Source organism: Triturus cristatus, chromosome 2_1 (genome assembly GCF_964204655.1).
Source record: "Triturus cristatus chromosome 2_1, aTriCri1.1, whole genome shotgun sequence".
Classification (NCBI taxonomy): domain Eukaryota; kingdom Metazoa; phylum Chordata; class Amphibia; order Caudata; family Salamandridae; genus Triturus; species Triturus cristatus.
In genome coordinates, this window is record NC_140581.1 from 118,656,345 (window position 1) to 118,944,702 (window position 288,358).

The 288,358-nt window shown below is 45.4% G+C and overlaps 1 protein-coding gene across 3 annotated transcripts; it reads left to right on the top strand.

The window, feature by feature from the left end:
- Positions 1-481: 481 nt before the first annotated feature.
- On the top strand, positions 482-239,885 carry LOC146863856 (BOS complex subunit NCLN-like). 3 transcript variants are annotated; one of them, XM_085628490.1, is made up of 15 exons: positions 482-717; positions 51,573-51,757; positions 103,243-103,387; positions 104,558-104,652; positions 114,926-115,009; positions 165,233-165,336; positions 182,783-182,871; positions 188,131-188,270; positions 192,123-192,304; positions 197,057-197,144; positions 207,602-207,640; positions 211,480-211,643; positions 217,278-217,331; positions 221,401-221,479; positions 239,379-239,885. In XM_085628490.1, the coding sequence occupies exons 1-15, from the start codon at positions 558-560 to the stop codon at positions 239,436-239,438; spliced, it is 1,668 nt and encodes a 555-aa protein (XP_085484616.1). In that variant the 5' UTR covers positions 482-557; the 3' UTR covers positions 239,439-239,885. The 3 variants fall into 3 exon arrangements, with proteins under 3 accessions (XP_085484616.1, XP_085484633.1, XP_085484625.1); XM_085628507.1 differs by lacking the exon at positions 482-717 and adding an exon at positions 46,339-46,411; XM_085628499.1 differs by lacking the exon at positions 482-717 and adding an exon at positions 46,343-46,461.
- The last annotated feature ends 48,473 nt before the right edge of the window (positions 239,886-288,358 follow it).

Sequence of the window (288,358 nt, forward strand, 5' to 3'; positions counted from 1 at the left end):
AGACAGTCCATGTTATAAGTAAGATCTGTGCGAAGCACAGCAATATTATTTGTACAGAGACACCCTGACTGAGAAACGTTGTAGATTAACGCATGACAACTTGTTTTTAAAGTGCTTCATACCACACTACCGTTTCGAAGCACTGCTGATAGCAGGTATTACTGCTGCCCCCTGGTGCCCTCAAGAGGCTGCCTCAGAGTTATACAATGGAAAATACGGTATCACTTTGTAGGAGCGTTTGTGCTTTTTCTACCCACGAGGAGCCCCTAAGGTGTGTTGCGGATATAGCGCTTAATATCCCTGAATTTCCCTCCATAGACTGAAAGCTTCTCTGCTCTTCCTAGACCCCCGTACACCTTAATTAGTCTGACCCAGCAGAGTTTGAGTACTGAGAGGCTCAGACGGGTTCATTCACTTGGGGGTGATTAGAGGCAACGGCTTATCCGATTAGGCAGCGGTGTCTGGACGTCGGCGTGGGCCGCCCAGACCTGCCAGGGCACTTCACTGTCAGAGGCCGGCTTCTAGCTAGCCAGGCCGCGGAGGAGGTGACCCGCGCCATGGAGCCCGAGGGGGGTCTGTCGGGAAGGGGCCCCTCCGCCCTGACGGCCCTTGCCGCCCCAGTCATGCTGGTGCTGATGCTGTGCCCCGGGCCCGCCCTTTCCCTGGAGTTCACCGTCTACCGCATGCAGCAGTACAACCTGCAGGGCCAGCGCCACGGTAAGTCACCCGACATCTCGGCGCTGTGTACTAGGGCCCGGGTGGGGGCGGCGTTCACCTTAGTGGCTCTGCCGGAACTTGGCTGTCACTTACGGTCCTTGGAAATGCGAGGCTGGACTTGGAGCTAAACGAAGCCCCCTCAGGGGTTTGAGGCGCACCAAGTGAGCCATGCACTCTTCAGATGGGCGAGGGTTCAGTTTGGGGTAGTGACGTGACCCTAATACTTTTTTTTTAAATGTTGAATTAAACTGTTAATTGTGCAAAGCAAATTTAAAAACCAACTGGTTTCAAAGATGACAGATTTTCCGCCATCTAAGGAGAAACCCCTGTCAGGGGCGCTCTTTCCTCCTGCCTGACAGAGGTTTTCCCTGTTTCCCGTATTAATGATTAAGATTTAAGTGGGATTAATTACAGTGTATAAACTGCCTACCTGAAGTAGTCATAATATTCGGGCAAGTTAAATAAGCAATAACTACATATAATGTGTAATATTTCAAGAATGCACGTGCCAACATTAAAACCAGCAGATGCCTGTCATGGCGTTTATATAGGGCCAATCTAGCTGTGAAGCAGGGGAACGCTGTACATTACGCGAGGGGTCGGGAGATGGTCTACAGTATGTTGTACATCAAGAGGGGATTACACAAATACATTTTACACGCATGGAGATTTAGTGATTTGCCCAGGATCACACAATGTTGAGTCTAGCGCAGAGATTCAAACCTGGATCCCTAGGTCCCAAAGGTGACAGCTCGAGCCACATGGTAAATCTCCTCCCACACAGTGTACGAAGATGCATTCAACCATAAGTACAGGTCAGATAGGCACACATGGACAGATTGACGGACCAACTAAGCGTGGATGGGTTCCGCATAACGCATTGTATCATTTATACAACACTCTCCTACACTTACCCTTTGGCAAGGCCCCAAAGCACTTTCTGCTTGATGAAATAAGTCACTAATCTATTTGTTTGCGTGTTTGGAGAAGGAGCGTGGTGGAGGACACACCTTAACTTGTGTGTGTTCGCGTCTTGCGTGGCGCACATAGATGTGCTCCTGTCTTGGTGCAGCTACCTTGGGCGGTGTCTTACGTGTGGGGCGGAATGCAGAGGGACGCCGAGGGATAGCACTGCAGGTTTACTTTAGTGTCTTTAGTTTGAAAGTCAGTGAAGCAGGGGCGGCTCCTCCGTTTGAGCGGAAGAGTGTCACCCCACAAAGAAACGCCCCAGGCCAGAGCTGAACAATAAAATGGTAACAAAGTTCATTTATTATCATTTTATTTTTCAGCAACCGCCTGCCTCGAACTGAGTGACAGGATGGGGTGGGGCAATTGATGCGGAGTGGCAGCAAGGAGCGGCGCCCTTTAAAATGCGCATGCCATCTTGCGACGTCCAGCCAGACATGCCCATTTTAAACTACTCTAACCCAGCTGTTTAGGACAGCTGGCTTAGAGAAAGGGCAGGCCTCCAGTGCTCTTGAGAGCGCTGCGTGAGGCCGGTCCCTCCATTCCTGGCGCTGCTCTCATGCTGGTGAGAGCAGCGCCAGGATTGGTTAGGGGAGATGGAGCCAGGTTCCACATTCTAGATTTACTCGGGGAACCCTAAGACAATGTCAGTTTTCGTCTGCATAAAAGTGTGGAGGGGAAGAAAATTGTTCACAAATTACTAATTTCTGTTCCAATGAACTATGACTCCAAAGAATCACAGACTCCTGATCCATCGTTTAGTTAGTTTACAAAGCCAAGAACAATTGGACATACAAACACCTCAAGACGAGGATGCAGAAATACATCGGAACTAATACAAAGCCAAATCTACGAGTGAAATTGAGACGGGGCAGCATGCACAGAATAACCAGCTCCAGAATCAGGATACAGAATATGATGGCTCCCATGTCCAAATTACCCTTCTCTGAGGGTTCGTAGGTGAAAAGCATTAGTCTATCCCTACTCGACCGCTAATGTGACATCCCTACTCAGCATTTCCAGGCAAGTTCTGTAAAGGTGAATTATTGTATATTGTATATAAACTGTCCTTATAATAATTTTTCCAATAACCTTCCACATTCCTGTTTTTCTTGTTTTGTCACATTATAAAAGGTTATGGTTCTTTTCACTGGGGCTCACTTTGCACTGTGAATGTAAGAAAGAGAGGTATTATGTATATATAAAATGTTTTTATATGTGAATTAAAAAAGTGTATATTAAATAAAGACCTCGGCTGAGGCTTGGTAGATTTCAATAATTCAAAAGGGTCGTGTGTAGGCTTACTGTGTTTATTATTGATTTGGTCTTATTTAATTTTTACCCTTTATTGTTCTTGACTTACATGTGCGAGATTAACTCAAAAGCAACCAACCATTGATGTTGTATGTAACAGATGATTATTTTCAAATCAGTTCCTTGTGAACGTTGTTTTGTAGTACATTACAGAAATCGGCCAACATAAGAAATGTCATGTCATTTTATAAGAACAATATCAAGTATTTCAAATTGACCTCTGTGCACTATATTCTTTTAGCTGTTGCTATATCATTTTAAACCAAAATCTAAACATATTAATCAATTAACTCAATTATACATCAAAATATGTTGTATGATATTTCCTTATATAACATTATTGCAGTGTATACAGTTTTGACACCGTCGCATTCCTTTAAACTCTTGTTTAGATGCTATAGGATGGTATTAAAGCATTTCTTTCAGGTTTCTAGATCTCCTATATGCGAAAATAGGTTTATTCCCAAACGGTCTTTGAAGTCGCTTTCATGTTCAATTATTTCCCATCTTTTGTTTATGATCCTTTTTACCATTTGTTGGTTTATCAATATTTAAGAATTGAGTTTTATTCTTTATTGTTCCCCTGCGCATTTATATGTAAACACAATATTGAAACATTTTATTTGTTTGTATGACTTACAGACTGTAGCCCCTGAGGAACGGCCGATGGGGCCCGAAATGCATTGGGCATGCTATTAGAAGTGCAGTTCAAGTAATGGATTTCGTGGACATTATGTATTGAGGCAAAGATATTGTGCCTCAAGAAAACATCTATGGTTATAACGGAATAAAATCGACAAAATGAAGTGATTATCCAAAACTGTGTTGTATGAAGCTTAAAAGTTCATGAATATTTTGATGTATAATTGAGTTAATTGATTAATATGTTTAGATTTTGGTTTGAAATGATATAGCAACAGCTAAAAGGATATAGTGCACAGAGGTCAAGTTGAAATACTTGATATTGTCCTTGTCATGAAAAGACTTGTTTAGGCAGCACGTCAGCCTCTGTAGCACGCCACACGCAAAGAGTTGATAGAAAAAAAACATGTAATAATTACATTTAGAGTGCTCCTCTCTCAATCAGTCATTTTATAAAGCACATGTATAAGTGAACAGTATTACTGAGCACATTTAAATCAATGCATTACATACGTACACTAATCATGGACATTTGTGTTAGCCACACGTACAATTCTACACCTAAGGTTTCCATCTAGCCCCATGTAATTGCAATGTTGATTTCTTCACGTTTACACTGAAATACCTCTAGCACTTCACTTTTCATGTTATTACAATACACGATCTAATGACACAAATGTTAACACAATAGAGGATTATATGCGGGTGCAAACTACTCATGACTGTAATGCACCCCTTCAAATGAAAGAGCGAAATCGTGCTCTAGCAGGGGACACTGGATTCTGCCTTCAGAGAAGACTGCAGGAGGAGGATGTCGCGTTGCGCAGGAAGGACAGTATATTTTCTCACCCCTCCCTCCCCCCGCTTCACCACCCTCTGTACATGCCAGCTGCCTTGCAGTTAAGTTCCCATTTTAAGAACAGGGAAGTTTCACAATCCCTCCAAGCTCCAGACGACGTCCCATGTTCCCCTCTCGCTGCTGGGCCAGCATCTCAGGACAGAGAAGGCCCTCCAGGCAAGGTGAGGTTGGTGGTGGTACACCTAGAAGCCCAAGGTCTCGAGGCGCTGTTATCCCACCAAGAATGCTTCATCGACATCTAGATGCACTTATAAATGTTACATGAACAATAACAGCATGGGTCCGCACACATTGAAACTTGCAGTCTTGTGCGCTGATAAAGCCACCAGGCATTGACGTCACCTGCCCCGGTGCTCCCTCTATCTTTACTCAGGTGTGTGCTTAACTTATGGAAAAATAAGTGCCAGAGTCAAAGATTTCTCAAGATGCCACGGCAGATTTAACCACCCACTGTCACTGCTAGTGCTGCCAAATGCCAGTGCCAGTGCTACCTACTTACCACCACTCTCCTACAGAAGTGACAATATGGACTACGTCTGGCCATCCACAGCTGTAAGAACGGCCTTGGTATGATGGTATCATTATTTTTTAATGTATTTTGTATTGTTAAATGGCCTGCTAATGTTTAAAAATAGAGAGCGCCACCATGTGATAGACTGTCATAAATATATGCCAGTGTCAAGAAATAAGTGCCGGTGCTGACCACCGGCAAACACTGGCACAAATTAAGCACTGTAAAAGCAAACTAGCAATAAGTCTATCATGACCATCCAGACAACTCCACTCTGCTCTGTCTATTGGCTGCTTTTCCGCAGCTCTTTGCTGTCGCTGCCCTCCTCACTCCCTTCCCAAGCACTATACGCTGGGCGTAGAGGGAGGGGGCAGAGTACTCCACACTGCCGGGACCTCTATGGCTTGCTTCACCCAACTGCTCCTTCTAATGAATGAATGAATGAATGAAAAGAGCATTTGTAAAGCGTGATGGCTACCCTAAGGCGTCCCAGCGCTGTATAGAACTGTGTGTGCGTAAAACAAGAAGGAGACCTAATCTGAAGTATTAAACAGCAGCGTTTTTAGCCCCTTTCGAAAAGATAGGTGGTTAGGTGAAAAGGAAGAGAGCTCCAGAGTTTGGACGAGTTGTAAGAAAACAACCGGCCACCGGATCTGGCTCTCTTAATTTTTGGCACCGTGGTCAGAAACATGGAAGCTGATCTGAGACGTCTGGTGGGAAGGTGAGGGGAGATCAGGGAGTGGTTAATGCGGGCGCCTGTTTTCCAAAAGGCGCGATGGGCGATACATAGGCTCTTGAAGGATATTCTTTCCCTGATTGGAAGCCAATGGAGCTTCCTTAGTTCAGATTTTACTGACAGATGGCGAGGATCTGCAAAAGAATTCGTGCTGCGCAGTTCTGAATGACCTGAAGCTTATTAAGAGTAGCCTGGGGAGCCCCCAGATAGAGGGCATTCCCAAAATCTAAACGAGAAAGTATGAGACCTTGGGTCATGATTTGTCTGGCTTTAAAGGGAAGTAGGGGAAGGATTTTTCGGATAAGCCTGAGAATACCGACACAGGTAGCTGAGAGTTTGGCTGCCTGGTGGGTAAAGTTAGGAGACTTATCCAGCCAGATACCCAGACTCTTAATTGAGTCCTTGGGGGTGGGAGTTGGTCCAAGGCATACTGGCCAGAAGGAGTAATTGATGGTGTTAGAAGAGTTGCCCAAGAACATCAGCTCTGTTTTGTCCCCATTTAATTTGAGACAGGATGAGGTCATTCAAGAGGCAACTGCTTCTAAACAATCCCTCATGTTGTTATTTGTCTGTATGTGGGTTTGATTTAAGGCTACCACCAGCTGGGTATCGTCGGCATAAGTCACAATTTTTTATCCCAAAAGGGCGGACGATTGCAGCCAGGGGAGCCATATAAACGTTGAAGAGCGTGGGGCTCAACGAAGAGCCCTGCGGCACCCCACATCCCAGAGGTTTGCATGGAGAGGTGGCATTGCTCTCAAAGACCTGAAAGGAACGATCAGACAGGAATGATTTAAACCGTCTGAGGACATGATTTGAGATTCCTAAATTGGTGAGCCTCTGGAGTAAGATGCTATGGTTTACAGTGTCGAAAGCGGCACTCAGGTCCAGGAGGAAGATGGCGACAGTGCCTCCTTGATCGATAATCCTCCTGGCCTCTTCCGTCACTGTAACAAGCGCGGTCTCAATCCCATGCCGGGGCCGAAACCCAGTCTGGGAGGGGTCCAGCAGATGTTTGGTCTCGAGAAACTCTGTCAGTGTCTTATTGACGTGTTTCTCTAGGATCTTACTGAGCCAGGATAATAGAGAAATTGGACGATAGTTCGCCGGGTTAATGCTATCTAGGTTTGGTTTCTTTAGAAGAGCTTTGACCATGGCCCGTTTCCATGGTAGCGGGACTATGCCGGTAGCTAAGGAGGCGTTAAGCAGGTCCAGGATAGTGGGTAAAATATGAGAACTGACTAACATCAGAGATCGCGGGGGCGCTGGATCGTTGGGGGAGCCAGACTTAATCTGTGGCATAATGGACTGTAAAAAGGGACGGTCGAGAGGGGGGAGTATTTCAAGTGTTGCCAGGGGGGAATGCTCTGGCTCAAATTGGCAGTGAATGATCAGGGAGGGAGGGGAGTGAGACAAAACAGCTAAGTAGGAAGGTGAGGAGGTGGAGAGATGTGGCCTAACGGCTAGAGATGCTGACCTTGGAACTGGGGAATCCAGGTTCAAGTCTTGGTGTTGCGTCAGCGTCCTGTGATTCTGGGCAGATCACTAAGGGACACATCTACGACTCTCTTTATCAGTCACAAACAGTGAATCGGGCCGTTTGCAACCTCTAAAATGGGCTGTAGCATGCATCAACCTCATTTTGCGAGTCAGTAACATGCTATCAACTTGCAAAATAGGATTTGCGAGTCGTTATTAGAAAGGGGCATGCCAAGGGCGGCCTTTCCTAAACGCAAATCGCAGGGGGACGTGCGATTGTTTTGCGACCGGATTGCGGTTGCAGAACAAACGCCGTTTACTGTCTACTTCAAGTAGGTGGTAAGGCAGTCACAAACATGAAGGGATCGTCTGGGGAACCCTTCCCCTTTGTGATTCGCAGCAAATACGTTTTTCAAGAGCAGGCAGTGGTCCCTGACCACTGCCTGCTCCTAAAAAATGAAACAGAAACGTTTCATTTTTCTTTTTTACATGCATCCCGTTTTCATTTAAGGAAAATGGACTGCATTAAAAAAAACTGCTTTATTCAAAAAGTATTCACAGATATGGAAGTCTGCTGTCCCCAACAGGCCACCATCCCTGTGAGTGTCGGCCATTCCCAATGGGTCGTAAATTGTGACCTGCCTCATGAATATTAATGAGGCAGGCCTCCTGCGACCCATTTGAGAATCACAAACTGTATCTCAGACACTGTTGTACATCAGGTTTTGCAAGTTGCAAACCCTACTGGTCGCACAGGTGGCCCTAAATCTTTCAGTGCCTTAAAAAACCTGACTTTGTGTACTGTATTTGTGCTGCAAAAATAAATGAACAAAACTCCTGTGATTGAAAAGGAAGGGTTAAAAACACAATCTCATGCCCCCCCCCCTCCCCCTCCCTCGGAGCCAGTGCTAAGAAGGCAGGAAAGGAGCTTAGAAAGGGGAGTTCACTGGGATAATTCTCTCTCTAGACTGGCCGGTCTCGCTGTATGTAGCAGGCAGGCGCGCAACACCCATTGAACTCACAGGGCTTCAGCACCCCCCCCCCCCCTCTCGTGTGTGGCAGCCCGGGATGAGACAGCTTCCCGGCACACACACAGCCGCACCCGAGCACTTCACAGGTCTTTAAAAGACCATTTGCATGTTAATGAGGCCTTTCTGTTGTTTCACCCCTTCAAAGAGCCCCTGCAGCTCCACTCTGCCTATTGCTTAAAGATTCAGCCCCCCCCCCCCGAAATTTTTTCTTAGCCCCCACCGAAATTTGGCTCTAGTTGCCCCACTGGTAGCAGGTCTGTGTCACAGCCAGATTATGTGCCCCCTTTCATGCTAAAGTCATCTGCGGGAACAGGACAGCTGAAGAGACATGTATGAAGGAAGCCCGTTCATGTCTGTGTGGATGAGGGCCACCCTCGTGACTGTTCACCGACTCAGGGTCCGTACCTGTCAATCGGGTCATTCTCCAGGAAAGACCACATTGCGAGTCTGGTGCTAAAATACTTTGTGAATTCGCTACCGGGCGAATAGCGTTTTGCGACCGAGCAAAAAAGAATTGAAAACGCCCCAAAGCGTGTTGCAATTTGAATTCACCATTACGAATCGAAACGCACGCACTGCGAACCCTGTCGAGGTTCAAGGGAAAGGAGGTGCCAATGGGACGCCCGCCCCACTGCGGCGCACAGCCAGGGAAAGTGCAGATGCTTTGCAACTTCTATTGCCACCTCCAAGCATGGAACGACTGCTGACTGCCAAGGGCCTGTGGTAACCATCACAGAGGGAGCTGCCATTATTGGACAACTTGCAGTGTGTGTGCAGGCGGCAGACATCAGCAGCAGACACCTGTCCCACGCGCTCTACCTGACGTCTGACTCATTATTCCACTGTTTGGGGCATTGTGATCCCAGGGGTGTCCATTCACTAAAATGCTAGCGGTAGCTGAAGTGACATCACATAACCACCCTTTGACCCAATGACGTCACAGGAAATGAGATCACATGATCTTTGACACTGATCCATCCCAGATAGCGATGCCATATGACGTTAATCCTGATAACATCACATTAACTGACATTGCTGATGTCAAGAGCCCTTACAATTATATAATAGCACGACAGACACTAACACGGATATATGTCTTTATATACCACCCACATCTTAAATCGTTTGTTGTCACATGATGGGAACATTATACATTTCTCTTATTTATTGCATGAAAAATTATTTGTTTGTTGTAAGAGGAAAATACCAAAAACATAAAACAACAATGGGAAGACACATTTTTATACCACAAACTGCCATGGTATAATGGTTTTCCCAGTGTATAGCCCAAGCATAACATATACAAGATGAAAAAATAAAAAGATAAGAGTGGTTTTGTCCATTTGTATTTCTTCATGTACACCCTATATTGAATGTGAACTAAGTTATTGACATAAGTTATTCTTCAGCATTGTAAGCGTTTTTTAAGTGCACCATTTCCCATTTGTTTACAATAATACAATTCAGCAACATCTTGTTTAAAAATGAATATATTTTTTAATTTCATTTCTTTTTTTTCAGGAGGGTATACTTTGAACAGTTGCATGTATTTGTTTTGCAGAGGAAAGACTTTATTGTGTCAACACTCTTTTCCTTCTGTTCTTGGCATTGCCTTTGCCACCTCTGGGGACAGGGGTCGCAAGGGGCAAACCAGGGGTCGCAGGTGTGACCCCTAATTGACGCCCATGTGTATACGCTCAGGGATTGTAATGCAGGCACATGGAGAATGCAGATGCCGGACCAGAAGTCTGCAGTCCAAAGAGGCCCTTGTCCGAGCACTCGCGAATTAGTGATGCTAGAGCGGGGGTGCTGCCATCAGTTACACCCCCGAAATCAGAGGGTCTGTGAAAAATCAAAGCGTTACATAAGGGACAACTGAGCAACGAGCCACGCCCGTTCTGAAGGAATATGGTGGGCTTGTAGTATGTGTCCAGTGGGTCAGTCTGAAGCGCACAGTCCCAAATCCAGGAGCCAAGCATGGCGCAGAGGGGGCTGCAATGTGCGGAGAGCACGTTTGCCATTCAAATGTCATCTTGAAAAGGCCTTTGCATTCAATTTGCATCTGCCATGCCCCTTTACTGCCACACTTTTACGTCACTCAAAGAAACACTTGTGGGGATTTGATTTCTGTGTGTATTTATCACAGAAGTAAAGTGTCTTCGCTTGTTTGGACCCTATTACAATCTTTGTATCGATTACAATTCAGAACAAGCATTGGCATAGCCAATAGGTCTCGCATTTGGGACCTTTTAAGTATTTAGTTATGCAGCACAATATCCTTGGTGCAACAACAATTGTTGCATGGCTAAACACTTATAAGGTCCAAAAGGCGAGACCTATTGGCTATGCCAATGCTTGTCTTTTTGGTCAGGTAGAGCCTTTTTGAAAACAAACTGTATCGGGAATACATTGTTGATGTACTTTTCCTCACATCTGAGCTTCCCTTCGTGACTCTTGATGCCACAATAGTTGTCGAACTGGTTTGGATGCATCTTGAACACTAAGAAAAAATGTATATCCTTCAGTTTCCTTCATTCTTGTGCCTTTATCACAGGTCCCCATGTCAAGCTCATTGGAACGTCTAAGAAGTCAGTGACTTTCTACCTCTGAACAGTGACATACAAGAATCTCTTGCCACCTCACCATGTAGTGATTAAATACGTCTTGCTAGTGCCTGGTGAAATGAGTGACCAAATCATCGCTAAACAAACGTACAGATGATTTGCATTATGACAAACAGCAGTCCTTTTGGTATTAGATTAATAACCAACCAAATTATGTATTTTTTGCTTGTTTATACCTGTACAACACACACTACGGCAACAAACAAGCTTCAAGACCTACCAGAAATCAAGTCATTGATAAATCTAAGAGAGTCCTTAAATATACCAAAGTACAAGGATAACTGTAAAGTTGAGAAGCATCATATTGAAATTATCAAGAACCTTAACAAAGCCCCAAAACAGGTCAGCTAAGAATCACAATAAAAAATTATGAACAAAGAATCATTTAAACTATTACGTTCAGCCAGTCTTCATACTACCAGCAGCATCAACCTGCCGCCAGAGGCGTAGCTAGAGCTTGTGGCGCCCGGGGCTATCCCTCAGATTGCCGCCCCCGGGGGGGGTGAGGGGGTGTTGCTGGGGAAAAAGAGGGCGAGCACTTGAAAGAGGTCCAATTGACACGTAGGATCGCTGCTAATAGTTACCTCGATCATGCAAGTTACAGGACACGGTCCAAGGCTACACAGTTGAATACACTATATAAGGGCTACAGTATATATTAGCTTCCAGCAATCCTCTGTGGCGCAGGGTGGCCCCAAACCTTTTAGGGGGCCCCCATTCAGCCCAAAGCCTATGAATACTTATGAGATATTGGGGACTTGGGGCCCCTTATCACAATATGGAGGGGTACCCCATCATTTTGTGTTACGCCACTGGTGTCCTTAGGGTTCATGTTGATGTCGGATTTTTCATGGTATCGGGCAGTCACTGTAATGAAGACAGTGGTTGGTGACTGTTGTCACGTCTTCATCGCCCTAGCAAGATTCTTTCGACCAACTTTATTTAGTTATATTTCATTATTTTAAACAATGGTTAATTCAGAGCGTCCTGCTTTATAGATTGCGGTGGTAGTGTCCCCTGCGGATGTCTCACATGCCCTCCTAGGATGAGTTTACAGCATTTCTTTCTGATGGCAAATTAAGACGCTCAGCTGAAGTGCGCTGGCCAACAAGAGGCAAGGGGAGGTGGTTTTTGTTTTTAGTACACTCCCTGTCCAAGGGAGTTTCAACTTAATAGTGCCCCATTTGCCATTGAAAAGGCAGACCTTAATAAACCCCCCCCCCCCCTTCAATTAGTATTTTGGGACTGTGATGTCATGTGACGTCTCACTATGACAGAGAGGAGAAACCTTATGCCAGAGGTGCCACTGGAATTATTAGAATCTGCGTCATAGAATTATTCCACAAAAATATGGATTTGCTGCACTTTCCACATAATCCGCCATCTGCTATATAGATTGCAGATCTCTACATAAAACGTTTCTAGCTCAGATGCAACATAAGTTGGTGCCATACAGTTTCCAGCTGTAGAAGATCATTTCATTGACCGGATGCCACCAGCGCTAAAGCTGGCCCTGAGCAGCACAGTCTGTGCAGGAAGACTTTTTGTGGTGCATCATCAGCTCTGCGGTCAGGGCATAAGGCTGCCTCCTTGTTGACAGGTATGTTGAGACGGACAAATGACAGGACACGGACTGCTTTGCTAACCATCCAAGTGCCAGAGGCATGCGTTTTTAGCTTTTCCCTAACCTGTGCACATCACCATGCGCTAAACCAAAGCAATCCTGGTGTGCAGGGGTAACATCGGGCAGATCACGACCAACCCCTCCTTGAGTGTCACACACGTCCCACTACAATTAATTGCAGGACAGCTCTGATACCAGTATTCGAATGCACCCCCTCATTTGTAATTCTGTCACACTCTATTCCCATTCCAGAATAACCAACAATAAGGTGCGATGAGATGTTGCAATGCAGATACATAGCATGAGCACAGCTTAAAACCATCAAAACATGGGGAAACAGATCAATAAGTCGTCACAGGTCCTTGAACGGCCCAGTGTAGCTTCTGAGAACCTGATGAAACCAGGATTGGCAAAGAAAATAGACCTGGCCTTGAAAAGCGTGAACATTTTTTTTAATGTCTTTTTTCTAAACATTTGCAATATCCAAAAATAAATTGCCAAATGTATTAAAAAGTGAAAATGAAGCAGTGTCTCAGCAGCCTTGACATACCTCCCCTGATACTAAAGTGCCCTCCTTTTCAGGCGGCTAAGCACATACGAGCAGATAAAGTGCTGTCACTCACAGTGCACATCGCCAAAGGAATCAAGTTGACTGACGCATTGAGCCCATACCACGGTGGGCGGAAGTAAATCTGACTGACAGTATGAACAGACCAATGGATGAATTGGGGGAACCGAAAGCCCTGTATTTATTTCTTCATTACGTTTGGGATAACATTAGGCGTCTCTAGGCCAGACCTAAGCACATTGACTGCAAAATTATAGGCTCAGAAACGAAGACTGACAAAATCTCGACCACATGTAAATATCTCCCGACAAAAAGTCGACTTGCTTCTAAGCACACCATCAAAGAGTTACCTCACCCCCCGAACCTGATAATACTGAAGTTTAAGATTAACCCAGTCTTGCAAGAAATGGAAAGAAAGTGAGTTTTATTGCACTTTTACGTTTTATGCCTGCTAATACCGTCGCTCATTTGCAAGGTAAACTGCTCACCTTTCGGTTTCTTGCATATGAAGCTCCCCTCACATTCCACAAACAGTGCTCTTGCGGCGGAGGAAGCTTTCTGCTGGTTTTAAATGGCCCGTCTTCGCAAGCACGCACGGCGCAGTCAACCTTGCAGAAGTTAATTCTGCGTGTGACGGGACTATTCTAGGTAGTCTTGGCGTGGCGTGCGTGCGTGCGCTGCACGCTGCAGGCATTAGTTGCAAGTAGCAGGTGCACTTCAAACGGGGCCGTGCGCGCAGCACTGATGGCCCGTTGCGGCGGCCTTTATAATTTATTTGGGGACACTTCTGTAACGACTGACAGTAGTGTCAGTCAGTGAGTGTCCCCAAATAAATTATAAAGGCTGCCGGAACGGGCCACCAGTGCTGCGCGGCCACCGCCTCCAAAATGGTGCCGCCTGGGGTGGACCGCCCCCACCGCACCCCCCTATCTACGCCGCTGCCTGCCGCTCAAAACTAAAAGACAAGAACTTTCTTTCGATTGAAGTATCTTTCTATTCACCTTCGGAAAATAAAAATTAAAACCTGTAATTTAAGTTGCACAGTTCTGGAGTAACAGTAAACTCGCTTTTAATGTTACTGTTTATGTGTGGTAATTCCACACCAGTACTGGGCAATTATCAGTAAAACTCCAAGGAATGGGGAATAACCTTGTGGGACTGATTCTTCAACTCTGAAAACAACACGGAATTCACTATTCTCTGGGGTTATACCTCATAAATTTGCCACCAGTGTTGGACCACCCTTTACGTTCTCGTGTGGCAAATCTTGATATAGCGCGAGCCCCGTGAGCGGAAGCTGTAAACTTTATCCTGCGCCATCTATCACCTGCCACGTCAGACGCACTCAATTAAAATGCCTTGAATCCAGCAAAGCGCGCGACAGTTTGTCTTTTTCATACTTCTGTTTAGATGTAAAAGCCCGGGCCAAGATCGGTTCCATTTCGATGAGAAATATAAGTGGCTCAAGCCCCAGCAGTTGTCTACTCTCAACGGATGGGTGGCAAGATTCACGCACGATTTCAAAACTTGGAATGAAAAACAGACCAAAATGGCAAGCCTTTGGCTATGTGGCTGAATAAAAAACGGCGGACATAACAATCTGTTGTTCCTTTATATAATTTAATAGCACGCCCTAAATAAAGTGGAAATTCCATAGGTGTCAACTCTATAGGGCAAACAGAAGATTGTCAGCCTCGGTCTTACTAAGCGGTTGGCTTCGCCAAAGGTTGTCCATAAGTCTATTAGTCTGTGAGCTGTCTTTCTGACATCTCTGCCACTCGGGTCTTGGGTTTCGAATTCTCTTCGGAGCACAGCTCAACATAAGTCAAGTGAAGCTCAACCTCTTTATAAAAACGTGTTTTTAAAGTTCAGCATTACACAAATCCAAAGACAAGCTAGAGAGAAAAGATGCCCATGGACAAACCCTCTATGCAAACAGAGTTAGCAGTCGGTGTATTGAGTCACATGAAATGGGCAAGTTTGTACTTCACTTTTGCATAGATTGCAATTAACGCAAATGTAACAAGCATTGGCCGCGCGGCCGTAAAAGTAACGGCCGTGCGGCCGTGAAAGCGAAAGTAATAGCTATCCCGATCAAAGCGAAAGTGATCGCGATCGCTAGGACGGGTCGCGCTGTGTGGCAAGCACGCAAATGGTGCGCGCGCAGCAGTGATTGGCGGCTGCGCGCGTGCATGCTCGCGTGCTCTCAAGCTTTAGGCCACAGGCAGCACTTTAAAAACCCCAAATACAAAATGTCTCTCCGAGCCAGCGCATGCGCTGGGCTCAGCGAGACCTAATGAGAAAAAAACATTATGTATTATTTGTTGTTTATTTGCTGATGGTATATTTTGAAATATTTATTAAAAAAGTATTTCAATGTTGTTGTGTAGTAGAAAACATTTGACGTACACCAGCCTCCTCCTTAGACAGGCTCTTCACCCCACCCCAGGAGGATTGTCACCTGGGGGCAAAATCCACTCACTTGGCAGGAAGAGAAAGGAGAAGAAAACACCAATCTCCATAGAAAAAGGAAAAGATTAAGGAGCAATTTGTCAGAAGACATGACTGGCATTTACTGACTGTCTGTGAATGCACATCAAATGCTACAAGATAAAAAAACACTCATTGAGAGGCCTCTTTATTGGTCTGTCTATTGAACTCCTGCACGGTAACTAAAAATCCGATTGGCCGCACTCTGCTAGTCCTACCAGCGTGTTACCCCAAAGAATTGTGGTCCATGAAGTAGCGTCGGCGGGTACGCGTATGCCAAAAGTTTAAAATGAAAATAAGTGTCACGTTAGTCATCCCTGGACACGTGTTTCGAGGTAGTTGCCTCTCGTCAGCAGGGAGTAAGTATATGTGTAGGGTTGCTGCGTAGGCTGCCAAAAAATATTCTCAGGTAAAGTACCACTCAAGGCGCGCAGGTGCGTAGCCATGGGCTCGTCAGCCCCACCGGCTCAAGGGAGCCTGAATGTAAACAAAAATCCGATTGGCCGCACTCTGCTAGTCCTACCAGCGTGTTACCCCAAAGAATTGTGGTCCATGAAGTAGCGTCGGCGGGTACGCCTATGCCAAAAGTTTAAAATGAAAATAAGTGTCGCGTTAGCCATCCCTGGACACGTGTTTCGAGGTAGTTGCCTCTCGTCAGCAGGGAGTAGGTATATGTGTAGGGTTGCTGCGTAGGCTGCCAAAAAATATTCTCAGGTAAAGTACCACTCAAGGCGCGCAGGTGCGTAGCCATGGGCTCGTCAGCCCCACCGGCTCAAGGGAGCCTGAATGTAAACAAAAATCTGATTGGCCGCACTCTGCTAGTCCTACCAGCGTGTTACCCCAAAGGATTGTGGTCCATGAAGTAGCGTCGGCGGGTACGCCTATGCCAAAAGTTTAAAATGAAAATAAGTGTCGCGTTAGCCATCCCTGGACACGTGTTTCGAGGTAGTTGCCTCTCGTCAGCAGGGAGTAGGTATATGTGTAGTGTTGCTGCGTAGGCTGCCAAAAAATATTCTCAGGTAAAGTACCACTCAAGGCGCGCAGGTGCGTAGCCATGGGCTCGTCAGCTCCACCGGCTCAAGTGAGCCTGAATATAAACAAAAATCTGATTGGCCGCACTCTGCTAGTCCTACCAGTGTGTTACCCTAAAGAATTGTGGTCCATGAAGTAGCGTCGGCGGGTACGCCTATGCCAAAAGTTTAAAATGAAAATAAGTGTCGCGTTAGCCATCCCTGGACACGTGTTTCGAGGTAGTTGCCTCTCGTCAGCAGGGAGTAGGTATATGTGTAGGGTTGCTGCGTAGGCTGCCAAAAAATATTCTCAGGTAAAGTACCACTCAAGGCGCGCAGGTGCGTAGCCATGGGCTCGTCAGCCCCACCGGCTCAAGGGAGCCTGAATGTAAACAAAAATCCGATTGCCCGCACTCTGCTAGTCCTACCAGCGTGTTACCCCAAAGAATTGTGGTCCATGAAGTAGCGTCGGCGGGTATGCCTATGCCAAAAGTTTAAAATGAAAATAAGTGTCGCGTTAGCCATCCCTGGACACGTGTTTCGAGGTAGTTGCCTCTCGTCAGCAGGGAGTAGGTATATGTGTAGGGTTGCTGCGTAGGCTGCCAAAAAATATTCTCAGGTAAAGTACCACTCAAGGCGCGCAGGAGCGTAGCCATGGGCTCGTCAGCCCCACCGGCTCAAGGGAGCCTGAATGTAAACAAAAATCCGATTGGCCGCACTCTGCTAGTCCTACCAGCGTGTTACCCCAAAGAATTGTGGTCCATGAAGTAGCGTCGGCGGGTACGCCTATGCCAAAAGTTTAAAATGAAAATAAGTGTCGCGTTAGCCATCCCTGGACACGTGTTTCGAGGTAGTTGCCTCTCGTCAGCAGGGAGTAGGTATATGTGTAGGGTTGCTGCGTAGGCTGCCAAAAAATATTCTCAGGTAAAGTACCACTCAAGGCGCGCAGGTGCGTAGCCATGGGCTCGTCAGCCCCACCGGCTCAAGGGAGCCTGAATGTAAACAAAAATCCGATTGGCCGCACTCTGCTAGTCCTACCAGCGTGTTACCCCAAAGAATTGTGGTCCATGAAGTAGCGTCGGCGGGTACGCCTATGCCAAAAGTTTAAAATGAAAATAAGTGTTGCGTTAGCCATCCCTGGACACGTGTTTCGAGGTAGTTGCCTCTCGTCAGCAGGGAGTAGGTATATGTGTAGGGTTGCTGCGTAGGCTGCCAAAAAATATTCTCAGGTAAAGTACCACTCAAGGCGCGCAGGTGCGTAGCCATGGGCTCGTCAGCCCCACCGGCTCAAGGGAGCCTGAATGTAAACAAAAATCCGATTGGCCGCACTCTGCTAGTCCTACCAGCGTGTTACCCCAAAGAATTGTGGTCCATGAAGTAGCGTCGGCGGGTACGCCTATGCCAAAAGTTTAAAATTAAAATAAGTGTTGCGTTAGCAATCCCTGGCCACGTGTTTCGAGGTAGTTGCCTCTCGTCAGCAGGGAGTAGGTATATGTGTAGGGTTGCTGCGTAGGCTGCCAAAAAATATTCTCAGGTAAAGTACCACTCAAGGCGCGCAGGTGCGTAGCCATGATTTAGCAGTCGGTGTATTGAGTCACATGAAATGGGCAAGTTTGTACTTCACTTTTGCATAGATTGCAATTAACGCAAATGTAACAAGCATTGGCCGCGCGGCCGTAAAAGTAACGGCCGCGCCTCCGTGAAAGCGAAAGTAATAGCTATCGCGATCAAAGCGAAAGTGATCGCGATCGCTAGGACGGGACGCGCTGTGTGGCAAGCACGCAAATGGTGCGGGCGCAGCAGTGATTGGCGGCTGCGCGCGTGCATGCTCGCGTGCTCTCAAGCTTTAGGCCACAGGCAGCACTTTAAAAATCCCAAATACAAAATGTCTCTCCGAGCCAGCGCATGCGCTGGGCTCAGCGAGACCTAATGAGAAAAAAAATTATGTATTTTTTGTTGTTTATTTGCTGATGGTATATTTTGAAATATTTATTAAAAAAGTATTTCAATGTTGTTGTGTAGTAGAAAACATTTGACGTACACCAGCCTCCTCCTTAGACAGGCTCTTCACCCCACCCCAGGAGGATTGTCACCTGGGGGCAAAATCCACTCACTTGGCAGGAAGAGAAAGGAGAAGAAAACACCAATCTCCATAGAAAAAGGAAAAGATTAAGGAGCAATTTGTCAGAAGACATGACTGGCATTTACCGACTGTCTGTGAATGCACATCAAATGCCACAAGATAAAAAAACACTCATTGAGAGGCCTCCTTATTGGTCTGTCTATTGAACCCCTGCACGGTAACTGTGGAGGTGCTACAGCGCCTTCAGCACCCTAGTTGCAGCGCCCCTGTTGCGAATGTGCCTGGGAGGTGAAGGGAGATTCGAGCATCATTAACAATAAGGTCTGTGCTCAGTACAACCTTCCTTCCACTTTTTCTGCCTTTATACAGTAATTTAAGCATGTTGTGCATATAGCCATAACTAGAGTTTTGCACTCACTTCTACATTGTTTGTATGTAATAACTATTTTTGGTTCCCTGTAAAGTGCTCTGATGCACTTGTGTCATTTAAAGCTTCCAGTAATAACCAAGAGCTTCCACAAGCGGGAAATGACTTGCTTACTTTGTCCAATGACAGCCACCGAACCACATTTGTGTCTGTACAATCCATCTCCCATCTCCGCATTGGCAAGAAGCTCTCCAGCTGAACTTAGAGACTCTCAAAAAGCTCCCTGCGTTTTTAGGTTTCACCGCGCAGCACTTGCGCTGTGCATGTGAAATCTCTTGTATTTGATATATCTTAAAAGGGGGCTCTTATCAGTTCCCAAAGCTGAATTACTGTCTTCATTTGCTTATGTGTGGAACTTTTTTATTGTTAATTTCCCCTGGCTGCACGCATTTACGATGCTTTTACTAAAGCTGCTCACACTGTTTAAACCCCATTCACTGTCACAATTTCTTGCCACTAAAAAGGCAGACAGCTTCTAACAGTATGCTGGAATGCTTGCTTTTTCTCATTTAGTTGTGTAAAGCAGATGCTTTAGCCTTAGAACGTTTGTGGTATTTCCTATTCATGCCTCAGTACCTTTATTTGCACCTTGTAGGCATTATCGTATTGATTTTTTCAACTTAATATATTTTGACATTATCATCAAATTCTAAATGTTGTAATAAACACTGTTGGTTAAAAATAAAGTTAATATACAAGAGCTATGCTATATTTTACTACTATGCTATGTTATGTTAAACTATATTTATAGAGCGCCAATCACCGGAAGGTCTCTAAGCGCTATAGCATATATAAGAAGTCCAGAATCCTTTCGCGCAACTATACACAACACACTGTACTAAAAAGGCAGACGCAAGTGCAGTTACCTTAAGGACAATAGGGTCATGATTTGAATGGTGCAGCAGGTGAAGTAGCACCGGGCACAAAATTTGTCAGAACTTCTCTAAACACATAATTTTGCTATATTTGACTATCAAAAAGGCAATCACACTTGCAGTTACCTTGCAGCTAAAAGAGACTTGAATTAAATGATGCAGTGGCACCTGGGTCAAAAGCTCTAGGGACCCCAAAAAAAACCAGATTATTGCTAAAAAGAAGAACTAAACAGGCAGTCACAAGCGCAGTTACCTTGCAGACAACAAGGTCATGATATGAATGGTGCAGCAGGTGCAGTGGCACCGAACCCAAAAGTTGTCAGAACTCCTCCTATTGCTATATTTTATTATAATACAGGCAGTAACGATTGCCATTACCCTGCAGTTAAAAGGGTCTTGATTTAAATCGTGCAACAGGTGCTGTAGAACCGGTGCCAAAAGTTGTTAGAACTCCTCTAAACACCTAATATTGCTATAGTTCACAACAAAACAGGCTGTCACAAGTGCAGTTATCTAGCAAGCACTAGGGTCATGATTTCAGTAGTGCAACACGAGCATAGGCACCGGGACAGAAAGCTCCAGGCACCCGACTAAACACCGATAATTGCTATATTTTACGACTAAACAGGCAGTCACAAGTGCAGTTATCTTTCAGGAACTAGGGCGATGATTTCAATGGTGCTGCAGGTGCAGTAGCACTAGGGCCAAAAGGTGTCAGTACTCCTCTAAACACCAAATATTGCAATCTTTTACTACTAAACAGGCAGTCACAGGTGCAGTTCCCTTACAGGCAATAGGGTCATGATTTGAATGGAGCAGCAGGTGTAGGGGCACCAGGGCCAACAGTTGTCATAACTCCTCTAAACACCAAATATTGCTAAATTTTACTACTAAACACGCAGTCACATATGCAGTTATCATGCAGGCACTAGGGCATGACTTGAATGGTGCACTAGATGTAGTGGCGCCGGGCCCAAAAGTTCTCAGAACTCCTCTAAACACATAATATTCATATTACATCAATTAATTCTATTATTTCCCTCTTTCATTTCATTTTTCACAACTTTGCTATTACTTACCCCCACTATACCACTAGTAACAGCTCATTATACTGTCTTTTAGTACATAAACAAGTCGTAACACTTTAACAGACTTTCTGTAACTAAAATCGTACAAATACTCAGCAAGCTACAACTTACAACAAAAGACAGCTTATTATTAACCACATAGGCAAAACCTAATGCATTTACCAATGATTGTTTGTAATGTTGAGGACTTTGAGAGTTTCAACTGCTTCTGAATAGCGATCCGCATGAGATAACTTGTGCTGTCAAATTTCTCCCTTTGTGATCATAAATCCACCATGAGCTCAACTCTTAAACCCTCTTGATTCAAATTTATACTTAGAAAGATGAATTTGATGTGACTGTTACTATTCCCAACATGGCGGTGTATTCCACATGAAGAAGTAGCCAGAGCTTACAACTTTATTCGGGCAGAATTATTATCACTGAACATTGGGAGTGAGTATGGAAGGTCATCTGGTCGCGGAGTTGATATGGCTGATGGCTTTTTGAGTGGCACACAATAATAGTTGTCTCTCTGCACTCACAATCCTTTATTGAGGCACTGCTCTGATTAGCCTTATTTACAGCTCTGCCTGACCCAGACATGGCTTCTGTGAGGAAGCAGACTCCTTAAAGGGGCCCTCTGGTGAGTGTCACAATACATCTCAAAACTTATGCTGACATCATCAAACAAAGTAACATGCTGAAATGCCTGTTGTTGATTGTTAGAGTTGCATGGCTGGGTAAACAGAAGCGTGTTTTCCTTCTACACTCAGTGGCCTCTTTAAACTTCACAAAGTATAGGCACAAGCAAATGCCATAAAAGTAATAGACATGTCAGGCACTATGTTTGTATCCCTCACCAAAGATCAGAGATGGCCTTTGCTCAAATAGCGCCCTGGGCGGAAATACATTTGGCGACTTCCCTGCAGCTGGTGAATAAAACACAGTAGCAGGAGGTCCATTTTGTGTTTACAGGTCATTCACATATCAAAGCAGTAACTGTACTATAAGCATAAACCTCTGTGCACCCACCCCCAAATATTCGGATTCACTCACAGCGGATGTCGATCGCGCTACTGCCAAGTTGTTGGCGGTGCGAATGGGGTGTTGGTGTGTGTCGGCATGGAGGGGGTGAGATGGAAATGGGAGGGGATAGAAGGTGGTTAATGGGGTGTAAAGCAACACCTGCAGCATGTAAAAAGGGTTAAAAGCAGTCCAGTCAGAATCATTACAGTCAAGTATGAGGGATGCTGCTGCCTGCAGGACGTTAATGCAGAAAGCTCCGTGAGCCCCTCTGAAATGTGGCACCCTGGGCCAGGACCCATCTCGTCCACACCGAAAGCTGGCCGTGCCAAAGATCATCGAGAACCACTTATAAATTACACTCCATTCACACCACGAAGAGCTTCTTCTAGGCCTTTTTAGGTCTCGCCTGGCGTTAGCAGTGCGCATGCGCTACCCTTGCCATGCAAGGCTTCTTGCAATCAATACGGTTTGCGAAGTTGACTATCGGCTCCGGCCATAATTTTCATTGGTGTGCGTCATTTGACGTCACCCATTATGCTAAACGGGTTGTACTGATTGTCCAGGAGGCTTTTTAGTCACTCCTGGTTACCACCCTGTCCACTTTTGGCCCCGCCCCCTGTGACTGGATCTTTTACAGGCGGATTTACATGCTCTCCTTTAAAGGACAGTAAGCATTCTTCTTTTCATTTGCAGTGCCGTCCCCACGCTCGTAATGGCCACTCGCTCAGCGTCTCTGCTTCAGTCCCCCACCCCTCGTTGTAGTATTGTCTGTCTTGTTTTTTAAGGTCTGTTAATAACAGAATTGACTAAAAGTGTGATGTGTTACAAGGCAACACTTGATAGCCATTAAATTACCGGAATTACTAGATTCATTACCCTGTCCATCCGTCACCCAGCCTATCTCATACCTAACAACACGATAGAACCAGGCTCCTCCACGGCCCTAACCCATAAACAACTCATCTCCCCGTCTCATCCCCATGCCGGCTCGTGTTGGGCAGCTGCCAAGCCGAGTTCTTCGCCGCCGCCATTATTTACTGCCATCCCCCATAAAGCGGTCGCCTGATGGCTTTTCAATGATTGTTTAAGTGACTGCTCAGTTGACACAATGAGCGCTATCTATAATTTTTGGAGCCAGGAGGGTGGACGATAGCTGCGGGGAGTGGGACCCCCTCCGGGCAGCGAGGAAGGACCAGGGCCGAGGGCAGGTGAGCGAGGAGTGGGGACCGATAGGATCTTGGCTAGGTCCTGGCAGGCTGCAGTAGCCAAGCTTTGCATCTTTCAAAAATAAGATGGAAGTCCTGCTAAGCGCGCCCACCATAGATTTCATGGACAGTACGGACACTTCTCTGTAGAACTGATATGTTTTTTAAAAGTACAGCTCAGGGGGAGGAGCCTAGCGCGCAACCAAGATGGCCGCGTAGGCTTACGGCTCTCGAGGGCCTCCGCAACCTCCCACGTCTATCCTGACTTAATCCTGATTTATTTGACGGGCTTTTGCTGATGAACTTGCGCTGAGGTGCCACCCGTTTTCCAAATTCAGATCGGACGCCGGGAACCGGAATGGTTGCACTCCGAAGTTTGCGGCTTGCTCTTGCCTTGGTCCCGATCTCGAGTTGGTGAGGTGCCCGGGTACGAAGTGAACAACAGCGGCAGGCTGGGCTTGACCTGCCACGGACCCCGCACTTTCACTTTCGTTTTCAAGCTTGTTTTCTGATATCGGCTGAGGGACTTTGGTTCAGGGGGGCGCGGACGGCGGAGTGTCTGGCCTGCCTCTCGGACTATACATGGGCTCACTGTCGGCGACGGCGGTGTCCAATTGAATTAGCCACCTGGTCCCTTTTTCCTGGTGCTGGCGGGTGCCAACCTTGGTGGCCTCCGGACGATGGCGGCGAGACTAGACGGAGACAAGTCGAAACCCAAGTCAACCCGGAGGGGTGCCTATACACAGGTCAATAACATGGATCGGTATGCGCAGACGAAGGGATCCCCTAGTGGCTCGCATAAATCGCCTGAGAGGTCCAAAGAGGCCTCAGGCCCATCGTCAGAATTGACTTTGCTGGACGTCATGGGCGCCATTGAGGAGATGAAGGCTGCTGTGGGTCAGCAGTTTGATACCCTGGCTCATAAATTGGACGCGGTCCTGATCGATGTGAATTTGGTCAGGGCAGACCTGTCCAAAACTAATGAGCGGGTCGACTCCTCGAGCCTAACTGTGGACGTGGCCGCCCTGCAGACGGAGGTCCGTAGGTTGCGGCTAGCCAGTGACCTGACGGACCGTCGACTTGAGGACTCCGAAAGCAGGGCTAGACGGAACAATGTTCGTATCATTGGAGTGCCGGAAAGATCGGAGGAATCTGCTGCTGATCTTTTTGTGGAGGATCTGGTGATCAATCGTCTCGCGCCCAAGGGACTGAGCAAGTTCTTTGCGGTGGAGCGGGCCCACAGGATTCCGGGTGGTGCGCCCAAAGTGGGTGCTCCTCCGCGGCCTATAATCGCCCGACTCTTTAACTTTCGGGATAGGGATGCTATCCTTCAGGCGTCGAGGGTGGCCGGGCCGCTGAAGTTTGAGAACTCTAATGTCAGCTTTTACCCGGACTTCACGCAAGCGGTCTAAAAACAACCGCTGGGATTTTTGGGCGTCAAACGGCGCTTGAGGGACATGGAGCTGAAATATGCGATGTTATTCCCGGCTAGGCTGCGGGTTGAGTTCCGGGGTCGCTCACACTTCTTCGACCGGCCGGAGGCGGTTGGAGACTAGTTGGATGCCCTGCCTCGGGGACAGGATCGAGACACTCGGATGGCGGAGAGTGGAGAGGATTTGGTGGAGCAGGACTAGAACTTGGTTCCTGGTGATGGACTAGACTGGTGACGTTTTGTACCTTGGCTTAACTGGACCCTAGTTTGGCACAATATGCCCTTCAAATGCCTGGAGGTTGTGGGGAGCTTATTGGGGCCCTTTCCTCCTTCTGGGGTTCTTTTTGTGGTAGATGTTAGGGCGACAGGCACACTGCGAGTTGGGGGGGCTGTTTGGGCTCAAGCAGGGGTGCAGGGAGGGGGGAGTTGTGGCTTGGGGATTGTGGGGGAGGGGGGTTGTTGGGGACTGTTTGTTTGTTTCGCAAGGCAATGTGAAGTTCTCTGCTGACTTATCCGGGTTGTGCTTTCCGGGATGTGGGTATCATGCACGGGAGTGGGGTGGGGGGTAGGGGATTGAGAATCCTTTCGTGGAATGTGAATGGATTGGGGGACAGGATCAAGCGCGGGGTGGTGTTGCAGTTTTTGAAACGGATTTCGCCCGACATTGTTTTCCTGCAGGAGACACATTTGATTGGGAACTCCTTCCATGCCCTAAATAGGAGGGGCTATCACCTTGCCGCTCACTCTGGTTTCACTTCTGGCTCTAGGGAAGTGGGCATTTTGGTTAGGGCCTCTCTCCCATTGGAGGTGGACGAGGTGCTTCATGATGATAGGGGGCGCTATGTGGCACTGGTGGGGAGATGGGAGGGTAGGACTGTTTCGCTTGTTGCTGTTTATGTGCCTCCGGGGTTACAGACGGCTAAATTTGCTGATTTGGGGCGTCTGGTCCTGGGACTCCCTGGGGGGGTTCTGGTGTTGGGGGGTGACTTTAATGCTGTTGTCTCCGGGTTAGAGGACCGTCACCCCCCCAGGGATCTCCCTAGGGCTCAGGCCTGGTTGGGTGGCTTTTTGGACACTTTGGGACTTGTAGATTGCTGGAGATTGATGCACCCGGGACAGGCGCAATACACCTTTCACTCGGGGGCCCATGGGAGTCTCTCGAGACTTGATTACATGCTTATGCCGGCGATCCAGGCTGGGATGATTGGGGAGGTGCGTCATTTAGCCCGAGGTATTTCTGACCATTCCCCTATATGGTTGCAACTGAAGGTTGTCCCTGGGGCAGAGGGGAGAGTAGCACCCATTAACCCCTGGTATCTACGTAACCCTAAGATCCGCGCGTAACTGGTCAAGTCCACTGATCACTACTTCAATGATAATGTGGGGTCGGTGTCGTCGGCCGTCTCCCTATGGGAGGCTTATAAAGTGGTGATCAGGGGGCAGGCCTTGTCCCTTATCTCCCATGCTAAGAGGTGCGAGAGAGCAGAGGTGGTTCGCCTGGAAACTGAAATAGCTGAAATGGAGGAGGACTTGGAGCGGGGAGTTACTGATGAGAAATTGCACGTTCTCAGCCTCAAACAGTCAGATTATAGAGCGCTAGTCACGGAAGCCGCTAAAGGGATGAGTAGAGAGCAGCAAGGACGACTGTATGATGTGGGGGATAAGGCCGGAAAGTTGATTGCTTGGTTGGATAAGAAGGAGAGAGCGAGCAGGGTGGTGCCCGTTGTGGAGAGAATGGATGGAGTGCGTGTGACTGACCCTGTGGAGATCGTTGACTGCTTCGCGGATTATTTCCGCGGGGTATACTCTCCGGTTTCTGTGCGTTCGGAGGAGGATTCTCATCTGTTGCTTAGAGACATTGTATTGCCAACCCTATCGGAGGCTGATGCAATATTGATGGAGGCGAAGTTGTCGTCAGATGAGATCGCTCTGGCCACTCGCTCGATCGCATCTGGTAAGGCTGTGGGTCCTAATGGTCTTCCCATTGAACTATATAAGTTGCGTCCTGATAAGATAGCGCCGTATCTTCGGGACATGTTTTTCGCGGCACGTGCGGCGGGCTTCCTCCCCCCTGACCAACGTCTCGCCAACATAGTTGTGATACACAAAGAGGGGAAGCCGCGAGATCGCTGCGCCTCCTATAGGCCCATTTCGCTGTTGAACGCAGAACCCAAAATTCTGGCTAAGGTATTGGCTAATCGGCTGGTTCGGGTCGTGGGCGACTTGATTCATCAGGATCAGTCCGGTTTCATACCCCATCGGAATACCGCCCTGAATTTGAGGCGGTTGCACGGCGTGCTTGCTAGAGCGGAGTTTATACGTGAGCCGGCCATCTTGGCATCTTTAGATGCTACTATGGCTTTCGACACTTTGGAGTGGCCGTATATTTGGGCCGTGTTGGCGAAATTCGGGTTCGGCCCTGAGTTTATTGGTTGGGTAAAATTACTATATGCTGACCCATTGGCTCAGGTTGTGGTGAATGGTAGGGTGTCGGCTCCCTTCGCACTGGGGAGAGGTACGCGGCAGGGATGTCCGTTATCACCCCTTCTCTTTGCACTTTCTTTGGAGCCTCTCGCCGCCTGGTTGCGTTGGGAGCCGTCGTTGCGGGGTATTAGATGGACGCCGGAGTTTGAAGACCGTGTCTCCCTTTACGCGGATGACATCCTTCTGTATCTTACCTCTCCCCGCCAGTCGTTAACTGTATTGGTGGACGTATTGAATTCCTTTGGTCGCAACTCTGGCCTGGTTATCAACTGGGCCAAGTCATGTGTTTACGTCCTCTCGGACGAGGCCCCCCTCCTGCCACGGGATTGCCCTATCCAGATTGCTACACTGGGGTTCAAATATTTGGGAATCTTTATCTCTCTGGATTCCGCGGTCTGCTATGAGCGAAACCTTCTCCCTCCCCTCCAGCGATTGAAGGCCGACGTCGCGAGGTGGCGGCATTGTTTAAAATGATGTCGCTACCTCGCTTCTTGTATGCTTTGCAAAATACGCTAGATGTCGTGCCAGCCCGTTATTTCCGGGAGGTGGAGGGTCTTCAGCGCCAACTGTTTTGGGACGGGCGGCCGCGGATCGCTCTCGCCAAGTTGACGCTCCCTTGGTACGATGGGGGGGTCGCCCTCCCCGATATTAAACGATACTATTGGGCGTCTCAATTGACGGCGGTGAACCACGGGATATACGGTCCTGCCTTGAATCCGGCCTTCGAGATGGATAAATTTCTGCTCCCGGGTGGGGATTATAATAGGGCGCTGTACTCGGTGACCCCGGATGCACGGTTGACAGGACCCACGCAGGTTGCGGTACGTGTGTGGCATGCGGCGAGTGCTGCGATGGGGTGGAGTGATCGCTTGACTCAGGCGACGCCGTTGTATGCCTCCGGGCGGCTGGGTTGTTTGTGGAGAACGAAAGGCTTTGAGAAATGGGATATGATTGGTATATGTAAGGTGGGTGATCTTTGGGCGAAGGGGTCTTTCAAAACGTTTGAAATGCTTAAAACTGAATACAAATTAAATGATAAAGAGTACTTCCGGTATGCACAAGTATACCATGCGCTGTGTTCGGTCTTTCCGGACGTTGCTGCTATCCCCGAGTATTCCCCGCTGGAGGATAGAGTGTTGGATGGCTATGTGCCCGACAGCACTATTTCTCTGATCTACAAAAAACTTATTAATGATCGCGCGGACTTGCTGCTCCGTCTGCGGGATGCGTGGACGGGCGATGGCTTGGAACTGGACGATGAGGACTGGGTATCGGCGGTGGCCTCCCCGAAAGAGGTGGCGATCCCGGCCCGCTTACGATTCGTACAGCTGAAGATCCTTCATAGAGTGTATGTCACGGGCCCGGTTTGCTACGTATGGGTTACTCGAGGGATGGAATGTGTAAGCGTGGATGTGGCCTGCCGGGTACCTTTGTTCATATCTTATGGGAATGGTCGGAGGTTGTGCGATTTTGGAACGGTAGCCACACCGTAATGGAGGAGGTCACGCACGTTGCTCTGTTGCCAGAGGCTAGGAGGTGTTTGTTGAATGTCTGGGAACCGAATGACTATAATGCGGCACAGACGCAGTGGGTGACTTTGGGGTACATGGTGGCTAAGCGTAACATTGCACAGCTGTGGGGCTCCCCGAGGCCGCCCACGATCGCGGTATGGAAGGAGAATATGGACTGGTGTATGTTTAGGCAAAAGACGGTGTATATGGCGAGAGGCAAGCCAGGGAAATGGACTAAGGTATGGGGTCCATGGAATTTATATCGTGGACGTATCTGCACCCCGCCTCTGCCATTAGAGGTCGATATCGCTTTGTCCCCCTAGCCACACATTCTGCGGGATTGTGTGAGGTGTGTTCCATGCTTTGTCTTCCCATTGCCCCCCACTACCGCTTCCTGTCAAGAACTGCTTTGGACACTGTACGTTGTTCCCCGTCCTGGGAAGAACACGCTGCTATTTCGGACTCTCATTGCCTTGAGTGTGTTTTATATTTAATAGAAAATGAAACTGTTTTTTCCGATTGCTCCTGGCCTATGGCCACGGCCTGTTGCATGTGCTCACGAACTGCCGGGAGCTTTGCCTCTGGTTCATTTGAATGTGTGGCGTTGCATTGCGGGCCCTCGGGCTCTGTAGCGGCCGGCCTTGGTGGTTGTAGGCCCTTCTATGTATTTTATTGTGTAATAAAGGTTTTTAAAAAAAAGTACAGCTCAGCACCATTGCTTTGCTTTATAGGCTCTGCACTGCCCAGTAGTATTGGCACAGTATTGGCATCATCACGACTGCCATTCTTTGGGACAGGGCGGACATCGTTATATGCTTAATAGGACACCTGCACTTCTAAACAGATATCCAAATATAAGTGTTTTGATAAACTGTCCACACCTGTCAACAGTAGTGAATGATGTATTCTTAATGGGGCAGTGTCGGCTCTTTCTAGAAAGACTACATATTTAAACGGCAGTGCACTGACACTTCTGATCAGGATAGCTGGTCGGTCAATGTAGCAGTTGAACCACTTCTCACCAAGGATCCTCTATGTTTTTTATTGGTTTGTACATCAAGCGCTGGCAAAGGCAATAGGTCTCGCCTTTCATAACAAGACACAGAGATATGGGCGTTCCCAATGTTTGTATGGGTCGTGCATAGTAAAAAAAAGAAAAAAGCATTTGCCATGCAATAGGTCTCGCATTTACTCAAGTTTAAGCTATTGACATTGTAAAAGACAAAGCCTTTTATTTATGTTTTAAAAACGAAAAAATAAATAAAAGGCATTGTTATTTGCAATGTAAATAGCTCAAACTTGCGTAAATGCGAGACCTATTGCATTGCAAATGCTTGTTATCAGTTACAAGAGCTCTGTGAGAGAGCTAAACTCATTCAAGTTAAAAACTAGACTGTTCCTCAGTTGTTTTTCCGAGAATCAGTGATGCTTCTACACCAGTGTTTACCAAACTGGGGTTCACAAGCCATGATGGGTCGCAATCAGATTTTTGGTGGTTCAGTAAAGTCTGAGCAATGAATAAAGATTCCTCTAATCCTTTGTTTACCTTTCACATTTGACCTTCCTTCAAAAGCAGAGGTAACATGTCAGGCTATGTCTGCTGACAAATTGCTATGATTGGTGCTTACATTTCTTTGTCTGCATAGTGAAAGGAGTTTTCAAAGGGAATTATATGACAATCTTGCTGAAGTACAGGAAATGTGAAAGGAAAGACTGTAGTTTTTTGCAACACACAGCAACATGTAAATACCTTAACATGACGTGTTTCAATTCAGCAGTTAGGAAAGCAAAGTGAAGCAATTCTTTTGATGTATGTCTGAAGTTTGCTGGAAACAGAGAATTTAATACAATCAAAGCAAATTAAGCCACTTTACTTAGTGATACACAAATGATAAATATTTACAGAAACCCAATTTCCACACATTATCATTTGGGTGTTATATAGTTTTTCAATAAAACTGTTTGTCTTTGCAAAGTTCGTGGGCATTTCAATAGAAAATGTGCAGTCTGTAAATATGCTACCACACAATGCTTTAGTCACATTCAGAAATCGTCCAGTCTCATGTCCTTTAAAGGCGGGTGGGTCGCAAAAGTTCGTCGTATTAAATAGTGGGTCATGGTTCTAAAAAGTTTGGGAACAACTGTTCTAGACCGTCATTGGTCTCCATTGCTCTGTCGTTGATGTTTTTAAGAATCAATTTTTATAAATGTCCTTTTTAATAGCTCAATTAATGCGATTGGAGAATATTTAAATTGATATATATATATATATATATATATATATATATCATCGAATTACTGGATGCCAGATGGGCGTGTGACATATCACGTTTTGAAGAGAACAAAAAGTGTATATTATAGAATATCTTCACTGTCTATCCATCATGTGATATGGGTGCTATCACTTTAAAAATTGCTTCTCGCAAAGTCAGCCTCATGTGATCAAGGCCGTTTTCCGGCCGAAACGCGTCATGGCAGACAGAAGGGAGTCAACAATACAATAAAATAATTTTAGTCACAGACGAAGAGGAGTTCGTGCGTTCATTCTCGCTATACGCTGGAAGTTTGTGAATGCTTGAAACCAATATATATATATATATTCACTGAAAAAACCAAAGGTTTCAGGGGCGTTATAGTTAGGAATTGGCATATAAAAAACCTTAGAAATTCACTGAAAAAACCATAGGTTTCAGGGGTGTTATAGTTAGCTGGACATTTCCCTCATACAAAACCCTAGAAATTCCCCTGTTATAGTTAGTTCAGCTAACTATAACTCGCGCCCCCGCAATGCACTGCTGATGATGTCACATATTACATCACTCATGACATGGTCAGTTACATCACTGATGACATCACTGATGACATCTCAAACGACATCACTGATGACATCATCCATTGAGTATGTGTTTCTGAACAGTTTTATTATGTTTAATATATATAGGGAAAGGCCTGTTGAAAAATAAGTGGGTGTACAAGTGTGTGAATGGATGATTTTATAGGTGCGTAACTGAGCCTATAAGTGAGTCATTAAATGTATCTTACTGCAGACTAGTGACTAAACTGTGTAATGTCTGTATGTGTCTGTGTGTTGGTGTATAAGTGGCTGCATGGTTTTGTGAATAGCTATACGAGTGTCTATATGGGTTATTGATTGGTTGTCTGAGTATCTGTATGGGTGCCTGAGTGTTTGTGTGGGTAGGGTGTGAGTGACTCTGTGACTAGATGTGTGAGTGGTTGATTCAGTGGGGGCATGTTTTTAAGAGTGCATCTGTGATGGACTTTATGGTTGGGTGAGTATATGTATGGGTGTGTTAGTGATTGAATGTATATCTCAGTTGTACATGTGTCAGTAACTACATATGTGAAACGCAGTGTATATGTGTGTAAGAGTATATAACTATCTATATGTGAGAGTGTGTGATTTTGGGAGTGGCTGTATGCGCCATAGTGCAAGGATATCTGTGTCATGTGCTGTTTGTTTTTCTGCAGGAAGACACAGAATTTGTTAGTATTTTTATGAGTAAGTGAACTTGAGTGTTTTTAACTGTATAGGTGAGTAAATTTTACTGTGATTAATTATTTGCATGACTGACTAGATGTGTCAGTACCTCAATGGATGATTGGAGGTGTGTGAGTGTCTATATAGGTGTATAAATGCACAGAGTGACTGTAAGTATGAGTGACTGTACAGGTGAGTGAGTGGAGATGTATGTAGACCTAAAAGTCAATGAGTGGGTGAGTAGTTATTGGTATTGGAGTATCTATGGTTGTCAAAATGGCCGTCTGAAATTTTGAGTCGGTGTGTCAAAGGTTATATTAGGGTGTGAGAAGATGCACTAATTTATCATATGGATCACGTCATCAGTGATGTCATCAGTGATGTCATTTGAGATGTCATCAGTGATGTCAACAGTGATGTCACTGACCATGTCATGAGTGATGTAATATATGATGTCATCAGCAGTGCATTGCGGGGGCGCGAGTTATAGTTAGCTGAACTAACTATAACAGGGGAATTTCTAGGGTTTTGTACGAGGGAAATGTCCAGCTAACTATAACACCCCTGAAACCTATGGTTTTTTCAGTGAATTTCTAAGGTTTTTTAAATGCCAATTCCTAACTATAACGCCCCTGAAACCTTTGGTTTTTTCAGTGAATTTCAAAGGTTTTTTAAATGCCAATTCCTAACTATAACGTGCATGAAACCTATGGTTTTTTCAGTGAATTTCAAAGGTTTTTTAAATGCTAATTCCTATCTATAACTTATCTCTGAAGATATCATGAAAAGCATTCTTTTTTAAAAGTAGGGTGCACATTAGTTTTGTGGAAAAGCATCTTTGTGATTGGTTAAGAAAAAGCAGTTTCAACATGGAGTACATATCATAGGATAAAATTTGCTCAGCTCAACCACACCTGCTACTTGCATTTGGAAGGCACTGTTCGAACTTAAAACAATCATCAACTTTTAACCTGCACGTGTCGTTAAATGTTCGAGAAAATGTTACAAACAAAATATCGGAAAGTTTTAAAAAATTGATGAACTTTTAACCTGCACGTATTGTAGGATGTTCTAGAAAGTGTGTTGATAGAATACGTTGCACTTCTGACTTCTATGTGTTGTTGAATATTTTTAAAAAACGGTTCATATGGAAAATTAAAAAGAAACCAAAAGAGAAGTTTTGAAACCTAAAAGAATCAAGGAACTATTCTAATTTATTCTTTACATGTATTTATGTGTGCAGCAACAAAATAATAGACACAACAGCACTAGGAAGAGGAAGAAGCAGGGAGTGGGGGGAGGGGGGAGATGGGCAGAATTGCACACATGCACAATTAAGTACAACACACATATAGACTAACAATGGCCAAAATGAAACACACCAACAAGGAGCACAAGTCACACAACCTGCCAACATCACACCACTGAACGAGCATAGAAGTGAAAACCACGCTGCATTCATACAGGATGTGTACAAAGGCCAGTCGTTGGTGTTGTGGGATGTCTGCGACCGTGGTCATCATGGATGAGATGCCCAGCATGTGGCACATGGTCGAGTTCACTGTGTGTTATGTTGCCAAACGGCTGCTCCTCCCTCCCACGAGCCCCCACTCTTTTGTACGGTGAGCTGTTCTATCTCGTGCACTCGTACGGCACGCCATTGTAATGCCTATTTGCGCATGTCCTGCTACATTCCAACTACAACATCACAGTGCCGTTTGGAGGTGGTGCATGCCACTTTACAACATCGACTGCTGCGGCTCTTGTAACAGGCCACACCAGAACACAGAGACACACTTACCGCTCTTCCTGTACACGGACATGTCCGAGACACCCCGTTCCCCTTGCCGGATAGGCACACCCCTGCACTGACCTGTGAACGACAGACCAGCACATGCCAGTTGTGCATGCAGGAGGATGCGTACGTAGCTACACATCCAGGCTCACTGCCAACGCTGAGGTGACAGCACACTGTGATGTTTCAGGGCTCGTGCCTATCATGCTAAGACAATGACCACAGGGACACACTTAGTAATATGTGGGTTTGGGGGGCATTGGCGGTCCTGGAGTTGTTGAGATGAGTCTTCTGGCCCTCATGGGTATCCCTGTATCATGCTCATTGACTCTATGGCACCTGTGGGCGGTTCTGGTGTGGCTCTTGGCTGTGTTCCCTTTCATGGTGCAGGTAGTTGTCCTGCTTAACACCAGCAGAAAGCAGGTGTAAAATCCCTGGTGCTAACGTGTCTTATCGCCGGAATTTGTTTCGCATTGCAATTGGTGTGAAAGTTGTGATGTGATTTTTTTCGTGAGCACAACAATATACGAACTGAGCAGTGTATCTCGTCAAGATCCAGCAGCTGACGCACTATTCCCAATCAATATAAATACAATGAGATTTCTTAATAGATTTTGTGTGTACACTGTAAGTGCAGCCAATACCTCAGTGCAATACAATATAGGATTTTAGTATTTAGAATAAATCGCACAGGTGCACCTCGTGTCTTTTTGCACGGGAACGGCTACTCTCCATTTCATTATCAGCACTTTAACGGAAGTAAAGTTGAGATAAATCTAACACACTATTCAGAAGTTGGTGCAAACTGCAGATATCACCAGTATTCCAGCGATAAGTGCCCCAAAATGTAACACCATGGTGGACTCCATCAAATAACAGTAATAAGAACAAGAAAGAGTCACACAGCAGTTAAGAGAACAACCAAAAACATTATTAATTTTTTTTCAAACTTTATTTTTTTTAATAATAAATATATAAACGATAAACTATGTTCAAACTTTATTTTTTTATTAACATAAGTATAAACAATAAACTAATAAACAAAATGTAACAACAATAATACAAAACAACAAGGCGGAACACTCCTGTGGGAACCACGGATGTCGACGACAGACCTGGAAAATCAGAAAGATTGTTAAAAAAACAACAACATGGTATTCTCAACAAAATACCACAAGAAACAAATCACAGATATATAAAATGTATACAGCTAACAAAATTTTATAAGTTTAACTTACAAAAACTGTAAATGTTGCCGCTTTAAAATATTTACCGAATCTGAGGAAAAATGTTTGCAGAAGGCACTACGCCCACAACGTTTTTCTTCAGTGGTGAAGACATTTTTAACTTTTCCCAAGGGGCAAACAAAGACCAATGCCACCTTCTTCATTCGCAAGATTTGCCAAAGAGTTCTGTTACGAGGGGATCCTAACAAAAAATTCTCGTGCGGCACAGCAAGTATGATGAAACACCTAAGGACCCTTCATCCAAACAATCTTGCACGAGAAGAGTGCAAACAGATGAGAAACACTCCTGTTCTGTATCTGTAAAAAAGAATCACAAATAAATGTATATTAATAACTTTCAAATTTATACTATTCCATTACTGCACAAACACATTTTATATAAAAACGGACTAAGAAACTATAGCCCTGAACCACAAGTGTGACGATCGTTAAAACACTACATGCATAGTGCATACTACTTTGAAGCAGTTCATGCCCTAAAGCCTACCTCACTAAAAGACTACATGCTAACTGACTAAATGATTACAGTACTATAAGGAGACACACTGGGTGAGTGACAGGGTGTTTGCTAGAAGAGTATGAATACTAACTAGGTAATTGAAGGTGTGAAACACAACTGTGGAGGTGATTAGAGGACTGTATCCATACTGCATAGGCATTTAAAGCAGTCCACGTGCTAAGGCCTGGCTCACTGCAAGACTACTTGGGTACTGACTGAATGATTAGAGTACAGCAAGGAGAGTGCCTAGGTGAATTTATAAGTGCTAGGCTTTTCGCACAGGGAATGGATTAGTACTTGATACTGAATGGGTCACTAGAGGAGTGCAAAGGCAGTCACAAGTGCTGGACTGTATGGATACTGACTAGGAAATTGAAAGTGTGATGGACAAGTGTCTAGGTGGATAGAAGACTGCATGCATAGTGCATAGGGGTTTGAAGCAGTCCATGTGCTAAGGCCTGGCTCAGTGTATGAATACTTAGGCACTGAATGACTGATTAGAGTACTGCAAAGATAGTATCTTGTTTGGGTTTTAGCACAGTGAATGGATTAGTACATGGCGCTGAATGGGTCACTAGAGGACTGCAAAGGGAGTGACAGGGTATTTCCTGGAAGTGTATGGATACTGACTAGGGAATTGAAGGTGAGAAAGACAATTGTGTAGGTGGTTAGAGGACTGCATGCATAGTGGATAAGGGTTTGAAGCAGTCGATATACTAAGGCCTGGGTCACTGGATGAGTACTTGGGTACTGACTGAAGGATTGGAGTACTGCAAGGAGAGTGCCTGGGTGAATGTATTAGGGTTTGGCGCAGTGAATGGATTAGTACATGATGCTGAATGGGTCACTAGAGGAGTGCAAATGGAGTGACAGGGTGTTTGCTGGAAGTTAACGGATACTGACTGGGGAATTGAAGGTGTGAAAGACAAGTGTGTAGGTGCTTAGAGGACTGCATGCATAGTGGATAGGGGTTTGAAGAAGTCCATGTGCTAAGACCTGGCTCAGTGCATGAATACTTAGGCAGTGACTGAATCATTAGAGTACTGGAAAGAGAGTGTCTTGGTGAATTTATAAGTGTTTGGGTTTTGGCACAGTGAATGGATTAGTACATGCTGTTGAATGGGTCTCTAGAGGACTGCAAAGGAAGTGACGGGATGTTTCCTGGAAGTGTATGGATACTGACTAGGGAATTGAAGGTGTAAAAGACAAGTGTATAGTATGTTAGAACACAGCATGCATACTGCATAGACATTTGAAGCAGTCTATTTGGTACTTAGAAACTGACTAAATAATCAGACTACTTCTAGGACAGTGCTTAGGTAAAACTTTTAAATTTTCAGTTCTGCCACAGTGAACAGAATAGTACATGGTACTGAACCTTAGTGTCAAACCCTAAATCATTTTATCAATGCATAAGCAAAGACTAGCTTCTAATGCTACTAAAACGTGACAACATGAGAGGTTTTAAATTAGTTATCTGTCAGCAAATACACGATGTTACCAAATGCTTCTCTCACACTGGTTCTCAAATGCACACAGACTCACAGTGTGATTCTAGACAACACCACTATACCTAGGAGTTTACCAAAAATTATTCACTACTGTGGAAGTGGTAAGCGAACTGCACACAATCTTCATATTTCAGGACTGCACTTTTATGTCAAAGTCTGACTCATATAATCAAAGCATAAGCAAAGACTGTCTTCTAATGCTACTAAAACTTCACAACATGACCGGTTTTAAAACAGGTATATGGCAGCAAATACACGATGTTACCAAATGCTTCTCTCACAATCCTTACCCAAATGCACACAGACTCACAGTGTGATTTTAGACAAGCAACACTATCCTAGGAGTTTACCAAAACTCATTCACTACTCTGGAAGAGTTAATGGTACTGCACACAATCTACATATTTAAGTACACCACATCAGTGTCAAAGCATGACTCATTTAATCAACGCATAAGCAAAGAATGGATTCTAATCCTACTAAAACTTCAAACCATGACTGGTTTTAAAACAGTTATCTGTCAGCAAATACATGATGTTACTAAATGCTTCTCTCACAGTGATCCCAAATACACACTAACTCACAGTGTGATTCTAGACAAGCACCACTATCCCTATGAGTTTACCAAAACTCATTCACTACAGTGCAAGTGGTAAGGGAACTGCACACAATCTATATATTTCACAACTGCAATTTACTGTCAATGCCTGACTCATATAATGAAAGCATAAGCCATAACTTTCTTCTAATGCTACTAAAACTTGACAACATGACATGTTTTACAACACTTATCTGTCAGCAAATACACGATGTTACCAAACACTTCTCTAACAGTGGTTCCCAAATGCACACAGACTCACAGTGTGATTCCAGACAAACAACACTATCCCTAGGAGTTTACCAAAACTCATTCACTACAGTGGAAGTGGTAAAGGAACTGCACACAATCTACATATTTCACGACTACACTTTAATGTCAATGCCTGACTAATTTAATCAACGCATAAGCAAAGACTGGCTTCTAATGCTACTAAAACGTACAACATGACAGGTTTTAAAACAGTTATCTGTCAGTAAATACACGATGTTACCAAATGCTTCTCTCACAATCCTTACCCAAATGCACACAGACTCACAGTGTGATTTTAGACAATCAACACTATCCTAGGACTTTACCAAAACTCATTCACTACTCTGGAAGGGGTAAGGGGACTGCACACAATCTACATATTTAAGTAAAGCACATCAGTGTCAAAGCATGACTCATTTAATCAACATATAAGCAAAGACTGGATTCTAATGCTACTAAAACTTCACAACATGACAGATTTTAAAACAGTTATCTGTCAGCAAATACATGATGTTACCAAATGATTCTCTCACACTGATCCCAAATACACACTAACTCACAGTGTGATTCTAGATAAGCACCACTATCCCTATGAGTTTACCAAAACTCATTCACTACAGTGCAAGTGGTAAGGGAACTGCACACAAACTACATATTTCAGGGCTGCAATTTACTGTCAATGCCTGACTCATTTAATGAAAGCATAAGCCATACTTGTCTTCTAATGCTACTAAAACTTGATAACCTGACTGGTTTTAAAACAGTTATCTGTCAGCAAATACATGATGTTACCAAATGCTTTTCTCACAATCCTTATCCAAAAAATGCACACAGACTCACAGTGTGATTTTAGACAATCAACACTATCCTATGAGTTTACCAAAACTCATTCAATAGTCTGGAAGAGTTAATGGTACTGAACACAATCTACATATTTAAGTACAGCACATCAGTGTCAAAGCATGACTCATTTAATCAACGCATAAGCAAAGACTGGATTCTAATGCTACTAAAACTTCACAACATGACAGGTTTTAAAAAAGTTATCTGTAAGCAAATACATGATATCACCAAATACTTCTCTCACACTGATCCCAAATACACACTAACTCACACTGTGATTCTAGACATGCACCACTATCCCTAGGAGTTTACCAAAACTCATTCACTACAGTGCAACTGGTAAGGGAACTGCACACAATCTACATATTTCAGGACTGCACTTTTCTGTCAAAGCCTGACTCATTTAATCAAATCATAAGCCATAACTGTCTTCTAATGCTACTAAAACTTCACAACATGACAAGTTAAAGCAGTTATCTGTCAGCAAATACACGATGTTACCAAATGCTTCTCTCACAGTGGTTCCCAAATGCACACAGACTCACTGTGTGATTCTAGACAAACAACACTATCCCAAAACACATTTCTTCATCTAGAAGTAGTACTACATTTTAGTATAGAAACATAACATAACTCATTTCACAAATTCATAAACAATGACTGGTTTCCAATTCTACCAAAATATAAAAACTTCAGTTATCTGTTTACAAACACATGAAAAACACAAATGCTTATCACAGAATGGTTTCTACATGCACACACATTGTAGAGAAAAAAAGTACTCCCTACACTTTAGCAGGAAAAATACATTAGTCTGATTAAAATCAGAATAGTCTACATACATCCCCTCACAATTAAATAACTCATCTTTCAAGTTCTTTTGTAGATTAAGAAGTATATCAATCACTCACCATATTTTCTTTTACAGAATCTCTGCACTGTGCACCTCTCAGCAAAAGCAAAGAATGAAAAAGTTTCCCTTTCATTTTCCACACATATACATGTAAACATCAAATCACAATCCTTCGCACATAAACTCAAAAGCAAACACACATTTCTATTGGTTAAACATTTCAACCCTTTCCAACTGAAATACATTTCAACCCTTCCCCCAATCTGAAACTGCCTGTTACCATAGAAACAGGTCATGGAACACTGCACTGAGCTCACAGGTCACAAGTTCAGCACACAATGTTCCTACACAAGACAGGAAGTGTGCTTGACTTTTCAACATATCAGCTTATCATATATAATGTTCCTTACAATCTGTTTTTGTTAACCAATAACAATCATACCTTTAAAAAACAGAAATATACACCCTACCTTTCAGTGTAGAAATTTGTCATACAACCAATGATTTCTTGTCGTTTTTCAAAAAACGTTGCCGTGGATCTGCGCACCTACCGCGAGAAAATCCGCGCATCCAACGCGATAGGATGCGCGCACCGTGCGCGCATTTCCCGTGTTTTTTTTTTTTTAAAAAGGGGGCCCCAGGGGGTCCTTCTGTAAACGGACAAGAAGCATGAAATTTGCTGATAGAAAACAATGTTGTTCAAAAACAAAGAAGAGATAAACACTTCACAAATGTCACTAAAAGTGTAGATACCACATTAACCACAATGCACTAAAAAACATAACAGGAAGTAACTGCATGCAGATGAAATAAAATAAGTCCTTTTTCTCTGTTTAGATTAATCCCGTGACCAAGGTCAAAGTAGTCTGACCGAAACGCATAGGGACTGGCAAATTATGAATAAATAAACTTCGCCTGAATTACTTCTGAAAGACAAGGGAGTGCGTCTTTACTTCGCTCTTGGGCGATTATCGATTTATATATATATATATATATATATGTGTGTGTGTGTGTGTGTGCCTCAGTGATGAAGGAATGTAACACAGTTAGGGGTTATTGCTATCCTTGTACATTGCATTGCAGAGTGAGGTAACTAAACCGTTGTAGACCCTTGGCACCAACATACTGATATAGAAATTATTAATTGTCTGTAAAGCAATTCATCTGACCCTTCACATAGGTTAAAGCTAGGTGGAGGGTTGGTAGGGTAGGCTGGCGTGTTTTTTCTTCTATGCCCTTCTCTGGATCCCTGTTGGTACATTGGACAATGGTTTGATTAGTTGCTTTGCCTGAAATCTGCCCCTCGAATTAAGATCCGCCTGATTAACGTCTACTTTAACAGCTTTGGCTCAGTACGAGCAACAAGACTGAGCCTTGAGACTGGACTGTTCCCATGAGGCACAGGGTCAAGACTGATTTGCATATAGCTGTGCCTGAACTGGGGCGGCGAAGGGAGCTAAAGAACGACGATGGATTCAACCCAGATCTGTGACTAGGTCTGAGTGTCTCAAAAGTTGTAGCGCTCCGTCCATCGTCTCCTTGTGTTTGCTTTGTTCGCCCTAAGATGGTAGGGTATGCCCAGACGTGGGTCCCTTGCTCACTTTGCCACTGGATTCAAGCTTGCCTGGCTGATGAGGGCTGTTAGCCCAAAACCGGTCCCAGGATGATTGTTTCCGGTCCAGGTAAGACATGACTTGGCAGTTCAGGCTGGATAGTTCCCATGAGGCACAAGGTCAAGACTGATTTGCATATAGATGTGTCTGAACTGGGGTGACGAATTGAGCTAAAGAATGATGATGGATTCAACCCAGATCTGTGACTGGGGGTGAGTGTCTGAAAAGTTTCAGCGCTCTGTCCATCGTCTCCTTGTGTTTTCTTTGTTCGCCCTAAGTTGGCAGGGTATGCCCAGACGTGGGTCCTTTGCTCACTTTTCCACTGGATTCAAGCTAGCCTGGCTGATGAGGGTTGTTAGCCTGAAACTGGTCCCAGGATGCTTGTTTCCCGTCCAGGGAAGACATGGCTTGGCAGTTCGGGCTGGACTGTTCCCATGAGGCACAGGGTCAAGACTGATTTACATATAGCTGTGTCTGAACTGGGGTGGCGAAGTGAGCTAAAGAACGATGATGGCTTCAACCCAGATCTGTGACTGGGTGTGAATGTCTGAAAAGTTTCAGCGCTCCGTCCATCGTCTCCTTGTGTTTGCTTTGTTCGCCCTAATTTGGCAGGGTACGCCCAGACATGGGTCCCTTGCTCACTTTGCCACTGGATTCAAGCTAGCCTGGCTGATGAGGGCTGTTAGCCCGAAACTGGTTTCAAGATGCTGGTTTCCTGTCCAGGGAAGACATGGCTTGGCAGTTCGGGCTGGACTGTTCCCATGAGGCACAGGGTCAAGACTGATTTGCATATAGCTGTGTCTGAACTGGGCTGGCGAAGTGAGCTAAAGAACGATGATGGATTAAACTCAGATCTGTGACTGGGTGTGAATGTCTGAAAAGTTTCATCGCTCTGTCCATCGTCTCCTTGTGTTTGCTTCATCTATAGCCAGGGTCATCCACGAATCAATGAATTCGCTCCCCAGCCTTGGGTGACTTCAGTCAAAACCTTCTAATAAAAATCAATCTATACTGACTAGCTCACGGCTTATTCAAAAGTTGACGAAGGCATGCAAGAAAACCCAGAACAAACAAGTCAATGCTGTGTTGCAATTGGAACAAGCATAGCCAGGCCGATCTATGGAGGCACATTAAAGACAAAACATGCCAGGAAGTTATAAGAAGCAACGCCGTCAATGAAGCCATGTGCTCCTTGCACGTAAAAAAGCTTTACGTAGTCGATCAACCAAGAGTTTTTCCACTTGGTCTTTCAGACCCCGTTGACGATTAAAAGGGCAGTGTCCCTATGTATACGACCAACAGCATTCTAAAAGCACTACGTAAAACATGAGCTTCAGGAGCACGTGGCTTAAATGGCCTCCCTGCCCAACTGTTCAAAGAAGATTTAGCACTATGGCCTGCAATACTTTCCCCATCGTTTACCATCTGCTGCAAGTTCATCAAGTGCCCGACAGCTGAAGAGGTTCAATACTGTATCCAATTTTTAAAAAGGGTAACAGACAGAACCCCATCAACTACTGCCTAATATCCTAAATGATCTAAAGACTTTGGCAATAACAAACGCAATAATTACTTTCTGCCAAACAGGCTTTAGACCCAACTCCTCCACACTGGATAACATAATTACTCTATCCTATCTTGTCCACCAGGCTAAATAGCCGGAAATCCTCAGCTCTTTACGCATGCTTTGTGGACTATTCGTCAGCATTCAACCTGGTGGACAGAGGTATATTATGGAGCAAACTCCAGGTGTGGGGTATTCCAAGTGGCTTGCTCAATGCCATTATATCACTATATCAATCAAATTGGGTGAGGGTCAAGGTGTCAGATACTGCGTTAACCAGGAAGATCAATACCAATCAAGGGCTAAAGCAAGGGTGTGTCCTCACTCCAATGTTGTTTAATCTTTACACGGCCGGCATGTCCCGGGCACTTAACGCCAATCTAATCTCCCCAAAAATAGGCAAAACTACTGCAGTATCCGGATGATATTGTTCTGCTCGACAAATCAAAAATATGAATCCAGAGAGCATTAAACTCCCTTCACACATTGAACATAGCAAATAAGTTGATAGTAAATGCCTCCAAAACAAATGGTGTTAACTTTCAGAAGGACGCTAAAACATACAAGCTACATCTGGTCTCTGGGTCCCTTAAAAATCTCAGGAGCCAAACCCTATCTCTAACTTGGCACATTATTCTCAGCAAATTGCGCACCTACAACACACATGCACCATTTAAAGGATAAGGCAGCATTCATTTCTACTAGACTCTGCCAATTACACACAGCCCTTGAATGCCCCACCTCAGCCCCAATCAGAAAAGTGCTCAGGGCCGTATTACCATCTGCAATCACTTACGGCAGCGGGCCCTTTAAGGGCCAACTCACTAAAATTATTGAAAAACTACATCTAAAAGTCTACAAAAGAGTGTTCAAGTTGCCTTATTACACCAGGGGACCTCTGGTGAGACTTGAATTTGGCCTGGAGGGCATTGAATGGTCTGGCAAGTATTATTATAGATGCACCACGACGATGCCAGGCACCTTGAAATTTATTGTGCAAAATATATTCAAATATAAAAATAACCCTTGGTCCACTTATCTAATGGCAGCAGCAGCTTCTCTTCAAATCGACTTGACCGGTCTAGACACTTCATTACTCACGCACACTGCAGTAAAAGGTATATTGAAAAAACAGATAAATTCCTCACGAAGACCGCGGACATGGAAAAAATAAAGTCCACATCGCTGCTAAGGGCCCTGGCAGCATCACACAACAACGACAGCCATGTTGGCCTCCAGGCACAATCTTATCTCGATTGTACAATCGGGAGAGCTTGCCTAACTCAAATTTTGGCAGTAAGAATGTTGGCATTATAAATTAAAGACTTCAACCCAAACTGGCCACTGCTCGCCAAGATTAAGTGCAGACTATGTGGCTACAAATCTGAAACTTTTATACACTTACTTTGCTGCTGTCCACTTTTAATACATGGCATAAGAACATGTAACAATGCAATGAACAGGATTTTAAGCACCATGGCCACCCTTGAACTGGCAAGAATAGGCAAATGTTTTAAAGTAGTGCAGGACCTTCTTAAAAATACGCAACAAAGAATGGAGGTGCCCGCGGATTGATAACTCTTAGTTCCTGCACCACGGACAATAGGCACAGTAAAGTCTGACCTCTTTGTGATTGAGTTTTAGCCATTGTTATGTATTTAACCCATAAAATATTTTTTACTTTTTTTCATATAAATTTTACATCGGTTTATCTATAATACATTTTAAATAGCCAAATTATCCTAAACGTAACCAAAGCCGTGAGTTTTATCTTCAGGCACTATGTGCCAGTCACACGAGTGGGTATTGCAAGGACCCACCGATTTTTCTGTCCTTTGTATAACATGTCTTTAAATGTCTTATATAGTCATGGTTTTAAGTAACTACACAATAAACGTTGTTCTGAGTCGCAAAAATTGGGGTTTATGTTAAGTGATGTCAGAGAAAAAGCCTTGACGTGGAACTCACTACAGATCAGTAGCCACATGTTGCGTTGAAATGCATACACTGTCACTCGCATTGTGGATGTGAGCAGAAGGCCTGCAATGGCAGCTGAGTGAGCTGGCTCATAGCCCCAGCGACAAATACCTACTTTTGTTCTAAACGCTTCTCGGTTTCTCGTCACGCATCAACTCTCAGACAACACTTAGGTGTCTCTCTGCAATTTCTGATCACGACTATGAACAGCTTTCTTTTCCAAGATAGGTCTTGAATCACAACTTATTTTTAGATCTCAGCTACAGACAGCTTTAGCTGTTTGTTAGCAAAGTCTATAGTTTCAAATACATAATATATATTTAGAATAGACTTGGGGTCTGCCACTTGCTCATGACTAGATGGCTTTGTTGTTTATCTCAGCAGTCTGCTCTAAATTTGATGGCTTTTCTCCCTACTCTTGTGTGTGTAACGATCAGGAGCATTTCAGACATACAGTTTACTGATTGGATGGGTTGTATCCTTTCATTCGATTTACTGTTCTACCATGGTCATCTGCCATGTTAAAATGGTAAATACAAAATGGCTGCCATGCATCATAACGCACGCACACGTCATGATGAAAGTATCCATACGAATCCTGATGCACATGTGCGAATGAGTCTTGCAACATGTGTGCACATCAGCAGCCATATTAGAATGGTTTTCATGTCAAGGCCGGAGGCTAGCATTATGCATATATCTTTTAGTGACTTGCAGCACTTTAAGGCATACGTGATGCGTCACTAACATCAAAAAAATTCCAGAACTAGAATGTCCATAAGCCTATATAACTCCCATCACATCATCTTCCTCTTTTATCTGCTGCTCCGTGACAGATAAGTTATGGTTGAATGTAGATTTTCTGAAGTGTATGTGTAGCAGATTTAGTTTAAGATTAATTAATATTATTTCTTTGAAGTTGTTTCTGTTTCTTAACTGGTGTTTTTTTTAAAAAGTAAGCTTTTGGTTATATGTGTTATAAATGTGTAAATGTGATTTTTTTAAAATTACAATTGACCCAATTTATGGGTTTGTAGCGTATCAGTAATCTGGTATAGGCTTAAGGGAGAACTTTGTGAGTAAAAATAGTTTTAAGCGACTTATCGCGGGGGCATGAGTGGCCGTTTCGGGCTCGTGCTCCGCTGCGGTAACGATTTTAGAGCACCGAACTGTGCCGACAAGAGGCTTCCTTCGTTACAACAGGGAGGATCGCTTGTTATCTTTTGCAGCACACCTCAGGAACAGGATTGTTCCTCGGAGGCATCCGTAATGGCAAACGTGACGTCATCACGCATGCGTACGTGACAGCTTCACGTGGTTGCCATTTTGGAAAAGGGAGACATCAGCATTAATTAAAATGAATTGAAGGTAACGATTGCCATTTTGAAAAAGGTAGTGGCAATCTTTATCTCAGGCCAACTATCAAAACAAGTGATTCATAGCGTTTTGACGGTCTGCACATTAGGCTGAACATCGGTAGTATGGAAGTTTTTTTTTAAACGAAGGAGGAGAGAGTTGATTTTTAGGTATTAGCAGGAAATGATTTATATGTAATAGATAAAATTGCTAGAATAAATATTTATTAATTGGAAATTTAAAAAAAAAAATATTTGAAATGAGTGAAGAGGGTGAATCTTCTAGTGTTGGGGACGCTTCTTTGAGGAAGTTGGAGCAGGAAGAAGTAAGGACCTCAGTAAAGGAGGCTTTAGAGAGTGTTTTAAAGAGGAAAAGAAAGGCTGTGGAATTTGCAGGCGATTAATTTTGTTTGGTCAGTAGATAAAGATGAGGGAAGTAAAGTCAGAGGTTTTGGAAAAAAGAGAAGGAAAACTTAAAATGTTGAAGTTGGTGTCAGATTTCTGACAAAAGGGAAAGGTGTGCCAAGCAAGACAAATGATGTAGGTGCCCAATGGGGCACGAAAGATAGTGTCCTTAGCGGCACAGAGGAAAGTGCGGATGTTCATGGAGATGAATTTAATCAGGAATTTGGTGAAAATGACAATGAGTTAATTTTAGATGATTACATTGATGATGGATGGGACATGGATTTGGACAAAGAAGAGAAGGAAAGGAAGGAAAAGGGGATTGTTAAAGATCCTCAAGGATTAAATATGTTCAGTCCTGAGATGATAATACATCACAGAAGGGCAGATTGGTGGCCACTTCCACATGTGGGAGGTTTTTTGAAGCTTGCGGTCGGGAGACCATTAGAGAAGGAGGCTAGGGCGGTAATGAGGGTGGAATGCTCTCGGCTGGTTGTTGAGAACAAAGCTTGTGTAATGCCAGATTTGGATCCTGATTTAATCATTTTCTTGTTTAAAATGGGTCAAGTTCCAAGAAAAGGGTTAGAGAGGGCACTTAAGCAGTGTCAGGATCATTTGCTGGATGTGTTGGGGCCATTAGCCACAGTTTTGGACATGGTTGAGGAAGCAAAGATGAAGTCTGCGCAGGTAGACAACGAGTTGTTGCGTGGATCGTCGCAGAGAACAGTTTGTTTCCTCAGAAACGCGAATACTGCAATTATGGCTTAGAGATGCAAGGTGGTCTTGATAAGTCTCAAGTTGGGAGATTTTACCAAAAAAGAGCCTTCGGAGGACCCTAAGGGTTATTTGTTTGGTGAAGGATTGGTGAAGGGGGTAGGGAAGTATGTATCCACCTTTACCAGTTCAGACAAGGCTTAATCCTCACTGAGAAGAGTGTTTGGCAGAAGTGTTTTTGATCAGGCTGGGGAAAGGGGACGTTTGCCTGGTCGATCATAAAGAAGGTTCCAGTAGAGCTTTTCAGTCTGCAACAGGGTTTTATCCCTAGAGGGAAAGAACAAGCCAGCCAGTCGAGAGGAACAGTGCAGTTTGCTCAAGGAGTTCAGGGTAAGGTTGAAGACAACTTTTGGTTCTTCCCCAAAAAAGGTAGGGGGAAGATTAAGCTGGTTTGTGAACAACTGGATAATGTTAACAAAAGATCTGTGGGTACGTCTCGCAGTTCAAGGGTATGTTTCAGAATTCAGAAAGGATTGAAGGCAGATGGGGGGCCAAGGCAGATAGTCTTTCAAGGGGAGCTACAGGATTTAAAGCAAGAGGAAGTGCAAGAAATGTTATGAAAAGGAGCTTTAGAAAGAATGTCCGAGGAAGATCAGGGTTTTGTGAGTACAATCTTTTTGGTCAGAAAGAAGAACAAGGATTGGAGGCCCGTGATAAATTAGAGAGAACTGAATCACAGTCATTTCAAGATGGAGGGTATCCATCTATTGAGCGATATCCTGCTGGAGAACGATTGTTTGGTAAAATTGGATCTGAAGGATGCATATTTTATAATTCTGATAGCTAAAGAGAGTTTCTGCAGTTCCGGTGGTTAGGATTTCTCTATCAGTTTGCATGCCTTCCATTTGGGTTGGCATCAGCACCTTGGTGTTTTATGAAGGTTTTGCGACTAGTGGCGAAATTTCTCATGGAGATAGGTATAAGAATGATCATGTATTTGGACAATTTTATAATAGTGTCGCAGAGTGAGGAGGAATTGAAAGAAGAACTGCAGATTCGTATGACGTATGTCTTTTGGAAGGACTGGAGTTTGTGATCGGCAGGTAAAAGTTATTTCTGGAACCCAGTAAGGGTTTGGGGTTTTTTAGTTTCATGATGGACACAAAGGAGACAAATTTGAGTCTATCGGAAAAAAAGTTGGTAAAGACAAAGTCAGAGGTGAAAGGTTTGCTGAAGAAGCAGTCTGTTACTTTAAGGGCTCTAGCAAGGGTGTTTGGTTTGTTTTCTTCTTCAATTCAGGTGGTTTTCCCTGGTCTGCTTAATTACTGAGCTTTACAGAGTTTGAAGGCAGAAGCTTTGAGGAAAGTCTTGTGGTATGGCGATCTGGTATTTGTCTCAGAGAAGGCTCGAGAGGAATTAATATGGTGGTTGGACAATCTGGAGGACTAGAATGGCCGTGCAATATTTCGTATATGTCCAGATTTTGTGTTAGAAACAGATGTGAGTCTCTTTGGTTGGGGGGCTTGTTTGGAGAATCAAGAGACTGGAAGGAGATGGTCTTGGGAGGAGACTTTGGAGCATATAAATGGTATGGAAATGAAAGTAGGTCTTTTTGCTTTGCAAAGTTTGGGGGACACGTTGAGGAACTTCGATATTTTGTTGAAGATGGACAATGTGTCAGCGGTTCAGCATATAAACTACTTGGGAGGAAGCAGGTCAAAGAATTTGACCCAGATTGCGAAGCAGATTTGGAGTTATTGTCTAGAACAGAAGATTGGGTTGCAGGCAGAGTATTTCCCAGGCCAGAACAATTTAATGGCAGACTGGAATTCCAGCTATGTCAGGGATTACAGCGATTGAAGCTAAATGTTCACATTTTCCAGAGAATATTTCAAGTTTGGGGACCTCTGGAATTGGATCTGTTTTCATCGAGAAACTATTCAGTTGAGCCGGTTTTACAGTTGGAGACCGGATCCTCTAGCAGAGGTGGTGGATGCTTTTCAGCAGGATTGGAGGAAGGTACGGGGGTATGCATTTTCTCCATTTGCAGTGATTCAGAGAGTGTTGTTGATTATGAGGAGACAGAGATGTCAAGTAATTCTTGTGACGCCTTTCTGGGCGGCACAGGCTTGGTTTCCAGGGCTGTTGGAATCGGCAATAAAGGGAATCCTTTTTAATTCCAGATTCAGAGGACATTATTTTAGGGCCAGAAGGGATTTTACTTCCTTTGGTTGTGGAAGGGGTTTTGAGCCTTCTTGTTTGGAAGATTTCACAGGAGAAATGCAAATCGCAGGACTTTCGCAACAGGCTAACGAGTTCCTCAGGGAGTCTTGTGCACCAAGGAAGAAATATGTTGCGCTTGGACAAAACGGGTGTGTTGGTGCATGGAAATGGGTTTGGATCGAGTGGAAACATTTACCATTGAATGCCTGAATTTTTTATCAGCTTTCTTTACAAAAGGTTTAAGTTACAGAATTAAAACTTTTTATAGGTCTTCGGTTGCAGCTTGTCATGTTTTGGTAGGAGGAATTTCTATAGGTAGAGATCCTCTTGTTTGTAGATTGATGAAAGATATTAAGTTGCAGAGACCTCTTAAGACTAGATACAGTTGAGTATGGGATGTAAGTTCACTTCTTCGTTTATTTGAGGGATGGCCAATGAATAGGCTTTTAAATTTGAAACAATTATCAGGAAAATTGGCAACTTTGTTATGGTTGATTTCTTTCAGGAGAGTTTTGGATGTAAGAGAGTTGGAGGTTGGAAATAGATTTTATAATCCAGACGGGGTAATTTTTCAGATCACTAGGAAAACAAAGACTATGTCTTCTTCTATATTCTACCCAAAGTTTGATGACCATCCTAGATTGTGTGTGGTGAGATGAATGAGAGAATATGAGAATAGAATGGAGGAGTACAGAAGCGATAAAGATATTCAGTTGTTGATTTCATATGTAAAAGCTTTCAGGCCAGTAACTTCGGAAACAATTGCCCGTTGAGTGAAGTCTTGCATGTTTGAAGCGGGTATTGATCTGGAAAGGTTTGGAGCACTTACGGTGAGAGGTGGTATGACAAGTAAGGTAGTCGTGTCTGGTGGACGGTTGGTGGAGATTTTGCATGTAGCTGACTGCTCAAATGCCAATGTGTTTGCAAGGTATTATTTGAAGCCAATGGAACGTGTATTGTCTGTGGTATTAACACAGCTTAGAACATGCATAATGCTAGCCTCAAGTCTTGAAATGAAATGTAGATTCTCCATGTAGGTGAAGAGAGAATCCGGATTTCATTAAAGACACGGAGGCTAGCATTATCCCTCCCTCCCTCCCTCCCTCCCTCCCTCCCAGGTGAGTATTTGGGGGAGAGAGGAATAAGCAGGAAGACTGTAGAGGATGTGATTTGCAGTATGTGACGTTAGACCATTTAATATTTTATCATGTGTTGTTTTATTTCAGACACCCAATAGAAAAAGAAGAAAAGACGAGGGTTATAATTTATTCTTTTGTAAAGGAAATGTTTTGAGCTACAGGGCCAGAGCAGCTTAAAAGAGGAAGATGGCTGCTGTGATGAGAGCTATATAGGCTTATGGACATTCTAGTTCTGGATTTTCGGGATGTTAGTGAAGTTTTGCTTTAAAGTACTGCAAGAAGTTGGCAATAAAAGATATATGCATAATGCTAGCCTCCGTGTCTTTAATGAAATCCAGATTCTCTCGTCAACTACTTGGAGGATCTACATTCTCCACAAAACAGATTTTTAGGTTGTTGACTTATACATTTCAATTTGCCTTGATTCATGCATTGCCAACACGCATTGCCAAACCCAATAGCTCGGCCTTCAAGAGTCAAGACTATTGACTGTGCCAATACCTGTTTTTATACCTCTCTCCTCCGTCACGCCACAACTGCTATAAGATGTCATCTACAGCACCCCTTTCTATCCTACTGCTATCCATGTTGCCGACTGCTGTCTCTACGAGCTACTACTAATTACTATTCCCCTATTATACATTCAAACCTCATGGAGCATTTCCAACCGGTCCTTCTTCCTACAAAACCCATTAAAGCCTGGTCTTCTCCTTCAATGGGCAATAGCTCAGCTCACTCTTTTCCTTGTGAATGAATGCATTATTACCATGGCTTGATCATGACTGGTTGCCTCACCCACAGGATGTAGGAACGCTTTGGTGCAAGCCGAGAGCCGGACACTGGACGCCGACCTGCTAACGCGCCGCTGCGTAATGATGAGGCTGGCGGACTTCACACGTAAACGATACCAGCAGGTTCTAGGCCAATCAGCAGGGGCAGTACTGATGCTGGTTCCCCAGAATGTTTCTGAGGCTTCACAACATCAGGTAAGCAGTGCACATAACATTATTTAGTTTAATTGTACAGAGTTTTATGTAGCTCAGATATGTCACCTTTGTCTCTTCGGAGTACTAGATGTATTTATGTAGTCATGCATTTATTAAGGGCAGACAACATTACCAGGGACACCAGAATGCTTTATAATACACCAAAATATGTATACAGAGCGCTAGATTTATTTATTTATTTATGCATTTATATACTGCAGGTGGGGAAAGGAGTATGTTAGGAAGCACTACAAGATGTCACGTATACTGTAAAATAATGTTGACTTTAGGGTGAAACTAGTAGGTTGACAATGATCCTCTGATGGAAGATGTAAAATATTTTGCTCTGACTCTTGTGATCATCTCTAAAAAAAGGAATCGTCTTCAGTGCCCTTCTAAACAAAGATCTCCAATCACTTCCCCACCAGCTCGCCACCCACTTTCCACACCTACTTGAACATATATTATTATTTTCGATTGAGAATTTGAGACCCGTAACATTACACCGGACTACTGTTTCTAAGGGTGTATTAAAATATATTTATGAATATGCATGCTCACGTAAAGCCATTAGACAATCTGGTGCAAGGCCGAATCTATGGCGTGGAATAAGCCCCTATTATAATGCGAGGTTGAAGATATAATTTCACACCCTCACCTCTGAATATTTCTTGTCTATACTGCAACCCCTTATTGTAAAACCCAGGATTACTATAAACTCTACCGTAGTGATTTGTTTTTACATATTGATTGTAAGCTCACAATAAGCTGCCACAATGATATTGTTGGATTCTAAACCTTTGTTACATTTTTTTAATGAAAATCCTGTGAGGTCCTCTAACCCCCTCCAGGGCCATGTTCGCCATCAACACAAAACCACAAAAATAGAAACATAAAATGCAAACACAATACATGCACTGTGGATTTCAGTGCCTACACTAGAGAGGCCCATATTGTGGGTTTATAGCTAAGAACCTTAACAGCTGTTAGTGCTTAGGGTCTGTTCTGAGGGGCAGTGATGTGGGTAAATACAACTAAGGGGCATATTCTCAAGGAGTTATCGCCGAGTTATCGTCACTTTAGCGCTGCCAAAGTCACAATGAATATATCGCCCCATTCACAAGCCGGTGCAAACAGCCGATATCACCAGTTTTCCGGCGATAGTGTCCTCAAGAAACATCGCCACAGATGACCCCGGAAACTATTGCTAATGAGATTCAGGGTAGGGGTTCCCGAGTAAAAACCCACGACAAAACCATACCTCAACATTCTGAATGACCAGCCAGATCGGAGATAAGAACACAAAACATGCGATAAGGCGCGTTAGCAGCAGGAAACTAACACCTGGCCTGACCTGGTGCAAAGTCGGATGACAACTCAGACCACAGCCACACCTGAAGAACAACAGATGCCATGGAGCCACTGATTATGCAGGTCAGAGCCCCAGCAGGGCCACAAAATCCACCGCCACCACCACCAAGACTGCCACCCCCCCTTCCCCCCGGACCACCACAGAGGCAGCACAGACAAAGACAGCGGACCCTCAGAAAACGCACCAGCCCCACAGACCTGACACCAGAGAATGTCTGTGCCCACCACAGGCTCAAAAGGACAACCATCCCACGCATCCTGACCACCATTGCCCAAAGGTAGACGGCACCAACACAGCGGACAACCAACATCCCACCTCAGACAAAGCTGCTGGCTGTGCTGCACCTGTTGGCCTCTGGCCATGTCTGAACTGGGGTGGCGTGGTGAGCAAAATAACGATGGATTAAACCCAGATTTGTGACTGGGGGTGAATGCTTTGCCAATGTGCAACATTCCGTCCATCTTCTTGTGTGTTTTGCTGTTCGCCCTATGTGGGAAGGGTATGCCCAGACGTGGGTCCCGTGCCCACTACGCCACTGGAGTCAAGCTATCCTGGCTGAAGAGGGGTGAAACCCTGAAACCGGTCCTAGGATGCTTGATTCCGGTCCAGGGAAGACATGGCTTGGCAGTTCGGACTTGACTGTTCCCATGAGGCACAGGGTCAAGACTGATTTGCACATGGCCATGTCTGAACTGGGGTGGCGTGGTGAGCAAAATAACGATGGATTAAACCCAGATCTGTGACTGGGGGTGAATGTTTTGCCAATGTGCAACATTCCGTCCATCTTCTTGTGTGTTTTGCTGTTCGCCCTATGTGGGAAGGGTATGCCCAGACGTGGGTCCCGTGCCCACTACGCCACTGGAGTCAAGCTATCCTGGCTGAAGAGGGGTAAAACCCCGAAACTGGTCCTAGGATGCTTGATTCCGGTCCAGGGAAGACATGGCTTGGCAGTTCGGGCTGGACTGTTCCCATGAGGCACTGTTAACAGTTGGGCTTCTTGTGCTCTTTCTGGGCCTGAGAACAAGCGACAAACTACATGTCCCATGATGCATTGCGACGGTTATCACATGGTTTGCTTGCCCATGCTGCTATGAGACCAATCAGGTGACTCGCTACAGTATATAAACCAGCAGCTCCCTGTAACAGGTGTTTGGCCTTCTACCCTGATGAGGATCACGCCCCCTTGTTCGAGTACCTTGCGTGTGAATACGAAGTTCACAATTCCCTCTAGCGTCCTGCCGTTTTCACGGACTACTGAAGGACTTTCTATCCACTGAGTACCCGGTTCCCCTTCGGAGCACCTGAGAGTCCTGCTCCTGCCCCCGCCTTCACCAAAACAACCTCGGAGAGACTCCCCCCGCCTTCACAAAATCCACCTTGGAGAGACTACCATTGGGTTCCGTATCTGAGCTCGGGACAACGTGGACACGTAGCTTTTTCCCTTCGAGAGAACGGCTTTTGGAGTTGCCTTTGGAGCGAGGAAGAACACGGAACGGAGCCTTCAACTTAAGTTACGTTTGCCCTGCCAGAGTGCATGAACTAACGAGCATTCTCGCAACAGTGTACGCTTTAAGATATTTTGAATTTTTTTGTTTGTTGCTTCTCTTTGAGGGTGAGCGCTGTCGAGCGCGAAGCAACACTACAGAGTGTGAATTGCACCCGAGAAAGAGACGCCACCCCTAGTAGGGAACCTTGTGTTTTTGTGCAAACTTTATTCCTCCCCAGCGAGTTGATTATCGCTGGTCATCCCCTCCTGGTTCTTCACCAGATAATTGGACTCACTTGTAACGTGAAAGAAGTAGACGAACTTCCTATACCTTATGTGGACACCTGCTGTTTCTTCACTGTGCCCCAGAATCCCCGTTATAGCAGAGTCCTGTTGAAGAGTGTGAGTATGGGCAGGCATAGCATCTGATAGCTTGTCGCTTGTTGTTTGCTTCATGTACTCCTTGGGTGGGTTGGCTATAACCTTGTGCCTGTTTGTTTTCTCTTTTCTGCAGGGTTCCTTTTACATCCCAGTTGTGGTCCTGGTGGTCCTTTCCGGTCTCTCCACTCCCTGGGTGTAACTGACCTGGAGGTATCTTAGCTCTGAGGGAGGGAAGAGGCGTTATCTTCGCTCCCGTGGATTTGGCACGACTAGCAATAAAACCAAAGTCTGACAGGCACAGGGCCAAGACTGATTTGCATATGGCTATGTCTGAACTGGGGTGGCGTAGTGAGCAAAATAACGATTGATTAAACCCTGATCTGTGACTGGGGGTGAATGTTTTGCCAATGTGCAACATTCCGTCCATAATCTTGTGTGTTTTGCTGTTCGCCCTATGTGGGAAGGGTATGCCCAGACGTGGGTCCAGTGCTCACTACGCCACTGGAGTCAAGCTATCCTGGCTGAAACCCCGAAACTGGTCCTAGGATGCTTAATTCCGGCCCAGGGAAGACATGGCTTGGCAGTTCGGGCTGGACTGTTCCCATGAGGCACAGGGTCAAGACTGATTTGCATATGGCCATGTCTGAACTGGGGTGGCGTGGTGAGCAAAATAACGATGGATTAAACCCAGATCTGGGACTGGGGGTGAATGTTTTGCCAATGTGCAACATTCCGTCCATCATCTTGTGTGTTTTGCTGTTCGCCCTATGTGGGAAGGGTATGCCCAGACGTGGGTCCCGTGCTCACTACGCCACTGGAGTCAAGCTAACCTGGCTGAAGAGGGGTGAAACCCCGAAACCGGTCCTAGGATGCTTGATTCCGGTCCAGGGAAGACATGGCTTGGCAGTTCGGGCTGGACTGTTCCCATGAGGCACAGGGTCAAGACTGATTTGTATATGGCCATGTCTGAACTGGGGTGGCGTGGTGAGCAAAATAACGATGGATTAAAACTAGATCTGTGACTGGGGATTAATGTTTTGCCAATGTGCAACATTCCGTCCATCATCTTGTGTGTTTTGCTCTGGTACCTTCCAACCAACAATTGCCAGAGTCGGAGGAGTCTCACAGCCAGCCCAATCCAAGTTCCTCACAACTGTCTTGGTTGCCATCATCAGCTTGGTACCCCACTACCCATACTTTCCCCACACTGCACAGGAACAGCTTGAGACCAAGCAAGACATCTACGCCACAGCTGGCTTCCCGCACATGCTAGGGGGCATTTGACTGCACACATGTCCTACTTGTGCACCCTGGCAACACTGCACACAAGAACCGCAACCGAAAGCACACGTATTCCTTCAATGTGTAGGCAACAGTGGAACACCGGGGAATCTCCACCAACCTTGATGCCAACCACCCAGGCAGTGTGCATGATTCCTACATCTTCCATCATCAACCAGCGCTTCCAGGCTGGCACCTACGGAAATGCACTGCTCATTAGCAAGTACCAAATGAACAGACCACACACCTCAACTGCACAATCCTGCAACTCACAACACTGGGAATGAACACGTCACAAACTCACAAACAACATGCCAAACAACATGCCCACCCACGAGACACCACAGCACAACTTACTGTGGCAACCTTGGCCAGCCATGCACATAAGCCATCAATGGCATGGCACCTCAGCCACACAATAGCAGATTGTGGGAAGAGGTGGGGACCAGGCATGCGCGAAGGAGGCAAGTGACTGATGAATGAGAATGTATACAATGCCAAGTGTGGCTTGGATGTGATGGCCATACTGCAGTATGCAGACGACACACATATCCATGTCGACATACACCGCTGGTGTCTGGAGTGTCGTGGACAGTGGACGCAACCATGTCACCCTAACCAGTGGGGAGGATCCCGGAAATGTAGCTTGTTACGTCCCCCCTGTAAGCGTGAGCGGAGTGGGCTGGCCCGGAGTACGCCAAGTGTGAATAAGGGGTGTGAATAAAAAGCACGTAACTCTGGGCGTGGGTCTCTTCCGGAATGTCCAACATCTCTGGCAGGGCTCTGCCAGGTCGGCGCCCCTCACCCCGCCAAGAGGCCGTCGCCGTTGCCGTGAGCGGTGTTGCCTGCGATCCAGTGCACCTGCTGCAACCTGGGCCGCTTGTCCCTGAACCAGTCCTGCCAAGCACTGCGCACCCAGGTCTCAATGCACACCTGCCGACACCAGCGTGTGTCGAAGAGGGCCCACCACGTGCCGGTGCAAGCTCCAAGCCCGAGTGCCGTGACTCTGGCAGCCTCCTTAGACCATCAAGGCCTCCGCGACACAGTCCCACAGTACTCCTTTCTCGTTGACGTACGCCACCGGCATACACAGCGGACTAGTAGGTCAAACATTTGGAACTGAGTCTTGATTACACTATGGCAGAAAACATCAATTCTGGCTGATTTTATGTCACTATACTCACTTCGATGTGGTGACACCAAGTCTGTGTATAGCATTCCAACCACACGTGTCCGTGGACCCATGCGGACTACTGCCCTCGGGCCACACTGCGCTTGAGTCGGATGCACATTTGGGACTGAGTCTTGATTTGTCAATAGCAGAGTACATATCATTGCACGCAAGGAGAAGTGTAAGAGGATGACGCGTTTCAGTCAGGAGGAAAAAAGGACCATCGTTACGGAGGTGCCCGGACAGATTTTTTAAGTTATTAGCCCCCTGTTTCAACTCTACATTGAACCCTATCTAGAACTCCTCTTTAGAGACTGTGGTTTATCCAACCAGCTGGAAAAAAGTTTATGTTCAGCCAATCCTCAAGAAAGAGGATGCTGACCCAGCAGAGCTAATACATTTCAGGCCAATATCTCTTCTCCCAGCCCCGGTCAAAATTCTTGAAAAAGAAGTTCAGAGACAGCTTTCGGACTTCCTGGAATCGAATAACCATCTACACGACTCTCAGTCTAGATTTAGGTCGGGCTACAGCATGGAGACAGCTCTGCTTGAAGTGGCTGAGTCGATCCATGAAACCTTAGATCAGGGTAGCTGCTCAATGTCGGTGCTGGTGGATCTGTCCGCAGCCTTTGATACGGTGTCACATAGGATTCTCCTATATAGACTCAACCATCTAGGAGTGATGGGAACTATTTTAGCATGGTTCCGCTAATTTCTCGAGGGTCGCTCTCAACAAGTGATTCTCCACCCACATGTCTCTAGTTCCAGCCCGCTGATGTGTGGTGTTCCTCAAGGCTCGGCTCTGAGCCCAACACTTTTTAATGTTAATCTTACTCCCCTTGCGGCAATTGTTGAGCAATGTGGGGTGAAAGTTGTCTTGTATGCTGACAACACACAACTGGTGTTCTCTTTTAGGGAACACAACAAGAAAGCTTTCACCAATTTTAAGAAGTGTCTTTTAAACATCTCACTGTGGATGACGGATAGCTGCCTAAAATTAAACACCGACAAAACTGAGGTTTTTTTTTTTAATCAACCCACTCCGCCTCAGTCGGCACTGTGGTGGCCGACTGAGCTAAATCAGCCTCCGCTACCAGTTGCCTCTGCCAGAAACCTAGGGTTTAAGTTTGATTCTCAATTTACTGGCAAGGCGCAAATTGCTCATGTCTCCTCACTGTGTTTCTGGAAACTGAAGGCTCTGCGGAGATTCCTACACTTTCTGCATATGGATTGCAGGAAGTCAGTAGTGTACACATTAGTCACCTCTCAACTTGACTATGCTAATAGCCTCTACCTTGGTCTCCCGGAGAACTTTCCCAGGAGATTACAGCTCATTCAAAATGCGGCAGCTAGGTTAATTAGGAATGTGCCACTGCGACCTCATATTACCCCCCACTTGCGTAGTTTACACTGGCTTCCGGAAAAAAGAAGAATAGAGTTTAAGGCTCTGACTTTGGCACATAGAGCAGTTGGAGGTACTGGTCCCCCATACCTGAAGCGGAGACTTCAGAAATATAGCCAGGCCAGAGTACTCAGATCAAACGACCAGAATCTATTGATGATTCCCCGTTTTGCAAAGGCCAGGATTTGTAGCCATGCTTTTTCAGTGAAAACCGCCACATTATGGAACTCTATGCCTGACCATCTGAGTAAGACTAACTCTGAAACCATGTTTAGGAAAGCTTTAAAAACATGGCTGTTCGGCCTGCCCTAGAGTCCATTGTCTAAGCCGGGTCACCCTCCTCAGGTTGGATGCACTGCTAGTGCTGGGACACTTCCATTGGAGGTAGCCGTGCGCTCTACAAGCTCCAATAATATTAACAATAATATTCGAACACTACCGACAACTGCCCTGGTGTCACTAACTCTGTGCATCGCGAGCCAACAACACATGGCTGTGGGCCACTGTGGGCCACTGCTAAACGCTGCCTCCGGCCTACACTGTGATCGAGTAGGTCACACATTTGGGACTGAGTCTTGATCATACAATGTCCGAGTACACACATTAATGCAGAGTTTAAATCACTATTTATGTATTTATTTTTATTTATATAGCGCGAACGTGACCCACGAGGGTATCAGAGCGCTTTACAGTATACAGCATAAAAACATAAATGGATGAGGTGGTATACAAGCATTCAAATGTGTAATTTCATACAAAAGAGATGTATAATATATGGATAACAAACATAGGGGACCGGGAATCTGCAGGACATTGCACAATATACAGTTTTTGAGCATTAGGTGATTGTGCTAACAAACAAACATGTAATATACTCCTTCGATTCACAATGGGTATAAAGTATATAGATAATAAATGGGACCCGAGGCCAACTAAGCTTTACACTACATACAGTTATTGAGCATTAAGTGGCTGTGGTATTAATCTTACATATAATAGGCTTGTACATTCCACCAGAGATGGCAATGATATGCGGATCTTATAGGTGACTCAGGGTCAGCCTAGAATTAAGACTTAGGATGTGAATTTGTTCATTAGTAGTATTTTTACTTCTTTTTTGAATGCGGTAAAGGAAGAGATTCCACGCACCCCTGGAGGTAAGGAGTTCCAAATCTATGGTGCAATCCATGAGAAAGCTCTGCAGCCAGTTCTCTTCTTATGAAAGGATTGAGGTTTCAGAAGGATAGTACTCGCACTTCGAAGTTGTCTGCAACCTCCTGACCTTTCTAGCTTTAGAGCTAAGTAACTGGGTGTATTGTTATGTATTGCTTTGTGGGTCATCATGCTGGCCACTTTTAGGTGTATTCTTGCCTCGTAAGGCAGCCAGTTCAGGGCTTTCATGGTCGGAGAGATGTGACTATTTCTTTTGGTTCCTGATACCAGTCTAGCCACAGCATTAAGTGATGCCCTCAGCGGAGCCAGCTTGTATTTGGGGAGATTACAAAGAGTGGTGCTTCCATTGTCTATTCTTGGTAGCACTAGGGCTTGCACTGCCATTTTTAGATCGGCCTGAGGGAGGAAGGGTTTGAGTTTCCTTAGTATACTCAACTTGTGGTTAGCTCCCTTGGTGGCATTAGAGATGTGTAACTGCATATTCAGATGTTTGTCTATGGTGATTCCTAGGGATTTTGCTGAGTCAATGATGAGGGGAACACAGTCAAAGGAGGTTAGGTGTTTTAACCATGGGTCTAACTTAGGTATGTGACTCGGTGGCGAGATGAGAATGAATTCAGTTTTTTTGGTATTCAGCATGAGGTGGTTGTTAGTGAGCTAGCGTTGCGTGTTCAGTAGAATAGATGTTGAGGGAAATGAAGTCTTCTGGGGTGGAGATTTTCAGGTACAGCTGGGTGTCGTCCGCGTACAGGTGATATAGAATGTTCGCTGATTTCAGTGCGTTTGCCAAAGGTTCCATTAGTAGGTTGAAATGAATGGGTGATAGGGCTGATCCCTGAGGGACACCCAGGGTGACCACAGAGGGTTGCGAGAGTGAATTCTTCATCTTGATTCTTTGTGTTCTGTTATTTAAGAAGGAGGAGAACCACTGCAACACTGTGCCCGAGAGGCCAATCTTTCGTTCCAATAGGGACAAAAGGTTGTCATGCTTGACCGTATCGAAGGCGGAGGACAAGTCAAGAAGTATTATTAGGCATGACTAGTTGCAGTCAAGCATTTTTAGTATGTCGCCCATAATGTGTGTGAGTGTGGATTCTGTGCTGTGACCATGGCGGAAACCAGATTGGTGACTGTCTAAGTGGTTGTAATTCTCAATATGATTGCATAATTGAATTTGTACACATTCTCCAACAGTTTCGCTAAAGTGGGGATGTTGGATATAGGGTGGTAGTTGTTGAGATCAGATGGGGTGACGTCAACTTTCTTTAGTATAGGTGTAACCTGCCCTATTTTAAGACAGTCCGGAATTTTTGCCCATAGCGGTAGGATAGTAGTTTTTAACATTTTGAACAGGGCAGGAGGCAGGGGGTCAGAGAAATGATTGGAGGGGTTGATTGCTTGAAGAGTGTTATTGATTATTTGTTGAGAGATTGGCGAGAAGGTGTGCCATGATGCATTGTTTTTTCTGACTTCCCCTGGAGTAATAAAATGGACTTTCAGTTGAGCGCCACATTTAGTATCTTGGGCCATAGATTGTGGGAGCGCCTTCTTGGATTGGATGTCTAGCTCAATGGTCTTAGTCTTTTCGCGGCAAAGAATTGGCAAGCACATCACAGGTAGGTGTGGCCAGGTCATTTAGTTCCCTAGAGTTAGTCGTATTGCATGATTGTTGCTTGACGATTTCAAAGAGTTTTTTTGGGCCGGTTGATTGTTTGGTTCAGCTGGGTTCTGAAGAAGTCTGCCTTTGCCTTCAGAATCTTCCTATTGTATGAGTTTCTTAACCTTCTTAGGTGATCAAGGTTATCAGTGGTAGGAGCAGATTTCCATAGACGCTCTGCAACTCTTAGGTGGCGTCGCTCCGAGTTCAGGGTCTCATTGAACCAAGGTTTGGAAATTTTGGAGGAGACTTTTTTTCTTGGAGGAGCGCTGTAGAGTCCAGGATTTTGAGTAAAGTGGAATTGTAGAAGGTTGTGAGGTCATGTACATCAGCCATGTCCGTCATGTGGGTCAGGGTGGAGTTGCATCGGTTTACCAAGGTGATGGGTTCGATGTTTTGTAAGTTCCTTTTCCATGTCTTGTTTTTGAGGGTTGGCCCCTTTTTTGAGTAACTCCAATATTGATGGAGAAGAGGATGCAATAATGATCAGACCAATCGCATGGGGTGATGGATTCTAGTAGGACGATGTTTGTTTTTTCAATGATGAGGTCCAGTGTCTCTTCCTTGTTGTGAGTTGGGCTGTCACATAATTGAAATAGCTCCTGTTCTGACAGAAACTCTTTAAGACAGCCTACAATATGATTGTTTGCGTTGTTCCAGTGGAGGTTAAAGTCACCCAGGAACATTTGAGGTACTTGTGAGTTGACGTTGGATGCCATGACCTCCATTATCTCATCAATACAAGTCAAGTTATCGCCTGGGGGGTGGTAGAATATGTGAAGCTTGCTGGCGATGTGCTTAGCATCAGAGGTATTAATACAGAGATAATCGCAGGAGGATAGACCGATGGTGTCTGCTTGCTTGACTGAGATTGAGTTACGATAAATGCAGGCAACCCCCCCCCCCCCCCACCCCCGAGTTTCCCTATTCTGTCTAGGCGGATTAGGTTGTGGGTAGGAGAAACCAGTAAGTCAAGGATAGGCGAGAAGGAACTATTTAGCCATGTTTCTGTGAGGACCTCTAGAACGAGGTTGAATGTGTCAGGAGCATGTTTGCTGGCAGATCTGCAATTAATGAGCCCACACTTCAACTTGTTAATAGAGTGGTTTAGGGTAATCTGCTCTATGTTAATATTTGTGAGGTTATCTCTATTTATGGATCTGTTGTTGAGAGTCGGTTCTCTGAGGGGATTGGTTACAATGGATTGGATAGTGCCACATTGCGACTTATTGTTATCTGTTGCCCGGGCATAGGATGTGAGGAGGCCGTCTATGTCTCTGTCTGATTGTTCATCACTTCCCTGCTAGGCCAAGATGGGGAAGTAAGATCTGGGGTGTCAGAACTTGTGTATGTGTCTACTAGGTTGGACACTGATTTGATTATTCTGACTAGTGTTCTATGTGTGTGCATTCGAGGGGATGCAATTTCTCGTTTGGAGACTGATTTGATTTACGGTGTCGTTGGTGACTCTGTGAATGTTAAGAAGTTCTTTAGTGATAGTAGAAAGTTTATGCGCCTCGCCCTTGAGATGTGATAGGCCAGTGGCTAACTTGTTGAGTCGAGTGACCCAGACGGAGTTGGGAAAGCAGGTAGTAGGTGTGGGAGTATGATCAGATATGGAGGGCGATCCGCCGGTAGTGTCTGGTTACATGATCACGTTCTCCAATTGCTTGGGGATACCTACATTAGGTTAGGTATGATCAGTTATGGAGGGCGATCCACCAGTAGGTTCTGTTTGCAAGATCACGTTCTCCATTTGCTTGGGGATAACTTCATTAGGGGTCGATGCGGGAGGTTTGTTGTGGGTTCCACGTTGGTGAGTGGTGTGGTATATAGGCGAGGCAGCCAGATAGGGTCTGCCTCGTGAGGTTGGGGAATGGGCACTGTGCACTGTGAATGGATGGGTGGGATGAGTGTAGCGGGTATAAGGGTCCTCTCAGACATCAAGGAGGACAGTGGGTGAGTGGGATCTGTGCAATCTGCTTTGGACGAAAGGGGGACACCAAGTCGAACACCAAGTCTGTGCATAGCATCCCAACCACACGTGTCTGTGGGCCCTTGATGATTATGCCTTCGGCCTACACTGCGGTCCAGCAGGCCTCACACCAATCCAATCCAGTCTGTACCAGGCAGGACACAGCATCGTCGCTGACTGAACACTGGCTGAGCTCTGGTGCTCCTACCTCCGTCAACAACAAGTCAACCTCACATGCCATTTCAACATCGTGTGTTAGAGTTCCAGGAGGAGCGGTTGTCCCACGCTGACCGCTGCCTTGGGCCTACACTGCGGCCGAGTAGGTCACACTTTCAGAACTCAGTCTTGATTTATTCATGGCAGATTTTATATCTTTATACAGGCCTCATCGCAGATTGCATCCCCTTTCAGCTCCAGTGCCACTAAGTCTGTTCCCCGACATCCATGGACACTTTCTGGTAGAACTTTGATTGCGACTGAGTCGATGGACTGGGGGTGTCATCATCATCTTGTCGGTGATACTGACTTGGTGGCAAAACGAGGCAGTAGCATTCCACTCCTCCATTTGCCGCTTCCGGCCAGCATCTACCTTCTGCATCATGCCCTGGAGGACACCTTCCACTGTCCCTCGCAACCCTCTGCCACATTCACCTCTGACATCGATGAGGACCTGCTCAGCTCTCGTGGCCTTATCTCACTGCACTGCAAGTCACCGTCCCGTGGCGGTGTGCAGGCCGCAGTGCATCCGGGGTCACTAACTCTGTGCAGCTCAAGTCAGGGACCCTGTCTGCTGAGATATTGGATGGCCTCTGAGACGATGGCCTTGTGTCATCAACGCCATGTGTCTGTGGCCCTGCGCTGTCTGCTGCCTCAGGCCGCACCTGCGGACCAACAGGGATCACACGTCAAATCGAGTTGTGACCCGCCTGGACGTCGCATCACCGCATGAGGCACACGCCACCCCTGCCAGGACCACCTCCAAACGCCAACTGCCAGATTTGGAAATGTCTTACTGCCAGACTATCAGAGTTACTCACACCTGTCGTGGATGCCATCATCTGCCTGATACCCTGATTAGCACTACAGGTGCCACTGACTCAGTGCGCCACGGCTCATGGACACTTCTGTTTGGTTATTGGGTGTGCTCTGAACTTGCTCCGGCTACCACCATGATGCTCCGCAATTGTCTCTGTAATGCAGGTATTTTCTGTTTCCGTTTTGATGGTGTTCACTGTTGTTGTTGCCAGCACCAACTATTCATTACAGGGCATGTGCAAATGCATGTGTCTCTGTCGCAGTTTGGGTCTCCTTTGACCCCACCCGCACCTGTTCGGCCATCTCCTTTTGGCATTCTGACACCTGGCATTGGAATGTGATGTGTGCCTAGGTGGAGTGTTGGGAGCCAGCCGTGGTGGCGGATGCTTCCTGCTGTGTGGTCTGTGCAGGGGCTGGGGTCTCCTCTATGTAGCTTGACTGCCCTGCTCATGGGGGTGGGTTGCCTAAGATGTCCATGAGCTGTTGTAGGGCATTGGAGGTGTGGTGGTCCTCTCTAGCAATACTGATGAGTTGTCTGGTCTTCTCTGCTGGAGGTGTTGTTTGTCACTCTGCAATGTGAAGGGGATATGCATGTTGACATTGTGTTGACATGTATGTTGGTGCATTGTTCTTGTTTACATGCAGACTGTATGACAATGTACATTGTGACTGTTTAGGAGGTGCTGCAATTTGATGCGGGACAGTGGACATGTGGACTACATGACGGATGTGAGTTTGTGCATATAAATTCCCATCTCACAATTTCCTGCTATGTTAGATGTGATTGGCCTGTTTCTGCGCATGGGCGGGCCCAGTTGTGTCCTCTGTTCTGCAGTGTCCGTGTTGCACTTTGTATCACATTGTTGTAGGATGTGCTGTGATTGCTATGTGTGTGTGCTGCAGTGTGCCACGGGGATGAGGGACATGATCCAGGGTCATTGTGGGTGTGCGGTGTGCTACACGTCGTTGTGCATGTGTGTCATTGTGCCCGTCACCCCCCCCGTCCTCCCAGTCCCTGGTGGTTACTCACCCTGTTAATGTTGTGTCAGGTCCTATCGAGCTGTGCCTGTACTCCCAACTCCTTGCACCGCCTCCACCCTGATGACTGTGGCCTCCATTTGCTTCTGCTCCTCCTGTGGTGCACAACTCCCACCTCCAGTCGCCGTTGCTGCCTTCCTATTGGCAGCGGGTTTGTGCTTAGTTTGGCTTTTCACATCATGCCAGTGCCTCTTGTCCTCCTCCGTAGACCTCCTGGACACTCCGACTGCATTCACATTTGTCGTATTGACGTTCAGTAGGTGGTAGTGTTCTGTCACATCCGTGGCGTTGATCTGGCTTTCCTGCAGACTGTACCCCGTCTTCCTCTCCCTCTTCTCCTTGGCCTCCCCTGACACCATTGTTCCTTGCTGGTGGTATGTGGGGCTTGTGGGGTTCGTGTTGGCCTCTGCACTTGGTCCGGGTGCATCCATGGTGCTCCACAGTTTTTTTTATTTCTCCCTTTTTTTCTCTGCTTTTATAGTGCATTTTCCGCATGACGGGTGGGAATTGCATGCCTGTTGCTGGTTTTCACCGATTTGTGTACCGCGCTCGGCCTCATCGCAACTTTTTTTGCGTTCGTGTTTCGCATTTTTTCGACGTCGCGTTGACTTTATCGCGGACATTTGACGCGTTATCGTGAGGCTATCGCATGGTACCGCCGGCTTGTGAATACCACGTTACCATGGTGTTATTTTCCCGTGATAGACTGTGATGTGAAGAGTTGTGTTAAGCTACTTTTGCGGTAGTTATCACATGTTCTTGAGAATATCCCCCTAAATGTACTGCCTAATTTAAGCGATAAATGTAACCCCACCAATTGTTACTTGAGTGGAGCAGATTTGACGTATGGAATTCCATAGTGCGGAGTGGAATCCATGTGTGGAATTCCATAGTGCGGAATAGAATCCATGTGTGGAATTCCATAGTGTGGAGTAGAATCCATGTATGGAATTCCGCTACACTCCATCTTGAGTGGTCTGTTGATTTTGGCGCCTGTATCTACTGGGCACAGAAACAACAGACCCAATTGTACCATCTGTCTGGTAAAATGGTCTTCGCATGGCCTGCAGTGACGTTCAGCCCCATTCCCTGGCCCCTGCGAGACTTTCTCCATGGCACAAGGGACCTTTGCAAAGCAGTGCTCTCCTTCACTCTCCCAACATCCCCACCCCTCTCCCCCAACCTCTGCCCTGCACCAGCCCTCCCGGCTCACATTTATCACCTGTTTTGAGCCTGGGGGTGAGGGGGGGCATTATGCAATTATTGCTCCAAGTTTTTTTTATACTCCGTGGAAACCCGCCACTACCCCTGCAAGCACTCCTCACATTTTTATTAGCAGAAGAGACACTTAAGTTCAGTCGAGCACCAACCAGTCATCTTAAGGAATTTTGGGACCCCGGTCAAGACAGATTTTGGAGGCCCCTGTTTGTCGCAACTTTTAATTTCATTACACATTCTCTGCTAATTCAAGCCCTATGCGCCTACCAACACTGAATTATTTGTTGAAGGTTGAGATATAGAAGTACACAGAAGAGCGCTTGAGAGAAAGTTCACTTTTAAAGGAGGCCCCTTGGATGGTGGGGGCCCAGAGGCAATTGCCCACTTTGCACATGCCTTAAAACATCTCTGTCGAGCACAGCTAAAGGAGGGAGGAGTAGAATGTTCAGCCCTGTGTTTCTTAATTTAATTATGCCCCATTTTCTAAATCACAGGAGATCTGTGTTCCAAGTTACCAGTGAAACTCACAGAGGTGGTACTTGATATCAAGCTGTTTTCAGCTCCTTGAATAATCCACATGTCTACAATGCCCCCTTCTATATCTGAAAGATGCCTCAGTAAAGAAGACAGTACTGCAGGGCTTTCTCTAAGAAGGGTGTTCTGACCTAATCCACCCATTCAAACTGAACGGAGCAACAAAGTGAACGATGATCAGCAGTAAAACCAGAGGCACCTTATCCGAGTGTGAGAGTTCAGGCATAGTTTAAGACCCCTTCACCTGTTAAAGATGGAACATGCACACCTCCAGCAAGATAGCACCAGCACCAAAGACAAGCCCGTCTGCACCTGTCCGTGCCTGGACTGCGCCCAATACCAGGAATCCTGGCTCTTCTACCCAGTGCAGCTACACCACCGCTGACCTTCGAGCCCAGGATCCCTGACGCATCAACAACCGCTGCTGCCATACATCCCCACGCACCATCACAGGTCCATTCTCCTGCCAAAACTGCCGCATCACCTGCACCACTGAAGCAACCAACAACATCAGAGACACCGCAAACTCGACTGCACCCACCACCCCGACCAAGACCACCATGACAAAACTCCAGTGCATCCTACTCAACACAATCACTTGGCAAACACGCCGCAGAGATCTGGGACACAATCTCATCCGTCACCCCGGATGTCATCTTCCACACAGAGACCTGGCTGAACCCCGCTTCCTCACCAGACATCGCCATCGCTACCTATGAAGGCTACAAAATAATACACCGGCACCGAACCAACAAACATGGATGTAGAATCGTCATCATCTACAAAGACACCATTTGCTTGATGACCTCCAGAGACGAGTTGACCCTGATAATGTAACATCTCAACTTCCAACTCCACACAGACAGGAAAAGCACCATCAGAGGCACCCTCGCCTACAGACCACCAGGACCACGCCCCAGCTTCTGCAACACCATCCCTGACCTCATCGCCCCGATTGCAATTGACTCAGAGCCCTACTTTTTCCTAAGAGACCTTAACTTTCACCTCGATTACCCCAGTGATGCCAACACAACCGACCTCCTGGAAAGCATGAGCAGCATTGGCCTCAAGCAGTTGGTCACTGACTCTATCCACATGGCAGGACACATGCTCGATCCAATTTTCACCTCCAGCAACAGAGTCAAGTACAATCATGCCACATTGCTTACCTGGACTGAACACTGCAGCATCAACATCACCATCTCAGGACCTACCAACTCTGGGACCATGCCCTCCAGCTCCAAGCGCAGAAACTGGAAACAGATACCAGAAGACCAGTGGAACAACGCTGTCAGCTCCCACCTCACAGACTCAACACTCCACCCAGAGCAGACCCCCTACCAAGCCAGCCAAATCCAAAGGACATACAAAAAGAGCCAGCTGGTTCACTGAGGAGCTGAAATCTACCAAGTGCAACTTCCGGCAACTAGAAAGGAAGTAGCACACTAGAAAATAGATAGGAGACCATGCCATCTTCACGATAGCACTCAACAAGTGCCAACACCTCCTGAAAGAAACAAAGAAGAATGTCCTAGCAGACCTCATTTAGGCCGGATTAAACCGCAGCAAGGAACTCTTCACCACTGTGAAGGTATTCTCCAGTCCTGCTGCCGCAGAGAACGGCATTACTCCCTCTCAAGAACTTTGTGACACTCTGGCGGACTTCTTCCACAACAAGACCTCAGCCTTCTATGAACATTTTGAACCCCAACCCCCTCTGCCACGTCAGTATAAACCTGCTCACAAACACAAGCCCTGAACACCTGCTCACCCACTGGGACATTCTCATTACTCAAGCCACAATTTATATCATGAACTCTGTGCACTCTGGAGCACCCAAAGATCTCTGTCCCCACCACATCTTCAACTATGGAAGCAAGACAATTGGCGATGAGCTCAGGAAAGTCCTGAGCACCTCCATCACCTCGTCCTCCTTCCCTGAGGACTGGAATCATGCTGAAGTGAGGCCCCTCCTAAAAAACCATCCCCAATCCAGCAGAATGAAAAACTACCAGCCCATCTCGCTGCTTCCCTTTCCAATAAAGATTCTCAAGAAAGCTATCAACCAGCAACTTACTGAACACTTAAAACACATCAACCTCCTGGACCCCTCCCAATCTGGATTTTAAGCCAACCACAGCACCAAAATAGCCCTGATCACAGCCACCGACAACATCAGGGCCCTCCTGGACCACGGCAAAATGTCAGCCCTCATCTTCCTGGATCTATGAGCCACCTTTGACACCATCTACTATCTCATCCTGATAACAGACACCACCACATTGGAAACATGGGGGTCACGCTCAAATGGATCACATCATATCTCACCAGAAGAACTCAGAGAATCTGTTTCCCACTGTTTACCTCGAAGCCCTTGAAGATCATCTGCCACGTCCCCTAAGGATTTTCCCTCAGCCCCACCCTCTTCAACACCTGCATGAACCCCCTGGCCAACACCGTCAGATTGCACAGACTCAACATCATCTCCTATGCCAACGACCCAGGCCCTCGTCACCAGCAGACTGGACTACGGGAACACACTCTAGGTAGGTATCACTGTACACCTCCTGAAGAGACTACAGACAATACAAAACTCAGCGGCAAGGCTCATCCTCGACCTCCCCAGAAGGTCCCACATCAATCCCCACCTCAAGAAGTGACACTGGCTCCCAATCCAAAAGAGATGCCAGTTTCAGATGCTGACCCACGCATACAAAGCACTACGCAATGAAGGACCAGCATACATGAACAAATATCTGACCTTCCACCAACCAACCAGACACCTATGATCTTCATCCCTCTTCCTCGCAGACACCCCCTGGATCTGCCGAAACAACAGCAGAGGACACTCTTTCTCGCACCTGGCAGCCAAGGTATGGAACAACCTCAGGACCACCCCAATGATCCAGTAATTCAGGAAATAAGTCAAGACCTGCATGTTCGAATGAACAAACCACTGCCCAGCAGCCAGCATCTCCAGCACCCTGAGACCCTCACTGGTGATTTGCAGCACTATATAAGTGTTTAATTGATGAGCTTATGAATCAATCGAGACGGAGGAGAACAATGATGCCAGGAAGTTGGCACTATCCCCTTCACCTTTGAGATATAACTGGATGACTATCCTTGTATTTCTGAGAACTTCTCACTGTACAAGGGAAAGTCATGCGTCTGGAATCACACAGAATGTCATTTGGATAGCAAGGACTTGAAAGAGATCGTTTGAAAGATTTAGTTGCCGCAGTGATTTGTCTTGCTATATGCATGCATGGGACGCGGTGGAGTGCTGTGGCATCACTGAACACCTCTTCTCCCTCACCACAGGGGTGAGCCAAAGAAATAACTGTGTTGATTCAAGAAATTATCATCATATGTGTTACATCACACTGGATCACACTGGATGAAGCGCCATACAAAAATAATTATAAAGCGCTCTGTAATTCTCTCGTCTCTACATTTCACCTGAAAAGGCACTCTATTCTGGTTCGCATGGTTCCATGCTCACCCCTACTACAATCCTGAAATGAGAAATGTCCTAGCCGTAGCGAAAGAAACGTTTTATTATATTAAGGATGCGGAGGCGAGGATTAAGCATATCTTTGTTCACTTTTTATTACACCAGCAGTTTCAAAGTTAAACACAAAACACATTAAAAAATTCAAGTCCCATGAGTCCATGTGAAGTGTCCATAGTAACGATCAACCAAAAACAGCACATTCCGACCATTGTATATTTATCCCCGATGTCTGTAGTCCTTCCTCTTGTTTTTAGCAGGATGTTAACTTATGCCGCCTCAATCTGTCTTGAAATCATATCCTAAAAACAAATAAAACCATTAAGTTCATTTATCCAGTAGGGCAGCACGATACATTGATAACTATAACATGCGTTAAATGCAACCCGTACCATGTGAATGCATTACAGTACATGACAAAAGCACCATAGCATGAATTCCATAGAGGAAAAGCCTCCCCAAAACCATATACTTCCTGTTATCTGTAGATGGCGATATCTCACCACGAATTGTAAGAAAAAAGGAAAATACTTGTACCTTCTGTAATCCAGTCCAGTGGGAGGGTAGCATATTCCAAATATGCTCCGGGTGGGATGATCCTTGCTTCCGCGTCCTTAATAGAATTAAATGTTTCCTTCACTACAGTTAGGAAATTACTCATTCTATGTCAGGACCGGAGGTGAGGATGATGCAAGTTCATAGCTTACTTACCACCAAGGATGCAGTCTCATAAATAGGTTTAAAGTAAAACCTTTTCAAGGTGGATTCTGAGGACCAATCTGCTGCATTCACAATGTTCTCCAGTCTGCCGCCTGCCTGAATGGCTTTGGAGGCCAAATGAGCTCCACAGCGATGAATGTCTATTCCAGCCTCGGCCATAACCCATCTTACCAACCTGGCAATGGAGCATGAAGAAATGGCATTGAATGGTTTCCTGAGAGCACTCAAAAGCTCTCACCTCCACCGTCATTTCCTCATAGGCTTTGAGGCATCTCATCACACACAGTTTAGGGTTAATTCCAAAAGAAGGGTATGGTACCGACCTCAAATGTGTCTTGGTCCTCCTAGAAATAGAGAATGTCTTTTTTGATTGTAAATTCAAATTATTAAAAATAAATAAACATATTTAAAAAAAAGAAAAAATGTTACGCAGATCAGTCATGAAGAGGGAATGGAAGGAGGTGATATATGGAAGTGGTGGGGTAGTTGTGGGCTTGTTTATTAAGGGCACTGGTGTGATCAATGTTGTTGCATACGTTTTCGATCTTTCCTGAGAATATTTTGAAGTCAGGCACTTTCTTGATTGAATTAGGAGTGATAGAGAGAGGCAGTCTTTTGCATCAATTTTTGTTTGACATTGAATAAAGCATTGGATTGGATTGGATAAAAATAATTTAAAAAAAGAAATAGAGAACGTCACCCCTTCTGGGGTATAGATGCGTGCCATGATATCTAGGGCTCTGACATCAGAAACTCTTTTACATGAGATGAGACAGAGTAGCATGGCTAGTTTTGCAGAAGGTTCTTTCCTAGACAAAGCCAGGTTGTCTTGCCGACTTGCCAACAGGCACAGAACTAGGTTCACATCCCACAAGCCTGAGTACCTAGGCTCTGGAGGTCGAGACATCCTGATGCCCTTGAGTAATTTACACACCCAAGGGTGTTCCCCCACCGGGTTGTTGTTAATTGGCATGTACCCCGCTGAAATCGCTGAGCGGAAAGAATTCACAGTGCAATAAGCTAGGCCCATGGATGCCAGTTCCGCAAGAAAATTCAAGATGTCTGTAATTTGCGACCCCACGGGATCCAGGTGACTCCCCACACATCAACGAACCCATCGTCTCCAAGCCGATCTGTACTGCTTGGACCCATGCCTGCTGGATGAGTTCCTCAGCCTCATCCGAAAGTCTGCCATCTTGCCAGCGTCGCCTGAAATCCTCCACGCCATGAGACGCAAGTGACCTTGCAATACCATAGGATGTAGACGGCCGCTGGAGTCCCAAAGAATCCCAGGAATGGATGGAAGTGATAGTGGGTTCTTCCACGAAAATTCTAGCATGCAGGGAAACCAGGCCTGGGACTTCCAGATTGGTGTCACCAAAATCAAAGACGCCTTCTGACTTGAGCTGCTACTCTGGGGATCAAAAGAAAAGGTGGGAATACATAAGCCTGTACCGCTGTCCAATCCTGCAGGAAAGCATCCACCGCTGGTTCCCGGATCCAGTATTCAGCTGACATAAGGCGGTAGCTGGGCATTCAATCTGGATGCGAACAGATCCGAGGAGCAGGCACCCCACAGTACCATAAATGCCTGGAAGATCCCTGGATCCAGTTGCTGGAGTCTGTGAAATGCCTGGAATTCCAGTCCCCCACTGCCTTCAGGGACTTTTGGAGATACTCCGCCGATATCTGACGTTGGAGGCAATAATGCCAAAAGTCTTTGGCCATCTCCGCAAGCGCTTTCGATCTGGTGCCTCCTAGATGATTGATGTACTGGACCACTGATGCATTGTCCATCCTCAATAGCATACAGCAGGAGACTCTGTCCTTTGTCAGAGAGTTGATTCCAAAAGACCCCACCAGGAGTTCCAGGCAATTGATGTGCAAGCTCAGCTCCTCCTCCGCCCAGCGTTCTCCCATGGACACAGCTCCACATCTGGCTCCCCAGCCGTGGCAGCTGGCGTCGGACTCTGTCACCAGATCCGGGAGGGAAACAAAGATCGCCCTCCCGTTCCAAGCTTCCATATGGTCCGTCCACCATTGCAGCTCCATACTGGCTTTGTCCGTCTGTGAAATCAGCTCAGAATAGGTGAGATCCTTCCGAAGATGCGCCACCTTCAATCTTTGTAATGCTTGGTAGTGGAGTGGCCCAGGGAAGATGGCTTGGATTGAAGAAGACAATAATCCAACAATCCTGGCTAGCTGCCTGAGGGAGATTGGTTCTATCCGCAAGATCTTGTTCAGTTCTTTCTTGATCTTCATTATCTTTCCCTCCCTGAGACTGAGAATGGCTGACCTGGATGCTATGAGAAACCCCAGGAAAACCGTGCTCTGCAACAGAGTTAACTCCGAATTCTGGGCATTAATCAAACACCCCAACTCCTGCAGGAGTGTAATGGTCATGTTCAGATGGGTCACTAGCCGGTTGACCGACTGGTCCATCAGGAGGTTGTCGTAGAGGTAGATGATCAGTCATATGCCCTTCGACCTTAGGACCTTCAACACTGGTTTGAGGAGCTTCGTGAAGAACCACGGTGCTGAGGATAGGCCCAATAGAAGGGATTGAAACTCAAACACCTGATCCCTCCATTCAAATTGCAGAAACAGGCAGTGAGGAGGAAAAATGGGGACCATCAGATAGACGTCCTTGAGATCTGGACACACCATCCAGTCGTCCTGTAGTAATAGGCCTCATTGGAGGTGAATGCCCTCCATTTTGATGTGGTGATACATCAGCCACTCGTTGAAGCCCTTTAGGTTTATTACTGGGCGTAAACCTTTGTCCTTCTTCTTTACCAGAAACAGGTTGCTGAGGAAACCCAGGGATACAGAACCGACCTCAGAATGGCTCCTTTGTAAAGTAGGTCCTGCACCTCTAGGTTGATCAGCTTCATCTCTGTCTCTGAAAAGACTAAAGGGTGCAGTCTGGTTGACTGTACCGGAGTACCATAGAACTCTATATGGAATCCCTTTACCATCTCTAAGACCCATAGGTCTGACGTGATTTCCTCCCACCTGTGTGAAAACCATTGTAGTCTCCCCCCTAGCTCGTCAGGGAAAGAAGGGATAATCCTTACGGTTAGGTCCTCCGGGGACGTTAGCCTCACCTCTGGCCCGATTAGCTCTGCCTATTCCAGATCCCCGGTTGGGATAGAAGGTGCCTTGTCGGCCATCATTCCAGCCATTATTGCGCTTGCCATTTTTTCTGTTAGGGCCCGGCTGAGAGGAGCGGTTGGAAGAGCGACCCCTGCCTCTTCTGGCCCCAGCGAAAACCTTCCCGGAAAAATTTTTTGGGATGGAGTTTCACGCTTTATCAAACGCTGAAAAGGTGGCCACAAACTTGCCTAATTCCTTCACAGAAGGATCACCAAATAAATTTTCCTTTGCTATGACCACTGCCTCCATCGAAGAGAGTTTCCCCAACTTGGGGTCAATTTTTAGAAGAAGAGAGCATCTTCTTTCTGTTTAGAGGGCACAATTGGCATTGGCAAGGAGGCACATTGCCGGTTGCGCCTACCCAGCCACCACATCTGTGGGCAAGGGTTTCCCTGATTGCTTAGAACGTTCTGCCAGCTCAATTATTTTCATTAGGGGCCCTTCTTTGCCATGTAACTTATCCTGGCATGCTCTCCAGGAGCGGGCAATGCCTTTTTTAGGGTCCTTCATGTATTTAGCAAAGAAGGTGCATAACTTAGGATCAATCTCTGGGGTGGCCGCCACCGTCCCCTCTAACAACGGTCTTGGGCACTCCCCCCAAAGGCACGCGTGCACCTCTTTACCTGTGGGTTGGCGAATCATGCGGGTGACATATTCTGCCACCTTTTGATCCGGGAGCCACTCTGAGGATCTTGGATGGTATATCCCCTCTGGCTCGAACATGTCAGCCGAGGCGGGACCCTCTTCAAAGGAGCCGAAGGCCGCCGAGCCGGGCGCCAACGCCTTCCCGAGCCCGCCTCATCCAAAGTTCCATCCTCATCCCTACCACCCTCTCCCATATTGTGGAACCCATCATAACGGTAAAAATCCCATCATCAGGGTAAAAATTTGGTGCAACTGCGTCGCCAGTATTCCTGGGTGTGTCTTCCTCCCGGTAGGGTACGCCTCTTAACGTGTGCACACTCTTATGGAAGTTGTGCGATAAGCAGCCAAACTCATCTAGGTGCCACACGCAACATTTATGGGCCTTTAGAGAAGTAGAAGATGACATGCCACTAGGCCCTGCCCCCACGTCCCCCAAGATTCCTCCAGAGACCTGGGACGCTAGTTTGTCCACACTTTCCTGCAGGTGAAATCGTCTGTGAAAGGAGCATGTCCATCCCCTGCAGGAAGGTGGCGTTATGGGGGCCATTCCACCTCAGAGGCCAGTTCGGGAGTATATTCCTGGTCCCCAAAGGGATTCATAGAGATAGAGGGTGAGAGCACCAAACAATCAAATTCACCCTTAAACTATATAAAGGGTAGCCCCCTTGCAGGTGCTCTTACGTATGTAGAGAAACATGGTTGGAAATTCTCCAGGCAGCCACAGGCGGTAGGTCTTACCACGTTTGCGATGTCCTGCGAGGGTTGGTAGGGAGGAAGGGAGCTCCACACACTTATGTGGATCTGAAGATGCCCCCCCCGCTATCCCTATCTCGCGTCGCGTCGCGAGTCTGAGGAGCGCTTCTTGGCTCAGCGCGCTGACTCTCAGTTCGCGTCGCATCCAGCAGCCTCCAAAGGCACGAAATAGCGCCCCTAGCGGACCCGAGTCATCCGACGTGAATCAAAAATAAAGTGCTCAGGCCGGAGCCTTTCGCGCGTCTACGGTATTCTGTGCGTGCACGTACAGAGGAATTGACACACAATCATTGTTAAATAATAGAACAGCCCTAAACAAAGAAATATACACTGCTAACAAACTCTTAATTCCCCAAACACCGTAACCCCCAAGAGAGTCGTGAATGGAAAGGGGGACTTCATTGACAGCAGTGAAGAAAGAGAAAGGACTACAGACATCGGGTATACATCTACAATGGTCAGAATGTGTTGTTATTGGTTGATGGTTACTATGAACACTTCCCAAAGACTCATGGGAATTTAAGTTTTTTATTGTGTTTAATTGAAACTGCTGGTGTAATAAAAAGTGAAGAAAGATATGCATAATCCTCGCCTCCTGTCATAATGTAGAATATATATATATAACGCCCACGCTGTCTTGCACTTCATTGCCCCATGTCTAAAATTACTTTCTCACCTCAATCAGCCATGCCAGGCTTCCGGTACCAGGTTTAGATGTTAGCCACCCGGGTTTCGTGACCCGGAAGTAGATGGTCATTACCAGCCAGGTGTCGTCTAAAGCTAGGATCTGCTGTTCTCTAGTGCATGTGCGTTTGGTGAGGGAAACAAACAAAACAAATGAAGTGCCTTCCTGTGCTCGGTGGGGCTCACCAATGTATGAAAGGGAGAAATATTTGTTTCTCGCTTCACACTCCCCAGCAGTAATAGTGCCATGCCGAGAGAGGCAGAGAGAAAAGTCTCTTTTAGCAGATTAATTAAGCTGCACGAGTGAGAAATACGACGCAAAGGTGGAAATGCAGTCACAGATGTAATTACAGCCGAATACCCAGATGAAGGTGTCCTGCTTACTGAATGGCATTGGAGATGGTGCTGTAATTATCAGTCAGAGGAAAGTCTCCACCCCCCCCCCCCCCACTGAAATTATGCGATTGTGCGGCCGTGGCATTTTTACATAATTATAGATATGCCACATTTGCCACATAATCGATCAGCTGCTGCATAACCTGCAGATTTTAACAAAAAAATAATTTTGTTTCTATCTCAAACAGTTCAAATGTTACTAAAACGCAGCGACACATGTTGTCGCGCAGTGGATGGCCCATTGCAAAGGTCGACTGTCCGGCCACCTTTCTGTTTCTTATTGCTATATTTTCTTGTTAAGTTAGTACTAATGAGGTGCAACCCATGCTCAGACAGTGTGAATAATTGTAAATCTCGCACAATAACAAAGTAATACTATCACAAAACATGCCGATGTGTCTTGCCGTATAATTTTGTGAACCCTGTCGTATAATTTGGCCCTCTTCTGTTGCATAATTCCAGTGGCCCTGCTAAGTGTTACTGTACTCTGCAGAGGCATTAGCAGCGGTTAATACTTCTGCTGATAACTCTTTTACTGCCATTAATTGCATTTCAAAAGAATTAAGGATAGAATGTTGACGAGAGACCAGAGCGAGGAGAGAGAAGGGGAGTGTGATAGAGGTGAGCTGGAGATTTACAAATTGAACTCAATAAATTATTTGGTCTTTGTGACCCGTCTCTTCTCCTTTATAATAATTGGCGATGAGGATGGGATTCTGTGCAGGAGACAGCAATGCATCTCCACTGCTGAAAGTTTGATTCTCGCCTTACCTCCTGGTTTTCAATTTGTGGACAATGGTAATTGAATTGCAGAACCATCTCCTGGACTGGACAGTTGACAGAACATTACAGGGATAGCTGACAAACGTCAAGATCCAGTCGCCGGTTTGAAGAAGACGTTGGCGTAGGCAACTGTGACGCCTCAGATATCGGTCACTGCTTTGCCCCCAGAGAATTGAGAACTGTTATATCTTTGAGTCCCGAGCACTTCCTACATGTGAAGGAACCTTTGTTATGCAAGGATGCGCCTTCATTTGTGACAACGTGTAAATTGCTTCTTGGCCATGAACTGCATTGTTGACCTTCTTTCCCAGCAGTTCTCCAGAGTGGGGCATTTGTAGTCGTCTGGGAGCGGCGTATATCTTGTTATCCCAGTCCGCTTCTCACAGAAGAGAGAGAAGGGCAAGCCTCGCCCTGATCCAGTCATCTTCTTCAGCTTCTCTACTCTCCTCAGGCAGCGTGTCGGAGACATTCCTTCCCTTAGCCTGCCAAGGTCCTTGGTTTTTTTTCCTTTCCTCGGGCAGCATGTTGGAGGAGGGCCCATCCCAGCATCTGGCAATAGCAACAGAAAGGGAGAGTGAGCCGACCCCACATAGTCACTCTCATCCAACAGCATAGAAGGTGAGGGTAAATACTGAGGCGGTATAAGTCCAGCGGTGTGTAGGAGGAGTCCCAGTCCTGCTTTTGGCGCCCGCCCTGTCCCAAGCGGTGTTACCGCACATACACTCCAGTAAAGAGAGAGAGTAAGAGTCAATCTATTTCGAGAAAGAGATAGACGTACTCAAGGTAAACTATCGCACAACTTCTCCTTCCTTCACCTGAGGATGGGAGTAAGCTATATATTCTTGAGTTAACTGTGCTCTCCTTACGTGAACATAGGATGGGAATCTTGTGTCCGACTCTTTCCTGTTCCCTGAGGAAAACATAAATAGAAAATAAGGTCTGAAGTGTTGTTAAGATATGGTGAGGAATATTATTGGCTCAGTGTTTGGGAATTTCGGATACAGGTGGTGTGCAGTTCTTTTTTCCCCTCGTATAACTGTTCAGCATTTTGTATATCATCTGGTGTAAGACTTTTCCAGTTTGACTTGATAGTAAGCTTTACTATGGCTGCAGCCAACATGAACCAGACTTCCTCATTTTTAAATGAGGTTGGGGAACCTAATTTGCCCCGGCAGAGGTGGATTACAATTTTCAATATATACTTAATAGCCTTAGGTGGGGAAACGTTTTTGTCTGTTCGCCAACAGCACATATTATTACATAATCTGGGGGTACAAGGCAGGAAAGCATATGAGGACATCATAGAACATGACTCTGATGAAACTAGTGGAGAAGATGGTGAAGTTGTGTTTCAATCTACTTCAGATAGATTGGAAAGACAGTTCAAAGAAACTACACATGTCGTATTCGAGAGACATAGCTTCCTTAATAGAGCACAAGGGGAAAATAAAAAAGTTGTGAGATACATTTCAGTGCTGAAGGGTCTCTGATCTATTTGTGAATATGGCACACTCACAGAATCTTTAATTAGAGAGCAACAGGTAAGGTGTACCAATAATCAGAAAGTCCAGGAGAAGCTGTTATCTCTAAGTCCTTCCCTTAAGGAAGCCATTCATATTGTAAAAAATATTGAGCACACTGCTGTATGAAATTTAAGAAATTAGATTGTCTGAGGACACACAGAAAACCAATAATGATGTAAATAATTTAAATGTAGTTGAGGTGTATACGATAAAGATACTCTGACACCAAAATCTACTATCAAAAGAAGTGGCAAGCTTAAGTGTTTCAGATGTGGTTACCACAATCATTTAGCCAATAGTCCTAAATGTCCTGCAAGAGGCGCTATATGCAGGAAGTGCAATAATTGGGAACATTTTGCCAAGGTATGTAGAGAAATAGGAAAACATGTACATGTTGTGGAGAACACTGAGGGAAATGAACATCAAGACAATGGGCAATTTATATTCCAAGTCAACTCTGCAGAGTCTGGTACGAAAGTGCCGTACCCCACTTGTGATATTTTATTAGATGAGGTAAAGATAAAGGTATTCGCTGATTCATGTTCCCCACATACTCTTATAAGTAGCAAAACATTTCACCAGAAAATTGGGAGTAAGGAGTAAGTCTTAGAAACCCCGGCTATTAAACGAGGGGGTAGAATAAAGATTCCATCTGATTTATGAGCATGGTTAAAATGCATCTCACTTAAAGGACAAACAGTGGTTAAGGTTTATTTCACTAAACAGGGATCCAACCTATTGAGGTGGAAACACCAGAAATATTTAGGGATTGCATTGGATCCTAACAATGAGAAACAAGTACTGCTAATGGTCAGGTAGGTGGTGGGTTTAGACATCAGTGATCATTTCCCAGAAGTGTTTTCAGAGAGACTGTGCTGACTGAAAGGTGTTTTGCGCAGAATTAAACTGAAAACCGCTGCTGTACCAGTGGTACACAAAACAAGACCTGATTCCTTACTCATGAGGGCACCGTTAAAGGAGCTGGACAAAGCGGTTGGACAAGGAGGCACCGAGATGATTGAGTGTTCAGAGTAGTTGGCCTAATTGTCCTGACATCCAAGAGAGGGGGAAATAAATATGTCTATGTATTGACTTAAGAGACTTGAATGCCAATATTTGGGTAGATCGCTATTCCCTTCAAAGAATTAACAAAATGGTTAGTGATGACGATGGCAAGTACTTCAGTGTGCTTGACCTATCTTCCCCGTATCACCAGGTAGCACTACACCCTGAATCCCAACCCCTAACCTTTTTCACCACCCCATTTGCAACATATAAGTTCCTGAGGATAGTTTTGGTTTGGCCCCTGTGGCAGCAGCTTTCAAAAGAATTATACAGCATATTTTGATAGAAACTAGCAAAGTCATGTGTTTCCAGGATGAGATTTTAATTTAAGGGCCCACTGAACAGGAACACAACAGCAACCTGTGTAGTGTACTATGCAAATTGTGTGATACAGGACTTACTATCAAAAAGACAAATGAAAGATTGGAGTCACATCTGTTGATTATTTGGGGAACACCATCGCCCGCGAAGGCATTAAACCAAAAATAAACCTGGTAGATGCAGCTAAAAATACTACTTTCCCTTCAGATAAAGAAAAAGTTACATCTTTCTTGAGGCTAATATATGTCTAAGTTTGTAAAAATGTTTTCCTGACCTTGCACACCCCATGAGAACCTTGCTAATAAAAGGTATGCATTTTGATTGTAATGATGCACATGTGAAATCCTACAAAAGAATAAAAAATGCCATTGTCAATGCTACCAGCATAGAGAACTCTAATACCAAAAGGAAAACTATACTAACAACTGATGTAAGCAACAAAGGCCTTGGTGCCACTCTGTCCCAAATTTGCGATGGCTCAGAGAGAATAATTGGTTTTGCATCAAGGACACTTAGAGAAAGTGAATTGAATTTCTTCCTCTGTTGAAAAAGAAACTGTAGCATGTTTTTGGGCGATCAGCCATTTAAAGTTTTACTTTTGGGCATTACTTTTCGATTAAAGATCAGGGGCCTCATGTAGGAAGCCAAATACCGGTCGGTAACGGCCGATTTTCGGTAATTATACCGTTACCGACCGGTATTTAGGCTTTTGGTATGTAGGGGGACAATTTCTGTATTCGGAATTTACCGAATCGGTAATAATTACCGATTCGGTAATTTTACCGATTCGGTAAATTCCGAATACAGAATTGAGATGTAGGGGGAGTGTGTGGGTGATGTTTGGAGTCGGTATTTACCACCAACTAATAGTTGGTGGTAAATAAAGTATGGATGGTGAAATGCATTTCATAGCGCCTACAAGTGTGCAATGTGGCAGACATACATGCCCTTCGGGCATGTATGTGTGCCACATGTGCACACATGGCCATTTCAGGGGTGCAACAGGGTGTCAATGTGACACCCTGCCACCCTTGCATGTGTTCCCCCCATTACCGAATCGGTATTTACCGATTCGGTAATGAGGCATACCTTCCCATCAATGGGAAGGTATGCCTCATTACCGAATCGGTAAATACCGATTCGGTAATTACCGAATTATTCCGATTCGGTAATATTTACCGACCAATTACCTACATATCATTTACCACTTCATAAATACCGAATCGGTAAAATTCGGTATTTATGAAGTGGTAAATGTGTCCCTACCTACATATGGCCCCAGATCACAAACCTTTGGTCTCGGTGTTTTCCACAAAAGACTTAGAAGAAAACTACGCCCAGGAGTGCAAAATGGATTTTTGGTTTGCAAGGATACTATTTTAAAATGGTGTATGTTCCTCTAGGCAACATGCTGCATCATGTACTGTATTGATTGGGTGATTTGACCGCTGCCTGCAAACTGCTTTTATCTTTTGTTTCCCTGTATGTTTGGCAGGTGTTGATTATTTTAGTGGTAAGAGATATGGCTCTACATATTGTCCACTTATTCGTTCATGCCAATGTGGGGCTTCGGCCGGATTCATTGAAAAAAGACCAAATAAAATTTATTTAAAAAAAAAAAAAAAATGGTGTATGTTCAAGGCGAAAGGAATAGGGCAACTGACTTTTTGTCGAGAATGCCAATACACATGAAAACAATGTTTACAATGACCCTGAGCTTCCCATCCTGACTGTATCAGTGTCTGCTCTAATGAAATATGAATGGGAAGCTGCCATGTCAAAAGATGAAGTTTTGGCTTCTGTGAAGGAGAAAATTGTTAAGAGATGGGCAAAAAATGTAGCGAGTTGCCAAAGGAAGTGCAGCCATATTGGAATGTAAGGTATGAACTTTCAATAAGTGATGATTTAATTTTTTAAGTAGGAAAGTTGGTGCCATCTACAGAGTTAAGAGATCACATTGTTAATATAGCTCATGAGGGCCACCAAGGAAGGAGCCTAGCAAAAAACAGAGTCAGAGCTGAGTACTGGTTTCCCTATATGGACTTTCTGGTAGAAGAAAAGGTAAGGGATTGGTACGCATGTAGCATGAGCAACAAATCCAAACAAATACATAAGGTTCCCCTTATACCGGTCAGTGAGCCTCTAGGTCCAAGGAACAAACTAGGTCCGGACGTCATTGGTTCCATTTCCTCCATGGGGTTCCACAATAGGTACATTTTAAGTCTCATAGATTACCACTCACATTGGATTTCCATACGATTTGTCAATAACATTAACACTAGAATATTGATAGACCTTCTGTCCTTTGCCACAGAAGGAATCCCAAGCACCTTCATCACTGATATTGAGGTTCAGTTTTTCTCTGATTAATTGAGAAATGTAATTTCAGGATTATCCATTCAGCTTGTGAAACCCCATTGTACTGCCCCAAGATAAATGGTTTAGAGGAGAGGGCAAACAGAAGTTTAAAAGACTCCATCAAGTTAGACTTGGCCGTGGGTAGACCCATTATCCAAACAGTCAATGATTCAATGAATCAATCAAGGTTTTGTAGAGCCCACTACTCACCCTTGATGGTCTGAAGGTGATGGGGAGGGGGTCTGTTGGGGTCATTCAAAGAGCCAGGTCTTGAGGTCCTTTCTGAATTGGTGTAGTGTCGGGCTCAGTCGGAGGTGAAGGGGGAGTTTGTTCCAGGTCTTGGCTGCGAGGAAGGAAAAGGATCTTCCACCTGCTCTGGTCTTGTTGAAGCGAGGGATGGTGGATAGGGCGAGGTAGGCTGAGTGGAGGTTTCTCCTGGGGGCTTGGAAGGAGATCCAGTCATTGAGGTATTGGTGTCCGGTGTTGTGGAGGGCTTTGTAGGCGTGTGTGAGCAGTTTGAAGGTTATTCTTCTTTCGACGGGAAGCCAGTGTAGATTGCAGAAGTGTTGGGTGATGTGGTCATGTAGTGGGATGTCGAGGATAAGTCTGGCTGTGGCGTTCTGGACGGTCTGGAGTTGTTTGAGGATTTTTTTTGTCAATGAAATACTTTGGTCCTATCACACCACTCCCAATAGCGTTACAGGGATCTCTCCTTTTGATCTGCTCAGGGGAAGGAATCCAAGCTCCAAATTACCTTCCAAGTGGCTGTTTGGAGTTAGAATGATGGTGAAGGATCGGAAGTGTATTAAGAATAAGATCATGTCATCAAGTTAAATACAAACAATGGTATGATAATAAATGGGGTGTGAAACAACAAGATTGGAAAGCAGGGAATGGGTTCTAGTAAAAAAAAATGACCAACAGTTAATAATTTTGATAAACCTACAAGATTTAAGGAGGTAAAATTCACTGTGGTGATTGTAGAGGATGGATGCATGTGGAGCATGGGCAGATTAGTTCCTTGTCCCACATGGCTCATACCTCTAGGGTCAAATATTCCCGTTGAGGAAAGTCATGTTCTATGGCACAGTGAACGATACAAAAATCGTTTTCCTCCCATTTGGCAGAAAGACTATACAACGTATAAGCTTCTTTTTCCGCATTGATTGCCCAAGTACTATACATTCCTGAAAGGCAACATTAAGTATTAGCCTAAAAAAATTATTTGGATTGTATAAGTACATTTATTCTTCATGTGAACATCTTACTTCAATGTATTTCAGTTATATTTATGCCTGCGTCAGTAAGGAAGATGTGTTGTAATTTTTCCCATTTAAATAACCTGTAGCCCTCTTCCTCCCATGTAGTCTGTGCCAGCCTCACCCACCCCATGCCCCGCCATCCTTGCCCTACGTGGGAGGCTCCTTTAGAAGAGAGGGAGTTCAAGATAGAATGGTGGTGCGCGACCAGAGCGAGGGGAGAGAACACGAGTGATAGAGGCGAGCTGGAGATTTACAAACTGGACTTAATAAATGCATTGGTCTTACCTTCGTGACCCGTCTCTTTTTCGTTATAATACTGCCCCCATCATTTCATCCTAGACAGCAAGACAAGGCCCTGAACCAGATTTATAGGACAAGTCACAGGCGAGGGCCTATAACAAGGAAGAGAACCTTCTACAGTCAGTGTGGAAAAGGCATACGGGCTGTAATGCTATTAGAACATTCCATCCACTGGGGGGGTAGTGTGTTCTTATTTCAAAAAGGAAGAAAGATAAAGACAAACATTGGAATGCTGGAGCAGCATGTATGTACCAGCCTCCATTGGTCTTGAGCCGTTTCATTTTCTACAGTGGAGTTCCCAGCATTTTACTGTTTAACTACTGAATTAGTGCCTGAAATGCAGTGGTCCTGGTACACCAGCAATCGGTCAGAAGGATCCATTATGCTGTCAGAACAGACGCCATTTCCCCCTTCACTGACCCTTCTTTATGGCATTTCAGAGGAACACATCTCACCCCCATGCAATGTAACAAAGCATTTCAGAGAATGTTGAGTAACTTTCTATAAAGAGTGCCCTTCACGGACCTGAAAGTACTGTCTTGTCCTGAATCTCCTCCCTCTCCTCGGTGGTTGGACCCACTTTTGTACAGTGAAGGAAATGCAGCCAAATCAATGAACGGGGTGCATGCTAGTAAGATAGAAATGAAAAAAACACATGTTTCCTGGCTACAGTGACTCCCCACAGTTGACCAATAAGAATCTATGAAACGAGGAGCGATTGAAGGTATAGAATAATGGCAGCAGCCACGCTCAGTCCACTGACCCATTGTGCTACCAGCTCAGCTGGGTCTTGACACCTGGATCTGTCTGCCTCTAACCCCAGATGATCACATCACTCTGCTTTTCTCTCTCCTTCACAAGATCCTGGAAGATTACGCTCATGTTCTTCAGTCTTCCCTCCTAGCTGAGGCACAGTCTCCTCACCACTCTTATCAGTGCAGGTGGGCCAACGTTACCAGACCACATCAACCGATTGATAAACTTTAGTCATACCTTTTTCTGGAAAGAGTGCCTTTAGGAAATGTTTCAGACTGTTCCGTGTAAATTTCCCATCATACATCTGCACAGGAAATTATATCACTGCATGTCCTATCATCCATCTGCACAGGAAGTGACTGGTTTCCCTCTAAAATCATCTTTAAAAGAAGAAGCCAAGCAAGAGGACATCATTTCTCATCATCCAACTGCATTGGAAGTGACATCACTGCATTTCCCATCATCCATTTGCCCAAGAAGAAACATCACTTGTTTCCCACCAAAACTGTCTTTAAAAGAAGAAGACAAACAAGGGGACTTAATTTCCCATCATCCATCTGCACACCGCCCACCGCGTTCCCCTCTCCTCCTAGGATCTACTTAATGGCAGTCGAAGAGCAGATGCCCTGATGGAATGTTGAAGCCACACCAAAGGCAAGGCCACTTGCACCTGTCTGGTCCTAGACCACGGCCCAGCGTCAAGAACCTTGATCCTCCCCCTACCCACCTCTGCTGTGCCATGCTCCTCCGCACTCCAGCTTCTGCTTGCCTCACTGCTCTACGCAACACGGAGCGAGCATTCACATGCACCTCCTGCAAGTTCTCATGAACTCTCCCACACCTTATACTCCCACACAAACAGCACCAAGCACCCCATTTGCTCACACTCACACAAACCAGTCACCCACTCACATTCACACAGGACGATCACCACCCACGCAGTACAAAATATTGGCATGCATGCTCCTCAACACATGCCACATAGATATGGGATCTACTGTAGGACCACACTCTGGACCTGCTCTTCCTCATGGAAAGATATCTAAACCCAAACTCTGCACCAGAAATTGCGGCAGCCATTACTACTGGCTGCAAGTTCACCAGGCAATACAGTTAGCATATGCCCAGGGGCGAAGTCATCATCTTATTCAACGACACCATCAGCCACACCACCTACACAGACATCTCTACCAGCTACATGCACCACCTCACATTCAAGTTATGCATCACAGGTAACTTCTCCCTGGGCGGAACCCTCGTAAACAGACCACCAAGACTGTGCACCAATTGCGTCAGCAACATCACAGACTTTGTTGCACCCCTCATCCATCAACACCAGCACCTTTATCCTCCTCAGAGACCTTAACTTTCAACTAGAATACTGCACCGACCTAAACTGTATGGCCCTTCTAGAAAATCTGGGAGTCATTGGCCTCACACAGCACATTATCTAACCCACACGCCACTGGATAGCTATTGGGCCCGATTTCTTTCAATCAGAAAAATCACAGTCGACAAGCCAACAACTAATACCTGGACAGACCACACCCTCCTCAGTTACAGTATACATATCCGACACCACCTTAGATACCCATCCTGCAACAACACAGAACTAACATCACCAGAACTACCCGCCTCAGCTGGAAAAGCATCACGAAAAAGAAATGGGCTTCCACCATCTCCATGTACTCTCCCAAACACAACAGCAACTTTCCGAAAGCAATCAAGAACCTCAACAGCTGGATCGCTACATTCACTGACACTCTGGTTCCCCTCAAGCACAACCCAACTGCAAGAGTCAGACCACAGGCCAGCTTGTACACAGAGCAACTCAGGCTGATGAAACACCAGTGCATGCAACTGGAGCACAAATGGAGAATAAGTATAGACACCACGGTTAAAGGCATCTTCAAATCAGCCTTAAGCCACAACCACCAGTAGATAGAGAACAATGAGTGCACAGTCCTTGCATACTGCATCCACACCGGCACAAAGGAGCGAGCATCATAATCAAAGATTTCACTGCACCTCTTGCTGCCTTCAGCAACATTACTCCCTTGCAAGACTGTCGCAACAAGCTGATGAACAGGCACTAACAATGGCGGACTGTAGGCACTGCACTTCGCTGTACAGTGTCTTCCTTATCCTAATAGTTTGGACACAACAATTCCTGCACCTGCCGTTGTTAGGTGCAACTGTAGACGCAGAACAGAGATAAGAGATGTTTGGAATGTTGCATCAATGACGTTTTGCTAGTCCAATTTTATAAAGATAATGAGTCCCGCAATATCTTCATTTTTGTCATCAGCTTTATTGAGTCAGATCAAGTTAAATAGCATCATCCAGCCAACGTGTTTCGTTCAGATTGTTGTTTGAACTTCATCAGGGCTATTTAGAATAAACTAAGAGTAGGATATCACATGGAGTCATAAGCCTCTTAAAATAAAGGGCCAGGCACCTGTGTAGTAGTCTAGTACCTCAAACGAATCAATAAAACACATGGGTATTGAGATTTGATGGCCCCATAGTAGGTCCACAGGTATGATAGCCCGTGAAAAACCCCCAAAAGCACGGCTGCTCCATATCATGGCATACGAGTCAGAAAGCAAAACATCACTGTTGCAACAAGCTCTCTGAATTATTTTGCAATAAATTCACCTACATATATGGCAACTTTGACCCTCAACCAGACCCTGCCAATGTTACAGCTCAACTTTCCATCATGGCCGAAGAATGAACACTGACCTCATGACCTGCTGTCACCATCATCAAAACCGCTGTTACCTAGAAGACCATCCACTCGGGGGCTGCATCTGTCCTTTTGCTCAACAAAACACTTGCACCCATCCTTAATGCTTTCATCAACTCCACAACATTCCCAGACATTTTGAAACACGTCACCATCACTTCCCTGCTCAAGACACCATACACTGACCCAGCCAGGCTCTCCAGTCACTAACTGGATGAAAGCCAACTGTCTCAAGCTCAACAGTGACAAGACAGAAGTACTGATTTTCGGCAAGAACATCTCTCCATGGAACTTTAACTGTTGGTCAGACTCACACCCCCGCCCAGCACCCACACCAAAAACCTCAGATTCTTCATTGCTGCAAACTGGACATGACCACACAAGTCATGCCATCAAGGCAACCTATTTTCACATCCTGAAGATGCAGAGGAAGATCTTTAAATTGCTTCCAAGAAACACCAGAAGAATCGTCACTCGTGTCAGTGACCAGAATGTTGGACCAAGGGAATACTCTCTACACCGGGATCACCAAGCAACTGACCAGAGGACTGCAAACCATCATGAACTTGCTAGCCAAACTCATCCTGAACCTCCCACAGAGAATTTACATCACGCTATGCCTCAAAGAGCTCAAGTGGCTCCAGATAGACAAATGTGCTCATTTCAATCTCCTTACACATACATTCAAGGCACTATACCACTTAGGTGCCACCTACCTGAACAGTCACACCTCCTTCCACCAATTACCCAGACACCTCCCCTCCTTAGGACTCCAGCTCACACACATCCCATGCATACACAGAACCAGATCAGGAGAATGGGGATTCTCGTACATCGCTCCTAAAGTGTGGAATGGCCTCCCACTCAACATCAGAGCCTCCTCCTTTCTTGAATTCTGCAAGAAGCTGAAGATCTACTAACCTACCCTGGGAACGGATAGCCATAAACACCTGCTGAGCACCAGGATACCCTCGCGGGTGATAGTGCACTTTACAAATACACATAACATCCACCCATAGCTTATTCCTGCACCAGCACTATACACTGATGTGTCTGGTCCAAGTCCCATTTTCCTCTCTGCCTCCCTTATGTTTTGTCTTTATGGCAGGTCATTCCAACCTGGGAGCCTCATGATCAAATCCATTTAGCCCTTCATTTAGTCGACACAAAAAGGCAAGGATAGCAGAACCGAATATAAATTCCATCCACTGCTTTTGCTAACCATAGACTCAGAGAATTTGCATTCTATTAAAAAGGTTTTTTTTAGTTATAAAAAAGAGACTTCAGATGATGCCCACTAGACATGATCTCAACTTCAGTAGGATAAAGCTGTTATACTCTAGCGGCTGTCTAATGTCCCATCACAAAACCTTCACTCCTTTCTGTGCACAGAGAGCTGTAAAAAACACCAGTTCCCACCAGCAGTTTCCAAGTTACTGTACAACAGTTTTAGAGTCCCTGAGGTATCCTTGTCACTACAAAACTGCCAGTTCAGTTTCTGGCCGTGTAGGGCATAGGTGAACAGCTGTCTCCTCCCCCGTGGATAAAGCAGCCAGGTGTCTCAAGCTATTGCAAGAAAATCTGTGGCCAGTCATAGAGATGGGCTACCACTATCCTGAACCTGTCACTTTGTAGTGTACTCTCCAGCATGTCTTTATCAGCTAAGCATCCCTGCTGCTCAAGCATGCCTAAAGAGAGGATGCAGTTATGCACAGTCTTGGAAAGGGAGTGGTGAGTAGTCATTACTGCAGCCCAGTTCATGGAGCAGAATAACAGCGCTGCACTAACACTGGGCTTCCCATAGGGGCAGGCCTGGTGGAAGTCTTCACAATTACACCAGGAGGCCTAGGGCAAGGACATTCCCCTACAACATCTGTCGACATCCAACAGTTGTAAAACTATCCAAATCACTGAGTTCCATTGAAGCAGTCCTTGTCAGAGTACATAGAGTCTCTAGAGGACACAGACACATCCTTTATACTGCATCAAGCCTCTAGGGCTGTGCAACAGGTGCAGCCACACCTGGCACTGACCTCGTGGGGGGAGGGGACTTGTGTTTAGAAATGACATGGGTTTAAAAAGCCCTGCTAGCTTTTCAGATGCAGAAGACTAACTGTAAGGTGTATGTGAATATCAACAAACTAAGGAGTTTGCTGTCAGTGAACAACCTTTCCTGGAAGGACCTCCTTGCAACACTCACAGACCAGTCCCCACCCCCCTCATTCAAGAGTGAGGAAGCCACCATACTGATGATTTCCTGTTTATGCAAATACCATCTACAAGGGTAAAACCCTGAGCTATATGTTCAAGATCAAAATGGGAACGGCACCACAGTATCTTAACTCTCTTGTCCGTCCCTATGCCCCCACTGGCCATCTACGATCTACCACTCTTGGATATTTCACAGTACCTAGGTTCAAACTATCCAGGATGGAGGGAAGATCTTTCACTTACCTAGGTCCATCACTGTGGAACACCCTTCCTCTTGCCATACGCAAAGTGATTGTTTACACACGATTCCGCAGATCACTCAAGACCTGGTTATTTAACCAGTAACTCCTTCTATTAGCTACACCTAGTCCGCTTGGCGCCGGGAAACCCTTTTTGAGTAGCTGTTGCGCCCTATAAATTAAAATAATAAATAAAATAAATAAGCGTAGAACAAATCGTGTTTCTTTTAGAATGGGGGACCCGCCCCCACAAGCTGCTCAAGGTGCTGTATTTGAATTTGGGTGCATCGAAATGTATTTATCTTTGTCATTAAATCTTAATACTTTTGAGTGTCCCTTAAAAGCATGTTAAGCAATCTCTAGACAATTGGCTGTAAATGTTGTCTCTAGGAAAAGATAACGGCCAGTATATCGCGTAGGCTCCCCGCTGGAACAAAACCTGGAACTCCACAGTGGAGTTCCTAAGCTCTGAATTCCACGAACGTACATGCCCTATATATTTACGAGTGCTCGGACTTACCAGAGACCCCCCACATGACTCAAAGACAGCCTCGCAGCAGGAACACAAGCACATGATGATTCCCACTAAAGGACGCGAGATCGGAGCCAATGATGGACCCCGTACTCCCCCTATTCTCTTCTCCTCTCTTCAACTCAATTTCCCCTCACTACTTTGCTATTCTATGACATTTGCCCACCGGCCGGAAGGTTGTAGGTGGTGCTTTTTGTTCTGAAAATTCTATAAAAAGATGTAAACCATAAATGTTGTCTCTATTTCTTAGTGAGCTGTGGAAATATTGAAACCAAATCAAATACATTAAAGTATAATTAGTTTCCCCAGAGTTGTTGGGCTGGAAACTGAAGAACATTACTTTTACATGTTCTGCATTTGCACAATAGCACACGTGCAGTGCGTGGTTACGCTGCAGAGCTGCGTGTAAGTACAGGCGCGTGAGCGTTCTGCAAGCATGCGATTGATTGACACTTGGAGTGGCACCAAGTACTTTCCACTACACCAACAGATCACTCGTTATTGTAAACACACCTACCAGGGAGACAAGAAGACTGAAAGCATAGAGTCAAGAGAGTCAAACACATCCAGCGCCATCACTTACGAGGGCAACAGTAAATTGCGACACCCCTGAAAATCATTTTTTCCATGGATATCACAATTATGGGGAGGTCAGGAATACGTACCTGCCAAAAAAGACCCAGTAAATAATGAAAGTTGTAGATTTTGCTGTAGTAGGCACCAGGGGCTGTATTACACAAATTGCCCGGGGGGCTCAACAGGCGTGTGCACCCGCTTCCTGCACATCCAGGGCACTTTGGTATTACAGAAGGGACCGCAAACGCTTATGCAGCCCCTTCTTTAATACTGATAGCGCTACTGAGAGGGCGTTACCTCCTTTGCGTGGCTCGATGCAATGAGGGAATCCCCTTGCCTTTGTGCCTGCGCAGTATTATGGACTTGAGCGCAAAGGCAAAGAAGCCATTAGGAGCAGACAGCGCGTCACACTCTCAGTGCGCCCCCAGAGTGCAGCCCTCTAGAGGGGGCAAAAGTGATCCCCAAGGACCCCCCTCAGGCATCACCCTGCAAGCAGGTACAGTCACGCACTGACCCCCTGATTAAAGCAGCCTTCCGTATTTTGCCCTCAAGGCAGCCCTGAGTGTGCGGCTGCCCTAAGGAAAACGCATTCATTGTCATCCTGCCATCATGTTTGCGCCCGGCGCGCCTGTTTCTCGGTGCACTGTGGCACACACATGAACAGTGCGCCCGATACTTAACACAGGCCCAGATCTGCATGTTATTCCTTCTTTTCATGGTGAAACGAGCTCGTAATTGCCATTACTTATCACATCTAATAAATCCCGTACACCAATGCATTGTTTTTATCGGATGCGATGAATATCTATGCGATTACGTCAAACTCTCAAATTGAGGCCTAAGTACTTAGAATAATTTCCGTCCACTTTTTTCCCAGCAATGATTTTTACCCACGTTATTCACTGAATCGGATCTGCAGCAACAGATTTTGTGTTACCCAGAGTTAGTCCTTAGTAAACTCAATGAATTACAGGTGGCTATCTCTGAGGTGCCAGCTCAGGACAGGGGGCTGAGGATGGAGGAGCAGAGAAGCCTCTGTCCCAGATCCTGGGCAAGGAAGTAACACGTGACCATTGAATTGGGGCATCTTCTCCTGCCCAAGTGGCCCATCTCCAGCAGTTTCATGGCCAAACTCCACAGTGAAAAAGTTTAGTGCAGGACAGTGGACGGCCTGACAGCACACGTGTGCACCCAAGCCGTCCACTTCTATGCCAGCAGCACTTTACTATGCATTGAGAGGGCTTCAAGACACCGCATGAGGCTGCATCACCTTGTGGCACAAACTATCTCGAGACAAGGAGCCCACTTTTACAGGGTTAGTAGTGTCCTGCATGATTACACAATTTACTGACCAAGTCTGCCCTTTCAAAGTCAGGCAGCAAACGTCACCTCTTGTGAGAATAGGAGCGGCCAGGTTAAAGTCAGGCCTAACCCTTTAGATCCAGTATGGAAGCACCATTTTAAAGTCAGGCAAAGACACAGTGGAAGCCATGTAACTCGAACTTTAAAGCTCTAGGCCAAATAGTGTTTTGTCCCCCCATATACACACTGGGCTACAAGAGAGCAAATACTTACATAAACTGAGGCCCCAAAATCAAATAAAATGATGCTTTCTTATCAAAGTACTTAGTTGATCGCAAGGAAGAAAAACCTAATGAAGTCACTAAAATACCACTTAATAGGCACAGACACCTCTGATCACTGCATTTCATCTTTCCACCTGCCCACCTCCTGCTGTGCAACAAACAGTAAATTGCAAATTAGCCGCTATTGAGTCCGACACACGCACAATCTCATGGTAAGCAAACCCCTAATAAGACGCACTGCTTTTCTCAAACCACATCTTCATTTGCAGTACAGAAAATCAGATTCACGACCGTAAATAGGTTGGAAAGTTTGATGACTTGATTGAAGTCATGGATAAAGCAATGGAAATTATAAAATCCGTCAAGAATCATGGTGTAACAGAAGTAATCAAGATGTTCCCAAGGAAAAAGCAAAAGAGACGCCATCAAAGAAACTTGACCCTGTCACAAACGTTCACCAGAAAAGACACATGCTTAGCAAACCTGATCAACTGGCCCTGGTGGCCCTCTCAGACGACTCCTCGCAGGACGCCTCCAAATTCAGGAGTGGCATGGCGGCAGTCGCGGAGTGGATGAACACCAACTGCCTTCAGCTTAACGCCAATAAATCTGAGATGTTGCTGGTGAGAAGAGACAAGGGACTATGGAGTGAACATTGGTGGCCCATCACCCTTGGTAGTGTACCCACCCCTAAGGCGGTGGTAAAAAACCTAGGGGTATGGATGGACTCTACACTCAGCTTCCAGGATCACACCAAGAAAGTGGCCGGCACTTGTTTCGGCCTCCTTCGGGGACTTAGGCCCGTGCTGGGGTTTTTTGATCCACCCACCCGTCAGTTGATTGTTCAAGAGGCTATCTTATTAGATTGGATTATGCCAGCTCACTCCTTTTAGGGGCTAATCAGATAGAGGTAGTGCGCCTGCAGCAAATTCAAAATGCAGCAGCCAGAGCCTTGCTGGGGCTCCCGCGAAGCTGCTCTTCTGCCGGTGCCATCCGGCGGTTACACTGGTTGCCTATGGCCAAGCGGATCGAATTCAAGGCTCTCTGCTTGTCCTTTAAATTCTGAAGCTTGCGTCTCCCAGGCTTTTGGTCAACTTGCTGGTACCTTATGTTCCTATGCGCCAGCTGTGCTCTTTGGGGAAACACTTGGTTGTTGTCCCTCGAGTGAACCGTCTCTGTGCCAGGGGACGGTCCTTCCGTTGTTTGGCAGCCAAATTGTGGAACTCCCTGCCCTTTCAGATTCGCAGTCTGGATAGCCTGCTGGCCTTTCGAAAAGCCATTAAGACTTATCTTTTCGCCGTGGCCTAGTCTCTACTCTCTGTTCACTTCTTTCATCGCCGAGACGCCTAGTTCCTAGCCTCTATGTTACACTGCTTTCAGCGCCGGGACGCCTCTTCGCTGAGGCAGCTGTGCGCTATATAAGTCTAGTTAACATTAACATTAACTGAAAGAGGAATTTGTGCCCCTTGCTCAAAAGGGAAGAGATGCCAGCTCAGTAGGTCTGGGTGAAATCCAGACACAGTAAGAGGAAGGAGCTGATTCTCCCAACAGGGAGCAGGGTACGCAAGCAGAAATCTGTTGGAAATGGACAGTGCATACTTGGTGCCAGAAAAAAAGAAAGTGCATCAGTTGTGTGAGCACCACCATAATGCTCTCATACAGCTAAAGATTCACCAGCATCAACAATCATCAAGCACTTCTGACTATCTATGGTAAACCCAAGGCCAAGGCGCTGCCCAGAATCAAGCAATGGGGAATAGGAGCGAAAGAAAATAATTCCAGCATCTCCCAAAGGCCAGGCATCAACCATAACCATACTGACTGATTCACAATGGAATCTGGAAAATCAACTCCTTCACTGGGCAAAGAATACTCATAGTTCCTGGTCCATTGGTGGATACCACATTTTTGGCCTCAACCTAGTAAAACGTTCCTGATCACATTGAGGAAGACATTGAGGAATACAGAAGCCGTAGCTCAGCTGGGTACTGTGCTAAGTACACAGGATGTAACAAAGATAACTAACTCGATCACCGGTGTAAGTCGTGCCAGTCTGATGTTTGGCTGACCGGTGTGAAAAGAGTTTCCCTGGTGGACACTCATACTCGGAGACAGCAAGCTTTGGGCTAAAGAAACCGTAGAAAAGTGGACGATGAACTGTATGCCAATATTGGGACAATCACCAAGGAAGACAATGTAAGTGGAGGCAATTGGATGCTAGAGGTACAGCATCAGAGGAGAAAGTCTGACACCCCGGGTGAAATTAAGCTTCTAAAAGAAGAGGCAACAGGGTTACTGTCACCTGACCCGACCGATCTGTTGTAAGAAATGTTTCTATTTTCAAGCAAACTGCAACACTTTGACACTCAGAGGGTGAACAGAGCAGCCGAGCCTCCATTCGGGAGGATAAGAAGAGAATCAACACCACGCGGTCAAATCCACCACATGAACAGCTATAATTAAGCCATACCATTTGAAGACCATATGTCTTAGGGAGAGGATGTAGCCTTACGGCTAGAGCTGTTGACCTCGAAGCTGGGGAACCAGGTTCGAAACTTCGCAAAGACGCTCAACATCCTGTGATTCTTGGCAAATCACTTAATCTCCCCGTGCCTAACAAAAAAAAATGAATGTGTCCTGCTGTAACGAAAAAGGTGCTTATGTAAAGCGCTCTGATACCTGATTTCTCGGGTCTAGCTTGCGCTATATAAAACTCTAAAAAAAAAAAAAAAAAACACAAACAAAAAATCAACTATATTTCATTTCAAGGGGGAAGGGAGAGTGGGTGCTAGGCGTCTCTGCCTGTAGTAGAGATAGAACAGCACTTAAGCCTAGGCAAAGATGAATTCCTGGGAGTAGGAAGGAGTGGAGAAGGGAATATTTTCTGGGAGTCAAGCTAAAGGCTGAGTTGCAGGGGTGTAGGCTAGCTCCCCTGCTCAAGGAGGAGTAAGTATCAGAGGGAGGCATTGAAATAAACGTTTGATAGCCAAGTACATGTATGTGGGGGGTCTGTGCACCTGCATCTTTTGCTCGGTCTTCATTGAGTTATTTGACCACATCTGCTGCTTGGTTCTGTCACTTACGGCTATTGGACATCCCGCACACCAATCACAAGAAGGCCATCCACATTTCTATACAGCTATAGCGTCTAAGGAGGGCTCATCCTTAAATATAACCTGGACAGAAGCTCTTTCCTTAAAGCATCCATTTTGTTGCCTACATTGATACAGGCGGATGCAAACCTGCGTCTATGGATGAAACTGCTCGATGCGATACTTACTGCATCTCCCATCGCTGCTACTTACAAGGAACGTTCCTTTCAAGTCCATCCCCTTGAATGCCCAACCACATTCCATTAGAGCTTTCATTTCATGATTCAGTTGCCTAACTGATCAATGGGAAAGGGAGGCAAAGTGACAGGTAAATCATTGATTAGTAGATAAAACTGCAGTGAAGGAATGGGACCCAAAATACAAGGGAATAGATATATAAAAAAAAATAGCGTTTTATTAGGAAGCAGACATGTGTTACCTGCCTAGATGATCAATTAAAAGGCTTATTGAAAGGGGTGTTATTAGTGATTCAAAAAACGCCAAAACCAGTGCAATTAATACCAAATTATTCCAATGTGATGGTAACTGTTGGACTTGGCCCTTTTTGGCTAAAGTTCCCTAAACTTTTTGCTTTCCCCCTAGACTTTTTTTCTGACATGGTGTTGCCAACTTAGATGCTTTGGGCACTTTGCCACTGCTGATCAGTGTCAAAGTGCAAGTGTTCCCTGTATAAAGTGTAATGGTAATTGGTTGTCCATGATTAGTATGTTTGCCTTACTAGTAAAGTCCCTAGTAAAGTGCACTATGTGTGCCAGGGCTGGTAATGCAAATGCTACTACTGGGGCTGCAGCACTAATTGTGCCACCCACACAAGTAGCCTTAAAGAGAGAACTAAGGCCTGCCATTGCAGTGCCTGCGCGCAGTTTGTTAAACTGCCATGTTGTCCTGACAAGTGCACCCACTTGCCAGGCCTTACCCTTCCCTTTCTATGCACATCAGACACCCCTGTGGTAGGTCCAAGGTACCCCCTGGGCAGGGTGCAGTGCATGTGAAAGGTAGGACATGTACTAAGGTGTGTACCATGTCCTGACAGTGAAATAATCTCCATTTCGTTTTTCACTGTGGAAAGGCAATCTTGCCCATAGGATAGAATGGGGAGGCTGTGTAATATGTTGGAAGCTGTTCGGAACCGGAGCGCGAAGATTAAATCCGAGCCCGATGGCGGAAAAAAACAATCTGAGGATGGAGTCGAAGCCCATGCGCAATACGATCCAAGGGAGGAGTCACCGACCTCGTGACTTCCAAAGACTTTCCAAGAGGAAAAACAAACTGCAAACATCCGGGCCCAACACCAGATGGCGATCTATGCACAAGTGTGTAGATCTGCAGCTCTACATGCCAAGAACAGATGCATACTGGTAAGTAGCATATTCCTTTCCAGCCTATCTTCCCAAAAGCTTGGCCTGAACACAAAGACTTCAAATACATTTAGGGGTATAACTATGAGAGCTGAAACGCCTGAACGTTGGACTGGTCAAGACTGAAAAGGATTGAACCTACTTCGTGGTCAAGAGGAACCTCTGCCAAGGAAGAAACAGCTGAAGAGACTGAAGGAAAGGACTGACCCTTGCTGTGTGTTCTGGGGCTGGCCTGCAGTTTGCTGCTTTAACCAAGGAGAGGCTAAAGGGACTTTGCTGTGTGCTGTGTCCCCTTGCTTGAAAGGACTTTGCAGTGTGCTGTGTCTGGAAGTAACTTATCCACAAGGGCCCGAGGTGAGCTGGCTCCCTACTGCGGAAACTCAGAAACACAAAAGTTTCCAAGCAAGTCTCAGCGATGCTGTGTGCGTGTGCTTTTTGCAACCTCAGCCCTTTGTGAAGATTGTCCTGTGATCGTGTGCACCGGAGTCCAAGTGAGTCTCAGCGACACTGTGTGCGTGTGCTTTGTGCAGCCTGAGACCTTCATGAGGATTGCCCTGTTATCGTGCACCCGGAGTCCAAGTGAGTCTCAGCGATGCTTTGTGCGTGTACTTTGTGCAGCCTGAGATCTTCGTGAGGATTGCCCTGTTATCGTGCACCCGGAGTTCAAGTGAGTCTGAGCAACGTTGTGTGCGTGTACTTCGTGCAGCCTGAGACCTTCGTGAGGAGTGCCCTGTGATCGTGCACAACCGAAGCTCAAGTGAGTCTCAGCGACGCTGTTTGCGTGTGCCCTGTTGCAGCCTGAGATCTTCGTAGCACCAGCGGCCCGAACCGGCAGCCCCAGAGGAGCTAAGCCGCCGGCCCGAGCCCACCGTTGCCAGAGCGGGAACTCGAACCAACCCCATTGAGGGAGGGCCCGAGTTCCGCTGCTCCATTTCCACAAAGATTGCATCGGAGGCCCAAGTCACGGGAAGAGGAGAGGAGAGCGAGGTAGCACCCTTCCAGGTAACGTGTGTCGCCGCCTGGGGCAGGGTGCGGGCTCGGAAAGAGACGCTCTCGGCCTCTCCCATTCCTGCAGTGTGAGCCTCTGCTTCGGCTCGTATCGCAGCCCGTACTTGCCAAGGAGTGGCAGTACCGGGGCCGAAGGGCGGAGCTGCACTTTGGTTTACAGCATACCCATGTGGGGGCATCTGTTGACAGAAGCTGACCGCGAGTCAGTACGAGTGGCTGCGAGACCGCCTAAGGCATCGTGATCGGTGCTGGAGTGTATTACGCATTGCATTATTTCTGCATTTCGAACTACCTGATTGTCGTATTACGCATTGCATTATTTCTGCATTACAAACTACCTGGTTAGTGTATTACGCATTGCATTATTTCTGCATTACGAACTACCTGATTGTTGCATTACGCAATGCATTATTTCTGCATTACGAACTGCCTGATTGTTGCATTACGCATTGCATTATTTTGGCATTACGAACTGCTTGATTGTTGCATTACGCATTGCATTATTTTGGCATTACGAACTGCTTGATTGTTGCATAACGAACTGCACTATTTTTTCATTGCAAAGTGCCTGATTCTAGCATTACGAACTGCATTATCTTTACATTGCAAAGTGCCTGATTCTAACATTACGAACTGCATAGCATTGCATTAGGACTGCAGTGTATCATTTAGAATTACTCATTAATATCGCCAGAACTTAAAAGTGCTGGCTGGCCTAACAACCGGCCCGGAGGAATATTTCAAATACGCATTTGTGGGATTTATATCGTGTGGTCTCATCGTATATCTTTTTATATAAAGTTATACTCGTTTTTATGAAACTCGTGTGGAGTCCATTTGTGGTGTCATCATTGGGTTATTGAGAGCATGGTTGCAAATACTTTACACACTTGCCTTGAAGATAAGCCTGGCTGCTCGTGCCAAGCTACCAAGGGGGTGAGCGGGGGCTATTTGAGAAGGTGTCCTACCTTTCCCTGCCGTGGAAGCAAGGGTCCCTATTTGGCCTAAGGTACCTACCTCAGCCAACTAGCGACCCCCAGGTCTAACAGTAACCAAATAAAAAAGTAGAATGAAACTATTTAAAGAAAAATTATCAGGTGGAACTGTAGATGATATATATCTTTTTTTGGAAACAATTTAAGATTGTAGTGGGAGCCAGGGTAGGATGCCTAAATAGGAGTGAAGTAGCCTAAGTCCCTGGCTCTGGTCATCAGATGGCCTCTGGGGTTAACTAGGCATGGTTCTTGGTAAACAAGATAGAAGTGTCTTACACAACCAGGCACGAGAGGAGCAATCCTAGTGCTAAAGACTTAATCAGGAATGAAGTTCTTGAGCTTTTGTGTTGTCTGCATTGCTTGATACTACAAGGCTGCTACAACATACTGGAATTCATGATAAAATCAAAGGACTTAGCTAAAGTATCCACAGTGGGGCCATGTGATCTCTAGACTAATCCTATGGTATAGCCAAAAAATAAATATAAGAGTTCAATTTTACAGCAGGAGAAGGCAATTGGTCAGTCTGGCACAATGACACTTTCAGGACTCAGTACATTTTTATTGAACTGCAACAAAATGATGACAAACAAACAGACTTATGTAAAGTTGCAACCTGCCACCATCTTGACAGCGCATTGCTTTTGTCAACAACATGAAAGACATGACACAGCAGCAAGTTTAGTCCAAATTTTGTCTTTGAATTATTTTTGTGTAGAGTCTTTAAATTTGGCCAACCCCTGTATCTCATAGCTTTGTTTGAGGGATGATCTGAAATGCACTCAGAGTCAATGAAGAAGTAATAGTAATGATTGTTACAAAATATATCCAATAACATTTTTTTTTAAATAATATTCATTTGAGTCTCTTTTTAACAATTTTCAAGCCACAAAGTGCAGCCATTGAACCAACCACAAGGAGTCCCTGCACTCTAGTTGAAGAGCCTACAGCTCCAGCTCAAAGTGTTTAAAAAAACATATGGTAAATTCTCCTGGGTCACGGATTCAATGACCCTGGAGACTTACTGTGTTTTTTTAATGTTGCCGCGGAGCTGCTGCACTCTCTGCAGCTCTCCCCTTTTAGGGGCCCCACAAGAATCCAAATATATAGCTAAACAGCCCTCACATGGCATTATGTGGTGCTCCTTACTTGAAGCAGGGATTATTAATTGAGCTCCTTCTGCTGCTCACTTATTCTTTTTTTGATTTTTTTTCTTAATGGATATTCTGGTCCCACACTGTACACCCACACCTCACATTAACTTTGGGGAAACGCTGAAGCCCACAGGCCCCTGCGGCCCCTGTCGTCTCTCCAGCAAGCACCCATTCTAGGTGCCGGACATTATATTACATTGAGGACACACAATATGGCCATCTTTGGGGACAGCTTGGGAGCCCCAAGATCTCCGTGGCCCCTGCCGGCTGTTGTGTGGCTCAGGGACAGGGGACAATGCCCCCTCCCTATAAAAACACCAGCTCCAGGGGATGGAGTCCCCAGGGCCACCCTAAGGCAGGGGTGGGGGACCACATGCAATCCCCCCAAAAAAGCATAATTGAGCCCCCAGGGGCCTTACAGAGGCTCCAGGAGGGAGGCCGCACGTCACCTCCCCATAAAAAATTATTCTGCTCTAGGGGATGGATTCCCAGCGGCCTAAAAAAGGATCGGGGAGGGGGGCCCTGCTCGACAACTGGGGGCTTAATAATCTGAAGGATGGGAGCCTGCCTGTTTTTTTTAATGGCACCGCAGATCAGTAGGTCCTTTGGCAATGATCGCTTGAGAAGAGAAACAGCATCCCTGCTCCCTTGGTGATTGCTTTCACTTGTGTCTTGCCTGAAAGTTAAACTTCAATTAATCCAATCCCTAAGGGCCATTCCCACCTCTGATCAGTCCCAACTCATTGTGTCTCAGATGTGTATCTTTGGGAAAACCTTGTTTGAGATGTAGGTTTCCATATTTTTTTGCAGCTTTGAATTTTTGGCAATGATGCAACATAGATTACTGCTTCAGGTATGAGTTCACATTGCATATTGTGATCTCCAAAGCCTTGAGGCAACATGAATAATCATTGTCTTTTAGTACCATGCATTACCTGACCTGGCTCAACCATATTCTCACTTTTGGCCTAGTTCTTAGAAAACAGTCCCTACTCTAATATGTCAGCTGGGAATGTTAACATATACCCAGAAATGTATGCCCTACTGCTAACGGTGTACCTTATAGCGCTTCTCTCACAGGCTTCTCTTCTTAGGGCCCGATTACGATGCAGTAAGAAATGGCTCAGATCGTAATCTCCTGTTTGGAATAATTTCCAACTGTCCCATTTTGATGGAGTCGGTCAGAAACTATTCCAAACAGGAGTTCCGGATGGCCTACGACAGGCTTGGAGAGCCCGTCCGCCATTCAAAGGCCTTCAGCAATCCCTCAGCCGGCTCTTTTCAGCTGAGGGATTACAATGGCAGTTTCCCACTGCCTTTCTGTGCTGGCCTTTCTTACACAGAAAGGCATTGGGAAACTGTCTTTGGGTGCCCCCAGCAGGGCCCTCACGGGTGCAAGGCCACCGAATGGCGGGCTATGGGGCACCTATGGTGCCCCCCTGTTGATCCCTGCACCCGGGTGGCAGGCACCTTGAGGTATCTCCAAGGGGTGCAGGGATGAACTGCACCTCTGCTCTTTGCTATGAGAGCATGCATTCCATTCGGAAAGTATAGGATTGCACCATACAGGGTTCGCTCGCATCCTAATAGCTTGGCTAGAACCGAAGACAGGAGGTCGTTCGGTTCCATTACCAGGGCGATGTCAGACAGACTCCGGTCCGTCCAACATTGCAATCGGGCCCTTAGTTTTAAATCTCCTTCTGTAACATCCTTGCTTGAATAAACTCCATTGCTAAAAAAATGGGATCCCATGAGATGTATATGAATGGAAGATGCATTTATATTGAAGGAGAAAAATTGAGTTCTATGAAATATACCCAGCTAACTGATGGTCAAGGACCTATGTAAATGATGACCCATGTAAATGATGCACTATTGTGGCGATCATGAACAGTGTGGCCACACCTATGCAGGTCTGTAGATACTGACACTTCTTTGCTTCACCAGGCCTCTGTTGTTTGTTTAGGGCACTGCTCATGAAACCCCTGTGGTCTTTTGCTTCTAGCATTTCATGGAGGAGGAAATGGACCTGCTGGTGAATGAGACAATGCTTCCGATCTACTTTGCCATAGAAGACGCAGACCTTCTAACCGTGTATGAGGAAAGCAAAGCAGTCTCCAAGTCCCTGACGTCATCTTCTGCACTGGAAGGTGGGTCCAACACAACTCATGGGCAAACTGATAAATCAGTAGGAAATCTTTTCATAGTTGTTTTAATAATGCATGCAATCATGTTTCCATGTGAGCATCCACCTTGTAAGAAAAAAAACATTCTGTGAAAAGTAGAAATGCTATTGGTCATCCTTAAACTACATATATACTTTGAGGAATACATCTTCACTTGGTCACACCTGTCTCAATGAACATGAATTTGAGTTTGTTTTTAATCTTTTGGCATACTTTTTTGAATACTACCATTAAAACAGCACGGAAAATAATCTATCTGTATATGTGTCAATTTAATTGGATAGAATTAGCTTCACAATGTTAATATGTGTCGCATAATACAAATGCCATACATACCATTCCTTCTTCCTCTGTTATTGAATAGATCTGTTATCCCATACCTACAGCCCATTGATACAAAAGCCAAACTTTCCTATCTTACATTGATTGATGGAGGTGATTATTTACAGACACCCCTAAGATAAGAGGCAGACAAAGGCTCCAGACATCATTGGATAGGGGGTGCACCAAAAAGCAAAAGAGCTAGGGATCATAGCTAGGAAGCTGGAATTCCCCACAGCCACACACTGAAATCCTATTGATTAAAACATGCAGAAGACCAATAAAGTTCATCAATATCAGCTGTCTCAGCATAAGGTAAATGTCTTCATAGCAGCCCTTAGCTATATATTCCCAATAAGATCTGGAGTTTGGCACATTCAGGGTTTGTTTTCCTGAGTTCACATGTTTCTAAACCTAGGTTAGGGCTTTGAAGCCATCAATGCAGCCCACCTAGATAAAGTTTCAGCCGTCTTGACCTTAGCGAGTCTCGGTCAACCTTTCACTTAATCCTATTCATAGTTCACCATTTAACATTTTTTTTTACAATTTCACCTCTATCTTGTTTGACTGTGTTCTAGTTTACGTAATATGATCACCGTGACTTATGAAAATACATCTTGTGCTTTGCCAACCTCAATATATTTCTTTAATGACTTGAAGAATCCAAAGACAAAAGTCTGGTATTGGTCAGAGTTTTGGCATTTTTAACCATTTTAACCCAATCTTGAAGGTCGAAATCAGGTGGTGAAAGTTTACTTGGATCATTGATGGTCGAAGAGGGGCTTCCTCTCACGCTTTGCCTTTCTTCCTCAGTGATGTTCGGCATGATAATGGGAAGTGGATTCCAAATGGAGGCCGGCGAGACTCAGAGTAAACCCATCAGAGATTCAGTGATCGTCACATTGGAGGTACGGTACGGAGTTTACTTCATTCATCTAGTTGGTGATTTGTTTAGATGCTAGTGAAAGTGAGTTCTGATAACTAAGAGAATGCTTTCTGTGTGTATCACTGCACGGCCAGCAGAGACATAAAGGACGCAATCCCAATGACACCATTTGAAATAAAGTGCCCTGATTTGGAAATATTTGTATGCTTTCGGTGCTAAATAAAAAAAAAATATAAAAGCAGGGGACCAAAGTTTTTTGTAGGAGCCCGCTGTGGTGCTGCCGAATACTGGAGTTGACGTATATCTAGGCTGCCTATCTAGAATGCACTTCAGGCCTCGTTCTTCCACCACCCTCCATGTCCTGTCTCTTTATCACAGTCTTGCAGGTTCTTTTGTTTTTACCTCCAATTCTCCCTTTGCCACTGCTTTGCTTTCTATCTTTTCCTTTTCAACAAGTGTCATTCCCCAAAACTAAGTGCCAGTTTGCCCCACTTTTAACCACCAGAATAAGTTACATAGTTAGTCAGGGTGAATATTATATATAATAGACATAAATAACCACTGTTATGGAACATCTTACTGCTGGACCCGACAGTGGATGCCAACTTTCGATATCTTACTTGAGCTGCCTCTTATTTTTAATATCATCAATCCCGTTGTCCTGTTTTAAAGACCATAGACAGTGGACATGGCCCTCTGGGACTCGCTGGGTTGATTTGTGTTGGCTAATGACATCACTAGAGTTTGTATGGATTTAGTTGAAACACAGAACTTCATCTTTGTTATGCAGGGTTGGTCCTGATTTTCACACTGTCTCCAATTTCTAACAACAATCTTCAAATTCTTGAATTTTCCACTAAAAGCCTGAAGGGTGGTCTTGCATAGCTATGCTGATGGCGCACAGTTGTATTTCTGACCACTCTCGAAGTTATGCTTAGGATGCAGAGAACCTGTCTAGGCACTGGATTACGCTAAATTGCACCCCTATCTTTCTCCTCGCAATTAGCGCCCAGGATCTTTTATTTACCTACTAAACAGTGGTGGAGGGGAAAAACATTTCATAACACGATGACAATACCATACCTGAAAGTACCACAGACTCCGACTTTAGGTTTGTCAATTTATTATAAGGCCAAGAATAATAAGATGTACACACATCGTAAGACCATCATATACAGGTACAGAAAAATCTATACAGAACCGATCCTACAAATATAAGTGATTCGGCACAAAAGAAATAAAATGGTGAACTCCAAAAGCAGGATACAGCTTAAAATAGAAACGGAGTCCAACTCACTCTTCATGAGACAATAAATCAAATCTGTCCCTACCCTATGCTAAAAGGATTCCCATCTAATGCCTTTCTATCAGATCCCAAAGGTGTCAGCACGTGTTGACTTCCTGAGAAGTACTTGCGTCAAATGGGTTAGGATGCTTAAGGCTAGGAGCGAGTTCTAAGATGCTCCTTTCTCTCCGAAAGCTAGCAAAAGTCTGGGGTCTCTGTCCCTGAGCATCATATAATAAAGAATTCGATTCTCAGTTACATCCTGGTAAAGTTTTCCATTGCAACTTTTTCTAAATGGGGAAGTCCACGCCTTTAATTAAGAAGGCTTTGTGCGGTGCAGTGGCCTTGGTTCTCAGGACAGTCAGACACGAAAGATATCCTCCCTTCTCGCTTCCAACTGTCTTCAAAGCATTCCTTGTATCTTCTCCCATCTGAAAATAACGAGTTGGCATTCCAATACCTGCAGTAGGATGAGAACACTGCTATTTCTTGAAAACAACATGCTTTCATTATTTAATTCTCGAGAGAGCAAGGAGGTGCAAAAACAAATACAGTCTTGGGCCTAGAAAGTCAGGCAATTTAACAACGTAGTGTTACCTTATATGATTATAAACCGTCCTGCTTCTGTATATGCAGGCATGACGATACATACATGATCATATTATAACATTGCACCACAATGAATATATGCATAAATCTACTGAGTACATTTTCGATGATTACAAACTCTGCACACAATACTGAATTGTACCTAGGTGCATGGCATCTATGACTATAATGCCCCCATTCAAAATAGAGTGCTGAAAGCGCTCTAACACACTGATATCAAGTTTCAAGTTAATTTACGTTTAATAGTATGCCAATGCAAACAAAAGAAACATTACAAAGACAAGTTCTCATAAAATGCTGTCAATATGTACAAACTGATCTGTATAAATATAATTAAACATCAATCTTTGTTTTATATATATATATATATATATATATATATATATATATATATACACATTATCTACTAGCGGTCGCCAGTAGATAGTTATAGTTAGGATTTTTTTTTTCCATAGGAAACCTCAACATTCTATTTTGAATAACTTTGGCGCCGGTTGACGAATCCTCGCGAAATTTTCAAAACAGATGGGGCGCTCCGCTCAGCTCCTACCCTGAAAGTCTCGGGGTGATTCGTCAAGCGGGGGCTGAGAAAAAAGGGGGGTCCCAAAACGCGGTTTTCCAATGCATTTTTCCATAGGACCTTTAGTCGAAGGTACAGCCCGAACGGCTGAACAGAATTACTTGAAATTTGGCAGAGAGGTAGTCCTCAGGTCAGGGAAGTGCTTTTTGCAGGTCTGGTGTAAATCTGTTCAATATTTCCTGAGAAAATAGCATTTAAAACCATATAAATATCTATACGCGCGCACCGTGCGCGCACGGTGACGTGCGTGAGCCAAATTCTGATTGGTTGTTAGATGTCAGTAAACATTCGAATCGCTCGAAATCAGGAAGTGTCGGCCGCCATTTTGTCTCTCGCAGTCTGAGGCAGTGAAAAACAAAGGTGGAGAACATGAACAGGGGGCAGGGTAGGGAGTTCCTGACCCCCTAGCCTTTGTCAGGGGGTCACAGTAGGACCCCGAAGGGCCCAAAAATGTTTACATTTTTTTAAAAAAAATCACGGGGTGCGCGCACTGAGCGTGCACGGCACGAACAGCGTAGCGTGCCCACTGCGCGTGCACGCTCAGCGCAGCGCTTCGTGCGCGCACAGAAAAAAACCTTAAAAAATAAAATAAAATAAAAAATGAATAACTTAGCATTTAAAAAAACCATACAAATTCACTTAAAAAACCATAGGTTTCACACACGTTATAATTAGGTGGACATTTCCCTCGTAAAAAACCAATGAAATTCCCCCGTTATAGTTAGTTCAGATAACTATAACTCGCGCGACCGCCACTCTATCACAAGGATGATGTCATCAGTGATGTCATGAGTGATGCCACTGAACATGTCATGAGTGATGTAATATGTGACGTCATGAGCAGTGGATTGCGGGCGCGCGAGTTATAGTTATCTGAACTAACTATAACGGGGGAATTTCATTGGTTTTTTACGAGGGAAATGTCCACCTAACTATAACCTGTGTGAAACCTATGGTTTTTTAAGTGAATATATATATATATAACATGTAAAATGCCCTATTTATCTCTACTCTACTATCAGAGCAAGTTGGTATGTTCCTGAGAAAATAATGCAACAACATAAGGTCACTAACTATGACGCATATTCACATTTAATCATCATTAGAAACATAATTTCGTAAAGGTAAGTTAAGAAAAGAGAAGCATATTATATGAAGTACTATTATTATATTACCCCATCATGTGATCAGACATACATTCCTCCATAGAAGAAGGAGTATTCAAGTGAAATGTGCAAACGGATTATACATTAAAAGCTGTGCATAGAGCAGAATATAATACTAGCCGGCTGGACTATATTCTTCGTAAGAGAGCTAAAAAGATATCTGATGTAGTCAACTGTTGATGAGACACTACTGACCACAGTGCCATGTAGGGAGGCTTCACTACCATTACAGTTCTCTTTTAGGGACCATACATGTCAGACCCAATTTGGGGAATCCCAGGCTTACAAGAGCTACTACTAGGCCACAACCTTGGGTGTTATGTGTGTTTACCACTGTATCGAAGGATCTTACCTACTATGGACCAAGTGCATCCCTTTAGCACTTGACTCTCCTTGGAAGCAATACAAGGCTAAGGTAGGGCACTGGTGTGGACTTAGAGACTCAGGACTCAACACTGCGCACAATCACCAACCAACATTTGCAATGTTCAGGCAGTAAATGCTCTTAATACAAGATAAGTATTTTGTTTTTATAATAACTCAATACTATGCAGGATGCTAATGGATCACAACACAGTACATAAGGCTACTCTACAGCTGTGTCACTGTCCTAACGAGCCACAATCCTTCGGGGGTGCATAGCACTGAAATTGGGAATAATGGGTTCCAGCCTTATATGAATGTGGTTCCGGCTATCCTCTGCGACTCTACTCCCCAAGTTGGTGACGATATGGGCAGTTTCTGGGTAACAACTGTTGTGGTCTCTCCTTTCCTTATTAAGCCGGGACTGCCGGGTCATAGTTACCGCTTTATCCTGGTCCACGAATGCATTTCAGTCTTTAACAAAACTTCTGCTGGTCTTGGCAGACCTCACGTCTGGCTTTGCCCCTCTACCCAGATGCCTTTGAGAGAGCTGATTGTGGAGCAGTCAGTCCAGACAAGTAGTGCAAGGCGTAGATGCGGTCAGAGACGTTTTAAGGCATGAGCAAAGTGGGCTCTGGCCCAGGGCCCTAGCCTTTCAGGAGGGCCCCCTGACAGAGTCAGCTGTATGCTGCAGAGAGTCTTGCCCCTGTGACCTTGAATAATTCTTACACAAATTGTTTTCCTTGCATTTATTTTTTATTTATTTATTTTTTTTTTTTTGAAAAACCTTTATTGAGATTTCAACCAATAACAAGTATGGGCCTACAACCCCCGGGGCCGGCCGCTAAGCAGTCAGAGTAACAGATCACAGTTTAATCACAGCCAGCACCACGGGGAGCAGAATCTCCATGCTAGTATACTCTCAGCCACTGAACAGCCCAAGTAGGAGACCAGGATACAAAAGGTTTTCATTTTATAATAAGGGAAGATGGAAGGATCAGGTGCCAAACAGTTTCCCAGCAGCGAAAAATGACAGGCAGAATAATAAACGTCAACAATAAACAGCAATTTATCTAATCAATGGCGCTGAAACAGAAAGTTCAGGATGTGGAGGAATATCACGGCCATTTGCGCCTGCAGTCCCCTGCCCTAAAACCCAGAAAACACCACGGAAATTGTGGCACACATGAAAAAGCAGTGATTAACAACGGAGGAGTTCTACCATGCTGATCCCGGAAAAGAAGACAAAGAAGAATAAGAGAAGAAAAAGGAGGCCATGGAAAAAAAGGGTTAAAGACTAAAGGATCCCCTCCCCCAACCCCCCACCCTGCACCTCTGCAGATGAGTACGGCCCCCCCCCCCCAGCAGTGTGCCTGTCGCCCCGGAACCAGACCCGAAATATAGAAGAAACAGGGAAAGAGGAGTAAGAAAAGAAACCCCACCAGACGGGGGGGTAGAGAGAATATTAATAAACTGGAGGAGGGCCTTCAAAACATGCCCCCGGCTTCTCCCTCCCGCACAATACGTTTTCCCCCAAAGCAAACAATAAGCAACACAAAATCGACCATGTCAAAGAAAAATGGGGAGCATTATGCACCTATTACACTAACAGTTATGCCGTGAGAGCACGCAACCCCTGAGCCCGCCCGCCTATTGGATGACCACCTCTGAAGGATCAGCCTTATCCTTGGCCACTCTTTGCGAATCTACCCATGCATACCCGTCGGCCCAGTGCCATGTCCGATGTTACAAAGAAGAGGAGCGTCCAAAAAAGACCAGGAAGCGACACACACAGGTAGGGTGGAAGTCTCTGAATACCAACACAGTCAGCAGTATGGAGGGTCGTCTTTCCCAGTGCTGCCCCAGGATCTGCACTGCACACAAGGTCAAGGAAGGTGGAATCAGCCAGAGCAGGCGACCGTTGCTTGAGTATTGCGTGGGTCGCCGGAGGCCGCGCACGGGAGAAGGCCACCACTCCCCACTCAGGGCCAAGACCTCCGGAACAGACCAGACCCACCGCCAGCCGATCACACGTTAGTATACTGTCCGGAGTTTCCAGTTGGTCACTATTCACAGGGGAGGCCACGACACTGTCCTCCTGTGTGCAGTGTAGGAAGTCCCTGTGTACCTGGGGACAGGCAGGCCGCAACTGCTCCGACGCTGATGCCACCCCATCAAGCTTACTTCCCAATACCCAGGCGCCGTGGACCAAGGTGGAATGAAGGGCACCGAGAGCCTCGAGAAGATCACCATACCCCAGCACAGCTCCCGGCGCTCTCTCCGCTACGCTCCTCAGAGTCGCACACTTCCAATCTTGCTGCGACCCAGTGTACAGGATGGTAGACTTCGTCCTGTCAAGATGGCCGCCGGGTAGGTCCAACCCAGATTGGGACCAGGACTCAGGGACAAGCGCCTCAAGTTCCATGTCACTGGAAACAGGGTTTCGGGGGCAGGCAAAAAATATATCCGGTGTGTGGTCACGGGCAACAGTCATCCCCACCACGGACCTGCGCCCACGAAAGGAAGCAGCCCGCAAGAATCCGGGTGAGTTACGGGCGGCGGCCGGGCAGCTCACAGGCGAAGGTTGAGGCAATCACCGGAGAGTCTTGGATTAGCCACCTCGGGCATGCACTCGTTCCGCTACGCTTAGTGGTAGGAACGACCACGGCGAAATGTAGGCCGATATTCGCACCGCTCCGGTAGTCCGACTCCACCCAGTCACCAAAGGCCGCTGTTGTTGAACTGCCGCCCGGCCATGTTGTCCACTCGAGGTCCCGGTTCCAGGGTTGCACAGGCCGCAAACTTCAAATGGACATTTCTCCGGCGATACCGCCGCCAGAAACTTCGGAGGCACACGATCGGTTGCCGCTCTCATTCACCAACACGGGCATATAGCGCAGGCTAAGGATCTCATGCAGGATATCTGTGCGGGATGCGGAGGTTCACGGAGCCGGGAGCCTACGCTGCCGTCCCGGTCGCCATCTTGGCTCCTCCTCCCTTGCATTTATTTTTAATGTGGGTGTTGTGCTAGAGTCTAGTACAAACATTTTGCATAGAAATGTTGTGTTTATTTTTAAGGCAACATCCATAAGGTTTCTTTAAGATCAAAACAGGACCTCACATATGAGAAATAGGAGTGTGCAACAGAGAATATTTGCAGCAATACTACACATCTGTAGCCCTGAATATTAGATGTAAATACATTTAAAATATGGCCTCTACACGGTCAGCAACCTGGCCCAAAAAGTGCATGAAAGGGCTGAAATTATATCATAAATTCAAAGCTATTCCGAGCAGGGGCTCCCAAAATGTGTTTGGCCCAGGGCCCCCAAAATCCTTAAGATGTCCCTGGATGGGGTTGGTGGACATGCTCTCCACACTGTGTCACAGAGAGGTCAGGTCCAGCCAACAGGGACTCACACAATGATGCAGGCCTGCCACCCTGGGTCTCAACAATGTCAACAGCATGTCCAGGCACACAATATAGCATCACAGTCATCACAGTCAAGCTGGGGCATAGTGATTTTGGCAGCGCAGGTAGCTACATGATGAAGGAGCTCCATTTCACTGGTTGGCAGCACGGACAAGTTTATGCTGAAGTGGCACAGCTGGACCCAATGATGACGGCAGCCTGGGCATTCAGTCTATGAACTGTTCTTCCATGGTATACTACAGCATGGGACACAAAGTCACTGGCACATTTCACCATGGTTGACCACCACACTGGCACAGCTACTGCACACCTCAGCGCCTCTGGGCGGTCTTGATCTGGGGTGGCACCTTTGGCACTCCACCACACAGGCCCACATCAGGCAGTTCTCTTGGGGTTTCTCCTCTGGGTAGAAGCTTTGCAGGGAAACCTCCAGAGTCCCTCCCTCAGCTCAGCAGTCCCTATTCCAGTGTGGATACTCAGTGGCGGGTTGTAATCTTCCATGGTTATGCTTTCTTTGGCCCTTGGAAAGCTGGCAGTCAGAGACTCAGTCCTGGATCACAGAAGTCCTCCTTCACACTGGTGGGTGCAGCCTCCTTGGGCATGAGACATCGTGGACGTCTGAGTGGCAGCTCAGTCCACTCTCTATACAGTCCTTCCAATGTCCTTTTTTTGGTACTAGGTCTCTGCCCACAAGATTTCTAGACAGTTCCACCATTTTGTTTTTGAAAACTCTTTTTATTGGCATTTATGCTATAAACATTGCATACATTTTTACATTTGGAGTTACAGTAGGTATGAGCCCGTGAGCAGGAGTATACTGGCGCTACTTTTGTGGGCATCATCTAGACAGTTCCACCATTTGGTGTGTTGGCTTTATCCAAGCTAGACACAATCTTTATTTTTCAAGTAATAGCAGGAAGAAGAATGCGTCTGAGAAGCTCTCGGGCATCCCAAAACACTAGCAAACAAATGATGGAACAGCTTCCCTCTTGCCAATCAGATATACGTTGTCTCTAGCACCTCTGGAGGAACAAAAGGCAGACTATGCCCTGGAAACACCCTTGCATTTCAAAGACACTGTTGTCTCCTATGCACACACACACATGTTTACATGAACTACCAAAAGGCTAGCTCTCGGTCAGGGTTTTGCGATTCACAACGCCTGTTTGTTTGGAAGGTGATCTCCATCCTCCATTTTGTATACAGTGCCCACACAGTGGAATCAAAATGGGTCCACAGGTTAATATGGCACACATGCTACTTGCATGCAAACATACAACCACGCGCAACACTTGTGCATACATGGATGCAGTGTAGGACCTTGCTGTACTAACTGGAACAAGTTACACAGAGTCTGGTAGACCACTCGCCTCTGTAGCTGTCTGAAAAGGACCCGTCCTGCTTCTAATAATTGCTACTTGTTACTGGTGAAGTAAGTTATCACAGTCTCCTTTGATCTAATAGCCGCACCTAAGTATGCCGTGATTTTTGGAATCCCTCAGTTAAGGAAGCACAATCCATACATCAATTAGGACACCAGAATAATTTCACGATCATCAAAGTTTTGTTATGGCCATTGTTATGCTTCAGGAGTTATAGATCAAATATTGATCAAATGAAATATTGCACAACTAATCCAAACATAATTGTGGCTAATGTTTCTTCAGTGTCACTTCAGTACCACACTTATCCTACAGTTTTTGCTAAACCTGTTTCATGCTCACTGCCCTCTCATCAAGAATAGGATTGCCAATTGAACCTTGTGCTGTTGTACCATTTGGGCACATCCATTTTCTCTAGGGGAACCAGAAGGTTAAAACCTATTTTCAGGAGAACTTCCAAAGTGGGCTGATTATACATTCTTAGTGTCCCTCGTCAGCACCTTGGATTCGTACTAAAGAATCCTTACCTCTTAATAAAAGTATCCCTGAATCTGTAGGAGGTGTACAAGTATTCACCGAATTATGTTTGTGGGGGGCTTCCCATCTTCTTCATCTCAGTGTATAAAAGAGGCTTTGCAATGCCCCTACAATTTTGTAATATTTCATAGGGTCCATTTGATCTATTGAGATTATATTTTGTTATTTTCTAAAAGCCTTAACAAGCATTGAAACCTCGCGACCTTGTTATAGTCTAGGCTCTTGCAATATCAATTGGCCTGTAAAATCGAGAAGTATTTTGAGTTCAAGTCGAAAGCATCCTGTTTGTCTGTGGACCCAAAGAAAGTACCAGCCATGCTTGAATGGCATTCCTCCACCATTGTTAAAGGAACCCAAAGTTTCTTTGGATTTGTACATTTTTGTTGCTAATTTATTAAGGATTTTGCAAATTTAACTGGTGACATTACCTGTGTCTCAAAGAGGGAAATGTGAAAGAATGTTTTTGTTTGGATTCCCTAGCTGAAAAAGCAGTGAATTATTCAGCTCTTTCATGTTTTGTTTCTGTAAGACACAGGTAATGTCACCAGTGAAATCTGCAAAATCCTTAATAAATTGCCTATACAAATTCTCTCAAAAGAGCAGTGGAGTCTGTCTTGTTACAACTGAAAGAAAGTGATGGGTGATAGCATCCAATTTTTTATCTGACCCTTGTATTGTGAACATGAGAGGTGAATGGAACAATTCAAGTATACATGTGCTTATTATCTAATCAAGGACTTTTAAAAAAGGGATAAAAACCGGAGGATTTGGAAAACCGATTTGTTCATATGATGACTGCATTTTATTTTGCTTTAATGATTGAAGTAAAAAACAATTATGACCCATGGAGGCAATCTCTGAGCACAGTTTGCAATTTTAATGAGGTTGAATCTGAATGTATCTCATTCTAGCCATATGTTGTCTGTTTCTCTTAAACCAGGGCTACCTTCCGGGTCAAGGCGAGCCAGAGGATATGCCTACAGTGGTCATTGTAGCTCATTATGATTCATTTGGCGTGGCTCCAGTAAGTAAAATGTACTGATTTGATTTCTCAGACAGCTGTTTGGTCTACCGGTGAGTTCCCCACTCGTTCCACTGCGTCTGGACTTAGGGGTGAGACCCATTGCAGAGGAAATTGGTTGTAGAACCCTACTATTCTGGTGGCGACTATGGGTGGCCCCTGAATTGGCTGAATATCGGTCCGAGCTACAGGAATTTCTGGGACTCCCCGGCATAGGCAAACTGGCTTGGTTTGCATATACCAGGGAATGTCTCAATACCATAGGAAGAGCTACCCTACGGAGCAACCCAGAGATAGCTGGTGCTGCAACTTCACACAAACACCTAGTCAGCAGCTACATGAGGAGAAAACTCGATCAACTCCATGAAAACTCTGCCATTGGTTCTCTAACAGTTAAATGTTTGGAAATAAAGGATACCTATAATTTAGAGCCATGCTTAGATGAAATACAACCGTCCCTAGCTACGAAACTGTACATATAATTCTGGCACGGCTCTGTCCCTCTGCATGCATTTACTAATAAACTTTACTAATAAATGGTCCGGCAGCCCTGCCCTCGGGTGCCCCGCATGCAGCAGGGGAGAGGAGACCGAACTCAACATATTTTCTTCTGACCTGGAAGATCAAAAAATTAGACAAAGATGCTTGATATATTTTTTGCAGGAACTTAGGTACACAACCCTGTGACGAAGCATTTAGGCTCCTAAAACACAACACTCAATTGTCAATTGTTTATGCTGTATCACGATTTTTAAGCTCTATGTGGTGGGCACAAAAGGCTTTTTTAGGAACCAGCAATGGATTCAATACTGACCGATCTTTTATCTGTTACCGTAATAATCGTATCTGGGTTTTAGCTTTGTAACCTGTTTTTATATATTGTATTCATTTGTGTAAGTTCTTTTATGGTCCACGGACCGAAATAAAGAAATATTGGATTTAATTGGGTTTAAATTCTTGTGGCTCAGCCCACCTTCCTTCCAGAGGCCAAATACTCCACTTGGTTGGGCACACTCACAATAGGCACTGAGGAAGGCAAAGGATCCTGGGAATATGCACAGAGTGTTACAAAGCATAAACCTACTAAGCATCAATGATCACTGTCATCACTGCCCTTTTGTTAGGTGCACCTGCGCAGACTTATAGGGAGAGCGACCAATAAGAAAAGGGTACTGTGTCTGACTGTAATTATGATAGGTTATTAAACTCAATCAGCCAAATCTAGCCCTAATTTAGTCTTTCTGTTTTCTCAATTAGTTGTACTGCATTACATTCGACTTTGGGCCACCAGCATGCTCTTTTCAAATGTCTACACTCAGTATTGTGCACCACTGCCCTTAGTTCTGACCCTGTGTCCATCACGGATATTGCTGCTGTTGCTGTTAGGAATATTATAGTGACATTATCAGAAAGAACCAAAGGACACATACTCTGCATACAGGGCCACAAACATGAACTATTAAATATGTCTGGGGTAGAGGATAGTACTTCAAAGTTATAGTTAAGTGCTAGATTAGCTACAAAAGAAATCTTTTGGCCATCTCAGATGCTGCCGAATAGCAGATTTCCCACCTCCCACGCTCAGAGACCTTTAAACACGCTTCTCGCAAGATTGCCGCCATATTTAAGTCAGGCGGCAGTCTCACTGATAATCTCTGACCCTCTCCTTGAAAACTTTGGGCCCAAATGCACCTTAAGCAGGTGTTAAGCCTATAAACACAAGACTTCTCTATCCAAGAATATGCTCCGACGGGTCCACTGAAGTGAACCCTCTAAGGCGGAGATGCAGTGCTCAACAAATACATAAGGGAATGCTATAGCAACAAACACGCACATAGCATTTAAAATACCTTTAATAAAAACTTTCATCGCAACAAACCAGCTTTGTATAACTTTCTTACCAGAAGCAAAAAAAACAGGAAGTGTGGATTTTGGCTTCTTTTGACGGGAATAATTGGGTGTGTGGCATAAAAGAGAAGCCATGTTGGAGGGATGGGAATTTTTAACTCGGCTCGGGTAAAACTTCTGTAAGGACTCTGTATACCAAGGACAATCAAAGGTAAGAACCCTGCTAGCACAGGTCAGGGTCAAGAATGCCTACTTAGTGGGAAAGCGCAGACCCGGATATGAGGGTGAACATTAGAGGTTGTTATGCCTAATATTCATTTTTTATGCCACAATGTTTTTGAATTAAAACTAGGTGAAGGGGTAAGAAAACCCAGAAGCCAAGTGGTTCCATGTTGTGTGAAATCATCAGCAATATTTTGCAGTCTGGGACTTGTATTTTTTTTGTTGAAACTTCTGCTATAGTCTGATAAATCACACCATGCCAAGCAAATTTTGGCTAAAGTAACAGAATGTTCGAGGCATATGAGCTGCAGATTATACACTGTGCATAGATCGCCATCTGGTGTTGGGCCCGGATGTTTGCAGTTTGTTTTTCGTCTTGGAAAGTCTTTGGAAGTCACGAGGTCGGTGACTCCTCCTTTGGTTCGTATTGCGCATGGGCTTCGGCTCCATCCTCAGATTGTTTTTTTTCCGCCATCGGGCTCGGATGTAATACTTCGCGCTCCGGTTCCGAACTTTTCCAGTTCAGCGATCGACGCAAAATCCTCACTCATCGAGGTCCTTCAGATAATAAATCATCTTAATCACCTTCTCTTCGGCACTTCTTCGATTCCGGTCGTCAACGGCGGCCTTTGGGCCTATTTCGGCTCCGGTCTCGGCTGATGGAAAGAACTCCCTTCAAGAAGTGCCCTCGATGTGGGTCCAAATTCCCCCACACCGATCTTCATGAGGTGTGCAACCTCTGCCTCTCCCCTGAACACGAGGCCCGAGACTGTCCCGCCTGCAAGTCTTTTAGATCTAAAAAGACTATTCGAGATCGAAGGGCCAGACGCAACATGGCGCACTCCTCGACCTCCGCTCCAGTCGACATCTTCGGGGACGACGTCGAAGCTCCGGGACAGCAGAACATCGAAGAAGAAGACGAAGACCTCGTCAGTGCTTCCGAGGCCGACGACTCAGATGTGGAGGACATCACCCCGGTGCAGAGGGTCGTGAGTACTACACCCCCTCCCACACCCACGCCGATACCCAAAAAGGCTTCGGTCACGCCTTCGCCTTCGAGCCTAGGCAAGACCAAGGATACTGCTTCTCACACCCCACCTTCGGGCCCGGTAAAGAAACCTGTTAAGCCTTCCGGCAGCTCGGGCTCGAGCCAGCCTACCAGCAGTACCGAAAGACACCCTTCGGCACCGAAAAAATCGGCCTCCACCTCCACACCGAGCCCAGCACCAAAGCCCTCGGTGTCGAAACCTGCCCTCTCGGTGCCGACCAAACATCAAAAGGCCCTCGGCACCGACACTCCCGTGCCGAAGCCTCTTTCGGCACCGAACAAAAAATCGGAGGTCCCGAAGAAGCATGGCTTAGACAAGCCTAAAAAGCCGCCGGCCCCGAAAACCTCGGCGCCGACCGAACAACCAGTGTCGCAAGAACTTTTCACACCGGGTCCTCTGCAAAAGACACTTACCAAGGATCCAAAAACTGGACATTTGACACTGTCTTCAAAAAAGAGACACTTGGACAAACCAGCTCCACCTCCACCTCCAAAGAGGAAGGACACTGCTACCTCCCCTTTCAGAGTGCCTTCCCCACCTCCTTCACCTCCTCCACCCTCCCCACCTCCACCTTCTCCACCCCTGCCTCATCGCTCTCCAACCCTGTCTCCAGACCAAGATGATCTAGGGGACCCTTACTATGATCCAGCAGATGTGCCACAAGACCCCACCCCTACTGGATCTCCAGACCCATGGAATGACTATAACAAACATCCCAGATGTCCCACAGGATGACCTTTACCCATCTAGGCCATCCCCACTAGAAGATTTGTTAGGCTTTCACCACCTACTACAGAGGGCGGCACATTATCACGGGGTGGAGTTACATACTGACCCAGTGGAGGAAGATTTTCTCCTAGACACCTTCGATAATGCACATAGGTCTACTGCCATTCTACCTATGTTAAAGGGAGTAATCAAACATGCACCAGAGGTTTTTAAAGACCCAGACAGGGCCAGGGTCCTAAACCCCTGTATAGAGAAAAAATACAAAGCCGCCCCCACAGATTCTTCATACATTAAAGGCCCTGCACCACTGGATTCCTTAGTGGTATCTACAGCTAGGAAGCGTTCAAATTCTCAGGCGTCAGGCGAAGCACCACCACCTGACAAAGAGTCCAAGCTCCTAGACGCGTCAGGGAAGCGCACTGCGTCACAAGCCGCCAATATATGGCGTATCGCCAACACGCAAGCGCTATTGGCCAGATACGACAGGGCGCATTATGATGAGTTAGAGACCATCATGCACCATCTCCCTTAAAAATACAGAAATAGGGCTAATGAATTGATCCAAGAGGAAAAAACAATAACTAATACCTCTATACGCTGTGCCCTAGATGCGGCAGATACAGCCTCCAGGGCCATAAACACCAGTGTCCTTCTCCGTCGCCACGCCTGGCTAAGAGTTTCAGGTTTTAAACCTGAGGTACAAGCCTCCATATTGAACCACCCATTCGACCAACATCATTTATTTGGCCCAAAAGTTGACGAAGCCCTCGAAAAGATGAAGAAAGATACTGATACGGCGAAATCCATGGGAGCCCTACAGTCACACACTCCTAGGCGCTCCTTTCGCCGCTCTTCCTTTCGGGGCACGGGCAGGGGCTACTCCTCGGATAGTGCATCCACGTCCTACAAATCCCCTCCTCAATCTACCTTCACAAAGGGTTATCAAAGAGGATACAGAGGTAATAATAATAAAGGCAGAGGCAAGACAAATACCGCCCGCTCTGCCACACCGCCTACCAAATGACTTTCCCCCGCTCCCTCCAGACCATTCCACTCCGGTCGGGGGCAGAATACAACATTTCCTTCACGTCTGGGAGACAATCACCTCACACAGATGGGTGACTCAAATTATTCATTCAGGGTATTGCCTAGAATTAACATCTACCCCCCCAAACATTCCACCCAGGCAACGCCCAATGTCTCAAGAACATGTCACGTTACTAAAACAGGAGGTAATCTCCCTCCTGCAAAAACAAGCCATAGAGCAGGTCCCCATCAATCAACAAAATTTAGGGGTCTACTCCCTGTACTTTCTGATTCCAAAGAGAGACGAGACTCTACGACCTATCCTAGATCTCCGACCTCTAAATACTTACATACATTCAGACCATTTTCACATGGTAACCCTTCAACAGGTTCTTCCACTCCTCTCCCAGAGCGACTTTATCACCACTCTGGACTTGAAAGACGCATACTTTCACATCCCAATACACCATGCTCACAGAAAGTAACTCAGATTTGTAGTGGACGGGCAACACTACCAGTTCAAGGTGCTCCCGTTCGGGGTAACAATAGCACCAAGGGTATTCACCAAGTGCCTAGCAGTAGTGGCGGCACACCTCAGAAGACAGCACATTCACGTCTTCCCGTATTTGGACGACTGGCTAATAAAAGCCACGTCCTACGAACAATGTGTGCAACACACCGCCGCTACAATCCAACTACTTCACCAGCTAGGTTTCACGGTGAACCACCAAATGTCCCACCTGGTACCATCACACACAAAACAATACCTCGGTGCCACCATAGACACCTCAAAAGCCATAGCCTATCCCAATCCTGCCAGGATTGCAAATATACAGGCTCTGCGTCAAAAATTCATATGTCAACACTCTCTCCCAGCAAGGGTGTTTATGCAACTGATAGGGATGATGGCCTCTTGCATTTTCATAGTGCCCCATGAAAGACTCCAGATGCGTCCACTCCAAGAGTGTTTAGCGCGCCAGTGGAACCAGGCCCAGGGGCAACTGACATATCTGGTGTTGGTAGACGGTCGCACCCATCGCTCTCTGCAGTGGTGGAACACCACAAACCTTTCCAGAGGTCGACCGTTCCTGGACCCGGTTCCACAAATAATCCTAACAACAGACGCATCGCTCTCCGGCTGGGGAGCTCATCTGTTACATCTTACAGTACAGGGCACATGGACGCCGCAACAGAAGTTACTCCACATCAACCATCTGGAGTTACTGGCAATCTTCCTAGCCCTAAAATCCTTCCAGACGCAGATTTCAGGCAAAGCAGTCCTCATTCGCACAGACAACATGACTGCCATGTACTACATTCAAAAACAAGGGGGCACACACTCTCCACAGCTCTCTCAATTAGCACAGAGCATATGGAGATGAGCAATTCCACAGAAAATCTTTCTCCTGGCCCAACACGTCCCAGGAGTCCAAAACACCGTGGCAGATCTGCTCAGCAGACAAACGCAACAGATTCACGAATGGGAACTTCACCCACAGGTTCTTCACCCCTTCTTTCAGAAGTGGGGGCATCCACACATAGACCTATTCGCCACCCACGACAACAAAAAATGCCCAAGCTTCGCCGGCAGATATCCACACCCATTGTCCAAAGGCAATGCGATATGGATGAACTGGTCAAACAAATTTGCATACGCTTTTCCACCTCTCCCACTAATTCCATTAGTGGTGCGAAAGCTACAACAGCATTCCCTAACACTGATCCTAGTAGCTCCAACATGGGCCAGACAACCGTGGTACACCACACTGTTGGAACTCTCTGTAGTACGACACCAAAAGCTGCACCTCTCACCATGCCTCCTAACCCAGAACCATGGAGAGATCAGGCACCCGGACCCAGCTCAGCTCAACCTTGCGATCTGGCTCCTGAGGTCCTAGAATTCGGATACCTTAACCTTAACCTTAATATAGTTCTCACAAGGCTAATGGGACCCCCTTTCGAACCATTACATAAATGTGAGCTGCAATTTCTCACATGGAAGACAGCATTTCTAGTGGCCTTCACTTCCCTTAGAAGGGTTAGTGAAATACAAGCACTCACTATACAGGAACCTTTTCTCCAAATGCATCAGAACAAGGTTGTACTCCGCACCAACCCAAAATTTCTACCCAAAGTCATTTCTCCATTCCATCTAAACCAGTCGGTAGAATTACCAGTCTTTTTCTCACAACCTCAAACCGTTGTGGAAAGGGATTTACACACACTGGATGTTAAAAGGGCCTTACTTTACTACATCCAAAGAACACAACCTTTCAGAAAAACCAAACAGCTATTTGTCTCTTTCTCTCCACCACATAAAGGCAACCCTATTTCTAAATCAGGGATAGCTAGGTGGATTGTAAAATGCATACAGATTTGCTACCACAAAGCAAAACGAACGCTATCTGTTCCCCCTAAAGCCCACTCTACAAGGAAGATAGGGGCTTCTATGGCTTTTCTAGGAAACATACCACTAGATGACATCTGCAAAGCAGCGACATGGTCAACACCGCACACTTTCACAAAACATTACTGTGTAGATGTGCAAACCAAGCAACAAGCTAGTGTGGGCCAGGCTGTACTAAAACACTGTTCCAAACAACTGCAACAGATGCCGCTGATCGCCGCTAGGGTTGGGTACTGCTATATAGTCTATGCACAGTGTATAATCTGCAGCTCATATGCCTCGAACGGAATATGCTACTTACCAGTATGCATCTGTTCTTGGCATGTAGAGCTGCAGATCTATACACGCCCACCCGCCTCCCCGGCTACCTGTATACGTTCCAGTCTATCTTATTTAGATACAACACACATGGGTTTCTTTACTGTTATTACTACGCTCCATCTTTCCCTGCTGGCGAAAAACAATCTGAGGATGGAGCCGAAGCCCATGCGCAATACGAACCAAAGGAGGAGTCACCGACCTCGTGACTTCCAAAGACTTTCCAAGAGGAAAAACAAACTGCAAACATCCGGGCCCAACACCAGATGGCGATCTATGCACAGTGTATAGATCTGCAGCTCTACATGCCAAGAACAGATGCATACTGGTAAGTAGCATATTCCTAATGCATGCTTACCCAACACAAAAGAATAGGTCCAGGACAGCTGGTTATACTAGGAAGAACAGAACAGGTTTCAGCACACAAAGCCTAAAACAACACAGATAGATAGCAATCCCTCACGCTTTCCTCTCTTAAAAAAAGGTACAAGAAAGAATAGGAGTGAAAGATAAGGAAAAGATGGAGAAAAGGAAACAAAAGGAATGTTGAGCAGTAGGAAGACAAGGCGAATGGTGAGAAAATGGAGGACGGCTTTGGAAAAATGGGAGGATGAATAGCAAAGCGGGCACGCTATACTGAACTGAGAAGAATAAGGATAACTGGAAGGAATGAGAGGAGATGAAAGAATGAGAAAGGCTAAAAGGAATGGTGGAAGAAGGACTGGGATGATACTTTAACTACTTATTTAGCCTGAAATGACGCCCAGTACCAAGAAATGCTTTTTGGAAGATAGCACTGGATGACTGTGGGCATCTTTCCTTTAGTTGCTCAGTCTAGTTTTAGTTCCAGTCCAAATCTCCACATGTCTCTGAGTCAGACTGCACTTTGATCGTGAAGTACTGCTGGCAAGACTCCACCTTTTGCAGAAAGCCTTGAAAATCCACAGTTCCCGCCACCCCCAGGTGCGATGACAGTACTTGGCAGTCCCAGCAACTTCCCTCTAACCAAGACATGGAATTTAGGAGGCCAAGGCTCCTGCTTGGCTCAAGTCTCTCCCCTGCCGCTTGACCTCTGCCAGGCTTTGTATGAGGGGGTGGCATCTAGTATTGTTACATTGCTGTGGGGTGGGGTGGAATTGCCCCCCCCTCTCATATTGTGCTCTCTTAAAATCCCTTCTTACTGCGTGGGTTCTGGGAAGGCGATGATGCGCACAGTGAGGCTGCCACCATTGGCAGGTGAGATCACCTATTGCCCATTTACCAAGTTCTTTCATTATAAAAGCGTTCTTTTTGTAACTGTCAGGATTGAAAAAGACAGTCCATGAAACAGGGAACAATAGCAGCATTTATTCATGCATGTGCACATAGATACTGGTGTTGTGCGCATGTGCAACATTTTAGTTGTTCTGGGCGTGAAGTTTCTTTTTTAGAAGATGTTCAGAAAAACAATGGGAAACTGTGTTAAGTGCCCTGTTTGGCATTCCCAGCTTTCCTCTCGAGAGGTGCTTGGTGAATTGCTGCTCTTGTGAGTGTTGTCTTTGTCTTCCCAGTAATAGAGGCAAACATTCCAGAAATCTGTGATCTTCCGGTGTTCCAAAACAAGCCGCCACCTGCAGTCCTCTGCCTCCTCTTCATCGAAATCCAGGTCTCCTGAGCCTGAAAATAACACAGAAAGGATTTTATAGGGAAGGTTTCTGGAAATCTTGACGGACATTCTTTTTTTGCCAGACTGGCCCAGTTCTGATGAGAAATCTGAAATTTTTCCAGAAAAAAAGCGACAGCTATATTGGTAGAAACATCTTACCATGAATGTTGTCTCATATTTCCCAGTTTTGGGGATCCCAGCACCAGGGCTTTTTGGAACTTCTACAGAGACTTTGTTAGGGCAGTTTGAAAGATCTCTGCAAGTTCATCTTCCAGTCCCGCCCCATGTGCTGGGAGTGGAAAGATCCTGATAAGATTCATCTGCAGAGGTTTATGATGGAGCTGTATCCTTTGGAAGGCATGGAGGCTTGAGTATTGGATTTTATTGTCATTGGCTCTCTGGTTAGGAGCCTTGTGGACAGAACTTCTATGGTGGACGATGTCATTCTCAGGAATATGACAGATAAGAAGTTGGACCCTCTTAAAAAAAAAAAAGCCGACTCCGGATCGCAGTAGAAGTTAGAGCTGGAATTTACAGAGCTTACTTAGCTCAATCATTGATTTCAATTTTCGATAATCTCCTTAAGCAAGCTAAAGAGGACACTGACTGCTCCGATGTCCTGGCAGGAATGCAGAGACAGAGTTTTTGCCAGATGTTTGTTTGATGTAAGAGCATCAGCGCCGGCAGAAGGCATTGTTGTTTCAGCTAGCAGGAAATGAATGTTAAAAGGCTGACACACAGAGGCATCTTAAAAACCAGCGGTTTTTTGTACACCTTGTCAAAGAGTCTGTCTCTTTGTTTTGGAGTTGGAAGAAAGATTTACGCTCTGTTTAAAGAGAAAAAACACGAATATTCCTTCAACAATAGCAGTCAACTTCATCCGAGTCCATAGGCAGATTGTCTTTTTTGCAACCTTCAAGGAAACAACAGCAGTCACCTCAATCCCGCAAGCATGGGGTAGGTTTCTTCAGTTGATGTCAGCAAAGAACCCCATTCCTGACTAAGTGAAGGATAGCCAAAGCTTTCTGGTGGGAGGTCCGATTCAGCACTTTCCAGAAACATTGGACAGATCTGCCTTAGATGCTTCTAGCGGCTCGAGAGGAGTATCTGATAGCATGTACATCTGTTCCTACAGAAATGGGAATCAAACAGGCACCATGGTTGAGGTGTCGAGAAAAGAGGTGTGTGTTTTACTTGGCCGTTCAAGATCTGCAGAACAAAACAGCGTTGATGTCAGTTCCAGAGAAGGAGAGAGAGTGAGGAATCTAGGGGCATATCAGCAAGGGCCGGGGATAATTATCGCTAAGCGCACTTAATGCTAGGATAATTATCGCCGGCTATCGCTGCTTTCTATCACGGAGATAGCATGCTATCAGCAACGCTTAACTCCAAAGCGATAGATATGCAAGCGTTACCTGGAAAACAGTGTGATTATTGCTGGAAATCCAGCGATAATCGCACTGTGACCGGCGATCCCATTGGATTACATGACTAAGTCAGAATAAAAGCAGGCGTAAGGAAAGTAGCGATAACCATGGTTAGTGCTACTTTTCTTATCGCTATGTTTGTTAGCGATTCCCTTGATAATTGGAGAAATGTCAGTTAGAGATGTAAAGCTGGGCATTCAGTAAACAGGTGCTAAGGCAAGGATTCCCGCAATAGCGTGACCTTGCTGATATAGCGATAAAATTATCGCCGCTTTTCGGCCGCAAAAATGGCGATCATTTTTTATCGCAGCCTTGTAGATATGCCCCCTAGTCTTTCATTGTTCTGGTCCTGAAGATGTCATGAGAGCTCAGGCTGGTGATAAACTAAAATTCCTGAAAATGGGGAGTCTTTAAAAGATCACCCTATTAATTTCAGCGGACAGGTTTATTATAACAGTGGACTTGATAGATGCATACGTCCTCTTCCCGACAGCTCCCATGTCTTAATTTTCATACATTGCCTCTTCTACTTCCCCCTTCTTGAATTATATATGTTGATTATTAGGATTGTGTCCAGTATAAATGCACATTTATTCATGTTGTTATTCATTGCAACATAATAATAAACTCTGCTTGAATATATTCATGTTTTGGGGTATGGATCCAAATTTCTTTCTGTTTGAACTGCTTGCTCTGTGCCTTGCAACGGGACCCCAGCCCTGTGTTCTAGCCTCCCATGACCAGTCAACCCGCACCTCCAGAGCCCTAACCTTACACAGCAAAATTTGTCATCCTGGGTGAGGTTTACTGGAAATCCTGACCGCGCATTCCTCGTGATCGCTCTCCTCTTCCCATCCTCCGTGCACTTCTGAACCACCTGTGTCAATCACTTTGGAAGTTGGAAGTGGCCGTGCATTGCAGAGGGGTTTCAAAGAAAATGTCCCCTCACCTATGAGGAGCTATCTAAAAATCTTGTGGCCCTTCCACTTAAAGTCTTATTTTGGGTACATTTTCAGAAGTTGTGTGCAGTCTCAATCCATTGCTCTTTAGTGGCAAGTTTCTTTCCATTTTGAAATTCTTGTCTGAGGGATTTCCTCAGAATCCGTCTGTGTGTACCCGAGGGCCCACCAGATGTCTATTCGGACTTTTAGGAAACCGTGGGATAATCTGGGTGATGGAGGGCTTTCCTCTTGCTCACCTTGTGTCTAGACCATTAGCGCCACCATGGGATTTACTTCCGGTTATTCAGCTTTTTCTGAAGCATTAGTGACGTCAGCATAAAGAATAGGGAATGGGGAGCCATGGTGTGTAAGGACCCTACATGTTAGCATCTATTTATAGGTGCCCGTTCCTATTTTTATTCCCAGTCCGAGCCTGATAAACCTCTAGACTACCTTTGTTTGTGAAGTGAGTTCCATGCTTTGCAAAGACCCTTAAATATCTGAATATGCACCATTATCCGTGAAGGAGGAGACAGGCTTCAGCGCGAATCTTTTTAAAATGCCCCATGGATAGAGCTGTCCTGCAGGCTCCAGTCTTAAAACCAAGACTTGAACTTGGTGGGAAGAGCAGGTTCTTAGTATGTTAAAAATATGACCTTTTCAGTGTCTGATAAATAGAGAAATAGGAACCCCGCCACTTTAAGCGGAATACCTCAATGTGAAGCTGTTGTTGTCGCTGTAATACGGAAAAATGCAACACCCTGCCAATTACCTTCTGAATGAAAGTTTTTGGCATCTATTGGGTTTTCTGAACTAGTGTTTCTAGACAGGAAGCAGTTTTTTTTTTTTTTTTTTTTTTTTTTGAAAAACCTTTATTTTATATCAGTGACACAGCTATTCAGCCGACATCCCGGAGGTACGGCAGCTTTAGAAGTTCAACACATGCTTGCGTCCACATATCACTGACAGGAGAGCCAAAGGTTCTATTTTGCATAAACATAAATACAACCCTAAACACAAGCAAGGCGAAAGGTACTGTAAGCACCAAGAGAGGTTCCCGTCAGGGGGACGAGCCCCATCACGTCCAACAGGCACTGATCTATAGTAAGGGAAAGGAGAGAAAGGCAGAGACTCTAGAAACAATCACATATCAGCGGGAAAGTCAAAGCCGGAAAAGGACTAAGGGGAAAGTTGCTCCTCAGGCGGATCCGGGTCGGGGGGCAGGCATATGTCCCCTCTGTACTGGTTCCATGGCCCCCACACAGCATGCCATTTCCGAGGGCGCCCCCGAGCACAATACACTGTCTTCTCCCTAAACATGCTCCAGTCCATGTTTTCCATCCACGCTGTCAATGTGGGCGGCCTATTGGAGCCCCACAGCCGAGCGATATCGCGCTTGGCTACCATGTTCCCCAGGGTCACCCACTGAGTCTGTGCCGCGTTGTGGTCAGTAGGACTCCAGACATTCAGGAGACAACAGCGCGCCTCAGGCTGCATAACAATTCCTGTCACCTCCCCCATCACCTCGTGGACTTGCCTCCAGAACTCCATAATCGCACCGCATTCTCAAATAATATGGAGGAAGTACCCACCAAACCACAGCCTCTCTTACATAGGCCCTCCTCAGAGAAACCCATGTGCACCAACCTGGGCCCCGTCACGTAGACCCTATGGAGTATTTTAAGCGGCACCAGCCGCAGGCGCGCGGGGATAGCGACCTCTTTGGGAGAAGAAACTGCGTACTGCCAATCCTCATCATCTAGTTCAAGGCCGTCCCTTATCCATTGGGCGCGCAACCCTAGGAGAAGATCCGCCCGAACATTGATAAGCTTCTTATAAATGAGCGAAATCGTGCTCTCAGGCATGTGACCATCCAGGATCCGATCCTCCAACGGAGAGGACTCGGGCACCTTCTCCCCCTCCACAAGGACTGACCGCAAGGCGTGGCGCACTTGTGCATATCGGAAGAACTCCGTGCTCCCCAGCTCGTATTCCTTCTGCAGCTCCTCGAACGACTTTATCTTACCCTTAACCAAAAGGTCTCCAACCCTGGATATGCCGATCAAATCCCATTTCTCGAACCCTTTTGTGCGCCAAAGCTTCCCCAGAATCTCGGAGTCAAACAGAGGGGTGGCAAGGGTAAGCTTACCCCTCCAGCCCAGCGAGTCCGTCGCCACCTTCCACACATACAGGAAGCAGTTTTAATCTTTCGTCTTTTCACCACTGCGCGACTCCTTTACTGTTAGGCAGTGTCCATTAGTCTGTGATCCGCACAGGGTCACAGGAGCTTCCACCACTTGGAGGAAGAGTGGAGGAAGAGTGGTGGAGCAGCCATTTTGTTTACTCCGAAAGAAAGGGACCAGGGTTCTAGTCCTAGAGCCACTAAATTGTGTCATCTTGGGCAAATAACTCAATGTTTCCTGCTCTCGAATGCCTGCTGGTTAGGTCATGCACTGACAGAACTGCAAGAAGTCCAGTGGTTTTTGTTTTGAAATAGTTTTTTAAATATTGTTAGGATGCACAAATAACTGCATTACGGATGAAAAAACTTACGTCGAGGTATGTTATCAGACAGAATCACCTTCCTCCATTAATTTTTTCACCAGCCCTGGAAACTAGGTTCCCAATGCTAGTTTGCTCACTTGTGTGATCTTAGGCAATTCACACAATTTTCCAGTCTGTGATGCCCTTATTTATTAGGGAAATCCGTTAAGAAGTCGGACAACCGCGTAGATTCTGGTATTTTTGGTCGCACACCATTTTGCCAGTAGACAGTGTTCAGCATCTAAACCACTCATCATTGCCAGGGAGGGAATCCATCCACTACAGATGTTGTTTATTTGAGTTTATTTGACAAGTTACCTACAACTGAACCCCACAGTGAAACAGCATCAAGTGATTCCAGTCAAGCTCCACATTCCACATGGAACTCCCAAGTACGTTCTGCCCTTCCAGCTGCCCCAACATCATAATATAAAACAAGTCAAGACCCAGGTATCTACTGATTTTGATTTGGAAAATAAATTCAGGAAGGAAACACCATAGGTTGCCAAGGGTTTCTTTATTTTATGTTCAACATATAGAAAAAGTAGATTACATGACAGGTGGCAGCACTGCATGCGTACGCCCCGAATACCTGCCGAACCAGAACACTACGAGTCGAAGTAGAACAAGGGCATGTGTACAAGGACGTGACGGTGCACAGCATTAGCCTTCTTGGCTTAACGTCATGCTCCGCCATATCTGAAACGCAGGGCTGCACCGTATTTACAAGGATACGGTGCAGCCCCGCGTTTCCCCCTGCGATGGCGCTAAATTTAGCTGACTACCGCCAACACAGGCACCCTTGCACCATAGTGCAAGGGTACCTGCGTTGTGGGAAATAATTTTTTATGTGCAGGAAGGTGTCCCTTCCTGCACATAAGCAATCAGTAATGGCGTTTTGTTACTTCTATGTGTGCTGCAGAATGCAGCGCACATAGAAGTTGCAACTCGTCATTAAAAAAAATGACGAGTTGCAACTTCTATGTGTGCTGCATTCTGCAGCACACATAGAAACAGCAAAACGCCAATGATTCTTTATGTGCAAGAAGGGGCACCTTCCTGCACATAAACAATCATTGGCGTTTTGCTGTTTCTATGTGTGCTGCAGAATGCAGCACACATAGAAGTTGCAACTCGTCATTTTTTTTAATGATTGTTTATGTGCAAGAAGGGGCACCTTCCTGCACATAAACAATCATTGGCGTTTTGCTGTTTCTATGAGTGCTGCACAATGCAGCACACATAGAAACAGCAAAAACAAGGAGAAATAAAGCATTTCTCCTCGTTTCGCCAGGTAAAGACCAGGTTTTCCCTGGTCTTAATTTTGGCAATGCACCATATTTACACCACCCTTGTAAATATGGGCAGCGTCAAAATCAGTAAGTGTTGCGGCAGAACGCCCACCACAACACCCATCGTCCACCCCTTTCATGCTAAGTATAGAGTGAAAGGGGGCCTGATTTACAAGGCAGTGTTAAGCCACACCAAGTGGCTTAACACTGCCTTGTAAATAAGGCGAAGCCCGTATTGCCACCAAAACGTCAAAAAAAGTGATGTTATTGTGGTGATAGGGGCTTGTAAATATGCCCCCAAGTTTTCCTGTGTGTCCAAAATAAGCACTCTCTATTACTGTCCATGCAATACCTCACCTGTGAATTATCCAACCTTGCAAGTTTTTTTTCGGTGTTTGAAATCCAAGATTGCCAATGCTTGTTCAAAGTAGCAGAGGATGGAACAGGCTGCTGACTAGAGTTGGTTAAATGAATACCTCTCCCTGAGGCAGTAAAGTTAGCGGGTTGTATGGCTTGCGACCAGCTGTGGCTCCTCCGTTGTGGCTGAGGAGTGTCACCCCGCCTGCTGACAGAGCAGCAGGCACACATATTCATAAAATGCTAAAAAATAAAATGTTATCATGTGTGGCAGGCTCGCGCTGCTATAGCACGAGGGCAGGGGGCTGGGCTGAGTAGTGCAATTGCACTATTACATCAGCCCCCTGCCAAGTGCGTATGAAAGATTGGCCTGCTGTCTACTGCCGACCAATCTGACCTGCGCACTTCATAGCCTGCAATCCCAAGGCTGAGAAATAGCCAAAGATTGCAGCCGCAGGCCCCCAGCCTCAAACTGAGCACTGGGTGAGCCCGCTCCAACCAATCCTGGAGCTGATTGGTTGGATTCACGTGGCACAATGGAGGAAGTCCCTCCCTTTCCGCCCGAGAGCGCCAGAAGAGAGGGACGCCGACTCTAGGCCGGTACGATCGGTGCCACCGCACCGGGTGCTGACTCAGAGAGTTAATGTGCCTGCTGCAAAGAACGTGTACCATGCAGATCACAAAGCGCATATAGTTTAAATCGGTCCGCGCTTTTGTCAGAGAGATCCTTTTCTTACTAGCTGTTTAGATGTTAAAATCCTAACATGGAACAGTGAACTAATACCTGTCATCAAAGAGCTGCATGAAAACTGTAAGGTATAGATTGGAGCATTATGATGTTTTTCTACGTCTTTCATTATTGTAATGTTTCAAAAAGGGTACATTTCGGTAAAAACAAAATCCTTGTTATTAAATGTCACCACCAACCATGGGGTTATATTTAAAATTGTTAGTTTGTGCTTCTCCAGACTAATCTCTTAAACTATACTGTCTACCAGAATGGATGACATGTGACTCACCTTGTAGTCTTCTGGCTTATGTAACATTTGGTGTAAACTAATTTACACACATATGATTGATTGGCTCTGTGCAATGTGTGTGTCATGTAAAGTGCTTTTACACCCTCCACTGGTACAGGTGGCACTATATAGCTAATTAAATACATCTGAGAGGGTGTGGTTCTGGAGACTTGAGGGGGCACTGTTAAAGGGTGCTAGTGAGAATCAGTGGTCATTGGGGGGGCACCAAGAAACATTGTCGCACAGGGCGCCACCAGCCCTAAAGCCGGCCCTGACGCCGACTGGACCCTGTGGCCATCAACATACTTCTGGTGTAGTTTTTGGGCATTGCGCCTCACCACATGCTAATGTTGCCGGCCGCTACTGCTTGCGACCTGCCGTCAATGGGGTCCCTTACACATCTGCCTCATCTGCGGTCGGCCAGTGTACAATGACACACCATTCAACTGAGCAGATACAAGTTTTGACATTTAATTGCTGATTTGTCAGCCCTCCGCCCCTCCAGCTCCCCAACTTGTCCGCTCAAGTAGCACACAGTCTATGCAAGGTTTCCAAATATTTTGCAGGAGCTTGCTCGTTTTCACAGTGTGCTCGCACGTGATAGGATCGGGACACAAACATGAGGTCGGGAGCCCTGTTGAATGTCTGCCTTGAGTTTGGAAGATAGGTGGACTGCTCCCTTCACTCTCGCTACAATCTGAAGCGCATTTTGTTTTTCTTTATACCTCTCCTTGAGACAGCTATACCTCTTTGTCGTCAATCACCTATTTTACACTAATACATTAAAATATATACATATAGAGGATTTTAGGTTAGCCCTGTGCTTCTGATTGGACTGCTGACTTGTCTATCTTGCTTTCCTGCTTCTAATTCGATGGCTTCACTCTCAGTTCTTTCTTTGTCCCACCTTTGGAGAATTTCTTGGCTGCCTTCTGATGGGGTCATTTGCATCCTTCCACTGCTTCCATTGAGGGAACTACTTTTTTTCTGTTCTACCACTCCATGGGAGTGAATGTATTTTTGTGCTCTCTCCTGTTTGTGCTGCTCCCTCCTCAAATTCCTCCTTTGATCATTCTTCCCTCACTGCTACTCCATTGCTCCCCTGCTGTGACTTTTTATTAAAATATGTAACCCCCCTCTCGTGCATCTCCGACCCCCACTCCCGCCACTTGGAAGTGTTCACTTCTCCCCCACACTGCCAGTCCCGCTTTCGTTCTTTTTTCAATCTTCTTTTGGAGATTTGCCGCCGGGTTGCTCCTGCCTTAACGCCCATTTTATTCATAGTTTTTTATTTACCACTCAAAGACAGGCATCCACCACATTGGAATTAATGGTAAGTTACAACAAGCATTGGCAAAGTCAATATGTCTGGTCTATTGGCTTAGCCAATGTGTTTGATCCATATTGTACACCAGTGTGGCTGCTGTTCAGCATGGCTAAAAGTTAGTGGCCTAGAGAGCGAAGTGGAGGGGCATAGAGTGGAATGACGAAAAGTGGAATAGGGTGTTGTAGAGAGAAATGGCATAGAGTGGAGTCGCATAGAGTGACGAACAGTGGAGTGGCATAGAGTAGAGTGGGCTGGCTTAGAGTGCATTAGTGTAGAGTGTTGCAGAGTATAGGGACTTAAAGCGCAATGGCGTAGAGTGCAGCAGCATACAAAGCAGCGGCTTACAAATCATCGCTACAGAATGCAGTGGCATAGATTAGTGTGGTGTATAGTAGAGTGCAGTGGTGCAGAGTTGAGTGGCATAATTCGGGAGTCTCCTGAGGCGGAAGCCGGGAGTGAATCTTAGCATTTTAAAATCTTTGTTGTGTGATACTTTGCCTTAACTTCACTCACCTGTGCACTTTAAACAGCGCTCCTAGCGCTGCAACGAACGCCATCTATCGCCATCACTGAGGGCGAGGCGCCACGGCGGACACGCCCACCTCAGCTGGCCACGCCCCCTCCCCTGACACACTACAAAGTGCGCGCGGCTGGAAAGCGCGTCACTTTAATTCGGGAGTCTCCTGAGGCGGAAGCCGGGAGTGAATCTTAGCATTTTAAAATCTTTGTTGTGTGATACTTTGCCTTAACTTCACTCACCTGTGCACTTTAAACAGCGCTCCTAGCGCTGCAACGATCGCCATCTATCGCCATCACTGAGGGCGAGGCGCCACGGCGGACACGCCCACCTCAGCTGGCCACGCCCCCTCCCCTGACACACTATAAAGTGCGCGCGGCTGGAAAGCGCGTCACTTTAATTCGGGAGTCTCCTGAGGCGGAAGCCGGGAGTGAATCTTAGCATTTTAAAATCTTTGTTGTGTGATACTTTGCCTTAACTTCACTCACCTGTGCACTTTAAACAGCGCTCCTAGCGCTGCAACGAACGCCATCTATCGCCATCACTGAGGGCGAGGCGCCACGGCGGACACGCCCACCTCAGCTGGCCACACCCCCATGTTCCCTCTCACACGGACATAAAGGATGTGCCTCGCCAGGAAGCGCAGCGGACGGGCGCAGCGGGCGCGCCGTCAGCGCGCCGAAGGCGCGCCAAAGGCAAGCCCGTCTGGGCCCGTCCGGGCCTGGATCGGGCCTAGGGCCAGTCCCCCTGCCTCTTCAACCAGCCCCACCCGCATCTGCTGGACTTCTGCCCAACTACACCTACTTAATTCACATCTTTGCCCGACCTGCCCCCGCTGCATCCCGAGTCATCTGGAAGCCGCTCATTATCTCTGCCCACAATGCAGCTTTACACTCCCGCCCTGTCAACCCCGTCTCTCCCCTTGCTCACCACCGCATCCCTCTTCCTCTAATCAGTACACCTTACGTGCAGGTCTGATTAATTGCCGATCTTTACCCCGTCACGCCAACGACATCTGGATGTCCATTTCGTCTGAGGAATGGGATATTCTTTTCCTAACCGAGTCCTGGATCACTGACTCTTCCTCACCAGATATCTATCTGGCCATCCCCCCAGGTTATGACATCAAATGCCTGAATCGGACCGGAGGTAAGTCTGGTGGTGGTCTTGCCGTCATACTTAAATCCTCTTTCCAGTTGACTTTCACTAGACTCAGTGCAATAGGCACAATCGAAGCTATGTACTTCTCCATCTCCAACAATGCATCAGCAATCTTAGCTGGCACACTAGTCTACTGTCCCCCTCCTGTCTCCACGCCCTCCCTCAATGCCCTTGTCCACTTATTGGCTGATCTTTCTATTAAACATCAAAATTTCATTGTCCTGGGCGATTTTAACCTCCACATCGACAACCCGTTATGCGCTAAGGCTACTAACCTGGTCGACACCATGGAAAGCCTCAATCTTAAACAATTGGTTGCAGGTCCCACCCATGTGGCAGGCCACACCCTGGACCTCATCTTTGCAAATTTCTCGCTCATCACTGCCCTTCAGCCTCTCCCTCTAACCTGGACCGATCACTTCCTCGTCCCTTTTCTTCTTACTTTAGGACGCAAACCTGCCCAACTGGCCCATAGAAAGGAATTGGGAAGAAAGTGGCATAAGGTCACCTGCGCTACCCTGGATCCCATATTCCACTACCATTCGGAGTACCTCTCCCCGGACATTGATGAAAATGTCTCCAGGTTAAATTCTACTCTCCTTAAGGCTATTGATTCTATTTCCCCCCAGATAACCATCTCCTCCACCAGGTCGCGGCCCTCTGCTCCCTGGTTCTCCACCTCCCTTCGGGAGGAGAAAAGCAAATGTAAGGCCCTTGAGCGCAAGTGGAGGCTCAACTACGACTCTGAAGCCAAACATCTTTACAGAACGGCACTTAAACAATTTCTCAAACTTAAAAAAGGCGCGATGAAAGACCACTTTGCCGCTCAAATTAATAAAGCCAAAAACTCTTCAAAAACGCTCTTTAGCGTCGTCAAAGACTTTATTAACCCTCCGGCTAGAGCCCCCCAGAACACCGCCAGTCAGGCCCTTTGTGAGGGACTCTCAGATTTTTTTCTAGAAAAAATAAACAAACTGTGTGTCTCCTTCCCCACTGAGTCAGTCACTCCATCTCCTACTTCTAGCCCCCCTGAGTCTCCATCTTTCCCTGCATTCAACAAACTAAACATGGACGAGGCTATTAGACTGCTCATCGCCTGCAAATCTGGCGCCCCCTCTGATCCTGTTCCCGCCAAAATCATGGGAGAACTGGCACCTTCACTGGCCTACCCTTTCCTTACCGTCTGGAATGCCTCCCTTCACCATGGCTTCTTCCCCACCACCTGGAAGGAGGCACTGGTGATCCCTATTTTGAAAAAGGCAGACGCAGACCCCACTGTCTTCTCTAACTACCGTCCCATCTCCCTCCTTCCCAAACCTGCCAAAGTCCTGGAAAAAGCAGTACAGCTCCAACTTACGGACTATCTGGAAAACCACTCTCTGCTTCATGGATCCCAATCCGGTTTCAGAGCAGGATTCAGTACCGAAACGGCCCTGCTGGAGGTATCTGAGACCATTCGGGAGTGTGTGGACAGGGGCGAGGAGGCCATGCTGGTTCTCCTCGACCTGTCCGCAGCTTTCGATACGGTCTCTCACCCCATCCTCCTGGACCGCCTCAGGCAGATAGGCATCGGTGGCTCTGCCCTCGGATGGATCAAGTCCTTTCTCTCAGCCAGAAGCCAAAGAGTACTACTACGCCCCTTCAAGTCAGAGGAAAAACCTCTGTCATGTGGGGTGCCACAGGGCTCCGCCCTTAGCCCCCTATTCTTCAACGTCTATCTGGCCCCCCTGGCTGACGTCGTTGAGTCCTACGGAGTCAGGGTGGTATCCTACGCCGACGACACACAGTTGGTGTTTTCTTTCCGGGACCACTCGGACTCCGCATTCCTCAACTTTCGCCAATGCCTGAATAACATCAGCGGCTGGATGACTACGAACCACTTGAGATTAAATGCAGATAAAACGGAGGTCCTGTTTTTCAATCAGAACACCTCTATTCCCTCTTCTTGGTGGTGGCCGACAGCTCTCGATCCTGCCCCTACCCCGGTTCGCTCGGCGCGGAATCTGGGCTTCCAATTCGATGACTCCTTGTCATGTAAAACCCAGATCAATAAGGTCACCTCCGCCTGCTTCATGAAACTACGGATGATAAAAAAGATCCTCCCGTACCTTCCCACGGATTCCCGCCGTACAGTCACCCAGGCCCTCATTACGTCCCACCTGGACTATGCTAATAGCCTCTATGCAGGGGCTCCGCAGTACCTGATTGGTCGACTGCAGATTGTCCAGAATGCTGCAGCCAGACTGATCGGTAACATCCCTTACCGTCAATCTGTCTCTGCATATCGAAGGCAACTCCACTGGCTCCCTGTGGCTAGCCGCATCCAGTTTAAGGTTCTCACCCTTACATATCGAGCCGTCAACAACTTCGGCCCTACTTACCTGAAAAATCGGGCTTCGATATCCTGCTCCACCAGATCCTTGAGGTCTAATGACCTCCGCCTCCTGATCTCGCCCCGTTTTAGACTGTCCAGAACCGGAGGCAGAGGTTTCGGTGTCATTGCTGCCAGACTTTGGAACTCCCTTCCACTTGAGCTGAGGTTCTGCCCCTCTGAAACCATCTTCCGAGCCAAACTCAAAACCTGGCTCTTCTCCGGACTTTAGATTCCCTTGCATCACATTTTCTTCTCTCCCCTTTTCCACTCAGTAACCCCTGGATTTTAGCGCCGGGACACCCCTTCGGGGGTAGCTGCGCGCTCTACAAATTCCATAAAATAAAAATAAATAAAATAAAATAATAAAGTGCAGCTGCATAGAGTACAGTAGCATAGAGTGCAGTGGTGTAGAGTAGTGTGGCATAAAGTAGAGTGGCACAGAGTGCAGTGTCATAGGGTTCAGTGGCATAGAGTGCAGTGGCGTAAAGTAGAGGGATGCCGAGTGCAGTGGTGTAGAGCGCAGGGATGCAGAGTAGAGTGGCATACAGTGCATTGGTATAGAGTGCAGTAGTGCAGAGTCCAGTGGCGGAGTGTTGCAGAGTAGAGTGGCGAAGAGCGTAGTGGTATAGAGTAGAGTGGCATAGGGAGCAGTGGCGTAGAGTACAGTGACATAGAGTGCAGTTGTGTAAAGTGCATTTTTGGAAAAGTTCATTTGCATAGAGTGCAGTGGTTTTGAGTAGAGTGGCGTAGAGTGCAGTGGCATAAAGTGGAGTGGTGCAGAGTGTAGTAGAGCATCGTAGAGTGCAGTGGTCTAGTACACAGGGGTGCAAAGTAGATTTCTTTAAAGTATAGTGAAGTGGCGTTGAGTGGAGTAGTGCAGGGTAGAGTGCAGTGGAATAGAGTAGAGTAGCATAATTTGTAATGGCATAGTGTAAAATGATGTAGAGTGCAGTGGCATAGAGTGCAATGGTGCAGAGTAGATTAGAGGGGCGTACAGTGGATTGGCATAGAGTGCAGGGGTGTAAAGTTAAGTGTTACAGAGTAAAGTGCATTGGCGTACAGTGTATTGCCATGGAATACAGTGGCATAGAGTTCATTGTTGCAGAGTGGCGTAGAGTGGAGTTGTGCAGAGTAGATTGGAGTGCCCTAGACTGGAGTGGTATAGAGTACAGTGGTGAAGAGTGCAGTGGTGTAGAGTGGAGTGGCGGAGAGTGCATTGGCATAGAGTACAGTGGTATAGAGTAGAGAGGTGTACAGTGAAATGGCATAGAGTCCAGTGGCATAGAGGTGAGTAGAGTGTAATGGAGTGAAGTGGTGTAAAGTGAAGTGGTGCAGAGTAGATTGCAGTGGCATGGAGCGGTGCAGAGTACAGTGCCGTAAAGTGGAGTATGCATGGTGTCGTACCACACTGCCATTACAGATAACACATTTTCGATTGAAATGAACATTACATTTGTACAGACATACAGTGTTACCAATAAGATTATACAGTGCACAAACTATAATGTGTGAAATTGGTATCGCATAGTGTAATGATTTTTTTTATCATATTAAAGCATTTGTTTCCAACACGCTTCCGAATTAACAAAAAATGTGCTTAATTTTTGTTCCTAATTCTGATATATTCTGAAATACTTGCACAGTTCATTTAAATGTTGTGTCTTAGAGAAAACCCTCTCCTACCCCTAGTATCCAGCAAGATTGTCTCCTAAATCCTCTCTCTTTGAAGTCAGAGAAAGAAAAGTAAATGCCAAGCTCCCATGGAGGATATAGCCTGACATTTGACTCCGGTCTTCATATGCACAAGAAATGACACAAGATGAGAAGAAGATTTACAGGCCTGTTTACAGAAAGGAGCACTTGTGGAAGAATACAAGGGGAGTTGGTGTGAAAAGGCTTTTATCCTTGGGAGGGACGAACCTATCCTGATCAGCCTAAAACAAATAAAGCCAACAAATAGAAAGCCAGAAAATGTTAAATACAAACCACAAAGACAATAGTAATCAAGTTGAGGAATGTATTCCCAGGGACGTTTTCTGAATGTCCCCAAGATGTTATTTTAATTCAATTCAAATAACGTTATTCGACCTTAGATGATAAGATCATAAAAGTACAAAAATTCATTAAAAAAACATATTTTGTGGTATGATACATTCCAACACATTTCAATAGATAGCCAAACATATAAGTCTTTCTAAAAAGAAATCACAATTTAAAATAATGCAAGACATCTTTTTCTTTCTAGATAATACAGCCCTAAGAAACTTGCTAATACCATACATGTAAACCGGTTGGGAAGCAATTGCAGATATAAAAATGCCGGTCTGCATTGCTTATAATTTAAAGGTTTCAATGTAAGGACAATCAAAGATCTCCTCATATCAGTGTATAATTTGCAAAAGAACAGGATGTGAATCGTTGATTGTTTCGACGTGTTGTCACAAGGACATAACATTAAATCCTTTGACCAATTATTCACATTTGGGAATGTCGTCAAACGGTAAAATATGTCTAGTCTAAAATGTGTTCAAACAAATCCATCTTGTGCATTTAAAACGTTAAAAAGATATGATTGCATTGAGCAAGTGGTTAAAATCATTTGGTTATGATAGACTGAAGGTTTAATTAATTCCACTGATAGTCTGAGATCTTTGAGGTGTTTTAGGTAACCCTGGGCGTAGTTTGCGAAGTAGCACTATGCGTAGCACTTCGCGAACTGCATAGTACCATGTTCGCACTGTGCAAGATGCCGTTTTCAATGATTGCACAGTGAGGACAAGCATCCGGCACTGTGCAATCATTGAAAACGGCATCTTGCACAGTGTGAGCTGTAGTTTTCTGCCGCTCGAGTAGATTTTTACTCGAGCAGCAGCTTTCTCAAAGCGGACTGGTAGTTTCTCATCGCGAGCGGTCGCGAGCATACGCGACCACTCGCAATGAGAAACCTGACCTCCCCGCGTTGAAAATCTCGCTGGGAGGTTTATTTTCCACGCTTTTTCCTCGTTCGCGATCAGCAACATCAAGTTGCCGATCGCGAACGAGGAAAAAGTGTCGCGGGATGTCATTTTGCTTGCTCGCGGTCGCCAACTTGATGTTGAGGACCGCGAGCAAGCAAAAAATGACCGCTGCACTACGCAATGCTACCCTACGCGTGTTTGCACTGTGCTACGTGCAATTTGCGTAATGCGAAGTCGCGCAAACTTCGCAAACTACGCGAGCGTAGCGTAGTGCTTTGCCCAGGCTTAGTTTTATATTATTCAAGGAGACCGCTTGTTAAAAAAATTCCGGATGACTGATGTCTACCATGAAATTCTTAATGTACTTCAGCCATGGAACATGTAATGAGTGGTCAGAATCGCAGAAATGTTTTACTGAAAAACAATTAAATTCCAGGTGGTTTGAAGTCCAGATCTTGTGCCAAAGGGGGACTGGCTGAATTCTTATCAGATCCGTGAGATAAGTAGTACTGCACATGGCAAACAAAATTTGAACAGCTGGCGGGAAGTGCCAGAAGGAATTTAAAAAGGCATTTTCAATTACCTGTAATGGTTCCAAATTTAGAAAACCCCACAACGCAGATCCATACATAACAACGGTTCTCCATTTTGCATTATAAATCTTTAGCATTTCTTTTGGTTGTTTACAGCCTATTTTCCATGCAAAATTACACAAGGCAGCAATAGATCTAATAAATTGCAGTTTTTTTGCCTTAATGGCGCTTCTCCAGTTCCCCTCGTAATCGAATAAAATACCCAGATATGTAAAAGTGGGAGTTAGTGGAATAACCTCCTTCCCTACGCAAATATTTAGCATTTTGGTGGAGCTTTTGCCTACCTTCAAACTAAAAGTTTTACTTATATTTAGTCTCAGGCGCAAATTTTCCATAAAATGCTCAAAGTTATCGAGAAGTTGCTGTAGGACAAGTGGAGTGCTCGCCTTAAGTACAGCGTCGTCCGCATAAAGCAGGATGGGTATTGGACGCTGTTTAATTTGTGGCAGATCCAAACCTAAGTTGGCAAGGGTATCACCTAAGTTATTGATATACAAATTGAATAGAAAGGGTGCATGCACGCAACCTTGGCAAACTCCTTTTTCAATATTAAAAACACTGGCACATTCGCCCTTTATACCAAAACGAACCCTGGCACAGCTTGTAGAATATAAGTATCTAAAAAAACTAACAATGGTGCGGTCAGTTCCCATTGTGGTCATAGCGGACCAAAGTTTATCATAAATTACTGAATCAAAAGCAGTAGAAAGATCAACAAAACAGGTTACCTCCTTTAATGTGGGCATACTTGCTCGTGATCAAATTTAAATTAATAGCTTGATCCATAGTCCCCGTATCTTTTCGAAATCCATATTGTAGATCCAAAATTATGTTGTTACCATCTGCCCAACATTGCAAGCTACTTAAGATTATACAGCCCACGACCTTGACCAGGGAATCTAGCAAGAAGATGGGCCTATAAATTGCAGGGAGGTTACGGTTGCCTTTTTTAAATATTGGAACTATATGGGACTCTGACTATGAGGGGGAAACCCAACACTCTGGCATGCTCTAAAAACAAGGGTCAAAAGAGGGCCCCAGAGGTCCAAGTTAGCTTTAAACAAGTCAATGGGACTTGTCGACTAAGTCGAGCTTATGGCCAGAGCAACTTCCTCCAGTGTGAAATTAAGATCGGGCCAGTCGTGCGCCTTAACGGGGAATGAGATATCCATCAGTGGGGCCTCATTTGACTCTTTTCTAGTGTCCTTTGTAGGGTCAGAGTATGGATTAGGAAAATGTCCTCTGCATTCACTGCCACCTCTATTTTGGGCTTGTCATCTTCACTAAAAAAGGGTGAGTTAAGTATGCGCCAGAATGCAGTAGGGTCATTATTACAACTGACCTCGTACAGTTTATACCAAGCCTCCGTTTTAAAACTTGTTTTACAATTTTCTATTGCAAGCTTGTACAGCCGTCTCATAAGCTGAATCTCCTGAATATTTCTGGGTGTACACTTTAACGCCAAATTTAAGTTTTTATGTGCCTCTGAGAAGGCGTGATCAAACCAGGATTTCCTGGTTGTTTTACTAACTTTCTGGTGTGCCAAAAGGCCTGCTTTAGATGCCTTGGTAATTTTATCGAATGATTCCATAATATCAGCAGGACCTTCTAGATCATCCAAACAAACATCAAAGGGCTTACTTTGTTGGTAGATTAATTTCTTTAAAAAACCACTGGGTTCAATCATGGACTACGTTAACGAATAACCATGTATAAGTGATAGTTCTATGCTTTCTACAGACATAATGGAGTGACTGACCCCTTGTTTTGTTAAACTGCCAAAGCTCAGCATAAAACTCTGAGGAAAATGGTCACTCATTACTGAGTTGTCAACTTTAAAATCAGTAACTAATACCGAATAGCGGTGGTAGAACAGGATAAAATCAGTGACACTTTTATCCATACCACCAACGTAAGTACATGATACCATAGCTGGTCTACTCCCAAGTTCATTACTAAAACCCAGATCATATTTAAAGATGAGTTCATTAAATTTGCCACCATATTCTGAGTTTAAAAAGTGTGCAAGGTCCTCATTTGTTGGAGAGGTAAGGCCACAAACTTTGCTGATAACAGTTTACACAATTTGATATTGAAGTCCCCCACTCACAACAACATTTTGTCCCCATTCCCCTTGCTGAGTAGAGCTTCAAGATCTGCATTAAGTTGATCCAGGGTTATCAATATGTTGGAGTCACACGCATTATTGTAAAAGTTAATTAGAATCAGAGGTATAGAGCCTTGAAGTTCAATAAAAACAATTTGATAAAAATTGTTAGGATGTTTTGTGATTACAATAGAGGAAATTAGGTAATTTGACACATAAATGCATATACTCCACTTAGCTCTGCCATGTTGCGATGGAACTGCTGATAAATTAAATGTTTTGTATCCATTTATGTAGATTGGTTCCACGACCCAAGTTTCCTGTATGCAAAAAATATTAAAACCAGTTACTAATTCTAGCCATTTGGGTAAATTAATCTCATTGCGAAGCCCCGCAACATTCCGGCTTAGGACACTAATCATATTTGAGACCGAAGTTACACAGATAGAATTACTCTTGCCCCGCCGCATAGACTGCACCGTAGATCGTTGAACCTCCAATAAATCCCCCTCTATCGGTGAGCTGTTAACAGACATTAGGGAATTAGGAACAGCATTAGCTACAGGTTCACCTCTTGCCACTTCGGCTGTAGTCAATCTACCCCAGTGAGGTTAGAGAGACAGACGTATCTAGTGGATGTTGGAATGGGATAAAACCACTGAGATGGATTATTCGAATTCAAGCTTAACGGTGGGAGGCCTGGTTGTCTTAACGATGTTTGCTGCATCTCAAAAGGTAGCTGATTAGACACGTGTAGAGGAGGCCTATAAAAGAACCCACGTGGTAAGAGTGAAATCTGGTTTGGAGGTGTCAACTTTGAGTTGTATTTTCCAATATCATTCTAACTAATGCTGGTGATTTAAAGGAAAACACAACACAATCATCATGGAACACCTTAGGGTCCCTGCCAACCCACTGTACCCATCTCACCATCTTAAAATCATCAAAGAGAGCTCCCCCCATCCTGACCCTGGAATTTAACTAATTAAGAGACTTGTTTCTCAATGAATCCCACGTTTCATTACCTGGCGTGCCTAAGATCGGAACATTAGTGAGTATAATTACATACGGAGTAGCAGCAGGGGAAGATCTAATCGATCATTCGCATATACGGAATTATTATTATGCATAAGTTGGGCAGTGGAAAGTCCCCTCAATGGGAGGCTGGGCAAGGGAGTTATTGGTGCCTCTTTATTGGTATATGTATCTACATCATTCCCTTGCACTATATAGGGCTGCTGAGGCATATTTAACATTTGTCAAGTAGGAGGCTCAGAGTTCTTTATAGCATTGTTGTGGCGGGAAAGTTGCATGGAGTTTAGAGGTGCTACCCGTAGTATTATCCCTGGCAGAATCAGTTGGCCCACTATGGGTATTTGGTAGACCTAGTCGCAAGATAGAATAGCACATTCAATAGATTTCACTCTGTCTGTAAGACTACAGACCGCAGTTTTATTAAGGTCAGTCAAGACTTGGACAGATGTCAACAGCGAACCAGCGAAGAGCAGTCCTGTGTTGCAGCGGATATTAGTTTTTTGGCAGCTCTCGGGAGTTTTGAGATCGGCACCGTCTTCTGCGCTGGAATCCTCTCCTGGCTTTAGTTGACACACCAGATAGACCCACTTTGGGATCCGTGGGACAGTTCCGTGAGATTTTTTGACGTTTGGAAGAGGGGTGGTTATGCGAAAGGTTCGAAGTACTCTGTGAGGGTGAGTTGAGTACAAGCTCATTGTTAACTTTGGATGGAGTACCAAGACCCCCAGTCAAAGATTCAGGCACATTACCTATACTGGGGGTGGTTAAACAGGGAGTTGCTGGTTCAGGGGCATTCTCGGAACAGCTAGTTATAGTTTCCTCTACACCTAGGATTTGCTTTTTTATCGCCCCCATTGCCCCTGTTATATAGTTCAGGATAGACTGCCTTGACTTAGGTGGTGACTTAATTAGTGCAGAACTCGGATGTTTTCTTTACCCCATTACTGGATTATATTTACGCCTCTCGATCAAACCAAATTGGATCATGACAAAACAGAAGATCATAAGAGCGTTGATATGTACAGAGACACTTGGTAAGTCAGGGGTTTACTATACCATGGAATCATTCCTCATTAGAGACAGAGTGGCTGGTCGGTGCGTTGATCGTCCCGGAGTGCAGAACCAAGAGGGTGGGCCCAGCCCAGCCTCTTCCTGGCTCTGACGGGCCCGCCCTTGGCCCGGGCTTTGCCCGGACGTGGCCTGGGCATACCTATGCGTGTCCAGCGTTGCTGGAGAGTCTGCGGCCTGAAATGCGCCTCCTGGCGCGTTGATGGAATCACAGTCGTGGGCCGGTCCGCAGTGCCCGATGCGGTATGGAGTCCCCCCTCTGCTCCGCTCCAGTAAAGTGCGGCGTGCAAATGGACAAAAATCCGGTCTCCCCAAGAAGTCTTTAGCAAACCAGACAGCTGCGTTGTCTGGTAGGCTTCAACCAAACAAGCATTGGCATAGCCAATAGGTCTCGCTTTTGGGACCATATAAGTATTTAGTTATGCAGCACAAAATCCTTGGTGCAACAACATTAACTGTTGCATGGCTAAACACTTATAAGGTCCTAACAGCGAGACCTATTGGCTATGCCAATGCTTGTTTTTAACTTTTAGCCACGCTTCTGTACACCAAGCACTTTTATGGAGTGCTGCAACTTAAGAGGTCTGAAAAGTAGGACTTTTAAAAGTGATAAAACTGACACTTACCTCTCAAACAAGAACGCGACTGTGTGGCCAAATGCAGGGCCTAGCACGATACAAACTGGCATTTTGCTACTACATCAGTACAACGTATAAATATAACCTTGATGCATAATCACATCTTCAGTCTTGTGCCCCCCCGGGGTAGGAGCGCTTTGCGTGCTCAAACTAGGCTGGCTTGAACTATTACAAAGAAGGTGAAAAATATGTACTGGGCGAACGAGATGATTGGAAAATTGATGTAAGCAAGATTTTTATGCTTGCAATAGCTGTGGAACGTTAGCATCTGGTAATGTGCCCAATACTGTATTTTCACTTAAATGTGTGTTTACACATGTAACATGGGTCAGTTCAATATATTCAGTGGCTCACACTGTGAAGGCGGTGTGGTGGTGAAGAGGTCGATTAAGGTTAGGGCCAACCACAACACAATTTGTTGTTTAATGTAAACAAGCAATCTTGAGAAACAAAGACCAAAACAAAGACAAATTGAAAGAGCAAGGCCTTTTTTTTTTTTTAGAGTGAATCAAAAGCTATGAGTTTTTTTGTTTTAATGTTCCTGGTTACAATGAAAAATAGACTCCCATTACAATGGACTTTGCTGGACCCGCAAGTTCAAATAATTGGCAAAATGAATAATGCACCAAGACTGTTCTTGGGGTATCATGGTAATTTTTTTATAGTGAGCACAAACACAGGTTCAAATAGGCCAGTTTCTTTCTCAAATGTAACTGAAAACGTGGGGTCATGTGCTGTGTATTTGGCTGTTAATCTGGTACTCTTGAGGTAAAATCTTGGATTAGATAGTGTAAAACCACTGAAGGTGCATGGTTTCTGGAAAAGCAATAAATGGCCAAATGACTACACCAGAAAGACTTTATTACAAGGGTAAAAGGAGCGCCCGAAAGACAAATGTCATTTTTCCTGTGGTTCTGAAAACATTGCATAATACGAAAAGCTGTGAAAATGTAGTTCGCTTCTTTTGGAAGAAATATGGCTACCTAAGCATTGGTGTAGCAGGACAGTTTTACGTAGCTTTTATTTACAGTCTGGCTTCAAAATTACGAATCACTTGTAGTGCAGACAATAAGGAACATAACTGGAAAGCGGATACCCTCTAGTGTTAGGAGAGGAATACCATGCAATCACAGGTGTGTGGGGGAGAAGGCCTATATCGAGGGAAGCAAAAATGAAGAAATTGAAACCAAGAGCCAAAGTAGCAACTGCCTGAGCCCAGCTCCCACTGCGGCTCCCCGGCCTGGCCAATTCTTGGCTGCATGCCCAACCCCCACAGCAGCCTGTCTTGACAAACATGCCTCACGAAAGAAGCCCATTTGCCGTCCATGCTAGGCATATAACAAATCAAAATCGTGCTGACAGAGTAACACTACAAATTACACAGGGACAGCAAATGTTGAGTGAGAGAGGCCATCGCTGTTCACTTCGACTGCAGGCTGAAAAGTGAGGCGATACTACAACAAGCGTGCGCTGAAGCTGACGAGGAGGGAGTGGGAGTGGGGGCGGGCACAGTGGTGCGTCTGCACTTGTAGAAAGCCAGATGGCAGGGCAGCTGTGCACGCGCTGAAGCTGACGAGGAGGGAGTGGGAGGGGGTAGTGGGGGTGGGCACAGTGGTGCCGCCGCAGTTGTAGAAGGCCAGATGGCAGGGCAGCTGTGCACGTTGCGCGCGCTTGTGCGCGTAACAGCAAGCTGGTGGCCGGCAAAGGTAGCACTTTCAAAAGCCTCTTACTAAAAGTCCAGCCGAGCAACAGCGCATGCGCTGCTCTAGGCTCGACCTAAAAAGGCAGGTTGTCTTGCTGTATGGGCAAGGTAAAGCTTGGGCTCACATACAACCTCACGCTGGGCTGCTGTAGCCTCATGATGCATGCGGGTATACTCTTCATTGCGCTTTTTTCTTGTTTGCCAATGCTGTTCAGTACAGCATCAGAAAAAAAGCATTTGTATTTCTTTTTGCCACTGCGAAACAACTTTGGCAAAACAGCATTAGCAAACCCACTAGGTCCGTACTGCTTTTAAAAGCGAGACTAATTAATCTTTGACAATGCTTGTTTTTTAGTCCCTATTGCCAAGGTGATGCCTTTCCTAAGGGTTTGAACCTAATTCTCAAATCGCAGCTTCAAATATTCCCTCTGGCTGCTTCCAAAGTTTAGAGTAGATTTTTTTAGGATTCTCTCACGGAATTTTCGGAGTACTCCTGAGGCCAATTATCGTGTTTTGTGTTTTTTGGACCGCGAAAAGAAAACATTTCCTTTGCAGCCTGTGAAGAAATGTGACTGTCTGGGTATCTTTTCCACTCCTTTTGCAAACCTACTCCATTTTTCCGAAATAGTTTATTTTTTATTTTTCATTTAATGGGGTGAATGACTCCATTCGAATTCTCTGTTATTTAATGGAATGGAAAACTTAATTTAAATTCCTGAATACCAACAAAGCTATGACTTTGTGTGTGTCCAGCATTTTCAATAGTCACCCCATAAACACCCAGTAGTGCACATCTGAAATATACTCCTGACATTGCATGCAACAGGAAACACCTGGCGCTATCTGAACGGGGAAAACTGCCCCAAAAGAGGCAACGTATGTGCTCCATGTGTGTGATAAGTCTGATAGCGCATGCACGCCTCGTTCCAAGATGGAAACTCGGACTGAACTGCAAAATGAACCCCTGGCAAATATCACACTGTGTGATATCAGTATTTACAGAATGCACAGTTACTGCCAGGGATTGCAATGAGCCTGTAAAGATGAATAAAGAGTGCAAGCACACCATTTGGGGTAGTACATTGCATACATATGTACTCCAAGGAGGCTGTAGGAGTGCTAAGTCAACAACATGTGTTAAACCAGTTACCTGGATTCACCAATGGGTCACAAGGTCAGTCACCATTGACTGTCAGCAGGGGTCATGGTGACAGCCAGCAGAAGCGTGGAGGAGTGTGAAGACAAGAAATCTGGTGGTAAGCTGCCAGACATATGTGACAGGCCCCTGTGGTTGTCAGGCAGGGCCCGATTGGGCAGCGAACATGCACACGTGCAGCACCAATAAATATACACGTACACAATGGTAGGTACGGGCTGCAAAGACCACGTGCTGTCTTCGCCCTCTTATTTAATCCTTTGGCCACGCCTGGCAAGAGGATGCACAAAGAGTGGTTACGGGGCATTGCCCCACTGCAGGGGTGGAGCCATGATCATTACATCCCTCCCCAAGTTAGCGGTGACCTTCGCTGATGCAGTTGACATGCAAAGTCTCTGAGCCGTTGGCTCGGTGGTGGATTGGGCCGTAGGTTATAACGCAGATGTGGAGACTGGCTGTCTACACTTTCAGCCGTCTGGGTGCTGTGAGAGTCAGCTCCAGTGCTCGCTTAGATGTCTGACTGCTCAGTAGCAGTACGGCGAGGAGTGGATCCTTCCGGCTCCATTTGCTGACAGGGGTCCTTCCGGAACCATGACAGATTCTTAGTGACTGTTTCTTGGTCTTTCTTGGCAGTGATCATAGTCTCGACCATGTGAATAACTGTCCATACGCCTGGTTCGAATTGTGTCCGAAAGTTCCATCCCGGTTTCCTGTCTTTTATCGCACTTGGCCCCCTGGCTGGAGCTGATGGGGCTTAGCGTGCAGCTTCAGACTTTCACGTCCATTGTTTTAGGTGCATCTGGCTTGAGCACTTGCAGGCTTATAAGGATGAGGCATCCATTCTCAGGAGACGGGGATGGTGTCACCCCGGTGCCCATTAAGTATCAGGCACCACTGGTACAGTTGGATAGTGCAGTGAGGTGTTTCCCGGTATTCTCGAAAGAATTGGTGTAGACTGAGCTCAGGGTTGGTGCCTTAGGCGATTCTAAGTGCCTTGCTCAAAGGGCCCATGAAGCACTCTGCTTCGCCGTTGGCTTGTGGCCATTTAGGAGTGATGCAACAATGCTTTACACCCAGGTTTTTGAGCATGTCTCTGGATTCTGACTCCTGGAACGGCGGTCCATTATCTGTTTTTATCTGTTGAGGGAGGTCAAATAGTGCAAAGGTTCTTTCCAACACTGGGGCCACATTCACAAAAGCTTTTAAGTCCACCACTTCAACTATGGGATATTGGGAGTATCTGTCAATCATCACTGCTCTCACTCGCCCGTCAGGGAAACTTCCAAAGTCGAGGCTTACTTGGAACCATGGGATTGTGCACTGCTCTTCCGTGATGACTGGCACCGGTGGTTCTTGGTAACAGGTGAGTTGACATGAAGGGCATTGTCTCACTACATCCTCGACAGCGGCTTCCAGGCCTGAAAACCAGACCTTTTCCCTCATCCGAGATTTCATCCGGACTGTCCTCTGGTGACCTCCGTGAGCTAGCGTCATTACTCGTAGTTGTAGACTTACTGGGATCTGTGCCCCTCATAGCACAAGACCCTCAGGTGTGGTGCTTGGCTCGTCACGCACTCTTCACATCTTTCCCAGGTGCGCTTTCTCTGGACCATGCCAGCTGTTGGCACCTCGCAGGAAATTCTGCCACAACCCACCCTGGAAGGCATCCATGACGTTCATGAGAACCGAGTCAGCTTTGGTTGCATCACTAATTTACGGGATCTTGAGGGCTTGTGGGCATGCTCTTTGGGACACCATGCTTATCTATTCTTCGGTGGCGTCTCTGTTATCACTGCTGTTGACTGTGAGTGATGGTGGATGCCTGTAAAGGAAATCGACAGGGTTCTTGACTCGTTGTTGGTGTACTACTTCCAGCTGGTAGTGTTGGAGCTGGATCCCCCTGTGTTCGATCCATGGAGGAAGGTGTGGTACCATCCCACAAAACAGTGAGACCAGTGGCTGATGGTCAGTAACTGCACAGAATGGTCTGCCGCTGAGGTAGAGATGGGAGTATCCACACGCCCATTTGATGGCTAGTGCCTCCCTTTCTATTTAGGAATATCGGGTCTCCGTTGGTGTGAGTGCCTTGCTGGCAAATGTGAGTGCTGGCCCTTTGCCTGGGCTCTACTTCCTGGGTGAGTACTGCTCCTAGACCCACGGGGTTGGCATCAACCAGGAGTTCAATCCGTCTTTACGAGTCAAAGTAGGCTATTGTCGTCTTGCTGAGCATGGCTTCTTTCACCTTTCGAAAAATGTCCTCTTCTTCACGGCCCCATTTCCATAAGGTGTCCATCTTCATGAGAGATCTGAGGGGCTTGAAGATGGTTTCCAGGTTTGGGATGAACCGGCCGCAGTGCGTGGCCAGCCCCAGGAAACTGTGCACGTCAGATACTGTCACCGTAGCAGGCGCTTGCTTGATGTCGTGGGACTTGCGGGGATTTACTTGGACTCCTTCTTGGTTGAAGACGTACCTCAAAAACCCGATCAATTTTAGGAAGAAGGAGCACTTTTCCTTATGGAGGGTCACCCAATGTTCAGACAGCTGCCTTAGAGCTGCTAGGAGATGTGGGTGATGCTCTTCAGCGGTTGCAGAAAGAATTAAGATATTAGCGCTGACGTTCATGACGCCTTGTATGCCTGACATGGTCTCCCGGATTGCGTCCTGGAAAACTTCCGCTGCTGAAAATATTCCATAGTTCAATCCTCTGTAGCGATGTAACCCTAGATGTGTTGAGAGCATTGTGATGTACCGGGCCTCTTCTGCTAGTAGGAGTTGATGGTACCCAGCGTTGAGGTCCAGCTTGGAGAACCATCTTGATCCATTCAGGTCTGCAATTATGTCATCCATTGTTGGCATTATGTGCCTCTTGCGCCTTATAGCTTGGTCGGGAAGGTGCATGTCTATGCAGAGTCAGATCTTGCCCAGCTGCTTTGGTTTTTAGGCGATGACCATGGGGGACACCCGCGCGTTGTGCCCGATGCCTTTTCGATCGCTTCTTGTCTCTCAAGTTTGCTTAGTTCTTGTTCGACTAGTGGTCTCATGTGGAAAGGCATGCACCTGTATAGAAGCGCTATTGGCTTAATGGACTTGTCTCTATTTAGCTTGATCTGTGGGGCCTTTAGGCACCCGAGTTCTTTGAACAGCTTGGGAAACTGATTTAGGAGCTTGTCTATTTGAAGAGCTGTCACATTATGTGCGAACGACACCAGCCCTAGGTCTTCTGCTTTGTGGCTTCCGACCAGTGTGTCGGCTTCCCTGTTAACAACGCGGAATGCATTCGTGATTTCGGGCTCTTCCAACTTTATTCTAACGGTCATCCTTCCTTTCAGCGGTATCGGTATCTGGCTACTGCAAGTGAAGATTTTGGTGCTTGTTGGCAATAGTGGTGGTTTCGGTTGGAAGTGCCGGTATTATTGAATACCCATCACGTTCATTGATGCACCGGTGTCGATGAGGGCTTTGACGCCGGACCCCACGATCTCAACTATGCACGTAGGCTGAGGATGTCTGGTTTGATTAAGTTCACTTGTAAACGAGATTAGGAATGCTCCACCTCATCGTCTGATTAGGAATCTTCTAGCATGAGTTGGTGGCGGAGTAGTGGCTTCCATGCACTTTGTGACTCCAATTCATACAGGGATAGTTGACGTTTTGTCCTCGTTGGTGCTCATCTACCTAACGCCTTCGTCCCCTGGGCCCCCCTCTACAGGCGACAGCAGAGTGATTTGGTGTTCCAGACTTCGAGCACGTACGTCCTTGTGCTGGGCATTCTTCAAAGGGGTGCTCATCCCATCCGCAGTATCCACAGTGGGATCCGGACTGGGGAGGTGTCAGTATTCTAGGTTTGTTTGTCTTACCTTGTGTGCGTATGGCGTCGGCACGCTCCACGTTCACTGAGGGGCTTTCTGGTTGTTGGGTTATTGCTATGTCTATTTCCGTTGCCCATACGGCGGATAGGCCGTGGGACCTGGATTGAATGAGGATGTCATCCAGGGTGATGTTGTGCTGCCTCAGGATGAGGCCTCTCAGTGTTTTGTTTCTTTACGCCTGGATGATTTGCACTCTCACTTCCTCGTGTTGGTCGTCCGCGGTGCAGGTGCTGGCCAACTCGCGCAGGCATGCAGAGAACATGTCTATGGATTCCCCCTTGTGTTAGTGGGCCTGGTGGTGCTTGAAGCGCTCGAAGTCAGGGTTCAACTGCGGGTAAAAATGTGCATTGAGTGCCCTCACGGCTGCCTCATAGTTGGTCGCTGCTGCTGTGTTGGTCAAGTGTTCAACCAATTTGTAGATTTCTTCACCTATGTAGTGGAGTAGGAGTGACCGTTTGATGGCACCATCAGTCTCTCGTGTTGTGACAAAATAGTGCTCCAGTCACCCAACCCATGTCCTCCAACATGGTAAAGTGGTGGCTGGGTCAGTGAGTTCTCTGATTGACGGTAGCGCGCCAAACAGCGCGTGCTGTGGAGCGGGCTTGTACTGGGGTATCCCTGGCAGAGGCGCAACGTTGTTGGCATTATCGACCATGGTTGTGGAAACTTGTGAGTATTTCAGTGAGGCAGGTCTCAGGTAAGGGTGTAATTATTCAATTGTTCTTCTTTTTCATGTATTTATAAAACACTTTTTTATCTTGACTTGGCCAATGCTTGTTTATTGGATCTGCCAATGTTTATTAGTTCCTCTCAGTGTCCACGTGCTGCAGGTTTGGAGTAGCCCTGTTGTTCTGGGAGCATCCCTGTTGCCTGTGGCAGTGATTGCCTGGGAGAGGAGCCTCAAGATGGCTTGTGGAGCTGGGCACACAGCAGATCTCCCTTGGCCTGGAGGTGACCGGGGTCGTCTCGAGGTGCTCAGAGGAGCGGCTGTCAGGGGAGACCTGCAGCGGCCGTGGGCAGCATAGGGCAGCACGATGGAGGAGAGATGACTTTTGCTTCCTCCTGGTGCGCACCGGTCGGCGTTCGTGAGTTGCTCGTCCTACGCCCTGCAGAGGTCTTCCAGTTCTCTCGGGAGAAGGGCGGCTTAGTGATCGGAGCAATGCTTGGCAGCCATCCGGAATTTGGCCGTGGTGGGTTGCCTGATCAGCTGCAGGTGAACGGTGGTGATGGGTGTCTCCCACCCTCATCGCCAGTGTGATGGGACCCTGCGGTTGTCAGGCAGGTCCTGGTCGGGCAGCCAACATGCAAACATGTAGTACCAATAAAGAGACATGTACACAACGGTAGTTGCAGGCTGTAAAGACCATGTGCGGTCTTCGCCCTTTTATTTTATAGGCTCTGGCCACACCTAGCCAGAGGATGCGCAAAGTGTGGTTCCGGGGCATTGCCCCACTGGGGGTGAAGCCATGAGAATTACATTAAGGAGCCAGGCTCAGCTTTTGCTGCCTGTGTGTAACCAGAACTCACTATGACTCTGTGCTCATCTGACACCAAGCTGCATGCTCAGACACTGTGGTGCAAGTTTAACTATTCCAAAACTATCTTCTGTGAGAAGTAACCCAGAGTGCAGGCACCACTAGTTTCTGTGTTTATTTTCATGGGATTTATAAAGCACATGGCTACCGAGGGCTTCCCAGCGCTACCGAGAGGGGCAGTAGGCAGGTGAGGCATCATGGGAACAACCAAGTTTTAAGTTTTTTCCTGAAACACCATTCATTTTTAACCAGTCTCAGTTCCGAGGTCATAGAGTTCCAGAGTTTTGGGCCAATTGTGTAAAGGATCTTCCACCCCATCTTATTCTTTTTATCTTTGGTATGTTCATCCGCAAATCGGATGAGGACCTGAGGGACCTAATCGGGACGCATGGGGAGACAAGGGATCTCATCATGGCTGGACCGCTCTCCTGCATGGCTTTGTGGGCGAGGCAGAGGGCTTTAAACTAGACCCTTATTTGAATAGGTAGCCAATGCAGTTTTTTCAGGGAGGATCTCACCGATTCGTGTCTGGGATCTCCAGGAGCATTCTGGCTGCAGCATTTTGGACCACCTGCAGTCAGTCGGTCACATATTTAGGAGAATCCAGAAATACGGCATTGCCGTAGTCCAGTCGCGAGACTACCAGGTCCTGGACCACCATCTTCTGATTCTTTTCTGTGATTAGGTCCATGATCTTACGGATCATCCACAGTGTACCAAAACAGGTTGCCGATAATTTTTTGGCTTGTGTTTCCATGGAGAGATTCAGATCTAGCCACATGCCCAGATTTTTATGGATGACTTAAGAACGGGGGAAGGACCCCAACCCACAGGCCAACTGATCCCGGCTTGTGGAACCGGGCCATTGCCTAGGAACATCAGCTCTGTTTTGTTGCCATTCAGTTTTAGGCTACAGTTAGCCATCCATTTTCCAATTTTTTCCATGAATGGTACCAGCGGCAGATGGTTCGAATTCATCTCTTCTGACACTGAGACCGCAAGCTGAGTGTCATCAGTGTAGGAAACAATTGACAAGCCAAACTCCTGTACAATGTGTGCTAGGGAACTCGGATATATGTTGAACAGGATCGGGCTGAGTGCCGAACCCTGAGGTACTCCATAGGGAGACGTGAAAATGTCTGAGAGAATGGCCGATTCCATACACTGGAATGATCTGTCCTTCAGGAAAGAGGTAAGCCATTGATTGGCTTTATCCTTAATCCCTATCTCTTTGAGTCTATGTATTAAGATCTTATGGTCCACGGTATCAAACGCCGCACTGAGATCCAAAAGTAGAATTGTGGCGGCTCTCCCCTGGTTGAATATAATTTTCAATTTCTCAGAAATCGCTAGAAAGGCCGACTCTGTGCTATGTTCTGGACAAAACCCCATCTGAGTTTTGTGTTGAAACATCTCCTGGATACGGGGTCACTCTGTTGCTTGTGTAAGACTACACCCCACAGGCCACTGTGTGCAGCTACCCCAGGGTCTGGTTCAGGCCTTTAAGACAGATGAAAAAAGTGGGGGAGGGATCTCTAAAAGAGGCGTGGTACATGTAGTGATAGGCATGGCTGAACCACGTAAACTAAATTTGTGATTCCCTAGTGTGTCACCCGACCAGTATTTTGATGTCTATCTGAGTTTTCTTTTATTGCATGCAGATATAATAACACAGCAACTGATGCACACTAAAACCAGTCAGGGTTATTGACTTTGTCAGTGGTTGTCTGTGTGTCTTTTGGAGCAAAGCTAAGGATTGGATGATCATGTATTCTGAACAACCTTTTGACCCACTGACAGGTACTGTGAGAAACAAGCACTGCCTTCAGCCTCAATTCTAGTTACCAATAGCTAACACTCAAACGGAGGGCAAGATTAAGTAAAACGTGGAATATAAATGGGAACTGAACAACTAACAAGGATTACCTGAACATTTATTACATTAATTGTTCGGAAATCGTCAGTGTTTTTCACAGTAAGGTTAAGGATAGGTAGGGACCCGTTTCAATGTCTGCTTTAAAACACTGCCGGGTCTGAGACCCAGAGGGCCTCATCGCACTTAAAGCCCTAGTCTGGTTTCTATTCAGACCCACCTTTGATGAGACTCCCAGAAGCCTCTATGTGCAGCTACCCCATGGTGTATTTTCACCTTCTGGTGCACCTATGTGATCAACACCTCTCTCCCGGCAAAAACACTCTGCACAGTGCAGGCTCTCTTTCCAATAACAAGGGTTGTATCATCCCCACAAGGCTCTGCATGGTAATAAACTGGTGTATTTGTTGTCCTGGGTTCATGTATATGATATAAAATACTTTAATCTGTACACTGAAAAGAATACTGCAAGTCACCTAGGAGGTCTCTGATGCAATGAAGGCACTTGACCTGTAGCCTTGTGCCTCTGTATGGTAACAGACCTCCGCAGTAGATTAACCCATATATAGTAGGGGGGAGAAATGATTTACTTATACATTAATTAACTTTTTTCTTATTATAGGTGCAGTCTGACTACAGAACACTCCTTGAGTACACAAGGTGCATTACAAACAAGTAACAATGTCACAGTGGCACTCATGTTGCTTTGTTTGAATCCCACATCTTGTTCTTTCCACAACCTTACCCATAGAAGGGGTGAGCCCTGTGACCTAGCAGGGACTGCGATTAATACCCCAGTCATGGCAGGCACGCTGGAACACTAATCACCCAAGATGGTATCCAGGAGTTTGGGCAGGTGCGTAGATTTGTGGTCCCCAAGGTGCTTATACAAAGAGCCAGGTCTTCAGCTTCCTGTGGAACTCAAGAAGTGAGTAGGAGGTTAAGATGTGTTGAGGGAGGTTGTTTCATCCCTTGGGTGTGATGTAGGAGAACAAGCGACCTCCAGATTTGCTTTTGCAGATGCGGGGAATGGGTGCAAGTGAGAGTGAGGCAGAGCATAGCTGTCTGGTGGGTTGGTGAAAGTGTATGCAGCTGTATTGCTTCTCACTAGTTGGAAGATGTAGGAAGGATAGCAGAATTGCTGCAGCAACTTCCAAGCCGTGCCCAGTCTCACTGAGTGTGGTAAACTCGCACCCGTTTCAGAGATAGCTAGTAGCGATTACCACCTGCTTTCTAGATATGAAACAAAGGATGGGGTACAGGGCACTGAACTGTATAAGCTTGGACAGTCATGGGAGCAAAAAAAATAGTATTGGATGCACAGGTCTCGGTTGCGCAGTGCATCCAAGAACCAGATATAAAAAACTTGTGCGCAGGGTCTGCATCACAAAATTGACAGAAACCTGCGCAAGATGTTTTTGTTGGGTTTACTTTCCAACACTGCAAAGATGTGAAAGTAGTGCAGAGCAGCACAAAGCACTATTTTGCATTACTCTTTGTCAAGTGGGTGTTCCTCGGGTGGTACATCGAGGCCCTATATATCCCTGCGACTAGAAGGGTCTGACTCAGATAACAGTATATTACTTTTGGGAATAAGCCATTCAGAGCAAAGATTACAGATGAAAATGTTGTCACCACATTGTATTTTATTTTTAGACATTGTTCTCTCAACAGTTAGTTTCTTTGTGAAAAACCATGAGCAATATACACAAATGATCCCTTGCTAAATTTAGACTTTTTCTACATTTCAGAACTGTATAGCTTTCTGGGTTCACGCAAGGTTTTCACTTCTGTTGCTATCACAAACTGTAAGTAGGTAGAAGCCACAAAGAACAGGAAAAATTGATTACCGCATGCAAAAATAGAAAAATGTGAGCAATGGGCACCTGATTAGTTTTTCCCGACCATTGACATTTGGTGGATAGAAGGGGTGATGAGTAGAAGTGTTGCTCAAATAAAGGAGTGTCTAGGCAAGCAGGAGTAGAGATATCTCACTTCATTGTGGCCTTGGTTTTATGATACTCTTGCTTGGAGCCAGCATCACAGTTGCCTGCTGTGAGATCCATCAACTTACACAAAGGCTGTGTCTCAACAACAACCAGAAACAGTAGCCACCCAAATCAGCTCTAAAACCTTAGACAATGGATCCGCATCCCATGTCAGGGAAATGGGTATTAAAGGGGATCCAAACAACCAACTTGGTTCATTTCCGGGTTACTCATGATTAAGGGGGGAAGTGGTCCGCATATTACTCAAGGTTGGTGACAGGTTAGTCTCCCAATGGTGAGTGGACATTGCTTGAATTCTGCACTTTCTGCTGGAGAAGCTGATGAGCTTCCTAGAGTGTAGAAGCTTGCCTGCCTGCTGAGAGATGGAAGGAATGTACTTGGCCCTGTAGAAGGAGTGACTGTCCTGGAGGAGACGTCCAGTGCTTTCCTGGCATGTGGAAATATCTGAGAAAGCGACTACATGGGGGAAGATAAGAAGTCAGAATACTGCCGAAGCCAAAGTGGGAGACTTGATCGGCCTGGAGGCAACAACTGCCGAAGATATCCACTGGCTGCACCTGCCATCTCAGAGTCCCATTTAGAGCCAGCCTAGGGACACCACTACTGATGTGGACATCTTAGCCACTGTGCTGATACCTTCGAGCTGTTGAGTTCCCAGTGACGTTGCCACCAATGTACCCATAATTCAAGAGCCGCAGAGATAAAACTACTGCACTCACCCATCCGGGCAGCACCTGAACTAGAGTCTAAAACTATATACAAAAAGTGAGGATGGAATGCTTGAATTAATCTCAGCCACTGGTACTTACTCAGGCCGCATCCCAATCCATCCTTATTTTGCACACCATATCTCCAGCTACATGCAAATCAGTCTTGACCCTGCTCCAATCAGAACAGTCCAGCATGAACAGCCAAGCCAGGTCCTCTCTGAACAGGAACACAAGCAACCCCAGACTGGTTTTGCCCTGGTTATGAGCTCATCAGCCAGATACAGCTTCGTTCTAGTAACATGGTGTGCACCGGACCCACATCTGGGCATACCTGTCCCACTTAACGTGACTGACTAAAGTATATAAAGAAGTGATAGATGGAATACTTGCATTGATCTCACCCACTGGTAATTACTCTGGCCGCATCCCAATCCATTGTTATTTTGCCCACCGTCTCACAAAAGTTTGGACCTGCTCCAATCAGAATCGTCCAGCCCGAACTGCCAAGCCAGGTACTCCCTGTACGGAAACATAAGCAACCCAGGATCTGTTTCACCCTAGTTATGGCCTCATATGCCGGGTACAGCTTAGTTGTAGTGACACAGGACCAACATCTGGGCATACCCGTCCACTTAGGCTGACACATTAAAGTATACAAAAAAAGTGATGGATGGAATTATTGAATTAATCTCAGCCACTGGTAATTACTCAGACCTCATCCCAATCCACTGTTATTTTGTACACCATGTTACCTCAGTTTGGACCCATCTATATGCCAATCAGTCTAGACTCTGCACCAATTGGAACAGTCCAGCCCGAAATGCTAAGCCAGGTCCTCCCTGAATCTCCTCTCTCCGCCTCTCGATGGCAGTTACCGCTTATAGGATTTCAGCCTCCACTTGTTAACTCTTTTAATACCAGCACGTGTTGTACCTGAGCTGAAAATGCCTTGTTCGTTTTGCATCGCCTCTGACTGTCCGTGCTGTCTCCCTCTGGGTTCCCTGCCGTTCGTCATCTCAAGGCCTGCGGTAGGGATGACTGTGTTATTGGCCACCCTTGCTGCCATTGTCCTTTGTTTTTTTTAGGACAGGCTGTCTTCTTTGACCATGCCACTGAGATGCTCACGTTCTTTGTGGCTAGCTTGATTGCCTACTATTGCCTTCAGTTGCTGCCCATTAACTCAAGTATACCTATTATGTTTAGGATAATCATGCCTATGCCTATGCCCTCTAGGTGCATCCCATCCATTGCGTAATATTCCGGTATCCTCAAAATTACGTGGCCATGTCTCACTTTCTTGAAGCCCCTGCAGAATTTTCCCATTACCACGTTCAATTTCCACCTTGACTTCTCTACTGTGATATTGTTTTCTGTCCCTTTCCATTCGGCTCTGGGTACTGGTTCTGACCAGATTATTGCAGACATCCCTGTCAGTCTTGCTATCGTGAGCAGACTTTTCAAACCCATTGCTGAATTCTGCATTGGCCCCTGATTAGGCCTGTTTTTAGGTCTCGCCTAGCGATGCAACGCATGCTCTGCTCGCCTTGGCGAGTTCTATTGTTGTGGGTTTTGCGTCCGAAGGGGGACAGGAGATGTGCACTTGCCCGGACAGCCGATGTGCACGCTCATGGCGTGTCTTCTCTGGCGATCTCAGCTTGCGCCCGGACAGCAGATGTGCACGCTCACGGTGCATTCTTTTCCGCCTGTTGCTGCTTCTTTTATTTTTTGGGTTTGGTGTGAGGGCGCGGGCTCCCTCAGATGCACTGAGCCTGCCCAAGCGCACCACAACATCGGCTGGAGCCACTTTGCTTGGCACCCGTCGCTGTGTACAGACGCCATGTATCTCGTTGCAGCTTAAGGCCTTGGGATCCCTGTGCTAAATCGAGCTGGTTCGACTCCTGTTTCAAGAAGCACCATTATTTTTAGCTTTCACTGATTACGCATTTCCAGCACCTTGACTGGCTGAATGCTAAGTCTCTGTGAAATAAAAACAATAAAGTTACAACCATGGCGCCGCGCAAAAACTGCAGCAGCATAGTCAGAGACTCCTTGTGCGACACCATCAGTGTCAGGACAGGCAGGGAGGACTGGAGGCTGCACAGTGTCGGGCAGAGGCTAGAGCCTGCGCTGCGTAGAGATCGCTGTGGCAGACTGTCGGAGCCTGATACTTTGTTTATGGTATTGGCATTGTGAGGATGTCAGGCCAGACTCTCTGTGCTATGTGCATTTAGCGTGAAACTGACAACACCGAGAGGCGGGACCAGCTTCATTTGGATCCCGTGTTTGTAGTATTACTCTTCTCCTCTGTGCCCGCACCCGATAAGACAAGGTTGCGCCACGGCACAGCTGCGTGTGTGTGCTTCTCTGCAGGAGGCACTACGGGTGCCATGCAGAATTGTTTTTGTGGCACCAGTTAGCAGGAAGAGCAGAAACCTATGGCACTCCCTTTGCTCCCGACCCCCTAGCACTCACGGACATGTGTGCGTGCAATGGAGTTGGAGTCTTGTCTAAGCGCAGTGCAGGGGCCATGCACTGGCTTAAAAGGGCCAGCCTGACCTGCCGCACCGCCATTCAGTCTTAGGAGTTGAAATGCTGTGGACTGCATCGGAGGGATCATGGCGATGAATGAGCTACTGCTACCAGCCATTAAAAGGGTTTTCAGCGCTTGACTGATATCAGGAAGCCTGCTTTTTAATTTTCCAAAATCCTGCCGGAAAACAACATGCGGAGGATTTCCAAACCTTTGAAACTGCTGCCAACCAGAGCGAGACATCCTCAGGAGAGGAGACTTGCCTCGAACTCTCCATCCCGAAGGCCCAAGAAACGTGGCAGCTGAAGATGTGCTATCAAAGCTTGGCCGAAGCGCTCAGCCTGGAGACCCCCAGGCACTTGTGAAATGGGAGCTAGCAGGTTAGTCACGCTGTGCACGGTGTTTATATGATATCAGCAGCATGGGCTTAACTGTATTAGGTTAACACAAATGTAATGACATGGATGTGTAAGACGTGCTTAATTATAATTTCTTTACCTTTACATTTTTGGGCACATTTTAACACGGCATATTGTATTCTACTAACAACAGATTGAAAGGGAATACCTGCTTGTACTACATGTTCTTCTTCTGCGGCTTTGGTCCTATCTCAAACATTTCATTTGGTCTTTGCAATGGAGCATTGGAAACATTTTGAACAAGCATTTACAATGCAATAGGTCTCGCATTACTGAAAGCTTGAGCTCTTGGCATTGCATTATAATGTGCAATGCCAATAGCTAAAACTTTTATTAATGCGAGACCTATTGCATTGCAAATGCTTGTCTTAAACAGCTAATAACCAAAGGCACAGCCAATAGTCCTGGTGTGTTTTAGGTGTAGGTCAGGTGTTGTGTTATTTACGTGGATGCAATAACAATGATCAGAGAGACACAAAAATACGGACTGGTGACAATGTGGAAATCATAATCATTTAGTTTACATGTTTAAGCCCCCCCCCATCCCATCCCATCCCAGTTAAAGCCTTGCCGCTCCTTTGAAGGTGCAGTTCTGTTGCCTTAAATGGCCATGCCCTACACATGATACCTGTGCCACGCCAACCTTCCATCTGTCCTGAATCAAAGATCTGCCTGAAGTCTTCATGGGCGCTAAAAGCCGTACAAAAAGAAGCAGTAGTACAGGCAGCCCGCCCCGTTTAAAAACGGCGACTCCGTGTTTGAGTGTCCTGGTGCATGGTGGACTGTGCTGGGTGTCTGCTCACGGGTGGGTGACTGTGAAAGGTTGGCATGCAGTTCTGCCCGTGGGAGGCACTGGCTCACCTGGCAGCGTACAGACAGTCCTTTTGCATGTTGAACACTGGGTGCAGGCCCCGTTCACTGTCACGAGCTTCGGGTCTTCAGTGAGCGCGCGCTCTTCGGGGGCCCCCATTGCCGAGCTGTGAGAGGGAATCACTATTCACAAGTGCACCCGAGGCGTTGGCGGCTGATGTGAGACGGACTTGTTAAAGCACTGCTTCCAGTTTTAAACAGCTATGGCAGCAGTAGCAATCTTAAAAGTAAATAAAGGCTCACGAGAGCGAGGCCAGCAAGTTCCACGTTGACTGGGAGATAAAACCAGAGGCAGCTGTGGCAACAGGGAAGAAAAGAAAAATCATTGGAAAGCAGCGATAGATGTCCCAATGTAATATACGAGACAGCTAAGTGGGACGGGATACATGAAACTGTTGATGTGTCTAAAATAATATAGCTCAGTGTACTGGTCATCGCGCTCGAAATGCGGGTGGTGCGTTATCCAGGCATCTTTACATATACCTAGCACTATCATTTTAATTAGAAATACGGTATATTCAATTTAGACTACAATCTACAAAGATTTCTCTTATTTTCCAACATCTACATATCATGGTAGCTCTTCTCTCGTGTCCTATGCTCGCTTGTGAAGAAAGTCCAGCAATATTGACGCATGGATGCTGCTCCTCTTTCGGTTAGGCTTAAACATTTCAGCAGCTATATAGTCAGGGGTTTACAAATACCCCTAACAATGTTGACGCCTTACTCTGACAGGGATGCGCGGTCTAGTGTGCTCAATGTAACAATGCTGATTGGCTGATTTTTGTTTACATGCTCCCAAGGAGGCGGGCGTTTTACATCTATCACGTAACTCGAGGCACCGTATGAGTTTTGCAGTTCTCTTGGAGGACTTTGAAGAGTATACCTCTGTCAAGTCAAAGTGAACTATTCAGTGCCTCGGGGGACTTTGAAGAACCTATTCGTGTAATCAAGCCAAGCCAAAAATGCCTGTTCAGAATAGCGAAAGAGGGTTGGTCCTCAGACTAAAGTGACCGTCAGTTGTGGTGTAGTATGAGCTGCGAACGGGTCGCTGATGTTTAAAGGAACCTTTGTCTGTAAGTGACCGGGCACCAGTTGACGAGGAAGGTGATGTGCTGGTGCTGACAACGTGAGTAGAGCTGCGCACTCTGGGGTTGATAAGGTGGGTGAGCAAAGCTGCAGCTGCAGAGTAGGATTAATTATTGCCATAGATATCTCCCAAACAAGTTGCCTCGACACGGAAAATAAAATATTGAAGATGACTTACGTGTATAATGTTATCCTACTTCTTAAAATATGAAACCGCTGATTGTAACGGAACATGAAATGCAACACACGATCGGAAAGATCACATTTTACAATATACTTCTTAATTCAAGTAATGATACCCATACTGTCATCTTTGTTATATCGAAACGTCTCCACCTTGAAAAAAATAACGCTAGGCGCGAGAGCGCGCGCACGCCACAGCGAGCCATGTGGTTTCAATTATCGCGCCCGTGTCTGGGCACGATAATTGAAACCACATGTTGGCGGTGCGGGTAACTGACACCAATACGCCATGGGCGGAGCAATGCACCCGCCTTTGGCCAATTGCGTGCTGTCTTTGTAAAAAAGACACACGCAAAAGCCAATAGCGTGGCCCAAAAGGAAAAGCACACGCTTGTGCGTGTGCGATTCCTGGGTCAGTTTCCGAAACCCCCTACAAGAGGTCTCTCACTGTGCGAGAAGTGCTGCACACTGCAACGCTAGGCGCAAGACCTAAAAATTGTATGTGCAGCCATGTATTTGCTTGCAGAAACAGGGAAGTGTCACTTATAGTCGTTGAACGTTACTCATAATTACACTGAAATTATAAAAATGTCACACGTGGCAATCTGAAACTTTGGGAGCTATGTTGCATACACATGGTAGCAGGTACAACCTTACCCCTCCAGAGCTTTCTTTAAATCTGAACAAGTATTACGTGTGCATGTGTATTTACATGGTGGGGTAATGTACTGTAACTGCTCCCCTGTGACACTGTGCTATAACTCAGTATTCATTTAAAAATCAATGTTTTGTTGGAAAACAGTGACCAGCACTTTCTGGGTTCCAAACAAGCATTTGCAATGCGATAGGTCTTGCATTTGCGAGAATTTGAGCTATTGGCATTGTAATGACAATGCCTTTTATTTATGTGTTCGGAAAAGCTGCAAGCGGTGCGTAAACACGCACTTATACTCCTTGCTTTTTGTAAGCAAAGACTGCACACATATGCACAAAGTGCATGTTTACGTACCGCTTTCAGATTTTTAAAATATATCATTAAAAGGCACTGATATTTACAATGCCAATAGCACAAACTCTTGCAAATGCGAGACCTATTGCATTGCAAATGCTTGTTGTTTTTGCCGTGCTTCCTTTCGCAGACTTTCTTCTCATGTCCATCCTCCCACTTTCCTTCCCGTGCATGGCTGGCGGGAATTGAGAGGGAGTGAGAGGGCCTTTTCTTTAGGGAAGGCAATAGCCGCTGGACCCTCGGCATGGGTTATTCCTCCAGACCCTCCATATCCCTGCACCCCACCTTCCCCCAAACCCTCCCCCCACATCAGCACTCTGCAACACTGGATCTTTCAACAACTACTTGTCCATCCATGCTGTATCTATTCTGCTGTAGTTAAAAAAGACTATGGAGACTTTTGGTTAAACCGAGCCATGCCCACCCCTTGGTCTTTGATTTACATTGTATGTGTGTCTGGGAGCAATTACATTCATGACTTTGCATATATATTATATTTTAAATAAATCACACGTAATAAAACTGTCTCAATCTGCATTCAACAGAGAGTTTCATATCTAAGGAAAACTGATTATAAACAAAGAGTTTATTGTTAAAGAGTTTCTCTAAAGTGATTGTTGAAGTATTTGGAATATGAAGCAACTCTCTCATTTTGTTGTTGTGTTTGCAGTATCTGTCCTTCGGTGCTGACTCGAATGGCAGTGGGGTGGCGGCTTTATTAGAATTGATGAGGCTGTTCCGTGGGCTGTACAGTGATGCCAGAAGCCGGGCCAGGTAGGTCATCTGTAGAAAAGATGGTACTTCATGATCTGCAACGAATACTTTTATGGCGCGGTTCCACAATATCCAAGTCAGAATACTGTCTGATGTGAATATTGTGTTCTAAATATCTATTATAAAGATATGGAATGAGGGGAAACTCTACACCCAGTGGAAGAATATTTAGGACATATTTTTTATCTCAGATGATATTTCCGCAGACTGTATTCTGAGATACTATGTTCCATATAACTGTTTTCTTTTCTTTGGTATGGAAACACTCACATGTCCAGGCTTTCACAGGGATCCAGAAAAAAACAAAGAACACTTTCACACTTTGAGACTCTTTGCGTGTTTCCCCATGTTCACTTTCACTTTCTGATCTATACTGTGGGCTGATATTTTATAAATAGACCCAGCGTCCTCCTGCCCCCATTTCAGGACACTCTTCTGCCACTGAGAAGGGAACATGACTCAATAATTCATGCTAATGAACAGTTATGAAAACTGTGAAGCGTTGTACATCAGAATCACATTTTTAGATATCAATTATAGCCAGCGGTTAGCTGCCTGTTTTCAAAGGTATATTGTGTACAATACCATTGTCTAGAGTGGGGCTTGTGTTAGCCTTTGCTTATCATTGCTTGTTGTCAGTCTCAGTTGCTTGGTTCTTGTTTCATTGCTTTCCCTTCTCTTCTTGTGTTTGTCCCATTCCCGCGCATTTTGACTGGATGGCTTGCATCCGTCCTCGGATGACTTTAGGGTTACTGCTTTATCTCTATTCTGTTTCAGCATGCCATTGGAGTGCATGTGTTTCTTTCTTTCTCACCTGTGTGCTGCTTGGCTTTCACATCCCCACACGTTCCATGATGCTGCTTCCATCTTATCTGTTGCTTCCCTGCCCCACTGTCCTGCTACACAAAATGGCAGTGGTTTATAAGTTTATATATTCATATGAACTTTTTCCTGTATCTGGTGCAATCATGTGTTTTATGCTATTTTATTTGACGATAGTAACTCTTCCATTGTTATTAATTAGTCACCTGTGTTAGCACGTAATTCTGCACTTGCACTTTACATGTAGGTAAGGCACATTGCAACGCGTCATGTGATCAAGGCCTTTGGAAGGCCGAAACGCGTTATGGCGGCGGCGGTGCGGGGAAGCGAATAAACTCACCTTTTGCACTAGAAACCTTGGGTCCGTGTTCGTCCTTTCCGGGGCAAACTGGAGGTCAGAGAGACGAAGCTAGCAATATATATCTATATAGGTACCTTCTTGGACCTACTAAAGGTGTTTAAATGCTGTAAATATACAGTGTGCTAATATGAATGCGGCAAGGAGCCTACTAAAGGTAAACAATGTACCAATACGGACTACTAAGTCCAGCATGCTGTGCTTAAAATCAACGTGAACAACGTGGCCCACTGTGGGCGGACAATAAAGGCAACATGCAAGCTGGAAATCCAAATGCCGCATTCTGAACCGAAACCCATGAGGAAGAGGCTGTGCCTCGAAACGCGTCGGGTTCAAGCAGAAATTACCCGAGAATCTGTTGTCTGCTTTCTACTGAAATTAATCCAGTAAGGGTTAGCCGTGACTGGGAGTGCATTCTTGAAAGCTCAGGCTCTTGGTGAAAAATAATTAACACGGCGGCCTTGCCGTGAAGAATTGCACCACCTTCCATTGAAAACAAGAAAGGAGAGGGCTGCGCGGCATTAGAACTTTCTACAGCCACGATCAGCACAGTCCGGAAGAGAAAAAATTGCAGAAACTACCTTCTTGGACCTACTAAAGGTGTTTTAATGCTGTAAATATACATTGTGCTAATGTGAATGCGGCAAGGAACCTACTAAAGGTAAACAATGTACCAATACGGACTACTAAGTCCAGCATGCCATTGGAGGGCAAGTGTTTCTTTCTTTCTCACCTGTGTGCTGCTTGGCTTTCACATCCCCACACGTTCCATGATGCTGCTTCCATCTTATCTGTTGCTTCCCTGCCCCACTGTCCTGCTACACAAAATGGCAGTGGCAGCATCATGACACACAGTTGACCTTTTTTGAATACATGTCAACATGATGCTGCAGCACTTTTGTTTTTGTTTTTTCAGCATAAGCAACATCCTTTTTCTTACTGATGCAGTTACCCATCAGCAACGGGGGATTGCAAAGCTAAAAGGTATCTGTGCTGCAGAAGCATTTCTAATTTAAATGAATTTAACTTCAATATTCACCTACTAACATGACTTGGGCAGCAAGAACATGAAGATTATTGATGATGTCCATGAGACTAAAACAAGGATGAACAACACCTCTTGATGGTCTGGATCACTTTTAAGTAAAGCACATTTACATTTGTTTTGCAAAGAACTAGAAGACCTCCTCTGATTTTGTAAATCTTTCCCAACCCAGCACTAGCAACTTGAGAACAAAACATGCTATATGAGCCCATTTAAACTAGACCCTGTACATATTATGAAAAGGCTTTCATGTTGGACTGAATACGCTGTATATGTGCCGGAGTGTCCCTGTGATTTACGTTATATTGGTAGCACCAAGTTGCCAGTGCACAAGCGGATACTCCAGCACATAAGAGCTATAAGTAGCAGGCATTTTGGTGAGACACATGGCGGCAGCCCGGAACATCTAAAATATTTTGTTGTCGATAATATCCCCCCCCTTAAGGAGGGGAGGCAACCGTGAGGCCCAACTACATCTTTTAGAAACTAGGTACATTGTGGAGCTCGATACAAAGACTCCATTCGGGCTCAATGCAAGTGAGGATTTCTTCACTTGCTTATGAGGGATTTCTCCGATGATGAACTGTACAGTAATCGATGTCTAAAATCTCTTGTTTTCGATCTTTTTATGTACATATGTAATCAAATATTTCAGTAATTTTAGTCTCTGAATCACAAGGTTCTTATCTGTATATACATAGCACTTAGCACTTTTTGGAATCTATTTGAGATTCTATAAGGTGACACGTCATGCACATTTTTCACTCAATCACAGTAGTACATGGAGAAATTGAGAAAGCTCACTAAGGGCTCAATTAGTGTCAATAGTGGAAAACTAATAGCAATCGATCTAGGCATAATGAGAAAATGCTTGTTTTGAGTATCTATGATAAAAAGTAGCTAAGTACTTACTTTTTTCATGGTTTTTATTGGATTCAATACATCTTTTAGCACAGTTTTAACACTTGTATTGTTATTATTATACATTGTGTTTTTAAGTTTACAGGTTTTACACGGATTGTTGCATATAGAGGATTGTATATAAGGTGCCTCCAGCATTGGCAATTTTTTTATTCTTTTAATAATTCTTATTTAAAGAAATATTGATTGATCTTAACAGCCAAACAAATCTGGGTTTATAAGTTTATATATTCATATGAACTTTTTCCTGTATCTGGTGCAATCATGTGTTTTATGCTATTTTATTTGACGATAGTAACTCTTCCATTGTTATTAATTAGTCACCTGTGTTAGCACGTAATTCTGCACTTGCACTTTACATGTAGGTAAGGCACATTGCAACGCGTCATGTGATCAAGGCCTTTGGAAGGCCGAAACGCGTTATGGCGGTGGCGGTGCGGGGAAGCGAATAAACTCACCTTTTGCACTAGAAACCTTGGGTCCGTGTTCGTCCTTTCCGGGGCAAACTGGAGGTCAGAGAGACGAAGCTAGCAATATATATCTATATAGGTACCTTCTTGGACCTACTAAAGGTGTTTTAATGCTGTAAATATACATTGTGCTAATATGAATGCGGCAAGGAGCCTACTAAAGGTAAACAATGTACCAATACGGACTACTAAGTCCAGCATGCTGTGCTTACAATCAACGTGAACAACGTGGTCCACTATGGGCGGACAATAAAGGCAACATGCAAGCTGGAAATCCAAATGCCGCATTCTGGACCGAAACCAATGAGGAAGAGGCTGTGCCTCGAAACGCGTCGGGTTCAAGCAGAAATTACCCGAGAATCCGTTGTCTGCTTTCTACTGAAATTAATCCAGTAAAGGTTAGCCGTGACTGGGAGTGCATTCTTGAAAGCTCAGGCTCTTGGTAAAAAATAATTAACACGGCGGCCTTGCCGTGAAGAATTGCACCACCTTCATTTGAAAACAAGAAAGGAAAGGGCTGCGCGGCATCAGAACTTTCTACAGCCACGATCAGCACAGTCCGGAAGAGAAAAAATTGCAGAAACTACCTTCTTGGACCTACTAAAGGTGTTTTAATGCTGTAAATATACATTGTGCTAATATGAATGCGGCAAGGAACCTACTAAAGGTAAACAATGTACCAATACGGACTACTAAGTCCAGCATGCTGTGCTTAAAATCAACGTGAACAACGTGGCCCACTGTGGGCGGACAATAAAGGCAACATGCAAGTTGGAAATCCAAATGCCGCATTCTGAACAGAAACCCATGAGGAAGAGGCTGTGCCTCGAAAGGCGTCGGATTCAAGCAGAAATTACCAGAGAATCTGTTGTCGGCTTTCTACTGAAATTAATCCCGTAAGGGTTAGCCGTGACTGGGAGTGCATTCTTGAAAGCTCAGGCTCTTGGTAAAAAAAAATATATCTATATATATATTCACTTAAAAAACCATAGGTTGCACACAGGTTATAGATCCACGCACCCTCCTGAGGCGGGAGCCGGGAGCGCCACGTACCTTTTTAAAAACTTGTGTGTCACTAAATTGTGTTATATTTTTAACTACTCACTTCATTTCCTGGCACCTCAGGACTCTGTTGCCTGATCCTTAAGCTCACCGCACAGCGGACTCAGCGCTGTTGCGAACTCGAGTTCAAAAACTATTCCTGCCGCCATTGCCGGCGAGGCGCGAGGCCACGCCCACTCCGAGGCCACGCCCCCGCCCTAATCTGTATGAAACGCTGAATACGAGTGTTTACTTCAGACCCACGCACCCTCCTGAGGCGGAAGCCGGGAGCGCCACGTACCTTTTTAAAAACTTGTGTGTCACTAAATTGTGTTATATTTTTAATAATTCACTTCATTTCCTGGCACCTCAGGACTCTGTTGCCTGATCCTTAAGCTCACCGCACAGCGGACTCAGCGCTGTTGCGGACTCGAGTTCAAAAACTATTCCTGCTGCCATTGCCGGCGAGGCGCGAGGCCACGCCCACTCCGAGGCCACGCCCCCGCCCTAATCTGTATAAAACGCTGAATACGAGTGTTTACTTCAGACCCACGCACTCTCCTGAGGCGGAAGCCGGGAGCGCCACGTACCTTTTTAAAAACTTGTGTGTCACTAAATTGTGTTATATTTTTAACTACTCACTTCATTTCCTGGCACCTCAGGACTCTGTTGCCTGATCCTTAAGCTCACCGCACAGCGGACTCAGCGCTGTTGCGGACTCGAGTTCAAAAACTATTCCTGCCGCCATTGCCGGCGAGGCCACGCCCACTCCGAGGCCACGCCCCCCGCCCTAATCTGTATAAAACGCTGAATACGAGTGTTTACTTCAGACCCATGCACCCTCCTGAGGCGGAAGCCGGGAGCGCACGTACCTTTTTAAAAACTTGTGTGTCACTAAATTGTGTTATATTTTTAACTACTCACTTCATTTCCTGGCACCTCAGGACTCTGTTGCCTGATCCTTAAGCTCACCGCACAGCGGACTCAGCTCTGTTGCGGACTCGAGTTCAAAAACTATTCCTGCCGCCATTGCCGGCGAGGCGCGAGGCCACGCCCACTCCGAGGCCACGCCCCCGCCCTTTTCACCCCCTTGATAACATGTGCATTCATCGTACGCGCAGCGGACGGGCGCAGCGGGCGCGCCGTTTGTGCGCCGAAGGCGCGCCTAAGGCAAGCCCGTCTGCGCCCGTCCTCGCCAAGACATCGCCTCTCTCCTGTCCCCCTGGCCAAGCCACACAGGAAATCTACCACTATGACAGAGAACTCCTTGTCGCCCTGAACCCTGGAAAGAGCTGCGAGAGGATATTGGGACATCTCGGACAAACATGCCTTCAATGTAAGTCATGTCATTTTTCTACACCCAGCCCCTGTCTACCTAGGCGCCTCTCAGTTGTGCATAAACAAACCCCTCTCACCATTCTACAACTAAATGTTAGGTCTCTCGCTAAGCACCACCTAGAGGTTCACACCCTCCTACTCGAAGAGAACCCTGATATTCTCTTTATTTGCGAAACCTGGCTTCATGATGATATGACTAGTGTATCTAACCTTACGCTACCAGAGAGCTACCAAATGAAATCAATAAATAGAGACACTAGAGGTGACGGCATTGCTGTCATATACAAAAGCAATTTCTCTGCTCCTTTATCAAAAAAAATATCTCGAGCTGTGAAAGTGCTCGCTTTAAGATCACAGCGGGCCCCCATTTCTCTCTATCTGGCCTTTACATTTATCGACCCCCCGGACCCACGTTTACATTCATTGAAGCTCTCCTTGAAGTGGCGAGCTCCCTCGTGGTGGGCTCGGCAAACTTCACCATATTAGGAGACCTTAATCTCCATTTCGATCGGAATCAAGATTCCATCATTAAAAATCTTCTGGCCGACCTGTCAGCCCTACAACTATACCCTCTGATCCAGGACGCTACCCATTCCGCTGGACATATACTATACCCTGTCTTCACTAACATCCCAGAGACTATAACAGAGACGCCCAAACCCATGGGATGGACAGACCATTACCTAATCAAATTCACTATATTGATTAAGGAAATGTTCAACAGGGCTGAGCCTACCCCCGCCTAAAAAGACCATGGCATAAACTCTCAACCAGTGACCTGCATTCCACCTTAGGAGAATTCCATCAAGATGCACATATGAACATCAATACTACATATGCGGCCTTCCATGACTGGATCACTCAAGGTCTTGATGCTCTCATCCCCCTCAAATGGACTAAGGGACGCAGTTCCCCCTCCAACCCATGGTACAACAACACCCTGAAATCCATGCGGAAGGAATGTAAGAAAGCTGAAAGAGCCTGGAGGCGAGATTACAATGACAGAGACAAAGCTTTCTATCTGTCCAAACAAAAGCTATACCACAAAGCTATTTGCTCTACACGCGCCGCCTTCTATGCTGAAGAAATTCATTCCAGTCCTAACCCCGCCAAAGTGGTATTCAAACTTGTAGAAGAACTGCAGAGTAGCAAATCTCCTTCCTCCAGCATTACTTCTGCGCAGCAATGTGAGGACCTTGCCACATTCTTCACTGAAAAAGTGCAAAAAATCTATAAAACCTTCCCACAGCACTCTGATACAGCACTCAGCCCCCCTATACCCATTAGTAATGGCACCACGCTGATGCACATCCCTGAAATCTCTCATGAGGACCTTACTAAACTATGTAGGAAGGTTAAATCTGGTTCCCCAGCAGACCCTATGAGACCGGCCCACTTCATCGAATCCCTAGATTTTTTTTTACCTTCCATGGCATTCATTTTGAATCTTTCCTTCTCCTCGGCTAGGGTCCCGACTGCTTGGAAACAAGCGTGGGTCTCTCCCATTATTAAAAAGCCGACCCTTGATCCCTCTAAACCGGAGAATTTTAGACCCATCTCATTGCTCCCATGGTTGTCCAAACTTGCAGAGGCCCATGTGAACATCATCTTATCTAAACACATGGATCAAAATACCATCTTAGACCCATCCCAAAACGGGTTTAGGCCGGGCCACAGCACTGAGTCCGCCCTCCTAGGCACTTCGGAACATCTCCGGACGATACTTGATGCCGGTCAAAGTGCTGCGCTGATCCTATTGGACCTCAGCGCTGCCTTTGACACGGTATCTCATAACATTATGTTAAATCGTCTGGCTACTGTGGGAATCTCAGGCCTTGCCTTGGAATGGTTCCGCTCCTTCCTGAAAGACAGAACTTTTCGGGTTTCAGCTCCTCCATTCCTCTCCCAGTCCCATTTCATCGGACAGGGAGTCCCTCAGGGCTCTGCACTCAGCCCATCCCTTTTCAACCTATATGTGCAACCACTTGCCGTAGTAGCCAGAGAATGGGACCTCATGCTGGTGTCATACGCCGATGACACGCACCTGGCCATCACGCTCACCGAAGGTCCCTCTACCTCTGCCACAAGTTTCAGAGATGGTCTGGATGCTGTGGCACAGTGGGTGACAGACAACTGCCTGCAGTTGAATGCAGGAAAGACGGAGGTGCTGCTCCTTGGAAAGAATACTAGCCACTGGAACCAGCACTGGTGGCCTTCGTCGCTGGGCACCATTCCACCCCCCAAATCTTTGGTCAAAAACCTTGGCGTCTGGATGGACTCCTCACTAAACTTTCAGACCCACACAAAAAAGGTAGCGGCCACCTGTGTGGGCCTGTTAAGGAGCCTTAAACCTATACTCGGCTTCTTTGACTCCAAGGTTCGCCAAATGATTGTCCAAGCCACAATTCTCTCCTACTTGGACTACGCCAATGTCTTACTTCTGGGGGCCAACAAAGCGGAGATAACACGACTGCAACGCGTGCAGAACACCGCGGCAAGAACCTTGGTCGGCCTTCCCCGCAGATGTTCAGCCAAAGCCACAATTCGAAGGCTGCACTGGCTTCCCATCGAATCCCGAATCCAGTTTAAAGCTCTCACCATGATCTTTAAAATCCTTAAAACTGGACGCCCAGAACTTCTCCGGCCACTCCTTACACCCTATGTGCCACAGCGCAACTTGCGCTCTCTAGGCCAGCATCTGCTGACGGTACCCCGTCCAAAGCTAGCCCGCACTGGTGGACGTTCGTTCAGGGTGTTGGGAGCCAAACTTTGGAACACCCTGCCAGTGAACATCCGCTCATTGGAAAATCTGTCCGCCTTCCGGAAAGCTGCTAAAACCTACCTATTCCCTTCCTCTTAGGCCTCCCAGCTGTTTTCCTTCTGTCCTCCGTTGAGTCTCCGTGGTTCTTAGCGCCGGGACGCCTCTTTGCTGGGGCAGCTGTTTGCGCTTTGTCAAATAATAACATAACATAACATAGTTAGGTGGACATTTCACTCATAAAAAAACAATGAAATTCCCCCGTTATAGTTAGTTCAGATAACTATAACTCGTGCGCCCGCAATCCACTGCTCATGACGTCACATATTATTTCACTCATGACATGGTCAGTGGCATCACTCATGACATCACTGATGACATCATCCTTGTGATAGAGTGGCGGTCGCGCGAGTTATAGTTATCTGAACTAACTATAACAGGGGAATTTCATTGGTTTTTTACGAGTGAAATGTCCACCTAACTATAACCTGTGTGAAACCTATGGTTTTTTAAGTGAATTTGCAAGGTTTTTTTAATGCTAATTCCTAACTATAACGTGTGTGAAACCTATGGTTTTTTAAGTGAATTTGTACGTTTTTTTAAATGCTAAGTTATGTATTTATTAATATATTTTTTTTTAAGGTTTTTCACCGTGCGCGCACCGTTGCCCCGTGCGCGCACCGTGCGTGCACCCCGCGATATAAAAAAAAAAAAAATGTTTTTTTCACCCTTGGGGGTCCTTCTGTGACCCCCTGACTACGGCTAGGGGGTCAGAAACTCTCTTCCCTGCCCCCTTTTCACGTTTTCCACCTTTTTTCCACCTTTCCTTATCACTGCGACAGACAAAATGGCGGCTGACACTTCCTGATTTCGACCGATTCGAATGTTGACTGACATCAAACAACCAATCAGAATTACGCTTGCGCACGTTAGGGTGCGCACGGTGCGCGCATATAGATATGTATATGCTTTTAAATGCAATTTTCTCAGGAAATACTGAACAGATTGACTCCAGATATGCAAAAGGCACTTCCCCGACCTGAGGACTACCCCATTGCCAAATTTCAAGTAATTCTGTTCAGCCGTTCGGGCTGTACCTTCGACTAAAGGTCCTATGGGAAAATGCATGGGGAAAACGCGTTTGGGGACCCCCTTTTTTCTCGGCCCCCGCTTGACGAATCACCCCGAGACTTTCAGGGTAGGAGCTGAGCGGAGCGCCCCATTAGTTTTGAAACTTTTGCGAGGATTCGTCAACCGGCGCCAAAGTTATTCAAAATAGAATTTTCAGATTTCCTATGGAAACACGGTCCTAACTATAACTATCTACTGGCGACCGCCAGTTGATAATATATATATATATATATATATATATATTCACAAAAAAAACATAGGTTTCACACATGTTATAGTTAGAAATTAGCATTTAAAAAACCTTGCGAATTCTCTTAAAAAAACATAGGTTTCACACACGTTATAGTTAAGAAATAGCATTTTAAAAACCTTGCAAATTCACTGAAAAAGCCATAGGTTTCACACATGTTATAGTTAGCTGGACATTTCACTCGTAAAAAAACATTGAAATTCCCCCGTTATAGTTAGTTCAGCTAACTATAACTTGCGCGACCGCAATCCACTGCTGATGACGTCACATATTACATCACTGTATTCACTAAGATACTGTTAATAAGTCAGTTATACAATTAATTTTACAAAAAAAACATCCATTTAGACACTCATTTACCCATTTATTCTTCCATTAACCTTTATATATACATATATAAAAAATATTTATTTTTCAGAAAGACACATATTCACTGGATGATGTCATCAGTGATGTCATCAGTGATGTCATTTGAGATGTCATCAGTGATGTCATGAGTGATGTCACTGACCATGTCATGAGTGATGTAATATGAGACGTCATCAGCAGTGGATTGCGGTCGCGCAAGTTATAGTTAGCGGAACTAACTATAACGGGGAAATTTCAATGGTTTTTTACGAGTGAAATGTCCAGATAACTATAACATGTGTGAAACCTATGGTTTTTTCTGTGAATTTGCAAGGTTTTTTAAATGCTAATTCCTAACTATAACGTGTGTGAAACCTATGGTTTTTTAAGTGAATTTGCAAGGTTTTTTAAATGCTAATTTCTAACTATAACGTGTGTGAAACCTATGGTTTTTTTTAGTGAATTTGTAAGGTTTTTTAAATGCTAATTTATGTATGTATTATTATATTTTTTATATACTTATTTTACAATAATCTACCTATGTATATAGTTATAGATTGACTGTATCCTGTAATATGGAATGGCTCAGCTCTTTTTTTTTTAATTTGGATAAAGTTGAACAGCATAGTTAATATCTTCTATAAACTTATAAACAGTTTAAAATGTTTTTGGGTTTTTTCAAGGGTTTTTCACTGTGCGCGCACGGTGCGAGCACCCCGCGATTTAAAAAAAAATAAATGTTTTTTCACCCTTCGGGGTCCTTCAGGGACCCCCTGAAAAAGGCTAGGGGGTCAGGAACTCTCTACCCTGCCCCCTTTTCACGTTCTCCACCTTTCTTTTTCACTGCGACACACAAAATGGCGTCCGACACTTCCTGATTTCGACCGATTCGAATGTTGACTGACATCTAACCACCAATTCGAATTACGCTCGCGCACATTTGGTGCGTGCACGGTGCGTGCATATAGATATTTATGTACTTTTAACTGCAATTTTCTCAGGAACTACTGAACAGATTGACACCATATATGCAAAAGGCACATGCCTGACCTGAGGACTACCTCTTTGCCAAATTTCAAGTAATTCTGTTCAGCCGTTCGGGCTGTACCTTGGACTAAAGGTCCTATGGGAAAATACATGGGGAAAACGCGTTTTGGGACCCCCTTTTTTCTCAGCCCCCGCTTGACGAATCACCCCGAGACTTTCAGGGTAGGAGCTGAGCGGAGCGCCCCATTAGTTTTGAAAATTTCGCGAGGATTCGTCAACCGGCGCCAAAGTTATTCAGAATAGAATTTTCAGATTTCCTATGGGAACTCGGTCCTAACTATAACTATCTACTGGCGACCGCCAGTAGATAATATATATATATATATTCACTAAAAAAAAACATAGGTTTCACACACGTTATAGTTAGAAATTAGCATTTAAAAAACCTTGCAAATTCACTTAAAAAACCATAGGTAGATAATATATATATATATATATATTATATATATATATTTATATATATTTTTCAGGTCTTCGCCATACAACATCCAATTCACGGATAAAGACGAAAACGGACCCAATTAGCAGTGCGTAATTTTTTATTTCTTGCCACGCACCTCTGCCACGACGCGTTTCGACCTTCAAGAGGTCTTGTTCACATAACGCGAATGCGAAGTTTCCCAAAATTCAAAGTGCTAGTGCATTATCTCGTGATCAGTCACATGACCTGAATTCATAGACATGGATGAGTTGCTTCACAGGTAGATTAAAACCAGTAACATAATTATTTGTAATGCGGACACATGGATAAATGTATAACAGCAGGGTGTATCTTTTCACAATGGAACCTATTATCACCATAATGATACCAAAGCTTAAATCAATTCATTGTTATACGTGTCAGTTGATTAGTACGAATATAATTTGCTGTATACATTTTTATAGAAATACAGAGTTATTACGTACATGACATTGATTGCTAATGCAAATGATTTCAAAATATCAAAAGACATTTCAACTCAAGTCAATGTTGCAAACGGCCCTATGCATACTGGTTGAATACCAAACTACAAATGCAGTGCTGCAACATTTAGTGTCCTATACTGGTTGCATACCTGTTTTAATAATGCCCAAAGTGGGCCTAGAATCAACTCATCGCCTTAATTATGAACTAAAGTGCGAGTGCAAAAAGTGCCACCCAAACAAACCGATCTTGGCTCAAAAAAGTGCTATGTGCTGAGACTAAAAACTCACAAAAAGGGAAGGGTTTTCATAGAGGAGACATATAAACAATTAAAACTAGCTGAACCTTAGACATAAGAAACGCTCTTCAAAGTCATGTACATTTTAAGCTGATCAGAAAGTAGTGAAAGAGAGAGCCAACATTAAGTGTAAGCAGGTATGAAAATCCTCACTGGAGTTCAGGCCTGACGGGACCTTAGTATCTAACTCCAGGATATACCTGGTTTCCAATTTGCGTAATTGTGCTTCTGGGTTTCCTCCCCTACGTAATGGTGGAATTGTGTCTATCACATAGTATTTTAGATGGGCAGAAATGCTACCATGTGTATCCTTGAAGTGTCTCGTGACCGGATATGTCTGATCACAGTTGTTGATTGCCCTAATGTGCTGGAGTATCCTCTTGTGAACCTGCAACTTGGTACTACCAATATAGCGTAGGCCACAGGGACACGCCAGCACATATATTGCATATTCTGTTTTACATGTTACCAGTTTATTAATGTGTACTGCCTCAGCTCTAAATGGGCTAGTGTAGGATGTTTTACTGATGGCATGTTTACATGCTTTGCACGTTGAACACTTCACAAATCCCTTCCTGGAGGACAACCAGTTCTTAGGAGTGGTGACTTCTGGGCTGCTCTTTACCAACATGTTGCTCATGGAGCGCACTTTCCTGAATGCCAAATCGGGGGTTCTAGATATATGTTCCCCCAATACCAGGTTGTTGCGTATCAATCCCCAGTTTTTATTACAAATGTTACGAATAGATTGATGTTGCCTACTGTATGTTAAAATCATTCTTGTCACTTTGTTAATACTTGTATCAGTTGGCTTCCAGTGCCCAGCCTCATTAAATAGCATGTCTTCTCTCAGAATTGTGGAGCTCCTTGTAATTGCTCTGTTAACTACCTTAGGGGGATACCCTCTGTCAATAAACCGATCCTTGCTTTCTTGCTGGGCCAATATGCACTCATCTGGGGTGTTGCAGATGCGCTTAATGCGTAGCATTTCCTCATATGGTATGCTATGGATGAGGTGTCTAGGATGGTGGCTGCTAGCGTGTAGTATTGTATTGCCAGCCGTAGGTTTTCTATACATCCTAGTAGAAATGTTGTTATCATTTACATACACTTCAACATCCAAGAAACATACCTTCTGTCTACTCAATTGCGCAGTGAATTGTAAGTTCAGATCATTGCAGTTGATCTGTTCGATGAATTGGAGTGTGAGATGTTCAGGGCCCCTCCAAATCAGGAACAGATCATCAATGTATCTATACCAATGATACACATGTTGCCTCATGGTTTCTGCATATTTGGTCTTGAGGACTTGCTCTTCCCAGAGCCCCATGTTACGGCAGGCGTAACTAGGGGAGAAGCACGACCCCATAGCTACTCCCCTAGTTTGTTGATACACCTGGTTTTGAAAAAGGAAGTAGTTGTTGTCTAGGCCGGTTTAAATCATTGACACAATCATTTTGTTATGCATATAGAAGCACATCGGTCTCTTATTCAGATAATGTTTGATGGCCTTGATCCCGTCTTGATGCGGTATGCTAGTATATAGCGACGTCACATCCATCGTGATCAAAATGCATTCAGTGTCCCAGGTCACATTGTTTAACTTCCTCAAAAAGTCCCCAGTATCTTGTTGATACGAAGGCAGGCTTCTCACATGACTTTGTAAGAAATAGTCGACGTATTTTGAAGTATTCTCCATGAGACTATTGCATGCGGAGATAATAGGTCTGCCTGGTGGTTTCATTGGGTTTTTATGTATTTTAGGTATAAAATATATCACTGCAATCTCCGCATGATCATTTTTTTTAAACTTGAATTCATCCGCACTTAGGAGACCAGCGCTTGTCCATGCTAAAAGTGAAGAGTAATAGTCATATTGTGCTTGTTTTACACACGGCATATTGCCTCTTTTGTAGCAGTTTTTGTCATTAAGTTGGTCAAGCGCTTCCTTCATGTACATTTTGCGTGGCCATAACACAATGTTGCCCCCTTTGTCTGACTGACTTATGATTAGATCGTCATTATCTTGTAGTTTTTTCATGAGCTGGGCAAATAGAGTATTTTTCCGATTGATGTTACGTTGAGCGTAAGTGGTAGCTTTATAGAGTTTCTTTAGTTCTATAGTTACTTGCTCATGGAAAATGTCCAGATTATCATATAGCATGACAGGGTGAAACGTAGATTTGGGTTTAAACGGTGTTTGGATCGATTCACTAATTTGACATGGATCTATAATCTGGCTACTGCTGGTATTGGCCAAATTCTGTATATCCCGCAAATGATCAACGTCCCCCGCAACCAGCATTGTTGGACTAGGGAGGCCACTGTATATATATATATATTTCTCCAGTCGTCCAACAGTTCGGTTGACTTGCCAAAGGAGAGCACTCACAGGATTTTGCTGAAAAAGTGATTTTATTGTGCTGGGGACCCCCACCCCCACACCGACAGATGCATTTTGGCACTCTGCCTTCTTCGATGTAGGTGAAACCAAGTTACAAACACCCTTTTGAAGTGTAAGTGCATGACGTGAGTTAAAAACAGTGACATAAAAGATGGCTGAATCAATTTAATGCATTATGCACAATTCATGGCGGCCATCTTAGAACATTTTACAGGCAGTTCAATGTTGTATACGATATAACGAGCTCTGCTAGATAAAGATTAGCAATTTGGTTTGGTTCAATTTAAAAACAGAGTGCGAGTAGAAACATTTCTAACAGTCAATTCCGCTGCGCTATTTGCAAACTTATACTATCTAAAATAGATAATACCAACCACACTGTGGTATAAAATTCTATTAAGAAACCAAATACAAACTTATTTTTAAAAGGAGTACTTCTAGGTTTTCACAATTGAGCCCTGAATGGGCAAACCCATTTTACGGAAGGTGTGAGGAGTTTCTGCAATCATGGATATACCTATTAAAAACACACAAGAATTATTAAATCATATACTTGTGCTAATGAATGGGGGAAAAAAGGGAATGAAAAAATCATAAAGGCAGTTATAGTTACACCTTTTTACAGAAAATGGAAAACACCATTCTAAATGGTTCCACAGTTCCTCGTCATTATTGAGGCCTGATGGAGGCTTGGTTTGCAGATCAATAATGTACTTAGATTCAAGAGCTCGTAACTGTCTTGTTCTATCCCTACCTCTTTCATTTCTGGGGACCTGGTTGATACAAAAGAATTTCAATAGGTCACGATTACTATTGTGCATTTTTTCAAAATGATGGGCCACCGGGTAGGTGGGATCTTTCTTAGAAATTGCGCGCATATGCTCCAATATGCACTTTTTGGCTGAGTGGATGGTGCTACCCACATATATTTTAGGGCATGGGCATTCTAAAAAGCACACAGTAAAATCAGAATTACAATTACGAAGTCGATTGATGGTTTTGGTCTTGCTTCTTTCCATACCACTTTCTAAAATGTTATAGTCTAATACTTTATGGCTATATTTACACGCCTTACATTTTAGGCAGAGAAAAAAGCCTTGCACATTTTGTATTTGGTATGGAATCGATCTAAGATGACTGTGCTCTAGATGGTCACCAATTGATTTACTATGCCTGTAAGTTATTAATGGGTGCATAGGAATAACTCTTTTCAAAATATTGTCAGTTTGAAGAATATGCCAATTTCTCTTGAATATTTGTACCACTTCTGAGGACTTTGCGTTATAGGGGGTAATCATTCTGGCTGGGGTAACCTTAGATTTCATTTCTGGTTTAGGGGTATCAGATGCTGAAGTCTATCTATTTTGTCTGTTTTCGTATGTGCCTGCCTGCTTGAGGATACCAGAAGAATATCCTCTGTCTCTGAATCTAGTAAAGGCGTCCTCCTTAGATCTATTATATTCTTTGGCTGTTGTACAATTCCTTTTTAGCCGAAGGATATCCCCATAGGGAATGTTGTTAATCATACTTCTTGGATGGAAGCTTCTAGCATGAAGGGCAGCGTTGCCTGCTGTTGGTTTTCTATAGAAGCGGGTAAGAATCTTTGATTCTTTGATATAGACTTCTAGGTCTAAATATCAGACAGTGATGTTGCTAATGTTCCCACTAAATTTTAAATTCAAGTTGTTACAATTAAGAAAGGCAATATATTCCTCAGCCGCGAGATGGCTGCCCTTCCACACGATGAATAGATCATCAATGTAGCGGGCCCATAACACGATGTTGGCCATCACTTGTTCAGGTACATCCCTCCAGGCCACGTGCTTCTCCCATTAGCCCACAAAAAGATTTGCGTAGCTGGGGGCGAAGCACGTGCTCATCGCTGTCCCGCGTTGTTGTTTATAAAGTTGACCCTTGAAGATCAAGATATTATTTTCAAGACAAAAAGCATAGTTACCAACATATCATTGTGTCTCCTAAATTTCAAGGGACGCTTGTTGAGGGACCACTTAACAGCCTTATCATCATTGCTAGCAGGCAGCAAGGATAGGGTCATAAAAGGACTACATTACATAGAATTTTGCGCCAGTGACAAAATGGAGGACCCCCATTTTGTACCATATTGGTGGCTTGCGCAGTAAGAAAAAGCACAGCCTACTATGAAACAGTTTGTCCCACTGTTGCACAAGCCCATAACCTTATGAAACATTGCTAATGTGTACTGCAATTAAATTAATGAGCAGAAAGAATGCAAAACTCTGTGGATGGCCTATGGAAACGCTTTCTAAGTTTCATTTCTTCTCGTTGTCAGGTACAACCTTCTGTTTGCACTCACTGGTGGAGGAAAATTCAATTACCAAGGAAGCAAGCGCTGGCTGGAGGAGCACCTGGACCATTCAGGTACTGAAAGGGTCAGATAGATCCTAACTATCGATGGAGAAAGCTAATCATTGTAAGTCATTATTGTGAGCTGTATGTAGCACGCTTCGCTGTCACAGAATACTTCAGAGGATGGGATGGGAGCAACAAACTGGGTGTGCATAGCAAACAAAAAAGATTGAGTATGAAAGGAATCTATTATCGCTGAATCACCTTGGTGTGCCCAGGTGATAGAAATGTATCTGCTGCCTGCCCCTCGAAACCCATTGAACACAATGGAGAAGCCTAGTCTTTGAGTAAGACTGTGGTGAATCTTCATTCACAGGCTGGACCATTTCATGAGCATAGCTGCACGAATAAGTCTCCAATGCCCTTTGAGAGATCGTACTCTCTAAAGTCTCAGTTGTGAAGGCAGAGTCTCAAATGTAAAAGCAGAGAGTTACAGAGGGTAGACTTCTTCTATGTGTTCTGGCTTGACCTGGAAGTCTGGTCTGGATGGATGCTATGGGTGTAAAACCTTGGAAAGGTGCCCAGGCTTAGCACCGGCATTATCTTCTGGCCTATGTACAAGCCTCTCTATGCTGACCGCTCTCTTTGGTTTGGATGCCGCTATAGGTTCTTCAAGGCAAGTGAGGTCTGATTTCAGTGCATTTAGATAAAAATGATCTGGGCTGAAACATTAAGGAGTCACCAAAGCTTTATGTACACTAGAGTAAGGGCATACCTTTATTTTATCATTATTTGTACTATGTATTTGTTTACAGTGTACCGTTCAGTTTTGAGGCTTGCAAATGCTTTTCATTACAAGAACAATTAATAGCTAGGGACGGTAACCAGCTAGGGACGGTAACCAGGGACAAACAAAGTAAAAACACAGAGAAAGTCGGTATCGGCAATTTCTAATAAGAAAGTGTTTGAATAAATGAAACGTAGAGCCCCTCTGAAGGATAGCATAGTAGATCTAATCTTACATATTCAAACTAATTCTACTCTGTCAAGAATCTATTCATAGCTGACACATGGTCATCTCGTTATCACTCTTTTATGACTCTTATTTGTCATGGCATGCAATAATCCCATGTGGTATCCATTTGACTACAAATCCTCTCCATTCTCAAACATTCAATCTCTTCAAGGTAATTTTATAGGGTGCTTTTAATCACAGGGATACACACAGGTCAGACCACCACCACTTTCGAATATAGTCCTGTGTAAGTGTACTGTAACAGTGTCTCCCACTACACCCTTCGTTTATCTGAGGGTCTTGTACCTTAATTTAACTCTCACTAGTCAGTACATGGGCAAGATGTGTCCTTATAGAGTAAATTATCAAGAATTTCTTTAGGAGGGTGCAGTGTTCTAATAAATTACGAAGTGTGCATACGCAAAAGCTTCTTGGCACTCAGAAATACAAAGCACCTTGTGGAATGCAATAAATAAGTTAAGTTAGTCAAGCCCAAAAAAATCTAATTCTAAAACTGTGGTTTAACAATCTTGTCTTTAAAGGTTTACCCAAAACTCAATTAGGAGGAGAATGGAGAATCACTTGAGGAACAACCAATGGAAGGAGCACTACTACCTGTTACTAGCCTACGAGGAGGGGCACAAACATTTCCAGAGCTAACCCAGCTACTCATGCGATTCAGAGGTGGTTCAATATGATGCTATGATCAGTAGTGGCATGGTACAGAAGGGTCTTAAACAACCACGACATTGATAGTACCCGCATTAGAGACCATCCTCAGAGTAGCAGGACCGCCAAAAGAACTGATGTGATGACCTTCTTGTTCCCCTGTTAGGACTCACCCCCAAAAGTGAAGTTAGCTTACTTGGGTATGAAGGGCTTGTCATACAGTTAGCATAGATTTCCATCGAGTCCTGTAAAACCCATCCCACACTCCTGTTTTTTACTCTGATTCTGGATTTAATCTGGCAATGGAAGCACTGTCCATTGCCCAGCCTGGCTCAGATAATCAAAAGGACCTTGATCAGATTTGCCCTTTGACCCTGGTAAAAAATTCCAAGACAAGGACAATAGCAAGATGCACTGCTTCAGGTAGGAAAATAGATTTTGAACTTCAAAGTTGGAGTTTCGTTGGTCTAGACTGACCCGTCAGGCACCCAATGTTTGCTGGTGCCTGTCTCTATGAGAGGTGTGGAAGAAACTTTGACATCTTTGCTGCAGGGATCGACAAGGTGAAGAGGAGCTGAAGAGACAACGTGCACTTGAGAGATGAGGCCTGCACAGGGTAGAGCTGGAGGAAGTTCAGTGAGGAGGCAGCTTCAGTTCACCTTTGGAGAGTGTGACCTGCTGACTATAGGTGGCCTCCCACCAAGGGTTTCCCTCCACACATCCTTTTTCCATGCTTTCTTGACCTATAGGTTTTTGTCACTACCTTTCACAACATCGCACTGTAGTGAGATGTCCTACCTATAGATGCCTGCCTAAATGTAGGGTATCTCACTACAGTGTGACGCTGTTAAAGTATTTTCAGTGTGCATGCTGTTGGAGAAATGTTTACCTAACATGTAAGGCTTGTTTACTTTTGCCTTCCTGCAGCCTTTAGAAAATGTGCGAAGCTCACACACTAATTCTACTTTATCTCATCAATAACTTAGGGTCCGGGTAGGAAGTCAGCCATATCATTTGCATTCTGCTACATTAAAAGTACACTTTTACCTCCTGTTACTATCTTAACGCAGTGACTTGCCTAGGAAGTGGACAGTATGTTCTGTGCAGTCCTTCCATGTAGCAGTGCATAGAAATGCTGGAGTCCAGCTGTTGTGGGAGGTCACTCGATGCGAACCGACCCTCTGGTGCCTTGGAGAGGTGGAGAGGAGGCCAAAGGATGGACTGACGTGGCAGGAGGGCACACACCTGCCTACAGCTAACAGAACATGCATCATGTGTGTTCATCTGTAACCGCAGGTCATGGCAGGACCTGAGCCCTCACAGCCCATTACAGAAGGGTCGGTGTTCTACTCACTTACTATCACTTCTATCAGTAATAATTGACGCATGCGTCGTTCTTTGTGCCCTTAGTTGGCTTCTAACTATATATTTCTGGTGTCATTTACTACATTCTAACGGTGTTTAATTATGTGTATTTTGTACAATGTGCAGTTGTTTTAATGCTTTGCTTCTCTGTGTCCAAGCAGTGAACCCCATGCCTTTAAATGCCCCTGCCAGGGTCCTTGCAGGCTTGATAGCAGTGTCTGTAGGGAGACACGCATCATATTTTAGCTGCCAGGGGTGAGTGGATCCCTCTCTGTTCTGTAGATCTACAGGACGATGCACAGAAGTCCCAGGACTACAGGAAATCTAGCCTGCGGGAGCAGCAAAGGTCACTCAACAGGGGGTGTTGGCCCAAGGAAGCATCTGTCCTCTGTCAATACTTGCAAAAATGCTGAGATCTTTTCGGACCGGAAGTGCTCATCGCCGAAACTGGGCCCCCAGACACCAGTTAATGGACCTGTAGACTGGTAACTGAACACAGAGGCACTTGACAACAGAAAATGCACCAGTTTGGGTTGGGCAGAATCCTTGTTCATGTTTGGACGGTGTTTTTTGTTGGACTGGGGGATTTTATCCTTTCTAGCGGGAAACTCAACAACAGGGTCACAAACCCTCTTTTAGGGCCATTTATCACCACGAGCCAGAGGCACTGGAACACGAGGACCAGACGTACCAAGCAGTCGTCCTATATACGGCCTTTTCTGTCCGCCACCTGTGTCCTGTTGGGGAACTTTGTTTACTAATATTGCAATAAATAGCGTTAGGGCTGAGAGTTGTACCCCACAAATAGATCCCTCTTGCATTTGCCTGTCACTGTTCTAAATCACAAAAATGAGCGAAACTAGGCAAATCATAGACATACGCTTCTCGCACTAATGTGATTTTTAGTATTTCTATAAGAATTGGCCCCATTCAGAGGGATGTTTTGGGGGTAACATTCACATCTCTCTCCAAGGTGACCTGTATATAGCACAGAAGACCAGGACTCCCAACAAAGGTGGGTCCACTTTGCGTGAACTAGAGCCACAGCCAGAGCAGGAAGAACGACTCCTGACCCTTAGGGTCTTTGTACAAAAGTCCAGTTTATTTAGAAGCGAGCAGAGCTCTCGTTACATGAACCTTTGGCATAACCCACACATAATAAATGCCCTCAACAACATCCTGACAATGATCTGTAGCCCATCCCCACACTCCTTTACCTAAACCACCCCCATTTCCTAAATGTAATACTATTAACCAGTCGACCCCCTAACCTCCTATTCCTTGCTGCAAACTCTTCACTTGTTCAGCCTGCCTCCACCAGACCCAAGTTGCCTACTATTCCTTTCTGTGTACTTTCCCTCCTCGTCACTACCCTTCCCTACTCTCCCCTTGTCTTAATCCGATCTCTCTCTTAGCAGTTGCCTCCCACGACTCCATGCCTGACCACACACATACATTTACCCAGCCTTACCTGCTTCCATTCTGCTGACCCGTTTGCTTCGGGGTGAGTGGTGGCATCGCCCTGTGCCCAGAGGGTTGCTGATGACGCTCCTGCGCGTGCGCTGCTAGGTGAATGACGAGGCAGCCATACGCCCACTTAATTCATATACCTCCAGAGTTACCTGCCTGCCACCTCCACGTTTCCCCCACCACGGGGCCCCAACACTTTGGCGGCCTGCTGACCGTAAGAGTGGCAGAGAAAATTCCGTTCTCCACCCTGATGAACTGCTGCCCACCAGATTTAGAGATCACCTCCGGCCAATCGGTAATCTCCGTGCCTTCATAGGTGCGGCCATCACAGCGCTTCCTCTGATGGCGCTACGGTTGGAAGACGGCACTTCACCGGACTTTTTTTTGTTTTTCAGCCACAAGCTCCCAAAGTGGGAGTTTGTTTCTGAAAAACCAAAAAACTGAGGACACCATCAATCTGGGGGTTTTCTCCCAAAATGTGTGTGTCATTATTGTATTTCTGTCTGTGGTGGGGAAAAAAGCTCAAACCTTCTGCTCTAAGAGGGGCAGGCGGTCCAATGTCCTCACTCTGAAGGACCATTGGAGTCGGCTTTCTGGCACCAGAGCCAGCGGGGGCTCCATCATCGGAGAGATGGTGGTACGCTCCACTCAGACCATAGCGCGCAGACCAACGCTTTGGTGGACAGTGTACATTTGTGATGGAGTACCCTGCCCTCCAAACTCCAGACAGTACTGTACAGTAAGATATGGTGCCATGCCTCCAAGTGTGTGTTTTTTTGCCTAAAGTTTGTCCTACTTTCTGTCACTTTCAGAAACCAGCTTACTCCTCGACAATGTGGCCTTTGTCCTATGTTTGGACACTTTGGCCAATGGTGATTCACTTTACCTGCATGCTTCAAAGCCTCCAAAGGAAGGAACAGCTCAGTGGGAGTTCATGATCGCGCTTCAAGAGGTAAACTGGCCATCTTCGTTCCATCTTTAGATTCATTAAATGACAAAAGGAAAAAGATACGGCCTTTAAGTAAATTGTTCATTAAGGATACATCTCAACACAGGGCTGCCTCTGTGTGATGTCATCAGCAGCCACCCTCGCGAGGATAATTGAAGGGTGTATGAAGTGCCTATACACTGCCTCTGAAACCTAGAATATTAGAAGCCACATAAGACCAGGGCTACCCGTATAAATTCAAAAATGTTCAACATGATTAGAGGAATGTGAACTATGTTGAGTTTCTCTACAAGGAAGTCGTCATATGCAGGGCTTAATTTGTATAAGAAGAGGCTTCAGGGCGCTCGTCAGGAGGCCGCTGCAGCTTGCACCACCCATTGCCCCTCCCAGTGCTGCCGGTGACAGTATCAACACAACTACCAACCATCACACTCCTAGAAGTGTGACAACTACCACTATTCCAGGAACCCAACACTACAAGAATGGCGTGGTGGCAGGTATGACTCCTTTTTAATGTATATTGAATGGATAAATGACTGCTGTGTTGCTCCTTTCTAAATTAGCCAGACAGCGCTCCCATGTGGCAGACTGTCATAAGTGCTGGTGTTGTCAATCAGGTGCCGGTGCCGAGCCCCGGACACCACAGGCTCTAATGAAGCAGTGGTCATATGGGTTCTTCTAATATGCAGTTGTGTGATTTTGTAGCTTTTGTCATTGCCTAATCTCATTCGTGCTATAAGATGATCAATCATTTAACATGATCACATAGACTGTTTTTGTTAGCAGTAATTGCTATATGAATAGATTTATGACGTAGCATTAGAATTGGCATGAAGTTGCTGGTGCTCCCTTTTGAAGGGGCCTTACCTGGCATTTTAGGATGGACTGTTCCCTCGAGAAGCAGGGTCGGTATTGATTTGCATAAGACAGGCCTGTCTAGAATGTCATGATTTGTGTACAATGATGGAATGGAATGTGGCCAGAGTGGCTGGGATTAATTCAGGAATTCCATCCATCATCTTGTTGTTTGTCGCAGTTATGGCCAGAATATTTGCCGTGCTGAAACCTACACTCTCCCAGCAAGGCCAGCGCTGATCTGGGGTTGCTTGTGCTCTTTTCTGGAGGGGCCATGGCTGGCAGTGTGGGATGGACTGATTCTATGAGGAGCAGGGTCAATACTGAATCGCACAAGGTGGGCCTCTGTCTAGAGTGGTATGGTGGGTGAAAAAAAGATGAACTGGAATGCGGCCTCAAGCGATCGTCAGTAGCTGGGATGACTTCAAGCATACCAACCACCCATCCCTTTGTTGTTTGTAGCATTTGAATGGGTCAGCGATGGCTCAATACAGTGCATTTTCACTCTTGACAGTGGTATTTCAATTAAAGTAAGTAACTTTGCACACCACATTCAAATACTGCTGGCAAGTTTTGTCCCATGCCATTCTATTAGACCGTCTAGCCGCGGCAGGAATTGTTGGAACCGCATTGAACTGGATAAAGAGCTTTCTCGCAAATAGGAGACAAGTTGTGGTCTTAGGACAGTACAGATCAGAGGAAAAGTTAGTAGGATCTGGAGTCCCTCAAGGATCCTGCTTAAGTCCTACACTTTTCAATATATACATGGCCCCGCTAATCCATCTTATCTCATCCTTTGGCATAGACACCATTGCATATGCAGATGATACTCAGCTCATTCTGATACTGGAAAATGATACCCAAGAAGCCGAAAGAAGGCTCCAAAGCTGCCTTACCGCCACGTTCAGATGGATGAACTTGAATCATCTCAAGTGCAATACTGGGAAAACAGAAATCCTTCCCTTTGGCAAGGATAATTTCTTCAATCCCTCAGTATGGTGGCCTGATGATGCCATTGCTCCCCCTAGCACTGCCTCCTCAGTCCGTAACCTAGGGATCAAATTTGACCCCGCCCTGAGTTTTAAACAGCAAGCCACAACCGTAGCAGGGACCTGCTTCGGAATCATTAAAGGACTCAGGAAATTCTACGACCTAATTCCCCTTTCCGCAAGGAAAACGGTCGCAGTAGCCCTCATCACCTCCCGCATCGACTATTGTAATAGCCTATATGCAGGGACTAACAAAGAAGTCCGCCATAAATTACAAATGGTACAGCATGCGGCTGCCAGACTAGTACTAGGGTGGAAAAAGAGGACCTCAGCTACGGCAGCAATGAACCTCCTACACTGGCTGCCCATTAACAAAAGGGTGCTCTTTAAAATTCTATTGATCACCTTTAAGGCTTTCAATGGAAAGGGACCCAACTACATACTAAAACTGTTCAAACATTACAACCCCACGCGATGCCTTAGGTCCCAAACGGCCAATCTTCTTATCATCCCTAAGTTCAGACTCAAGACTAAAGGAGGAAAATCTCTGGCAGTACTTGGGTCCAAGGCCTGGAACCTTCTTCCCTCCTCCCTCCGTCAAATCTCTACAGAAGCGACCTTCAGAAAGGCCCTCAAGACTTGGATTTTTGCTCTCCCTGAATGGGAGTGCAGGAATCTAGTTTAATTACCCTCCGCATGGATCATCATCAGGAGCTGATTCTTCTCTACAGCGCAAAGATGCTCCCTGGAGTGTAACCTGCGCTTTATAAAAACCCCATTACATTACATTACATTACAAGTTTTAACATCAACAAATCATGATCCAGCTAACATATGTAAACACTTCCAACACAAAATTGTTAAGGTGATGAATTATTACACCAGCTTTCTCATATATTCAGTTTGACACTAACACAATTGTTTGCTTGATACAACGAGTAATGTAGACAAAGGCATTGGACTGAGCATAGGAGGTACAGCAGTAAAAGTGTTTTCTGAATGGGTTATGAAAGGCAAAGAGGGATTCTTGGAAATTGACCTGTGCGCCTCCAGAATGCTCGTCTAGAACGTAATGACCAGGCATATGTTCCCATGCTGTGTTTTGGTGGTGAAGCAATTGATAATGCTGAGCCTCTAAGAAGGAGGGGAAATCTTTGAGAAGAATGAATCAGACGGATATAGCCTTGCGGAATCTGAGGAAACCCATGATGCTCCTAGTCTCTGGCAGCAGGCGGTTCAGAGTCAGGCGCCTTCCTTCAGAAGGCTTGCCCCTGGTCATTGGATGTGGGATGTTCAGCTTGGTGCACTCCATAAACCCTGTGGAGTTTGGGGTGTATTATCACAAAGCAGCCGATAAAGTCCATTAGGGTCGATGTTCTGCGGTGAAAGGGCTGGCACTCTGTTAGTATAATGCTCGCCACCAGTGAAGCGGATCGCTCATCATAGGCATGAGTTTCTTTTTTTTTTTACTCACAACATGAGTGCCGGACTCATTGATTCAAGATCTGTAGAAATCTGATTATTGATTATTCATGTAGCCTTTCAACATCTGACTCATAAAATTCTGCTTTCATTCGTACAAATGAATTTCCTGCTCCCTTTGCACTGCCATTTTACAATAGTCTGAGCGAGAGGGAAACATCATTAAGAGTGAAAGTGGTCCTTTTGAAAATGCAGGAGCAATGTCCCTAAATAGACTTGTCTAAGTTTGTAACTTGGAATCAGCCCAATGTCTATCACCATCACATGTGTGACATTGCTGTCCTGGGTAGTATAGCCACTGAATGGCTGTTATTGCCATCAAATCCCAAATATGGTCATCATATGCTGGGTACCAAGGGCATCTTTCACCTTATGAAAATCACATCTTCTAACCATCATGCCACCCCTGAAGTTAGGGAATCCCAGGTGATGATGTTGTCTCCCTAAGCCAGTCTCCCCGCTCACAAACATGGACATGATATGGACCAATGATGCAGTGTTTTCATGAATGTTTCCTGTATCCTTTCAGGTCATGAACTCTCCTCCCTTCCAGAGCATGGCCTTTTCAATGGTGCACAAAAAGATCCATCTGGGAGAGGAGCTGCTCGGCTGGGAGCACGAGCAGTTTAGCCTTCGCAGGATCCCGGCCTTCACTCTGTCGCACCTTGACAGCCACAGGCATGGCCTGAAGAACACCATCCTGGACACCAGGTGAGCCTGTGAGTTTACAGGCGTGGCTTTCTCTGCCTAAAGCCTGAGTGAGCTAGTGGTGCTGCAGCAGGATCACGGGTGTGCACCTCATTATGAGTATGGTGAATGTGAGCTCTGTGCCTGCTCACACTGGCCTTCCTGGGTGGCTAGGAGGCACAAGGCCTTTTAAGAAGAGAGACAACTGGTATCCACAAGTAACAGGAGGGTGGCGTGATGGACTCCCTGGGCAGGACTTGTGGGGGGGGCAGGCGGGTGGATGGCAGAGTCAGAAGTGTGCATGAGCCAGAGGGATCCATTTTGCTCATTGCATGGAGCTTGAGTGAAAGGTTATCTCCAGCAAGGATGAGTGGTCTGCACTCTGCAGGGAGCACATCTCCATAATGAATTGCCTGAGAAGGGTCTTTCATGGGTGGATAGGTTTGTGTTGAAAACCCCGTTGCATAAATTATCCAAACCATCAGTGAAACTGTGACCTTTGCAGAGAACAGGAAACCTTCCATGAGGTATACTCTTGTGGACTAGAAGGAGTTGGAATTAGCAAACATCTCAGGGAATCTCTTGCACATGAGATTGATGCACAGAATGTCGCCCTAAAGCTCCACAGTCAGTGCACATGCAAGTTGGTATTTTATAATGAATTAGAATGTTTTATATGTTTTTCTTCTGCAAATCATGTGATAATAAATATCATCATATTAATGAAGGCCTCGGGGATAAAAAAAAATAGAGGATATGAGATGACAGAAAAAGATGAGAGCGAAAACTAAATAATTCCTAAACATTGTTCATCACACACACACCTAGCTTATTTATCTACAATTCAGAAATACTTCGTGGCATTCTTAATCAGTTTATCATATCAGACGATCCGTGCAAAACCTCCTGTTTATGTCCGACAGCCTCAAATGGGGTCCCTGTTAAACAGCATCTCAGCAGCATCCGATGGGTTTGCTTGCCTCATCCCCGGGTGCCAGCATCTTGTATACCCTCTCTGCCTCAAGGAGCCTCTGGAGCGAGTGGGGCCGAATGCACAAGGTTCCTGCATCCTCCAACACAGGACTGAACAAACCTCCTATTAGTTGATTAGGAAGTCTGTGGGAGACACAGTTCTTTTACATTCTGCCAGGATGAACCTCCTACGAGCCCAGTTTGCCAGCGGAGGACCGCCAGCACAGAAACTGCAGCTCATAAAGCAATGTGAGCACGAAAGATGTGACAATTTAGCACATACAAACACTGTGCTAACTTACAAACGAGGCTTAAACCCCATGCTAAATTACGCCCAAAAGGCCTATGCCTTACACACTTCTACTAAAGCACCCACCTAATCATTGCACAACCATTGACTTAATATGTTTCAAAAACTATAACATGTATCTTTATCAAACATATATAAAGGCATGCTCACACACAACATGGCTGTGATCCCTAGAGCCAGACAGATGGGATCTAGACCCACTCTAAGGCAATGATGGATGGTGCCTTCTTTCTGGTCAGCATCTCTCATCATTCCAGAGTTTGGGATGGCCCCGTTCCTGCTGCCGACATGGTGTCAAGGGCCACAGGAGAATCCTTACTAAATAAAACATGCAATTCAGGTAAATAAAACATGCAAATGATGGCCCGGCCACTGTGGGTGAGTTGTTGAATTGGTGAGTCCCCTGTCTGGGGTTAGGACCGCCTTACATCCTGGTATGAGACCAGGTACCAGAAGCGGCGGCTCCTCTGTTATGGCGGAGGACTGTTGCCCCACTGGAGCCAGCAGGTTCATCATGTAAAATAAAGGGATAATAAAGCAATTTTATTGTCATTGTATTTTTCATGCTGGAGCCGAGTCTTGTAGGCTGGGCCGTCCTCTGACAGCAGCAAGCACGGAGGAGCAGTGGCGGGCACTCCAAGTGCTTATATCGATTTGGCCGGCTGTCTTAGGATGGCCATGCGCACTTCCAGGCTGTTGCACGGCAAACAGCAGGCACTGTCTCTGTGGGAGTTTAAAACCAGCTGGCACCGCCCAATTCGGGCGCTTCACTCAAGCAGCGTAATAGTATTACCAGCATGAGAGCAGCATCTGGATTGGCGCAGGGGAATCTGGGAGCCTGTGCGTCAGGAGCACAAGAGCAACGAGGCGGCGGCGGAGGTATGTTTTCTTTTCTTTTTTTTAATTATTGTCCCACGTGCTGGGCCATCACTTTTCCCTGCTGGCAGCCGCCACTGGGTACCATACAATAAATCTAAAAGGCAGGCACTTCCCATATCGCCCCCCATGAAAGATGACATGAGAGAACATTCCCACATCTAGGCCTACAAGCATGCAGCAGCTTGCGCACAAGATTGTTCCACATTCTTCTAACGGGTGAGAACACCCAGAGTGAAGGATGCTATGAAGACCAAGTGCCAATGATGTGCGCGTCTGGGCTTTATGTATCCTCAGTGTTGCATGCAATACAGGCCATGTTGCATGCAAGGAATGCTGACTTAATATTGACTTTGCGTTAAAATGCTGTGCATGGGAGGTGCAAGCGAAAAGCCTACAAGCAGAGACTAGGCCAGCCTGACATTTTATTTTTTGCTGCTAATGTATGCGTGTGTGAATTGCCATGGTTTTTCAAGGAAACTTTCTATTCTTGGGTGCATGCACTGTTTGTAAGCACAGCAGCTGAAGAGATTATCCAAGAGGGAGAAACCTTCAGCAAGAAGGCTGGAAAGTAGAAGTAAGCGCCTGCACACACTTTTGAAGAGTCAGCATTGTTTAGGGGTTTGCCCAAAATATGCTTTCGCGTAGGTACTTGAAATTACGGCGAAATAATGCGAAATGCAAATCCATCATGTTGCCCTATATTTTAGCGCAGCATACATCCTCCTGTCAATTTTTGGCAGAAGGATTCATTCATTTACTAGCCCACAAACAACAGCTGCTCATGTTCTGTCGTTTCCAAATTGCACCAACTGCTCAAAATTACGCAAAGTGGTGAAATTTCAGGAATTTTCCATAACCAGTGTAATGTGAATGAGCTGAGCCCTGAACGACACGAGCTGTTGAGTGGACTTCCAGAGTGGTAGAAGGAGAAATCTCATGTACATGCTCTAAAGAGATGTAATAAGCCAGAGCTGTCTCAGCAATCCATACATCTTATAGCCCTCAATGCCAGACACCATGACCGGTGGGTTTGAACCCTTCTGAAAGATCCAGTGATGTCAACGCGATGCCATCTGCCACCAACCTGAGGGGATAACTAGCTTGAGTCTTGCTCTTCATGTTAGACGCTTGCGTATGAGCACATAACTGTTGGGTGTTTGATCTTACGGCATTTTTGCCGCAGCCGCTAATAGTGATAAAGGGTGAAACCTCCATAACATTTAGGCCAGGCCCAGGTTTCATTAGGATTAGAGAGATTAATGCCAACTTTAGAAGATTACTTACAATGCTTTGTTCTGATAGAGCGCCATGTTGTTCTGAAAATTGTAGGGGTGCATCATAATCACTGTTAGTCCGCACCCACATATTAAGGGGTCCATATTATCGTGTGCCTTAGAAATGTATTACTAAAATCCACTTATAATAGTGTGATTAGAAATGTAATCAAGTCATTCATGAAGAGCAATTTCGTAGTTAATTGAGATTTGGAGTCAGTGGTCCTTTGGAGTCCAAATTCATTTTCCTCCCCTCTACACTATTTAGCAGATAAAAAGATCCTGGCGACCTGAGAGAATTCTTGGTGATGGTAAGGTAGATACGAATCCGGCTTTATCAGTTCAATTGAAGACTTAAGTGCTAACCTTAGTTGACCGCTTGAGTGGAGCTTTGGAACTGTTTTAAAACCGATGGACAAGGATCTATTGGGGTGGATTCAACTTGTTAGAAAGAAGGACGACAGAGATGGGAGCCCGGGGTGAGTGCAGAAGCAGAACGAGTTTTCCTGCTATGGCCCAATTTACATTTACTTAACAGCAGTGGAGGCACCTTGGAAACAATGTTGATATTATATTTGTTGCATCTTACTACATGATGCTCCCGAGAAAGTGTCCATGCCCTTTACAGTTAGTTTATTTGTGAGAAGGTCAGGCCTCTATCTCCTGGATGGAGACAAGCACCACAAAGGACATTGTGGCACAAGGCAGCAGACTTTCACTTCCAGACATAATGTGGCTGCACATATATAGCACAGATATCCCTCTGCACTTATGCCCATGAGCCAACCATATCCTCACCACTTTGGAAAGCTTGCAAGACTCAGTGTAATACACAGCATAGAGTCCAATATGATAGGACTATAAAGATGTGGAAGGATGCTGGACTCTGGTGTTCATGGAGGGAGCCCTTTAATAACTAGTAACATTCAGGTGATTAGTGTGACATACACAGAGCTGAGACACTTCCTTTTCAGCTCCTCTTCCAACTCATCTCCACATTCACATGTGTACAGAATGACATCCCCAACATTCTATAGAGAACGAACATCCCAGGCAGGGCAGCAGCAGCCATCATGAAGGGAACAGCAGAAGTGGATCCAAACAAGAACCTTTATTTTACTCACAGTTTCTGTACAGTGTTCAATGCCTGGTCTGCCCTACTCTGTTCTTTAGTAAAAAACAATAAGCAAAGAAATGTTTTCCTGTAGAAATTCCATGGCATCCTAGTTAGTGACACCTTATCCTGTGTCCTGAGACCTGTGAATTTATCTGAAAATGATGTATTGTTCATGGTCCTCCCTTGCATAGAGAGCTCATTTCTGATATGCTTTTATCCCTCAGGTCCCAGGTTGACATACAGCGGCTAACGAGGAATGTTGAGATACTAGCGGAGAGCCTGGCGAGGTTCATGTATAAACTGACCAGGAAGGTAAGCGCATGGCTGTTTCCACACTGAAGCAGCGTCCTGGGAGATGGGGGTTTCCTGATGTGGAACCAATGGTTAGGAAGTCCAGCTGCAGTCAGGCTGGCCATAAAAGCATCATGTTCATAGGACACCCCCGCGCCGCACGGCCACCAGCTGCTGCGTGTGCCTCCCTGCCTAACTGCCTCGCTGCCCGGCTGCCGCCGCGTGACCACGCCCCCTCCTTCGAGCGGCGTGGTCCGTGCTCGCCGCTTCTCGCCCTGGTGTCATCGTTGTTAGAATTGTTGTAAATTGTTTATTTTTGACTTCTGTATTGCCTGTATTGCCTGTTTTGCTGTTTGCTGTCCGTGTAGCTGCCCTCCGTCTTCCCTCCCCGCTCCCCGCTTCCCGCCACCGCCGCTAACCCCGCCCCTTTTTTCCTTCTGTACCCTCCCCACTCCCGCCTCCCAGCTGCTCCGCCCCCCCGCGCACTTGGCCATATATGGCGACCGTGCGACGCAGGTGAGTGTGACCTAGTTCTAGGACAACCCCGCGCCGCACGGCCACCAGCTGCTGCGTGTGCCTCCCTGCCTAACTGCCTCGCTGCCCGGCTGCCGCCGCGTGACCACGCCCCCTCCTTCGAGCGGCATGGTCCGTGCTCGCCGCTTCTCACCCTGGTGTCATCGTTGTTAGAATTGTTGTAAATTGTTTATTTTTGACTTCTGTATTGCCTGCATTGCCTGTTTTGCTGTTTGCTGTTTGCTGTCCGTGTAGCTGCCCTCCGTCTTCCCTCCCCGCTCCCCGCTTCCCGCCACCGCCGCTAACCCCGCCCCTTTTTTCCTTCTGTACCCTCCCCGCTCCCGCCTCCCAGCTGCTCCGCCCCCCCGCGCACTTGGCCATATATGGCGACCGTGCGACGCAGGTGAGTGTGACCTAGTTCTAGGACACCCCCGCGCCGCACGGCCACCAGCTGCTGCGTGTGCCTCCCTGCCTAACTGCCTTGCTGCCCGGCTGCCGCTGCGTGACCACGCCCCCTCCTTCGAGCGGCGTGGTCCGTGCTCGCCGCTTCTCACCCTGGTGTCATCGTTGTTAGAATTGTTGTAAATTGTTTATTTTTGACTTCTGTATTGCCTGTATTGCCTGTTTTGCTGTTTGCTGTTTGCTGTCCGTGTAGCTGCCCTCCGTCTTCCCTCCCCGCTCCCCGCTTCCCGCCACCGCCGCTAACCCCGCCCCTTTTTTCCTTCTGTACCCTCCCCGCTCCCGCCTCCCAGCTTCTCCGCCCCCCGCGCACTTCGCCATATATGGCGACCGTGCGAACGCGCAGCGGTCACGCGCAGCGGCCGCGCCGATTGTGCGCCGAAGGCGCGCCAAAGGTAAGCCCGTCTGCGCCCGTCCGCGACCGGACCGCGCCCAGCGCCAGGACCCCTGGCCCACGAGGACCCCGGCCGACCCGCCTGACGTACACCGCCGCCACCCTCATCGCACTCAACACCGGCCGATTCCCAGGATGCTACCGAGCCACCCCACGTCGCTCCCACGGACCCTTTAGCTGTCACGCCTGCAAGTTCACCTGCATCCGGACCTGCCCGCCACCAGCACCTGGCAAGCCGAACACCAGCAGCAACCACCTCAAGTGCATCCTCCTCAACACCCGCTCCGTCCACAGACACGCCATCGAACTCTGGAACCTCCTAGACACCACAGCCCCGGACGTTGCCTTCCTCACGGAGACCTGGATGAACGCCTCTTCAGCGCCCGACATCGCCATCGCCATCCCTGAGGGCTACAAGATCACCCGGAGGGACCGCACCGCCAACCAGATGGGAGGAGGCATCGCCATCATCCACAGGAACACCATCCGTATCACGACCAGCACCGACAATTCCTTAACCACCGCCGAACACCTGCACTTCCAGATCCACACCGACCCGAAGACCACCCTCAGAGGCACCCTGATCTACCGACCCCCGGGACCACGCACCCAATTCAGCGAGGACATCGCCGACTTCGTCAGCCCGCATGCCCTCCCCTCCGCTGACTACATCCTCCTGGGGGACCTCAACTTCCACCTGGAGAACAACAACGACCGCAACACCAGCACCCTGCTCGACAACCTCGCCAACCTTGGACTCAAGCAGCTGGTGTCCACCCCCACCCACCTCGCCGGACACACACTCGACGCCGTCTTCTCATCCAGCACAGACATCGCCTTCAGCCACGCCACAGAACTTCACTGGACGGACCACAGCTGTGTCCACTTCACCTTCAAAAGAACGACGATCCACCACCACCAGCAACAGGTTGCCCGTAGAAGCTGGAACAAGATCACAGCCGACCAGCTCGCCGCCTCCCTGAGCCAGCACCCTCCTGCCAGCTCAGCGAACCCCAGCCAGGCCGCTGAAAACCTCACGAAGTGGATCAGCAACTGCGCGGACGAACTCGCCCCTCTGAGGACCCCGCCCAGCAGACCCGGCAGCAAGAAGGCCCCATGGTTCACCGACGAACTCAAGAGCTCCAAGAAGAACTGCCGAGCCCTCGAGAAAGTCTGGAGAAGGGAACCAACACCGGACAACATGACCACCCTCAAGCTCGCCACCCGGAAGCACCACCAACTGATCCGCGCCGCCAAGAAAACTGCATTCAAGGACCGGCTGGACAACAACGCACACAACTGCAAAGAACTCTTCAACATCGTGAAAGAGCTCTCCAACCCCAGCGCAGGAAACAACAACATCACCCCATCGCAAGACCTCTGCAACTCCCTCGCCTCCTACTTCCACAACAAGATCGCAGACATACACAACAGCTTCAGCATTCATCCGACGCACGCCACGACCACAGCAACGCCGCCCACCACCACCCTCCGCGCCTGGACTCCGATCAGCACCGAAGACACCGTCCGCATGATGAATTCCGTCCACTCCGGATCTCCGACCGACCCCTGCCCTCACCACGTCTTCAACAAGGCAGACGCTGTCATCGCACCCCACCTGCGGGACATTATCAACACCTCCTTCGACACCGCCACCTTCCCTGAGAGCTGGAAGCACGCCGAACTCAGCGCTCTACTCAAGAAACCCACAGCGGACCCCACCGAACTCAAGAATTACCGCCCCATCTCGCTCCTCCCGTTTCCAGCCAAAGTCACCGAGAAGACCGTCAACAAGCAGCTGGCCGCCTTCCTCGAGACAAATGGATCCCTCGACCCCTCACAGTCTGGCTTCCGAGCCAACCACAGCAGCGAGACCGCCCTCATCGCTGCCACCGACGACATCAGAGCCCTGATGGACAACGGAGACACAGCGGCCCTCATCCTCCTAGACCTCTCCGCGGCATTCGACACGGTCTGCCACCGCACCCTAGTACAGCGCCTCAGCAACGTCGGAAACCAGGAGAAGGCACTGGAATGGATCATCTCCTTCCTCGACGGAAGGACACAGAGAGTCCGCCTACCACCGTACAAGTCAGAGGCCACCAAAGTCATCTGCGGCGTCCCTCAAGGATCCTCGCTGAGCCCCACCCTCTTCAACGTCTACATGAGCCCCCTCGCGGCCATCGCACGCCAACACAACCTCAACCTAATCTCCTACGCCGACGACACCCAGCTGATCCTCTCCCTGACCAACGACCCCGCCGCCGCCAGAGCCAATCTGCACGAAGGGATGAAAGATGTAGCCGAGTGGATGACGACCAGCCACCTGAATCTGAACTCAGACAAGACGGAGGTCCTCATCCTGGGCCCCTCGCCCTCCGCCTGGGACGACTCCTGGTGGCCCCCCGCCCTGGGCACCGCACCCAAACCGACAGACCACGCACGCAACCTGGGCTTCATCCTGGACTCCTCCCTCTCCATGACCAGGCAAGTCAACGCCGTCTCCTCGGCGTGCTTCAACATCCTACGCACAGAACGCCACAGCCAGACTCATCCTCGACATCCCACGAAACAGCCACATCTCCGGACACCTGAGAGACCTGCATTGGCTCCCCGTCAACAAAAGAATCACCTTCCGTCTCCTCACCCACGCACACAAAGCCCTTCACGACCAAGGCCCGAGCTACCTCAACAACCGAATCAACTTCTACGCTCCCAAACGCCACCTCCGATCAGCCAGCCACGCCCTCGCCGCCGTCCCCCGCATCCGAAGAGCGACAACAGGAGGAAGGTCCTTCTCCTACCTGGCCGCCAAGACCTGGAACTCCCTCCCGACCGACCTGCGCCTGACCCAAGACCACCTCTCCTTCAGGAAGAAGCTGAAGACCTGGCTGTTCGAGCAATAACGGCACCCCCCCCCCCAAGCGCCTTGAGACCCTACGGGTAAGTAGTGCGCTCTATAAATGCCTTGATTGATTGATTGAGTTCAGTGATAAAATATCCCCTTGCCTTGGGCGCCAAAAATTCTAGAACAGGTCTTGATTTTTGTCTAGATTGTGGTAACTACGTTTTCTTATTTTTTCCTTAATAATCCAGAATAAAAGTTCTTAACTTGAAACAACAATATATGGGTCTTTCAAATTGGTCCATGCTATATTATGACATCATACATTGGCCAGAATACCTGCTATATTTGTAAAAGGGGAGGGGAGAATGGATACATTGCTGCCTGGACATTCTATGCTGTCCATGCCATCTATTCAGGTTTAGTGGGTTAATGGGTAAAGTCATAGTTTCAATGACATCTCCCCCAGCTTTAGTGTTTATTGGGGTGAATTTATGCTGTCAGTGTTTAGTGGGTTCCCCAAGACTAGGTCCCTACCATTCTCAAAGTGCTGAAGTGTTCATTGGATTCTAGCTCAAATTGTGCCAGTCATGACCCCCATATCTTCTGAAAGTTGCTGTTGCAGACCCTACTTTCTTAAAAATACCCTCTCTCCCCAGTGCACGGATCCATTCCGGTGCTCCATTGCTCTTTAGTTGGGCCTTGTGCGCCTCCCCGTCCACCTGCTGTATCTGGTTTTGGCCACCTCAAAGCCAAGGGAGGAGAGAGTGAGCGTCTAGTGAGCTCTAAGATGCTGTTCGTGTCCTTAAATATAAGATGCAGAATCCAGACTCTACATCACATTCAGGGACTGCATACAATCAAATCCCTTATATGTGTGTATCAGCATGTATGAATAAACAATGCATTTTTTATTTTATGTGATTATGTCTTAATATGAAGTGCCCTAACTGTGATTAGTTTAATTTAGAAAATTCTGGTTCCGGGAACATCATAAACCACACGGTCAAGATGTCTCTGAGATCTAATATTGGACCATAAGACACGTGCTACTTGACATGCATTTTAAGTTTACATGTTTATTTTGGGGAAGTTAGCTTGAAAACGCTGTTTTCTTCGAATAACTAACAGTAGGCAGTGATTGGACTTTAAATGTTTTGGTTTAAATTTCATGAATACATTGTTAATAAAACAAGGGCTAATAATGAGGGCTAGTGGATTTACTAGATTCTGTAGCTGCAGCCTGCCGCACATAATTATGGCATTTGTCATATTTTGCATACCACACTGTGCATTATTTGCTGATTTCAAAGAGAATAGGCAGCATAATTTGCGTTTTTTAGATAACCTTGCTGCATAATCTAGTGGATCTGACAATGGTTAAGCTCTGCAGAATGGGTGGGACCCGTCATTATGATGGATTTTTATGCCACCGTCTGTTTGAAAACAAAAAACAAAGTGAGAGAGAGTGTGTGTGTGTGCCTCCTCTGTCACTGAAAAAAACAAAGGTCAAAGTGACATTATAGATACGTGAAGATGTCAGCCGCTTTAAACGTAAAAAACCACTGAAATTTGCCAGTTATGGTTATCTCTAGTAACTATAACTCTCTCGCCCGCCATGCACAGTTTTCTCATCAATATTTTAATTACAAATGTTGCAGTAATATTATCAATTATGTCATCGAAGATATCATGAGTGATGCAATACGTGTGTTAAATAACAGTGCATGGCAAGGGTGCGAGTTAGAGTTGCCTTAGGGCACAAAATATACTTACTTGAGATAACTACAACTGGTGAATGGCATCTTTTATTGACATCTTCACATAACTATAACGTCACTTTAACCATTTGATTTTTCAGTGAATTTCTAGGTTTTTTTTCCCTTCAAGAAATATTTTATTACGATACGCAAAGTTAACCCCTCCCCCCCCCCCCCCCCGCCATGCAAGGCCTTTGAGCGTGCGCGGTGGGGGTTGTGATACACTGCTGAAACCTTTTTTTTAATGAATTAATTGGGGGGGTACAAATTTAGAATTTTGATATCCAGTCTCTCAACCTCGGAGGGACTCCATAGGCTTAGGCCATGAAGAAGAAGGAAGAGGAGGGCCTTCCAAAGGGGGAGAGGGGAGGGTCAAGGGTAGGTTTTAGTGCATGAGTGGGGAAGCAGTGGGAGAATTAAAAAAAAAAAACTTTATCCTCATAGAACATATGTGAACTCAGGTCTCAACCGGATAATGAAACTAAGATCTCAACGGGATAATGAATCTAAGGGATGAATATGATCCCTAGCCGGAGAGAACAGACAGAACTGTTTTCATGGAATGCAAATGGGCTTAGAATGAGAAATAGAAGAGAAAAGATTTTGCAATATTTAAAAGATGTCCCAGCGCAGATTATCATCCTTCAAGAAACCCATTTAACCAGTAAAGAAATGTGTGATGTCTTTAAAGCTAGAAAGTGGCTACAGAAAATTACATTCACCGACCATCATCTTACTATAAGAGGGGTAGCCATTCTGGTTAAATCAAATCCCCTAATAACAATTGAGGAAAGTAGGGTGGATAAGGCCGGTAGATGGGCGATAGTAAAAATAAAATATTGTAATCAAGCTTACAATGTGGTCGGCTATTATGGTCCAAACTTGGATGATCCTACACCGTTCGGGAGCCTACTCTTAGAACTTCTAGATTTTCCTGATCTGATCATAATGGGTGGGAATTTTAATGTGGTGTTGGAAGGTAAATTGGACCGTTCCAACAAAAGTAGAGCAACAGTACATAACAAAACACGTTCTTTAATAATAAATTCAATAAAGAAACTCGGTTGGTGTGATATTTGGAGAGAGAGAAATGGAGCCCTTAAGAGTTTCACTTTTAATAGTAAAAAATATGGGCACCAATCAAGAATAGACCTCTTCTTAATCAACCAGAGTATAAAAGATCAAGTTAAAGATGCTATCCATGTATTATCACATATGTCAGACCATTCAGCCATAACCCTAGTTCTGGTTCCACCAAGTATTGAAGCACAAAGAAGGTGGACTATGGATCGTACCATACTATCTGATGAGGACATGATAGCAAAACTAGGGAAGGAATCTCAAGAGTTCTTTGAAAATAACATAGACAGTGCACCAATGGGCATAGTATGGGATGCTTATAAAGCCTTTTTGAGAGGGAAAATAACATAAATCCAATCCTATAAAAATAAACAACGAAGAAGGGAGATTACCAATATCGAGAATAAGATTCGACAGCTGGAACAACGGCTACAAGAAGCCGAGATAGAACATGGACCGTATCAATCCTCTATGCAAACCCTTAAAATGGACCTTGTAGCGGTAGTAGAAGCAAGATTACAGGAGAGATGGCAAGTAAGCAAATTGGCCCATTTTAATTATGCAGAAGGTTGTGGTAAATTACTTGCCTGGAAAGTTAAACATAATCAGGCAAGGAGTTTTATAAAATAATTTATACATGAAGAGACCGGTTGCCTCACTGGGACTAGGGAGGGTATTGAAGAAGCTATGCTAAACCATTTTGGAAAAGTATATTTGGAAGATCTAACTACGTTAGATGAGGAGGTGGAAGAGTGGTTGGGCCAAGAACTCCCCCGTAAACTCTCAGATATTCATAGGGAGGTAATAAATCGTCGAATAACAGAAGGTGAAATTGGAAACACAATAAGAACAGGGAAATTGAACAAGGCGCAGGCCCTGATGGCCTCCCCGTGGAAATATATAAAACGTTAAAGGAATACATAGTCCCAGTTATGTGTAGGCTGTTTTTAGATATTTTTAATAAGGGTAGGGAGATCCCTCCCTCGTGGAATGAAGCCGTTGTCACCCTGATACTTAAACCGGATAAACCACCAAACTCCTGTGACTCCTATAGGCCTATCTCGTTGTTAAACTCTGACTACAAGATCTACACACAAAAAATTGGCCGATAGGCTTAACGGAGTAGTGGGTACACTGCTTAACGCAGATCAGAAAGGCTTTATGCGGGGGAGAGAAATGAAAGACTTAACCTATAACTTAATTGGGGCCATAGATCTAGCCTCCGCATATACAATACCGCTGGCAGTTATTACAGTCGATGCGACCAAAGCCTTCGATCGGGTAAATTGGGTCTACTTGCAAAAAATCTTAAGATTAGCTAATATAGGGGATAATTCCTGTCGATCAATAGAATTATTATATATCAACCCTACAGCAAAAATCTTAGTGAATGGAAATATTTCAAGATCCTTTAACATATATCATGGAACCAAGCTGGGATGCCCGTTATCACCTCTCCTTTTTAATTTATATATTGAACACCTTGCGGAGAAGATAAGGATAAGTGACAACATACTCCCTTTTGAATATCAGTCCTGGGAGAAAAAAGTAGGATTATACGCGGATGATCTAGTAATATACACCTCTGAGCTCACTACAGCATTACTGGCAGTGTATAATCTAGCATCACGTTTTGACCGGATTTCAGGATATGAGATTAATGAAAGCAAAACGGTCGTAATGACATGGAAAATAAACTCACATTTAAAATGTGTTAAAGAGGAAGTTAGATACCTATTCAGTCAAAAATTACCAGCTTCATATGGGCCTCCAAGGGCGTAAGAATTTCGTGGAAAAATTAAAACGGCAATATGATAAGAGGGGTCTACGATTGCCTGATTTCTCTTATTATGCCTGGCTTTTTCTTCTGAAAGGAGGAAAGTTGTTATTTAGTACTAAGGATAGTTCGGATATCGGTAAAATGTTCAGAGCAGTGCTCCACGAAGTTAAGGGGGTAGAGCTTGCCTTCACGCAGAAATATGGAGACTCACTTTTCTTCAAAAAAGTGCACCTTAAGACCGTATCCGGTTTTGCAGAATCATGGTACAAAGTTGGGAGCCCCCCTGTGTGCATGCACTCCAGTACTTGCACGGCATGGAGTGCATTGCAGTGCCTATTTTATAGGCACTGTTGTGGGACCACCCACCAGTGACAAGTCAGTATCTGGCGGGTGGTGGCCACAAGGGTTTGGCGGTGCGGGGGCGGGCCGCCGGCATGGCAGTCCCCCACTGCCAAACTCGTAATCAAGCCCTAAGGCTTCAAGGAAAGATCAAGAGGATCCTGAAATGTTAGATTTTTCACCAGACCAGTATGATACACTAACGTCCACAGAGACCTGAAGTCGAAAATATGAAATAGTGTCAGAACTGCTGTATGTCTTATCACCAGCTGGATTATCACCTAAATCCATATTAGATCAGTCAGTCTGACTGATCACTTCACTCTGAAACTGATTATGTTTTCAGTTACCCAAGTTTTTTCCAACAGGTGGAAGGTCCCAATACCATCCGAGACCACAGCACAGCGGCCAGGCAAACTGAGAGGTTATTGCACTTGATATTTCAATACCTGAACGATATATTGATCCGCTTGCCCATTTGGAACAGGATGTGATATCTTTAAGGAAGCATGTAGGCACCCGTGGTGCACAGGTGCACCTGGGTACAATAAAAGTCAGGCTCTTGAACATAAGAGGGAAATTATGGCAATACTCTACACTGAGTGCTGCTGAGAAAGAGAAGCAATAACTGACAACCTTGATGAAACAGTGTGTAGAATTGGGGACAAACCAACAACTGAGACGCTGCGCCTCTCAAAGATGCTCGACTCTTTCACGGAGTCTGGAAAGTGCTCCTGGGATATTGTTGTTCTGTTTGTTAAATTGGACATGTCTATAATTGTAAAAAAAAATATCCATTTCAATTGTGCTTACTTGTGTAAATATGTCTAATGTAATAATATTTGATATGATCGTCATCTAATTTAAACTGAACAACCAATAAGATATGATATTTTTACTGGAAAAGGGGTGTGTGATGCAAGAAGGATGCATGCAGGCATCCTTTGTTAACAGTGTGAACAATTGACGTGAAATGCATGTATTTCATTTCATTAATCTCCTTAATGGTGGGGAGAGGATGTAGCCTTACAGCTAGAGCGGTCGACCTCGAAGCTGGGGAACTGGGTTCAAGTCTCGGCAACGACGCTCAACATCCTGTGATTCTGGGAAAATCCCTTAATCTCCCCGTGCCTAACAAAAATGAATGTGTCCCTGTAACGAAACTGGTGCTCATGTAAAGCGCTCTGATGCCCGATGTTTCGGGTATAGTTCGCGCTATATAAAACTGTAAAAAATATAATTAAAAAAAATAAAAATGGTCCCATTTTCTGACATGACAAATGATGATAACCTTCGTGTTTTTTTCAGAACATTCCAGAAAATCTTCGGGTATTTCAAGGAGAGCGGGTAAGTCCTCTTGTAATGCCATGTTCAGCTACTGCTCCATTGCAGAGTGTTGCAGTTGACAAGGCAATGATCCTAAGAAGTCACTCAGTTAGCCGGGAGCACCTTCAGGTTTTGTGGGTTGGAGCAGGGAAGGAGTGCATGAGTAAAGCACTTGAAGGGTTCTTCAGGTCTTTGTAGGGGGCGGGTTACGGTCTGGGTAGGTGTCTGTTATCCCTTTAGGATTACAAAGTATTAAGACATTTGCACAGATTCAAATGTAATAATTACTGTAGCACATTCCAAAATAAATGCATATCTGGAGCGAGGCACATCTGCACCTGTAAAGGTGATTGGTACAAGGTCAAGACATTGCTGTCTGTGGAAGGGATGCTGATCGAGGAAGTGGGGGGATGGGCCAAGCTCTGTGGTTTAAGGCTGTGTTGGCTGCATACAATATTTGTTTGGTGGAAGAAGAGTGGAAAGGAGGAGGTATGAGGAAGGAGTGAGAGACCTCCATTACTCGAGGTATAAAATGTTAGTAATTCTACATCATTTCTGGGGGTGCACCGGTCCTCAATGTACTTGGTGCTTCATGGCGTTCCCCAGTCAAGTGGAAGCATGGGGTAATGGTGTGGGAGGAGATCTACAATTCCCCACGAGGGCAATATCTCCTTCTTGAGATGGTGTCTTCATGCCAGTGCTCCCAGGGCCCTGTTCTAAAAGTTCCCTGTTGGGATAAGCTAATGTTCCACTGCACATTAAAGATGTGCGGTCGCTCACTGAATTGTTTTACCCGCCATTAGTCCTGCGATGCCAATCACGCAGTTCAGGGCCCATCCTGCACAGCGGGTCACACATATATACCGAATATTCACAAATAACCTGATTTTTAAAATGTTTCTCTGCAGCTGCAGTTTTGATCAAACCACTGAATTATAAATATTCACCTCTCAAACCTGCTCTGTGACCCGGCGTAACAGCCAGATATGCATATTAGCGATAAAAACAGAACTGCAGAGGAATTTGAAGTAACCTAAGGAACAATCCAATTAACACTTACAAATGCCTCTCGCCCTAAAACCCCGCTGGGAAACATTTTGAAAGATTTCATCCACCGTGGATTTGCTCAAAATCTGAAAACCTAAGACTCTTCACAAAGCGACACACTAATGATGCAGTGGGGAACTGATCCCACTGACACGAGGCAGCTGCCATCTTTAGCTCTGGTGGCGCCTAGCTATAATGAAGGCAACAGCCAGCACAAGAAACATTGAAAAAAAGCTCCCTTAAAAACCTGTTAACAAATAGAAAGCTGTTAAGAAAATGGAAAAGGCACGCCTTGTGAAACTCATCAGTGATGGCACAAAGAAATTAGGGGAGATCTACCAATAAGGCAACCTTTTGAAGTATCTTTTACCTCCTTCCAACATTTGACTTTTGAGGTGACATCCAAATTAGCCAACCAACAAAACTAATCTAATATCCCTCTAACCCATACCTAGTCACGTGCCTGAAATAATTCCTCAATAGAGGTAGTACTCAATTGACCTTGGGTTTGTGACACGTCCTTTAAAACACTCCCTCACAAAATGCATTCTGTTGACTCAAAAGTATTGCACATCTATGCTTGTTCTCCAATATCCTCTACATGTCAGGAATCAGGTTAGGCGAAGCCATGGAGGGGCTGGAAGCACTGGAGTACCTGTATGTGAAAGCTTAGAGAGTCAAAAGCGCTAGAACACTAACTCCTGGAGATGCATACTCACTCTCTTCCTGATGTAAGGTCACTTCCAGGTCAGGACGGGTAGAGCCCTGCTTACATTTTCTGAGACTTTATCTCCGTGCCTGGCAATGAGTTCAATGGTTTATTGCCTTGTTCGATCCTTGCTATAGTTCACACCTGTTTTGGCATCTCTCACAGTCTTACTTGTGTGGGTCCAACAGAATCGCAGGGTCTTTGTTGAGTTCCTGGTTGGCTCTGGGCTCATCATAGCATCTTCCACGCCTGGAAGCAGTGAGCCTTGTGTCAATTGTTACCCATGTGATACCTTCCAGCTGGTATCTATACTGACCCTTTGCACAGCGTCTTGCAACTGGTTAGATCTACCCAGGATTCATACCATCAATGAAGAGTGGTGCCGTCCCTTGATACAGACGAAGCTTCGGAGAGTGAGTTCCAATCCCGGGTTTCTCTCTTACTCCTTATCCCTGTTCCTCCTCTGGTTGCTGTGCTTGGTGACACTTATCACTCTGTTCACCAGTAGAGCGGCTAAGTGACTGCAAGATCTTTCAGAGAGTCTTGCGCAGAATCTTGACATACGCTTATAATACAATGAAAAATGAGGAACTAGACAACTTCAAAGGTACGTAGTACTCAACCACATCTTTAGTGACCTCATATTCAGGTTATGGCCTGCAATTTTCACTGAAACTACCCAGTCAACATCTAAGAAGAGCTTCTTCTAACCTTGGATGAATACTAGAACTCACCTCTAATATTCCTCAACCTCCATGCAGCCTACAACAATGTAAACACAACTGCTTGCTGAGAAGACACTAAGGGCAGGCTGGAATCTCCACACCTGCCCTGACATGGATCCTGGCATTCCAAGCCAAACACACCCAAAGTGGTTCCCTTATTGGGCATTAGAATCATCATCACACATGGTGTCTTGTGTCCTAAGAATCAGTTTGCCTGGTATTCAACAGCTACTTTCAACACTTACCCCAGCTCCTAGAGCAGTATTAATTGAACCTCCAAATGTAAGTCGATAATACCCGATTCAACTTCTACCTGGAAAGCATGTCATCAAACACGGACAAGATAACAACATGCCTGGGCCATGTATACCTTTGTCTGAACTGGTCTATGATTGAGATTCTGGTACCGAGGGGAACAGAAAACATTACTCCGCCCAGCAAGTGGTCTCCTACCTGCCACACACTGAAAATAAGGAATTTGAGTATTTGTTTTGATGCAGAGGTCTCCTTATTACTCAAGTCAGTGAGTGGTCATAGGCATTAACTTGCTGTATTTCCTACTCTTTACTAAACTCCAGTTCCTGCCTATTGACCACCAGGTCCAGCCGATGAATGGAATGAATAGAACGCCGTGTACACTGGTCTCTCAAAGAAGCCCATCCAGAGGCTACACAGGTCCCAAAATCAGACTGCCGGATTGGACCTGAGCCCAAGGAGAGGTGACCACAACACGCAAACTGTGAACTTGGCTCACTGGCTCTATGTAGATGGAAGGATTTCATTCAAAATCCTTTGCTGTATTTATAAAACCTAATGGGCCCTATGTATCCACAAACCCTAACTGACTGGACTTAGTTGTTCCCGGCATCCTAACATAACAACTCTGGCATATCATCAATACCTTGAGGTAACCAAATGCCAATGCAAAGATAACCTTCTCAAACATTTGCCTCTGTAAATATACACAACAAAGCAGTGGTGATCTTGAGTGCCTTCTCTCTTGCTGAAGCATCATTTAAGGGTAACTAGTGATAGCTACTGCTAGACCCACGTTGTTGCTTCTTGACTGCTAGGCTTTGCCTGTCTCCCAGTCTATCCACAGATCTTTTAAAAGCAAGAATGCATTAAGAGTTTGCAGCTAGTTTAGCTGGTTTATTAGTGCCTGCCATAAACCACTTGTTTTGTAATGTGCCACAGCCACAACTGTGCATTAAAGATAGTTTTTTTGTCAGATTGTATGATGTCACAACTTGTGTCGCACTGGGTATTGAACCTTGTGATGTTACTTCAGTTTCTCCTGTGATTTCGGTGCAGTGGTGCATCTGGTATCTTGATCCCCCTCCTACAATGAATGTTATCTCAAATGTGTTTGTTTCTAGGAAGTAGATGAGTCCCGACTGAGTGCAATTCTAGATTGGCTCGTGCTACAACCCCGCGCAGCGCAACTGATCAACAAGGATCACCCTCTGCTCACCACCATGGAGTATTTCTTGAAAAGATACCTGAGCAATGTTAAACGACATGTCTTTAAGGCTGATGAAGGGTAACCTAAAAGTGCTCTCAATGCTGAAATGTAGTCAGACTATGTACAGTTCACTGTTTCATTATGTACGTTCAAAAGAACTGTTGAATCTGCTTCTAATAGGTACATAGCTAAAAGAAATACCAAGTCACATGACATGATACAGGCGCATAGTCATCTAGCCAGTCTTTAATAATAGCAAGTACTGGCAAGGTCAATCAGTATTGCTTTGCTGGTGCTTTCAGGTGATGGCTGTTAGCTTTGCAGGTGCTTTTTATATTGCATCGACACTGGCAAAGCCAATAGTGGCGGCCGGCTATCTCTAAAGTCTAGTTTCTACTCTTTCAAGATGGCTGATACATATCATGTAGACGTACGGTGGTGGCCACCTTGAAAGTATTGAAAATAAAATTCAGCAAGTTTGGAACTTTATTTTTAATACTTGTGAAATTGCTGCCATGTTCTCTCATGCCATGTTGCATGACACAACTTTGGCAGCCATCTTGGAAGTGTGTACAAAATAATATACTTGGAATACGAAGTAATATATTTGGAGAAATAACAGATTCTTCTTCCTCCAATGTCTTTCATGATAGAGTATCTGCCTCCCATGTCAAGTGTCGGGCAAATATTTGATTTGATAATGAAATCAGGAAAATATGAGTGACCATTGAACATGACAAACATTTCCATATTTCATAGAAGTTAAATATATTAAATTCTTATGCTTAGTCCACACTGTGATCTTATGGTTAACAAATTTTAAACAATGACGCAGGTGGGCAAAGGGCTCTTTCTAACAATTCTCATGGCTACCTTTATCTACAGATTCATCACCATAGAATACTCCCCCGGATCTGGGAAACATTTCTATGTATGATTCTATGTAAGATAGCGCACACCAAATTTTAAAAAACTGTAGTCTATGTGGTTAAATCTCAGTAAATGAAGCGTGCAACTCAGACACGAAGTAGCCCTCCTCGTAACTCAATAGAAAACTGCTGATGTGTATACACCAGTATACTGGGTGCACTGCTGGATAAATATGCTACACAGTTAAGACATATTAGTTACTGAAAAGACAAAACTTGACCAAAGGAATAAACGATCTAAATAATGTGACAATTTGACAGTCCGTTGAATCACGGTGATTTATAATAAAGCTGTATTTATCATTCAATCACATAAATGACATAGAAATATACAAGACAATAATTGAAAAGTGGCTCAAAACGAAATCCACATGAATGAAATCAGAGTATCTGCACTCGGGCAGAGAACTTAGTCGTCAGTTCGCAAGAAAACCCAATGCATTTCGGGATGTTATACATCCCTTCTTCAGGGGCAGCTGTTGAAAAAATACTAGAATACATTTCATGACCTTGAAATTCAGAACGTGACTAATTATAACATGAACGGACAACGATACAATACAGGGTGCAGCAGGCTGAAGCCCAAGCGGAAACAATGCTGGTCTATTTCAAACTAGAGCAATGTAAAAAATAAACCCAGTGTCATGGAAGTTGTGCTTATAAAAAAACTGCCAAAGAAGTGAAAAGAAGCTGAAATGGAACAGAAGTGATTCAGATAGTCAAACAGCTAATTACCAAAGTCAACCACCAAGTGCATGAGTAGAAAGGAAACGATGTGACGAGATGAATAATAACATAAATAAGCTGATGAAAACCTGGAAAGTTCTGGCCAAATGAATTGAACGACTGTATCAGAATCGGAATGTACAGGATGGGATGAGAAAAATGAACTGGGGCTTTATGCCTGGAACGGGAAAACACAAGAAAAACTGTAAAACACAACAGTAAAACTGAAGCTTATATTAAAAACGAGTGTAACGGTAAAGAAGGAAGCTTACTGAAAATGCAGCAAGAACCAGCCGCTGGGCTGGATGTATACTGTGGCCCGAATGTTCAGAGGGCTGGGGAAGGATTCAGTGGCTTGCAGGGAAAGCCATTGTGTGACGGCAAGCTGCGCAAACTCTACAATCAAAGTGGGGAGAACCATTGTAGAAACAAATACAAAATAATTTTAAAAAACTGCGTGCAGGGAACTGTGTATGCTGCTTACCCCGTGTACTGGGCAAGCGAAGAAAACGGCAACCGGTCGTGGCTCCTGTGTACATCCGTAAAGGTGTGTGTCCGTGGCGCGTTCTACTCGGAAGATGAATACGCGCCCGTGATCACGTGGTGAATGAGAATGGTGCTCATAGAAATGGGACTGCTAAAGCTTGTGAAAATAAATACACCAAGTGGTGCTGCAGGGTCACGCGGGGCGCAAGCTGAAGTAATGTGAACAGATAGGTGTGGATGTAAAATACACAGTGAGAAACGGAAAATTTGAGAGAAAACGTCTGAAAATGTGACGGGAATGGGGAACGAGTGAAAAATAAAAAACGACCAGGTGGAGATGGACCAATGGTATGCATGAAAAAATGAATCAGATGTTCAGGTTCTGAGAAGTAATGAAACACTGTTAGCTGGAAACAGCTAAAGTGTGCTTGTAAAATAGAGGAAACAAACTGTGAAAAAACAAATACAAAATTAAAATGAACGAAATAAAATGGAGGATCCCAAACTGTAGAGAAATAATTTTGCTCAAATTGAAGAGACCGTACAATCTAAACGGAAGAAAGCAAGTGGCTGGAGGGAAAAAAGTCTGTGAAATCATGGACACAATGAGAGACAAATGGGCATTGGCAAGTACAGACAGACAGTCTAGAAGTCAAATGGCAAATTCCGACATATTATTATAAAAAACACTGCATTTCAATTTTATCATTAAGCCCAAATGGTAGCAAGGTGTGCAAAAACTTGGTCCACCAGACTTCTCTTTGTGATAAAAGCCTGTCTGTATTCAACTGTGTGTTTCGGGGCATCATCTCAAGTATAGTGAATCTAAGTTGTGCAATAGTGTGGCGGTGTTCTAACCAGTGTGATGTGAGAGGAGATTTGAGACTTCTGGTTCGAATGGAACTTTTGTGTTCTGAAATTCTCACTTTCACTTTTCGAGAGGTTTTCCCCACATACATGAGTCCGCAGGGACATTTGATAGTATAGATAACATTGGTGGTGTCACATGTGCCAGTGTATCTAAGTTGAATGGTTTTGCCTGTTCGTGGGTGGTTAATGACATTGCCAGTGATGACATTGTGGCAATTAACGCAGTTCTGACATTTTTGCATGCCTTTGTGCTCAACAACTTCTGTCGTGGATGTTGTTGATAGTAAATCTTTGATATTTTTACTCCGAGTGTATGCGAAGATGGGATCAGAGGAAAATAATCCATTAAAATCTGGTTCATGTTTGAGAATGTCCCATCTGTTTTTGATGAGCTGGTAGAGAATGTAGATACAAAGACATGTTTGTTTGAAGGGTTTTTGACTTGTGGAATCAGGAGTTCAGTACGTGACTTCGTCTAGTTCTGGACATGGCGGACTCAAGAACTGATTCAGGATTTTTTCAACAGCTGCCCCTGAAGAAGGGATGTATAACATCCCGAAATGCATTGGGTTTTCTTGCGAACTGACGACTAAGTTCTCTGCCCGAGTGCAGATACTCTGATTTCATTCATGTGGATTTCGTTTTGAGCCACTTTTCAATTATTGTCTTGTATATTTCTATGTCATTTATGTGATTGAATGATAAATACAGCTTTATTATAAATCACCGTGATTCAACGGACTGTCAAATTGTCACATTATTTAGATCGTTTATTCCTTTGGTCAAGTTTTGTCTTTTCAGTAACTAATATGTCTTAACTGTGTAGCATATTTATCCAGCAGTGCACCCAGTATACTGGTGTATACACATCAGCAGTTTTCTAAACATTTCTATGTAGCAATACTCAAGTGTGCCACTAGGTGGCACCATGTGGTTCCACACTGAATGTCCAGTGACATGGCAGAGCCATACATAAGCACCACCCTGTCGAGCTGACATCAGTTTGTTTCTTTTCGTTCCTTCAGACACGGATCCGGAGCTCCGCTCCCAAAATTGATTTTTTTTTTATGTCTTCTAAAATGACTTCACCAAGTGCTAGCGGACTATGTCCCAACCTAAAACAACAGTTTTCAAGGCATTTTGTGACTGCAGAAAGCAGATAACGGGCCTGCACGAGGTGTGTCTTTGGTCTCTGGATTTGGGCCATGATTCTAATCATGCAATAAGTGGCCCTCATGCACCTGAAGAAGTCAAGCCTATATGTAAGTCCTGCTCCTGATCCAAGTCACAGGCGGGAGCTCAGTTCTGGACCCAAGGCCTTTCCTATAACCACTCAACTTTCCATTTGAAGTCTTCCTGTCTTCCGAAGTCCAAATCTAAGTACAAGCATAAGAAAGTGAAGCTGGAGTTGACTCCATCCCGCAACTCTGACTCCAAGGAGAAGGGACTAGGGTGTCACGATGTCAGTCATAACCTTTGAAGTCTCCTGCCATGGAACTGATTCCTCTAGTCCTGATGCGTTCCAAAATTCCCAGGCTGTTGTTGACCCCGCAGCAGAGCTGGGCCTTTGAGGAGGCCATGCTGCAAATATTCAGAGAGCGATGTCATCCATGATATCATCAATGATGTAATTTGAGATGTTATCACTGATGTCATCAATGATGTCACTGAACATGACATGTCATAAGTAATGTAGTATGTGAGGTCATAAGCAGTGCAAGGCGGGGGTGCAGATAATAGTTAGCTCAGTAAACTTCAGTTTGTTTTGTTGAAAATGGTATTCTTTAACTGACATTTTCACCTAATTCAGAACACAGACGCATGAGGCCGAAGGGGAAAAAAAGCCCCCTGGGCCAATCAGAACACTCTTTTTTTAATTCAACTGTCAATATATCCATATATTTTGAGCCTTCATTTCTCTTAAAGTTCTAAATTATTTTACAAATCGCAAAAGCTTGCTTTCTGGGTTCAGTTCTAGCTTTCTGACAAATTTGGTATAATTCTGGTCAGCCATTTGGCAGTAGCACTGTCTAAATTTCCCTATGGAATGCATTTGGGACCCCCCCCCCTTTTACTTGCATCAGCTCGACAGATCACCCTGAAACTTTCCAGGACGGAGCTGAGGTAGATGAACTTTTTGTGATAAATTTTTTGAAGATTCGTCAAACGGCGCCAAAGTTATTAGTAAAACAAAAATAATGCTCTTCTTGTGGAAACTCTGACCTAACTATAAGTAAACAAAGTCTTTCTTTATGTATTTAACTCCTTTTCTATTATCTATTTATTTTTAATGCCTATTTACATTCTAAAATATTTACAACTTTATACCAATTATTAACAAAATGTTTTTCAATGAAGGTTTATAATCCTACATTTAAAACTGTATTGCCAAATTGCAAATGCATATTTATAAGCTAAATTTTGTTTTGTGTAGCATATAATTTGATTAATTTGGTATGAGAGCTTATGGGAAACAATTGTTATTTTAAAAGATCTTTCTGTGAAGTAAGTTTTGGTCAATGTTTTAAAGACATTCACTCACATTCATTTCTGCATCCAGAAGTATTGATCACATTGAAATTGTGATGTCTGTTTCCATTGGTGTTGTAAGTCTTGCATGATGCCCAGAATAGGTGTATTACTAGAGAGAATTTCAGATTTGCTACATATCTTAATTGTGTCTAAACGTTATGTTTTCTAGGGAGCCAGAGTTTGTTTTCTATGACCAGCTTAAGCAAACAATGACCTCACACAGGTAAAAACACCCTCCATTCACCGAGAGTCACACAGGATTTTTTTTTTTTATTTCTCTGAGTTTACCATTTGGTTACACTGAAACATAATGTATCCTGATTAACATTTGAGAATTGATCCTTTTAAAATACCATTACTAGCTTATCTGACGTCATCTCTACGTGACACCATTGCTTTGAGTCTGAGTTACTGGTCCAGTCTTGGAGTACGTTACATCACTGCTCAATGTGATGATTAAGAAGCGACTTGATTGACTGTATCGAGGATTGGAGGTCTTATCTTGTGTAATCATTGGCACCCTTTTTCCAAATTGTTAAATGATTATCATTTCAGCATCCTACAATTCTGCCTGTCCTTACAGCTGAAACTTCTTGTCTGGAAGTGACAATCTCTCTGCTACTACTATGCTGCAGTCTCTTATTACGCTTCTTTTGTATTATTCTGGTTTTATATTCCATATTCTCTTTCTTCTGGTTGTTGTTCAGTAGCTGTCCATATCCTTTCAAGTTGATTTTATGTTCCTTGCTTGTGGATGTGTGTGGTGCATAGGCTTATAATATACAGGTGCGGCCGTCACAGATCGGTGGTAGGGGGTTGGGGGCGAGGGGGAGAGGATGCATGAGGTAAGGGGAGGATGCGGGAGGGAGGAGCACGCGGGGGAAGCAGCTATGATAAAAATCTAATTAAAATTAAAAACATACCTTTTCGCCACTTCCTCGCCCATCTCTCCTCTGTAGTCTTCTCTCTCCCTCGGCCACAGAAAGCACATCCAGGCTCCTAGTCAGCCAATCACAATGCTGCCTTAGCAGCGTTGTGATTTGTCTGAGCGCTGTTTTTCGGTGCTTAGGTGCTGACTGGAGGCCTGGGCATGATCTCTCCACGCAGGCTGTAATGCAGCCTGAACGGAGAACCAGCGAAGGGTGCAAGACTGTTTTGGGCCGGCCTATAGGACCGTCCAAGCAGTCATTGGGCGTCACAGGGTGCTACCTCTCCTCGCCTACCCCAGCCCCCTCATGCAAAGCTGTGGGCGGAAGTAGGAAAACATAAAATGATAATTACTGGAGTTATTATCATTTTATTTTCTCTATCTTTCACTGCAAAAAAGTAGTGGGGCAACGCTCCTCTGCCATAGCGGAGGAGCCGCCACTGATAATATAGTCAATTAGCTTATTCAGCCCTGTGACTTACTACAAGAAATTGATAACAAATCCAACCTTCTTTGGAGCCCTTGGACTACACAGTTCTGCTCTTCAAACCTCTAGCTTCCAGTATACAATCTCCATTGTGTTGTTGCACCTTCACAACGTTGTTAGTGTCAAAAAATTAGCCCCGCTCCTTATCCTTTTGAGGAAGTTGGTCATCTGCACCACTGAGATTGGAAATCGTCTTATGTGTTGACGTATTACTAACCAACACCAAAGGTATCATGATCCACACTGTACGGCTGAAAAGCACTTGGTAATTCTATATTCAAAACCATTGGCTGTTAACTTATTACTTTGTACATAGGTGTTACCTGCTCAGAATTCAGTGTGGAAATCCACCACCCATTGACAGTTTTGGACCAACCTCAGCAACCCAGCGTGCATTAAGATAAACGGTTAAAACTGAAAAATGTTTATGGTTGCAATAGATAGTGCCTCCTTTGACCCTTTTAGTGAAACTTTTGGGAATAGAGAGACAAGAAGTATTTGAGCACCTTTATTGCCTTCACATGGAGTAGATGCAAGAGAGTATGACTGCCTTATAGAGGCACTGAACAGAGCTAATATTATACCTATCCTCAACATGTTCATGAACCCGCTGAATGGTGTATGTTTGCACTTAAAAGTTATGCAGCTAACTGCGATTTTGGTCACATTGTTGTCTTAAATATTAGACATCAAGTCATTATTTATTGTTCAAATAAAAAATGCAAGACAGCCTTTGAGACACTTCAACCCTACCCTGACCTGTTTAAAAGGATCAACATTGCCAATGACAGTTGCTTCTCTCAGAACTATAATCGTAGGGCCCGATTCACAGAACTAACTTAAGACAAAATCCTAAACTTACTACCATTTTCGTATTCACAGAAGGCACTTACTCATTTTGGTATTCACAGAAGACACTTACTCACTTCGGTATTCACAGAAGTTAGGAGGAGTCCTAACTTTAGGACTCCTAAATGCCTTCTGTGAATACCGAAAGTCTTAAAATTAGGATTTTTCTCAGTTTAGGAGTCCTAAAGTTAGGACTCCTAAATTTACTACTACTAAACTCTAAAAATCCTAATTTTAAGGCTTTCGGTATTCACAGAAGGCATTTAGGAGTCTTAAAGTTAGGAGTCCTAACTTTACTACTACTAAATTGAGAAAAATCCTTATTTTAAGACTTTCGGTATTCACAGAAGGCATTTTGGAGTCCTAAAGTTAGGAGTCCTAACTATACTACTACTAAACTGAGAAAAATCCTAATTTGAAGACTTTCGGTATTCACAGAAGGCATATAGGAGTCCTAAAGTTAGGAGTCCTAACTTTACTACTACTAAATTGAGAAAAATCCTAATTTTAAGACTTTCGGTATTCACAGAAGGCATTTAGGAGTCCTGAAGTTAGGAGTCCTAACAATACTACTACTAAACTGAGAAAAATCCTAATTTTAAGACTTTCGGTATTCACAGAAGGCATTTAGGAGTCCTAAAGTTAGGAGTCCTAACAATACTACTACTAAACTGAGAAAAATCCTAATTTTAAGACTTTCGGTATTCACAGAAGGCATTTAGGAGTCCTAAAGTTAGGACTCCTAACTTCTGTCAATACCAAAATGAGTAAGTGCCTTCTGTGAATACCAAAATGGTAGTAAGTTTAGGATTTTGTGTTAAGTTAGTTCTGTGAATCGGGCCCCCAGTCTCTTTCTTTGGAATTACCAGTTTTTGCACACATTATCTGATGAGGAAAACTAATTCAGCCCATCAACACAGTGTGTTACCAAGTAACATGGACCAACACAGCTTTTTACTAGGTTTATGTGAGTTTAATTTAAGGTTTATTAACAATTTGCTGTCATTTCTGCTCCTATGTGGTTATTATTAAAAACGTTTTTCGTGGGCCCATTTCGTATATTTTTTTGAGTGATGCATTTGTTAGAGGGCGACCATTAATGCTGCTCTGCTTAGTCTGTTTTCACTCTCTATCAAGAGTATATTTACTGCAGATAGATGTTCAGATGATGTAGAGGTTGTTCTAAGTCAGCTTACAGCTGGTAAATAAGTAACTGTGGCATTCTCGTCAAAGTCAGTTCACTGAGAGAGGTTTTTGCACATTTCTTGAGTGTAGAACCATGTAAAACTTCTCTTTGGGGCAATATATTTTACATCAGGCAGATCACCAGTATTATTGTCTTCAATTGATAGTAGTAGTACTGGGAAAGCCTCTAAATGTCTGCTTAAAATTTTGTCTGATATGAGTAGAACATTTCCGTCCCTTTTATACCTGGATCATTAAACATAAGAGCAGACTCCCTCTCTAGACTCTCTGAGTACAAAGGTGAATCAATTCAACAAGATTATTTAGAAGAATATGTTGTTACCTCTATCGAAGATGCTGATTTAAAAATTTCCGGATGACTCTAAAAGCCCTTCTTCTTTGTTTATTGTTCCCCACATTGGATGTGAATGCAGTTGAGTCTTTACAGTGCACATATTGAACTCTGTGGGAAAGATTCCATCACACTGCATAATGAATGGAATGTAACAGCGTGCCTTCTGCTTAAAATCAAAAAGTCCCATCTGACAAAAATATGACTGATTATTAAGTCATCTAAACCCATGTGCTCAATATCCAACTGTCAAAATGAATGTTTCTTGGTTGGAAATGTTTCCATTTGAGAGGAAGACCCTTGCTGATAAAGTAAAATAAATGGAATACAGTTCCCCTCACTATGTTCAGACTATCTCCCACTTAGAATACTGAAAAACATATTTTCATCTATATCTTCATCGTATTGCTCGTGAGAGCCATCATGACTTTACCAGACGGTGTACTTTAGAAAAATCAATATGACATATCTTGACAACTTTCTATTTTCAGAGTAAAACCTGCTGTCTTTGACCTGCTTGTGGCCATTGTTATTGCAGCTTATCTGGGAGTTGTCCACCAAGTTATACAGGTAAGAAAGTGTAAGCTGAGTGGATGCAGACATAATTCTATTTGGTTCTATAATTAGGTGCCTTGTTATGAAGGCTGAAGCATTCCCTGAGTTGTGCTATATGATTGTAACTGTAATTGTATTTATATATCTTAAAAACTACTGAATGGAATTTCACCGTTTAAACAGAAGCGTGCTTTCTGGACCAATAGCTATCTCTCTGCCAAATTTGGTACAATTCAGTTCAGCAGTTCAGGCTGTAGCCGTGTCCAAACTATCCTATGGAAATTACCATGGAGAAAACACATTTTGGGACCCCCCTTTTTTCTCGGCCCCCTCCTTGACAAATCACCCCTAAACTTTCAAGACAGGAGCTGACCTGAGTGAACAAATAGTTTTGGAAGTTTCGTGAAGATTCGTCAAACGGCATCAAAGTTATTGGCAAATAAAAAAACGCTTTTCCTATGGAAACTAGGTTCTAACTATAACAACCTACTGGCGGTCACCAGTAGGTAATTATAGTTAGAACCTAGTGTGGATTCGTTGTGGATTAGTATGAGGAAATAAAAGTTGTTATTTGTAACGGTGGACATGTGAGTCTGTTAGTTGGACTGAATACGATAAAGGAGGGATAGAGGAGGGAAGAGTCTAAAAAGTGTTATTTGGGAGATCTTTGATTTGTCACGGGCACTAGGCCTAACCAAATGAGTGTGGTAGCGTTTTTATTGAGAGAAATGTGTGAATGCTGGCTAGTGAAAATGTTATGAATCCCTACAGATTCAGGAATTTTCCTCACAAAAAGGTGAGGAAAAAGTGTGATTTAGCCTAAGATTTGAGGTTTTCAAGTAATTTTGGGTAAGACAACGTAGTGTGCAAGTCACATTTCCATGGACTCCCTGTATGAATAGTTTTCAGAAATGTCTGGGCTTAGTAGAGTTTCCTGGGTCGCTGCAGTGCCTCAGCACAAGTACAATTGCTATCCACATTGCCAAAAGGAGTCGATTTTGATGCGTGTGTAGTGATGCATCTTGTTCGGGCATCCACCTGGCAAGCAACTTATGTCTTATGAAATACTTTCTTTATTGCTTAATTAACAAACATCATTGCAATGAAAACATTAATATCCTGAATAAAAAATAACAATTTCCTAGTAATTTGATCGATATGCAGCAGTACAAAAAAATAAAGTTACTATGGTTACATGCCGTACTAGAACATTGATACCACATATAAACATCTTTTATCACGGTCGCACTGTAATCATAAAACGAATAACATATTATGTTCACATTCCCAGGAATATACAATAAAAACTATAAACATTATGGAACACGGTGCAAATAAGCTGTAAAGTGCCTAGGTGCGAGAACTGTAAACATTATGTACCATTGTGCAAATGAGCAATAAAGAGCCTCTATACGCTTTTGTAGCCTGATGTCTGAAATTACCGAAGGACCAGAACTTTAAAGATTGTATGCCGTTGTGCAAATGAGCAGAAAAGCGCTTCTGTACTTTCATGTATTCTTTATAGCCAGATTGTCATAGTAGGTGTCAGCAACCTAAAAACAGCAACTTTATATTTTCTAATCCATTAAAACTAGCCTCAGGTTGCAAACGCCAGCAATTTTTCAGCATTTGTTAAAAATGTCATCATTTGGCATTACAATGGAATCTACTCGCCCGATAGACATAAAGTTTGGGCCCGGTGGGCTGATCTTAACCCAGCCCTAAGGAATAGAGGTTTTAATAGTGCACAACGTGTTTTAAGCAATTTAGGATACGCACATACTATGTTATCTGTCATGTTAGTGACAGAGGATTCCATCCTAAATCAGGCCCTTACTTCTGAATCACTGCGAAAGCTAGACATTGAAATACTTGTGGATTATGGAGGCAGCAACAGATATGGGCAGAGTTTTTAGGTGGTTTCAATGCCACATAAATCAACTGCAACTAGACCTGCTGAGAGAGTTCAGAACTACTCCTCTGTGCTTGTGTGGTGAAATTTTTAAAAAACCTTGTAAAACGAAAAGAAATGTGCGGACAGTGGTGGCCGCTCCACTAGGGCGTTGGGGCACTGCCCTACTGCTTTCTCACGGTGCCAGAAGCAGAAAATAAAATGGTATTTAAAATACCATTTTATTTCCTGCTTCTCGTGCTGCGAGAAAGCAGACGTTAGGGGTATGCCTGGTAGGGGGTGGGTGGGATGGACTGCCATTGCAGTGTTGTGATTGGCCTTACAGGAGGGGAGGGAGCAGCATGCCTGTTCCTGTGTTCGGAAGCAGTAGAGGCCGCGCGGGACCCGGCCGAGCAGCAGAGGCAGACCCGGTCAGGTAAGTTACTTTTCACATCCCCCCTGCCAACACCTGCGCGACCCCCCCCTCCTCCGAATATTAAGTGTCGCGACTGTGTGCGGATAAATTAAGAATAGAGTGCATAAAAGATGCAAAGTTCTCTGGCTTTTACAGTCATGTGCAATGATCAGCAATCATCTGCTGGGTGGAGCTCTTGATGCGCTCTGCTCTGACTGCAGAGAAGAGATGATACAGACAGATGATTCCAGGGCCAGGTTTTCACTGAAGATATAAACCCACACAAGATGCTTTATTCAGGAGTAGTGTGTAGTGATGCATCTTGTTCGGGCATCCACCTGGCAAGCAACTTATGTCTTGTGAATCTCCTTCCTTGCAGATAGTTCTTCAGCTCTCACTTTTCACAGTTGTTTTCTTTTTATCTTCTGCAGTCTTGGGATGATTCACAGACTATGGTGATTCACCTATGTAGTTTTTCAATAATTCATAAGATGCACTTGCTTTTCTACAAAGGGTGGCTTCTGCTTTCAAGACAACAATCTGCTGAAGAAGTACTTTGCAAAGCAATCACATACATACGTACATAAATATAGCACTTATAAATGACAAATATAACTAATAAACAAGTCGTTCTGCAGTTACTGATTCTAAGTTAAAGAGTGCGTACACCGAGCAGCACGGCTCACTATTGCAATATAGTTATATTAGTTATTGATCATAAGAGTCTCAAAACGATAAGCTTCATCCTGATAGTCAGGCTCTGATGGGGCTGACAGACTACTGTCCATTTGCCGGGACTGGCACCTGCCCATAACACCATCAGAGAAACAGCAGCATTTGCATCACTGTACAGCTGAGGCCTCTAGTCAGGAAGTACAACCCAAGCCCAGAGACCTTTCCAAAAATAGTTACTGTTCCTTTATGTACAATTCGTTACAATTTTGGAATAAAAACACACATATAAATAAGTTAGACTGATATGCAGTGTAAGAGCTCTGTATATTTTCTTAAGCCAAATCCATCCTTTTGTTAATCCTGACAGAATCAAAACCCAGTACTCGAATGCATGTGAGATACATGTCCAAGGACGTGCTATATCTCTATTCTTGTTTTTTGTAAATGCAGACTTCAACATCTAAAACTCCTGTGTTGCACATGGGTTTCTCCCATTTAGTCCACCAGCATTTTTCACTTATGACTACCTGGTTTTTGGACGCTTACTGTGGATGATTCTCACTACTAGAGTCTCCTTCACAGTAATTAGACTAAGCGTGTTTAATGCCAATGTCTGCCTTTTAAGATGAGGGCGCTACAGAGAAGCTATGGTAAGGGGATTAGGTTGGTTACATGTCAACATCGGAACACATGTGCGCACATGTGCAGTTGTGATCATGTGCAGCCCAGTAATTGTGCACAGGTAGCCTGGAACAGCAGCAACTCTACAAGGACTGGTGCTGACCTGGAGTAGGCCTTATACTATTAGTGAGCATTCATAGATAGGTCAGAAGAGTTTACTGGAAACTCTATAGTGTTTTTACTGTATTATACGTATTGATGAAATCTGCCCCACAGTGCAGTTTCGCTCCACTTAGGCCTGCACTGTCCAGCAAGGTATCATTTGTGGGTAAACCGTGCATGTCAAGCTTGATTTTGCAGTTGCCAACACGCTAAATCATCATCTTAAGGGAACTGTCATATTATTCTGGCTCAGCTCATAATCAGGTTCCATGCCTTTGTCCCTCTTGCTAGGCCAAGTAAACTACTCTGTTTCCCAGCAGCGGGAACAAAAGCCTCCCCACACAGAAGGAGCAATTATCAATGATTGGATCAGTTCGTAGGAAGGAAGGGGTGAGTAGGAAAATCTGCATCTGATAATTAGCTTGCACACTGCACCTGGGCTGAGGTCAGCCCAGGCCACTGAACAAAGGAGGAAGCCCAGGCATCTGGAGCTAACACAGTAGGGGATCACCTTTAAAGGTTTGGTGGGAAAGGATCTGGCAGTGATGTCGGCTAGGGTCAGAGCTAAGGCCCTCAAAGAAGCCCTTGGTGGGATAAACTTCACTGTGCTATGTTGGATTGTCCCAGAATGCTGTGCATGACGTGGCAATGTAGGTTGGCCAGGGTTGCGTAGCATCTAGATCTTCCCAATACCACTTAAAAACCCCAGCGAAACAGAGAGACAGGGGTATAAGACCCTGGCAGGCGATAACAGCAGAATACCAACTGGAAAGGGAAGCCACCTGATGCCCTGCAAAAATGGACTAAGAACTTTGACTCCAGCTGACCCCAAGACTAGGCTGGGTCTTCCCACAACCAGTGGCACTGTTAGGGTCAGACCTAGATTCCAATGCTTCCTTGGTTTCCCTTCAAGACTGCCATGAGACTCTGGGAGAAGGAGTGTGCTCTGCTGGCTGGTTGTATAGGGGCTGCGCAATATGCCCCCACCCGCAGGAGCAGGGCACCAGGAGCCAAACAGAAGAGAAGGCTGGCACAGAGAGCCAGTAAATCCAGCTTACCAAATAGTGTGTCCCTTTAGAGGCCAGGAGGCCTGTTTAACATGTTCCTGGTGGCTAGGGCTTACCCCTGGGAGCAAAATGAACCCAAGATTAAGAAAAATGACAAAGACATGACCTTTAAAAACTGCTGTGGCCACAAACTGGGACCGCAAACTGAGAGCGCAGTGCACTGTCAGATTCCTTTAAACTATCCTGGAGGTGGGCCAGAGCCCGGGGGTCAGCACATTTTTAGTAATTAATTATTTGAGGTTATAGGCATGCATAGGGCCCCCCTGTCCTAGCCAACTATCCAATGTTCGGCCCTGTGATCCCCATCTCCTAGAGCTCGACTCAAACCAAGGAGTTCCAGGGGAGGCTGCACGAGTGCAGACACACTCTATTGAGGTGGTGTGACACCCTAGAACCCTGTGAGGCTGCCAAATTCAGCACAAAGAGCCGCTCATTAAATGTTTCTTTTTCTGGCCGAGGAGCACCCCATAATCCCGAGAGGGGATAGAAAGTGCATCCATTGACTTGTGGGGGCCTAAGGAGGAGAAGGGACACAACTAACAACTTACTAAAGTGTTGTAGGGGGCTACAGGGAGTGCAGCAGCCCTCCAGGAATGTTTAATTTAATAGGCTTAATAGGTTTCACTCATTTTCAAGGCACTCCCAGAGATGGATGTTTTGCTCTTGAGTTCTGGAGTGCAGACACCTCTAGTGTTTAGTTTTAATAATGTTGCCTAAACCAAGTGAAGAAAGGCTGTGACACACATGTTTTTGGTTGAATTGCAATGCTTTATTTAAAATATTTTATTGACAATGAACATTGCAATGCTTGTACTTATAAGGGTTACATACGAGTGAATGAAATGATATCCCTGCCTCCTCCTATTGACAAGTCCAAGGTCCATGACCTCACTGAGCATTACAACAATTCCATGCTGAACATTCTAGATGCAATTGCCCCCTTGCAACTAAAAAGAATGTCCACCAAAGATTCCAAACTCTGATTCAATGGTAGTGTAAATACTGATAGATGCAATCTGAACACCTTATGCTCCTGAGATTAAGGAGGAGCTCTTACAGGAAACACATCAGAAGTGCGAAAGCGAACTTCTACAGAAACCAACTAGATAAAGCCAGAAATCGCCCAAAAAACCCAGTTTGAATTAATTAGACTATAATCCAATAATCTTCCCACTCTTTCACCAACAGTGCTGAGTCCGCAGCCAGACTGTGAGGATTTTTCCTCCTATTGAAACTGATCTCTGAACTGCAGTGAACCAACTTACAGTCTTACCCCTTATTAACCCCACCTCTCTCTTTCCCCCTCAGCCTATTTCTCTACTAGGACACCCCCCTAAAAGCAGCGCTTCAACAAAATCTCCATACTCAATATTCTTACAGCATTGAAATCCTCAAACAACTTCACTGATCCTCTACCTTCAAATTTCTTCAATGAGATGAAGATGTCCATACTCCCACTCATGACCAAGATAGTAAATGCCTCCCTGCTGCAAGGTGTGATTCCGTTTTGCATAAAGTCGGGGTTGGTTACTCCCATTCTCAAAAAACCCACTGCAGATCACAAGGACCTAAATATATTTCATCCAATCACTAACCTTCCAACTCTGCATAGCTCGCCGAGCGCTGGGCCCACTCTTAACACCTCCCGAAGCAATGCTGTCACGCGCACCCTCTCATACCACAAGCACAAGACTCACAAACAAGTTATGAGTGCACCACTAGTTTTCTACCTATGTCAGAGGTACTGTGCCACCTGTCTGTCGCTTCCACGAGGGCAGAGGGAGGGAGGTAGAAGTTGAATTTAGGGGGGGAACCTAGTTTCCCTGTTGTGATTATTGTTGTTCCTATGTAGTTCAGGATGCTGGTCCTATTGTTAACAAAATTGTACAGCTGCTATGAATGAGAGTAACTCGGCTCACGAGTAGTGAGTCTGTGCACAACCATGGGATGTCATGTTAACGGCACTGGATGTATATTAGTTATAGATCCTGAAAATGTACATGTATGTATTTGTGCTGGATACATTGAAAGCAGTGATTAATAAAAACAAGTTAAAAAAAAAAAACCTTCCAACTCTGGTGAAGCTCCTCAAGAAATGTGTCCATGTCCAACTATGTAACCACATAGATCAATTCCAGATACTAGACCAATTTCATTCTGGTTTCTGTCACAGCACTGAAATGGCCCGTACTCTGGATCAGAACAAATCCTGCCTTCTAATCCTCCTCAACCTCTCGTCAGCCTTTAATACTGTCAGACATGACAACCTCCTTAACCTACTGGAATGCAGGACGGGACTATCAGGGTCAATATTAAACTTTATCACCTAATTTCCCCACAATAGAAGCAAAGAATTAAGGTCAATCAGTCCCTTTCCAATTCTACTGCGATCACACTAGGGGTCCCACACGGGTCCTCTCTTTCATCCATGCTCTTCAGCCTGTTCATGGAGCCTTTAACTGAAATTCTCAAAGCTTCTAACATCCACTATCACATGTATGCTGATGACACCCAATTACACCTGAAAATCTATTCCCCTGATGATATCAGGTCACTCAACACAACTCTTCACAAAACCCAATACTGGCTGACCTCCAACCATTTCAAGCTAAACTCCCTCAAAACCAAATTCCTCCTAATCTCCTCACCCAAGCAAGCTCCCATTATTAAAGAATATATGAAACAACTAACAGCTCTCAACTGCATAACACACATCATAGATTCCACAAGATCACTGTGAATATTACTAGATAAGAAGTTGAACATGTAGAAGTACATTAGTTCAGCCACCAAAGAAGTGAACTTCCAAATGAGCATTGTAAGAAAAATAACACCCTCCCCCCCCCCCCTTATGACATCAAGTCCGCTGTTCAAGCCTTAGTCATTTCTAGGTTGGATTATGGTAGTGCAACCCGTTGGGGTCTACCTAGTCACAAGTTGCCTCCACTAGGGGCTTCTATTAACTCAGCTCGACGGCTCATCATAATATTCAAAAGAAACAACCACATCTTTCAGGATTTGAAATCCCTAAACTGACTTCCAAATGAGGCCAGGATTTAATGAAAAATTGCCTGTGTGACACACAAAGCCCTACACTTCAAATCCACTCTGTACCTTGTGCAAAAACTGGAGCTATCTAGTTGGTGCAGATCCTCCAGGAGCTCCAGCACATAACCACAAACATTTCAAAGAAAGAAAACATATAATCATAACTTCTCGAGTATTGCCCCGAGAATTTGGAGCTTCCTGCCTCCTGAAAGCAGACTGAATCCCTCAACAGCGTCTTTCAAAAAAGAAGTGAAAGTACTACTGATGAATACACTTCAAAACTAGAAATTCACCAACTCCACCCTTAGGCCCATGTTATGATGCTTCCTCTTCTCATGAATTTTACCTCCTATCTATGCCCTTGTATATTGACTTGTTGGCCTGGCTCTGTACGGGTCTACCTCCCCATCATACCATTGTGACATCCTGTATTATTCCTTAATATTTGGTTGAATTCCCCACCCATGTTTTTTATCTCCTAACTATGCTCTTTCATATAGACTTTTCGACTTTACTATATATCGGTCCTCCTCCACCAGCTCTAAGTTGTGAATTCCTGTATCTCTCACGATCATATTGTTGTTTTTCCCCACTTGCTTCCCTCTTATTTGTAAAGTGCTCCGATTCCCTCTTGGGTCATGTTCCTACTATATAAAACTCTATAAATAAAATTGTGGTTTATATTGATTTTAATGATGATATCAAGGTGATGTATTGTTGTGGTATAACATGGTTATTGTTATAAATGTGGTGATCCCCTAACAAAGCCAATAATACAGGTAGATGGGGTTGACCCTTTGCAAAGTCATTAGACCTGCCTTATAAATAATGACATTCCTTTATAGTATGATGTTGCATTTGGTATTTGTGGGAGGTATTGTGATTATGGGGTTCAGCGCTTACTAAGGGTGAAGTGTGATATAAGGGTATCACCAAAGATGCATACATCTACCTGATGTATATATTTGCAATTTAATGCAAAGCATTCAGTAGTGTATGTAAGAAATGTTATTTTCCTTTCAAATTTATTGAGTATTGTTTTTGAGTACCAGCAGATTACTAGCCGACACCACCTCCCCTGAGTAGGCCTTGGACTGCTCTGCTTCGCTACGCTGAGAGAGTCAAGAGCTACAATGGGATTCTTGATTCCCTGTAAGGAGAGAATTGTTTAACTATTACTTGTGAAGGCCTCACTTCCTGCACAATAATAACCAACATTCCTTCACCATGCAATACATTTCAAATCTGTTATACCTTTGTCATTAGTATCCTTTCAAAAATAAAATGTACAATTTAAAATACTTTCTGCCCTACCATGCTGGAAAACATTTACTATTTTAAAAGAAAATTCGGCTTCAGCTTTCAGAAAAAAACCTCTGCCAAAAACCACAAGCAAAATTTAGAAATCACAATTAATAGCATATTAAACCCAGCATGTCTGCATATAGGGTTATATTCACTGAAAAAAACAAAGGTTTCAGGGACGTTATAGTTAGGCTCCAATTTCACTCATACTAAACCATAGAAATTCACCAGTTATAGTTACCTGAGCGGACTATAACCCCTCGCAGTGCACTGCTTATTGCCTCACATATTACATCACTCATAACATGGTCAATGACATCACTCATGACATTTCAAATGACATCACTGAGGATATCATCCATCGAGTTTAAGTGTTTTAAAAATGTTTCGGAGAGATAAAGATATATACTAAGCTATCGTATAAGTTCAATTACTATTCCTTTTGTACTATTAATGAGTGATACTGTTTTGAATATATCTGATGTGAGTGGCACTGTGACTGTCTGTATGAGTGTGGCTGTGCGTGTGCATGTGTGAGTAGCTGTGTAAGTGAATAATAGGGTGTGTGAGTAGCTTTATGGGTGAGTTAGTGGCTGTGTGAGCGGCTGTAGTGGTGAATGAGTGGGTGTGAGAGTGGCTGTATGGCTGGATAAGCAACTGTGTGAGTGGCTGTATGGGTGGATGACAGTGTGTAAGTGGCTATATTGGTGACTGAGTGGCTGTGTGAGTGGTTCTATGGGTGGGTGAGTGTGTGTGTGAGTGGCTCTATGGGTTACTAAGTGGCTGTGTGAATATCTCTATGGGTAAGTGACTTGGTGTGTATGTTGATGTATGGGTAAGTGAGTGGCTGTTTTAGTGGGTGTATGGGTATGTGAGTGGGTTTGTGAGTTGCACTTTTGCACAGGAGGTATCTGTGTGAGTGGCTGTATAGGTGAGTGAGCAGGTATGTGAGTACTTATATTGATGTGTGAATGGGTAGGTATGTAAGTGGTTTTGTGGATGAGTGAATGGATGTGTAAGTGGCCTTATGGGTGAGTGAGTAGCTCTGTTAGTAGCTGTATGGGTGAGTGAGTGGTTGTGTGAGTGGCTGGGTGGGTGTGTGAGTTGGTATGTAAGTGGTTGTATGGGTGGGTGAGTGGTCGTATGGGTCTGAGTGGGTGTGTGAGTGGTTTTGTGGGGGGGTGAGTGGCTGTATGAGTGAGTGAGTGGCTGTGTGAAAGGCTGTATGAGTGAGTGAATGAGTGAGTGTGTCAGTAGTTGTATGGGTCTGTGAATGGGTACATGAGTGTTTTTAGCATGTATGAGTGGGTGTATGAGAGATTGAGTGGGAGTGTTAGTGTGTGTGTGAGTGGTTATGTGGATGATATTATCAGTTTTATTTTTTACAGAGTTTTATATAGTGCGAACTTGACCCGAACCGGGTATAAGAGCGCTTTACATAGCACCAGTTGCATTACATGAGGACACATTCATTTTTGTTAGGCACAGGGAGATTAAGTGATTTGCCCAGAATCACAGGATGTTCAGCGTCATTGCCGAGACTCGAACCCAGTTCCCCAGATACGAGGTCGACCGCCCTAGCCGTTAGGCCAACTCTTCTCTCCTAACAGTGATGTCATTTGAGATGTCATGAGATGTCATGAGGGATGTCATTGACCATGTCATGAGTAATGTAATATATGAGGTCATAAGCAGTGCATTGCGGGGTGTAAGTTATAGTAACTATAACTGCTGAATTTCTGTGGTTTTGTACGAGTGAAATCTGAGCCTAACTATGACGGCCCTGTAACCTGTTTTTTTTCAGTAAATTTCAAAGTTTTTTTTTATTCCAGTTCCTAATTATAACGTCCCTGTAACCTATGGTTTTTTAAGTGAATTTCTAAAGTTTTCTTAAATGTTATTTTCTAACTATAACATCCCTATAACCTTTATTTTGTAAACACATTTCTATGTTTTTTTAACTACTAGGTGCCTTAGCAGAGTGGTGGAGAAGGGCCTCTGACCAACTCTCAACAATTCCGCTGTGTGGGACTTACAGAAGTAACAGGAGGGGTTCTTGGCCTCTAAGGACCCTCAGCATCCAAAATGACTTCATACCCCACCCAGTAGAGTGCCAGGAGGTGCATTTGCAGAGTGGGGGGGGAAATGGTGTGGGGCCTCTCACCAGCTCTCAGCAATCCCACTGTGTGGGACTTACTAGAGTTAACAAGAGGGGTCTTGGCCCCCAAGGACCGTCAGCATCCAATGGGACTTCATCCCCCAACCAGTAGTGCGCCAGTAGACACATTTGCAGAGTGTTGGGCAAAGGGGCAGGGCCACTAACGACCTCTCAGCAATCTCGCAGTGTGGGACTTACTGGAGGTAACAGGAGGGGTTCCTGGCCCCAGAGGATCCTCAGCATCCAAGGGGACTTTGTCCCCAACAAGTAGTGCGCTAGGAGGCACATTTGCAGAGTGGTGGAGAAAGGGGGCACGACCTCCAACGACTTCTCAGCAATCCCGCTGTGTGGGACTTACTGGAGGTAACAGGAGGGGTTGTTGGGCCCCAAGGACCCTCAACTGCCAAGGGGATTTTATCCCCTAACAAGTTGTGCGCTAGAAGGCCCCTTTGCAGAGTAGTTGAGAAAGGGGGTAGGGCCTCTGGCTGCTACCCCAGTGGGCAGCCTTTTTTTTAATTTTGTCTATTTTATTAGGGGAGTGGGGCTGTGTGGCCCCCCTCCCCCAGCCGACTTCGACCCTAGGGATCCCATCCTCTGGGCCAGGCAAAAAAAAGTTTGTAATTGGGGATGGGGGACTGCCTGGCCCTCCTCCCTGGGCTGATTTAGGTCCTGGGGACCCCTCTCCTTAGGCCTGGCCTATTTCTAATAGGGAAGGGGGGGCCACTTGGCCCCCCTCTCTGGGCCTGTTTCGGCTCCAAAGACCCCCATCCCCTGGGCCCGTCCATTTATAGGGAGGGCCTGTGCAGAAATCCTCCCGGGGACCACATCATCCAGGGCCTGTCCATTTGTTTTGGGTTCCCCCAGTGCACCCAGTCTGTATTGGGACCGCGGTAGGAAGCTTAAAGGCCCCCGCGGTCCCTGCCGGCTCCCTGCCCTCTTGCGGGAGCCGGCATTGCTTTCAGAAACAGGGAGCTGCTAAACATGCAGCTCCCTGTATCTGAGAGCAATTTATCTGTTTCCCTGCTCGCTTGACGCCAAGCAGGAAAACAAACTAATGCTCTGCTTCCAGCAAGCGAGAGCATTTCTGAGCTCTCGCTTGCTGGAAGTGGAGTGTTTGTTGTAGCTTTGGCAGGAGTGTTGAAGTTCCCGGCAAGCCACAGCAAACAGCAATTTCCCTGGGGTGGGCACCCCAGGACATAACAATAGCTGGCTCAGCGGGGTTGGCAGTCCCCAGGTCATCTATGGCTCCAGGAGTGGGGGCCACATGGTTTCTCTCCTTTGTTATATTAGGGCCTGCCCCGGGTAGCTGCCCCAGGGCCGAGAATGACTCTGGAGGGGGCTGCATGGCTACCCTCCCATTTTTAAAATAGAATTTGGCCCCAGAGAGGTGGTAGTCCGTGTTGCCTGAGGGGGTCCGTGAGCCCCCATTACAAATGTAATAGCCTCGGGAGATGGTGGTCCCCTGGCATGGAGGTCCGCGAAGCCCTCACAATTTCTTTCCTATTTGTCCTGGGGAGGTGGCACTCCCGGGGGCTGCGGGGGAGGCCATTCAGGCCCCTCGCATTCATTTTAACAATAACCCCAAGGAGGTTGTGGTCTCCGTGGCATGAAGGAGTACGCAAGACCCCCCCCCATCTGTTTTAAACTATTACAGCCTCATGTCACGGGACCTAGCCCACCCAGGGGCTTAATAATAGAGAAGCGGAGAAGCCTGTGCTTCTCTTTTTTTAATTTATCAGCGAAGCCGCAACTCAAGTGCGACTACCACCGAAATTGTTTTTTCAAAAAAATGTTCTTGCCCTGTCTGGATACCTCTAGGACCCCCACCTCCCAAGAGGCCTAGAAGGTCAGAATATTCCTACCCTGTACACTTCTCATTTTTTTAATGATTTTTGTGGGACTTGGCTGAAGTCAAGTCCCAAGATGGCTGCCAACACTTCCCAGTTTGAAGTGTTGGCAGTCAATCAGATCTCAGCACGAGATCAGGAGGGATCATGGATACTCTGCATCCCTATATATACAATTGAAAATTTATTTTAATAACTCCGCAACTACTGAGCGGATATACACCAAATCACAAAAAGGCATTTCCGTGGAACAACATCTACCTTTCTACCACATTTGGTGTAATTCCGTTCAGCAGTCGGGCTGTAGCCGTGTCTAAAGTTCCTATGGATATCAATATGGGAAGCCGTGTTTTTTTTACCCTGCTTTTTCTCGCTCCCCCACTTGATGGATCACACCAAAAATGTACATGCACAACAAGTATCACTGGGGCACTTTTTTCAATAATTTTATAAAGATATAGGTAAGTCAAAAAAACATTTTCCTATGAAAACTAGGTCCTAACTATAAATACCTTCTGACGACCGCCAGTAGGGAATATGTTGCTGATTTTGAATGAATATTTTTTTTAAAAACCAAATCACAATTTCATTATTATTCTAAGTTTATAAAGCAAACAAAATTGCCAAATAAAAGACAGTCAAGACAGACATATTGACTTTGCCAATGATTGTTTGCATAGGATTTATGTGTTGTCCAGGTCCAGTTCCATTCCTGTTAAAAAAATAAAAAGGCCTTGCCTATATGTTTCATTATTTTGTCATTTATAACCATGTGTCACTTTTTAACATTCTGTACATCAGTCCAAACAGTCCATTTTGTCTTGCAGTGTCATACATCCCTCTACCAATTTACGAAGAATGGCGTTTTGTGATGTATATATTAAAAAGAAAATCTGATACATGTAAACTGCAGTGCGTTCATTTTTTAAATGAGTATGTGATGCATGCAGACATTTTTTAGGAGCTAATGTTATAAATTTAAAAACTTTGTTCTTCTAGATTTTCTTTTTTTTGTTTTTGTTTTTTACTAACGGTTTAGTGCCATTATTTGGAAACTATGGGTTGATATAAAAATGGGTGGTTGGGCCACCACCAGGGCGAAGGAGTAAATTACTCCATTGCTTTTGCAGAGGTCTCGATGACCAAATTTTGAAATGTTCGTCCAGGCAGCAGACATTTCAGGCATTAAAAGGAACCACCATCTGGGTGGTTCCTGCCAATATATTGTAGTGTTCCCGTACTGCACCATCAAACATGATGGAACCAGACGGCGAGGTTCCAATTTTTTTCTCCCTTCTTCTGGGGGTTAACTCCCATGGTGAGGGGGGCCGTTTGCAGTTTTCACTGCCCCTTACTGCCAGGGATTTCCTGGCAGTGATGAGCAGTGAAAACAGACCTGTCTGTCCACCCATTTAAAATATCTGGGTTGATACACGTGTCAACCTCCTAAGACCCTTAGGGGCATATTATCAAGACAGGCGATAAAATTATCGCCGCTTTGGCGGCAGAAAACTGCCGCTAAAGCGGCGACAATGGGCTTGATAATATGCTCTATGGAATTCCAATTGAAGCCCATGTAAGATGTGAAGGACATCTAACCTGAGCTTCAATTGGAATTCCATAGAGCAAATTATCAAGCCCATTATCGCCGCTTTAGCGGCAGTTTTCTGCCGCTAAAGCGGCGATAATTTTATTGCCTATCTTGATAATATGCCCCTTAGTCCGCCGGGTCGTTGGAGAGGTGTAACCACGGCAGAGACAGAGTAGACTCTGCTGTCATTACACCAAAGGTCTGCCTGCATTTAAATCAGAAGGGCGGACCATTATGTTGGCGGATAGGGTACTCTGCTGCAGTTGCGACAGAGTTCCCCTTTCCGCCAACATATAAATTAGGCCAAATGTCCTTAGCATTACAAGAGTGGGGTCTGGGCCAGGATATTCCACGAAGTTTACATTTTCTGCTTGCACACAAAATAATTATTCCATTTTGATGTATCATGAGTTTGAGATTAAGACACTGACCCTTTTTTAGGTTTCAGCTGCAGACAGCTCTCTGTCTGTTTATTGGCAAGACCTGTTGTTTCCAATACACTGCATATACTTAGAGTGGTTTTTGATTTAATCCCATGCTCATTTTTGGATGGTTTTCGTGTCTATCTCATTTTCCCACGCCTAATTAAATTGTATTCCTCCTTCTTCTTGTAATTGTCCTTCCTAGGACCATCCGCAACAACCATCTTTTAATGCATTTGTATTATTAAACTCATTCCACGATGGCTGCCTTGAATACGTGCACATTTGTAGTGGATAACAAAGCCAAACAAAAACACTGACAAGCCTTATGTTAGGTTATATTATGTTATGGTATGGTATGTCATGTTTATGTTATGTTTTTATGGTCTGCTACCTGCATTCCTACATCACATTTCTTCCATTTGTATGGCCTTGTAGTGCTTTGGAAATGTTGTCATGGGTTATTGAAATCAGTGCTTAACAAGACATGGGAAACTTTTAACTGGCATTCTTCGAGCATAAAATATCCGTTAGCAAGGGGACTGGATGCGTATTCTAATCGTTTTCCACATACACGGAAAGCCAAACAAGCAAACTTCATTTGTGAATGACAAATTAGAAAGCATACAAAAGTATGAGAACAGAGCCATCTAAATGTTATCTGTTAAGCTGCTGGGCGAAAAAAGCAACAGAAAGGTAAAGTGGGTGGAAAAGTACTGCCACATGTGTAAGAAAGTCAGACTCTGTAACACTAGGTCAGAGAGCTGTCAACGTGCCCAATGCTGGTCTATTTACCCAGGTACATATGTTCAGGGGTAGAGAACTAACAGGAACTGAGTTCTACTACCTTGATTTTACTCATGAATAGTTGTTCTACAATTTACAATCTTTTCACAGTTCTGGTAGGTTTTCGAACTTAAAACCGAATGTGTTTACTTTACAACTCTATTTAATGCTCTCAGAGTATATTTATTTCACTTGTGCTTCTGATGAGCTGAGATGCATATATGAGCTGTAATACGATTTGACAGATGCCCTCTACAACTCACATCCTCGGTTTCACTACTCTTTTGTTACACGTCAACATTTATGCAAGGTTATCGTCACAGTGGCAATTCTTTCGAATGCACATGGCGAACTGCCCATCATTACACAATGTAGTTAAGTATTGCACCAAGATTGTAGCCCAGTACACCGCATCACATCCCCTACTAAGTAAAGGCTAGCTGACCTATTTGGCAATAGGACATTTTCTAACTTGCATGTCTATCTGTGAGCTAGTCACCTGTGTTTGCTTTACATTTGATTGACTGTGCCCCAAACATTTAGGTCTTTTCGTATGGTCCAGTCACTCTCTGGCTTAGAGGGTGATAGTCTGTGAAACAGTCTGGGTTAAACACTTCAGTTGAGGTCAGATGTGCCATTCCTGGTGACATCAGTCGCCTCCTGAATGTGGGTACTGAACGGCACTACAAGGACCATCTTAGAATGCCCAGATTGCCACTTCGTCTGTAGTGTTGCATGAAGTTTGTGTGCATGCTTGTGTGACAAACTGTCCACTGTGATACTACTAGGGTACTGGGTGGTCCCAACACACTCCACATAAACCACACCATTTCTAATATTAAAATCCCACACTGTGGAGCAGGGCTTGTTTATTCATGGAACACTCTATAAAGAGAATGTGTACATAGATCAGGATTAGATGACAAAATAGGATTCTTATCAGTGACTGTTGTAATCACATTATGGTATTTCCCTACCCTTTCACCCCTTGCTTGTCCCCTCTTTGGTACCTTCCCTGTCCCCAACTGTCACCCTCAGGATTCTAAGGCTGACTCTGTGAACTGCTCAGCTGACTGGGAATGTGACGGTGCATGTTCTGTTTTAATAAACTTCTTGACTAGTATTTGGTCATGGACTTCACTTCATTACACTGGCAACAAGGTTGGGATTGGCAGTATGCTCTTTTTCATCCTTCCGATGGATAAGATGTAATCTTGGAAACACAATGTGTTTGATATGTCTTTCAATACATGCTGCATTATCCTTTGGAAAGCAGCAGCCGCATAGGTGAGCCCAAAAGGCATGCACACATATTGGAAGGCTCCCAAAGGAATTATGAATGATGTAAGATGGCATGAAGAGGAGTGCAGCTCTACTGGGTAGCGGACAGATGAGAGATCCAACATGCTAAAGTAACTTGCATCTCTAATCAAGGTTAAGACTTTGTGAATCCTGGGAAGAGGGTGCCTATCTACCCATATATTTGCATTAAAACTTCTCAAATGTACACATATTCTGTTGTTTTTCCCTGACATCTTGGTAGCAATAACAACAGGGGCTAACCATTGAAAGCTCTCTATGGGTTCTATCACTTCCAATGTTAATAATCAATCTAACTATTTTCATAAAGGGTCTTGTGTGAGAAAGGGGATCGAGAAATGTTTACTTTTCTTAACTACAGTTTTAGGATATTTGGAGCAATAATATGCCTACCTTACTTCAGAGGTACTTTGCTCACCACTTGGACATCAGATCAGGTGGTGCCCACCCATCAGGGTATGGCAGAGTAACGTTATCCTGTTTATAGGGGAAGGAGTAACATTCCTTGGGAATGTAAAATGTCCAAAAGCACTATATATTTATTTAATTTCTCTCACAGATGTTAGACTTTCTTTTGACAAATACATTTAACATTCTCTATTTCAGCATTATGGCCAAATGTATAGCAGATTTGTTGCACTGATAATGAAACCGAAGATAAAGTAAACTGGGAAGCTTACGCGTGGGCTGATGACATCAACAAGAAACACCATCTGGCCTGATCAGAAGACATCCTCATATAAGACAATACTTTCAAGCATGTACATTTTGGGGATTTGATTGGATGGAAACATCAGGTGGAACACAGTATTTCCAGGACTCTCCTCACACCTGGATCTGCCAGCATCTTCACATATATACTAAAGTTAGCACGGCTATGATATGTGAGAATTATCTGCAAATGTCAATGTCTTATGTTCATAAATTTCTCCACCAAGCTGATTGATTCATAGTGATGCAAGAAAGAATTGAAAAAGTTTCAGCGACAAGGATATATGAACAAACCTGCGGAGCATACGCTTCTCCATATGGTAAATTAGCCATTCTCCAGGTAAATGTACAAAGTTTTTTTGTGGATTCTTGCGAATTAAACTCCCTGTTGACCCAATCTGCAACCTTCTCTCTCTAGTCAAGTTGGGATGTGTTTAAATGCTTGAAAAAAATAAAAAAAATGCATTTCTGCTTGGACCACGGGAACAAGCATGTGTCTTCATCCAAGAAGCACGGGGTCTGAGGTGTAGACTGAAAGTCCAGAAGATCAAAACGAAGCATTATGAGTTGTCTCCTTCCAGAATTCTAATTGTCTTTAAAGGGTCCATCCGGTGATTCATGTCACACTATATATCTGAAAATCCAACCAGTCATCATCAAACAAAGCACCATCCTGCAAAGCTTATTGGAGGGAATTACTCTTGGGATGGGATTAGATCAAAAGAAATATTTTTTGTCTCTTCTCTGGATGGCCCCTTGAGTCCCTTCGCTGCCTGGGTTTTGCTTATCTCTGGGCCAGATTCCATTACATTCTGTAGACTGAACTTGGGAACCTGTGTCTTCAACAATCCTGTATAAAAAAAATGGCTCCCAAGATATCGCTACGGTAGAAAACTAATTTTAGCGCTCATCTCTATAAACCATGTAGAGACCCTTAAGTTCTCGTGTTTGTTTCATGAAAGATAACAACTTGTTTCGGTCACTCCATTTTTTTTTTTAAAACGTATTTTTATTGCAGAATTAAGTATGAGAACTCCATACTAGCAACCTATGCCCACCAGGTATCTCAGAGCCCCCGCATCTTTGTAATACTGTACACAGCCATTCAGCCCACATCCCGGAGGCCGGGCGGCACAACATTACCATTCTCTGAGTATCGTAGCCATCCTGTCACAATAGAGCAGGTCAACCTCCCAAGGCAATATCTGCTTTTCTCCCAGCCGCCTCAATCCCCAGCTGTCCGTCATTATACTACTACAACACCCCGATAACTCCCCCCCTTCCCCACCCTCCCACCCACCCATTACTGCAGGCGGAGGCCCCGATCATGAGGTCTAGCATACTGTTGCTACTGCTGCCGGTTGTTCGCCTGTGGCACCTAGGCCTCGTGGAGCCCCTCCCTCCCGGTTCTCCTGCTCTGTGCTCTCCAGCCGGTAATCCTTCATAGTCTGTACTATCAGCTCCCATGCCCTCACCCAGTCTAGTCCCTTCTCATCCCCTGCCCTGGTCGCCTGTCGCCTCCTAAGCACACTTTCACAACTAGCCCACTTCAGCAACTCAGCCATCCATCTCCCATACGACGGGCCCTCCCGGGATTTCCAGTGCCACGTAATTTCTCTCTGGGCCAGCATGAGGCCCAAGTCAATGAATTTACTTGACACTTTCGTTTTCGCCGTGTGAGGGAACCAGAGCAATAAGCAGGCCGCCATATCAAACTCCACCTCCCGGTCTGTGACAGCGTTCAAGAGTTCCCCCACCTCAGCCCAATACGTCCCCAGCCGGGGACACCCCCACAAGAGGTGGTCGAGCTCCGCTCCGAGCTCCATACATCTCGGGCACGCCGCATCCTGCACCTTAAAATACCGTTTAATCCTCCCCGGGGTCAGGTACGCCCTATGCAGTACGAAGAAGTGCACCTGCTGGAAGCGGGAATTCCTACTCCCCTTCCATGTCCTCCGCATAATATGACTCCATACCGTGTCCGGGATGGGTTTACCTATACTGCCCTCCCACTTCTCCTTCAACGCCGTGAGCGGTTCCAACCCCTCCCGTAACAGTCTGGAGTGGATGCAGGTGACCGCCTTGACTCTCCCCGCCGCCATCACCACATACTGGCAGGTCTGAACCACCGCAGGCTCCACTAGTCCCTCCCTCCAGTGCCGTTGTACCGCCGCGCACACCGCCGCGTGTAACAGGTAACTCCCATCCGGGAGGCCAAACTGTTCCTGCAGCACCATAACAACTTGTTTCGGTCACTCCATGTCCTTTCTGGGTAATTGTAAATTACCCTAGAGTAAAATAGCTCACAGCTGCTCAATGTTTAATACCATAAGGAGGGCAAAGTCAAATCTTCATCAATTTAACAACAGCCACATTAGCAGAAAGGGGGTGAAATTAAACCGTAACCAGCATCTACTCGTAGACCCACCCAGCATACTCTCACACATCGTACATATGGGCCAGATGTACATAGTAGGAATTGCTATTAGGAAATCGCTATTTTGGAAATACCAAACCATTTGTTCCTATGAGCCTAAAGGCCCATAGGTAGGAATGGTTTTACATTTCCTAATTTGAGAATTCCTGTTTGGAAATTGCAAATTTAGAAATGCTAAAGCAACGGTGACTATGGGCCTAAGGCCCCCTCCGCCCCCGATGCACCGTGAAATAAATGGTGCACATCTAAAGCGCACACAGCCCTAGGAGCATGTGTGCGCTTTATCGCACTTTAACAAAAGCATTTGGAGTACCTTTTTAGGTCTCGCCTAGGCAGCGCTTGCGCTGTCTCGTTGAGACATGCAGTATACACTATAGCATGGAAACTCTGCCCACTGTCCAACCATCATCTTTTCATTGGCTTGTGCCTTAAATGGTGACTTCTGATTCACTGTAGGATTGTTAGTCCCTCCTTATGATGGACATCTCTTCATTTGTGTCCTTCCACGGCTATTGCCCCCTTTACTGCACAGACTACTTTCTTCCAATGCCTTGTCACACCCCCATACTATTGCATTGACAATGCTTGTTTATTTGTCTCTCCCCCCCTCTCAACTGCACAGAATACTTTTTTTGGATGCCTTCTCACACCCCCATAGACAATGCTAGTTTTATTTGTCTCCCCACTCTCATCTGAGATCTCCATTTAATTATTTATGATTAATGCAGCCCAAGCCGTCTGTTTAATTATTTATGATTAATAGGGCCCAAGCCTAGGATCGAACACTGCTCTCCAGCTCCAAAGTCTGCAGCGTTATATGTTACGCCACCTCTCCTCGCTTCAAGACAAGCCCCCTTAAAGGGGTTTATCTTTGTTTCCGTCACCGAGACACCCTCCCACCATGCACCCACCCTTAAACCCTTCCTTCCTCTCGCTTTCCCTCAGCTCCCCCATAAGTGCATGGGAAGTCTACAAGCTCTATCACTTTAAATGTAAAGCAGCCTCGGAGCTCTCTCCAGAGCTCCTCCCTGCCAGCCCTCACAACATCCACGCACTGTGCGTAGGGATTTCGCAGGCAGGGGTGGTAATCATTTTATAATCACAGAATTATTCTTGTGAAGTTGGTACGCGGGTGCTGCCTCCATTCTAGTGCCTGCATCGTCATAGCAGCAACAGTCTGAAAAGGTACCGACTCTTCGCTTTCAGGGCCCCATATTTTCGGAACAAAAGACACATGTGAGATTACCAGTGGAACTGCTTGATATAAATGTACCCATTTGTGGTAACTACTTATTTTAAATGAAAGTTTCCTCCCCTGGAGTTTTGCCGCGGGTAGGAGCAGGGACGCGCACGCAGTCCCTGCCTTTCCATTTCCAGCGCCATGCTGTCTTCGGCATTGCGTGCACTTTACAGTGCCCCTGGGGCACAAGCAGGGACCTACTAGAGTGCTTCTCTATCAGAATGCACTCTGTGGTCCCCCGGAGCACAAGCAGGCATCCACTTCAGAATGCCTTTCTTGCTGGTAAACTCGTGTACTACGATAACCCTTTAAAATTGTAGATACTTTAAAAAACGCAATTTTAAATATAGGCCATCACAACGGTTCCTTTACCCTCCCTAATGAAGATCAGCCCATAAACTCCCCCCCCCCCCCCCCCCCCGTTTGGTTAGCGCACTTGGCTGGGGCAAGCTTGGACACCACTTTTCACTTTTATTTCCGCAGTTTATAAAGTGCGAACTCAAAGTGATGGCATTGGAGCGCTTTATATGTTCATGTTTTAGTCACGAAGAGATTCAGTGATTTGCCGAGAATCACAGGAGGCTGAGCTGACGCAGAGACTCGTTTCCATCCGGGATAGACTCAAGTGTTGACATCTCCTAGTCCGTTTAATCTGCGGTAAACCGTGCTAATAAATCTGCATTCTAAGCCTCTGCATTCTAAGCCTCTTGGTAACCGCAGACCGCAATAAAAATACTTTCCGGTTCAGAAGTAGAATTTAAACAAAGTGTGTTCTATTTTCTGCAATAGACGTCATCATATAAAAGGCAATTGTATACAGATACTTTCGCTAGTTTAGGGATTTAAAATGTTAGAAAACAAGTCCAGAATCTTGATGAAGTTGTCACATTGGGGTGCAAATATTCACTCAGAGCGCCTTAAATGCTTGTTTCATATTCACCTTTGCAAAAACTTGCACAGAGCGAAGACGATGTATGGTGTGAGTCAAAAGAAGAAAACTTGGGAGAGGATGTGGTCTGAATGCTAGAGCTGCCGACTTTGGTGCTGGAAACCAAGGTTCGATCCCTGGTGTCGACTCCACATCCTGTGATTCTGGGTAAATCACTTAATCTACCCGTGCCTACCAAAAATAAAAAAAATTAATGTGTCTTTTTGTAACGTAACTGGTGCACATGTAAAGCGCTCCAATACCCTCGGGGCGAGTTCGCGCTATGTAAATCAGCAAAAAATAAACTTGTTTACTGTTTTCAAGAAACAAAACTGCCCTTGCCACACTAAAGAGGTCATGGTTGTGCGATGCCACGTCCTCTAATGTCGCTAGAAGATGAAGCAGCACATATGATGTTGGTGAAGTTATGCCACTATTCTGGCGGCCCCTTGTGATGCAGCACCGATTTTCCACAGCATAAGCGCATAGAACACAAACCACACACCTACCAATGCCAGTTGAGGTCAGTTCTCAATATTTGGCTTGCACCCATTGGATGTTACATTTCAAGATAAGTTAAATGAACTATTTAAGGCATTTTCTGGTGCACACAGATGATATCCATGTTGCAATTGCACACCATATCAGTATTCAGATTTACCTCAGATGCTACGGACCAATAGGAATCATCGTCACAAAGTTAACCATTGACTCGGGAGCTAGCGCCAACCTTGACAGAAGTGTGATCGCATACATCCAGAGCTGGGGGACATGGGTGCGGGGATTGTTCGTTTGAGTGACACTTGCGAAAGCATGAAGTGACAGAGATAAGAGTTTTCATCGGTTCAAAAACCCCTAAGCACCTATCGGTCCTTTAAATTCTAAAATGCTCTCATTTGTCTCCTTTCCGTCCACTGTACGGTTTTGCACCTGGGGATAATATAGTAAACTGATTTTGCGCGCTATTTTGTGAAGCATTCGGCATCATGAAGGAAGGAGCTGATATTACACAGCATTTGACTTTTCTAAGAAACTAGAGCGATGATATATGATTAACTGTTACACATTCATGACTGGCAACATAATAATCCCCTTTATATTATATTCGAACTGACAAACTAAAGATGGAGTTTCATTTTTACAAGATCATAATTTGGGATGTCTGGTGTAAGCTGGTAAATTCAAGGCTGGCAGTGTTAGCAGGAAGTCATTACTGTCTATAAACACAATCAGTGTCAAGTCTATCGAGGATTTGTCAAGGTAAAAATGGGGTCCTGGACAAAAAGATCACACATCATCCACCCTCACTTGAAGAGCCCCTTTCAGCAAACCTAGAGCGGATCATGGTTACCTAACGTTTACTTCAGAGCGTGGGTATTTGGGAGATGGTGTGGCGTTACGACCTGAGCTGATGAATTAAAAATTTGCAAACATTCGTGACAAGAATTTTCAATTCTATTAAGGACAAGGAGGCGAGGATTATGCTTTCTCATTTCTTTAATAGAAATGCCCAGCAGCCAATCAAAACAGTTTATAAAACGAAAAAACTACAGTACCCATGAGTACCCGGGTACCACGTGACAACCATAGAGTCTCTCCTATAAAAGGCACAACAGTAGATAGTACGTCCTCTTTCTTTGGTGAGGAGCAGTTCAAATGAAACATGAAATCCAATGGAAAAAGAAGCAAGCCAGGAACCAAGTCAATCAGCCACAGTCGGTGATCATCCTGACGTTAGAAACACAGCAAACGCCGAACAGAGGCAGGCAGCAGATGATCCAAGCGGAGTAAACAGGGTAAACAGTAGAAATCACTATTTCGGGTCAGAACCTGAAAAGAAAGTATAGCCGTAATACTCATCCAATAAAGAGAGTGAAGGCAATAAAAGGGAAGGGTAAACATGGAGAAATACAATGCATTGTCATAAATCAAATGCCACTGTGACAATGATAAACATGATAATCAGACATGAATTTGGGTGGGATAATCCTCGCCTCCTTGTCCTTAATAGAATTGAAAATTCTTGTCACGAATGTTTGCAAATTTTTAATTCTATGTCAGGACAGGAGGCTCCGATTATGCTTGTTCAAAGCTGATCCACCACAACAGAAGCAATATGTTCAATAGGCTTGTAATAAAACGTTTTGAACATAGAATCAGAAGACCAATCTGCGGTTTTCATGATGTCCAGTAATGAAACACCCATCGAGAACGCTTTAGAGGCCATGGCCCCGCGAGCCGAGTGAGCACCAAAAATGGAAACATCAATTCCAGCCTCAGATAAGAGCCATCTAACCCAGCGAGCTAATGTAGCAGGAGTAACAGGACGAAAAGGTTTTTGCAAGGCAATAAGTAGTTGACCCTGTGTATCAGAACGTAAAGGTGCAGTACATACCTCGTAATCCTTGACACATTGAACAACGCAAAGGTTGGGATGATGAGGAAAGGAAGGATAAATAACCGAAGAGGTAGCAGTCTTGGTGCGTTTAGAGATTAGAAAAGTGACACCCTCAGGTGTAAATCTTCGACCTGCCAAGTCTAACGCCCGCACGTCAGACACTCGTTTACAAGAAACGAGACATAACAGCATAGTCAATTTAGCAGAGAGCTGTTTACGAGAAAGTAATGAATTAGGAGGCCAAGCCTCCAAAAATCTCAAAACAATGGAGACATCCCAAAGCGAGACATATTTAGGGCACGGAGGGTTCGCTAGACGAATGCCCTTAAGCAACTTGGAAATTAAAGGATGTTCACCCGCCGGTTTGCCATTAATGGGAACATGGGCGGCAGAGATGGCGGAGCGGAAGTTGTTGACCGTACGATAGGCCAGACCAGAAGAAGCGAGAGAAGCTAGAAAATTAATAATCAGAGCCACATCCGCTGAAGCGGGATCAACTTCCCGCTGAACACACCAGTCACACCAACGCTTCCATGAGGCTCTATATCTTTTGTGAGTACTGGGAGACCAGGCGTCACTGATGAATTTGGAAGCGTCGCATGAAAGGCCTGGGAGCGACCAGCGATCCCCGAAATTCGGCACGCCAACAGTAGGAGATTGCCGGATAGAACCAGGGGATGCGGATCGCCTAGGGGATCCAGCAACAGATTCCACTTCTGGGGAAGAAGGAACGGAACCGCACAACACATCTCCAGAAGGTCCGGGAACCATGGTTGAGCTCTCCACAGCGGAACAATGAGAATCAGCTCCGTTTGAAAACGTTTCGAGTAGGCCAGAACCCTGGGAATCAACATGAACGGGGGAAAGGCGTAGCACAGAGTGGACGGCCAAATCTGAAGAAATGCATCTGTGGCCAGGGCTTTCGGGTCCGGCCTCCAGCTGAAGAATAGAGGGAGTTGAGTATTCAGGCGAGATGCAAACAGATCTAGGTGACAATGACCCCAAGTCCGACGGAGAATGCGAAAAATGCGCGGGTGAAGGCGCCAATCGCTGAAGTCGCGAAGATGGCGAGAGTTCCAGTCCGCAATCTGATTGCGGCAACCGGGAAGATATTCGGCAATAACTGTGATCTTCTGTTGAAGACAGAAGTGCCAAAAATCCTTGGCGATCTCCGCCAAAATCTTGGATCGTGTTCCCCCCAACTTGTTGACATACCGGACCGCTGAAACGTTGTCCATGCGGAGAAGAATACAACAATTGGTCTGATGAGGGGAGAAACACCGAATCGCAAAAGACCCCGCTAGAAGTTCTAGGCAATTGATGTGAAGAGACAGTTCCTGGGGAGACCAGCGACCCCCGGTGGAGATTGGTCCGCACCTGGCTCCCCAACCCCAAAGGCTGGCATCCGATTCTATCACCAGATCCGGAGCGGAGCCGAACAGGGCTCGTCCATTCCAGGCCTCCATGTGGTCCAACCACCATTGCATCTCGCTCTTCGCATCCTCGGAAAGAGGAATCAGATCTGAATAGCGAAGACCTTTTTGGAGGTGACGAATCTTCAATCTCTGAAGTGCTCTGTAATGCAGCGGACCTGGGAATATCGCTTGAATGGAGGACGCCAGGAGACCTACTACCCGAGCTAACGACCTCAAGGACACAATCTGTCTGGAAAGAACAGACCTCAATTCTCTCTTGAAGTACCGAATCTTTTGGCGTGGTAATAAGAGTTGACAGGATAGGGAGTTCACTTGAAAACCCAGAAATTCGATTACTTGTGTAGGATTCAAGATAGACTTTTGCGGATTGACTAGGAAACCCAGGGATTGTAGAAGGTCGATAGACCATTCCAGATGGGTTAATACTGTGAGGGGTTTGTCCGCCATGAGAAGAATGTCGTCGAGATAGATTATCAGGCGGACACCCCGAGCACGCAGACATTCCACTACCGGCCTCAGAAGTTTCGTGAAGCACCAGGGTGCTGACGAGAGGCCGAATGGGAGAACTGTGTATTCGTACCATATTCCTTGCCAACTGAATTGAAGAAAACGACGATGAGGCTCGTAAATGGGAATGGAAAGATAGGCATCCTTGAGGTCGAGCCGAACCATCCAGTCCCCTTCGCGCAGAAGATCGCGCAAAAGATGGATTCCTTCCATCTTGAAGTGTCTGTAAACTACACCTCCGTTGAAATCCTTCAAGTTGAGGACCAGACGATTGCCACCCCCTTTTTTCTGAACCAGAAAAACATTGCTGATAAACCCGTGAGGGTGGGGGACAGTTGACCTGATTGCCCCTTTGGCGAGAAGGGAGTCTATCTCTGCCGAAATAAACTTTTGGTCCTGAAGAGAAAAATGGAGAGGAGGAGGGGGGAGGGATTGATGTTGGGCCTGATAGAATTCTATTTTGAAACCCTGAACAGTTTGCAGAACCCAAGCATCGTTGGAGATTTGACGCCAGTTCTGGAGAAAAGAACGTATTCTGCCCCCCAGAACCACCTCGGAAAAACAAATCAAACTCACCTGAGGTATTAGAGTCTTGGTAAGCACCTTGGTTGCCACCGGAACGGCCTTTCCGGAATTGACCTCTTCCTTTTCGGGAAGGATAGAAGTTTGAGCGGGTGTTGTACCCGGAGTCCTGACCCCCGCCTCTCTGGGACTGATAACCTCTCTGGGAGGAGTTATTGGAGCCACGGCCGAACGAGCGTCCCCTATGTCGTCCGGCCCTGGCAAAAACTGGACGAAGTGCACGCTTGATAGAAGCTTGCGCCTTGTCCAAACCACTGAAGGTTGCTACAAATTTAGTAAGTTCCTTAAGGAACGGTTGTCCAAATAAAAGACCCTGTGCCACCGGGCCAGACTCGGAAGTTGAGAGTTCCGCCAATTTCGGGTCAATCTTTAGAAGAATAGAGCGGCGACGCTCACTAGAAATGGCACAATTTGCGTTGCCCAACTGGCAAATAGCCCTCTGAGCCCATTCTATGAGTTCATCTGGATCCACAAGAGATTCTGCTTCCTTGGCCTGAAATCCGAGATCAAGGATCTTGGTGAGGGGTCCCATTAAATCCAACATTTTATCTTGGCAGGACCGCCAAGATCTGTCCAGACCCTTTTTAGGGTCCTTAGCAAATTTCTTGAGATAAGAAAGCATCGTGGGGTCAATTTCAGGAGTGTCTGCCAGGTGATCTGCGAGATCCGGGCGAGGGCACTCGGAGCGGAGGCGAGCTCTAACCTCTTTTTCAAAAGGTTGTCGGATGTGCGCCTGGACATACTCAGCTACTGCAGGAGAAGGAAGCCATGAAGATGAATGGGGGTGATATATCTCCGAAGGCTCAAAGGTTAGGACTTGCGGGTGAGTAGGAGCGTCCACATAATGCTCCTTGCGAGCTTTCTTGCGTGGTGGAGGGACATCCTGGTCAGATGAGGAAGAAGGAGGACCGTCAGAATCAGTGTGACAGGCTGCCGAGGTAGAAGCGCCTACCAAAGGACTTGAGGAAGCCTTTTCTGAGGCTAGAGTTTTAGCCAGACGTTTGAAATCCGCCCTGTGTGGATTTATGGGGGATTTGGAAGAGCGAGAAGAAGGTAACCAACCTTGCTGCTTTGCATATTGCGTCAAATGACGCTTCAATGGGTTAATAGCGTGGACCAGGGCTTTGGTAACGGAGTGCTGAACTCCTTGGTCCAATGCTTCGACTAAATCTTGCTCAAGGAAACCTGAGCTCTCCTCTTCGTAAGAGTAATCCTCTTCATCAAAGTACTCCTCCATTTTTCTTAATTTCACTGGAAAAGTGAAAGTAATGCCCACCAAATGACAATTTAATGTCAAGTAATATTACAATGCCAAAGCACAATTCAGGGGGAGTGAAAAACCCCACAGCAAGCCAATTAATGGACAGAAAAAAGGCTGACCAAAAATAAATAATTAAATTAATTGTGGAGGGAGGGCTTGCTGAGTCACTCTAGGCAGAGCCTATGCGTAATTATACAGCCCCAGGCCTTTAACCAGCAAAGGGCGTCGATGGGGCTGAAGAGAAGCTGAGGCAGTGGGCAGCGGTGTGGAGAACAACCGATTCCTGTGCTCCGTGTGAAAACACGGTTTGTAAACAATGAAAATGGCCGCCGCGCATGCGCGGAACGGCCGCCTCAGTTCGTATGCAAATAGAGAAGCACGCGCGTTAGCGCGAGCTTCTCAGCCCCTATTCTCCCACTCCACTTAATTCTGGACACCGACGCTCGAGCGAGCGTCACGGTCAAGGGAGGTGAGCCCACGCTCCCTGCATGCGCGCCGCGCGAAGCGGAGTAAACGAAATAAGCGAACCGGGACAGCGCGCAACAATGTAGCAACAGCTAATACAATTCGGAAGCGAGCGCGTCCCAACAGAAGTGCACAGATAATAATGCAACAATGTAACAATTATAAATGGAAAAAGGCACTTAACTGGCTGCGGAGCAGCAAAGAAAGAGGACGTACTATCTACTGTTGTGCCTTTTATAGGAGAGACTCTATGGTTGTCACGTGGTACCCGGGTACTCATGGGTACTGTAGTTTTTTCGTTTTATAAACTGTTTTGATTGGCTGCTGGGCATTTCTATTAAAGAAATGAGAAAGCATAATCGGAGCCTCCTGTCCTGACATAGAATTAGGAACGCGGGAACCCGGTTCGAGTCTCGGCGTGTGCTCAACTTTCTGTGATTCTGGGCAAATCACTTCAATCTACCCGTGTCTGAAAAAAGCAGAATGCTTCTTTGTGTAATGTATCTGATTCTCATGTAAAGCACTCCAATACTTTGGGTCGAGTTTGCGATATATAAATCTGCAAAAATATGTATAAATGTTATTGGAGACAGCTGCAATGTTACTTGAATTGAGGGGGCGGAGCTCCTCAGTGTAGTCTCTTGCAGCAGTCACTCCAACGTGTTTACACTCAAAGGAAGTGTTTCTCGGCCTCAGCTACTATGATGGGAGTCCGGCGTGGCTTGACCCGAGGGGCTGATGCTCTTTGCACGCCGGTGACACCGACTGCTGTCCCACCTGTCAGCGCCAGACGGGAACAGCACAGGTGAGAATCGCCGGAGTCTGATTTTGCTAGCTCTCTGAGAACTCAGTCTGCCCTTGTCAAAGTGACTGCCATGCAGATGTATTTATTCATCTCCTTAGATTCGGAATATGTAGTGCCGTGTATTGTTTTGGCTTTCGTGACAGGCGCTAACATTGCTGCCTAATTGAGGTGTACAGCAATCCAGCCTTTTATCAGGTTTTGAGTGCAAGAACAGCTCAACAAGTCTGAAATATATTTAATAGTAATTTGCCAACATTTCATGCTTGGATGTACATCTTAAACATATCTTGTCCCCATTCGTTTAGCTTATGCACATTTCAACAAAGCTATCATCTATTTAATGAATCAGTTAAAAAAATAGACGACAAAACCATATCGGTACATTAGCAAATTTGTTAATTACATTTTCATCCATCAGCCAACCATACCCTACGATACAAATGCTAAAAGTGGTCAATAGGCTCCTACCCAGACATCACTCAGACGAATGGTTGACAAAAGTTGTGGACATCCCGGAATAGTTGAAGTAGACTGTAGGAGATATGGCCTAACGGCCAAAGCCACTGCAGACATAGCAACTCAGAAACCAGGTTCTGGTATCTGCTCATCATTTTGTGTTTCTGGCCAAATAACTTTATCTCCACTGCCTTACCAAAAAGGAATCTTGGCTTGTGTAATGTAAACTTTTGCTCATGCAAAGCACTCCAATGCTCTGGGCCGAGTTTATACTATATAAACTGCAACAAAAAAAAAATAACAAGCATTTGCAATAGGTCGCATAGATGAGCGTTTGAGCTATTACCATTATAAACACCAATGCCTTTTATTTATGTGTTTTAAAAACCCGCAAGTGGTGCATAAACAGACACTTTGTACTTACAGTCGTTGCTTGCGAGAAGCAACGCTGGCAGTAACTACGCCTCTTTTACTGCCAGCCTTGCTTCTCGTAAGCAAGGACTATAAGTACAAAGTGTTTACACACCACTTGCAGCATTTCTAAACATATAAATAAAAGGCATTGTCATTTATAATGCCAATAGCTGAAACTCTCGCAAATGTGAAACCTATTGCATTGCAAATGCTTGTTTTGCCTTTGTAGCCAACCCATGTGTTCTCCATACAAACAGGAACACAAACCACTTTATTATCATTTTTAAAGCGTACCCCCACTTAAAAGGACACAAATCGTTGCTCCATCGTATATAGCCATATAGGCCACCACGCACAGTGTCGCAACGTCCAACCAGCTGTGCCTATATAAGCACATACAAACCTTTGCCCACATGTTTGGGAAGGCTTCCTTTTGTTGGTCTGGATGTCACACATCACCCCTTATAAAAACCTCTAATGTAGGCCTTTACACCCACGCAGTAACAGCAGTATCACCCTCCTCCACCGTACACTGGCACCACAGCCTTGGGGGCTTCCTTTGCAGCACCTCTTACCTATTCTCGATGCACTAAAGGGCCTACAGCATCCGGGTTGTAGTGCGTGCTCTATGCATATATTTCATATCTCCTCTCTTTTCCCGTTCAGCTGTGGCTGTTTGCTACTCAGGGAAACTTAACCTAGTTCCGGTTTTATGCTCCAATGTGACTTTATGCCTCGGACTAAAAAGGCTGTGCCACCTGAGCCGCGCTGCTCTTTTTTCTCTATTAAATATGCATATAGCTCAGTAGGTTAGCGTACCTGCTGCATATGCGTGTGTCTGCTATCTACTCTGTAGCCAACCTATATGATCTCCGTACAAACCTGGACACACACTATTCAATAATGATTTTTTTTTCAGCATACAGATGCTCTTGCATTTGTTGCACACAGAAACAAAACAAAATCTATAATTGCACTTTCAGGAAACCGGTGTGAAAAAGCTCAATTGTTTCCTTAGTCAGGGTTAACATTAACGTTGTCCCTGGTGATGTGATTCATTGTTGTGATGTCCCGTCCTTGATGACCCGTGAGGTTATATGCAGTGCATGAAGCAGGTTATGGATTGGATTATAGTTTATCATAGTTGGCTAAAAAGGCTTCGTCACCTTAGCTCTTCTTCTCCTTTTTATACATCAAAATTCATACAGCTCAGTAGGTTAGCGTGCCACTCATCACCTCTTCTAAAGACCCTCTAATATCTGCTTTCATTGCCGCCGCACTAAAGAAAGTATAACACTCCTCCACCCTACAATGTCACCAGAGCCTTGTTTTTTCAGCATACAGATGTCCTTGCATTTGTTGCACACAGAAACAAAGCAAAACCCATAATTGCAGTAGACCTCCTTGTGGGACTATTGCAGGGCAGTAGGCGGGGCAGGGGAGGGGCAGGGTGAGGGGTAGTAAACTCCGGCATTAAGACAAAAGGAGTTCACTTAATTACATAAATAAAACAAATCAGTGCACTCCGTTCAGCATAATGCCAGAGTTTACTACCCCACACCCTGCCCCTCTCCCACCATGCCTCACCGCCCAGCAGCACTTTCACGAAGAGCTACCACTATAAACTGCAGACCTCTTTCATTTACTTACAAGTTTAAAAACATGTATGCTATACCTTGATCCTGAAAAAGACCTCATTTTCCTGTTGAATATAAGTCTAAAATTACAAAGTGCAATAAAAGTTATATAAAGTAACAATAATTACTTAAATATATTGTATTACTTACTGTTTTTATGCTTTCAAATGTTTGCCGTGATAATAAAACGATTTTTAAACAAACTAAGCCATCAAATGGATTCTATTACACACTACTTTTACATGTCACAAAAACAAATTAGATTATTTATGATATAATATAAACCGCTAACCTAATGAATATGGCGAGACCGATTGGCATTGCCAATGCTTGTTTAAATTGCGCATGGCTACCATCGACTTGAAGTCAATAGTAATTGCATTTCCCAAATGCCCATTTCGCATTTCGGAAATGCTTTGTACATATGCTTCGGAAATTGCACATAGTAAATCCTTATTTGTGATTTCCTATTTGTGTATCGCAAAATGCGATTTCTACTGGGTGGAAATCACATGTTGCGATTCCCAAATGGCCTTTGTATGTATGAAAAGGCCATTTAGCATCTCTGAACGGCCCGAAATAGCGATTCGGTCAGTTAAAAAATGCTAAACGCTTTCGTACATCTGGCCCAAAGTGCCTGCCTTGAAGAGCCTAAGACACACACCCGACCAAACCACGACAGCTCCACACGTGCCCTCAACAGATCTTTACAGAGTCTGAAAAAAGAAGCTCACGCAGTAATCACTAGACAGCCACTCCAGCCTGTAGAAAAGCATCCTTAGATTTCTCAATAATTTTGTGATTATTAAAAAGCTCACAGTGAAACAGAGAAACCATCAGACATGTGGAGCACCAATTCCGATTCATGATATTAAATATTCATATCCCAGTCATCAATGTCAGATATGTAAATCACTCAGTCATGCTTACTTCGTCTACCACAAGGCCATTGTCTATAACTAATGTACCTCTCGATCACAAAGCTATTCTCACTGATTCATCTACCTCTATCGCCTTGCATTGTCCATGCTCCATTGATCTCAAGCTATCACAATGCCATTCTCCATGGTCTGCAGATACTTGTGCTCGGCCTCTCCACCAGGTCTCACCGCCACTCTGGGACACGCGCTGCACCAACGACAGCACCATCCAGGTCAATTCATTCTAGCACAGCGTACCTTATCACTATAGCTGCACCTTCACCTTCATAAAACCCTTATGCAATTATGCTGCAATTGTCTCTTGTGTAAAAAAATCATGTTGATAGCCAAGCATCCTGCCATGACTAGCATCATTGATAACTCTCCCTTCAACAATGATATCTGAAAATGTATGTCTATATGTTTATTTCAAAAGCGCCACCTAGCCAGGAAGCAATGGAGTGATGTGCAGCCAGGGGGAGACAGACAAGCCCTAGCCAAATATTGAAACTGTGTGCATTTTATATGGGGGTATCAAGCTCAGGGTTCAGGTCAGAGGTCCTAACTGGTCCATACATGGAAGTTATCACTCCGCCCTATTATGAGGGTTTATCAAGCATGGATCCGTCAGGGAGGGGCCAAGTAACACGGGAGTCTACGGGAACCTACGTAAAACGTGTTCATGGTACAGGCCAAGCAGGGAGGGCCTGGAGGTGCCAATTGAGAGCGAGATCAGATACAGTGGGACAGAAGGCCTCATCAAAACTTAAATCTCAATTGCCTGGTAAATGTACGATCATCAGAGGTATTAATTGTGAGTGACCAAAGAGAGGAGGAATCAGTGAAAAGAGCTCTTACTGGATAGTAAGTCACAGAAAACACTTTGCATTTTCTCGTTACCTTTTTAAGGAACTCAATGATATCTTTAAAAAGCGGCTGCAATGTTTCGTAGAGATCCTACTCACTACAAGCATCACTGGCAACCTCCATTTTTCTGTCTTAGGCACCTAAATGTCCCAGTGACACACATCTCATCACAAACCTACATGCGCCTGATCATTCCTGCCTATTGGGGGTCCGGCAGGGAGAATCCTAAGCGTATTGTAGGGCGAGATTGGGTTGTCTTCAGCGTACGTACTCTTTTCCTTCCTACAACCAGTTTTTATAGAATGACTCTTGTGCATCCAAATGAGAGTGTGTGAGCATGGTTGATGTGCCCGGCTGGATGCATTCCTAATCACGGGGAGGAGAGCTCTGCATGTCTGTGGTTTGCACCATAGGTAGCACTGCTGTGGGACATTGTCTAGGGGTTGGGTACCTGCTGCCTGGAGGAGAACAGGATTTCAGTATACCTTATGAATGGCTGTAATTGAGCTGCCAGTTGCTTGACTGATTGAGTTTGAGAGTCTGGAGTGTGCACTACATCCTGGACCACCTTCAGGAGTCTCAAAGAGCATGGCATGGGAGTTGACCTCACTGCCTCTAACCACCTAGTAGTGGTCTTTCTCCTCAGCTGCTGACATAGAGCGATAACAAAGTGGGTGGATGAGGTAACTCGCGGCAGCTCTTACTGGTCTCCTTAGCATTATCAACCAGCTGCTTCACTCCAAAGATCGTCACAATTAAATTAGACGTCACTTCTAGACGGTGGTGAGGCAGTCCTCTCGTGTCTCCTGAGGCGGAAGCCGGGAGCTAGGCTAGCGCAATTTTAACCTTGATTGTTACTTCATCCTGTGATTTTAAAAATATTCTTGAAACTCGCTCACCTTTCTCCACGACATCTGTAACTCCCGCGCAGCGGATTTTATCGCTGACACGGGCAAAACAAAGCAGTGTTAGGCTTTTCCTCGCCGTCCTCGGCACCAAGCAGGGACACGCCCCCTTTGACGAGGCCACGCCCACCAGAGCACACTATTTAGGCGCCGCTGAATGCAAGCGACCCTAGCAACTCTCGTGTCTCCTGAGGCGGAAGCCGGGAGCTAGGCTAGCGCAATTTTAACCTTGATTGTTACTTCATCCTGTGATTTTAAAAATATTCTTGAAACTCGCTCACCTTTCTCCACGACATCTGTAACTCCCGCGCAGCGGATTTTATCGCTGACACGGGCAAAACAAAGCAGTGTTAGGCTTTTCCTCGCCGTCCTCGGCACCAAGCAGGGACACGCCCCCTTTGACGAGGCCACGTCCTCTTCAGACGTCACTTTCCCCTTATAAGTATGTGCCACTTCCGGACGCGCAGCGGACGGGCGCAGCGGGCGCGCCGTCAGCGCACCGAAGGCGCGCCAAAGGCAAGCCCGTCCGGGCCCAGACGGCCTTAGGCCTAGACACTATGCCCGACTCTCGAAGGCGCATAACCTACACCCAAGATACGCTTCGAGCTTGGAACACGAATAAACATCCCCAGTGTAAGTACATCCTTAAGGAAGACACCGCTTTCACGGGCTGCACCCTCTGCAATCCGACAGAGGAAACGGAACACGGCCAAGCACTTCGACTCGGCCTTCTGAACTGCAGGTCTCTTGTAAGACATGCTCATGAGATAAATATCTTCGTCCAGAATTCTATGCTGGACATATTGTTTCTGACAGAGACATGGATGACACCAAACAGTGACTTTGACATGGTTAATGCAGTCCCACCAGGTTATCAAATTTGCTCTTTGAACAGACCAGTCGGCAGAGGCGGCGGGTTAGCAATACTTCACAAAGATTACTTCACTTGCAGAATCGACAGTGGAACTGTCAAAGACTGTGAAAACTGCAACTTCATTTTCCAGATCTCGCCAACAATCTCACTGTCGGGACTACTAGTGTACCGACCGCCAGGCTCACTAGGGGAATTCTCCGGTACTTTGATGGATCACATCACACTAAAAACAATTACTGCCTCCAATTTTCTCCTCCTAGGAGATCTGAATCTGCATTTTTTGGACTCTGCGGATAACACCGCAGCTAACCTACTAGCAGATCTTGCATCAGTTGACCTACATCTTCTGAACTCAAAAGCTACCCATGAGAAAGGCCAGCTTTTGGACCCGATCTTTACAAATATTAGGAACCTCAAAACCCAAGATCCCACCCCCCTCCCATGGACAGACCACTTACTGGTCCCCATGTATTGGCACCTCCAAACTACCCCGGCTCTAACACAGAAAACCAGGACACTCGGGAGACGGTGGCACAAGCTGATACCAGAGGAATGGGAAGCTAAGTTAAGAGAATCCACCGCACCTCTCTCCTCGGATCCCAACACGGCGGATAGAGAATTTACCGGTTGGCTCACCCACTCCCTAGACAGCCTTGTCCCACTAACCAGCACCCTTAAACATATCAAAAGGATCAACCCAGCTCCATGGTACACACCTTCCCTGAACGCATTAAGGAAGGAGTGCAAAAGAACTGAACGCACTTGGAGGAAAAATAAGTCTGTGAAGGAAAAAGATGCCTTTCAGTTGTCCATGAAAGCGTACAAACTAGCCCTTCGTAATGCCAAAAGTGCCTTTTACGAGGAAAAAATAAAGAATTCCTCCTACTCAGCCAAGGAGACCTTCCTTATCCTTAAAGAGCTCCTCCATGTCCCTGACCCCCCACAAAAACCTATGGACCCCAAAGCAGCGGAAAAAAAATGTGTCAATCTAGCTACCTTTTTTGACGAAAAAATTAAAAAAATCCTTGCCTCCCTTCCCGCTGCTAAACCAGACACCACTGGAAAAATTAAGGACCTACCTCCCTTACAGAGGATTTCCTCTGTGAAACCCGATACACCCCAGCTGGCGTTACTCGGCCCGGTCACCATGGAGGAAGTTGCAGCAACATTTGCTTGAATCAAGAGTGGCGCCCCCAGTGACCCAGTACCCATAAGATTTCTCAAAGATATAACTCAAACCGTAGTGCCCCCGCTGACCGCCCTAATCAACACCTCTTTAGTCCAAGGTGAAGTCCCTTCGAGTTGGAAGGAGGCGGTCGTGAAAGGGCTTCTTTTTTTTTTTTTTTTTTTTGAAAACCTTTATTTCAAAATTCAGGACACAGCTATTCAGCCGACAGCCCGAAGGTTCGGCAGCATTGAGAGTTAGATACAGTGATGTGCCCCCAATACAGTTCAAAGAGTAATGCAAAGGTCCAATTTTAAATAAACACAGAAAAAACTCACAACAAACCCCAGCAAGGCAGAACATTGAAAGCCCATGGCGAAAGCCCCCAGGGGAGGCCGGACCCCACTCATCTACTAGTTACAAGACTGTGTACGGAGGAAGAAGGGGGACAGCAGAGGCCCAAAACGGTTCCTAAAACCAAACTGTGCTGGATAGTAGGTCAGGGGGAAAGCTGTTCCTCGGGAGGTTCCAGATCCGGGGCAAGACATATTCCCCCCCTGTATTGGTTCCACCGCCCCCAGATGGCGTGCCACTTCCGGGGGCGACCTCTAGAGCAGTAGACCGTCTTCTCCCTAAACATGCTCCAGTCCATGTTCTCCTTCCACGCGGTCAGTGTAGGGGGTCCCGAGGAGCCCCACAATCGCGCGATATCCCTTTTAGCTACCATGTTACCCAGAGTCACCCATTGGGTCTGCGCCTCATCGAGGTCAGTGGGCCCCCAGACGTTCAGGAGGCAACACCGCGCCTCCGGCTGTACCGCAGTGCCCGTCACCTCCCCCATAACTGCATGGACTCTCCTCCAGAACTCCACAATGACACCACATTCCCAAATGATGTGCAGGAAAGTACCCACCATACCACATCCCCTCCTGCACAGGCCGTCCTCCGAGAATCCCATGTGGACCAGCCTTGGCCCCGTCACATACACCCGGTGCAGTATTTTAAGCTGCACCAGCCTCAGACGCGACGGGATCGCAACCTCCTTAGGAGAAGAAACCGCTGACTGCCAGTCCTCATTATCCAACTCAAGGCCATCCCTAGTCCACTGTTCTCTCAGCCCCAAAAGCATATCTGCCCGGACGTTAATCAACTTCTTATATATGAGCGAGATCGTGCTCTCGGGCATATGACCATCAAGGACTCGGTCCTCAAGGGGAGAGGACTCCGGCACCTTCTCACCCTCCACGAGGACTGATCGGAGGGCGTGACGCAGCTGGATATACCTGAAATACTCTGAGGGCCCTAGCTCATACTCAGTCTGCAACTCCTCGAAGGACTTCACCCTCCCCTTATGCAGCACATCTCCCACCTTGGATATACCTATCAGGTCCCACTTATCAAAGCCCTTCGTATGCCAGAGTCTTCCCAATCTCTCCGATTCAAACAATGGGGTAGCGAGGGTGAGCCTATCCTTCCAGCCCAACGAATCAGTCGCCATCTTCCATACACGCACCGCCACACCTGTGGGCCCCGTGAGGGACGAGTCTAAGGACCGCGAATACAACGCCCTGTAGTAGTTGCCGCCACGAAGCAGCCACCTATCCAGGGCATACCCAGGGCTGAGGGCAGGGCCATAAAACCCATGGTTGATCGCGCTCAGCTGCGTGGCCCAATAGTACCGTCGGATGTCTGGGAGCGCAATGCCCCCATCGTACCATGGGAGCGTCAACTTTGAAATAGCTATTCGCGGCCGCCCATCCCACAGCAACGTCCGTTGGAGGCCTTCGACCTCCCGAAAGTATTTGGCCGGTACCCAGTCCAAGGTGTTCTGGAGGGCATAGAGGAAGCGGGGAAGAGACATCATTTTGAACAGGGCCGCATGCCCAACAAGGGAGAGCGGCAGCCTCCGCCAACCTTCAACATCTCGCCTCAAGCGCGCCAAGGGGGGGAGCAGATTCCTCTCATAGCGCACAGCAGGATCCATGGATATAAAAATCCCCAAATACACGAAACCCTGCTGGGCAACCTGTATCGAACATGTTCTAGGGATCGGTGGGACCTCGCCACTAAGAACGTACAAGTACGATTTGCCCCAATTAATCACAAGCCCCGAGTTCCTACCGAACGATGCGAGTACGTCACAGACCACTATAAGTGACTTCTTAGGTGAGGCAAGATACAGTAGGATATCATCGGCATAAAGCGAAATACGGTCCTCGTGATCAGGCGACCACCGAAGGCCCCGTATATCCGGGTGCCAACGTATCCACGCAGCTAACGGTTCAAGGGCGAGGGCGAACAACAGAGGCGACAGGGGGCAACCCTGCCGAGTACCCCTACCAAGCTGAAACGGAGTAGATGCCCGACCATTCACCACAACATTCGCTAGTGGCCCCTCGTACAGCAACCGAACCCAACTCACAAAACCGCGACCGAAACCAAACTTGGCCAGCACGGCCCATAAGTATGCCCACTCCACCGTGTCAAAGGCCATCGTGGCATCAAGAGATGCCACAATAGCCGGTTCACGCAGCGTGCCCGCCCTGGCGATGACGCCATGAAGACGCCTAAGGTTTAATGCTGTGTTTCGGTGCGGGATGAAGCCAGATTGATCCGGGTGGACCAAATCGCCAAGCACCCTAGTCAAACGGGTAGCCAGGAGTTTGGCCAGAATGTTCGGCTCAGCGTTGAGGAGTGAAATGGGCCGATAGGAGGCGCACCTGTCTCGGGGTTTACCCTCTTTATGTATTACCACGATCGACGCCAGCCGCTGATCCAACGGAAGGATCCCATCCCCCCGCGCCTCCAAAAACATGGCGCGCAGGTGAGGGGCGACCCTATCCGGGAACAGTTTATACAGGTCGATCGGCAGTCCATTCGGTCCAGAGGCCTTACCCGAGTTTAACGCGCGAATCGCCCCCGCCACCTCGTCAACCGTTATGTCACCATCCAAATCATCCCTATCTATGTCAGAGAGGCAGGGCAACTCGATATCACGGAGGAGCTCAGACGAGTCCTCGGGCGGCCTGTCCGACACAGAGGAATAAACCCTACGAAAATACTCCGCGAAACACTTCACAATCCCCTCAGGTTCCACAATCGCCTCTCCCCACTCTCCCGTCAACTCTGGCACCACTCTATTGACACGTTCTTTCCTGTCCAACCACGCCAGGAGTTTCCCTGCCTTATCACCAACGTCATACAGGCGGCCCTGTTGTTCCCTACTGAGGGTCTTAGCGGCGTTCGTAACCAGGTCCCTATACTCCGCCTGCTTCAAGCAAAGCTCATGCAGTGAGGACTCTGTAACCTCCTCCTCCATAGCCCCCTCAAGGGCCGCGATCTCCTCCTCCACTTGCCGCACCTCGCCATCCCTCCGATTCTTGGCAGCCACCACCAGGGAGAGGGCTTCCCCCCGAATCACGGTCTTAAAGGCTTCCCACAGCGACACCGCCGAGTCCACGGTTCCCAGATTGTCCTTAAAGTAATTATCCACCTTCTTTACCAGGGCGCTGCGCATCTTTGGGTCTCGGAAATACCATGGGTTGATGGGGGCCACCCTCCCTCCTCCCTCCCGACCTAGATCCAGCCGGATCCACACTGGCGAGTGGTCAGAGATACCGCGTGCCATGTGCCTCGCCTCGGATATCAACGAGGCATGTGCGGCCAGAGTGAGCAGGTAATCAATCCTGGAGAGGCTACCATGCGCCCCGGAGTGAAACGTGTATTGACTCTGTGTGGGGTGCCGGAGCCTCCAGCAGTCTATCAGACCAAACGTATCCAGGAAGTCTGGAAGCCATTTCTGAGCCCCCCCTGTGTCCCTGGGCGGGTATCTATCCAACCGTCCGGAGCCCACAGCGTTGAAATCCCCTCCCACTACCAGCATTCCCCCCGGGAGAGTCAGCAAAGCCCTGCCCAGTTCAGCAAGTGTGGAGGCCTGCAGGGCCGGCGGGACATAAACCGAAACCAAAACCAAAGTCCTTCCTTCCCACCGCCCCGCCACCGCCACAAACCTCCCCCTATCGTCAACAATGGTGGAGTCCACCTCAAAAGGCAACGATGCTCTAACAAGGATGCCCGCACCCCTGGACCCAGAAGAGAATCCCGAGTGTGCAATGAATTTATACCCCTTCCTATTCAAGGCATAGCACATATTACCTATGAGATGCGTCTCCTGCAGCAGGACAACATCTGGCATTGAGCGTTTCAAAAATTGCAAAACAATCCCCCTCTTGATGCGATCCCCCAAACCATTAACATTCCAGCTTATAACACTTAAGCCCCTACCCCCCATCCTCAAACGGAAAGAGGCCCACCCCACACCCGAGGAGCCACCATGGAACAGCCCTGAGGATAATCATCATGCCTTGCAGAAATAAACCCCCCAACAACAAACTCAAAATCCCCAAAACTCCCCCCACCCTGCACCCCTGCTGCAGCTTACAAAGCCCCCCCAACTTGCAGTGTGCCTGTCGCCCTACAAAAACAAAAAATCTACAAAAAGTACCCCAAGGGAGGAAAAGAGCACCCCTCGTCCTCCCGCAACCCTCCACAGTTACTGCACTCTGTTCGAATCTTCAAGTATGGTCAAATCAAGTCAGGCCGGCTCTGAGATCTCAGCCCTGTCCATCCCGGCCACTGTCTCCATGCTCGGCTGTGTCATCCCCCGTCCGTCGCCGGGGCAAAGCGTCCAGCCATTCGTCGGCCATAACAGGAGAGTCAAAAAAGAATGTCCGATCTTCATGCACCACCCGTAGTCTGGCAGGGAAAAGCATGGCATACTTCAGATCCAGTTCCCGAAGTCTCCGCTTCACCCCCAGGAAGCTCTGTCTCTGTCTCTGCACCTGCTGGGTGAAGTCCGGATAAAAATTCACCGACGCATTCTGGAAGGGGACTGGGCCCGTCACCCTCGAAGCTTGCAGGATAGCGTCCCGATCTCGAAAATGAAAGAGCCGGGCGACAATCGGCCACGGCGGGGCACCCGCCTTAGGCCGCCCGCCCGGCACCCTATGGGCCCTTTCCACCGCAAAAAACTTTCCAAGGCCCTTAGGCTTCAGATGATTGAGGACCAAATCCTCCACAAGCAGGTCCGCCGAAGCCTCATCCGAGGACTCCGGGACCCCGATTACGCGCACATTGTTGCGCCTGGCCCGGCTCTCGAAGTCCTCCAGCCGGCGGGCGGCGAGGTCACTCTCGGCCCTCAGCTTCCGAACCTCGGTCTGCAGATCCGCAACATCATCAGTGAGGCCCGTGGTCTTGTGGTCCAGGTTCTTAACGCGCTCGTTCGTCTTGCCCAGGTCCGAGCGGATCAGATTGACATCTACCAGGATGGCATCGACCTTATGCGCCAGGGCCTCGAACTGTCTCCCCATCGAGGTCTGCATCCCGTCGAGCGCGCCCATGACATCCTGTAGGGAGAGCTCCGGTGTCCCAGGCGAGTCCTCCTTCTGGGCATCCGGCGCCTGGCTCGATCCACTCGGCGATGCTTTCAGGAGGGCGTAGCGGTCCATACTGTTGACTTGGGAATACGTTCCCCGCCTGGTGGACTTAGTCTTCAGCCGATCCCCTTCTGCTTTGCCCGACATAATGGACTCCGGGCAGTCCAGTGCAGTTAAGACTGTTCCCTCTCAGAGAGAGGGATAAGGAGTGAGCAGCCCGCCGAGCGTCCTTGGGGTAATAAAGCCACCCAGAGCTCTACAGTGTCCGGGCAGACAAAGGGAGCGAAATCGAAAGTGAAAGTGCGAGGACCTCCGTCCGACAGTTCACACCTCACCAGGCCGTTGTTGATCAACTAGGAGTCGGGCATCCTGCCAACTCTAGCCCCTGGCATCCCCGGGGGTTAGGCCGCAATCTTCCGCCAGTCGTAAGTCCGGTTCCCGATGGGCGATCCGACCGCGGGTAGCATCAATCGCCTCCCTGACAACTCAGCAACACGGTGCCATGCATACCATCAGGATTAGAGACAGGATAGTCGACGGAGGGCGCGAGGGTCTCGGGAGCTCTAAGCTCACGCGGCAATCTTGGTCAAGCGCTAGGCTCCTCCTCGAAAGGGCTTCTTAAGAAACCATCACTAGACCCTGAGGATCTATCAAATTACAGACCAATCTCTCTCCTCCCTTGGATTGGTAAGGTCGCAGAGAAACTCGTAAATAAAAAACTGTCTCAATTCCTGGAAACCAACCATCTCCTCAAGAACTCCCAGACGGGTTTTCGACCAGGTCAGGGCACTGACACCGCTCTCCTCGCAGCAGTGGAGAAGACCAGAGAAATTCTCGATACAGGAGGATCAGTGGCAGTGGTCCTCCTGGATTTGAGCGCGGCATTCGACACTGTCAGCCACCAGGTCTTAACCCAACGCCTAGAAAACATTGGAGTGAAAGATACAGCGCTGAAATGGCTCTCGTCCTTTCTCTACCAACGCTCTTTCCAAGTCTGGGAATGTGAAGGCCGTTCCCCCGCCATCCCCCTCCGGTGTGGTGTGCCACAGGGCTCATCACTAAGCCCCACGTTATTTAACGTGTACATGGCCCCACTGGAGGAGTTGGTCTCCCCATTTGGAGTCACCATCGTCAGTTATGCTGACGACACTCAGCTGGTGGTAACTCTCTCTCACCCCAAGCTAGAGCCTTCCAATCTCCATGACTGCCTCTCCAATATACATCAATGGATGAGCGACTCAGCACTGAAATTAAATGGGTCAAAAACGGAGATCCTTCTCCTAGGTCAAAAAACACTGATTCTACCCCCAAACATCTGCCCCGTCTGTATGGGTGAACCCCCTGCCCCTAAGACGGAAGTTAAGAGTTTGGGAGTATGGTTAGAGAAAGACCTCACCTTCAGAACGCAGGCAAGGAAAACGGCCGGCATCTGTTATGGCCTATTAAGATCATGTAGAAAGGTGCTCTCCCTACTCCCTTTACAGTCCCGACTACTGCTGATCCAAGGCCTAGTTGTGTCCAGGTTGGACTACAGCAACGCCATTTATTTAGGAGCCCCGGAAACCACTCTCCAAATACTACAGAAAACCCAGAATGCCGCTGCCCGGCTGCTCACGAATACCCCAGCCAGAACATCAGCCAAACCCGCACTGAAAAAACTACACTGGCTTCCGATCAGGGAAAGAGTGAGATTCAAGGCCCTATGCCTGGCTCACAAAGTGCTTCACAACGCGGGCCCACCAATTCTTAACAACTGGATCACACCCTACAGACCGACAAGAGCGCTTCGATCGGACCATGAAAATCTTATTGTGGTTCCCAGGGTAAAAAAGACCCGCGCAGGAGGTCGCCGCTTCTCAGTCCACACAGCGAAACAATGGAACGCGCTCCCCTTGAAACTTAGATCAGAACCTAACCTCCTGCGCTTCAGGAAATCTCTTAAAACCTTTCTTTTCCCTTAAACTACGTTCACCCCCGTACCTTCATCTATCAGGACCACGAGGTTTAGCGCTGGGATACTTTTGGGTGACTACGCGCTCTATAAAAACCTAAAATAATAATAAATAAAATAATAAATCATCCATGAAGTAATCTCCAGCCCTCTTCCTTAGGATGGCTTAGCTTTTTTAACAATGGGGCTGCTTCAGGGTTGTGGGTACCTAGTGGGTAATTAGTGCAGCACAGACATCATTCCTGGACCCCACTGCATTAGCCCATATGCCCATTGCCAGTAGAGGCGTAAGGCCTCTCTCGCTCTGCAAGAGTGAGACACATTAATCGACCTGTCATCCTTAGGGTGGTCTTCACCCAGACTTTTTGCCTTTTACTTCCTGTTTTTGCTGATTCTTTTTGTTTGCCTTAAGACTCTGAACACTTTACCACTGCTGACCAGAGCTAAAGTGCATGTTCATCTCCCATAAACATTGTGACATTGGTGTGTACCTGATTGGCATATTTGATTCACTAGTAAGTCCCTTGTAAAGTGGCTTAACATATACACAGGGCCTGTAATCTAAATGCTACTAGTGGTCCTGCAGCACTGATTGTCCCACCCACATAAGTAGTTTTTCGAACCTCTCTCAGGGCTGCCACTGCAGTGCCTGTGTGTGCGGTTTACTGCCACTTTGGCTTGGCATTTAAAACTACTTGACAAGCCATAAACCCCCTCTCCCCTGTTTTATTACATATAAGTCGCCCCTAAGGTAGGCCCCAAGGCTTTCTAAGTAAAAGGTAGGACATGTACTTCTATGTGTGCCGTGATCTGGTAGTCAAACAGCCTATTTCGTTTTTCACTACTGTTAGGCCTACCCTTCTTATAGGCCAGCATTGGGAATTCCTTTATACACTTTTAAGCTGTAATTCTTGATGAGAGAGGAGTAGTTTTTCATGTTTATACCTTTGGAATGATAATGATAAATCCTCCTTACTGGTGGAGTTGGATTTAACATTACTGTTTTAGAAATGCCTCTTTTATAAAGTGGACATTTATCTGCCTTACTGCCCTATGTGCCTGACAACCTGTCTCCAATACTCATCTGGGGTGGATGACAGGTACACTTTGCACATTCCCTCTAGACAGCCACAAACACAGGAAGGTGAGGCTCATCTGCATTCTGGGCACTCATCTGCATTCTGATGGGTCTTCCTGGACAGGGAGGAATGGGAGGGGCTGACACACTTCAATAGGTAGTGTCCTGTCCACATACAAAGCACTGATTCATCCCCTAACCCTGCACGGCCCACAGATAGCCTGGAAGACAGGACTGGGTTGAAAGGGATCCTTGTGGCCTTCAGAGAGATGCTTTGAAGCCACCCCCTACATCAAAGGCATTTTTGGGTACAAGTACTGGGTCTCAGACCCCCTGAAATCAGACAGTTCTGAACTGAACCTCTGTCTGAATGACTGCTGTCCTGCTTAAAGGACTCAACTGGAAGGATGGCTTTTCTGTGTGTTGCCCTGCTGCCTGCTGCTCCCTGAATCTGCTGAAGGAGAGCTTGACTGTGCCTTACCGCCATCTGATCTCCAAGGGCTTGCTGGCTTGCCTCCTCTTTTCTAAAGTATCAGGGACACAAAATACTTCCTGCAATTTTTCTGGTGCTGCTGGACTCTGTCTCTGTAAGTCCAACCCTTGCCTGAAGAACCCTCTCCAAGTTCTGGTCCTCAGAAGTGGGTTCTGCAGCTATTTTGATACAAAACTGACACATGGCCACCATTGCGCTGATTGGAACCTACATATCGCCCTTTGCCGCTGGCGCAGAGGCTGTTCGATGACAGCAGTTCTACTGCCCGAGCACCCAATGTCGCTCTGTGCAGCTTGATGATGACGCCTTGCCTTCACCTCAGAGAAGGTCGAAGACGACGCAGTGACCCAACTGAGTGGAAAAGATGGACACATCGCACCCTCAACATCAAAGCTTTGCTTCATCCAAGATAGTTTCTCAGCAGGTCCTGCGTGGGTCCTATAGCCGGCCTGCCCTCCATGCAGTCAGCCTAAACTTTGGATTTGTGTAATTTTGGTGTTGTTTTTCTCAGATAAATTTTCTCAATTTTTCTAAACCTGTGTGGAGTCTTTTTGTGGTGTATTCATTGTGTTACTGTGTGGGTGTTGCACAAATTCTTTACACATTGCCTCTTTAGATAAGCCTGACTGCTCTGTGCCAAGCTACCAAAGGGTGAGCACAGGTTATCTTTTAGTGTGTATCTAGCTTACCCTAGAGTATTGGTTCCCGCCTGGCCTGGGTGCATACCTCAGTCATCCAGGAATCCCAGTTCTAACAGACATGGTCTTACTCCTGAGCGTTTAAATGGGACCAATTCTCCAAGCAGTGAGTAAGGATTTCGGGCCTCACATAAGGGTTTGGTGGGGTGGTCTTGTAAACTAGCAGGCCTCCCACTTCACCAAAGCTATGGTTCATCCACTCTATTTACAGGTGAGGGACCTGTTGAGTTGTCATCGGCAGGGCCTTCCCCGCCACCGCCAACAGAAATCCCTGGCCCTGAGAGTTGCCTGCCTCACGACTGCTTAGTTAAGATGACAGTCTTTCTGCTTTTTTTGCTATTGTCTGCCATGTAACAAAGACGCAGGGAAACTGTTTAAAAGTCCCTAGTGCAGGAAAAAAACTCTGTGAGTCATCCTTTGGCGTTACGAGTTTGTTTTCATTAAACAAAACAATTCTGAATGGGCTCCTTAAACGTGCTGCATGCTCAGCAAATCTTCAATGTTGTGGTGATGGATTCCTTCTCACAATAGAGATCGCTACCAGGTGGGTAGGGATTGAAATACAGCTGAATGTCCTCTGTCAAAATGGCAGACATCATGACCCCTAACCCCTGGCAGACCCGAGTCTAAATAAGGCTCTATGTCTGCTGAGGCCTCATCGTCATGATACTATCTAGAAAAAGATTGCTGGAAGTCTCGTAGTTTTTGCATCTGAAGAGTGTCTTGGGTCTTATGAAAGACAGCTTGAAGGGACCAGCTGGTTCTGGATTCCATGGCAAAAGGAATGGAATTGTAAGGGTTCAAATCCACAAACATAGGTCTGCATACTTTGGTATCGTGTTTATTTGTATATGGACAGACTGACCATTAACTCAATTTGGCTACTGCTGGATGGATCAGGTTGTTTTAAAGACTTTAGGTCTGGCGCCTGATGTTGAGTTACATCATTGACTCTATGTTTTTTTATTACTCCTTACTTATGTCTGTAAAGGTGAAAATGCCACCTATTTCTAAACGTGTGTTGTGCAGGATAATGTCTTTACTGTAGGAGTCACCCCCATTTACCATGTGAACTAACACTGGCCCCTCACAGGCATATTTGCCCAGCACATGTTCAAAGTGTGCCAGGAAAAAAGAGGGGTAGTTGGCCATTGTAAGAAATTGGGTAATAGTCGAGAGGGGTGAAAGCTCCACAAAAATAATAAACGCAGTCCTTGCCAGGGTGAACCACAAAAGTCACTAAATAAAGCTGTGTCTCACCCTCTGGTAGCTTGGCACAAAAGCAGTCAGGCTTAACTTTTAGGAAATATGAAAAATATGTATGCAGCACTCAAAAAATAACAACACAAGAAAAATCCCAAACCAATTTACACCAATACAATATATTACCTACTGACAGTTGCCAGTAAGTAGATACAGCGAGGACCTACTACTGTCCATAGACAAAGAGTTTTTTGTTTTGCTAATAACTATGGCGCTGTTGGGCGAATCTTCACAAAAATTTCAAAACCAGTGTACACCTCACTTCAGCTGCCATCTGGAAAGTTTCAGGGTGATTCATCTAGTGACAGCTGAGAAAAAGGGCAGTCCCAAAACACGTTTTACCCATGAAACTTCCCGTAGGGATTTTGTACATGACTACAGCCAGAAGCGCAGAACGGAATTACACCAAATTTGTCAGAAAGCTTGCTCTTGGTCCAGAAAGTGCCCTATTTGTAATTTGGTGTAAATCCATTCAGTAGTCCTTGAGTTATTAAAGGAAATATACATTTATATTTCTGGGCATGTGGAGGGTCTGCAAATCGAACCAATCTCATGGTGAGATCTGATTGGCTGCCAACACTTTAACCAGGAAGTGTTGGCAGCCATCTTGGGATTCAGACTCAGCTGAGTCCGAAGAAAAAAGTAAAAACATAACAGAAGGGGGCAGGGTAAGAATAACCTGACGACGTAGTCCTGGTGGTGAGATCCTACATGGACCCCGCCAGGGCCCAAAAATGTTTTTGTTGTTGTAATTTTTGCAGCGAATTCGTGGCACAAATCGAAAAAAAAAAAGATTGCGGCCTCCCGCGCTTGTTTTTTAATTTGCCCCTGGGTGGGCAAGTCCTAGGGGAATATACAATTTGTACTAAAGGGTAGGGGGAGCATGTGCCCCCGGGCTGATTATGGTGCTTAGGATCGCCACCCCCATGGGGCACTACCGATAGTAAAAACGGGGAGTGGGGTCGCGCAGCTCCATGGACCCATCCCTGGGGCCCGTCTGAATGTGAGAATGGGGAGGGGGGCTGATGGAGCAGGGTTTTTACTCTAAAACCGAATATCTGTTTCATTTTCGCATGTTACAACTAAAAGTACTACTGATTAATTATTAAAGTATTAAAAGTTTGTTGAATATTGACTAATCAACCTTATTAACGAGAGAATTACATGTGGGAATGCTATTGCATGGCTAAATAACAAGTGAACTAAGTTGGTGAGCAAACTGACAGAAAACGATGTTGCTTATGTGATGTTATGGTGTTTGCGCTTATAATTAATATGCATTAATGGCTTCTGATGTCGCAAATGGCTAGATAAATACACACACATAAGGGTATTAGCAGGGGAATAACACTGTTTAATCATTTCTATGCAGTAATTCTGTTTTATGTTTATTTTACTTTAAGTTGTCCATTGTGGCCTGCCACAAAATGGCCGCCACCCGCAGCCTGCATTGGAGTTGCTGGAAATGTACAGAAAGGCTTCGCTCTGCCTGTGACCTTGCACCTCCGGTGAACTGAAAAGCCATAAGAATGATGACAAGTCTGGGACTACAGCCAAAAGCCCCTGAAAGACGGAAAAGTTGATATGAACTGAGAGTGCACCCATTTTTGCAACAAATTCAACTAAATAGAGACATCCGTGAATGTTGCGAATTAGTCATGAACATTCAATTTTGCTATTCATTAGTTGGGACAATCTATGTGAGAACCTTCCGTAAAATATCAAAAAAGTACCGAGATGACATTATTTCTGCCATTCATCCGTTCTGAATAAAGAAATGATACTTTTTAGAATGTAAATTTCAGTATAAATGTAAGTAGACTAGAGAGGTCTAGCGCCACTTCTTCCCGAGCTGATGATGCGAGGTCCCTATGCTGACGGAGAGGACGATAACTCTACATGACGACAGAAGACTCTAAAGCTTCTACAGAGGACCGGCTCTGACTTAGGATCTGACATTTAGACAGAATAGGTAAATATGAGAAAATGAATTGGCATTTAATTGGCTTTTCTTGAAATATTAGATAAATGAACAATCTGTTTGAATTCCTGTCTCGGGTGGTTATTTCTGGTCATGTTTATTTGAATTTATTTGTGTATTCTTTGAAATGTTCTTCGCTAGATTTACAAGCAACTAAGCTGGTCGCATTGACCTCAAAGTACAGGCAGATTAGATAGAGCACATGTAAGAAAGTGTTTCTCCTTTACAGGGCACGGATAGAGTGATTTAGGGTGAATGTTGGTGTAATGGGCCCCACCAGCGTGTGATGTGTGTATGCGTGTGTGACTGTGAAATCATTCCGTCCGTGGAAGTAGAGGGGATTCGGAAGCTCTGATCTGCACCAGGGCCACATGGCCATTGATTGGTTGGCCCTAGGGGATGGGATCCCCAGGGGGCTGAAATTGGCCCAGGGGCCCCCCTCCGCTTTCAGTAAGTGGCTGGGGTCCCTGGGACGATGCGGCCCCCTCCTTCACTTGCAGTAATTGCCTCGGCCTTGGGGGATGGGGTCCTCAGGGTCTAAATCAGCCCGGGGAGGGGGTGGTGCGTGGCTCCAGCCCCCCTTCTATTTTTCATTGGCCAGGCATCGGGGGATGGAGTCCCAAGGGCCAAAATCAGCCCGGGGAGGGTGGCCGCGCAGTTTCCCTCCCACATTAATAATTAAATAGGCCCCAGGGAATATTGTCCCCAGGGCCAATATTGGCCTGGGTATTGGGAAAAAATGCCCCCTTTTTGAATATGTTGTTGGGTTCTTTGGGTGGGCTCCAGGGTGCCCAGAGTATACTGGGTGGGCTCCAGGGGATTCAATTGCTGAATTTGCATGGTTTTGTGTTTGAAAAATGTTATCCTCACTGTAACCTTTGATTTTTTCAGTGATGGATATATGTGTAAAATTACACCAAAACAACAAAAATTAATTCTTTAGAATCAGAGATGTAAGTTTTTAACATTCTATTTGAAAATGGCAATCAAAAAAAGACAGGCTGTGGGAAGTGTAAGAGTAAAAGAGCGCCCACTCAACCACATAAACGTTACATAACTTTTGAAAGCCCATATATTAATACAACAAGGAAGAAGTTATACAACTGAATTAATTTATTTTCGAATTGCCATACAATAGTCAAGTACTACAGAGACTGTCAGTTTGTGATTACATAATGATTTTAATCAAAAGTCTTTCAAATTATAAAAATACATAAATCAAATGCAAAAGAAGTCTTTTCGTAAATTTGCAACAGTGCCCCATCAAAGTCCTACTACTTTTGGGCCATTGCAGTCCAGAAAGGTAACAAGCATTTGCAGAGTCATAGGTCTCGCATTTCCAAAAGTTAGACCTATTGGCGTTGTAAATGCTAATAGCTCTAATTAATGTTTTTTTGTTTGCCGAGGTGGAGTGACTGGGGTCCGAAACTGTATGTGTGTACACTGTGTGCCAAGTGAGTGCATGGTGTATGGCAGTGTGCTATATGAATACTTTAGCTCATTGACAAAGACTTATTTGACAAAATAAGCATAGGTAAAGTAAAGAAAGGCATTTGAGTACATGGAGGGGGTTAATGGAGAGAACGGTGTGCAGTTTGTCCCAAATTGCAATACAATAGAAGCTCAACCGAATGAGTGTGATTCAATTTAAACTCAAGTTGTGCGAAGAAAAATATTTGGCTTTTTATTCATACTTACAACTGTCTCTGCAAACAAACCAAGGATCATCGCTGTACAGTAGACCTTTCAGTGTGCACTATGCCAGCACTGAAATCATTGGTAAAAAAACAACGGTGCCCCTATGAGAGATGTAAGCTCTGGGCAATCGATTGACTGACAATGCATTTCAGAGATCTTATCTGTGAGCACCTTCTAGTACAGGATTTCTTAGACCTGTGTTCAATGTTCACCTTTCTGCTGCCGCCTCTTCCTCCGGACCCGCCCCTGGTTAGCACTTTAATCCTCGCGGCCCCCGCTTCGCGGAAGCCGCTCGTGTGGGAGTGTTTGGTGCAAACGGACTTGTGCATTCGAGGACTGCGAGGCCCAGCAGCCCTCCACCTTCCTGCTGCCGCCTCTTCCTCCGGACCCGCCCCTGGTTAGCACTTTAATCCTCGCGGCCCCCGCTTCGCGGGAGCCGCTCGTATGGGAGTGTTTGGTGCAAACGGACTTGTGCATTCGAGGACTGCGAGGCCCAGCAGCCCTCCACCTTCTTGCTGCCGCCTCTTCCTCCGGACCCGCCCCTGGTTAGCACTTTAATCCTCGCGGCCCCCGCTTCGCGGGAGCCGCTCGTGTGGGAGTGTTTGGTGCAAACGGACTTGTGCATTCGAGGACTGCGAGGCCTAGCAGCCCTCCACCTTCCTGCTGCCGCCTCTTCCTCCGGACCCGCCCCTGGTTAGCACTTTAATCCTCGCGGCCCCCGCTTCGCGGGAGCCGCTCGTGTGGGAGTGTTTGGTGCAAACGGACTTGTGCATTCGAGGACTGCGAGGCCCAGCAGCCCTCCACCTTCCTGCTGCCGCCTCTTTCTCCGGACCACCCCCCTATTGCATCCTTATAATCCCGTTCACCCATTTCCGCAGCGCGGAACGCAGCGCGGGCCAAGGGCGGGCCCGTTTTAGCCCGTTCGAGACCGGATGAGACCGGACCGGGCCACCCCTATTGATTTTGTCGTATGATTCGTCCCTGTTGCTGCATTCTGTAACTGTACTTTTTTTTGACTGTTTTCATCTCCAGATCATTGCTAGAATGTCAGCCAGGGAAACTCGTAGCAAATGTCCCCTGCCCAGCGCTTCCGTTTCTGGCACGTTAGATTCTTTTATAATAAGAGCTAACTCTTTGTTGTCTAACGAGATAACTATCCTCGAGAAACGCCTTTCAACGGGCATAGAAAACGCTAAAAGATCTTCTTTGGGTCACATTGCTAACGCAAGAACGCCTGTTAACGAATCCAGACCCCGTAAGCACATTTCTCCTACTGCTAACCCCCAGGTTAATTCTCTTCCAGACAATGAGTCCTTTCCTGATTCTATTCTTTCTGTGACATCTCCCGCAAATGGACCAATCCCTACCTCTGTCTCAAGTCAACATTCTAAGGCTGGCCAGAAGCGCCCTAGAGGCGCTAGGGAGGGGGCAATTCAAAAGAGGAAAAAGGGCCCTCCACCAAAGAGGAACAGAATCCATAGGGCACCTGTCTTTACTGCACACTCAGTTTCTCCTTGTGAGACCAGTGTAAACCCGATGGGGTTTCCTGTTGCTGTTAACGAACCTGAGTCTATATTGGCTATTCCTTCTGATCAGGTACTCCCTGTGCAATATTCTAATAGCACAACTAATACTGTTAATATGGGCACAATGACGGATTTTCAATTCCAGGATATAGAGGCCCTCTTTAAATCTGCATTGAATCCCCTTTGTACTAAAATTGATCTCCTACAAGATAGATTGGCAAATTTGGAAATGGCTATTGAGCTGAATTTTCACCCTACTCAATCTTTAGCAGGAAGGGGTCAGTTAAATATTGCTCTAAATAATGAACGACCCGGTACCAGTTCCTTACCATCTTTTCAGGGGCAATACCTAATACACCTACTAGGGTAGAGATAGAACAGCACCCGGATACGAACATAGTCCTTCCACCCACGGGAGAATCCCAAACCTTAAGTCTTCCCCTGGAGGCAGCACCCTTGGTTGTTGTCCTCGCAGGAGTTCCCAAACTTCCAGAGGGCGCAAAGGAATCTTTCGCATCACTTAAGAATAAAGTGGTATGTTGGCTTACAAAACATAGACCACTCCCATCAAAATATAGGGGTGAAATTCTTATGGTCCGAAGGGTTCAGTGGGTGGGACCAACAAAGAAAGGTATTAATGGGGACTGTGTGATTATAAATATGAGGGACAGGGGTGCTGTTTCTTTTATATTAAATTCCCCTCATAGGGAACTACCAGCCACTATTAGGACTTTCCCACTAGCTTTCTTTTATCCTCCTACTGTAAGAAATATGGAATTAGATCCTCATCCAGGCTAGGCCCCCAATGGTTGAGTTGTTTACAATTCCAATCAACAATTCTCTCCATGTGAACTCTTTACCAGACTCTCTCATCGGAGAAAATTCGATTGATCAGTGCGTTATTGATCTTGCAACTCGAGGCGATGTCCAAACGGTCATTTCAGATTCATTATCCATCCCTCTCAAATTAAGGATAATATCTTGGAATGTAGCGGGTTTGCCCAACAAATTGGGCTGCCCGGACTGGGGCAATTTTGTTGACTCCATGGACATCTGCCTCTTCCAAGAAACATGGGCAAGGGAAATATATTCCCGTAGCGGCTTTGCCTCCTTCTCAATTCCAGCACAGTGGCACGGACGGGGCAGACCATCGGGGGGACTGACTATCTGGGTTCGTACGCACCTCGGATGCATTGCGACCGAGGTGAATACAGAATCTCCAGATATTCAGTGTGTGATCTTGGCCTGGCCGAATGACGTTGCCCTTACTTTGGTTAACGTTTATTCGAGACCAGTGAATCCGACCGCGGAGTCAAAAACTATTGCCCAGCTTTTGTCTTGGCTGAATACTCTATCCGAGTGTTCTAACCTGTTATTAGGAGGCAACTTTAACTGTCACTTTGAGCCGCTTCCGGGAATAATAGATGCTGACATACAAGAGGAGGATGATTATTGGAAAATACCTCCTATAATGGGCAAGCCTCCGAGGGCTTGGTCTCCGTTAGTACTCCAGATTACGGCCCTAACATTGCAACTTTCTCTTAGGGCTTGTAATGGACGTTCTAATTCTAATGCCCCAGCTAAGTGTACTTTTAATAAACCCGGCCAAGAATCCTTTTTGGATTACATATTTGTTGAGACACGCTCCTGGGACAAGGTACTTGATTTTAAGGTCCTTCATAGGACCGATAGTGACCATAACCCCTTGTTTTTATGGTCCTCCTTACAAGAGGTTTTTATAACCCTTGATAACGGAAATGACTTGAACACTTCTGATACAGGCCTTATCCTATCTAGTAATAGAAGAAGGGTGAGATGGGAGAAATTGTCTAACATCCCTGGTGCAATTCAGGATTTGTACTCTAAGGTAATTCCGTCATTGGAAGCAGTAGGACATCCCTCGTGCAATTCAGGATTTGTACTCTAAGGTAATTCCGTCATTGGAAGCAGTAGGACACCTTCCTCTCCAATATCCCACCAAGGATACACTCAAAAAACTTGAGAATTTGAACCTTGAGTTAAACACCATACTAGCTAGCGTGTTCAATCCTGTAACAACTAAGGAAAGTAAAAGCTCTGCTCCACCAAAGTGGTATAACGCACAATGCAGGCAGGCAAAGATCCAACTCCTGAGTGCACTGAAATCCACCAATAATAAATCGTTAATAAAGCAGAGACGTGGGGAATACAAAACACTAATTGCACAAGCTAAAGCAGATTGGGATATTGACAATTGGGATAAACTAACGCAGGCACTTAAATGCAATGACCCGCAAACTTTTTGGCAAATTGTTAACACGGGTTCGTCTGCCCCCACACCAGCAGTTGTTTCCAACATAGCTGCAGGAGTCTGGGAGGCCTATTTTTCAGCGCTCTATGCTTGCGCTCCTCCCTCTGACGGCGTGAGTACAGAGGCTAGTTTAGAGCTGCCCGTTGCACTCCAGTCCTTGGAAGAGTTCGGAGTTCATGAAGTTGTTGATATTTTGAACACTCTCCCCACCGGGAAAGCCCCGGGACTAGATAAGCTCCCTGGTGACCTTTTTAAAAACGAACCGTTAATATGGGCTCCCTATCTAACGGCACTATTTAATGCCATTCTAAATGGCATGGCAATTCCTACCACTTGGTTCGGAGCTGAGATAGTTCCAATTTTTAAAAAAGGCTCTCCTCTACTTCCAGTAAATTACAGGCCGATTAGTCTGATAGATGTACCTCAAAAATTTTTCGCCCGCTTGATTTTAAATCGTCTCCAAGACTGGATGGAAGAGTGTTCCATCCTTAGTCCCTATCAAGCTGGTTTTCGGAAGAAGGTCTCTACGACAGATCAAATTTTTCGGCTTATGCTTTTACATTGGAAAACTGTACATGTTGAGGTGGGATCATTGTATACCGTCTTTGTCGACCTACGGGCGGCTTTTGATCTTGTTCCAAGATCAAAGTTATGGACTGTCTTAGCTAACTTGGGTGTACCTGCCCCGCTGTTGAATATCTTAATTCGCTTACACCAAGCGAATTTTGCTCAAGTCAGGTATGGGAAGTTTGGAACACTTACTCCAAGATTTGCTGTAGAGAAAGGAGTCAGGCAAGGATGTGTCCTGGCCCCTACCTTATTTTGTCTCTACGTTAATGGAGCCTTCACCTACCTAGATAAGGTTATAGACAGCGATGCTCCCAAGTTAGACAGCAGCAGGGTTCCGGCGATAATGTTCGCTGACGATACCCTTCTGCTTTCGAAATCCCCCTTTGGTTTACAGAGGATATTGGATGCGTTTGAATTGTTTTGTTTGGATCATGGGCTGGAAATCAACACATTGAAAACTAAATTCATGATTTTCAACCCACCTTCTAAAACACGTCCAAACCCCTCTATAGGTGGTACAATTTTGGAGAGAGTTAATACCTTCGACTATCTCGGTCTCAGTCTAAATGAAGGATTCTCTTGGGCCCTTCATCAAACCAAGGCCCGTTTAAAGCTAGCCCAGTCAATTGGTGGGATTATGAAGCTTTATAACTCTTCTTCTGCAAAACCACTAGCGCCCCCACTCGAAATATATAAACTTCAAGCACGTGGTCGTATTTCTTACGGCGCTGAACTTTGGGGATCCAAATGTTGCCCTGAGATTGTACGTGCGGAATGTAAGTTTTTAAGACATCTTTTATCACTTCCTCAAAGCACTCCTTTACTTCCTTTAAGACTTGATTTGGGTGTACGTCCTATAGATGAAGTCCTCGGCCTGAAACCCTTGATCTTCTGGAGAAGGATGTGGACAACCCCGGAGTTACAGCCTTATAGGAATGAATTCGCGGAAATATTGAGTTTCCCGAGTGCAGGCAAATTTCCCTGGCTTCAGTATATTAGGACCCAATTTGATGCTCTTGGACTTTCTGATCTCTGGACAACTCCAGTGACAGCCTGTTTCACTATTTTCGCTAAAAAATTGACTTTTATTTACTATGCGGCTAAATTAGCTAATGCTATTACAAAATCTCAATCTTATACTTTAGCCAAAAAAAATTTAACTTCAAAAGATGATTTTCACTTTGAAGAGGCACTCAGTGAGATTAGACCCCATCTTAATAGGAAATTATTTATCCAGTGGAGATTTGGCACACTTCCTGTAAGAGCATACACAGCTAATTGGTCTGTCTCCACTCTGGAAAATTGTCCTAGCTGCGATGCTGCATCAGAGTCTGATTTACATATACTGTTTTTCTGCCCGGCTGATAAGAATAGCAGGAAATACTGGATTCTACCTATTTGTAGGAATCTTGGATTCATACACTGTAGGGAAGCTTACAGAGTCTTTAAGACTGATTTATCTAGACAAATAGTGTTTGCAGTATCCTCATTTCTTGCATCAATGTGGAGGATAAGAAGACTAAATGTGCCCTCTACTTGATCCTATTTTGCTGGTCCTATGTTTAATATAATCTATGTGCTATCAGATATTTCTTATCTCCCATTTATGCTTTGGTAATGAAATATCCTTTGCATATGTCTGCCTTTTCATTGTAATATTTTACTATTCGTCTTTTTATTGTTCTTGTTACATGTATGTGCTTTTATGACTACTGTGTCGAAATAAAGCTGATGATGATGATGAAAAACAGACTGTACATAGTTGTAAAGCTGGAAGGCTCTCCTTTTGAGTTTGCTATGGACAAAAACATCTATGAAAGACAGTCAATACCTAAGTGGTACTTCACTGCACCAGCACAACGAACCTGCAAGTTGCTTTCAGAAATATTACAAACGCATTTGAGGTGAAGAAGTGGCAAAAGAAACCCCAAGATGTATCTTACAGCATGGCGTAAGTAAATGTTCTCGAAATAAAACAAAATATGTAAGTGAAATGCACCCATACACGGAACGAAGTCAGTCTATTGCTGAAATGTAATTAGTTCAAAACAAACATGACATACGCGTTTAAAAGGTGCTGGTCAGTCAATTGAAAAAACATGTGATTTGCCCTCCATATGTGATGAAACTAAACAAAAGCCTTCGGATACATTATACATGCTACGACCCAAATATTGACAAAGCCTAAATACACCATATGTTGTAAACAATGTGTGCAACAAATAATTCGGTTCTTAAAAATAAACAAAACACAGGAATTAAATATGAATAAAAAAATAAATACAATGACAAAAGAAACGTTGCACAGGCCTGGTTATTGACCCCGGTCTGGGTAGTTACGCACCTTGGACTCTGACACCATGTGGACGGTGCGAGATACGGGGCAGCTGACTACATATGGTAGCCAGGAGAGTAACGCACTGGAGCAGACTACACGCGCTTCAGCCGGAGGCTAAGTAGCGCCCTTGAGGGAATGAGAACAGCTGCACTGTCTAGGTAGGCACTGCCAAATGTAGGCTAAGGGTCTGCCGGTGCGTTGGGCTACACTGAGGCGGGTAATGACTATGACAGGTAAGTGCACTTGTTGTGCTAGTGAGCTCTGCCATGTTAGGTATTCCATGTGGCCTCCTCTGAGCTCCTGGCTATTCAGCTCAACTTTTTACAATTGCTGCAAGTTTCGGATTTGACAATATGCGCGTTAGATGTCAGAGCCAGAGCTGGGAGTACAGCGGGCCGGGTCTGGATGGCACGCCCAGGAGCTGCAATGGTGGTGGTGTTCTGATGCAGCGGCGGCTGCCCGTACGAACATAAAAAGTATGGTGGCCTAATCTATGTGCGTGGCATGGTAATAAAACTAAAAACATAAAAGTAGGCGACGGGCTAAATATAAAGCATGTGCAAAGGAATGTGAGAGGGGCGCTGTGCTAATGAGAGGGGCGTCGTGCTAAAACTTGATGTGCGGTGCCCACTAGCAACAATTGTAGACACGAGGTTCCCAATAGGAACCCATAAGCAACTACAGTGTAAGATACCTGTAATTGGCCAGCACTCCTGAACTAAAAAAATGGAAGTGAAGTATCGGGAGCCTACCAATAAGGAGCCCAGAAATGCAAGTGACGCAGGAGTGAACCAATTGGAGCAGAAGGCGGGATTATACTCCCTATGGAGTGAATACAACAGGTCTTGCACACAGCGCATGCGTGCTTATGCTCGACCTAAACACATGGTTTCTGTTGTGTACTCAGTCCTTGAAAAAAGTAGAAGATTCAAAGGTCATCAGTCCCTCATATCAAGGCAGACATTTAAAAATGTTGACGCACATTTCAGTCAATAAATCCTGGTATGTATTCCACCCTCACCAAGACCAAAAACTCATATCCTGGATGACAAACTCAAACATCTTGAATCGTTCAACTTAGTATTCAGGGGTCTACTAATAAAAAAAAGAAGAACACTAAACATATCAATCTTGTACAGCCGCTGTGTAATTTGATAATCTGGTCAACACCTTGTATATGTGCGTTAGAGATACATTCATTGATTATACACATCAATTCCTTGATTTCACTTATCATGCAGAATACCTTTACAAGTATACAACAGAGACCTTGTTTTTAACTTTCTAGACTGTGTTGGTCCAAGAGTAGTAAACCTTTGGCTCGGGGCTCTTGTAGCAAGTTGACAAAAAGACTTCTTTTGCTTCTGATGTAAGTATGTTTGCAATTTGAATGAATTTGTATTAAAATACTTTATATTAATCACAAACTGGCAGTCTCTGTGGAAAATGTCTATTGTATGGCGATTCAAGGATAAAAGAATTCAGCTGTATAACTTGTTGCTTGTATTAGTTTACGGGCTTCGAAGAGTTATGTTACATTTACCAAAAAAGACAAAGTGCCACATGAGGTTAACTGGTCACGCTGGATCGGGGGAAAGTCACCAATTCAGGCCAACCGTGATGGACTGCGGATCGTATAAAAGGGCCAGGTTCATTCATCCAAAGAATCAGCTTCTCAAGTTGGCACACGGAGTTACTGTTCAAGTTTGTGGGGGCGGTGAGGAGGTCGTTGTTGGACTGAAGAGCAGGTTGGGCGAACTGGACATGGCTGCTGTACTGCAAAGAGTTGTTCTGGCTGTCGCTGTTGGCGAGAAGTGCAGGTCTCGTGTTGGTCGCAGACATTTGCTGTAGCGCGAAGAGCAGGTCCAGCTCGAGGTTCACATTGGCAGTCATCACTGGTGGTTGATTCTCACTGCACAGAGGTCACTTTGTGGTTGTGAGGAGCCCAAAACTGTTCTGTATCTGCACCCTGCCTTCACGAGGAGTGCACTCTGCTGCCAGCCAAGGGTCCAGGACATGGGGACCACCTCTTGGGGATCAGGACTCACTCCAGCAAAGGCCAGCAGCAGGGCTCAGGCAGGTCCAGTTGGGACTGTCAGCTAGGCAACTTGTTGTGTCTCAGTAGCTCAAACAGGCGGTCGGCCAAATGAAACTTAGAGGCACGTTTGGGACCTTGGGTTCAATACAAGCTTTCAGACAGCAGGATTTTGCCGCATGGGATAGCAAATTTTATGGCAAAAAGCTAAATTCTCTATACCATAATCTGCAGTATATTTTCACATTTACAGACCATGTGCTTGACAATGAAATACCGTCGTTCCTTGGTCTGTCACTATCGGAGACTGACAAATTACAGTCTGTGACCTGGCAGAGTGTACAACAGCCCCGCACCTAGAAACAGGAAGGTGCCTGATGCCAGAAAGTGCATATCTAAATTAGAAAACTCTGCTCTCTCTGGCATCCGACAACCAATATTCCAAAGGAGCGCAGGGCAGCAGGGGGAGTGGAATGGAGTTGTGGGTACACAAGAGACTCTGGAGTAGGGGAGCAGTGGGGATGAGGAGATGGGTGTGATGAGTGTCCTGGGGTTGCTGGTGGAATGGTGTTTCAGCCACAGGACAAAGGAGGCACAGGAGGGGTTGAGGGTGTAAAGAAGAGGATGTAGCATTATGGACAGAGCTGCCGACTTTGAAACTGGGGAACCAGGTTGGAGTCCTGGATTCGGCACAACATCCTATGAGTGTGGCAAATCACTACTGCCTAAAGAACTAAACAAATATAACCTTTTATCACATAACTGGTGCTCACGTAAAGCGTTTCAATGCTGGCCGTGTTTGCACTATATAAAGCTGCAAAAAATAAAAAATCAATTAAGAGTCAAGGGGCAGCAGGTCCCACGAAAGGGCAGTGAAGGTTTAGCGGCTTGGTGATATTGGTACGTAAGCAGAGATCTGGGTACAGCCTGTTAGCACAGGAGGAGGGCCCTGTGCACGGTCAAGAGATTAACAGGCAGACAACAGAACCTCTCCTGCCTGCTACCCTGTTGCTCATCCTCCTTTTAATAAAAGGAGGATTGGCCGCAATTTCTTTAGCGTGACAGTTTTTGCAGTCACTTCTGTAATAATCGCAGGATTGTTCTGATTAGAGTTTCTGCAGATGTCACTTTTAAACCTGGTGCCGTCTTTATGTGGGGAATGTTCTGGCCTACCGCTAAAATTGATTCTGATCAGTTCTTCCCCAATCCCGTTCACCTGAACGTCTCCACGATCCAGCCGAGCATTGTAGCTCTCCTGCGAATCTCCGATGCTGCGAACATCTTCTCCTCTGCAAATCCAGTGACACAGCAAACACCATCCCTGCAATGCCGCACAGCTATTCTGCTAATCTTTGATGCTGCGGACATATTTTCTCCTACAAATCCAGCAATGCACCCAACATCATCACTGCAAGGCCATACCTACAAAATTAAAGGAGAAAACATGGTTAAGTATCAACCTTAAGGTTAGTGCACTAACAGAACGCGTATCAACCAAAGACTTGTTTTTATGACGCTGAAAATCTGAAAACAGGACAACTCTTCAACTTTAAGACATTGAGGGTATTATTTAACATGCATACAGAGGCCTTGGTATTAGTGCCCAGTGACATTCTTATGTGCCATCCTTTATTGTGCTGTAGTCTGTGAATCCAAAAGCCCACTCTTGTGCGCCATCAATGTGTACCTTAGTGTGTGATGTGAAAACACAATATAGCTTCTGTCGGGAGTGCTGCAATTCCAGGGGTAACAGTTGATTATTGGAAGTCTATGCAACAGTAGATTCATTATCGTGTAAGTGACTGTTAGTTTAAGCTCAAATTTATTCATGTTTAGACTCAGGTCCATAAAACATAAATACATTACGATTTAAATATACATTAACATTAAAATTATTTATTCTTCTAATACAGATACAGTATTTTTGTCCTACCCTAAGCCCTAGTCCTAAGCCACAAATACCTGGGTACACTTCATCAATAAAACACCTCTTCCCCCAGGGTTCCTACATTTCTAACCAATACATATTTTTTAAATCTTACCAAGGCAAAAGCAACATTAAAAATTCCATATTCAACAAAAGTGCAAGTGCATTATTGCGATGTTTTATACCATAATTTATAAAAAGCATTTTAAAAATGGAACAACGAGGCCGTGAAGACAATCAATTAAAAAATGCACATTAAAATGTTGAAATTTCAGTCCACGTGTACAATTATTTTCAATATCCAAAAGAGTTTTACATTTTTCCTCCCTCAGATAATGAACATTCAAAGCCACCCAAACTTTTAAGAAAAGTGTACGTAAATTGGTATCAGGGAAACCAGCTATGTAGGGAAACACTCTTCTATTTTCTCATGAATCTATAACATATAACTTGCAGAGAATCTATAACATATAACTTGCAGAGGATTTCTTCCCAACATACTTCATGTCAGCCAATCTAGACTCCCTTCTACTGGCCATATGTACCTCGGCTTTCAAGAGTAATGAAGCCTCTGTCACCTGAAATTTTTCAATTTTTAAGGCCCCAGCTATGATGCCTAATCTCTTCCTGACCTGTACTGCCCAGGTTAGCTCACTTCTTCCTATTTCAATAGCACTGAGAACTGCTAACTTCTGAGCCTCTGAGGACCAGAGTTTATCCCAGAGTCTCAAGGCTATTTTGTGAGCCAAGAAATTCCAGGCCTGCAAAAAGTCTTATTGCCGGGCCTATCGCAAATGTGGGGAGAGAGCTATTTTTTCAAGACAGCTATTTTTTCAAGCACTTATTCTCGCATCTTTCCCAACATCTCGCCATTCTAAAGGACAATACCTCGGCCCCATAAAGACATTGGGTGGAACCATTTCACTATATGCAGTTAAAAGGGGAGACCAGGAAGGACCACCAGAAGTATTCCTAAAGTGGACTAGGCTCCCTACAGTTGCCGCTGCCCGCGTCTCAACCAATTCCTATGTAGGGCCCAGCTCAGCTTTTTTGTAAACATCATACCGAAGTACCGAAGTATTTATATGAAGACACCACCTCCACTAGCTTGTATCCCAGAACCCACCTAAATGGTTTGTTTTTTCCCCAAAACTGATTATTTTTGTTTTACCCATATTTACCTTTAACTTATTTGCCTCACAGTAGCTGTTAAATGTATTCTGTTTCCTCTGTAGGCCTATTTGGGTCAGGTCAAGAATCGCCAGGTCATCTGCATAAAGCAGGCATGGCACACGTCTGCCCCCCACCCCTTTTCGGCGAGAATGACTGTGTAGCGGCGCAAGAAACAAAGAAAATTGCATGGGGGTCAAAACACAATCTGTCTTAACCCATTGCCTAGAGATATCCTTTCTGAGAGTTCCCATCCACGTCAAGCTCAATTTTGGGAATGAAGAGATTGCCAATAAGCATAGGGGAATACACTGTTGTCATAGTTTAGTCCAAAACATACTGTGATCTACCAAATCAATAGCCAAACTAAAATCAACAAAACAACAGAATAAACTCCCTGTAGTTCCCATTGCCTTTTGGCCCAGGGCCCACAAACTAAATCAATGAACTATCGTTGAGTGCCATGTTCAAACACCCCTTGTTCAATTGGTATTATTTCATTACAATCGATCCAATTCTTTAAAGAGATATGGATGACCTTGGAATACAATTTTGCACCGACATTTAGCAAACTTATCAAACAATAATTACCAGATACACCCATCTCCCCTTTTCTATGGATCGCTTTGAATACTGCAACCATACAACTAAGCATGATTATGCCTGTCTTAATTATGACTGTTAGTACACATGTCAAAAGCAGTAGCGAATATTTCATGACTACACATTTGTTGAATAACCCCTCTACTTTTCTTTACAGTACAACTCACTGCGCACTACATTACGCACATATCACGACAACGCTCCCCAGGACTAAGAAGAGACCTACGTATGATTCCAAGGAATGTCTGACAAAATATCGACAGACAGAAAATTGACCTACAAAAATATCGACACAGAAATATCGAAGTCAAAAATATTGAAGTTCTATCTACATAAAGGTAAGTACAAAAATATCGGAAAAAAAATATCGTCAAAAATATCCATGTTACAAATATCGTTTTTTAAAATGTTTTAATAATAATGTAAAAATAAATAAATAATACATATAATAAAAAAAGTATAGATATAAATATTAAAACATATTTAAAAAATAATAACATACATATAATGTTAACATTAATTAAACATCTACATATAAATTAATATATATACTTACTCCACATATTGCAACATTAGGGAAAGCATTGGATAGTGTCAGTGTAAAAATTACTATTCCCACTCCTGAGAGTGCAACAGTAGGGAAAGCGTAGGATAGCGTAGGGGTAAAAATTGCTATGGTAAAAATTGCTATTCCCACTGCAGAGAGTGCAAGAGTAGGGAAAGCGCTGGATAGCGTAGGGGTACAAATTACTATTCCCACTCCAGTGAGTGCAACAGTAGGGAAAGCGCTGAATAGCGTAGGGGTAAAAACTACTATTCCCACTCCAGAGAGTGCAACAGTAGGGAAAACGTTGGATAGCATAGGGGTTAAATTAACATACTCATCAATTAAATAATTTTGTATAAAAAAAATATTAAAAATTAATTTACAAAACAATTATTAATAAATACCAATTAATTAAAATTAATATTTACTTAAATAACATTAAATTACATCCCACACTATTCCCCCGTTAACACACAACATGCTACACATACAAAAAACACAATTAATTTAACTATCAATTAATCAATTAATAACAATTACTATTAAATTAATTATAATTAATATAATTATAATTTAACTAATTAATACATATGAATTACCAATTAATAATTAAACACTAATTAAGTATTACTTAAACAATAAAAATATCCACAATCCTGAGAATGAACCCACTATGACACAGACAGAAGTCAGGAGGTTTATGGGAAGGGTGGGCTACTGTCGCCAGTGGATTCCCAACTTTTCCCTAGTGGGAACGTTTTTACAGAGACTTACACACAATGATATGTCTTATCCGCTACGATGGGACAACAAATGCATGGATGCCTTCCTAGATCTTTTAGAAAAACTTTGTAGCCATCTGTCCTAGGAATGACTGATTATGAGAAGGACTTTTTTCTCTATAATGTGTGAGAGAAGGGTGCACATTGTCAGTGTTGACACAGACCCATGGTGAAGCCGAACAGCCATCTGCTTAATTTACTGCCACCCTTGGCCCAGTTTCTGCAGCACTGCCTAGTTGCATAAAGTTTATGGCTGTAGTGGGTGACAACATTCAGCAGATCAAGGGCATTGTTATAGGCTATTAACTTATACGTGGCAAACAGCAGACTTACCAGATATGAACTAGTGATTTTAGCTGCTGAATATGTGTCCTTGATGATATATAATACTCTAAACCCTGCTACACTCTTGCCACACCCAGTGAATGATGCAGATGAGGTTGGGGAGACAATGGCTGTCTAGATGTTATGGAATTGTGTGCCAAGCCAAGACCTGACTTTCAAGATATTTCCTTGAAAGAGTCTCCAAAAATGTTTAATACTTACCCAGGCGTCCCCGATGCTCTTCTCTTGTGTAGTCCAAGAGGGAGTCCCAAAATCAACTCCCCTCTACCAATCCAGAAGCTGCTCTAATGCTGCTGATAGTATGAACCAGCATTAAAGAAGCGCCAGGATTAGACCTAGCAGGCTGGCTCTGCGCTCCTTTTAGCACTGGGGGCTTGCGTCTGCCCTCCAACTATCTAACACAGCTCAAGTTGAAGAGGTTTAAAGTGTGCATATCTGGCTAGCCGTCGCCAGAAAGGAGGCCAAAGTGACATGTGCATTTTAATCTGGAGTGGGCACTACTCCTCCCCTGCTGCCAATCAGCAGTAATGACCTTGTCCCCCCCTCACACAAAGCTTGGGTTGGGAGCAGTGAAAAATAAAATGGTAATAAATTCATTTTATTACCATTTTATTTTTCACGTTTCCTGCACTCGCAGCATGGAGGGTGAAGCTGTTTCACACTAATGGAGGAATGACCGCTGAATGTAATGTACGCACAGGAGACTCTAACTGATTGCTCTTACTTAAGTGTGCTGTGTCTCTAAGAGGTTGAGAGTAACCATCTATAATAATAGTACAGCTTTGGCGTAGTCCATGATTTTGGTTACTAGCCTGCCACATGATGCAGGGATATGTAAGGGGCACCAC

Coding starts and splice junctions, on each gene's coding strand:
- LOC146863856 (XM_085628490.1), top strand. CDS start 558: ATGGAGCCCGAGGGGGGTCTGTCGGGAAGGGGCCCCTCCGCCCTGACG. Junction 115,010..165,232: donor ATTCATTTGGCGTGGCTCCA/GTAAGTAAAATG, acceptor TTGTGTTTGCAG/TATCTGTCCTTCGGTGCTGA. Junction 165,337..182,782: donor GATGCCAGAAGCCGGGCCAG/GTAGGTCATCTG, acceptor TCTCGTTGTCAG/GTACAACCTTCTGTTTGCAC.